Source organism: Bos grunniens, chromosome 21 (assembly GCF_055505025.1).
Source record: "Bos grunniens cultivar Pamir isolate PY7600 chromosome 21, Bosgru_T2T1.0, whole genome shotgun sequence".
Taxonomy (NCBI): domain Eukaryota; kingdom Metazoa; phylum Chordata; class Mammalia; order Artiodactyla; family Bovidae; genus Bos; species Bos grunniens.
In genome coordinates, this window is record NC_141185.1 from 48,655,462 (window position 1) to 48,873,896 (window position 218,435).

Sequence of the window (218,435 nt, forward strand, 5' to 3'; positions counted from 1 at the left end):
CGAGTTAGAGTGTGACTAAGTGAAAATTCAAACTGTGTCTCCATTAGAAGTGGTGAAAAGTGGAAATGAAGAACTTCTGCTTCAGGGTAGGATGTGGTAGGTCCTCACAGCCCCCACTCCCATTGCAACAGCGAAGAGGAAACATCAGACGAAGATAGCAGTTTTTAAAGATAATGGCAAGTAGTGTTAAGAAATTGAAGACTATATGAATAAAAATTTCAAGGAGGAGAAAGCCCCTCCAAGATGAACTGATGATGCACAGGTATTCTATTCCCTGAGACATTTGCTGATCTGGGACATCTCTGATGATCAGAATTAAGAAGTGCTGTTGGGGAGCAGGGGGAGAAAAGGTGCTTACAGGGACTGTGCTATGGATTGGCACCTAGAGGAACCAAAATACAAAGCCAGTTTCCCCCATGGAACATTCTGGAGCAGTGTGGGCAACCAGGCAGGGGCTGGGCTGGAAAGGCAGAGGTTTAGAGGGAGGGGCCCTGAAACAAACTGATTTCTCCCTCAAGATACTGGCCAGGTTTTGAAACTGCGGGAGGCTAAAGAGCTAACTTTAAAATCTCTTTAGAGCAGAATTTGAAAGATTTGGAGAGACAGAGACTGGCCAGGCTTTCCCAGATCTGAGGTTTATCAGAACTGTAACTCTGCCCCAACTCAGCTCAATGCTTGATCACATCAAGGTAACTAGCTCCTTTGGGAACCCTCGGGGAGAAGTTGGGGAAAGGAATAACATAATATTTTACCCTTCTTTTATACCCAAAATGCAACATATGATAAACATTATAAAACAGGCAAAAAGGAAGAAAAACGGGACCAATATACAAGAGAAAAACAATAGAAGCAGACCCACAAATGATCCAAATATTGGATTTGGCAGGTAAGGATTTCAAAATAACTGTGCTTAATATGTTAAACAGAGAAAAAAGTGGACAAAATAGATGCAAATACAGAGAATTTCAACAGGGTTGGAATCTATTTTAAAAAAATCAAAGGAGCAGGTAGAACTGAAAAATGTCATCTCTGAAATTACAAATTTTAAAAATTCATAGAACTAAAGGATAAAATCATATACAGACTAAACACACGGTCCCAGGATTTGTTCCCTAACCAAAAGACAGTTAGTGAACTTAAAGTCAGATTTATAGCATCTAAACTAAGGGCTTCCCTGGTGGCTCAGACAGTAATCTGCCTGTAATGCAGGAGACGTGGGTTTGATCCCTGGATCAGAAAGATTCCTGGAGAAGGGAATGGCAACCCACTCCAGTATTCTTGCCTGGAGAATTCCATGGACAGAGGAGCCTGGCAGGCTACAGTCCCAGGGGTTGCCGAGAGTCAGACACGACTTAGCAACTAAACCACCACCACCAGTATTCATATCTGGAAAATCCCATGGACAGAGGAGCCTGGAGCGCTGCAGTCCATGGGGTTGCAAAAAGTCCAACATGACTGAGCAATTAATAGTTTCACTTTTAATCTAATAAAGAGAGAAGAAGAAATAGAACAGAGCCTAAGAAACATGTGGGACTCCAAGGTAACTGAAGTTTCAGGAGAGAGAGAAGCTAGAACCAGAGTAAACTAGAGATCACCCAAATGTCTATATAGCAATAAAAAAGAACAAACTATAAGTATATGCACCAAACACTGATGAATCTCAAAGACAGGTAGAGTAAAGAAACTCTGCGTGAAGCAGTGCTTGTGATTCCATTTCAGGAAGTTCAAGCACAGGCAAAACTAAGCTATAGAGAAATGAAAACAGTGGTTGTCTGAGGGGTACCAGCAGAAGTGGTCAGCACTGCCTTGGTGTCGTTATAACCTTGCATGTCTCTACACTGACCACGTGGGCAAGGTTTGTGCATGGTGACTGGAGTCTTGACAGAACATACCACTATTATTCCTGGAGCAAGAGGACATAGCAACCTAGAGAGGAGCCTTCTTATATTGTGGGAGACCATTTCCCATCCATCTTTCTAGTTTCAGTTGAGTGCAGGTTTTTCTATCTGGCCCCCTCCCTTCACGGAGTAAGGCCCGAGGCCCTCCAACTGCTTGGCCATAGTTTAGAGTTGGCTCCACAGCTGCAGAGTGGCCTAACACCATGCCTCCTGCCATCTGTCCCTCCAGTTCAGTGTCAGCCTATAGCACTAGGGAGGTGAGAACTTGACACCATGCTGGTCATGGTTTTGCTGTCGGTGTGAGTAATGAGCTGTCTGGATCCTTGCGCCAGAGTTCTAGCCCACACTTGACCTGACAGCCCACGGAGCCCTGTCTTTGCTCCAAAAAGGGGATGTGATCTTTTCGGCCCCACGCTGAGTGCCAACGTGGCCAAGTAGTCACTTCCTTTTGGTCCGCTGTGACCTCAGTCTGGATTCATTATGGAGACATGCATACCCAGATGATGAAACGTGCGTTCTTAGTTGTTCAGTCGTGTCCAACTCTTTGCGACCCTTTGGACTGTAGCTCGCCAGGCTCCTGTCCGTGGTCCAGGGGGGACTGGACCATGGGGTTTTTCTGTCCATGGGGTTTTTCAGGCAAGAATATTGGAGTAGGTTGCCATGCCTTCCTCCAGGGGATCTTCCTGACTCCGGGACTGAACCTTAGTCTCCTGTGTCTCCGGCATTGCAGGCAGACTCTTTACCTGCTCGTTCATCTGGAAGGCCCTGATCTTTTAGTACTACACATATTTTTGAAAGCTGTCTCAAATCTTTCAGGGAGTGAAGTTGTATACTCCTAAATACGTTAACTGGTTGTTCCACAGAAACTCTTTTTGTATGGCAGATTTTCCTATCCATTAATTTTTAAAAAACTGCGGTAAAATGTAGATGATGAAATTGCCACCCCAAATTCAGATTGAACGTTTGCTCAACCCTGGCAGCCCAAGGCTGAAACCAAATCTTCTCTTGCTCTTGGGGATGTCTCTGGGAAACTCTTCAGCTACCGTGCAATCATTTTCCTAGAATGGAAACCTCGGCAAAGGTCAAGGTAACACGTTATAGGCCAGGGTAAGGAGAGAAAGCTGCTATAAGGCTGCGTGGGTTTGGTTATTATACAAGGGGTCCCAAAAGAGGAAAGTGATAGTTTTTCCATAAAGACAAACTCTCTTGTTTTTTTGTTTTGTTTTTGAATATTTAGTTGTTCATTTGGCTGCAGCATAAGGGGTCTTAGTTGCTCCAGAGCACATGGGAACCCTAACCCATGAGCCATGTATTGCAAGGCAGATTCTCAACCCCTGGACCACCAGGACCTCTGAAAACTCTCTCTCATTACTGGGCTCTGAGAGGACAGACCTTGCTAATGTCTTTTTAAACATTCCATTATACCCAAATAATGAAAATCAGCTTGTCTTTATTGGCTTGGGTTACAATACACCTTTTCAGTGCTGTCACAGGTCTACCTGAATTCCCCTGTGATTTGCCACCAGTGGATAGACCAAGACATGGAGTAGCCTGGAATCCCATTAGAAGCACCTTGGTATTATTCTATCGATGACTTCCTCATTAGAAAAACTAACTAGTTCAAACTGCCCTAGACAGGATAGCCCAATACCTACTCAAGGCAGGGAAATGTGGTGGCTTCTCTTGCTGCAGAGCACGGGCTCTCGGATGCGCAGGCTTCAGTAGCTGTGGTGCACAGGCTTAGTTGCCCTGCAGCGTGTGGAATCTTCCCAGACCAGGGATGCAGTGAGTACCCCCTGCACCAGCAGGCAGACCCTTAACCACTGGACCACCAGGGAAGTCCTAACTCTATCTCTTGATAGAGACATAAACAGGGAGGCTCTACGGTTGATCCCCAGTAGCATCTGGGATACAGTGGTTTGGCTACAGATAAGGAGACTGGCTGTGGTCTAACCTGCAAGTGGGTCTGATTATCCTACTGGGACGCATAGCTGTGGTCCCTCTCAACTTATGTTGCCTAAGATAAATAGACAGCAAGCTCCTATTGGTGCAAGCTCCCACCAGTGCAATGAATTGGACTACCTCTTGGGGTGACTGATGCTCCTGAAAAGAATTCTTTGCTGGATACATGAAAGGTCAGGGTGGTGGAAGGCAGACTGTTTAGAAACGGCTCTGATACACTGCCCTGACGACTTTGCCACAGGAGGTAAGGCTTGACCACTGTCTAATTTGAGTCTTGTCAGAACACACTATGATTCCTCCTGGAACAGGGGGAGATAAGCAGCCTGGTGAAGAGCCACCTTCTTCTGGGAGATTCCACAAAGCCATTTCTCATCCCTTTGCCTAGTTTTAGTGAAGTGTAGGCCTTTCCACCTTGCCCCACCTTTCTCCCCCAACTTAGAGTGTAGCGGCAGGTCATAAAGTTGTCTGATTGCAGCTGAGTTATTAATAGTTGGCTTCTCAGCTGCAGAGAGACCTACCATCAAGCTCCCTGTCATCTGGTCCCTCTGGTTCAGTGTCATCCTGTGGCCGGGGAAGCTGGCACCAGGCTGGCCTTGCTTTTGCTGTCTGTGTGAGTAATAGCAGTGTGGATCCATCGGGGCTTATCATCTCCTTACTAGCTGGATCTCATGGAAGTATGGTGGACACATCTTGCTAGGTGTATGCAGAGATTTGTGCACAATGATTTGTGGCCCTGTTAGCTACCATGCTGCACTTAGGGAATGTTTGACCTTTTAAAAAAATTATTTATTTTTGACTGCTCTGGGTTTTGGTTGCTGCACTTGGGATTTCTCTAGCTGCGGCAAGCAGGGCCTACTCTCTTGTTGCCAAACACAGGCTCTAGGTCCTTTGGGCTTCATTAGCTGCGGCTCACGGGTTCAGTAGTTGTGACACACAGGCTTAGTTGCTCTGCAGCATGTGCTCTGCGGAATCCTCCAGAACCAGGGACCGAGTCCATGTCACCTGCATTGGAAGGCAGCTTTTTAACCACTGGACCTCCAGGGAAGTCCTTGACCTCTTGATAGAGGGGAACCTTTGGGAGTGATGAGAAAGTTCTGTGTTTTGACCTGAGTGATGATTAAACCTGTATATTCATTTATACCTGAGTTTTAAACTCATCAAACAGTATACTCAAGACTTGTGCCACATACTTTGTTGTGTCTCACTTAAAAAAAAAAAAAAAGACTTACCAGAGAACCAATAAGAGCTCTTGAAAATAAGCTTATGATTGCCAAAATGAAAAATTCAATAGGCAGGTTGGAAGATAAATTTCCCAGACTACAAGGACAAAGCACAGAAACACAGAGGATGATGGACCCAGATTACCTCTAACACCTTAGCAACAGGCATGTCAGCAAATGAACCTAGAAAAATGTTTCTGATGGTAATAAATGAAATGGGAGTTAAAACAATGAAGTGGGTTTGAAAATCTGGCTAATCAACGAAAAAGTTGCTTAAGCAATTTTCAAGTTTGTAATTGATGGTGGAAGCTGGCACAACTCTTTTGGGGAGCAATAGAATGCCAAGTATCAGTCTTATCAGTCCTAATCTTTTGAGCAGGTAACCTCACAGCTGCAAATTTGTCCTAAGGTAATAATTTTAATTTTTTAAAATACTTATTTAGTTTTGGCTGCACCAGGTCTTATTGTGGTTCCTGGGCTCAGTAGTTGCCCTGTGGCACGTGGGATCTTATTTTCCCAACCAGGGATCGAACCTGAGTCCTCTGCACTGCAGGGAAGATTTTTAACCCCTGGACCACCAGGCACGTCCCGAGGTAATAATTTTAAAAGAAGACAAATGTGGAATTCATAGAGATGTTCACTAGTGTGGTTTAGTATGCTGCAAAATTATAAACCCAGATGTCCAGTAAAAGTACAAGCGAGGAACGCATGGGTCTTGTTCGTTAATTGCCAACTCAGAGAGGGAGTTGTGATTAACGCACGGTACCACCAGGAGGCAGCACTCCTTTGCCCAAGGAGCGTAACTGCATCAAGTGAAGGATACCTACACCAGAGCTGAGAGGGGGCCGGAAAACGCACTCCACCCTTCGGTTGGTGAAATGGAGGAGGACTGTTTCTGCTATTGGTAGTTCAGGTGCTGACATCTAGGAAGAGTCAGAAAACATCAAGTCACGCGTCCGTCCTCGCGGCTCCGCGGCGCGCGGTCGTCCGGGGTCCGGGCTGCGGCTGCGCACTGCGGACCCTCTGCCGGCGCCGGGGGTCACGGCGCAGACCGCACCGGAAGCGCCCGGACCGGCCGGCGGGAGCCGAGCGAGGGCCGCGCGTGGCCCGACTGGCCGGGCTCGGCGGGGCGCTCCACAGGCGGCGGCGGCGGCGGCGGGGCCGGTGCGCGCAGGCGGGGCCGGGGCGGCGCGGGGGCGCGGCGAGGCTGTCCCCGCCCCGCACGCCGCTCGGCCCGGCAGCCGTGAGAGGGGAAGCCCGGCGCTCCGGCAGTCGGGCCCCTCTGGGAACGACCGGAGGGCAGACGCCCGCCTTCGCCTGCGTCGCTACTTCCGCGCGGGTCGCCGGCCCCGGGGGTGTGAGGGCACGCAACGCGGCCGGCGGGGCCCAGGGCGGCGCGGAGGCCCGCCGCGGACGGTAACGCGCTGGGCGGGCGCGGACGGGGCTCCCGCGGCGGCCCTGGCCGAGGTCGGCCGTGGGCGTCAGGAGCGCATACGGTGGTGGTGCTTCGGGGTCGGAGGTGGCTCCGGCCCCCTCACCGGACAGTGGCCCTTGCGGTCCTGCGCCCGGCCGAGGCTCGGAGCGCCGCGGGCTGGGAGGGCCGGGAGAGGGCTGCGGGCAGCAGGCGGGCGGGCTGGCCAGTGGCCGAAGACCCGGCGGCAGGTACCGGCCCCCCTCGGTGATCCCACTTTCTCTTCCCAGCTCTCCACCTCCTGTGCCCTGGACCCAGCCTACCAGGGCTAAAAATATTGCCCGGAGGCTCCTGAGCGGAATCAGATCGTGCTAAGTAGGGCACAACGCTGCCGAGGCGACAGAGCGTCTCAGCCCCAGGGTTGGAAGAAGGCTCTGGAGCGGCCGCTCCCGCCCCCGCTTGCCCGGCGGCTAGGCGGCTAGAGGTCTCTCTCAGCCCCGCAGGCAAGTGCGGGCCACGGGCGGTGGTGGAGGGCGCTGATACTCTTAAGTTGCCCCCACAGCCCCGCAGCTGTGCCTGGCGTCTCCCCACCCAGGGGATCTTCGACATCCATCACCGCGGGCTTACAGACCCTAAATGGTCTGTAAGCAGAGGCTGAAAGTTGCCCACTGTGGGAATTAGAACAGAGAGAGGACTTTGTAAGAAACATAAGCCGTGGCTGCTGCTGTTTTTTTTGTTTTGTTTTGTTTTTTTTAATTCATTCTGTATTCCTGAATAAGAGGAACTGTGCCAGGAAGTGTTTTTGGTGAGTACCAGTCTGATCCAAGCAGGCAGGGAGAAAGGCTTTCTTGTTAGTCTCTTGGAGCTTTGGCTGTATCCTTTAAATCAAAATAGACACCAGTTTATTCCTCTGAAATTAGAGACTCATGGCCAGGGAGCCTGGACACCTGCCTCCTTTCACTGGCTGTGTCTTTCTTGTAGGCAAGCTCTGTGGGCGGCTGGTTATAACAAGAAGTCGTATGGGTAGCTCAGGAGTCACAGCTGGAAAGTTTTGTGATCCGGTTGTTTTTTAATGGCATCCACGTGGGAGAGAGTGTCACGTCCACCCTAGGGACAGAGCTGCTACCATGACCAGGCAGGACTGCCCTCAAATGTGCTTAGTCTTACTAGTGCTTTCTGTGTCTCAGCCAGGAGCATACAATCCAGGTTGGGTCCATAGCCAGTGTTAGGATTCCGTGCTTAAGAGTTTTCTTTTCTTTTTTTAAATGTATATCTCCCATATTTAAACAATTTTTTAATTGAAGGATAATTGTTTTATTAGAGTCTTGTTGATTTCTGTCATAACAGGAATTGCTCAGTCTCTAAGTTGTGTCTGACTCTTTGCGACCCTGTGGACTGCAGCAGGGCAGGCTTCCCTGTCCTTCACTGTTTCCAGGAGTTTGCTCAAACTCGTGTCCGTTCAGTCAGTGAATCAACAGGAGTTAGCCAAAGTATACATATGTCACCTCCCTCTTGAACCTCCCTTCCAGCTGCCTCCCCATGCCACCCTGCCAGGTTGTCACAGAGCACGAGAAGCTTTTGTTTCTTTGGAGTCAGGCAAATTGGTGTCCCGCAGGAGCAGGAACTCATTGGGACATTTGGTGGAAAGACCACCACGGGATTTTTGCTTGCCGGAGCTACATCTGCTGTCCCTCCAGCCAGGTGTGTGTGGAGGCCAGTATGAAGCTGAAAAAGCAGGTGACAGTGTGTGGGGCTGCTATCTTCTGCGTGGCTGTCTTCTCGCTCTACCTCATGTTGGACCGAGTACAACATGATCCTGCTCGACACCAGAACGGTGGGAACTTCCCCCGGGTGAGTCAGTCCTGGCTGCTAACTTCTGCCTGCATAAATTATCCAGGATCAGGTTATTGCTCCAGCTGGAGAGTCATGGCAGCCCAGGTCAACAGGCAGATTTTCTAGAAAGCTGTAGGCAATGATGGCAAAAAAGAAAGGAGAGAGGAAAAAATGGCCCTGGGTACTGCTGCTCTGTCCACCTGAATTGGCAGACATTGCTCGTGGATTGCAGCTTTCCCTCCCACTAAGCCCCGGTGCAGTCCTTGTCAGCAAATGGTGCTCCAGGTAGGCAACATGATTGTCAAGAATAGGCATGGGAGGTGAAATCCTTGCCATCCATAAGCTAGAGAGTGAGGATACTCCCAGCCCAAGTGGGCTGCAGCCCTCAGTAGTGATTCAAACCACACCCGTTACCTTCTGGCCCTTTAGGCTCCTGGTCCTGCCTTCGATTTGGGAAGGAAGGATCATAGTCAGGCTTCAGGTGGTGAGCCGCATGCAGTGATCCTCCTTGTGACATAGGGAGCTGGGGGTGACTGCTTTCTGCTTTTTTGGGGGCAGAGTCAGATATCTGTGCTACAGAACCGCATTGAACAGCTGGAACAGCTGTTGGAGGAGAACCATGAGATCATCAGCCACATCAAAGACTCTGTGCTGGAGCTGACGGCCAACGTGGAGGGCCCACCTGCCCTGCTGCCCTACTATGTGGCCAACGGCTCCTGGGTGGTGCCACCAGAGCCCCGGCCCAGCTTCTTCTCCATCTCCCCTCAAGACTGCCAGTTTGCTTTGGGGGGCCGCGGCCCGAAGCCAGAGCTGCAGGTAAGAAGAGTCAGAGCCGGCAGGGACCCCCGGTGGCCGTGGCCAGGGCACTGAGCTGCTCTCCTCCTGCCTGGCAGATGCTGACTATATCAGAGGAGTTGCCATTTGACAACGTGGATGGCGGCGTGTGGAAGCAAGGCTTCGACATTTCCTACAGCCCACACGACTGGGACTCCGAGGACCTGCAGGTGTTCGTGGTCCCCCACTCTCACAACGACCCAGGTGAGTGAGTGCCCAGTGCACCCCAGGAGCCAAGGAGAGAGCTTTCTGTCTTTTTTTAAATGTATTTGTGTGGCTGCGCTGGGTCTTGGTTGCCAGGTGAGCTTTTCTCTAGGTGTGGCAAGTGTGGGCTACCGTCCAGTTGTGGTGTGAGGGCTTCTCGTGGTGGTGGCTTCTCTTGTTGCAGGGCACAGGAGGCTCTAGGGCATTTGGGCTCAGTAGTTGCCCTCCTGGGCTCTAGAGCGCAGGCTCAGTAGCTGTGGTGCATGGGCTTAGTTGTCCCGAGGCATGTGGGATCATCCTGGACCAGAGAGCGAACCCATCTCTCCTGCATTGGCAGGCAGATTCTTTACCACTGAGACACCAGAGAAGCCCTGTTTATTTTCTTTTTTTAATTGGAATACAGTTGATTTACAATGTTCTGTTAGTTTCAGGGGTACCGCAAAGTGAATCATTTATACATATGTATACTCTTTCATAGATTCTTTTCTTTTATAGGTCATTTCAGAGTATTGCATTCCCTATGCTATACAGTAGGTCCTAGTTAGCTATCTATTTTATGTATATAGTAGTGTGTTTATGTCAATCCCAGTCTCCCAATTTATTCCTCTTCCCTCTTTCTTCTGGTAACCGTAAGTTTGTTTTATATGCCTGTGGGTCTGTTTTCTAAATAAATTCATTTGTACCATTTTTTTTAGATTCCATATATAAGCAGTATCATATACTTGTTTTTCTCAGTCTGACTTAACTTCACTCAGTATCATGATCTCTAGGTCCATCCAAGTTGCCGCAAATGGTATTTCTTCCATTCCTGTCTTATGGCTGAGTAATATTCCATTGTTTGTATACACCACATCCTCTTTATGCACTCCTCTGTTGATGGGCATTTAGGTTGCGTCCATGTCTTGGTTAATGTAAACAGTGCTGCAGTGAACACTGGGGTGTATGTATCTTTTCGAATTCTGGTTTTCTCCAAGTATATGCTCAGGAGTGGGATTGCTGAATCATACAACCTATATTTAGGTTTTTTTAAGGAACCTCCATACTGTTCTCCATAATGGTTGTATGAGTTTACATTTCCACCAGCAGTGTAGAAGGGCTCCCTTTTCTCCACACCCTGTCTAGCATTTGTAGACTTTTTGATGATGGGAATTCTGACTGGTGTGAGGTGATAACCTCATTGTAGTTTTTATTTGCATTTCTTTACTAGTTAATAGTGTTGAGTATTTTTTCACATGCTTTTTGGCTGTCTGTATATCTTTGGAGAAATGTCTATTTAGATTTTCTGCCCCTTTTTTTATTGGGTTGTTTATTTTTTTGATACTGAGCTGCATGAGTTGTTTATTTTGGAGATTAATCCCTTGTTGGTTGATTTATTTGCAAATATTTTCTTCTGTTGGTGTCTTTTTGTTTTGTGTATAGTTTCCTTTACTGTGCAGAAGCCTTTAAGTTTAATTAGGCCCCATTTGCTTATTTTTGTTTTGCTTTTATTTTCATTACTCTAAGAGGTGGATCAAAAAAGATGTGATTTATGTCAGGGAGTGTTCTGCCTACATTTTCCTCTAAAAGTTGTATATAGTATCTGGTCTTAGGTTTAGATCTTTAATCCGTTTTGAGTTTGTTTTGTGTATGGCGTTAGGTAATGTTCTGATTTCATTCTTTTACGTGTAGCTGTCCACTTTTCCCAGCACCACTTACTGAAGAGACTGTCTAGTCTCCATTGTATATTCTTACCCCCTTTGTCATAGGTTAGGTGACCGTAGGCGTGTGGGTTTATCTGTGGGCTTTCTATCCTACTCTGTTGATTTCTGGGTTTGTGCTCATACCATACTGTTTTGATTACGGTAGCTTTGTAGTGTAGTCTGAAGTCAGGGGACCTGATTGCTCCAGTCCCATTTTTCTTTCTCAAGGTTGCTTTGGCTTGGGTGGGCCTTCTGGTGGCAAAGGTAAGGGAGGGACAGTTGGAGAAGATGGTGGCATCCTCAGGGGACCCTTTGTTGGCTCCCGCAGGCTGGCTCAAGACCTTTGACAAGTACTACACAGAACAGACCCAGCACATCCTCAACAACATGGTGTCTAAGCTGCAGGAGGACCCCCGGCGGCGCTTCATCTGGGCAGAAGTCTCCTTCTTCGCCAAGTGGTGGGACAACATCAGTGCCCAAAAGAGAGCAGCAGTCCGAAGGCCAGTGCCCACTGGGGAGGCAGGAGGGCCCTCTGGGTCCTAGGATGGGTGTGAAGTCCTTTTCTGGAGCTGTGGGTGCCAGGGAGAGGCAAGAGGAGACGGCAGAGATGAGCTGTGGTGGTAGAGGGGCCAGGGACAAGGTGGCAGGAACGGATTTCAGGGTCACTAGTATTAGGAAGAAAGCTGAGCGCCGAAGAATTGATGCTTTTGAACTGTGGTGTTGGAGAAGACTCTTGAGAGTCCCTCGGACTGCAAGGAGATCCAACCAGTCCATTCTAAAGGAGATTGGTCCTGGGTGTTCTTTGGAAGGAATGATTTTAAAGCTGAAACTCCAGTAATTTGGCCACCTCATGCAAAGAATTGACTCATTGGAAAAGACTGATGCTGGGAGGGATTGGGGGCAGGAGGAGAAGGGGATGACAGAGGATGAGACGGCTGGATGGCATTACCGGCTCAATGGACGTGAGTTTGGGTGAACTCTGAGAGTTGGTGATGGACAGGGAGACCTGACGTGCTGCAATTCATGGGGTCGCAAAGAGTCAGACACGACTGAGCGACTGAACTGAACTGAACTGAGTATTAGGAAAAGTCACAGTAGTGTGAGCACAGGGGAGAGAAAATGGAGGGCCTGGCCCTGGAAATGCAGACCGAGTCCAGGGATGAACAGAGCCAGAATGGCTGGAGGTTGGCTGGAGGGAAAGGAGGGCACATGTCTATTCTCGTGGTTGGTCCTGGGTTCAGGTAAGCTGGCTCAGGGAGCCCAGTGCACACAGGTCCCCTCCTTGGTTGGCAGGACTGAGCAGAGGGTCTCTACCCTAGGCTGAGTGTGTGCTCTTAACTCCAGGCTGGTGGGAAATGGGCAGCTGGAGATTGCAACAGGAGGCTGGGTGATGCCGGATGAGGCCAACTCCCATTATTTTGCGTTGATTGACCAGCTCATCGAGGGCCACCAGTGGCTGGAGAAGAACCTGGGTGAGTCCAGGCTCAGGAGCCGGAGTCTGCCCCTGTCACTGGGCCAGAGGACAGCAGTGGGGCTCTAAGGCCTGGGGTGGGCAGAGGGTGCTTCCTTTCAAGGCTGATTGCACCAGCATGGTTGCAGGGCGATGGCAGGAGGGGCTGTGGGGCCGAGGACCCAGTGGCCAGGCCCTGGGGCGTTCAGGCTCTGACTTCTGTGCCCCTGCCCAGGTGCAACCCCGCGCTCAGGCTGGGCGGTGGACCCCTTTGGATACAGCCCCACCATGCCTTACCTGCTGCGCCGTGCCAACCTGACCAGCATGCTCATTCAGAGGGTACACTACGCCATCAAGAAGCACTTTGCCGCCAGCCACAGCCTGGAGTTCATGTGGAGGCAGACCTGGGGTAAGGCCAGGTAGGGTAGAGGGGGTCGCAGTGGTAGTTCTCCCAGGGGAAGGGCAGGGGTTTGAGAAATAAGACCCACCAGTCCTTCAGAGCACTGGTGTAGACCATCAGAAGTGCTCGCCTTCAGGTTAGGTAGGGGATTGCATTGATATCTCTGGCCGCTGTGGAGCCTATCTGTCCCCCGGAGGAGCCATGGGCTCCCCTGCCCTCCTTGGTCCTGACCCTGGCCAGCATATCCTCGCAGCCTTGAATGTACTTCCTGCCTTTAGCTGGAGTAGTTACCTCCCCCGCCGGCTTCCCTGAGCCCAGCTCCACGACCTGACTCTTTGGCGTGTCTTCTGTAGACTCGGACGCCAGCACAGACATCTTCTGCCACATGATGCCTTTCTACAGCTACGATGTCCCCCATACGTGTGGCCCGGATCCAAAGATCTGCTGCCAGTTCGATTTCAAGCGCTTGCCTGGTGGGCGGATCAGCTGCCCTTGGAAGGTGCCGCCCCGGGCTATCACGGAGGCCAATGTGGCCGAGAGGTACTTGCTCCCTGCCCTGGACTGGGTGTGGTGGTGCTGTTCTCCCTGTGCAGACATGTATGGGCTGTGCTGCAAGGCAGGCTTCAGGTTCCACATTCATAAAATGGGGGCAGGGTCTGTTGGTGAATTCAGGCCCACAGCCCTTGCAGTGACAATTCTTTTAGTACTTTTTCCTGAAAAACCAGAGTGGCTGTAAGGTACCACCTTTTCCAGAAGGGTTTTATTTTCCCAAATGAGCGTGTTTTCCAGTGTCCTCATAAACTAATGCTGGAGCCAGTGGACTGCCTCAGAAGCAAATGATTCTCAGATTAGTGCAGCGCCTTCCAACCTTCAGCCTGCTGTGCCTTCGTTAAGCTCAGGCCTCCTGCCTTGGCTTGAAGTCAGCCAGGTTCCTCAGGCTCTGTGCACCTGGAATCTCATTCAGATGCACATTCTGTCCTGCCCCACAGAAAACAGACCCCTTTGAGAAAATCCTTGGGGACCCCTAAAAATGTTGCTGAAATGGCTTCCCTAGGAAAAGGTGGGTTAAGAGAGAGCTAAACAATGATTCAGCCAGAACTGGACTGGCCTTAAGAATGTAACCAGTTGAACTGGTTTTTGTGTTGCAACACTCCAGTTTCCATGACGTCCAAGAGGTGAAACATGTGACCAAAAGCAAAAGAAAGTAGTCTTTTGTTTCTAGAATCCAAAAATCTAAATGCTGCTTCCAAGTAAAACCCTTGGGCTTTTAAGGCACACTTTTTCTTGGAGCAGCAGCTGTGATCTAAGGCTAGGCAAGGTTTACAGAGCAAGTCATGGGAGATAGCCTCATTTTCTCCTTTAACAGGCTTACAGGGCTGATAAATTAGGGGAAGGTGGTATTTGAGGAGTTCTTCCTTGAGAACAAGATGGCAAAGAACAAACTGGACCAAGTACATTAGTGGCTGGTTGAAGTGTGACACCCGTGACATGCCACTCACCAGACTTGTCTAAAAAGAGCGGTGTTAATGCAACAGGGCTGTTTTGCTATTGATTATATTAGTGATTGGGATGAGAAAGAAAATGACACGTTTATATATAGTTACTACTATGTGCCAGGCACTGTTCTAAGTGTTTAACAAATATCAATTCAGTTCATTTTAAATCTCACAGTACTGTGATAGTGGGCACTGATGATAGGCAGTTTCCTCATTTGATGGAAACTGAGGCCCAGGAGAGGTTCAGTGAGTTGCCCGAGGTTGCACAGCTGGCGTTGGTGTCATCCGGCCCCCGGGTCTGGGCTCTTCACTCTGGGGCTGTGCCGCATCACTGACTGGTGACAAAGTAAATCTGGAGTGTCAGATCCCAGAAGATCTCAAGAGGTTGAAATGTGGGCTGAATCCAACCAGATAAGACTTCTGTTAACATTAGATATAACTGTAAGGTTCTACCCTTAGCGTCCGTAAACAGGATAGGAAAGTTCAGGATGAGAAAAGGTCTTGCTGGGCCACATGCACAGAAAACATGATCCCTAACGTCAGCACGGTGGGGTGAGCGTGGGGGCTGCTGCTGGGCCACATGCACAGAAAACATGATCCCTAACGTCAGCATGGTGGGGTGAGCGTGGGGGCTGCCAAACACGCCTGTGTGAACATACGGCCACTCTGGCCATACCGGGAGTGTGGCCTGCCTTCCCCTGGACGTGCGTGGTCAGTGCTGGGCCCTGCACTCCGGGTTCCTGGATGATGGGCTACTCAGAGACCTGCTGGTGAGTGGATTCCCAGCTGCTCTGTAGGAAGTAGAGAGATGAAAGAGTGGGGATGGAAGAGCAGGGACTGCAGAGCCTGATGAGGAAGCCCAGGGGAACCCTCGCACATCTTGATTGTCTGAAGGACCGACATGGGCATGGAGAATTGACTTGTTCTGTGCAGCGTCCAGGGCAGAACTGGAGCCAGGGAACTGAAGCCCTGCCTCTGGAAGAACTCTCTAGTTGCCCAGAGAACCCCAGGCTCCCTGGGGCTGGGTTTCCCACCCACGAGCCGAGTGAGTCCGTGACGGGTGTATGAGGGGGCGCCTCTCGGGCGGGCGCCTCTCGGGCTGGCTTCCCTCAGGATCCGGGTGAGGCTCCGCATGAGCCGGTTCCCCTCCCCACCTGCAGGGCAGGCCTGCTCCTGGACCAGTACAGGAAGAAGTCCCGGCTCTTCCGGAGCAATGTGCTCCTGGTGCCGCTGGGCGATGACTTCCGCTACGACAAGCCCCAGGAGTGGGACGCCCAGTTCTTCAACTACCAGCGGCTCTTTGACTTCCTCAACAGCAAGCCTGACCTCCACGTGCAGGTGTGAAGGGACACTGAGCTGGGGAGGGGGCCTTGGCGGGGCTGCAGCCCAGCCCTTCCTGTGAGGTCTCCTGCTCCCCAATACCACTCCAGAGCAGGGGCACATTCGCAATTCTTGGGTGTGTTTTTCCTTTTTTGTCACAATTCTTTCCCAAGCTCCCCAGCTTCTGTGAGGTCCAGGCCAGGTCCAGGGACTGCCCTCTGCATAGACCAGATTGCTCCCCCTCACCCCCAGCTGTGGCACGGGGAGCCAGAATTCCCAATAGACTCTGGAGCTGATGGAAGGGGGTTTTGGGGTCCCCACAGGCCCAGTTTGGCACCCTCTCCGACTATTTTGACGCTCTATACAAGAGGACAGGGGTGGAGCCGGGGGCCCGGCCTCCAGGTTTCCCTGTGCTGAGCGGGGATTTCTTCTCCTACGCGGACCGGGAGGACCACTACTGGACAGGCTATTACACTTCACGGCCTTTCTACAAGAACCTGGACCGCGTTCTGGAAGCACACCTGCGGTGAGACGCCGCTTCCAGGCTGGAGGGAGAAGGGTTCAAGGAGGGGCTGGATTGGCTGAGCAGGGACGCGAAGGGCATGGAGACCAGGACACAGAGAAGGGGAGGAAGGAAGAGGCGTGGGGCTTGCAGAGCGAGGGTGGGCCCAGGCGAGCTGTGTGGCATGAGGCCAACTTGTCTGTCTGGGCAGGGGCGCAGAGATCCTGTACAGCCTGGCTGTGGCTCACGCCCGCCGCGCTGGACTGGCCAGCCAGTTCCCGCTCTCGAACTTCGCCCTTCTGACGGACGCTCGGCGCACACTGGGGCTCTTCCAGCACCACGACGCCATCACAGGCACGGCCAAGGAGGCCGTTGTGGTGGACTATGGGGTCAGGTGGGAGTCCCCTCCTCTTCCCCATCCACTCTGTGCCGCTGCCCACCATCCCCAATATGAGGATGCACCGGGTGGTCCGTGGGCTGGCCTGCTGGGGGCTCACCCTGCTGGCTGGGGGACAGTCTCTCGGTGGTCACCTCTCCCCTGGTCCCTCTCCTGCCCATCCTCCCAGGCTTCTGCGCTCCCTTGTCAGCCTGAAGCAGGTCATCATGAATGCAGCTCACTACCTGGTGCTGGGAGACAAGAAGACCTACCACTTTGACCCAGAGGTGCCCTTCCTGCAGATGGTGAGCCCCGCTCCTGCGTCTGCCCGAGGGGACCTCTGGTGTGCGGCCTGGGCCGAGAGCTGTGGTGCAAGGGCCTGGCTCTTCTTTTCCCTCCCTGTCCTGGGGTGAAGGATCCCTGCCCAGCACAGCCGCTGGTCCCCATCAGGACAGGTTGGGGCCTGGGGAGGCAAGTCTCTGAGTCAGGTTGAGCCATGCGATGGTTCTCCCCTCCCCCTGACTTAATTCCAGGATGACACCCGCTTAAATCACGACGCCCTTCCAGAGCGCACAGTGATCCAGCTGGAATCTTCACCCAGGTGAGCCTGGCTCTCCACCCCTCCCAGCTGCTGCCGCACTCTGAGGGATTCCTGGCCTGGCCGTGTTCCTGCTCCTGTTTCCCCAGAGCAGGGGCCTCCTGGGTGAGCCTGCCTTCTGCTCACAGGTATGTGGTGCTGTTCAACCCATTGGAGCAGGAGCGGCTCAGCGTGGTGTCCCTGCTGGTGAGCTCACCCCGGGTGCGTGTGCTTTCGGAGGAGGGTCAGCCCCTGGCCGTGCAGGTCAGCGCGCACTGGAGCTCTGCCACCGACATGGTCCCTGACGTCTATCAGGTGAGGGGGGCTCGGCATGTGGGGCCCCGCCACAGCCCTCTCTGCTGATCCTCGGCCTCTCCCCGGGGCCTCAGGCTGTCTCTTAACACTGGCTTCCCAACTTCCTGCTCGCAGCCTTCTTACTCCCCATGTTGGGGGCTGGCGTCTTGAGGAGAGGAGTTGCCTGGAGTTTGGTCACTCCTGGGGTTTGGGTCTGTCCTTGAAAGGAAGGTGACGTTTGCTGTAGTGTGACAGTAGGAAGGACACAGTTACGTTGTCCCATTATTCATTCATTCAGCAGATTTTTCTTGAAATCTTACGTGTGGTTACCATTTTGTGATTTTCTGAGTATCATTGGAGACTCATGAAAGTCTTGATGAGGTGCAAGTCGCCTCACCTGCCCTTTGAGAGGTGACAAAGGCCCCCGCAGTGGGTGCAGGATTTGCTTGGGCTCTTAGGCCAGAACCTCAGTCCCGTGTCCGAGGCCATCAGCCCTCCCGTGCCCACAGGTATCTGTGCCTGTCCGCCTGCCAGCGCTGGGTCTTGGCGTGCTGCAGCTGCAGCAGGGCCTGGACGGGCCCCGCACGCTGCCCTCCTCCGTGCGCGTCTACCTACACGGGCGGCCGCTGTCTGTCAGCAGGAATGAGGCATTCCCTCTCCGTGTCATTGACTCGGGCACCAGTGACTTCGCCCTCAGCAACCGCTACATGCAGGTCTGGTTCTCAGGCCTTACCGGGCTCCTCAAGGTAAAGGGCCAGGGGCTGGGCGCTGGAGCGGGTCACGTGAGCTGCCTCCGGCCCGTGAGCACTGCCACCTGGCTGGCGGTGGACCTGGGAGGGGGCAGTGCCAGCCCCGAGCCAACAGCACAGGGAAGCAGCGCTGGGCTCCTTGGGGAGGTTCGTCCGTGCCCTCCCAGGGGGCAGGCCTGATGTGCTGGTGTGGGGCCAGGGGTCAGGGCTGTGTTTCTTGGCAGAGTGTCCGAAGGGTGGATGAGGAGCAGGAACAGCGGGTGGACATGGAGTTCCTCGTCTATGGCACCCGCTCGTCCAAAGATAAGAGTGGAGCCTACCTCTTTCTGCCTGACGGCGAGGCCAAGGTACCCTGAGGACACCCCACAAACCCCAGGGGGCCCTGGGAGGCTTCACAAGCCAGGGCACCTCACCCACTGCCCCCATGGGGGGCGGGGGTCCGAGGAGCGCCACCCGGGGCTCGGGCCTGGCTCGGCCGGGGTCTCAGCCCAGAGCCTGCTGGCCACAAGTCCTGCTGCTTGACGCCGGCCGGCTCCTCCCTGTTTTGCTCTCGTGCCGGGGATTCAGCTGCCCCCTGCTCTTTCCTCAGCCCTACGTCCCCAGGGACCCACCCGTGCTGCGCGTCACAGAAGGCCCTTTCTTCTCAGAGGTGGTTGCCTGCTACGAGCACGTTCACCAGGTGGTCCGGCTGTATAACCTGCCGGGTGAGCCCCACAGACGGGGAGCATGGGGAGGAAGGTGTGGCTCCACGGGCTGTGACGCGCTCTTGCTCCTGCCCGCTCTCTGTGTCTGTTCGCACATTTGTCCCCAGAAAGCACGTTGTTTAGCTTTCTTGGAGTAGAGCTTGGCCGCAAGTGCTGGGACTCGCCTGGGGCACCCTCTCTGGCTGTGGCTCACTCCTCTCAGCCTCTCTCTCTGTCCTGCACCCAGGGGTGGAGGGGCTGTCCCTGGATGTGTCGTCCTTGGTGGACATCCGCGACTACGTCAACAAGGAGCTGGCCCTGCGCATTCGCACGGACATCAACAGCCAGGGCATCTTCTTCACGGACCTCAACGGCTTTCAGGTGACACCTCAGGCCTGGGGCCCAGAGACCCCGCGGAGCACAGAGCTTGACAGTGTTTAATGGCTGCATCACAGGCCCTGGCGGGCGATCTGCTCTGATAGAGAAGGAGGAATCCGAGCATGGTGGGGGCCCAAAGGGGGCCAGAACGCCCCTGATCGGCTGGCCTCGCCCGCAGGTGCAGCCCCGACGGTATCTGAAGAAGCTGCCCCTGCAGGCCAACTTCTACCCCATGCCTGTCATGGCCTACCTCCAGGACGCCCAGAACCGCCTCACGCTGCACACGGCCCAGGCCCTGGGCGTCTCCAGCCTCCACGATGGTGAGTGGAGCAGGCGCTGTGTGTGTGGTGGGAGAGGTGCAGAGGGCAAGCTTGAGAAGCCCGTCCCTGCCCCCGAGGCCTGTCCCCTCGTGGGCCTCTCCCTCTCCCGGTCAGCCACAGGCCCAGTGGGGGATGACAGGAAGGCAGTTGCCTGCTGTCGCCCCCTCTCCCCGCTGCCGGCAGCTGTTGGGGTGACGGGAGGGGGTGGCCTGTTGGATCCCCTCCAGAAGCAGCAGGCACTGAGGGGGATCGTCAGCTGAAGTGGGTGTGCGCCTTCTCCTGGGAGGGCCAGGGTAGGTACAGCCGGAACAGTGTCTTCAGGGTTAGGATGAATTATTCAGCAGAAGAGAAGAATGTGTCCTGTCTTTCTGCTAGCCGTCATTAAAAGACAATGACCAAAAAGAGAGAAGGGTGGTCTCGAGAATCAGAAGGAGGACTGAGAGGACCGACCTGGAGCCGGCAACCCGGGCAGCGCAGGCGGCTCCTGTGTCCTGGGGTGAAGCGAACAGTCGGCACTTGGGGCCTTCCAAGGCCGTCAGGCTGGCCACCTTTGGGCTGGAACGTTTGGCAGGGCTGAGCCAAGGGGGCTGAGCCAGGGATGCCCGATCCAGGCTCTGCGGGGCCTGCAGTGAGCACGGTGGGGACCTGGCGCCCTGCTGGAAGGCCTGTGCTGCTGCTGCCCCTTTGCCCACGGTCACCCGGGTTGTAAGACTCCTCACTCAGCCGAGTGTCCCGCCTCAGTGCCCCTGCCCTTTTGGAAAACGGTGCGCTCACAGTGGCGGTTTTACATGCAAGGGATCTGTTTTAGGATTGGGGGTGTCTTTCTGTGGTTGCTCAGGGTAAAAACCAAGGAGGCACAGAAGTTAGGAAGGGGATACCGGAGGACAAGTAGAGCTCTGTATGGGCTCCCCTCAAGAGAGTCTTGAAAAAAAAGGTGCTGGAAAAAAATCCTCGTTCCCACATACGTACGCTTTGAGCCCTTCCCCCAGGCATATTTTTAAAGGAAAGGAGAGGTGGTCGATCACCTGCTGTTTGACTGTCCTCTCGCTCCCTCCTTTGATGGATGTGGTGGACAGAGTTGGGTCTGTCCTGCGTAGAACCACGGTGGGAAGCATGTATTCTAGTCACAACAAAATCTGCCCAACCTGACAAAGCCTGGCCTGGGGCAGGGTCTCTGCAGCAGCTTCCCCTGGCGGTTGATAGGGTTTTGTGGTTGCTGCTTACTTTGTTGTATGTAGGCAGCCCAGAGACGGGTCCTTGCCTGGGCACCCAGACTGGCCCCACTCCTGAGCCACGGAACACACACGGGCAGCGAGCCGCCAGGGTCACAGCCCTTCCCTCGGCCCCTTCCAGCTCCCAGTTTCTTGGCTGCTTTGTTCCCTGAATGACTCGCCTTCCAGCCAGGCTTTCTCCTTGGGCCTTGGGTGGGCTGCTTCCAGAGGCTGGCATCTGCTTGGGGTCGAGGGAGGTAGGCTGGGGGCTCACAGTGAACTCCCCTAGGCCAGCTAGAGGTGATCTTGGACCGGAGACTGATGCAGGACGACAACCGGGGCCTCGGCCAAGGGCTCAAGGACAACAAGAGAACCTGCAACCACTTCCGCCTCCTGTTAGAACGGCGAACCCCAGGCAGGGAGGTGAGTTCTGGGCCTCCCCCTGGGACCCAGGTCAGGCTAGGCCCGTGGGTGGCTCTGGGTTCCAGCCCCAGCCTGGGAGCCTCCTCGAGGCACGCAGATGTAGCCAGAGTAGGGTCTGATCCCGGGTCGGCGGGAAGTGAGTCTGACGCTCTGCTGCTCCATCTCACGCAGCCTGGCACCTCCCTCTCCATAGCTCCCTGTCGTCTGTGCCTCCTCGTGCTCATCTCTCACCTTCCCACCCGCCCCTGTGTCCTCTTCCCCTCTTTGTTGCTGCCCCAATCATCTCACGGCTTTCTTTGCCCCCACCAGCCTGGCTTTTTCTCCAAACTGGCAGCCATGTTTAGGGGCTTGATCTTTCACAGCAGCAGGAACAGGAACCGAGAGGTAAGGGCCAGTGATGCGGTGTCACACTAGCCTTAGTGATGTGTAGCTGGAGTTGGAATCCCTGGTGGCAGAGCCTGCTGCCCAATCCCCCATCTGGGGCTTGGTCACTCACTCGTCAAATAGCTGCTGGGCTCTCGCTGTGCTGTGAGGGCTGAGAGGGCAGCAAATGCATACAATACTGACTCTGCACTCTAGGAATTGACTCGTGAGTAGGGGTGGGGGATGAGCTGTGTGTGTGCATATTAAAAGTAGAAAATGGGTATGTCCCCGGGTCCTGAGGAATGAGAGAACATAGTGGAATCCAGGACAGCTTCCTGGAGGAGGTGTCATCCATGAGCATCTCTGATGAGTGGGGGGTCCACCCTACACATTTGAACCAAGGCACAGGGTGGGAGGCAAGAAAGAATGTGAAGGGTAAGAGCTGTGAATTCACTCAGTTGGATCAGAGCCACCTGTCCGGTGTGACAGCCACTAGCCATGTGCGGCCATTTAAATGTATTCAAAACCAAATATAATAGCAGGTTCAGTTCTTCATTCAGACTAGTCATATTCCAAGGGGTACCTGCTGTGCTAGTGCAGATGTAGCATATTTCCATGACTGCAAAAAGTTCTAGTGGCCAGTGTGGGCTGCCATGGAGGGTGGTTTGGGGCAGACAAAACAGGCCTGGAGTGCCTGGTGAAGGCTTTGGACTTCCTCCTGGAGGCCAGTAGGCACCTGAGCTGAAGGAATGCTATTCGGACTCTGCTCGAGGCGTATCACTCCCGCAGTGGGGGCCCGGGTGGGTCTTCAGGGTGGCTGCTTCGAGGCTGTTGACGCAGGAAGCAGTGTCGTTGGCTTGAACTGAGCCCTGGGAGGGAGGAACCTGGAGGTGGCTGTGAGGGCCCTGCCGAGGGGTAGTGGAGGTCGTGTCTGAGGGAAGGGTGAGATTTGGACAACAGGAAAGAGACACTAAGAACATGAATTTAGAAAGCTGAGCTCAGGCCTGTGAGTGTGACGTCCCCGTCAGCTGACCAAGGAGTGGGGACCGCTGGGTTCAAGCATCAGGGTGGGTGGAGCTTGAAACTGGGGTCGCCCCAGAGGCCTTCTGCATCAGAGGCCCAGCCTCCATGGTGAAGTGTCCATCTGTCTGTCTTCCCTTCTCCTCTCTACTCTGAGAATCTCCATGGTAGGAGACATTGCTGATGGGAGCATGAGGAAGCAAAAAGCCCCCAGAGTTAGAGGTGCGGTGGCCTAGTGAGGTCACGCGTCCTAAGCTGCGTGAGGCAGGAAGCGACTGTGCTTGAAGGGTTCTGGAGTCAGGCACCCCATGTACCCAGACACGTCAGGGACGCTCTCTGCAAAGGAGCATCCTTCCCCTCCCCCGGTGCCGCGTCCTCAGCCAGACCTTGGCCCGTCCTGCAGGTCCGCGAGGCCGCCTCTGCAAGCTTCCCGTCCCTCCTCAGCCACCTGACCTCCATGTACCTGAACACCCCTGTGCTCGCCCTGCCCGTGGCCAGGAGGCAGGCCCCTGGCCCCGCTCTGCGCTCTTTTCACCCTCTGGCCTCCTCACTGCCCTGTGACTTCCACCTGCTCAACCTGCGGACGCTCCAGGCCGAGGTGAGTGTCCGGTTCAGCGCTGGATCTTTTGAGTGGACCTTGCCTCTCATCCAGACTCCTCTCCATCCAACCCTGCCTTCCTGGCAGAGGTGCTGCCCCACCTGTGAGCCCTGCAGAGACCCCTCCCCACCCCCACACCCATGCCCCCACACCCACACACATGCGCACACACATGCACTGCCCCGTGTGTCTGTCACCAGGAGGATGGCTTGCCCTCGGCAGAAACCGCGCTCCTCTTACACCGCAAGGGTTTTGACTGTGGCCTTGAGGCCAAGAACTTGGGTTTCAACTGCACCACCAGCCAAGGCAAGGTGAGCAGGGCCCTGGTGTGGGAAGGGAGCAGAGGGCAGGGAAACAGCACCAGGCACAACGGGCAGAGAGCTCGTTGAGGCAGGCAGCTAGTGGGGAAGTGGGCAGGGTTAACGCTGGGACTTCATGGAGAGAAGGGGGAGAAGCTGGTGACGTGTTTTCAAAGCCTCTGAGGCCTGGCAGGGGCAGTTCCAGACGTGGTGTCCAGGTAGACAGCTTTGGTTCCATGTGTATGAACCTGCGTTCAGCAAACAGAAACACCAGGAGTTAAAAACCAAAAGCCATCGTACTCTAGTCATTGTTTAAGCCAGCAAAGACTAGCACTGATCAATGCATCTGCATGCTGGTGCCAGTGACTGAGAGGTAAATCAAGACATGGTCCCTGCTGGGATTCCCCTGGCAGTCCAGTAGTTAGGTCTCAGCACTTTCCCTCCTGTGGGCCAGGTTCAACCCCTGGTTGGGAAACTAAGATCCTGCAAAGCCTCGCATGGTATGGGAAGAAAAAGAAAAGATAAAGTCCTTGTCGTCAGAGACCACACAGCTCAGTGCAGCAGTTCCCACCCTGAGGTCCACAGGGGTTCCAGGGTTCCGCAGACTGAGTGCACGTGTAGGCACTTGCTGTGTGTGGAGGGGCCCATGCTGAAGTGAGGGTCACACAGGTCACGCAGAGGGAGAGCAGCAGCACGTGGCGGGTCAGCTCCCAGCACTGCCCTGCGCCTTCTCCCTCCCCACAGGTGGCCCTGGGCAGCCTCTTCCACGGCCTGGACGTGGTTTTCCTGCAGCCAACCTCCTTGACCCTGCTGTACCCTCTGGCCTCGCCCTCCAATAGCACTGACGTCTACGTGGAGCCCATGGAGATCACCACCTTTCGCCTCCGCTTGGGCTAGGTCTCCTTGTGGCCTGAAGGGAAATTTCATCCATGGAGACTGACCTCCTCACATGAGATCGGGTTGGACAAGCCACACCCGGTATCCTGTCCCGATCTACCTCTCAGAACCACGACAGACTGGGCTCTGCCCTCATTTTCCCTTTATTGTTGCTTCTGTGCAGGGGGGCAGCCCGCAGGCCCAGTGTTGGGTGGATAGGTAGGGCAGCGCCGCTGAAATGCAGCGGTAAAGGCCCTTGCTCAGAGGGGCCAGTGCCGGCCTCTGCTTTGGGGGGGTGTGTGTCCACTTCACGGGGCACCGGCTCAGGCACCCACCTTCTCCCCCAAATGGGATGGAAGAGAAGCAGGGGAGGCTGAGTGGGCCAGAGTCTGGCATCAGGCTCACGGTGGCCAGCAGCTGACTCTAGGGGAGTCCCGTAGTTGTGTAAGGACACATGTCCTGATGTGACGAGCAGGAGCGGAGCGACACCAGGAGGAGGGGCTGGGGACCAAGGGGTAGCCGTCGGGTGGAGGAGTAGAAGGAATGGCTGTTTGTGTGACGGCTCCTTTCTGAAGTGCTCCCTGAGCCGCACACCCTGGCCAGGGGCTGCCGTGTGGCAGGAAGGACTCATGACTGTCATGGCTGCAGGGCATAAGACACTTCAGGTACCAAAACCCCCATCTCAGACTGGGCACTTGGTCTGCGTGTTGATTTGTGGGGTGAGGGAGGGGCCACTCCGCTTGACTCCTCTTTGGTTCCTGCATGCTGTCTACCACTCTCCCCAGGAGCCACTTCCTATCACAGGGGCGTTTGATCCAGCACATTTCCTTTCCCTGGAAAGAAAGTGAAGCTTCCAACTTGAGAAGGCTTTCAACATCATCCTTGCAGGCCTGAAGCTTCTCCATCACATCCTTCTACAGAAGTCTTTGCGGGGAACTAGGAAGACATAGACTAAATTAGGAAGCACCGTGGCTGCTTGTCAGCTTTCATTGCAGCTTCGATTATTAGAGAAAAATTTATCATAGTCTCTACAGATGCTGAAACAATATTTGGTAAAATTTAAAATCTATCCCTTATTAAACAATATTTGGTAAAATTTAAAATCCATCCCTTGTTAAACTCTTAGTAAGTTAAAGATTAGGAAGAAACATCCTAACCTAGATAAAGGGTGTCTCCATCTGAAACCCACAGTCAGTGGCATTCTAAAGACCCAATCACCACAGACATTCCCAGTGAAGTCAGAGATTCGCCAAGGCCATGCAGTTCCTTAGCCGTGTTCCGGCACTACTAACCCCTGCAGTGTGGCAGATAGGAGCGGGGAGCAAAAAGTTCCAAAGTAGCCATCCAATACAATCCGAGAGGATCAGCTCAAGGCCTTAATAGAGCGTTCTGTATGTCGACTCAAACGACGCACGTTACATTTCTGTAAAGATTCTGGTTTTCTGCAGATCATCCCATAAATTCGATGCATTCCAGTGAGATTAGATACTTTTTGGAATTTGACAGGTTCCAAAATTGTCAACATCTGTTGGATCATAGAAAAAGCAAGAGAATTCCAGAAAAACATCTGCTTCATTGACTACACTAAAACCTTTGACTGCGTGGATCACAACAAACTGTGGAAAATTCTTAAAGAGATGGGAATACCAGACCACCTTACCTGCCTCCTAAGAAACCTGTATGAAGGTCAAGAAACAACAGTTAGAACCAGACATGGAACAATGGACTGGTTTAAAAATGGGTATATATTGTCCCTGCTTATTTAACTTATATACAGAATACATCATGCAAAATGCCGGGCTGGATGGAGCACAAGCTGGAATCAAGATTTCTGGGAGAAATGTCAGTAACCTCAGATATGCAGATGACACCACCCTTATGGCAGAAAGGGAAGAGGAACTAAAGAGCCTCTTGACAAAGGTGAAAGAGGAGAGTGAAAAAGCTGGCTTAAAACTCAGCATTCAAAAAACTAAGATCATGGCATCCAGCCCCATTGCTTCATGGGAAATAGATGGGGAAACAATGCAAACAGTGACAGACTTTATTTTCTTGGGCTCCAAAATCACTGTGGATGGTGACTGCAGCCATGAAATTAAAAGATGCTTGCTTCTTGGAAAGAAAAGCTATGACAAACCTAGTCAGCGTATTAAAAAGCAGAGATATTACTTTGCTGACAAAGGTCTGTATAGTCAAAGCTATGGTTTTTCCAGCAGTCATTTATGAATTGTGAGAGTTGGACCATAAAGAAGGCTAAGCGCTGAAGAATTGATGCTTTTGAACTGTGATATTGGAGAAAACTCTTGAGAGTTCCTTGGACAGCAGGGAGATCAAACCAGTCAATCCTAAAGGAAATCAAACCTTGAATATTCTTTGGAAGGACTGATGCTGAAGCTCCAATACTTTGGCCACCTGATGCAAAGAGCTGATTCATTGGAAAAGACCCTAATGCTAGGAAAGATTGAAGGCAGGAGAAGGGGATGACAGAGGTTGAGATGGTTGACTGGTATCACTGACTCAATGGACATGAGTTTGAGCAAGCTCTGGGAGATGGTGAAGGACAGGGAAGCTGACATGCTGCAGTCCATGGGGTCGCAAAGAGTCGGATATGACTTAGCGACTGAACGACAACAGCATTCATTTGGAAGAGTAAATGTGTGAGACTACTAAAAATTCTGAATGATCAGAGGGTGGCTGGGGCAGTGGTGCTGGGTAAAAGGCACTAGATTTCCCCGGGGGGCTCTGGGGTAGGATCAGACCGCTGGAACCAAAGGGAGAGCCCAGCATCAGACCCAGGTGTAAGGGACTCAGTACAGGATAGAGGAGTATTTTAAGTGGGGAAAAAAAGATGGGTTATTTAATACAGACTACAATAACTGCCTATCTGTTAAAACAGGAGCTCTCTACCTCACAGTTTACACAAAAAGTAGCACCAGAGGGAAAAAACAAAAAATTGAACTCCAGAATTACTGAGGAAAATATAGGATATTTTTATATTCCAGTGTGGAAAGGTCTTTTCTGAACAGAAAACTTGAAAGCTATAATAAGGGAAAAGATAAACAGATTTTACCACCAAAAATACGTGTAAAGTTTGTTTATGATGGAAACCACCAAGTTAAAACACAAATGACTGGGAGAAAATATTTGCAGCACTTCAAAACTTGGTGTGTACGATCACTTCGGGAGAATAACTTGCTTTGAGCTCCTTAGAGCAAGTCATGGGGCCTACTAAGCAGTGACCAGCTGAGTTTTTCTGGGTCACCCAGGGTCATTGCTGCCCGGCCAGGCCACGTGGCATCCTGTGTCACAGTGAAAGAATGAAGATTATCAGAGAATGTGACACATTCTGTGTCACACAAAGAATGAAGTGCTGAGCAGAGTGCCTGGTACATTTAATACAGTGAAGTCGCTCAGTCGTGTCCAACTCTTTGCGACCCCATGGACTGTGGCCCACCAGGCTCCTCCATCCATGGGATTTTCCAGGCAAGAGTACTGGAGTGGGGTGCCATTTCCTTCTCCAGGAGATTTTCCCAACCAAGGGATTGAACCTGGGTCTCCTGCATTGTAGGCAGACACTTTACTGTCTGAGTCACCAGGGAAGTGCTCAGTAAATATGAGCTACAATCATGTTCATTAAGGATGCTAAGCAATTACATTATAGCTGGTGTCATTTACTAGTATAACTTGTAATCCGGTTTTAAGGGAGAACCTGTGAACCCCCTAGGAAATTAGTAAAATAAAGGCTATTCTCTTTGGAGGTATTAGATATGCAAAGAGGTTATTCATCTGCCAGGGACTGAAGTGTTCATTCCTACATGCTGGCCTCTTAGAACCCCATAAGGCAGCGTTGCTCAAGGTGTGGTCCACAATCCCCAGAATTACTTGTTGAAAATCCAGCTGCCCGGCCTGTGCTGGCGGGGCTGCTCCTTCAGCCGGCACACTGGAGGGGCATCTCTACAGCAGAGCCACGGGTCCCTGAGACTGACTTGTGACAAGAACAAGAAACAAAACCCTCCCTCAGCGCACAGGAGGAGAAACAGATTCCTTGGCACAGCCTGTTGAACCAATCTCTGGGAGGAGGGACCAAAGAATCCACACTTACAACAAGCTCCCAGGTGAGTCTGCTGCACTTATAACTTGAAAAAGGGCCTGCTCTTTTAAGGCTAGCAGTAACCCTTTCCCATGGAGCTCTGGCCCTGAGGCCTCACAATTCTGAGGGTTACATCAAAACCAGAACCAGATCCCTAATGTATACTTGAGGAAGTGTTTGCAGTTCAGGAAGGTGGATTACTTGTGCTTGATTGAAATTTTTTTAATATACTTTTCAGCTTCCATTTCTTAAAGGATACTAAATTTTACACATACTTTGATCCCATTTGTTTAAAGTATTACCGCTGTATGGACTCATAATTGTACCATCTTTGTTCTGACAGATTTCCCTTTATGGTATGTGGTAGAAAAAAATGATGCCTCTTTTGCCCTTTGTAGTAGAATGCACATTTCCAGTTCAGAAATAGTTAAAATATGTATGTAAGTAATCCAGTTTATAAAATGTGATGTTCAGAATACAACAGCCTTGTTAGAAACCATGGGATTAAGAGTTGGTCTCTTTCCTAGGTTAGATTAATACCTGGACTTTGCTGGTGGTCCAGTGGTTAAAACTTGTGCTTCCACTGCAAGGGGTCCAGGTTTGATCCCTGGTCAGGGAGCCAAGATCCTGTGTGCCATGTAGCACGACAGGAAAAAAGATCAGTGCCTGGAATTATGAATGTAAGGGCATTAACCCATAAATCATACTCTGGAATTGGAAAGAACTTGGAGATCATTGTGTCAATATAATTTGATAACCTAATGTTTAACTTCTAATTAATATTTCTCAGTGTTTTATTTTTTTAAAAATTAACCAGGGACCTTAGGAGTAAGGGAGAATTTGGGAGGAAACAGAGCCCCGGGGGCAGATACCATTTACCCATGAGCCTGCTTTCAATGCAGGATCCTCTGTTAAGGAATACGGGATTTCTCTTCAATTACAAACATGTATGATGTCCCAGAAAGGCATGTAGAGCTCATTTAGTCCAACCCTCTCATTTTACAAATAAGCTGAGCCCCACAGAAGTTACATGAACTCCCCCATGCCAGTGGCAGAGCCAATTCAGTGTTCTTTCCAGTATACAATATCAATGCCAGGCTGTTACACGAATCTATTTTCAGTTAAATAAAACACATTAAAAAAAAAAAAACAGAGCCAGGACATGAGAGAAACAACTTCAATCACCGGGAATGGATAGGATTCTATTCCTCTCTAACTCTCTACCCATGGAGAACCATTCTGTTTCCAGGAAGAAAGGAGGACTAATGTGGCCAGCTGGAACCATGACGAGAACAGCTGACTTACTGGGTCCCTCCTGCACAGGGTGGGCAGGCCACACTGCACTCTGATTCGGCTTGCCTAGGGGATGAGTTTAACCTGTGTGGAGAGAGTGACATCCTTACCCTGAAATTCACCTGCATACCACACTGTCTGTCACCGTGTTTAACTAATGATGCCCATGCACTCAGGAAGGAAATCATAGTGTGAGTGGTAGGAATGAGGCTTCCCATCCCAAAGAGATCTTTGAACTAAATTTTTGCTTTTCCCTAACAAAAAAATGTGTACAAAGAACAAACACTGCAAGGAGCAATTCTCACAGGAAAAAAACATGATAGAGGACAGACTAGATCCTTCTTCACACCAAGCCTCAATTTTACTTAGGGTCAGAGGGAAATTGATCGTAACAGTTGCCAGGACCAAGTGATTCTGCAAAGAGTGTCCATCCATTTTTGGCTCCTGATTTAGACCTTGCTAGTGGAGAACAAACTTGAACTGAAAGAACTCTGAAATTAGGTAGAGTAGGTACAGGAAACAGTGACAGACTTTATTTTCCTGGGCTCCAATATCACTGTGGATGGTGACTGCAGTCATGAAATTAAAAGGTGCTCTTTGGAAGAAAAGCTATGACAAACCTAGACAGCATATTAAAAAGCAGAGACATTACTTGGCCAACCAAGGTTCATATACTTAAAGCTATGGTTTTTTCAGTAGTCATGTACGAATGTGAGAGTTGGACCATAAAGAAGGCTGAGCGCCAAAGAATTGATGCTTTTCAACAGTGGTGTTGGAGAAGATTCTTGAGAGTCCCTTGGACTGCAAGGAGATAAAACCAGTCAATCCTAAAGGAAATCAATCCTGAATATTCATTGGATTGATGTTGAAGCTGAAGCTCCAATACTTTCGCCACCTCATGCAAAAAGCTTACTCATTGAAAAAGACCCTGATGCTGGGAAAGATTGAGAGGAGGAGGAGAAGGGGACGACAGAGGAGGAGATGGATGGCATCACCAGCTCAATGGACATGAGTTTGAGCAAGCTCCGGGAGATGGTGAAGGACAGGGAAGCCTGGCACGCTGCAGTCCGTGGGGTTGCAAAGGCATCTGAGACTAAGCGACTGAACAACAACGAGGCACAGGAAGCCTATGTGGGGGTAGGAATGAGGCTTCCTTGGCATTTGGAACACGACAGGGTTGAAGATGGAAGCAATAGCATTCAGCATGGAGGCCTGAGAGGCTCACTGATGGAGGAAAGACAGGTTTCCTTTGTCAGAATGCCTGGGGATGTGCATTCAAACTGAATGAGTAGACACTTGTCCTTGTCCTGCTGCCCCCTCAACTAGTGCCTCAGATTGCTAAATATTAAAAATGTAAAAGCATAGTCATACTCAAAAGGCAATCTTCTTTGACTAAGAATGGAGAGAACAGCTACAGCCATGAACAGAAGATGAGGCCATGCAGATCCAGAGAAATGGAGTCCAGTTAAGGACAGATCCTTGGAGGGGCCAGGAATCTCTGTTGACCTAATTCCAGGCTAGAAGTAAAATTGTTTTTTGTTTTGGCTATGCTGCAAGGCTTATGGGATTTTTAGTTCCCCAACCAGGCATTCAACCCAGGCGCTTGGCAATGAGAGCACAGAGTCTTAACCACTGGACTGCGTGGAAGGTCCCCAGACACATTCCTAGCCCAGCAAAAGCCAAAGTAAGCATACAAGTATGTCATGAAGCTCTCTATCATCAAAGATTTAAGGTAGTGATGTATTAACATTAATTTCCTGATGTCGATGGTTGTACTTTGGTTTCTATAGACTATTTTTGCTTGCCTTGGGTGTTTGTTGCTGCTCGAAGGCTTTCTCTAGTTGTGGCAAGCAGGGGCTACTGTTCGTTGTAGTGTGCAGGCTTCTCATTGTGGGGGCTTACGGAGCACAGGCTCTAGGCGTGCGCAGGCTTCAGTAGCTGCAACGTGTGAGCTCAGTGGTTGCAGTGTGCAGGCCCTAGGGCGTGGGGATAGTAGTTGCACCACACCTTGTGGAGTCTTCCTGGACCATGGATCGAACACTTGTACCCTGCCTTGACAGGCAGACTCTTCACCACTGAGCCACCAGGGAAGTCCTAGCATGGTTGGAGTTAACCTCAAATTGTGGTCAATCTTGTTTGGTTAAAAAAGGCCCACGGTGGCAAAAAGAGGGATTCTGGTCTTGATCTTGACACTACTCCTCTGTTTAATCATTAACAGGTCTTCTCACCTCTCTGAGCTTCGTATTTCATCTTTGTAAAATGAGAATAATCCCTACCCTGCCTATCTCATCCAGTTATTATAAAGAACAGATTAGGAAACACATGTGAAAAGAAAACATCGATCACCTTGTGACCACAAAGTGGCCTTTGACCAAGCAACCCTCCTCACTCCCACAAGTGTACCCGTTTAGAGTGGACTAATAACTCTCAGCTGCTCAGCAGCGATCAACACCACTTCACTTGATCCCTTCAGGTGGATGCCTCAAAAAGCTCTGCTCCTTCTCCCAGACCCTGACGGGCTCCAAGGGTTGGTCAGTTCCTGGGGCACCCAGAAGTTCCTGTCGCTTAGCAACGAAAGGAATCAGAGATGGGATGGTGGTGAGACAGGATGGGGTGCCAACCGCAGCAGGTTTCTGTGGCAACCTGGGGTATGAGGGACCCTCCCCCTCACAGGCCCTATCACGTTGCTGCTGGGGACTCTGCTGAGCCCAGCAAGACCTGCCAGTAAGCAGGGTGGCACTTCTTTCCAATACATATGTCAATACACACGTCAACTTCTTTCCCACCCGACTTCCTCAGCGAGGAAGCCTACCAATTTTGGAGCATCTACGTGTCAGGCATGTCACCTAGCTCAACCCTGATAATTATACAACCTATCCCACTGATAAGGAAACCAAGCTCCAAGGGGTTCAGGCCCTCAACCTGAGGGACCTGTCCCGGAGGGCACACAGTTGGAACCCTGCCCTACTGAAGGGCAGATATCTCCTCCCGACACACACACATCGGTTCCCCACTGGGGAGGCTGGAGGAGGAGCAGCAGCAACTCGAAGCTTTATCCAAATGTTTTATTTTGCATAATGACTTTCAGACCAGCGTTTATAGATAAGCCTAAGTCCCTGAGGGGCCAGAGATCCCACCGTGAAAAACAGACAGACCCAAGGCCTGAAGAGGGGCAGTGAATGCATTAGAAATACATGGGGCACATCATCCCACAATCTGGGGCTCAGTTAGTAGATCTTCAGACTCAGAAAAGACACGTGTATTTGGTCTCTAATATCTGTGCTGAGAGAACCAGGGAGGGAGCTTGGGAGGCATGGAAAGGCTGAAGTATGCATCTTCTCTGGCCTGGGAAACGATGGCTCCAAGTACCACTCAGAGTGTCAGCCCCCGCTCCTTAAACAGCTGCCTTAGAGCCTCTTCCAGCTGTCGGTTTGTTCCCTGGAGCCCCTTCACCACCTGTGCCGCCCACTCGAAGTATTCCTGGACTCGGTGTTCAGTCCATCCTGCATAAGAGTGGACAGAAAACCGCTCATGTTGATATCCAGGACTGCCCTGGATTTTGCCCACTTCCTGAGGGGCTTGGCGCAGGGCCTTGAGTTCTGATGGATTTGTGCTGAAAACTTCCCCTTGGCCCAGCTTCTGTATTTCTACTGTATGAAAGATCAGAGGGGTCTACTAAGATTAGTCTAGGGAATTAACAAGAACACTTGGGCTTTTATTCCAGGGGAACTGACCAACCTGTGCCTTCAGAAGATGGATACCCCTCCTTTTTCCCTCAGAGCAGGTGGGGGAGAGCGTACCCTCTGGGGTGCAGCGATTCAGGTCCCTCAGATTGTACAGCTTATCTGCCAGCTTCACCAGTTTAGCTCCGGGGCTGCTCTGGGGTGCGTGCTCCACCTGCAGCCGCTTTCTCTCCAGCTTGGGCAGAGTCTTGTCATCTGTCACCTCCTCCACCAGGCGCCGCACTTGGTCCCCAAAGTGCAGCTCCACCTCATCCAGGGTAGTGTCTGTGTCCTCCACTGTGTCATGGAGCAGGGCTGCCTGTGGACAGGCCCCCACTCAATCCTGGGACGCCTGCCACGGGTGCCCGAAGCTGATTGGGGCCCCTGATCCCCAGCCCAGCCTCCTAGCAGAGGAGGAAAGTTACCTGTAATACCACAATGTCAGTGATCCCCGCCTCGTGGGTCAGGATCCGAGCCACACCTGACGGGGCAAAGCAGGAAGTCAGGAGCGGGTTCAGGGCCGCGTGATGTGGGTTCTGCAGAGCCAGAGGTGGCCGCCCCTCACTAGCGGGGTGACCTTGGGCAAGTCCTTTACTCTTTTTTTTTTTTTGGATGTCCACTGTACATAGGGAACAGCCATGCCGACCGCCCCAGGTCGCTGTGAGTCTTAAACACGAACTGTGCCTGGCACAAAGCTAGGTACCCACTAGGTGCCCGAGGAGCTGCACGCCCTCCGCGTTCCCTTCCCGGTCCCCAACCCCTGGAGGCTACAGCCGTGGCTCCCCCGGCGGAGCGCCCACCGATAGGGTGGTTGATGTAGGGGGTCCCTTCGGGGTCTTTCCGCCGCTGCCGTTGGTGCTTGCGGGCCGCGAAGTCAGCAGCCTCCAGGAGCTGGGCCACCTCGGAGCCCATCGTGCAGGTGGGGCGGGTACCTTAGGTCCCAGGCGCCCGGGGAGCGTGGACCCAGCGTCCACAGCGCCCCCTGGCGCCGCGGAGGTCCGGGAGGTGGTGGAGTCTGGTCCGACGGGTTCTTCCGGGTCTGATGGGTGGGCCTTGGGTGTAGGAAGCTGCTGCCCACAGCTTCGCAGCTGCTAGTTAAGTGTGCTTTGCGGAGGGTGCATGAAGAATATGGCCTGGCTCTCTGGGAGCCCGCAGCCTAGGCGAAGGAGGAAAACAGACAAGAAGACAGTGGCCTCACTGTGTCCGGAGCAGGAAGGCGCAGAGGACTGTCCTAACTTGGTGGGAGAGCAAATCACTTAGCCTCTGGGCGAGAGACAACTTCTCTGGGGAGGACCCTCTCCCGCCATGAAAAGACAATTTTCAAGCTGCCAATGCTCTGAACATTCTCAAAGTGCTCTAAAAATCGTTCTCCCTGCAAGAATGGCCTGGTTGCTATGGGCAAAGCAGCCTCACACTAGGACCCAGAAGACCCCTGGGGTCTGCTGCTGCTGCTGCTAAGTCGCTTCAGTCGTGTCCGACTCTGTGCGACCCCATAGACAGCCCACCAGGCTCCCCCATCCCTGGGATTCTCCAGGCAAGAACACTGGAGTGGGTTGCTATTTCCTTCTCCAAGGCATGAAAGTGAAAAGTGAAAGTGAAGTCGCTCAGTTGTGTCCGACTCTTAGCCACCCCATGGACCGCAGCCTACCAGGCCCCTCTATCCATGGGATTTTCCAGGCAAGAGTGCTGGAGTGGGGTGCCATCACCTTTTCTGCTGCTGGGGTCTGACCTGGAAATTGGAGCTTACAGTGGAGCCTCGGTGATGGTTTCAGATAGACTCCCAGGCCGCAGTGCTGTTTCTGCAGGAACTGTTTTCTTTGCTCTCAGGTGCCAGGAACAAAATCTGCATGTCTTTCTTGTGCCGCGAGGGTTCCTACTTCAGTCCCCAGGCACTGCTGTGGGCCCTGGGCTTATGAGCGCTGTCACTGTTGCTCTGAGAGCATGACGTTGTCAGGCCTCAGTAGACACTACAACAACACCGCACTGTGGACTGGTGGCCTCTGGTCTTTTGGAGAAATCCCCTGTCTCAGCAGACAGTATCTATGAAGTATGAGGTTTGCTGAGACCGGAAGACCCTGGAAGAACTGTCCCTGTGAAGTGGAGTTGGCTGATTGCTAAGTTTACTCCAGTTGATTAGCAGCTTTTGTACTTTGGCTGGTAGCTGGGGCCCATGAGGACTCAGGGGACAAGTTAATGAGAGCGCTCGCGCTTGCTTTTCAGCTAGTCTTGGTGGTTGCCACGATGCAGAAGTTAGAGAGGGAAGCCCCAAACGCTGGCAACAAGGTCTCTGGGGCCTGAAATGGAACAAGCTGAATCCCCATAGCTTCCATGGCAGCCTGAAAGTTAAGAGTGGGTGGAGAGAAACATATCTGGCTCTAGGCTAGTGGCTTGACTTGGCTCATTCCTCATTTGGCCCTCCAGCCTTCTGAGCCTTTTCCCCTTCAGCTCAGAGAACCTTAGGCAGCATGGAGCCACAATCCCCATGTTTTTCAACAGAAGATAGAAACTCAAGTCACTTTCATCTCTCGCTAGAGGTCTGTGACAGAGAAGCTTCAGGTTTGTGTTAATGGTGCTTTAATTTTTATTTCCTTACTGTCTGCATCTGTGGCTTAAAAATAGAGCTGTTAGGGTTTCTAGGACCAGGGCCGAGGTGGAAGTGGAGGTGACCTCTCATGGGCTTCCAGAGGCGGTCAGGCTCTCTGCTGACAGGCTTGTCAGTGGGGCTACTGCTGTTCTTCAGCTGGATGATGCCTGCTCAGCCGGCCTCCCTCTCAGGTACAGCGCTCTCCTCTGCCCACCACCCCCTCCGGTACTTACTCTTTTAGCAGGTATAGGCTACTCTGGGGAGCTGGTGAGGAGAGAGAAAGCCTGCCTTTCTGATAAGTTGGCCCCTTTTACTCTCCAAAAGGGATGAGTGGGATGTGGGTAGATCACTCCTACCTGTCTCCAGCCCCCCTCGCCCCTCCCTTCAGCTTTGGCCCACCACCCCCACCTGTGCCAGACCACCTGGGATGCTGACGGCCATCGCTACCCGGGTTTCTTCTGCCCTCGGCTCTCTGACACTCCGGAGGAAGCCTACTGCTGCCACACGCAGGCTGCAGGGGGCTTCTGCTGCACTCTGGCTGAATTTGAGGCCTTGAACCAGGTCAATCTGTCTGCCCTTCGGCCTCCTCCCATCTTCAGGTGAGAACGCCAACCCCAGAGCCCTGGAATGCTGACAGGGTGTTCCAGTATCTTGGACTCTGTTCCTAATTTCTGGGGTGGGAGGCTTGTAGTTTACAGATCTCAAACATAAAATCACCTAAATACATGATTACAAAACAATCTGTGAAGGAAAAGTTCAGGGGGCTGTGAGAACCGGTAACAGGGAGTCACTGTAGGCGTTGTGTGGTAGGTGGGGTTGGACGGGTGTCAATACTGAAAGGAGTATCTGGAGCAATCATGTATTATCAGTTCAGTCGCTCATTCGTGTCCGACTCTTTGCGAGCTTGCTCAAACTCATGTCCATCGATGCCATCCAACCATTTCATCCTCTATTGTCCCCTTCTTCTCCTGCCTTCAATCTTTCCCAGCATGAGGGTCTTTTCCAATGAGTCAGTTCTTCGCATCAGGTGGCCAAAGTATTGGGAGTTTCAGCTTCAGCATCAGTCCGTCCAGTGATCAGTCCGTCCAGTGAATATTCAGGACTGATTTCCTTCACGATTGACTGGTTGGATCTCCCTGCAGACGGGGTTTGATCAAACATGTATTATCGTCGGGGATTTCAATCCTGAATCTGTCCGTGAATGACTTCAGGGTACCTGTGAGCTCCCTGAATTTGTATTTACACGTCCTGCACTTTTCTGGGTAGCTTTCTCCAGACTCTCGGGGGCTCTGTAACGCACATGAAGCGGCGAGAACGACTGGGGCCTGCATCCTGATACCCTCCTATCTCTCACAGGGGTCCGGGCCCGCTCCTAGCGCTGAGCCTTTACAGCCTGCTGCTCGTGGCCCTGATGACTGCAGACCTTGTGCATTTCTGCCGCGTTCGGGGCCGGGGCCGGGACCAATGCCGAGACCTGAGCCCCAGCAGCGACCGGCGTCCCTCCAGGTCCTCCACCGCGCGCCCCCTGCAGGTCTCGGCGGGAACAGACTAAGCGCGCCCGGGGCTTCTTTGAGTCTGCGGACCGGGGCCGAGCACCGCCCCGCGCCTGGCGCGCCCTCTCCTTGGCCCCGCCCGTTCCCCGCCCCCGGCCTCTGACGCAAGACTGGGGCGGGGCAGCCGGCGGCGGATTCCCGAGCCTCCACCCACCCTACTCCAGAGACTGCGCCTGCGCGCGCCCGGGACGTCTGTGGCGCGATGACTGTGAGTGGTCCAGGGAACCCCGAGCCCCAGTCGGTCGGCCCCGGGGTGCGTACCCATTTACCCATCCCCCTGGGCTATCTCCACTTCTCACCTGCTCGGGCGATTGCCGGGCCGCCTCCTCCCTCTCAGCTTGGCCCTCCATGGGACTCGCCCACGACCCTCAGCGTCCTCTCCCAGTAGCTCCGCGACTCACCCTGAGCCCACCTGCGACGTTTCCACGCGTTCCCTCCACAGGCTAGCTCAGTGGAACAGCTGCGGAAGGATGGCAACGAGCTGTTCAAATGCGGGGACTACGAAGGTGCCTTGACGGCCTACACGCAAGCCCTGGGTCTGGGCGCAACGCCCCAGGACCAGGCCATTCTGCATCGGAACCGGGCGGCCTGCCACCTCAAGCTGGTGAGGGAGCCGGCTGCTCTTCCCCTCGCCTGCCCGGGCCTCTTTTGCCCACCCCGCCGGTGCTCGGGCCCCCACACTTGTCACATGGCCTTTGGGCCTTTAGGTGACTCGAGAACAACCCTGTTGCCCAGTTTTGCCCGAAAAAGGAGATGACCAGCAACTTAAGCCCTGTTCTTTCTGTTTCAGGAAGATTACGAGAAAGCAGAAACAGAGGCAACCAAAGGTAGGGGAATGAGGGCACTTGGGTGGAGCCGTGGGGCTTCTGGGGTGGGCAACCCTCACTTTTTCCTTTTCCTTTCACTCCTAAAACACATCTGCCTCCTTTTTTCTCTTCCACTTCCCTGGGCATCTCCTTTTCTGCAGCTACTCTGACCTTTTCTGAGGCTGAAATACTGAGCCCCACATCCGTACCCCCACCTTCCTCTAGCCCTCGAAATCTTTCCCTACTGCTCTTGCTGGAGATGGTGGCCTCTCGGGTGCTGACAGAGCTCCTGTTTGTGCTCAGCCATCGAAAAGGACGGCGGGGACATCAAAGCACTTTACCGAAGGAGCCAAGCCCTAGAGAAACTGGGCCGCCTCGACCAGGCCGTCCTTGATCTGCAGAGATGTGTGAGCCTGGAGCCCAAGAACAAAGTTTTCCAGGAGGCCCTGCGGAACATCGCGGGCCAGATTCAGGAGAAGGTATGTGAGTAACTGGGAGAGCGAGGCATTGACCAGTGGTAGAGGGGCACTGGAAAGTGGATCTGGAGCAAAGGTATAATCACATATCTCTGAAGAGGGGATACTGATGGCAAATGACCTTATAGAAGGATGCACAACCTTGTCAGTGGTTGCGAAAAAGCACATTGAAAGAACAGCAAGGTGCTATTCTTTTCAGTGATCTGTTTGGCAAACATTTTTTAACGTTAAAAAAAAAAAGTATGTTTATTTTTGGCTGCTTTGGGTTTTAGTTGCCGCACGCAGGATCTTTGATGCATTGTATGGGCTTCTCTCTATTGGTGCGTGGACTCCAGAGTGGGCGGGCTCAGTAGTTGTTCGTGGGCTTAATTGCCACTCTGCATGTGAGATCATAGTCCCCTGACTAGGGATCAAATCCATGTCCCCTGCATTGGAAGGCAGATTCTTAACCACTCGCCACTGGGGAAGCCCTGTGTGGCAGACATTTTAAAGTTCGTACACATTGCTAGAACGAGGGAGACAGTTATAGGGTGAGGTTGGGGGGATCGTGGGCTTTTTCATGACTGCTTCCAGCTCCTTTGGGAGTCCTTTAGTACATCTGTCAAATTTGAGCATATACTGTGATTCAGTATGTTTTCTTTTTGCTGTCTTCCCTAGAGAAGCCTCGTCCATGTATGCAAGCAGGTGTGTGTATGTTTGTTTCAGCCTCGTTCGTCGTAATGAAAAATTGGAACTTGCCAAAATGCCCAGCAATAGGGGAACGGCTAAACAGATTGAGTCACATCCTTATTACAGATACCTACATGTAGTTATTGAGAATAGGCAGGTGGTCATGCAAGGACGTGGAAAGCGGACAGTGTGATATCATCTATGTTAAAACAATCCCCCGTATGTGCACCCAAAATAGTACCATGTTTTTTTCCATGGGTACACTTGGGTATGTCATTACAAAGGAAAATCTTTTAAAAGAGAGACATCACAGTGATAACAGTGTGACTGCTAGGGAGAGGAACGGGCTTGCAGGGGCTTTTCAAAAGAGATTTTGCTTCACCTGTTCATTTTTTAAAATAAAGAGACGATGTTTGTATGATTCACATATTTAAAAATTGAGAAGAGAATCTAAAGAGCATCATTAACTATTTTCAAGTTGGAATTAGCCTGACAATTAGGTGTTAATATGCTGACCCAGTGGAAGCAAGTAATATGACGGCAGACACCTTATCAAAAGATTGAGACCTGGGGAAGCAAATTATTTTCCTCTCAGCGTCAGCTCTGTTTGATCTGCAGGGGCTGCCTGGAGCTCTGTGTTGAGAAGGATTAGGAAGCAGGTTGCCTGGGCCTAGGAGGGGACGGATCGGTGGTGTCTGCCATGGATGCAGGAGGGGCAGTGGGACACACGGGTTAGGCATGTGCGCTATCCACGCCCAGAACCCCGGGGAAGGAAAAGGCCTAGGATGAGGTTGGTCATCAGGTTATTTTAAAAATCCATCAAAAAGAGAATCCTTGACCTAAACAGAGTATCAGCAACTTCATCATGACTTGCTGGCTCCTTTGCAGGAGGTATAAATGCCGATTCAGTGCCATGGGCTGTGCACCCAGACTGCCACACAATGCATGGCCCCCTGGGAGTGGGTTTTCTTGTGGCTAACAGGACGCCACCCTTCTGAATGGCACTGCCTTCAGCATCGGCACCACTCCCTGCTGCCTAAGGAGGAAACAGCTCAGAGAAGGAAATAGCCCAGGGAAGTTTGGGAGAGGCTGCCAGGCGAGTCTCTTCCTGCCCAAGGTAGCTGGGTGCGAGACCTGGGCCCAGACATCCATGCTGTGCCCTCTGGAGTCAGGAGCCAGGCCTGGGGAGGAGCTGGAGAGAACAAAGAGGAAATGAGTTGTCTGGGCCCAAGAGGCATTTGCTCCCATGCTTTGCTGGTTTGTCGTAGGTGAGATACATGTCCTCAACGGATGCCAAAGTGGAGCAGATGTTTCAGATACTATTGGATCCACAAGAAAAGGGCACCGAGAAAAAGCAAAAGGTAGAGATCTGGGCGAGTGGGGCGGAACTCCCCTAGTGCTGCCCAGCCCTCCCTGTGTGTGTGTGATGGCCAGGAGCCCCTGCTGGCCTGGTCTGCTGGCACGTCACTCCTTAGGTGGTGCCGCTGGGCTCCCAGAGCCTGAGTGGGTGCGCAGAGGGCCTGGGGCCTCAGTGTGGGCCACGGAGAGGGAGCCGGTGTCCCTGGAGCACCTACTGGTGCTCAGGTCTCATACCAAGAGCCAGGTGCACAGAGGCGTCTGAGTCACAGACTCTGCCTTTCAGGCTTTGCCAGGGACTTAAGACTCCATTTATGCTAACCATCAACTCCCAGAGCGAGCTCTTCCCTCTGCCTCCAGAGGGGGAAGCTGATGTTCAGAGTGGTGAAGTTCATGGCCAAGGCCCCCGAGCTCAGGGGCAGCAGTGAGGTTCAGGTGGTCTTTTCTCTCCATGCCGTGTTCCTGTCATGATGTGCTTCCTTTGACGCAGGCATCTCAGAACCTCGTGGTGCTGGCCCGGGAGGATGCTGGAGCCGAGAAGATCTTCCGGAGCAACGGGGTTCAGCTCTTGCAGCGCCTGCTGGACACGGGAGAGCCTGATCTGATGCTGGCAGCCCTGCGTACCCTAGTCGGCATTTGCTCTGAGCACCAGTCACGGGTAGGTGTGGCGGAGGGTCTAGCTACTGTCTCTGACAGTCTGTCTGTCCATCCACTCACGTGGGCTCTTAGTTCCCTGACCAGGGATTGAAGCTGTGCCCCCTGCATTGGAACCACAGAGTCTTAACCACTGGACCCCCAGGGAAGTCCCATAGCTCTCAACTTACAAGGCAAAGTATAAGGAGACACATAACAAGAGAGACAACATTAAAATGACAAAAAGACCAACATGATTTGGGACAAAGTGAGGCCAAGAAAGAGTGTAAGCAGCCCGGGGACACCCTGAGCACGTGTATCAGAAGGCTCACAAGTGTCGCCCTCGGCTCTTCTCAGAGGTGCCTGGTCACTGATGCCCTCCTTGTCCGTGTGGTAAAAGCACGCTGCTTGCAAAGAACAGGGCACCTGTCCTTCCCTCGCCACCAGGCTGGCATTTTGCTTGGACAGGGGTCCTCACAGTGTGTGACGTGGTGGGTCATGTGACCCACAGCGTCTTCACCATCGAGTCAGTGACCGGATATGCAGGGCAGGACCCTGAGATGGTTCTTCGTGGAGACTGTGGGTGTCCCACACACATGGTTCAGCCAGCACAGCCCTGTCCCAGGCTGGTGTCAGCAAGTCCCTGCTCTGGCTCTTGCCTGCACCAGCTGGACTCGGGGAACAAGGACTTGACCCTCAGTAGATTTTAGAGGAGCCCACAGTTCCTAGATCAGGGGTGGAAATGTGAAACATTCTGTGAAAACTAGTCAGGCCAAGATCGGGCTCTGTTTCTGGGTCTCCCAGAACTAAAACTGGTAAAAGCACGTGAATTCTGCCCACCTCCTGCAGCCTTCCTGGGATCCCTTTGGGATCTTAGTTTCCCGATCAGGGATTGAACCAATACCCCTTGCAGTGGATACTTGGAGTCTCAACCACTGGACCGCCAGGGAGGTCCCTGGAGTGTTTTCTTTAGGAAGCCCTCCCAACAAGAGAATCCGGGTGTCACCCAGGTCTCACCCTCAGGCAGACCCACTGTGCCTTCTCGGGGAGCTGCTCTTTCCACTCACGTTTTCTCCCCTCTGACCACCCTCTGCGACCCCCAGTTAGGAATCACTGAAGCTGCCCTTTGCCAACTGGAAGCTCTGTCCACCTCTCTCCCCCACCAGACAGTGGCCACCCTGAGCGTGCTGGGAACCCGGCGGGTGGTCTCCATGCTGGGCGTGGAAAACCAGGCCGTGTCCCTGGCTGCCTGCCACCTGCTGCAGGTTATGTTCGATGCCCTCAAGGAAGGTGTCAAGAAGGGCTTCCGCGGCAAAGAAGGCGCCATCATCGTGGGTGAGTTGGTGGAAGCCAGTCTGTGTCCTGTGGGTATTGATGTCTTTGGGGGGAGCAGCCAAGCTGGCTGCACCTGCAGTTTGTTCGGGAGAAAGGCTTGTTGACGGTATCTCACTCTAGGTTCTAAGGACCTGGGGCACCTCTGGGGTAGGCTAGAAACCAGCACCCAGCTGCAGGTCCCCTCACCCTACCAGGGAAGTTCAGAGTCAGACGGGGCTGGGCCACTGCAGAGCCAGTGAATGTCTTCCTGTTGCCAGATCCCGCCCGGGAGCTGAAGGTCCTCATCAGTAACCTCCTGGAGCTCCTGACGGAGGTGGGGGTCTCGGGCCAAGGCCGAGACAATGCCCTGACCCTCCTGATTAAAGTGGTGCCCCGGAAGTCTCCCAAGGACCCCAACAACAGCCTTACCCTCTGGGTTATCGACCAAGGTAGGTGACAGAGTTTGAAAAAGAGAAAGGTACTTCCCTGGCAGTCCCATGGTTAGGACTCTGCGCTTTTACTGCCGAGGGCCTGGGTTTAATCCGTGGTTGGGCAACAATGATCCCATGTGGATCCCACGTGGCACAGCATATACATAAGTAAATAAATAGAAATACAGATAGATAGGGCTTCCCTGGTGGCTCAGATGGTAAAGAATCCTCTTGCCGATGCAGGAGACATGGTTCAGTCTCTGGGTTGGGAAGATCCCCTGGAGAAGGGAATGGCAACCCACTCCAGTATTCTTGCCTGGAGAATCTCATGCACAGAGGAGCCTGGTGGGCTACAGTCCTTGGTCCTTAAGAGTTGGACACGACTGAGCAACTCACAGTTATTGGCCATATGCTTATAGGTAGGTAGGTAAATAGACCAAGCATATGTGTGGCATGCTGCTCGGATGGCTGGGCCTGCGCGACCCCAGGAGCGACTGCACCCACCACGTGTGTCTGCGCCGAAGCCACATGTGCCCCATGCTGGACGCTTCAGCCATGTGCGTGTGCACCCGCCCACACGTCGAGCAGGCCCGTGAGCAGGTTAACAGGGAGGCTGGGCCAGCTTTCTGTGTCAAGTTCTTTTCATTGCGTGTGTGTTACTTCTGTACACGGGGGGAAAATTCTTACAGTTTAATATAGAAGTTCACACTTCTCCTTTCCCTAAAGAAGTATAAGGAAAGGTTGGCAGAGTCCCAGTGTGAGCACGCCTGTTGGGTGCTCATCTTTTCTTGTTATCCCAATGATCCTATGAGGCATGAGGTTATTTTCCCTGCAGTTTTGCAGCTGTGAGGAACCTCCCAGCTCCAGAGCATCCAGCTCCACAGGCAGGGCCAGCCCACAGGCCTTAAGTTCTGAGGTCCTTTGCTGACCCCAGACCTGCCCTCCCGCAGGCAGCGGGTCCGCCAGCCCGATTCTGTGAGCCTGCCTGTACCCTGTGAGCTCGTGCGAGCCGAGACCTCTTCCCTTTGCCCATTGGGGTTGGAACTCGTGTTCTGCTGTCTGAATAGGGTGTCTTTTCAGGTCTGAAGAAGATCCTGGAGGTGGGGGGCTCTGTGCAGGACCCTCCTGGGGAGCTCACAGTGACGGCAAACAGCCGCATGAGTGCCTCCATTCTGCTCAGCAAGCTCTTCGATGACCTGAAGTGTGATGCCGAGAGGGAGAATTTCCACCGACTCTGTGAAAACTACATCAAGTAAGGGAGCCCTCCTGTAGCCAGGGCTCCCTCGAGAGCGCTGACTCTTTGGGGAGAAACAGCAGTGAAAGGTTTCCCATCAGAGAAACGGCCTTGGGGAGGACTTGTGAGAGTCAGAGCGGTCCCAAGGGTCACTTGTTGTTTCAGAGTCCCTCTGCAGGGACGTTCTTTCTTATTTATTTATACACTGCTTAGCGTATCAGATGGAGAAGGCAGTGGCACCCAAGTCCAGTACTCTTGCCTGGAAAATCCCATGGATGGAGGACCCTGGTAGGCTGCAGTCCATGGGGTCACTAAGAGTTGGACACGACTGAACAACTTCACTTTCACTTTTCACTTTCATGCATTGGAGAAGGAAATGGCAACCCACTCCAGTGTTCTTGCCTGGAGAATCCCAGGGACCGGGGAGCCTGGTGGGCTGCTGTCTATGGGGTCACACAGAGTTGGACACGACTGAAACAAGTTAGCAGCAGTAGCAGTAGCATATCAGATCTATTCACCGACCAGGGCTCAAACCCATTCCCCTTGCTTTGGAAGCACAGTCTTAATTACTGGACCGCCAGAGAAGTCCCCAAGGATATTCTTTCTTATGTCAGTTCTCCTCCAGTGCAGCTGGCTCATTGCTAAAGAATCTGCCGGCCAGTGCAAGAGATGAAAGAGACACAGGTTCAATCCCTGGGTCAGGCAGATCTCCTGGAATAGGGAATGGCAGCCCACTCCAGTATTCTTGTCTGGAGAATCCCATGCACAGAGGAGCCTGGCGGGCTAGGTCCATGGGGTCACAGAGAGTTGGACACGACTGAACACACACAAGCTCCCAAGCTGTCTAGGGCAGCTGGTGTCCTCTAGCACGTGGCGTGCACCGAGCACACGCTGTGTGTCCATCCTGACACACCGGTGCTGCTTCACAGTCCTCACCCTTAAGGGCTGACAGCTAGGAGCAGACTGATGGTGACAAGTTATGGAGTGAGTGGCCCAAGTTCGGACCTCAGTGACCACAGGGAAGGAGACAGGGTGGCGTGGGTGATAGCCACCTGCGTTAGATGGCAGGTCATTGGGGGTGGGGATGGGGCTCAAATGAAAGCCTGGATGAAGAACCCCGGTGGCTGCCGTCCAGAGGGGTGGTGTCCTGGTCTTCCCGCTGGCAGCTTTTCTTGCTGTTGTTGCCCACATCCTGCAGATGCCTGGCCAGTGGAGGAGGCGGAGGGAAGGGCAGTCTCTTTGTGCTGGCTGTGATGCAACAGCTGCCGCCCTGTGCCCCGCAGGAGCTGGTTTGAGGGCCACGGGCTGGCCGGGAAGCTGCGGGCCATCCAGACAGTGTCCTGCCTCCTGCAGGGCCCATGTGACGCCGGCAACCGGGCCCTGGAGCTGAATGGCGTCATGGAGAGTGTGATCGCCCTGTGCGCCTCGGAGCAGGAGGAGGAGCAGCTGGTGGCCGTGGAGACCCTGATCCACGCAGCCGGCAAGGCCAAGCGGGCCTCATTCATCACAGCCAACGGCGTCTCACTGCTGAAAGATCTGTACAAGCGCAGCGAGAAGGACAGCATCCGCATCCGGGCACTGGTGGTGAGACGGGCAGGCCTGGGCTGAGCCAGCAGGCAGCCAGGCAGGGAGCCCTGGCTGGCCCGTGTCTCACAGTACAGCCTCAGCACATGCTTGGTGAAAATGGGGGATGTGCAGGGCCTTGTCAAAGGGCCTCCCTGATCACTCACAACAGTAAAAAAATCTGCCTGCAATGTGGGAGATCTGGGTTCCACCCCTGGGTTGAGAAAGTCCCATGGAGAAGGGAATGGCAACCCACTCCAGTATTCTTGCTTGGAGAATCCCATGGACAGAGGAGCCTGGTGGGCTACAGTCCATGGAGTTGCAGAGTTGGACACAACTGAGCAATTTTCACTTTCAGGGCCTTGTCAAGGCCAGAGCAGGGCCCTGGCTTCTCCTGGGGAGGAGGAGGAGGTGAGGCTTGGACAGAGAGGACCTCTAAGAATGCAGGGCAGCCCGGGCTGCCCACTGTGGGCGGTGGGAGCGGCTCTAGGAGGAGTTTGGAGGACACTCTAGGCCAGGCAGGTCCAGGGTCTGTGTGAACAGGCTGGGCTGCCAGGCAGCCCCCAGAGCTGGTGGTCTAGGGAACACCTGACCCCTGTGTGCCTGTTGCAGCCCTGCCCCTGGAGGAAGCCGGTCCTCCTCTTTGGGGCACCTTGTCCTGGGTTTCTCCCTCCCATGGGGGTCCTGGCCTTGGCTGAGGCACCTGTCTTCTCCCCACACGTATCTTAGCTCTGCCCGTCAAGAGCTTCCTTGGTGTGAGGTGGGAAGGAATAGAGCAAGTCCCGTGCACATCGGCGGGGGTGGGGCCCGGGCCAGCATGTGGTCAGCATGTCAGTCTCTCCCAGATGCTCTCACGTGGCCACCCTAGCAGCTGGTTCTGTGGGCTTCCCAGGTGGCACTAGTGGTGAAGAATCCGCCTGCCAGTGCAAGAGACCTAAGATACGTGGGTTCAGTCCCTGGGCTGGGAGGATCCCCTGGAGGAGGGCGTGGCAACCAACTCCAATATTCTTGCTTGGAGAGTCCCATGGACAGAGGAGCCTGGCAGGTTGCAGTCCATAGGGTCGCAGAGGGTCAGACACGACTGAAGCGACAGCACAGCACAGTCCAGCTGGTAGCCTGGTGGGGGTGTGCCTGGCCTCCAGGGAGCCTGGCAGAGCGCTGAGGGGAGCCCTGCCCTGCCTCCGTCCCTTGGCCAACAGCTGGTTCTCAACCTCTCTTGCAGGGGCTCTGTAAGCTCGGCTCGGCCGGAGGGACTGACTTTAGCATGAAGCAGTTTGCCGAAGGCTCCACTCTCAAGCTGGCCAAGCAGTGTCGAAAGTGAGTGATTTAGCATGGCCGTGGCTCCGTGCCTCCTGGCCAGACCTCAAGAGAAGAGGGGAATCCTCACTGCCCTGTCCTCCCCAGGCAGACCCTCCATGTGAACTGCTTCCATATGTGGTGGGGATGCCCCAACCACTGGCTTTTCCTCCCTGGGTCCTGGGGTGCCCCTCCTACCACTCCCCCCGCCACCCCCCTGCCCGTTCTGGTAGTCATCAGTGCCCTGCACGCCCCCAGGTGGCTGTGCAATGACCAGATGGACGTGGGCACGCGGCGCTGGGCAGTGGAGGGCCTGGCCTACCTCACCTTCGATGCTGATGTGAAGGAAGAGTTTGTGGAGGATGCAGCTGCTCTGAAGGCTCTGTTCCAGCTCAGCAAGGTAGCCCCTGGGTTCCTGCAGTCGTCCAGGGATGCTGACTAGGATTAGAGCCCAAAGGGCTTTCTTGGCAGGTGTGGCCAGCGGCGTTTGTGACAGGGGGCTGGTAGCCCGAGTGACTGCCCTGTGTGGCCTGGGTCTTCTGACCTGCACCAGTGGTTCAGCAAGGGTGCTCTCTTAGGAGGAGTCGGGGAGGTCAAGTGCATGAGCTCCCAAAGTCAGGGCCACCCTGGGGCCGGGGAGGTGCCCGGATTCATCCTGGTGCCCAGGGGGCCCAGCCGAGGGTAGAACTGGGAGCCTGGGCAGCGCTGACCCCGGTCCTGCTCTGCCCCTGGGCTGGCCGCTGACGGCCCGTCTGCCCCCCGCCCCCCCGGCAGTCCGAGGAGAGGTCGGTGCTCTTCGCGGTGGCCTCGGCGCTGGTGAATTGCACCAACAGCTATGACTACGAGGAGCCGGACCCCAAGATGGTGGAGCTGGCCAAGTATGCCAAGCAGCACGTGCCCGAGCAGCACCCCAAGGTGAGGGGGCCCCAGCGTCATGGGGGCCCGTTGACCTGAGGCATCCACAGCAGATGCACTTCTGTTTAAGCGGGTTTCTTTCTCTTTTAATCTTTTTTTAACTTAATTTATGTATTTATGTTTGTCAGCACTGGGTCTTTGTCGCTGCCCGGGCTTTTCTCTAGCTGCGGTGAGCAGGGGCTACTCTCGAGTTGCCGTGTGTAGGCTTCTCGCTGCGGTGGCTTCTCTTATTGCAGAGCACCGGCTCCAGAGCTCAGGCTCGGTAGTTGCGGCGCACGGGCTTAGTTTCCTGCAGCATGTGGGATCTTCCCAGACCAGGGATTGAACCTGTGTCCCTTGCATCGGCAGGTGGCTTCTTAACCACCAGACCGCCAGGGAAGTCCTCTTTCCCTTTGTTGTCATGCCCATCAACATGTGTCGTGAGAAGGGTTCCCCTTTCCCCTGCCTGATCGGCTGAGGTCCCTCTGATCAGCTGCCTCCTTCCCCAGGACAAGCCGAGTTTCGTGCGGGCTCGGGTGAAGAAGCTGCTGGCGGCCGGCGTGGTGTCGGCCATGACGTGCATGGTGAAGACCGAGAGCCCTGTGCTGACCAGTTCCTGCAGGGAGCTGCTCTCCAGGTGAGCCTGCCCCCTGCCCGTCAGCCTCCCCGCTGCTGATGAAACTACAGAGGGAGCCTTCGCTGGTGCAGTGGGCTCCTGGAGCCAGAGGGGCCACCCACCTGGCAGTCCGCCTTTGCTGCTCCCGGGAGTGGAAGGTCTGCCCGCCAGAGCCGCGGCCCGCCCGCCCAGCCCGGCACTCTCCCCGCAGGGTCTTCCTGGCTTTGGTGGAAGAGGTCGAGGACCGTGGCACTGTGGTTGCTCAGGGAGGGGGCAAGGTAAGCTGGCTCAGACTCCTTCAGGATGGGCCGTAAAACATGACTCAGTGGCTGCCACAGCAGAGCTCGGTGTTGGATGGGGACAGAGAAGTGTCATTAGCAGCCAGCAGGAATGTCTTCCTGACGCGTGAGTGATGCTGAAGGGCCCTGGACTTTGTGCCTACAAGGCTCTGAGGGCTCCTGTGTCATTGACCTTCATGGCCCCGTGCCTGGCACAGTCCATGTCTAGCCCTTAATAAGCGTTTCCAGAAGCGTCTGGGTAGCTTGCTGGGAGGCCTAGGAAGTGAGAGGGTGTGTGTGGGCGTGTGGTCAAGCCCCAGGAGAGAGACGGGAGAGGCGAGGGCTGCACAGTCAGGGCCTCGGGCCTCACGGTCCTGGCTGCACCCTGGGTGCTGATGGGCCCGTCCCACAGGCTCTGCTCCCACTGGCTCTGGAAGGCACCGACGTGGGGCAGACGAAAGCAGCCCAGGCTCTCGCCAAGCTCACCATCACCTCCAACCCAGAGATGACCTTTCCGGGCGAGCGGGTGCGTGTCTTCCTGCCCCAGCCCCGGCCTGTCCTCCAGCCCCTCAGTGGGCCCTCCTGGCCTTTGAGTCGGGCTGTGGCTCCTCCGCGGGGCCTTGGGGGGGGTGTGGGCGACCTCTCGGGGACTGGACTCCCATTTGCAGGGCCGGTGGGGTCGGGAGAGCTGGGGCAGGTAGCCCTGATGCATGGGTGCATATGCAGATCTACGAGGTGGTCCGGCCCCTCGTCTCCCTGTTGCACCTCAACTGCTCCGGCCTGCAGAACTTCGAGGCGCTCATGGCTCTAACGAACCTGGCGGGGATCAGCGAGAGGCTCCGGTGAGGTCCACGGGGATGCGGGACCTGGGCAGGGCACCGTGGTTTAGACCATTTACAGTTTTTTTTTTGTTATTGTTATTCATTTACTTACTTTGTTTTTGGCTGTACTGGGCGTAGTTGCTGCACACTGGCTTTCTGTAGTTGCGGTCAGTGGGGCCACTCCTCATTGCGGTGCACAGGCCTCTCTTTGTGTTAGCTTCTCTTGTAGCAGAGCACAGGCCCTAGGGGCCCTGGCACAGGCTTCAGTAGTTGTGGCACGTGGGCTTATAGTTGCTTCTCGGCACATGGGATCTTCCCGGACCAGGGATCGAACCCATGTCCCCAGCATGGCAGGCAGATTCTTATCCACTGGACCACCAGGGAAGTCCAGCACTTTAGTTTGGAGAGTACTCCTCAGCTACTTATTTTCCAGACAGGCCGAGAGGCATGACTTGTACAGTGTTCTGCGAGAGGGCAAGGACCTAGGCCGTAAGAGTGCAGGCCCTGGCGTCAGACCAGCTGGGTTCAAATCTTGGCTTTACTGGTTGTTAGTGTGTAACCTCTCAAGTAACTTAACCCCCCTGTGCCTTAGTTTCCCCCTCTGTGAAATGGAATGGTTATATACCTATCTCATGGAGTAGCAGTGGGGAGGATTAAATGAGAAAATACAGGTAAAAGCATTGACTACCTAGATGCCTGATTCCCAGCAGTGTGTCCAAGCAATACGTATTAGCCACGTCACTAATGGTGAGACTATTCAGTCTCAGTCTCCTCTTCTGCAAAATAGTGGTGATAATCACACGAGCACCTTTACCATAGGACTGTGGTGAGGATTTTTTAAAAAATATTTATTATTTGGCTGCGCCAGGTCGTAGTTGCAACATGCAGGATCTTAAGTTGTGGCATAGGAGATCTAGTTCCCTGACCAGGGATGGAGCCTGGACCTCCTGCATTGGGAGCATGGAGTCTTAGCCACTGGACTGCCAGGGAAGTCCCTGCGGTGAGGATTAAGTAAGATCGTCCAAGTGCTGGGTCAGGGTGAGTGCTCAAACGTTAGATGTTAGCATCGCCATCATCACCCCCAGGTCTCCTAACTCCTAGTTGAGAGCATTTTTCCAAGGTCCCGCGTGCTGTCTCCTCGGCCAGGTTAGAAGACTGGAAACCACTGCCCGGTGGCTTCAAACCTGCGCAGGGCGGTCTCTGCATATTGCCCAGGGAGATCCTTGGCCCAAGTCTTGTTGTATGGGGAAGCGGGGCTGGGAGTGACGGATGCAAACGCTCTGGTGATGCTGACGCTTCCGCCCTTGGCCCCGCAGGCAGAAGATCCTGAAGGAGAAGGCCGTGCCCATGATCGAGGGCTACATGTTTGAGGAGCACGAGATGCTCCGCCGGGCGGCCACGGAGTGCATGTGTAACTTGGCCATGAGCAAGGAGGTGAGGGCTGGTCCAGGCGGTCACACCAGGCAGGCATGCAGGAGTACCTGGCCCGGCTGGGCTCTGCCCCATCTGACTTGGTCCCTCCCCGCTTCTGGCCACAGGTGCAGGACCTCTTTGAAGCCACGGGAAACGACCGGCTGAAGCTGCTGGTGCTGTACAGCGGTGAGGACGACGAGCTGCTGCGGCGGGCAGCCGCCGGGGGCCTGGCTATGCTCACCTCCATGCGGCCCTCGCTCTGCAGCCGCATCCCCCAAGTGGTCAGTGCCTCTTCTTGGTGGAGCCGGGGGAGGTGGGCCAGGAACCCCCAGCCTGCTGGTGGTCGGTTGGTGAAAGGCAGCCCCAGGGTGTGTGGGTAGTGTTCGCTGCCGGGGTTCCCTACTGCTCCGTGGTCACACTGCCCTGTTTCTGGCAGACCACACACTGGCTGGAGATCCTGCAGGCTCTGCTTCTGAGCCCCAGCCAGGAGTTGCAGCACCGGGGTGCTGTGGTGGTGCTGAACATGGTGGAGGCCTCGAGGGAGATCGCCAGCACCTTGATGGAGAGCGAGGTGCTGGAGATCCTGTCGGTGCTAGCCAAGGACGAGGAGACCCCGGTCACCAGGGCAGCCACAGCTTGTCTGGGGAAAGCTGTGGAATATGGGCTTATCAAACCCAGCCAGGACGGAAGATGAGGGCCTGCCTCAAGCACACGCTACCCACTGCAGCACAAGGAGCAAGGACAGACTGGCTGGTGGGGCTGGGACGCAAACGCCTGGCCTCTCCTCCCCGGCTGCCCTTTGATGTCCTCTGTTCTGAGTCAGGGAGCATGTTCACAGCCCTGCGCTCCCAGCACAGCCTCCGGGCGCACGCAGCAGGACACTTTTTCCTGCACTACTAAGACAGCTGGGAATGGGGACGGCTTGTCCTAATTCACCCTGTGGGTTCCTGGCATTGGGAAGGACACAGCAAGCAGCCTCACCAGCTACAAGCATCACCTGAACCTGCTAGCAGGACCACTTCTGATCCTCTAATAAAAGCTTGTGGAGGGATTTCATTGTTGTCCAGTGGTTAAGACTCTTGTGTTTTCAATGCAGGTTCGATCCCTGGTCAGAGAACTAAGGTCCCATGTGCCAGTGTGGCCCAAAAAATAAAAGTGCATGGAACTCAAGTATGTGCTCTGTCAGCGGGCAGGGATGGCTGGCAGTGGGCCAGAGTATGGAGCAGGAGCTGGGCATGATTGAGTAGTATGGGCAGCTTTACAGCAGCACAGCCACCTTTAGGGAAGGGATCAAATGGATTCCTACCCCAGGTCCACTGAGTTGCTTATCCCTGTTAGAGGGTCAAAGGGTAAACATTGGGGGAGCAAATCAGTATTTAGTTACATGGATATAAATGCATTCAGTTCAGTCGCTCAGTCTTGTCCAACTCTTTGTGATCCCATAGACTACAGCACACCAGGCCTCCCTGTCCATCACCAACTCCCAGAGTTTACTCAAATTCGTCCATTGAGTCAGTGATGCCATCCAACCATCTCATTCTCTGTCCCCTTCTCCTCCTCCCTTCAGTCTTTCCCAGCATCAGGGTCTTTTCCAGTGAGTCAAATTTTTGCATCAGGTGGCCAGAGTATCGGAGTTTCAGCTTTAGCATCAGTCCTTGCAATGAATATTCAGGACTGATTTCCTTCTGGATGGACTGGTTGGATCTCCTTGCAGTCCAGGTCTCTCCAAGAGTCTTCTCCAGCACCACAGTTCAAAAGCATCAATTCTTCGGTGGTCAGGTTTTTTTTATAGTTCAACACTCACATCCATACATGACTACTGGAAAAACCGTAGCTTGGACTAGACGGACCTTTGTTGGCAAAGTAATGTCTCTGCTTTTTAATACACTGTCTAGGTTGGTCACAGCTTTTCTTCTAAGGAGCAAGGCTTTCATGGCTGCAGTCACCGTCTGCAGTGATTTTGGAGCCCCCCAAAATAGTCTTGTCACTGTTTCCATTGCTTCCCCATCTGTTTGCCATGAAGTGATGGGACGGGATGCCATGATGTTAGTTTTCTGAATGTTGAGTTTTAAACCAACTTTTTCACTCCTCTTTCACTTTCATCAAGAGGCTCTTTAGTTATTTGCTTTCTGCCAGAGGGTGGTGTCATCCACATATCTGAGCTAATAGGCCTTTCAATACTTCTGCCTTTGTACTGAGAGTTCTCAACGGCCTCCAGTCAGGGAGAACTCGGGATCTAGGGTTGGGAAAACCCTGAAGAGAACCCCCGTAGCTGAGCCGGGTTGGAGCTGGCCACCGCAGGTACCCCTACCTGGCTGGGCGGATGGTCCCAGAGAGCCTGCTTCCGCTCTGCGGGCCAAGCCCAGCTTGACTCTCATTGGCTCATGGAGGTAAGTGACAGACTCCAGAGCCAATGGCTGGTAAAAGCTGCCCGCCGCCCGCCTAGTACGACCGAGGCACGTTGGACAGCGGACCCACGCGAGTTAGAAGCGAGCTACCGCCCGCCTCAGACTAAAAAAAAGGACTGGCAGCACTCGTCCCTCGGGTCGCTCGTAGCCGACCCCTTAGTTCTTTGTGAGTGTCCCCCAGATGCTTCTAATACTGGCTCCGCGGCCCCTGCGAGCTTGCGGGGGGCGGGACCATCTGGTCCAAGCTCCGTTTCGAGCCACGCCCGCCGGCGGTTTGGCCCACTCCCCGCCTGGGGCCGCCTCGGCGTAGCGGAGGCCTCGGGACCGGTTCGACCGAGTTAGGACTGAACAGGCCGCGGCCGGAATTGCCCGAACCCAGGTGAGCACGTCCATGGCCGCCCGCCCTGCGCGGGGAGGTCACGCCGCTCTCCGGCGATTGGCCCCGGGGAGGCTTCCGAAGCCAATGGGCGCTTGGCTCAGGGCGCGGCTCTTCAAACCTTTCCTCCGGCTGCCAGCCGAGTCCTGGTCCGGCTGTCGACCGGTTCCTGGTGGCTGCCCTGCCTCCCGGCCTTTCCTCCCTCTAGACGACCCATCGGATCGAGCTGCCTGAGGGGGTGGAGGACACAGGGTCAGGATTAAGGTCAGAGGCCTTCTTGGGGTGGGATTGGCCCAGAAGGAGTAGGAGCCCAGGCCTGGGTCAAGGAGAGACTGCAGGATCTGGCTTCAAAGAGTTAAAAATGCCAACGATATTCTGATTAAGCCGAACATGCTGTACGCAGAAAGGGCATCACCGTGTCACTTGACTCTGTCTCCCCATTTATGCGTGAGGGCCTTGAAAGCAGACAGCGGTGCTTCTCATTGACTTAGAATAAGGGATCAATGCAGTCCATGGGGTCCATAGGGTCGCAGAGTCTGACATGACTTAGTGACTGAACGACGACAAAAAGGATCAATAAATGCGTGTGAGATGAATAAATGAGTAGACAAGGTCCAGTTGAAATTGTGTTTACATAGGTCCCTAAAAACCCAGTGACCATTTTTAAAAAAACTTTTATCCACTCTCAGATACTGGATTTAATAAGCTGACACTGTGTGCTTACCACGCTATGTGCCAGCACTTTAAACCTTTATTTGTATCTGTTCATAGCAATTCCAAGGGTAGGTACAAACATCACCCTCCCCTGCTGCCCAGCTTTGTACAACTGAAGAAACTGAACTGGACTGAGAAGAGCTCAAGTCAGTTGGCTAAGGACACAGGCGCTGCTAGCTGCAGAGGCAAACTTGTGAGCCCTGGAACCGGTCCTGCCCCTTCCAGGGCATTGCCTTTGCCTTTCACTGGTGGGAAATGATGCATCTTGAGTTCAGCCTTCTGCCCCTCTCGGTGCTGTTACCTGCTTGTGTAAGGGTCAGTTTCTCTGAGTCTCCACTGTCAAACGGAGACAATTCTAGTTCCCAGGATTACATGGGATAATGTGTCTGACATTGGGAATTTGGAGTGGGAGGGACTCAGATTCCTAGTCCGATGCCTAAAGGAGAGCCTATTTAACTACCTAGTGCCCACTTTGTGGGACAGTGAATATGCTTGAGTCAAAAGGGAGGGACAGGGAAAGGGCCCCACTTACACAGCTCCGAATCGTTCTAAGTCTGGTAAGGACGCCCGCTCAGCGAACGTCGGTGGAATGCACGTCGTGTGCCTCTGTGGTTAGGAGGGTGGTTTTCCCCCCCTTTTCCCCCGTAAGGCAGCTGCAGCGTCTCGCAAGGGCTCGTCTGAAACAATCTCTCCGGATTCTTGCCCTAACCCTCCGTCTCGCCGGCCGCGCCAGCCAGGTCGCAGCCAGCCGAGGGCGCTGCGGGGCATGGACGAGGAGCGTCGCGGGACCTGGTTCGGCTTCGGTTTCTGCGGCTTCGGGCAGGCGCTGGGCTCGGGGCTGGGGCGGCAGGTACACAGCCCCGAGCCGCTGAGGACGCCGGGCGGCAGCCTCGGCGTCTGCCGCGTGAGCGCGAGCTGGAGCTACACAGCCTTCGTGACCCGTGAGCGCCCCCTCCGTCCCCGCCCCCGGCCACCGGCTCATGCCGCCCCCTCCGTCCCCAGCCCGCTCTCCGCCCTCCGCAGGTGGAGGCCGGGTGCAGCTGTCGGGCGCAGCGGGCGGCACGGCGGACGGATGCACGGATGCGTGGGCGTCGGAGGAGCTCCTGGTGCTGCTGCGCGCGGGGCCGGGAGCCGGGGCGGAACTGCAGGCCTGGGCGCCCGGTTCGGCAATGCGTGGGGACCCCCTCTGGTCCCAGGCCGTGCAGGAGGCGGAACACGGACCCAGCCGTGATGAGACCCAGGCGGGGCTGCTGCCGCTGCTGCCCTGCGCTCGTGCCTACGTGAGCCCGCGGCCGCCCTTCTACCGGCCTCTGGCCCCCACGCTGCGGGCGCGTCGGCTGGAGCTGGGCGCCGAGCACGCGTTGCTGCTGGACGCCGCGGGCCAGGTATTCTCCTGGGGCGCAGGCAGGTGAGTGGGGTTGGCCAGGTGGGCCTGCTGGACTTTTGCTGGGATGCCGGGGTTGAGGGTTCGGTAAATGTGACCTCGGAGTGGGAGGTCAGCATACAGGTGGCTGGAGGGAGTGATTGGGCAAGGACAGGGAGGAGACCTCTTGGTGTGACTGTAGCTGACTGGGACCTCCTTTGCTCAGGCATGGACAGCTGGGCCACGGGACCCTGGAGGCAGAGCCAGAGCCCAGGCTGTTGGAGGCGCTGCAAGGCCTACGCATGGCTGAAGTCGCCGCAGGTGGCTGGCATTCTGTGTGCCTGAGTGGTGAGTGACCTAGGGCTTTTCCAAAACCAGCTCAGGGTCTCGCAGGTGCCAAACCTTCCTCCTCCTCTCCCCATCTGATGGGTGGCCTAGCCAGGCCTCCTTCCAAGCTCATCCCGCATCCATCAGCCCAGTCATTCCTGACTCCCAAATGCCTCAGATTCAGCACCTGCCCCCCGCCCCCTCATCACCACCCTCATAATCTGGACTGTTGGCAGTTGTTTCCCGTCTTCTGGTCTCACTACCCCTCCCATCCATCTGCCTCCATCCAGGGCTGTCATTTTGGTCCCCAAGGGAGAATGGGGGCGTGAGGGGCAGCCGAGACAAGGAGGACGGAGAAGAAAGGTAGCAGCTGCCCAGGTGGCCGTAATGCGTGGCACAGGGTAGACACTGAGAGGCCCACCCGGAAGAGGATGGTGGTCAGTGTGAGCTCTGGTGGTGTCGTGGCTGGTCACCCAGGATGGGAATGAGCGTCCCTTGAGACTGTGTTCACCCCTCTGGCAGGAGATCCAAGTGCAGCTGATAGCTAGGCTGTGGGATAGGGCTGGTGGCAGATGATTTTTGCAAGGATCTGCATCAGGGGCTCTGGCCACTACTTAATATTGTTACTGACCAGGTCGGGCCGCACAGCCAGCCAAACACTGAGACACCAAGGTTGATAGCCAAGAGTTTATTCACAAGGCAGCCAAGCGAGGAGACAGGAGAATAAGCCCCCAGTCTGCCACCTTGAAGGGTTTGGGTTATTTATGGCATAAGCCAGGTGGTCTTAGGCATGGAGAAAGGTGATTGGAGGTAGGGAAGAAGGTGAGGTAATCAGTGTTATGAGCAGGCATACCTGAGTCAACATGGTTCTGCAGATTTCAAAGTGGAGGCACTTTGGGACTTCCCTGGCAGTCCAGTGGTTAGGACACGGAGCTTTCACTGCTGGGTTCAGTCCCTGGTCAGGGAACTAAGATCCCACAAGCCACGCAGGCAGCGGGAAAAAAAAGGAGGCAATTAGCATGATCTGAGGGTGGAGTTTTCCAGCCTTCTGATATCAGAATTCCACTCACTGGCCATGTGCACAGTCCCAGTTTTAGGGTCAGTGGTTCCATTTAGTCTCCAGCTGGCTTTTGCTGGGCAGGTGCTGACTCCAAGTTCCTGTGAAACAGCTGGGTTGCATGAAACTATATGCAATTAAAGGGAAAAATAGAAAAATAACCAAAGTGAACTTAATGAAGGCACTTTACAAGCAAAGGGGTTTTAATAGTGTGTTCCTCATCTGTTCTCCAAGGAAAGTTCAAGAATTTCTCCTTAGTTATCACCTTCTGTTAACTCCGTGGGGCATGGTTTCACTCGGGATCTTTAAAAATGACTTAGGCCTGCATTCTCCCCTGCCTATGCTAATGGGCCTGGGTTGGCAGCCAGGCTTGAGAACTGCTGGGCAGGAGGAAAGAGACGAGAGGATCGGAAAGTGAGTGCAATGGGAGTCTCACACTGAGATCCAAAAGGAGTCTGAGGCCTCGGTGTCGTGTGGTTGGAGCACTAACGCTTCAGACCAGACCTCCTAGGTTGACACCAGCATCACTCTGCCCCTCGTGATCTTGGGCAGAACACCTCACCGCTCAAGCTTCTCTGGAGTAAAGTGGGGACGTGCTGCTTCAAACACTGGCACGGATTAAACACTTGAAAAAATCAGCTACTGCAGTTAGTGAGTTTTTAGCGTTAGGGCTCCTGCTCCAGCCAGCAAACTGTACGGTGTTGTGGGAGGGGGCAGGCGATGTTGAGAGCTTCTAGAGGCCTTCAGGGTGGGGCAGGGTGAAATGGGTCAGCTGTGCGGCCACAGATGGAAACCGACCTTTTGGTGATAAGCGAACTGTAGTGCATACAGATGTCAAAATACACGCAGTGTTGTGTACATGAAACTTATACAGAAAGTTTCATGCTGTGTCAGTTAAATCAGTGCTGTGTCAATTTAAAAAACACATTTTTTTAAAAAGGTCTTCAGGACCAGTGATGGGTAGGATTGAAGAAAGGAGCCTGGGCTCACTGGATGTGAAAGATACTAAGGAACTTCCAGGGACTCATTTCCAAATTGCATGTTGGGGGTGGGGGCTGGGAATTAACAACAAAGGGGAAAAGTGACCCTGGAGAGGAAAGCCTAGTAAGAGGTGTCCTTTAAGAACAGGGTGACCGGATGCACTCAAGGGGGAAAGGCCCTGCTGAGACAAGGAAGCTGCTGGGCCCTGGGGAGGTACTTAATCTGGAACGCTGACCTGGGTGCGGCAGGCAAGTGTTGTCTCTCGGGAGCCGCACTCCTACAGGGAATGTGGATGGATGCAGGGGTGATCTGAGTCTGTTTAATGGGACCCTATTCTCTCTGTCTCAGAAACAGGAGATATTTATATCTGGGGCTGGAATGAATCAGGGCAGCTGGCCCTGCCTACTAAGAGCCTGGCAGAAGATGGAAAGACAACTGCGGGAGAAGGTGAGGGTCAGTTTTGTTAAAAATTTATTTTACTGAAGTACAGTTGATTTGCAGTGTTGTGTTACCTTGTGCTGTATGGCCACGTGATTCAGTTATACCTACGCATACATTTTTTTAATATTCAGTTTATCACAGGATATTGAGTATAGTTCCCTGTGCTATAGATTAGGATCTTATTGTATTTTCCATTCTATATATAATAGTTTGCATCTGCTAACTCCAAACTCCCAATCCATCCCTCCCCTACCCCCTCCTCCTTGGCAACCACAAATCTGTTGGTGAGAGTCAGTTGTTGATTTCCACACATTTCTGTCACTCCTGCCTCCTGGCCATAGGCCGGCTTGAGAGCTACAGGGCTCAGAAGGGGTATGTGGTATCCTTGGGACCCCAGGACACACTGAAGGACTCTGAGCCCCTTATGAGAGGGAGCACGGCAAGGCTGATGCCAGTGTCCTCACGGCTCACCCCACAAGCCTGTCAGCTCCAGCACTTCCCAGGGAATTCGGGGTTGGAAGGGACAGCTTTGGAGCTAGAGTAGGGGCTTCAGCTATTCTGTGTATGAATGAGGTTTATTATTTTGATTACTTTTTACGATCGAGGTGTAGATCAGGTCTCAGTGAGTGTTCACCATCATCATCATCATAACTCTTACTGCTTCTCTGAAGCCTCAGGACTGGAAGAAGATGGTTCCGAAGTGAAGAGAGGCTCTGCGGGTGAGGATGGAGCCCCCGCCCCCTTCATAGCGGTCCAGCCATTCCCAGCTTTACTGGACCTCAGCCCGGGCTCAGAAGCAGTCAAGGTCAGCTGCGGATCCCGGCACACGGCAGTGCTGACAAGTGAGTGGGGCCAGGTGGGCTGGTTCAGGATGGAGCAGGAAGCCCCCTCCGCCCACTGTCTAGCTGGCGGCTGCAGGAAAGGGTGTGGTCACTTAAAAGACTAGCAGCCTCACTCCCTGGGGCCTTTCACAGAGGCTACCCAGCCTGTCAGGCCCCGAAGGTTCTTCTGGAGGGAGGCTAGTGTTTGCCAGCCTTGCATCGGATGAGGGTCTGCCCAACCCTGCTCCTGAGACTCCAAATTTAGCTGTGAGTCATAGCCGTTGGGCATATAGGAAGGTGAACTTTTTCAGTCTGGATCCTTTACCACCCCAAACGCGACCAGCCTGTGTGCATGCTGCGTGCTAAGTCGCTTCAGCTGTGTCCGACTCTTTGCGACTCTCTTTGAGATTGTAGCCTGCCAGGCTACTCTGTCCATGGGATTCTCTGGACAGAGGAGTGGGTTGCCATGCCCTTCTCCAGGGGATCTTCCTGACATGTGACTATTGTTAAAAAAGGAGAGGGAATGTGTTGGTCTGCCAAGCAAATTGCACGACGACCACAGTGAGCTGGCTGTGGGTTGTGGCAGGCTGAGCTGGACTCATGCCCTGTCAGCGTGGCAACAGCCCCTTTACTGTCCTTTCGGTTGCAGGAACGGGGGAGCTCTACACCTGGGGCTGGGGTAAGTAAAGGGTCTGCTTTTGTGATGCTTAAACTAAGGGGAGGAAAAGACCTGCAGGTAGCGGGCAGGTGACAACAGCAGTGAAGCGAAGCGGAAGCAGGGGTCTCAGTCTCAGCACGCCCGCTGGACTGAAAAGCCATCTGTTCCCTTCTCTGGAACAGATCTAGGCACACTCAGGGCAGAGCTCAGAGAACCAGGAGGTATCAGCATTTCCCATCTACCTTTCTGAAAAAGTATGTATCCCCAGGGAATGTTTCGCCGGCATCTCTGAGACCTATTTTGCTCTGGCCCTGGGAAGAGAAAAAGGTAGAATGGAAATCTCTGGGCATCTGAGCTTAGGAGCAGGGAGCCTGGAGGATTTGCCTGGCTGTATGGTGCTGGTCTGAACTCACGGAGCAGACAGCAGCAGAGTCGTGGCCTAAGCCCAGCCCTTCGGTCGATGGGCTGATTTTCCTTCCTGGAGGGGAGAAGTCACAGGGCCCAGCAGAGGATGGCAAAGAGGCTCATTTCACTTTAGGTAAATATGGACAGCTTGGCCACAAGGACACAACCACTTTGGACCGGCCGTGCCGTGTGGAGTACTTTGTAGATAAGCAACTCCAAGTAAGAACTGTGAGCTGTGGGCCCTGGAATACCTACGTGTATGCTGTGGAGAAAGAGAAGAGCTGACCTATGGATAAGGGCATAAAAGAACAGTAGAGTGGAAAATTATTCAGCCAACACCTGTGAAACTCGCCACAGGGCAAGGAAACCACTGCCACACCCAGAGGCCTCTGCTTTGCCCCTCCCGCTCATAGCCCTCTTGCTCCACCTTAGAGCAGGCAGCATCTTCAACTTTGTCCCCCCATTAGAAACACCTGGAGGGAACTCCCTGGTGGTCCAGTGGTTAGGACTCTGCGTTTTTCACTGCTGAGGGAGTAGATTCAGTCCCTGGTCAGAGAACTAAGATTCCACAGGCTGCAGGGTTTGGTGTGCCCCACACTCCCAGAAAAAAAAACACCTGGAGATTTGTAACTGGATGCCTAGAGATGCATCATGAAGAGAAAGTGAAAGTCGCTCAGTCATGTCCAACTCTTTCAACCCCATGGACTATACAGTCCATGGAACTCTCTAGGCCTAAATACTGGAGTGGGTAGCCTTTCCCTTCTCCAGGGGATCGTCCCAACCCAGGGATCGAACCCAGGTCTCCCACATTGCAGGCAGATTCGTTACCAGCTGAGCCAGGGCCGGGATCATAGACATGATGAAATCGTGAACTTAAGGGTGTGGAACATAGACGTGGGTAGATTTTTAAAGGGCTTCCCTAGTGGCTAAGACAGTAAAGAGTCTGCCTGCAATGCAGGAGACCTGGGTTGAATCCCTCCCTGGTCAGGAAGATTCCCTTGAGAAGGGATGGCAACACGCTCCAGTATTCTTGCCAAGCTGCCCCATCCCAGATGATTTTTGAGGTAGTGCTAAGACTGGGAACCGCTAGAGGTCATCTTTTGTTATTCATTTGAACTGTTTTCCCTTTGAATCTTACCATTCCATGTATACCTCTTTATACAGTAAAATTTGTCTGCTTTTGAACTTTAGGTAAATAGTCATTCTGTGTATATTCTTTTATGTCTTTTTTCATCAGCACTGTAAGATTCATCTGTGGTACCCTACAGCTCATTCACTTTCACTCCGTTACATGAATTATACCTCAAGTTTATATATTCTCTTGTTGATACTAATTTCTTTTTTCTTACTGAGTTAAAACACAAATAACAAAAAATTTATTATCTTAATCATTTGCAGCCGTCAACACCATCCAGTCCCATCTCTCCTCATCTTTTAAGTCTGAAACTCTACAGCTATTAAATAACTCCTCGTTCTCCGCAACCCCTGACAACTATCGTTACACCTTTTGTCTCTCTTTGTGATCTTGACTACTCTACCTAATGTAAGTGGAATCATAACAGTATTTGTCTATTTGTGACTGGCTTATTATCAGTTAGCATAATGCCCTCAGGGATCATCCATGTTGTAGCATACTGCACAATTTCCTTCCTTTCTAGGCCTTATTAATGTTCCATTGTATGTATAGGCACTACTTTATCCAGTCATTGGTTGATGGACACTTGGGTGGCTTTCATATTTTAACTGTTGCGAATAATGCTACTCTAAACATGGATTTACAAATACCTCTTTAAGACTCTGCCTTTAATTCCTTTGGATATATACCCTAAAGTGGAATCACTGAGTCATATGGTAATTCCATTTTTAATTTTTTGAGGAGCCTGCATTACTGTTTTCCACAGTGGCTTTAACATTTTACAACCCCACCAATAAATAGTGCACAAGGGTTCCAATTTCTCCATATCCTTACCCAATACTTTTTTTGCTTTTTTAAAAAAATGTGTTATGTACTTTTGGCTGCGCTGGGTCTTCATTGCTGTATGTGGGTTTGCTCCAGTTGTGGTGAGCAGGGACCGCTCTCGTTACGGCGTGTGGGCTTGTTGCCGTGGTTTCTCTTGTACAGGTTGGGCTCAGCAGCTGTGGCGCACGGGCTCAGTTGCTCCTCAGCATGTGGAATCTTCCCAGACCAGGGATCCAACTGTGTCCCCCGTGTTGGTAGGTGAATCCTCATCTATTGGACCACCAAGGAAGTCCAATTTTTTGCTTTTTTGACAGTAGCCATGCTAATGAGTATAAAGTGGTTATCTCATTGTAATTTTGATTGGCTATTTCCCTAAAGATTAGTGATGTTAAGTATCTTTTCATGTGCTTATTGACTATTTACATATCTTTTTTGGAGAAATGTCTATTCAGGTCCTTTGCCCATTTTGAATCAGGTTTTGGGTGTGTGTTGTTTTAGGAGTTCTCTATATATTCTAGGTATTAATACCTATCAGACTGATTTGGAAATATTTTCTCCCATTCTGTTGGTTGCTTTTTCACTCTGTTGATAGTGTCTCTTTTGCGTAAATATTTGTTTTTCGGTTGCATCGGGTCTTAGTTGTGGCTGTTGGGCTCAGTAGTTCGGTGCATGGGCTCCAGTTGTCTTGACACATGGGCTTAGCTGCTCTGTGACATGTGGGATCTCAGTTCCCAGACCAGGGATCAAACCTGTGTCCTCTGCGTTGCTTTAGATTTCCATGAGTCCGATTTATGTTTTTTTTTTGTTGCTTATGCCTTTGGTGTCATGTCTAAGAAATTATTGCCAAATTCAGGGTCTTGAAGCTTTTGTTCTATGTTTTTCTAATACTTTAATTTTTTAGGTCTTATATTTAGGTCCTTGATCCATTTTGAGTTAAATTTTTATATACGGTGACAGGTAAGGGTCAAACTTCATCCTTTTGTATGTGGATATCCAGTTTTCCCAGCACCATTTATTGAAAAGACTGTCCATTCTCCAGTGAATGGCCTTGGCACCCTTGTCAAAAATCATCTGCTTATATATTCAAGGGTTTATTTCTGGGCTTTCTATTCTATTCCTTTGATCTATATGTCTGTCTCTTTTATGTCAACACTGGCTTGATTACTATAACTTTGCAGTAGGTTTTGAATCTAGAATGTGTGAGTCCTATAGTTTTGTTCTTTTTCAAAGTTGTTTTGCTTGTTTGGGGTTCCTTGAGATCGCATGAGTTATAGGGCTTTTCTATTTCTGCATAAAGGTTCTTGAGATTTTAGGGATTGCTAGAATCTATAGATTGTTTTGGGTGCTACTGATACTTTAACAATATTAAGTCTTACTGATGCTGAAGCTGAAACTCCAATACTTTGGCCATCTCATGCAAAGAGTTGACACATTGGAAAAGACCCTGATGCTGGGAGGGATTGGGGGCAGGAGGAGAAGGGCACGACAGAGGATGAGATGGCTGGATGGCATCACCGAATGGATGCACATGAGTTTGGGTGAACTCCAGGAGTTGGTGATGGACAGGGAGGCCTGGCGTGCTGTGATTCATGGCGTTGCAAAGAGTAGGACACGACTGAGCGACTGAACTGAATCCATGATCATGGGATGTGTTTCCATTTATTTATGTCTATAACTTCTTTCAGCAGTGTTTTGTACTGGGTTGGCCAAAAAGTTTTTTTTTTGGTAACATCTTATGGAAAAACTCAAATGTGCTTTTTGGCTAACCCAACAGTCTTCATCATACATGTCTTTCACCTCCTTGGTCAATTCAGTTCAGTCACTCAGTCGTGTCCAATTTTTTGTGACCCTATGGACTGCAGCACGCCAGTTCTCCCTGTCTATCACCAACTCCCGGAGCCAGCTCAAATTCATGTCCATCAAGTCGGTAATGCCATTCCACCATCTCATCCTCTGTCGTCCCCTTCTCCTCTCACCTTCAATCTTTCCCAGCATCAGGGTCTTCTCAAATGAGTCAGTTCTTCGCATCAGGTGGCCAAAGTATTGGAGTCTCAGCATCAGTCCTTCCAGTGAATATTCAGGACTGATTTCCTTTAGGATGAACTGGATGGATCTCCTTGCAGTCCAAGGAACTCTCAAGAGTCTTCTCCAACACCAGTTCAAAAGCATCAATTCTTCAGCGCTCATCTTTCTTTACAGTCCAACTCTCACATCCATACATGACTACTGGAAAGACCATAGCTTCGACTAGATGGACCTTTGTTGGCAAGGTAATGTCTCTGCTTTTTAATATGTTGTCTAGGTTGGCCATAGCTTTTTTTCCAAGGACCAAGTATCTTTTAATTTCATAGCTGTAGTCACCGTCTGTAGTGATTTTGGAACCCCCCCAAAATAAAGTCTGTCACTGTTTCCCCATCTATTTGCCATGAAGTGGTGGGACCAGATGCCATGATCTTAGTTTTCTGAATGTTGAGTTTTAAGCCAACTTTTTTACTTTCCTCTTTCACTTTGATCAAGAGGCTCTTTAGTTCTTCGCTTTCTGCCATAAGGGTGGTGTCATCTGTATATCTGAGGTTATTGATATTTCTCCCAGCAGTCTTGATTCCAACTTGTGCTTCATCCAGTCCAGCATTTCTCATAATGTACTCTGCATATAATTAAATAAGCAGGGTGACAATATACAGCTTTGATGCACTCCTTTCCTGATTTAGAACTAGTCTGTTGTTCCATGTCCATTTCTAACTGTTGCTTTCTTGACCTGCAAGAGGCAGGTAAGATGGTCTGGTATTCCCATCTCTTGAAGATTTTTCCACAGTTTGTTGTGATCCACACAGTCAAAGGCTTTGGCATAGTCAATAAAGCAGAAATAGATGTTTTTCTGGAACTCTTTTTTTCAGTGATCCAACAGATGTTGGCAATTTGATCTCTGGTTCCTCTGCCTTTTCTAAATCCAGCTTGACCATTAGGAAGTTCACGGTTAAAATACTGTTGAAGCCTGACTTGGAGAATGTTGAGCATTACTTTGTTAGCATGTGACACGAGTGCAATTGTGCGGTAGTTTGAGCATTCTCTGGCATTGGAATGAAAACTGACCTTTTCCAGTCCTGGCCACTGCTGAGTTTTTCAGATTTGCTGGCATATTGAGTGCAGCACTTGGACAACATCATCTTTTAGGATTTGAAATAGCTCAACTCAAATTCTAATCACCTCCACTAGATTTGTTCGTAGTGATGCTTCCCAAGGCCCACTTGACTTCGCATTCTAGGATGTCTGGCTCTAGGAGAGTGATCACACCATCGTGATTATCTGGGTCATGAAGATCTTTTTTGTATAGTTCTTCTGTGTATTCTTGCCACCTCTTAATATCTTCTGCTTCTGTTAGGTCCATACCATTTCTGTCTTTCCCTGAGCCCATCTTTGCATGAAATGTTCCCTTGGTATCTCTATAATTTTCTTGAAGAGATCTCTAGTCTTTCCCAGTCTATTGTTTTCCTCTGTTTCTTTGCACTGATCACTGAGGAAGGCTTTTTTATCTCTCCTTGCTATTCTTTGGAACTCTGCAATTAACCTCCTTGGTTAATTGCCAAGTATTTTAGTCTTTTTGACTAAATTTTCCTCATTTTTTCCCTCATTTTTCTTTAGTGAGTTTAGCAAGTTGTAGGATACAAGAGCAATATACAAAAACCAACTATATATGTAGCCAAGTAACAACCAGAAATTCTAATTAAAAGATACCATTTACAATAGCATCAAGATATGAAATACTTAGGGAAAAATCTGACAAAGATGTGAAATATTTGTACGCATGACCTATAAAATACTGCTGAGAGAAATTAAAGAAAACAGAAATAAATGGAGAGAGATGCCTTGTTTGTGGGTTATTAGTTCTCCCCAAGTTGGTCTACAGGTTCAATGCAATGCCAGTAAAAATTCTACCAGATTTTTCTGTAGAAATTGACAAGCTTTTCCCCCTAAAACTCATACAAAAATGCAAAGGACCTATAACAGAGAAAATGATGTTAAAAAACGCAAAGTTGGAAAAGTTAACTTTACCTTATTTTAAGAATTCATATAAATCCTCGTAGTCATTAGAACAGACAGATCAGTGGAACAGAAACTTACAGGAGAAAGTTTAGCTTTTCAGCTAATGGTGCTGGACAACTAGATACTGTATGAAAAAGAATGAACTCAATAGGTACTTCACCAGAGAAAGTAAGAATGATCACAGAGAAGCATGTGAAAAGATGTTAAACAGAATTTTTTTTAAAAAAATGTTAAACACCATCATTAGGAAAATGCACATTACAACCACATTGAGATACCATTTCACAGCTACTAAAATGGCTAAAATCATAAAGACCATACCAAGTGTCACAGAAGATGTGAAGAAACTGGAACCTTAATACATCATGAGAATGTGAAATAAGCCAACCACTTTGGAAATCAGACTGGCAGTTTCTTAAAAAGTTAAACATACACCTACCATATGTAAGATCCAGCCATTTCACTCCTAGGTATTTACCCAAAGGAAAATACAGCTGTACACAGAGACTAGCAATGAAAACTTGGGAGTTAGGCTTTTTATTTCTCTCAGGAAACTTTTTCTCAGGACAAGAGATGCTCTTAATTTAGAAACACTCAAAGTAAAAATCATGCTCCTGACTAAAAATTTCTTGTATGTTCTTTTAGTTGTTTTTCAGACAAAAACCAACCAAAAAGTGATTGGGAAACAATGAAAACACCACTACAATATATGTTTCTGAAATATAAGTATACATTTTAATTTAAGAATATATTTTAAAATCAGTACATGTATACGCATGACTAACAGACCAAATCCACACCTGTAAGCTTCCAAGAACCATTTACTGTGCTGACAGTAGTAGGGTACAGGCAGAGGGAGAATAAATAATAGTGCTTCGGGTAGCGCAGTAGTGATCAATAGGGTAGGTGAAGAAGGAGCCTCATCGTGGACGCTACGGCAGGAATAACTCCCCAGGACTGACGTGCAAAGTTCCAGGTCTCCACGACAGGAACAGGAACAGCCCAACCCACCAAACAGCCTCCCTACTTGGCTACGAAGTGCAGAGAGTGGAGGGACTCAGGCACAGGGGCGCAGGGATGGGGGAACTGGACCCAGAAGTTCAGACAAGCATGTGTGTTCACACACCACCCCCGACCCACAGCATCACCCCACATGACAAAACTACACGACTGAACAAAGGCGCTCCCAGCCTCCCTGTCACCTCTTTGGCAGTGAGTCAGGCCATCCCAACTTCTGACACACAGACATCTTCATCAGGAGGAAGGCTGTCCTGTGTGGTGGGGACAGGCCTTTAGGTGAGAGCAAAGCTATTGAAGCTGTAGCGTTAATTGAACATCCCTAAACAAAAAAGATGTTAATTGCTAATTGTAAGTGTACAGACAAAAAACTGCTTCATGTCCCATACCCCAAGGATGGACACAGTCATTTTCCTACTCAAAGGTGAAATATAACAAGCCCTTTATCATGCTTCAGCAAGTACAGTTATGGGGCAGGAAAAGAAATTAAGTTCCATATGCTAAAATTTACACTTACTGCTATGAACTAAGTTTTAATGTATTTCTTGAGTCAAAACCAAATGTCTGAAGATGCACTAAGCTTATGACTTTCACCTGTAACTCATTCACTTCTCTAAGTTAGACTCATGGTAATGGAACGTGTCCAGGCTTTCAAGCATCGAAACTGAAGAAATATTAAAGCCACCCTGTATAATTAGGCACAGAAAACTTCAGAGGGGTGACTGATCAGGGCTTCTCAGGACTGGATGTTGGTTGAATTGAGGATTCGGGAAGCAGCATCAGATTTGGAAGCCTTTGAAAGTTCGCGCTGTTGAAAAATAAATAACATCAATGGCAGTACTGCCCCCTCTCATGCATGCCCTGCCCTGGTGAGTAAGCACGAGTGAATGTCAGCACACAGCCCTCTGAGGGCGTTTCTCTAAGATGGTGGGCCCTAGCCCAGCACAGGCTGTGTTAGGAATCCAAGGGAAGGGAATGCTTAGTCACAGACTAAGCAGGTACGTATTTGCCCCTTGATCGCTTTCCTCAGCCAGTCCATTTTGTTAAAACCTCACAGGAGAGAAATCCCTTAGACTTCACCAAGTACCCTGAGTTGTCAAGCTAGATAGGCAACAAATTTTGTTCTTTTGAGCCCTTTATGAAACAACGGGCCAGAGTGTATATCTACCAATCCCTGGGGCTGAGGGCCTGTTAACCTGCTGGTGATTTCATCTCGTGCTGGAGCACATGGTACTAAAGCAGAAGACAAAGCATGGCTGGCCAGTGAGAAAGGACAGGTGTTAGTAGAGGTTAGTCTACTGGCTTCAGTGCTGCCTGGTGGAGCCCACAGCCACACCAGCCCAAACCAGGAGAGCCTGCCTGACTGAGCCAAAGACAGCTATGTGTAAGCACCAAGTGGATGAAGCGGGGCTGGCTGAGCAAACAGGAAGGAGAAAGCTGGACTTTGTGGCCTGCAGTCAGCTAGCCACAGTGACAAGTACCCACTTCTGTAGGTAGAACCACAACAGTCAAGTACTTGATAGGGACTTCTCTGGTAGATCAGTGGTGAAGACAGCTTGAGGTTCAATCCCTGGTTGGGGAACTAAGATCCTACATGCCACACAGCATAGCCAAAATAATAATAAAACAACTCTTAAAAAAAAAAATAACTTGACAAAAGTAAAAGAATATAAAGTGAGCTTCAGAGCTCAAAATGAGCTGTAGCCTTGGGCAGCTGTCACATTCTCTATTACTGCAGCAAGACAGTTGATGCCCTAGGCTTTCACTCAATATCCCCCACAATGGTGAAGGACAGCCTCGCCTCTCAATAGTTAGATACTCAGGGAAAAAAGAACACATCACTAAGGAGAGGGCACTGCAGTTAAGTGTTGGTAAAAGTGAAGTAGGTTACTAGGAGCTGAAGAGCACTGTGGGGGAAAAATAACTTTCTTCCAGTGCCTCCTATGTGCTTTAGCAGCTCAGTGTGGTAGAAATAGGCAAAGGCAAAGAAATGAGCATGGGCTAGCTCAGAGCAGACAGAAAGTTGGCAGTGCAGCTCTGAGGGGTTAGTAAGACATATACTCCAGGAAATAATCAGCACACAGGCCAAAAACCTTATAGGCAGCACACAGCTGGGGCTCCCCTCCCCACGTGATAGGGCCTTTCCTTTCTAGCACACTGGAGGCCCTTAATGTCACAACTGGGGAGGGTGGAAATTCTCTGTTGTGAAATAACAGGATAAAAAAACTTTGCCTAACTTTAGATGGGGCTGAGAATCCAAGTCTGAACAAGTTAATCAGCAGGTTAGTCTGTTTAGTCAGTCTGTTGGGAACTTAACCCAGATATTTACTATTTTTAGTATTAGGGATTTAGTATTAGTATTTAGTATTTGTATTAGGGATTCCTGCTTCCTTTGTTTAAAAAAAAAAAAAACTTATGATAATACAGCTGAGATTATTGGTTAGTGCAGCCCTGTGCCCACATGGGAATGAAGCCAGCAGATGACAGATCAGCTTGGAAAAGGGACATGGGACATGCAGGGGTTGCCATACAGACCTGAAGCCCAACAGTGGAGCTGTCAGAGAGGGACGGATCCTTCTAAGAACAAAGAATTAAGACAATTACCAAGACTCCACCAAGAGAGCACCAGGGCAGTGATTAGAAAGGTTACCTCCTGCAGCCAGGGAATGGTATTTCTTAAGCAGAAGGATCCAGGTTAAATGTCTGGTTGCTGCTGCCATCTTTCTTCCTGTATACCACCCTTAAACCACCCCCACTTCATGCCATGGTCATGTCAGGAAAGGGATTCTCAGCCTCCAAAGATCTGTCCGAACTAACAGCCTGGGTGCCCCTGGGGAGATACCCCCTCTGCCCCAACTGTGTGCTCCCCAGGGACTGGTAGATACTAGAAAAGGTGAATTACCGCAAACTCAGAATAGGTGCTGGCAACAGAATTAATGCTGAAGTTGCGCCGTGGGGGGGCCGAGTCAGGGTACCCACCGCTGAGGATGCTGCCATTGAGCTCCAGGTTCTCCTTGTTGGCTCCATGCTTGACGGCACGGGGTGTTTTTTTCCCCGAACAGGTGGAAGTGATGACTGGCTGTAGAGAAAAGAAAGATCCTTCAATCCCTTATAATGACTACACATACACAAATTATCAAAGGCTGACAGACACTGTCTTTATTCATGTGTCTGTAATCCTATTCTTCTGGTTTAACAAATACAGATTCCCAATGATCTGCAGAACCCTTATCTTGAGCATGGTCTGTAGAATACTTGAAAGACTGAACACGTTTTAGCACACACTCCTCACCCCTCTCCTGGGGTGAGAGTTCCTGTCTGCACCTAGTCATCCAATGTCACTGGGCTGGAACCCACATGCAGGGACCTCACACAGGATCACCGAAGACCAGGCTTTCAATGGAGATTTCAGTTTCTCAGCCATCCCAGTGCTTCCCACAACATTAGTCAGGGCTCAGGATGACCATTCTCTCCTCTTCTCTCATTTAGTCTTTGAGAGACTAGTTAGCTTCCATCTGTTAACTCTCAGCATCTCAATGATAATCGGATACAAGGACCTTAGAAACTGGAACAAGTAGGTGGGGCCTTGTGTGGCTGACCCACACTGACTCCTTTATGTCAGCTCCACCTTAGGCCTGCAGTCCCACCCTCTCCCGGTCCTGCATGACTGACCTTCAACCTACACACAAGGAATGTGCCCAAGCCAGACAAAGTCCCTATCAAGTCTGACCCTTGCCTTCACCTGATACGAAAACTGAAGAATGCCTTTTGTTGAGGCAGGTGATTGGTGGTCTCGTGACCCTGGGAGAAGGAAGACTGCACAGTGCCTATCAGTACAGACGCGCTGCTCCTAGATGTGTCCTACAGATGTGTCTACATCTTAAGCTTTGGCCTCTGTACCCCTTTCAGTGCTTGAGTGCAGATGCAAATGCCTCTGGGTCACTGTCCTCAGATCCTGCCTGTATGTAAATTACCCATAGTAAACTTCATAATTGCACTTTATGAAGCTACCTGCTTTGTTTTTCGGTCTCAAAGCTCCTTCTCAGTCCAGAGGAAAGTATTCAGTATCTCTGCCTCCCAACAGACCCTGGAGTGCATAGGTCGGGCCGGTGTTGCAGATGTGCTTGTACACAGAGCATACTGACCTTGCTGCCAGAAGGTGGAAGTCGAGACACAGGAGAGCGGTAGACTGTCCCCGAAAAGACAGGCCGAATGCTGCTGTTGGCCGTAGCATTGGACATGGTGGTAGTGTTCAGCTAGAACAAGACACAAGATTACTGACGTGAGACAACGTGCTGAGTAACCCATCCTTACACTACAGAGGAGTGAGGACGGGAAGCAGTCTAGAAAAGTGTTCAGTGTTGCATCCAGCAGGTGGAACTATAAAATGGGACAACCATTTTGTTTCGAAAAGTTAAACAGGCAACTATCCTAAGACCCAGCCATGTCACTCTTGGGTATTTACCCAAGAGAAATAAAAGCATATATCCATACAAAGACTTACACATAAATATTTACAGGAGCTTTATTTGTAGTAGCCAGAAAACTAGAAATAAGCTAAATATCCATCAACACAGGCAACTAGATAAGCAAATTGTGGTATATACATCCAGTGGAATACTGTTCAACAATAAAAAGAGTAACCTACTGACATAACACAGATGAAAAAAATCAGACACAGAAGTATACACACTGTGTGATTCTATTTCTACAAAATGTTAGAAAATGCAAATTAATCAATAGTACTGAGCGAACAAAGCTGTAGTTGCCAGGAGCTGTGGGGGATGGGTACAAAAAGCAGAGAATATAAAAGGGCAAAAGGAAACTTTGGGTGTGATGGGTAAAAATTTATAACATGTTCTAAAAATTTCATCACATTATTTTCCTAATAAAAAATTAAGTACCTAATATCAAACAATAGGGAACTAGTTTAATAAATGACAGAATGTCAAAAAAATAGAATATACCAGCTAATAATGAGCATATTTATAGAAAGTTTAATTCTCTGAAAAAGCAGAAATCAAAATTATATATTCTGTGATCTCTGTTTTATGAAAATACACTATTTTAAAAACCTTTTTATAAAAGCAGGAAAAACACCAAATATTCTCATTGGTGCTTCTGGAGTTACACACTATAGGTGATTTTTTAAAAAACATTTTATATGTTATAAAGTATGAGTTGAGGAGCAAAGAGGAAAATAGCACTCCATTTATTAAAGAAAAGGTTTAAAAAAAAGAAGGATGGAAGGAAGGAAAGGACGGACTCCCTGGTTTCCTGCTCTAGAGGTTAAGGAACATTAGCTATTCTATTTGCCAAGCATGAAAGTCTTACTTCACACAGTGCCATGGTCACTTGTTGGAATTACAGAATGAACCTCTGAAGGTTTTCATCATTACAGACTGTTGGCAGCTGCCGGCACCCTGAGTTTAATCCGGGACTCAACATCTGACACACATTAGAGCCCAGCAGCTCAGGCAGCTCCGCGTTACCTTGCGCACTTTGCCTGGAGTGCTGGGTGTCGGTCCTCGCCGCTTGGGTGTTCGCGGAGTACTGCCGTAGAGCATCTCTGTCTCTGTCTGCTTCTTGTTCTTTAGTTGCTATGTGAAAGTCAGGGGCAAGAGTGATAAATCCCAGAAGGAAAACAGCTCTGGGATGGGAGCAGAGGAAGGGCCAAAAGTACAATGCTAAAAGAGCTGCCATGAGCTGCGACTTCTTTAGCCAACCTAGAGCCCTGGCAGGGACTGTGGGCCGCTCCCTCATTGCTCTTCCCCAATTCCCAAGTTGGGTTCACTTACTCGTTCCTGCTTGGCTCTCTCTTTCTCCAATTGGTGCATCTCCCACTGTTCTGTTACATACTCCATGAATTTCTGCCCATTCACCACAAATGCCTTTGAATGCTCTCGTTCCCACATTTCAATCCTTGCTTTCAACTCCTCTTCCAACTGAGACCAGAAACAAGGACATGTTAATTACATCAAATCTTTGGTGTGAAACCTAAAAGAAATGATTCTCCCAAAGAACGCCTCTTACCCACTCAGAGTATCATTAGCCTGACTTCAGGTAGCTGGACCCATATGGGAACAGGCCAGAGTGGCCAGAAATCAGTCCGAGCATGGTTCATTCATAATACACTTGAAGGTGGGAAAAAGTGAGAACCCAGAGCCTGCCCACTAAAGTTCTGGTGCTGGAAGCTGGAGGCAGCACTGGGGGAACCTGCAACATTAAGCAGGCAGTGTTCACAGAGCAGCACTAGCTAGGCTGCAGCCTGGGATCCACCCTTTACTGGCTCGGAAGAGGTGGGCCAGGTACTTAAGTGCTTAGTCCCTCAGTTTGCTCATCTGTAAAAATGGAAATAATAATACCAACCTCTTAAGGATGTTGTGACAATTAAGTGAATTAATAAATGGAAAGCACTCTAAGACAGTATCTGGCACTTAATTCAATAAATGTTAACTATTATTATTAAAATAGAGAACAGTAATGAAGTCCAAAGCACTTTCTCAAAAGGTCACCTTGTGTTATGGGCTCAATTGTGCCCCCTGCCAAATTCATATGCTGATGTCCTAATCCCCAGTACCTCAGAACATGACTTTATTTTAACACAGATGTAATTAAGTTAAAATGAGGTCATAAGGGCGAGTCCTAATCCAACATGACTGCAGCTTTGTAAGAAAATTTAAACATACACACATACAGTAGGAGGACTGTGTGGAGATACAGGGAGAAGATAACTGTGTGGAGGCAGGAAAGAAGCCTCGGAAAACCAGCCCTGCTGACACCTTGATCTCAGACTTCTAGCCTCCAGGACTGAGAAGATGAATTTCTGTTGTTTAACCCACCTAGTCTCTGGTACTCTGTTGTGGCAGTCCTAAAAACATAATAAAACTTGATATTCAGTTATCAAGGAATACTTGAAACTAGCAGAGCCAGCACGTACTTACTATCCTTGCCTAACCTTTGGAAGAGAATACAGTTTGGGGGCAAAATGATTCAAAGCAAGGGATATACAAAAAGTGAGATATTTTGTAGCCATGCACCAAACATTCTCAGCAACAGTATTACCTTAGGGAGTGTTTTTTGGAGCTTGGCTCTCTGCTTTTCCTCTTTTAGAAGATTTCCTCCACGATTTGTAAATCGACTTGGATCTGAAGCTTTTCTCTGTGAAAAACACATTTTAATTAGGCTAAATGCCTGACAGTCAGTCACTTCTGCTAGAATCCATGCTCTCATAAATGGATGCATACTTGTAAGGAGACTTCTGAGTTTTCATCCCCACCCACTCTGAGCAGTGAGACATGGTGGCTTTCTAAGGCAGGGAGTGGGGTGTGACTACTCCCGGGGAGATGCAAGGTCAAACACTGGGGTGCAGGAAAACTACTGTTTCCTTTTCCATCTAAAAAGTAAGACAGGCTTTCATATTTACTGCACAATGTCACTGGCTCCTTTCCTTGGTTCAGAGGTCACCAAAGGGAAATGGGGGGTGCGGGGGGACAAGCAGGAGGTCTACACTCAGAGGGCTTGCTGGTGACTCCCCAACTTGCCCACTCCCACTGTATTAAGACAACACAGCTTAAATGTGCTCAGTGAAAGGGTTTACAGATCATGTGATTTTTATTAAATTAACCCTCACAAAATGGACAAAAAATATAAAATGTTAGGCTTCTTATTCTTTTTAACTTTTCTGTTTTTAGTTACGTTCTACAATATATCAGAATAGTAATGTAAGTTTATAATTTATAAATACAAATTAGGTGAATACACTAAAAAACAGGGCAGATAATCAAAAAAGTTTAGAAACAGTCTTGACAATTTGGGGACCAAACTGATAAATTCTATTTCCTTTCCAGGCTGTTTGATTAGTGACTTTCTATAAGCATATCTAAAAGGAATGGTAATTAGTTTCTTATTTTTCCTTAAACATTGCCATGTAAACAAGGGTTGCATATTTGGTTCTTTATTAGCTTTATATATATATATATTTAAATTATATAGTTGATTTACAATATTATATAAGTTTCAGGTGTACAACACAGTGATTCACAATTTGTAAAGGTCATACTCCATTTATAGTTATTATAAAATATTGGCTATGCTCTACAGTGTTCCATGCTGTACAATGTATCCCAGTGGCTTAGTTATTTTATACATAGTAGTTGTACTTCTTAATCCCCTACTCCTGAATAGTCCCGGTTTCCCCCTCCCCACTGGTAACCATTAGTTTGTTTCTATGTCTGTGAGTCTGTTTTTTTGTTATATTATATGTATTAGTTTATTTTCTAGATTCCACATATGAGTGGTATCTTACAATAGTCGTCTTTTTCTCTGAGTTATTTTACTAAGTGTAATACCCTATAGGTCCATCCAAGTTGTTGCCAGTGGCAAAATATTCTTTTTTATGGTTGAGCTCTTGACTTTCACTCCTCCTCCTCCTTGCTTTCTACCAGAAGTAAGGAGGAATGGAGGCCTAGAACACCTGCTTTTAAACAGCTGTGTGATCTCACGCAGTTTTCTCTACTTTTTTTGGGGGGGGGGGGTTGGTAAATGGTTTTAATGTTTAACAGCAGGCCAGCTGTGGAGGACAAGATCCCCCAAGGCCCCAGCCCTTCTCCCATGATGGCCTGGGACCTGTGTGTGCTGGCCAGCCCCGTGCCTGCCCTGACCCTGCGGCCCACCAGTCCTAGGGAGGGTGGGAGAGGAAAGTGGGGAGCCGGGAGTTCAGCCTGGAAAGTTCAGGGAAGCAAACACAGGGGCAAAAATATGGAACGCTTCATGAATTTGCGTGTCATCCTTGCGCAGGGGCCATGCTAATCTTCTCTGTGTCGTTCCAATTTTAGTATATGTGCTGCTGAGGCAAGCACAGTTTTCTCTACTTCTGAGTCCTACTTTCCTGCCTATAAACTTGGAGTTAAACTCTGGATTTGCTAAAGGGCTGTTCCAGCTCTATCAGGACTGGTTGGACCTGAGAATAAATCTCATGAATTTCATGCCTGAGGTGTCTCACTTGCCTCAACCCGATTCCAGCTCTGAACTCTAAATGCTCTAAGGGAACCTATTCATGCTGTCTATCAGAACAAAAGGAATACAGAGTACACAAATGTGCCCCAATAACCAGGCAATTTTCTAAGATAATAGCAAAAGTTTGAACAGTACAGAATGTTAGTTACCCGCCCCTACATCCACTCTTCTCTCCTTCCTTAGAAACAGACCCTGGATTTACCTACGGTAGCAGTTCTCCCAGCCTCGCCAGTAGCTGGTGTGGCATTTAAGTGGCGGTGCTATGAAGAGAGCCTGGGAAAGGCTCTCAGAGGGTGGGGGCAGTGCCTTTTGCGCTCCCGCCTTCACACGCTGTGTGAAACGCTGTGGTGGGAGCTCCAGAACCACCGTGGACCTGAGCTTAGACCCACCCCTCAGCAGTGGAGGAGCTATGAACTGGAGAAGCCTGGGACCCCACAGACTATGGAACGGCTATACCTGCCTTGCACTGCCTACCTCTAGACTTCCTTTATGCAAGAAACTTCAGCCTTATTGAAGGAATTAATTTGGGGTTTTTCTCTTACATGTTTCTAAGCTTGACAAATACAGATGGGTTAGCAGTAAATTACAGATGTAATGATAAAACCTGGTAAACGGCAAAGGAAACAGGCTCTGACTCCACGCAGAGGATGCTTTCTTAACACTACACTGTACTCTAAGGAAAACAGACAAAAAGTAGGGCAGTACCTCAAACTCTAAGAAAAGCCTCCAGCTCTCTTCCCACTTCTGGACACCTTCAAAGAGTTCTTTGTGAACCTCATAGTAGTTTCTTAACCGCACGATCTCGGCATCATGGAGCTGGAGCAGATTTTCTGTGTAGTCCTCTGTAAGATACAGGCCCAGTAGTTTTAAGAAATCCCTCCAGTGTTTAGTATCCCAATTCACTAATCCCTCATCCCCCTAAAATGGAAGCGGAGTTTTCCCCCTGACAGTAAAAGTGATACACGAGTAATTGTATGCTATAGATAATAAAAGCCAGGTTTGTCACCATCAGCCGAAGGACTGGAGACTGACTAAGGTGTAGAATAATATGACTAAGATTCTCAAAACTTCTGTCATCTTTTGCCTTGTCTTACGTTTCTTTCATATTCTTTCTTTTCATGCTGCCCAATAGAGGGCTGAGTCACAGAAAATGTCCAGAAATGTGGAATTCAGTAAAGACAGCAGCATCTTTATATTCAGTTCAGACCAGAATTCCATTGGGCTCTTGGGGGCATACTCCTGGGCTCAAAAGTGGGCTCTGCCGTTGACCTGCTGTGTGTCTCTGGGTTAAGCTGTGCAACATTTATGTGCCTCAGTGTCCTTCCTCATCCCTTAACATGAGTATTAAGTGAGATAATCCTGTTAAGAGTCTGACTTTGCACCTGGCAGCAGAGTAAGCATCTGATAAACCTGAGCTTCACACCTACAGGCAGTCCACAGAGTTATGCTGCTTCAGAGATCCCTCATTTCCCAATAGCATTTGCAAATGCTTATTTGAACAGGAATGGCAATTTATGCTGAATGGCTTGGAAATGTATGCCTCTGTTCCAGAGGAAATACTTCCCAGTGAATGTCTGCATGTAAAACACAAGTGAGCAGCCACATGAAGAGCGACACTTCTATACGAACCAGAGTAGTAAGCAGCGAAAGCTTGTCTCTGCTCCTGGCTATAAAAACACCTGTCCCAGTACTGAGCCACCTCCACTCGGATTGCCTCAATCACTTTCTTCATGTTTTGCATTTTCAGTTCTTCCAACCGATCCACTTCTAATTGCAGCTAAAACAAAAAGACCTGTTAAAAGTGCTTGTCATATTTGTATATTTATGTAAATTTGCAAAATATTTTCCCCCTTTTTAATAAAGTGAAGTGAAAGTTGCTCAGTTGCGTCCAACTCTTTGCGACCCCATGGACTACAGTCCATGGAATTCTCCAGGCCAGAATACTGGAGTGGGTAGCCTTTCCCTTTTCCAGGGGATCTTCCCAACCCAGGGATAGAACCCAGGTCTCCCACATTGTAGGCAGATTCTTTACCAGCTGAGCCACAAGGAAAGCCCTTTTTAATAAAATTACAACACAAAACCACAGTGGCAAGTCAACACTCTATAACAATGATATCCTAGGAGCCAGAAATCTAAGAAACATACACAAAAAATAACAGATGATCAGGCTACTGCCACCCTTTTCTGATGCTTGTCTTAAAAACAGGCTCACTCAGGATTTCCTTGATGGTCTAGTGGCTAAGACTCTGCGCTCCCAATGCAGGGGGCCCAGGTTCAATCCCTGGTCAGGGAACTAGATCCTGCATGAAACTAAGACCTGATGCAGCCAAATAAATAAATGTTAAAAAAAGAAAGAAAAAAAACAGGTTCACGCAAGGCAGAAGCTGGTCAAGACATCAGTAAGTGCTCATGCTCAGTCGCTCAGTTGTCTGTAACTCTTTGCGACTCCATGGACTACGTAGCCCGCCAGGCTCCTCTGTCCATGGGATTTCCCAGGCAAGAATACCAGACTGGGTTGCCACTTCCTATTCCAAGGGATCTTCCTGACCCAGGGATTGAACCCACATCTCCTGCACTGGCAGGTGGATTCTTTACCACTGAGCCACTAGGGAAGCCCCAGAGATATCACACTTGACACCAAAAAGCTGACCCAGTGCCCTTAGGGTTTCTTACCGCTTTCCGGACCTTGGCCTTCGACCCAGTCATAACCGTGGCCACAGCTTCTCTTTCTTCTGCAGGTATTTGCAACCTATCCCAGAGCTCTCGTATCTGAGCACGCAGCCCCTCACACACTGCTTCATTTTGTGATTTTCGCACTTCCAGCTGTAGCAAGGAAAGCCAGTGGTTACAGCAATGACAGCAGCAGAGAGAAAGCCCTCTGGCTTCCCACAAAGATACATCTTTACCCCCATGGAGAAGAAGTCCTTTCACAAGACTGTGAAGAGCTTTTTCATGACTTCTGAAAACAAACTATAAGGCTGTCATTATGGTAGTAGGGTCTCAGATCTCCAAAATTAGGATTTAAATTTTAACTAAAAAAAAAAATTTTTTTTTCTGTCAAACACTAACTCAAATATCTTAGTTTTTCACCCAAATCCTGAATTTCATATTCTTAGAACCACATATAAATTAAGGTTTTTGTTTAAAAAAAATATTAAAGGTTGTATTTCATATAATACTCTCTTTATCTTAAAGGAAAAAACCGCAAGTTTTTTTTTTCCCCAAATTGCTGGATACTGTGGAGATCCCAGGCCATAATCTGAGCAACATTACCTGCCGGAGCAACTTCTGTAGTGTTGCAATATTTTCCAGAGATAAACAGAAGGCTTCTTCATCTTCACACACCACGTCTCTTTCAAAGCTTGTGTCTGGCGTGTGCTCTAATTCCTCCATACACAGTATGATCTGTCTCTTTATGTTAACAAACTCCTCACGCCTAGATGCCTATGAAAGAAGATGATTATAAGATACCTGGAGGAAAGTCAAATGACTTCTAGGACATATGAATGTTGACATAAAGCTATGACAAACCTAGACAGAATATTAAAAAACAAAGATATCACTTTGTTGACAAAGGTCCATATAATCAAAGCTATGGTCTTTCCAGTAGTCATGTACGGGTATGAGAGTTGGACTATAAAGGATGAGAACCGAAGAATTGATGCTTTTACACTGTGGTGCTGGAGAAGACTCTTGGGACTGCAAGATCAAACTACTCAATCCTAAAGGATATCAGTCCTGAATATTCATTGGAAGGACTGATGCTGAAACTGAAGCTCCTAATATTTTGGCCACTTGATGCAAAGAGCCGATTCATTGGAAAAGACCCTGATGCTGGGAAAAATTGAAGGCAGGAGGAGAAGGGGGCGACAGAGGATGAGATGGTTACACAGCATCACTGACTCAATGAACATGAATTTGAACAAACTGCAGGAAATACTGCAGGACAGGGAAGCCTGGCGTGCTGCAGTCCATGGGGTCACAAAGAGTTACACGCTACTTGGCAAACTGAACAGAAACACCAATGTTAGCATACTTTTGTTTCCCTCAAAGTTGCCACGTGTTGTCTAAACTGGTTCAGCTCTTCTAAGCTGGGAACTGAGGTGCTGTCGATTTCATAATGGGGCATGCAAAGAATTTCACACAGTTCTTGATCTTGTTCTTGAAGAATTTTCAGTTCTTGTTTTCTTTCCTTTTTCTGTTTCCTCCTCAGTTCCACCTGAGTGCGCAAATCCTTTTCTAGTTGCAAGATGGTTGTCTCTCCTTCTTCCTGTAGGAGACAATGTACCACTGTTAAGGTGCCAAGTGTATTTCTTCAGAGGAGGAGAAAGACGACGAAAAAAAAAGACTAGGATGACAGACTTTTAGTTAAACTTACAAATAAGTTAACTTATTTGTTAACCTAACAGAATATGGCACAGAGAGGGCCCCCTAACAAGGTTCCCCAATAAGGAAAGGTGCCAGGGCAATTTTACCAGAGGTAAAAATGGTTGAAAACCTTGCTTTGAGTTAGCTATGGTTATTTAGCTCCTAACTAAATGTTTATCCCAATAGTCCTAAGAACATCATTTAACCATCCCAATAATCAAAGGTTATCACTTAACCAATAAAAATCCATTTTGTACTCCTTGCTCTACTCCTGATAAGCAGAAGAAAAAAGTGGCAGTTATATGTCCTATAAATTTTATTCAACATTAAACTAGGAATTGTCATATAATTTAAGGGAGATATACTACTGAATACCTAACTTCTCATCCAATTTCATATCAAAAGTTAAAAAAAAAAAAAAAAGACTAAAGAAGGAATCTCAAAAAACAACAAAATTCTGTACAGCAATTATCCTTCAATTAAAAAATAAAAAGGACTCTCTGTTCAAAATCAATGTATTTATGCCATTTGTGTTGATATCCAAGTCTGCCTGATTGCTCACGGCTACAAGATATTAATTATCCTTAACTCTTTAAACACAGTGTCCTCCTCCGAGGCTGCCTCCATCTAGATCCCCAGGCAGTTCTTTCTGTAACAGGGAGAGGGGCCTGAGACCTTACTGGCACCACATCAGCCCCCTGTGTGCTGTCCCTGCACCCACCTCTATTCCAGTTACCTTCCCAACCCTCACATTTGTCTTCACTTTCATGATCCCAACACTGATTTTACTGGTTCTAACCAGGGCAATGTTTCGGGGTCCCTCTGTCATTGACGTCATGCTTGCTGGTGTCTGCGTTCATGTCTGACTCGTGCTGGAGCACGGGACAGCAAACTCTCAGCAAGAAACACAGATGAGCATCCCTGGGTTTGACCTCACTCTCCTGATATTCCTACTATGGAAATACTTCTTCTCACGTGGCCACTCTAGCTGGTTCAGTGGTGTGCAGCTTTCAAGTATGAAAAAATCCACAAAGGCAGGTTTTGGGGGTAACTTTCCCTTATATGACTCATCACTTTTGTTTCTTAAGTAGCTCTTCACCTTCATGCATTGGAGAAGGAAATGGCAACCCACTCCAGTGTTCTTGCCTGGAGAATCCCAGGGACGGGGGAGCGTGGTGGGCTGCCGTCTATGGGGTCGCACAGAGTCAGACACGACTGAAGCGACTTAGCAGCAGCAGCAGCTCTTTTCATTTTCTTTCAAAGAAAGAATGGAATGATATCATCTATTCCTCTTTTAACTAAGCTCAGAGTTAAAAAAATTTTTATGTCCTACTAATTGATAGGAATAGGAAATTTGTTTTTGACTAAAACATTGCAACACTTAGGTGTTTCACCTCTCAACAGGGCAACTTATTTATATAAGTGAAAAAATGGCTTTGCTGGAACCAAGTAACTAGGCAACATGTTCCACCCATTTCTTATGTCCAGTATCAGCCCTACAAGGAAACTTTCCACCTGGAGCTCCAAATCAAAGTTTTTCCCTAAGTCTCAGACCCAAACAGGATCCCCTGACACCCTGCCACATACATGAAAAGGCTCGACATTTAACTCGCTGCACAGAGTATTCAGCTCTTTTTGACAGACGGCTATGCTTTTGATAAGTCTTTCCTTCAGGCTTTCCTCTTCAGCAATCATCATATCCAGGAGGTCCTATGAGAGAGAAAACAGTCCTATAAAACTTTTGGGTTTTCCCCCATTAACGTCAAACAACACTAAAAACCTCACAGTTTCAAAATTTTAAGAAAGGACTTAAAAAAAACCAGGACTTCCCTGGTGGTCCGGTGGTTAAGACTCCATACTCCCAGTGCAGAGGACCCAGGTTCAATCCTTGGTCCGGGAACTAGGATCCCCATGGCTTGGCCAAAACAAACATGCAAACAAAACCACGAGGAGCCTGTGACACCCTAGCGTTGCTTCTATATGCTATTTTAGATGAGACACCAACGTCCTTACCCCCGTCCCACTGCAGAGAGGCCAGTGCTACTAAACTCACCTTGATGTGCTTCTTTACAACCTCAGTTCTTTGTAACCGCTGGTCCTCTGGAATGCCAATCAATTCCCATATTTCCCGAAGGTGATTCAGGGCTTTCTGGAGACATACTATGGACTCCTCTGCCAGCACCTCACTAAAAAGCAAAAGAGAAGCCAGCTACCTGAGCCACTGCCTCCAGTCTAAAAACTGTATTTACAGAAACTAAAACTAGTTTCTCAGTGGGCTCAAGGCTAAAAAAATTGGAAATAAGCATTCAACTTAATTCATCTTTAACTAGTCCCCTATCCTTCCCCCCACAAACACCACAACCCTGGAAAAGCAAAATCCAGTATCATGTTACATTGTAGAAATCCAGTCTTACACTGTGTAAATTCAATCTTTTGAATAATATTCAGAATCTGGACTTCAATCGATGATTCTATCTACGGCAGTATAGTATGGAAAAACAGACAAAAATGTCAGCTCCTATAAAACAGCTCGAAGTTTATTGCAAATTTGTTATTCATCTTTTTCCCTTCCAGTTTTATTAAGCTATAATTAATATACAGCACTGTATAAGTTTAAGGTATACAGCACAATGACTTGATTTATATACATCATGAAGCGTTACCATAATAAGTTTAGTAAACATCTATCATTTCATATAGGTAAAATATTAAAGAAATTTAAAAATTATTTTTCTTACGACTAGAACTCAGTATTACTCTTTAACAACTTTAATAAATAACACACAGTGGTGCCAATTATATTGATCATGTACATTACATCCCTATTACTTATCTTAAAACTGATTTATCTGGACTTCTGTGGTGGTCCATTGGTTAAAAATCTGATTGCCAATACAGGGGAGATGGGTTTGGTCCCTGCTCTGGAAGGATTCCACATGCCATGGGGCAACTTAGTCTGTGCACCACAACTACTGAGCCCATGCACCCCAGAGCCCGCACTTTGCAACAGAGAAGCCACTGCAATGAGAAGTCTGTGCACTGCAATTAGAGAGTAGCCCCAGCTCACAGCAACTAGAGAAAGCCCACGTAGCAACAAAGACCCAATATAGCCAAAAATACATTAATGAAATACAAATTTTTTTAAATCCTGACTTATCTTATAACCTTCTGACTGCCCTCATCCAATTCTTCCTTCCCCCTACCCCCAGACTGGTAAGCTAAAACTAATCTCTTTTTCTCTGAACTTGCTTGTTTCTGAAATATAATTGACCTATCAGTTCAATTCAGTTGCTCAGTCCTGTCCAACTCTTTGCGACTCCATGAATTGCAGCACACCAGGCCTCCCTGTCCATAACCCCCGGAGTTCACTCAGACTCACGTCCATCGAGTCAGTGATGCCATCCAGCCGTCTCATCCTCTGTCGTCTCCTTCTCCTCCTGCCCCCAATCCCTCCCAGCATCAAGTCTTTTCCAATGAGTCAACTCTTCGCATGAGGTGGCCAAAGTACTGGAGTTTCAGCTTTAGCATCATTCCTTCCAAAGAAATCCCAGGACTGATCTCCTTCAGAATGGACTGGTTGGATCTCCTTGCAGTCCAAGGGACTCTCAAGAGTCTTCTCCAACACCACAGTTCAAAAGCATCCATTCTTCAGCGCTCAGCCTTCTTCACAGTCCAACTCTCACATCCATACATGACCACTGGAAAAACCATAGCCTTGACTAAACGGACCTTTGTTGGTAAAGTAATGTCTCTTCTTTTGAATATGCTATCTAGGTTGGTCATAACTTTCCTTCCAAGGAGTAAACGTCTTTTAATTTCATGGCTGCAGTCACCATCTGCAGTGATTTTGGAGCCCCCCAAAATAAAGTCTGACACTGTTTCCACTGTTTCCCCATCTATTTCCCATGAAGTGATGGGACCGGATGCCATGATCTTCGTTTTCTGAATGTTGAGCTTTAAGCCAACTTTTTCACTCTCTACTTTCACTTTCATCAAGAGGCTTTTTAGTTCCTCTTCACTTTCTGCCATAAGGGTGATATCATCTGCATATCTGAGGTTATTGATATTTCTCCCAGCAATCTTGATTCCAGCTTGTGTTTCTTCTAGTCCAGCGTTTCTCATGATGTACTCTGCATATAAGTTAAATAAGCAGGGTGACAATATACAGCCTTGACGTACTCCTTTTCCTATTTGGAACCAGTCTGTTGTTCCATGTCCGGTTCTAACTGTTGCTTCCTGACCTGCATACAGATTTCTCAAGAGGCAGGTCAGGTGGTCTGGTATTCCCATCTCTTTCAGAATTTTCCACAGTTTATTGTGATCCACACAGTCAAAGGCTTTGGCATAGTCAACAAAGCAGAAATAGATGTTTTTCTGGAACTCTCTGGCTTTTCCCATGATCCAGTGGATGTTGGCAATTTGATCTCTGGTTCCTCTGCCTTTTCTAAAACCAGCTTGAACATCGGGTAGTTCACGGTTCACGTATTGCTGAAACCTGGCTTGGAGAATTTTGAGCATTACTTTACTAGCATTACTTTACTAGTGAGATGAGAGCAATTGTGCGGTAGTTTGAGCATTCTTTGGCATTGCCTTTCTTTGGGATTGGAATGAAAACTGACCTTTTCCAGTCCTGTGGCCACTGCTGAGTTTTCCAAATTTGCTGGCATATTGAGTGCAGCACTTTCAAAGCATCATCTTTCAGGACTACTGGAATCTGGAATTCCATCACCATCTACTGGAATTCCATCACCTCCACTAGCTTTGTTCGTAGTGATGCTTTCTAAGGCTCACCTGACTTCACATTCCAGGATGTCTGGCTCTAGCACTATGTTAGTTGCTGCTAGAGCACAGAGTGAATATTAGTGAACACATTTCTATACATTTCAAACTTATCACCAGAATAAGTCTAGCTACAGTAGGTCACCATACAAGATATTACCTAATTCTTGACTACATTCTGCACACTATCCATCTCATACCTGTAACTCATTTATTTTGTAACTGGAAGTTTGTATTTTTCTTTTTTTTAATTTGGCTGCACTGGGTCTGTGTTGCTGTGGGATCTTCATTGCTGCCTGCAGGATCTTTTCATTGTGGCATATGGGATCTCAGTTCCCTGACCAGGAATCAAACCCACATCCCCTGAATTGCAAGGCAGATTCTTAACCACTGGACGGCCAGGGAAGTCCCTGATAGTTCTATATTTAATTTTTTGAGAGATCGCCAACTGTTTTTCCATAGTGGCTACTCCATTTACATCCCCACCAACAGTGCACAAGGGTTCCCTTTTCCCAGTATCCTTGCCAATTCATGTTATCTGTTATCTTTAATAAAAGTGATTCTGACAGTTGTGAGGTGAATATTTCATTGTGGTTCTGATCTGCATTTCCCTTTTGATTAGTGATGTTAAGCATCTTTTCATGTGCCCGTTGACCATCTGTATGTCTTCCTTGGAAAAATGTCTATTCAGATCCTCTACCCATTTTTAGTTAAGGGTGTTTGTTTTCTTAATGTTGAGTTGTGTACATTCTTTATATATTTTGGATACTAACCCCTGATCAGTGTTGATGAGTATATAGAAAAGCCAGAACTTTTACACACTACTGGTTGGAGTGAATTAGTACACCACCTTGAGACTGTTGGCAGTATCTGCTACAGTTAAACTCTGGATGTGCTTTGCTACCAGTCAGCCAGGAGGCCTGGAACAAGTCACTGAAGCTTTTCTGTGCAAGATATGAGGCTAGAGGCTCTCACTGGCCCCCTCTCTGTTACAGCATATTCAGGGTTTCTAAATCACCAGCCTAGATCTCCAGGAACATCAGTTTCTCCATAGTTTTAATATACTTATTTCCAAGACATTTTTCTAGCCAAGAAATCCCAATGTAAAGGTTTCCTGTTCTAGTTGCAGAAAAGCTTTTGCACAGATACTAGCTGCCTATACCAGATGGCAATATCAATAACACACATAATAAAGAGTGTTTAAAAGAATTTACTGGGACTTCCTTGGTGGTCCAGTGGTTAAGAATCTGCCTGCCAATGCAGGAGACATGGGTTCAGTTCCTGCTCTGGGAAGATTCCACATGCCTGGGGCAACTAAGCCTATGCGTCACCACCACTGAGCTCATACTCTAGAGCCTGTGCTCTGCAACAAGAGAAGACACTGCAATAAGAAGTCCAGGCACTGTGTACACAGCAACTAGAGAAACAGCCACAAAGACCCAGCACAGCCAAAAATTAATTAATAAAAAAAAAATGAAAACCTACAGAATGGGAGAAAATATTTGCAAATGATGTGACAGACAAGGGCTTAATCTCCAAAATACACAAACAGCTCATACAACAATAAAAAAAAGAGGAACAACCCAATCAAAAAATGCACAGAAGACCTTAATAGACATTTACCCAAAGAAGACATACAGATGGCCAGTAGGCACATGAAAAGATTCTCAGCATCACTAATTAGTAGAGAAATGCAAATCAAAACCATAATGAGGTACCACCTCATAACTGGTCAGAACAGCCATCATTAAAAGTCTACAAACAACAAACGCTGGAGAAGATGTGAAGAGAACCCTCCTACCCCACTGGAGGGAATGTAAGTTGGTGCTGCCTCTATGGAGAACAGTTTGGAGGTTCCTCAAAAAAAAAAAAATGGAGTTGCCATATGATCCAGCAATTCTACTCCTGGGCACATACCCAGACTAAACTATAATTTGAAAATACATGCATCCCTAGTGTTCACAGCACTGCTATTTACAATAGTGGGAAACAACCTAAATGTCCATCAACAGACGAATGGATAAAGAAGGTGTGGTGTGTATATATATTATATACATATATATATATGTGTGTGTGTATATATATATATATACACACATTGTCTATATATACAATGGAATATTACTCAGCCATAAGAAAGAAAATAATGCCATTTGCAGCAACACAAATGGACCTAGAGAGATTATCATAAGTGAAGTAAATCAGAAAGACAGACAAATACCACATGCTATCAAGAATCTCGGAGAAGGCAGTGGCACCCCACTCCAGCCTGGAAAATCCCATGGATGGAGGAGCCTGGTAGGCTGCAGGCCATGGGGTCGCTAAGAGTCAGAAACGACTGAGCGACTTCACTTTCACTTTTCACTTTCATGCACTGGAGAAGGAAATGGCAGCCCACTCCAGTGTTCTTGCCTGGAGAATCCCAGGGACAGGGGAGCCTGGTGGGCTGCCGTCTATGGGGCCGCACAGAGTCGGACATGACTGAAGCGACTTAGCAGCAGCATCAAGAATCTAAAATGTGACACAAGACAGACTCAAAGATATAGAGAACCTATTTGCGGTTGCCAAGGGAGAAGGAAGGATTGGGAGTTTGGGATTAGCAGATTCAAATTATATAGCACACAGAACTATATTCAATACCCTGGGAATAAACCATAATGGAAAAGAATATATTTATAACTGAATCACTTTGCTATACAGCAGAAATTAACACAACATTGTAAATCAATTGTATTTCAATAAAACTTTAAAAGTAAATTAAAAGCATAAAAAATGTAAAAAAAATTATCATGGTACAATTATGTACTGCCTTGCTAATTGGATTCAGGTAATTCCTGAAAAGGTGCAAATTTGAGATTTTTTTCTTATACTACATCATTTGAAAAACTGAGGGTGCTTACAAGAATATCATTCAAGAATACAGAGGTTGAAAGGGGCCAATTTTTCCAGTCTGGAGACTCTTAAGTCACTAGCCCAGAAGATATCCTAAATGGCCCTTTAAATGATTTCCTACCTTCTGGCAGCGTTCCACTGATCTACCGCCTATTTTTTTTTTCTAAATAGCCCTCTAGAAAAGCTTGTTAAGCTCCTCTGTACAATCTGCTTCAGAAATCAAGCCAATAGTTAATTCAGTGACCATTCTGATAACCATATTTTTCAGGCATATTTCTCATAGTCTTCTTTAAATATGAATACTTGAAACCAGATTACCTGAAATTCTGGTTTTGTTAGCATAGTAATTCCAGTTGTTAGATCTGTCAGGCTGGAACCAAAGTTAATTGATAACTTTTCCTTCCCCATCATTCACTTTCTTGAAAGCAGTAGATGCCTGAACAATCCAAAAACTGCTAATGGACTGGGGAGTAAGAGTCTTCTGTAAAATGTCATTTAAAATTTTACCAGTCTTCAGAATGTGTCATTAGCTGAAATACAGAGCAGCTTAACTGTGCTCTCTTTTAAATAAGAAGTTATTTGTCATCCACAACCTGACACCCAACATTTGTCTTCCAGTGGTACCAGTGATTTGTACTCCATTCCCATTCTCCCAAGGACAAGTATTTGAAAAAGAACCTTCAGAATCAGTAACCATGGAAGGAAGAGCCTTACAAAGCCATACATTAACCAGTTTGACCAATAACTACGAATTATTTAATAATGAATTATCACAATGGTTCATTCACTACTTTCAGAAAATAAGGTTAACATCTGTATCACTTTTAACACAAAAATCCTAGCCCTGGCATTGTTTTCATTTTAGTGATGAGCAAACTGACATTCAACATCATTGCCCAAAGTTACAAGGCCGGTAAGAGGCGGAGTGATGAGTCTGGTCGCAATTTCAATTCGGACACCCCTTCCCGCCCACCCCCCTTCTCCCTCAATGCCTGAAAAGTTGCTAAAACGACCGGACAAGTATTCCTTAATTGGGAGTTTTCTGAACTTGCAAGAAAACCAAGCTATGTTTCCAATTCGAGTAAAGTATTAACACTGCAACCCTGAGACACTGAAATGCAACGCTAAATTTAAAACCTGACAGCTTTATTGAAACCCTAACCACAAAAAACTCAGGACATACATAAAACAAGCCGTCGGTTCCAATAAGCAGCACCTGAGACGCTAGGCGGGCGGAGAGGGTGGGGCTCCCGGACTCCAGCTCCGACGCCGCGGGCCCGACCGCCCTCCCCACCTCGCCGCTGATCCCGGGCCCCTGCGCTCGGCCCACTCGGGGCGGCTGGACCTGCGGGGGCCGGAGGCCGCCGGGGAAAGGGTGCGTCAGGTCTGGCCTCCCCGCCGCCAGCGGCCCGCGGCCCTCGCCCTGGCTCACAGCTTCCCAGCGGAGCCCGGCCGCTCCCGGCCTCACTCGGGCGCGGCTGACAGGACGCCCCGACCCCGGGTGGAGGGTGGCCCCTCGGACCCCGCACCGCCCCGCACCCAGAAGGGGAGTCGCTCCCTCCCGCGCCCCCTCGACGCCCCCCACATGCACCTTCTCCTCATGACGGACGCTCCAAGCGGGCGGGCGTCTAGGCCCCCGACCTTCTCCACGCGGGCCGATCGCAGCAACCCCCGGCAAGCACCAGCGGCGTCTCCAGCTCGCAGCTGCGCGAGCCGTTAGCCCTCGGCAGAATTTCAAACCGAACCGGAGGCGGTATAAGCCCCGCGATTGGTGCCCCGTCCCGTCGCTCCTCGAGAAGCCCCGCCCTCACCCCGCCCACCGGCGCGCCGCGGTTTGGGGCGGGGGGCCCTGCGCACAGGGCGCGGTTTTCAAAGGGCGCGTCTCTGCCTAGAGACCGCCGAGTCTCCCGGTCTCCCTGGCTTGGTGCGTTTAAAACGCCTTGCCGCCCTCGGCCGGCCGGGTGACGAGAGCAGGAGTCACAGAAAAGCCTGGCGCCTTAATATCTTTCCCTCGCTCTTTCAGGCAGCAGTCCTGAAGACCGAGCTTTGGTGGCCGTTTCCCCAGATAGAGGAAAGCAGGACCTAAAGGGGAGAGGGAGGGACGTTGGACCTTGCTCTCCGGCCGGTGCTTTTCTAGTGATCTCATTTAATCTTCTCAACCATCCTGCTTTTGTTGTTCATTGGAGAAGGAAATGGCAACCCACTCCAGTGTTCTTGCCTGGAGAATCCCAGGGACGGGGGAGCCTGGTGGGCTGCCGTCTATGGGGTCGCCCAGAGTCGGACATGACTGAAGCGACTTAGCAGCAGCAGCAGTCGCTAAGTAGTGTACGACTCTGCGACCCCAATGGACTGTGGCCTGCCAGGCTTCTCTGTCCATGGGATCCAACCTGCCTCTCCAGCACTGGCAGGCGGATCCGTTACCACTGAACCACCTGGGAAGCCCAACCATCCTGCTAGGTAAACACCCCCGTTCTACAGAAGGAAGTATCTCTAAATTAAGGTTTGTGATTTCCCAGGTAACGATTGGTATATAAATGAGATTACCTGGATGGTGGTTTTCTTTAAAACTACATGGGTTTATATAATTCCCGTGAAAAATTAAAGACTCAAAACTCGACAAAGTTGCTTGCAGCTGTGTGCTGTGCTCACTTGAGTATGTCCGACTCTCTGCTACCACATGGAATGTAGCCTGCTAGGCTCCTCTGTCTGTAGGGATTCTCCAGGCAAGAATACTGTAGTGGGTTTCCATGCCCTCCTCCAGGGGATCTTCCCAGCTCAGGGATTGAACCCAGTTCTCCAGCATTGAAGGCAGATTCTTTACTATCTGAGCCACCAGGGAAGCACTTAATGCTTACATATCACTTTTTCATGGTTGTGTAATATATGGTCGTGTAGATTCATGAAATTCAACTCTTTTACAGTTGATGAATATTTAGGTGTCATTTGTATAAATAATTGTTTTCATACCTCAATCTCAGCATCTTGCATTCTTTCTTAGGGTTAGTTCCTAGAAGTGTAATTACTTTATGCTCCCTCTTCAGACAGGTTGTATTTATTAATTTGCCCTCACCACCAAGGCATCCTCGCTGGAAGAATACCTTCCTTAAACTCAGCAGCATGGAGTACTGCTGTCATTGTGACATTGCTTTGCTTGATAAGAATAGTTGCTTGCTTGATAATAACGGAAATTGCACATTTCCCCCATGTTTATTGGCCAACAGTGGTGTCTGTGAATTCTCTTCATTTGCCTTTTCCCTGAAAGAAAAGTAAAGGATGCTTGTTTGCTTAACCTTCATGACTGTTTTTTTTCACTTTCAGAAGAACTTCACTGCCGTTTTCAACGTCCTTTAACTTGTTAGCTGTGCGCCAAACATTCGAACCACTGGGTGGCCTACAGGCACCACTCTTGCTCTCTTTGTTGATCAAGTTGAGAGTTTTCCAGAAAGCATCAAAAACTTGTGATCTTCAGACAGGTGGCCAGGGTTGTAAGTTTCCAGAGATAAGACCATTTTGCTATCATGTGCTTTACACTAGTTCTGAAGCTAACAAAGTCATAGAACCGTTGGAAGATAATTCAGGGCATATACTCAGCATGTAAAATGCTTTGAAATGTATGTATACAGAAGGATCATATTATAGTCCTAGTGAACTGCACTGTCCTAGAATTTAAGTGCAATGCACTGCCACCGTTTATTCACTTGGCCATAGTTTGTTTTTCTGACTGTGTAATTCTTTTTACAAACTAACAGTCCTGTCAGCAGTGTCTTTGATCTTGCACACTAGTTTGGTGTAACACTGTCAAGCTTCTAGCTGGATACTTGAGGTATGCATTTTCCTTGGAATTTCAACATAGCATTGTCATTTTCCTGTGGAAAGAATACTTTTGATGACCTAACAACACAGGTTTGGGTCTTCTTTTTTTTTTTTTTAATATTTATTTATTTGGCTGCGTTGGGTTTCAGTTGACAGACACAGGATCTTTCATTCTGGCATAACTCTAGTTATGCGCATTTAGTTGCTCTGAGGTATGTAGGATCTTGGTTCCCTGACCAAGGATTGAACCTGTATCCCCTGCATTGCAGGGCGGACTCTTAACCACTGGACCACCAGGGAAGTCCCTGGATCTTTCTTTTAAGAAGTGGCAGCTCTGTGGATTGGGGAACAGACTGGAGGCGAAGTAAATGGAAGGGACAGTTTTGCAAAAAGCCCGGGTCAAAACAAGTACATCTGCCATGGGGATGGTGAAGAGAAATGATCTAGAAGCATTTAGAAATAATAGGTAGGGGGACCAGCTGAATGTGGTGGATAAAAAGAAAAAAAAAAATCTAAGGTCAAGGATATAATTTCTTGCATGAACAAAACTAGGGCAGATGATGAGAATGTCAATTAGGGAAACAGGAAGAGGGGCAGTTTAGGGGCCCCACGTGGAGACATGAAGCTCAGCTTGAGAGTTTATTTTACATGTGCTGAATTTCAACTGCCCATGGAATGGTCATGTTGGAAATAATAGCGTGAAGTTCAGCAGTGAGACAAAAGCTTGGGATGGGCAAGCGGATAACAACAAAAGACAGTGAAGGAGATAGCAACAAAGGAGGATCCACAGACAGAGGAAACAAAAGAGATGGAAATACAGCCTAGGAGACTCAGGAGGACAAAATTATCATGGAAGCCTTACAAGAAGGAAAAGCGGATTAACAGTGAGATCAAGTTAGAAGACAACCACTAATAGATGGTGGTTAGAGTTCACCATTTTCAAAGGGTGAAGGGAAAGAGAGGCCCTTAGAATTAGCACTTACAGGGGCACTAGTGGCCTTTAGAGGAGCACAGTGCCTAAAACTGCTCTAAAGGGGGACACAATCTTTCCTTCTGCAATAAGAAACCGAAGGCTTAAAATTCAAGTGCCTCCTTATGTTGAAACAACAGCAAACTCATTTTTCCTAAAATACAATGAGTCACAGAATTTTAGAATTGGAAGGGTGCTTACTGATCATCTAATCCCTGTTTTATGATTGAGGAAAGTGAATTACAGGGCAAGTTTCAAGGAAGAAACAGAACAGGCCCAGAGAAACTACCCAGTCCCAGCCGTGGAGCACGCGAAGCTGCTATATAAAGCCCCCTTACCTCCCCCCGATAAACTGTGGAAGTGCCTGTCCAGAACTAAACATAATACGTTGAGAGTAGAGGCTTTATTTACAGTGATACTCAAAGAGGATTTAGAAAAAGATCCTCCTTATCTTATTAGCAGGGGCTGTACTTCATGAACAAAAAAAAACATCCTGGGGGCAGGAGGTGAACTCTCTCCTCAGGTTCTCTAGATCCCAAGTGAGTTCCCTGCCCCCCAGCTCTTAGGAGGGTGGTTGGTAGACATCTTCTTAGCAGCTGCGAGTCAGACTCCTGCATCCCACTGAGGAACACGTCCAGGGAAGACATCAACACTGGCAGGGAAAATTTCAGGCTTTCACCTCGCTCATGGCCTCCATGAGGCGGGCACTGTTGGTGACTGCTGTCGTCAGAAAAATGAACCTGTACCCTAAGGAGTAAAAGCGCCACGAAACGTGACCGAGGGCAGATTTGAGCCCCCGACACCAGCCATGTGGGGCCCCTCCAGTTCCACAGCCGGGCTGGGTCAGAGCACCAGTCTGTAGTCACAGGTGCACCAGCACCACACTCTCGGGCCCAGCAACTTGCCATGCTGGGTGGAACAGGGCTCCCTGCTGTTCGGCCCCCAGCAAGATGGCAGCAGGTGGTACCCAGAGGCCTGTAAAGAAGCCTTTCTGAGGTCTCTGCCCTTGGCCCCCCAGATCCCATGGAGGCCTGTTCTCACCTTTCTCTCTGCCCAGGAACCGGAGGGCTGAGATCTCAGAGAACGTGCAGCCACCCAAGAACACCACCAAGATGAGGCGCAGGGACTCGCTGGAGGCCTTGTCGTCCTTGGTCATGTCTGCAAAGACCGGACCAGCCTCGGCTCTTCACTGGCCACGCAGGCTCGTACTGGGTGGTGCCTCGCGCCCTCCCCTTGTCTCACCCGCCCCCACTGGGCAAGGAAGGCCATGCACCTGTGAAGGCCAGCTCACTGCAGTTGAGCAGCCGCACCACTTCGTCCAGGCCCTGCCAGCCCCGCCGCTCCAGCACCTGGGAAGGCACAAGCGCTAGTTTCAAGTCCAGCGGCAGCCAGACTGTCACGTTTCTTGCTAGCTGCTCGGGTAGTTACAAGCTGGGCCAGGCCAGGGACGAAGAGAAAGCAGAGAGCATGAAGTGTGAATGAGAGGGGGCCACATTCTCACCTGCTCGATGATTCGGCAGCTGAGGGGCACGTACGCACCGCTGAACACGTACGCCATGTCACGCGGCACTTTCAGGTCATACTCGCCATCCACGCGTGGGATCTGGAGGGTAAAGGGGAACACAGGAGGCGAGTGGCAACTCGGCCTTCCAGTCCTTTACCGAGTCAGAGAAAAGTGGTGTACCCCTAAGAGCAGTTGTTACTTCAACTAAAGGGAGAAGCAGCAATAGCCTTGCGGGGGCGGGGAAAGACTCCATGATCAAAGATGGAAGCTGTTCAGTACCTGCCAGTTCTGCTGAATGAGGGCCCGTGTGCCCTGGCAAGAGTGCCCCTTTGTGACCCTCCAGCAGCGACATAGGACACGCCTGTCACTGAAGCGGCACTTGGCACATTCTCTGGTACTCATAGGTATGTGTTACATGTTTACTAAATGAATGAACCTTTGTGTCTTGTCTCATTATTAAATTAAACTCATGCTATAATGCTACCAAACAAAAGAATCTTTTTCCTTTAATTTTTAGTTTTTGGCTGCATTTTGGTAGCATGTGGGAACTTAGCTCTCTGACCAGGGACTGAACCCACACCTCTGCTTTAGAAGCATGGAGTCTGAACCACTGAACCACCAGGGAAGTTCCCAAACAAAAGGATCTTTATAAAAACAAAGTAACAGAAAGGGTTTTGTGGGCTCAAAGTACTCCACAAAGGACTGAACCCACTGCCTCCCCTAGCCACTCCTGATCCACATACCAAATTCAGCTTCTTACTGATGGCTCGGAAATTGCTTCTCTTGGCGAGGGAACTGAAGGCATCAGTAATCTTTCCTGGGAAAGAAATCTGTGCTGGGTTTTATCTAAGGTTTATGGATTAAATTTATGCTGCCGTGGGTGATACCATTCAGGAAGTGACAGGACCGCCTCTCCTCAAAGAGCAGGACCTATCACACCTGAAGACCCTCCTCAAAGCAGATCACCTACAGTTCCCTGAAACCCATCAAGACATGCACGACCTTTCTCTCCCCACCCACAGTCTTCCTCCTTCTATAGGGCACCAGCCCTCTACTGAATGCAATCTACAGGGTGAGCTACAGTTTACTGGTTAAGGGTGTGGCCTTTGGAGTCAAACCTGACTGACTGAGGGGCCCTGAACAAGTCACTTAACCTCCCTCTGCCTCGGTTTCCACATGTGTAAAATGGAGATAATACAACTTACCATGGAGAAGGTTTGGGAGGATTACATGAAAAAGTGTATCTAAAAGGCTTAGCACATCAGTGTTTACTAACTGGAAGCTGTTCTAACGGGAAAGCAGGAGGAGTGGTGGTAAGGGCAGTGACAGTAAGGAATTGCCTTCTCCTCCCTCAGCTCATTCTCTCCTTGGCCAGCATGCTCCGCCTGTTGAGAGAAGAGGCACCAAGGGCCAGGGGGGGCAGAAGGGGCTACCTGTGCTCCCTGCTCACCTGCGGCCTTGTCCGTCACCAGCTTGCTCACTTTACTCTCCACGGCCGTGAGGGTGTCTCCCGGGGCCTGCTCTGTTAGGAGCCCAGCTCGCCGCAGGTTGAAGAAGGTCAGCAGGTGCTCGGGGCCATAGCTCTGAACAAAATGCAATTCAGCTCTCTACCAGGCATCCACCAAGGGCCTAGCCCTGTGAGGTGATACGGAGGTGGGCGAGAGGAGGATTATGTGTTCTGTGTCCTGAGAAGCCCACACTTTTTTGTGGGGAAGAATTTTTTTTTTTTCAATTGGGGGATAACTGCTTTACAGTGCTGTGCTGGGGAAGTCACATCGGAAATAACCAAATACCAAACAGACAATAAAAGCAGCACGAAACAATTAAAGAACACAGAAAATTATGGATGGGAGGAGGTGGGGAAGGCTTCACAGAGGAGGCAGGACTTCAGAAGGACCTGGAAGGAAAGCTGTATAGATGCCTCATAAGGAGCTGAAGTGAGAGTCCAAGGCCAAGAACTCACCACTGGTTCCAACAGCTGAACTGTTCAAATTCCCTCCCGCACTAGCCACATAAAGCGGGGAGCAGAGTGAAATGAGGGCGGTGGGAAGGGTGTCTGTGCTGGGAGGGAGGCCGCATGGGAACAGAAGGGTAACCAGGACTGGAAAGGGGCTATTTCTTCTTCAACTCTTTCAAAAATGTCCACCAAATTCCCTCAAGAACACATTCTCCTGGCCTTACCTGCAGGTACTGGGTTTTCAGGGATCGGTAATCCTTGGGGATCAAACCTGAGGGTAAGAAAGGTAAAGGTTCAGGAGCCAGTTGAGGTGTCCTAACGTGTACAGCCAAACCCACCAATCAACAAACCCTCCTCCCCGCAGGAAAAAAACACAAACCCTAATGAGGAGGATGTTCAAGCTGGTTTTAGAAAAGGCAGAGGAATCAGAGATCAAATTGCCAACATCCTCTGGATCATGGGAAAAGCAAGAGAGTTCCAGAAAAACATCTATTTCTGCTTTATTGACTATGCCAAAGCCTTTGACTGTGTGGATCACAATAAACTGTGGAAAATTCTGAAAGAGATGGGAATAGCAGACCACCTGACCTGCCTCTTGAGAAATCTGTATACAGGTCAGGAAGCAACAGTTAGAACTGGACATGGAACAACAGACTGGTTCCAAGTAGGAAAAGGAGTACGTCAAGGCTGTATATTGTCACCCTGCTTGTTTAACTTATATGCAGAGTACATCATGAGAAACGCTGGGCTGGAAGAAGCACAAGCTGGAATCAAGATTGCCGGGAGAAATATTAATCACCTCAGATATGCAGATGACACCACCCTGATGGCAGAAAGTGAAGAGGAACTAAAAAGCCTCTTGATGAAAGTGAAACAGAAGAGTGAAAAAGTTGGCTTAAAGCTCAACAGTCAGAAAACTAAGATCATGGCATCTGGTCCCATCACTTCATGGGAAATAGATGGGGAAAACAGTGGAAACAGTGTCAGACTTTATTTTTTTAGGCTCCAAAATCACTGCAGGTGGTGATTGCATCCATGAAATTAAAAGATGCTTACTCCTTGGAAGGAAAGTTATGACCAGCCTAGATAGCATATTCAAAAGCAGAGACATTACTTTGCCAACAAAAGTCCATATAGTCAAGGCTATGGTTTTTCCAGTGGTCATGTATGGATGTGAGAGTTGGACTGTGAAGAAAGCTGAGCACTGAAGAATTGATGCTGTTGAACTGTGGTGTTGGAGAAGACTCTTGAGAGTCCCTTGGACTGCAAGGAGATCCAACCAGTCCATCCTAAAGGAGATCAGTCCTGGGTGTTCATTGGAAGGACTGATGCTGAAGCTGAAACTCCAATACTTTGGCCACCTCATGAGAAGAGCTGACTCACTGGAAAAGACCCTGATACTGGGAGGGACTGGGGGCAGGAGGAGAAGGGGATGACAGAGGATGAGATGGCTGGATGGCATCACCGACTCTATTGGCATGAGTTTGGGTGAACTCCAGGAGTTGGTGATGGACAGGGAGGCCTGCCGTGCTGCGATTCATGGGGTCACAAAGAGTCGGACATGACTGCACAACCGAACTGAACTGAGTGAGAAGGAAGGAGTTGGACTTGATATTAACTTTTCATCCTGTGTAGTCAATTCTAAATTGACTCCTCAACTGAAGCCTGCTTTTTGAAAGATAAAGCCTGGATCTGAGGGTTCCAAGAAAGAGCCCTGGAGAAGGGATACTGACAAATGCCAATTTCATCCATGGGGGTCGGGGAGGGGAATGCAAGCACAGGGAGAAGGGCCTTCCTGTGTGTGTTTCCCTGGCTAGGGGCCAGTCCTTCCAGGAATTGCTTAACAGCAAGTGAGGAATGGGAGAAGTGTCCACATGGGTTCCCAAAGTGCAACAGGGAACTCTTAGATGTAAGAGGAAATGGGCTTCCAACTACAATAAAGGGGATTTAGAATAAGCAAATGACTTCTTTGGGTAAAAGCAACCTTAAAGAATATTTGCTGAGACTTTGCTGGTGGTCCAGTGGTTAGGAACGCACCTGCCAATGCAGGGGGCACACGCTGTGAAGCAAGTAAGCCCGTGTGCCACAACAAGAGCACCCTGCGGCAACAAAGACCCAGTGCAGCCAAAAATAAACAAATTTTAAAAATATTTGTAAAGTGGAAGACTTCAAAACTCAGAACAATTTGCCATGAAAAGCTGCAGAATCCGAGCTTCTAAAATGCTTATGAAATTGGTTTTTCCTGAACTGTATCTTGATTATGAAATCGTGTTGAGGGTAGGAGGCCAGATGGAATAATGAGAGACATGCTGCTCAGCTCTGCCCTTGACAGTCCTACGATGGGACAGGCCTTATTGCAGAGAAGAGGACGAGATGCAGACCTCCTTAGGGCCGGAACAATAAATCACCTTAATGACCTGGGGATGTTTCACCCCAAACAAAAACCTGCTTTATTACAGGGGATAGAATCCATGAGATTACAGGGGAATGTTGTCTGCTAGGACATTTCTTTCTTTCAGAATGACTTTTTCTGTCCCTAAGGTACAGCTTTTCAACCTATGGTCCCTGGGACTCACCATTCTCCGTGATGGACAAAAGGCACATAAGACGGAGGCTTTCTATGGGTGACACCTGCACAGGAAGAAAGAGTCAGGGGGAATTCGAGTTTTGTAACACGCGTTCTCTCTTCTTCCTCTGCTTGGGCCCCACCGCTCCCCGCTCCCCGCTCCGCGCCGCCCCGCCTCACCTGCCGGTCTATGTGCTCTTCAATGTAGTTGGTGCTCTCCCGGATGTTGAACCCCTCCAGCAGCGCTGCAAGGAGTCAGAGGAGAGCCTGTTACTGGGGGAGTGGCTCAGCTTGTTGCCGTCTATGCTAACGGGCATCTGTCTCTCCATCTCTTTCTCCATCCTTTTTGGGGTGGGTTAAGGGGCCCCCAGAACTTCTAGCAGGAGCCAGCACTGGACAGTGCCAAAGAGCATCTTTTCAGGGTGGGCTGGGGCTGGGAGTCCAGGAAGCGGAAGCAGGAGAGGTAGCCAAGTCACCATGCTCAGTCTTGATGAGCTCCTGGAAGTCCTGCTTGGTTTTCTTCTTCATGATGGATTCACAGGCCCCGATATCTGCAGACGGGACAAAAGGGGAGCTGACACATTCCTGTTTCTGGAAGGAGGTCTCTTTACTGTTCAGGAGAATAAAAACTTCTTCAGGCAAAGTGCAGGAGCACTTCTTCCCATTTCGGGGCAAATAAGAGCACTATTCGGGACGTCCTTGGTGGACCAGTGGCTAACACTCCCAACACAGGGGAGCCCAGGTTCGACCCTTGGTCAGGGAACTAGATCCCACATGCCGCAATAAGGTCAGTACAGCCAAATAAATAAATAATTTTTTAAAAAAGCAACCAGAAACACTGATATTATTAAAATAATTTTTTTTTTTTTAAAAAAGCACTATTTGATACATGAATGGGATCTCCTCCCAGAGGCAGAGCTCCTCTGCAGCCCTCCCCTCACCCTGGCCTCAAGCTGAAACATACGGAGGCTCAGCAGGCGGTGCTCCTGTTTCAGCCCCTTGAGCTCCTGGGACACAAAGTTCTTCATCTGCTTGATGTCCATGCCTCTCCGGCGCTGTGGGGACATGCCGGAGAGGTCAGGCCTTCTGCCCTCACACAGGAGTGACCACTGCCCACCCGCAGGTCCCCCCGCAACCCCCGCCCCATAGTAGCATCAGGGGCGTCAGCAGCAGCAGCCTGGGGAGCCACCGAGGGAACAGACAGAGGCCCCAGGTGGGAGCCTCACATCATACTGGGCCTGCAGGTTCCGGGCCTTCTGGCTCAGGAAGCCGAAGACATTGGAGAAGTGCTCGTTCCGGATCTCATTAAACACCTGTGAGGGGAATGCAACAGGAACAGATGACTGCACAGACTCAGACCTCCCATCTTCCTGCCTCCTCCGCGCAGCGACAGCACAGGGCACGCGCTCAGCGGTTCTAGCAGAGAAAGCTGAGCCGGTTTCGATGAGGATGTGTCAGATCCCTGCTGTGTGCCCTGGGGTGCCCTCTCAGCTGGCGGGATGGCCCTCCCTCCAGGGACTCGGCCTCCCCTCCCAGCACGGGGGCCCGCAGCCTCGTGGTGGCAGCAGCCCGGGAAATCGTCTGCGAGCATCTGCATGCTCACCTTGTCCTCGGCATTGAGCAGCACCTTCAGGCTCTTGTCAGAGGACGTGACTTCCGGGCCAAAGTCAACACTCCCTTTAAGAACAGAGGGGACAGCTCTGAGGATCTCCAAGGAGCCTTCCTTCCCCACCCTTTCCTGAACTGCCATGAAAGGTGTCCCCAGGACTTCCCTGAGTCCAGTGGTTAGAGCTCTGGTTGGGTCCACTGCCAGGGCCTGGGTTCGATCTCTGGTCAGGCAACTAAGATCCCACAAGCAAGGCAAAAAAAAATGAGTTAAAGGTCCCCCAAACTATCTGGGGACTTCCCTGGTGGCCCATGGAGTAGGAAATGGCTACCCACTCCAGTATCCTTGCCTGGAAAATTGCATGGACAGAGGAGCCTGGCAGGCTACAGCCCATGGGGTTGCAAAGAGTCGGACATGACTGAGCACACAGTGGTGGCTCAGTGGTAAAGAATCCACCTGCTGGTGCAGGAGATGCGGGTTCGATCCCTGATCCAGGAGGATTCCCTAGAAGAGGAAATGGCAACCCACTCCAGAATTCTTGCTTGGGAAATCCCATAGGCAGAGAAGTCTGGTGGGCTACAGGCCACGCAGTCATAAAGGAGTCGGACTTTGCAACAAAACCACAACAAACCATTTGGAAGCCAGCACTTCACTCTGAGTCCTCCCCCGGGGAGGCCCAAGGAGTCGAGCACACCCCTGTCTCGCCGAGATGCCACTTACCACACTTGATGCGGAAGGTGTCATCCACCAGACCCTCGTAAACCACCTGGGAGCAAAGTGCTGTCACGAAGTCCACGTCTGAAATCGAGATCCCCGACCGTAAGGGTCTTCCTCGACTCAGCCTACCACCCAGTTAGCTCAGTGTCCGTGGGGCCCAAGTGCCCACGCCCTGCCTCCCCCAGGTCAATGCTGGCATTCACAGCCACCGCTGGAGGATTCCAACTGTGCCACCGTGTCTGCCATATTTCCGATATTCCCATGTCTTCTCGGGTCCATGAAGAGAGGAGCGCTGAGCACAGCTCACCTCTGTCCAGGAGAAAGATATGTCCAATTTCTGGCCTTCGGCCCTTGGTTTCACCATCCTCCTCCTCTTCCAGTCTCTTCCACAGTTCATACGACATCTGCTAGGGCCCAACACGTCCTCAGTCTTGAGTCCAGGTCCCTTCTGCAGCCCCACACTTATAGAACCCAACCTGTTCCATGCAATCCTTCTCCTTGACCCCAAGGAACATCTGTTCCCATCCCTCCCCATCCTTCCCCACAGCAGTGAAAGAATCTCACTGCCCCCAAATATTTAGGAATGCTACCCAGGGGTGTCCTGCTGTTCTGTTAGCCACATGAGTTCTCTGCTCTGGGGACCTCTTCTGGGGCAACAAAAGCCTATACATCACATCACAGATGCCCTCGAATAATCCTTAGTGGGCAGAAAATGGGTGAAATATGGGCATCTGGGCAACAGAACTGCTCACCTTGGCACACCTGCCAATTCCATAGCAGTTGGGGAAGGGTCCATACAGCGTGCTGAGGAGGTGCAGAGCTTGCGCCAGAGTGTTGATCCAACGCTGATCTCCTTCCTGCAGGGACCACGTGGGCCACAAAGCTATAGATCAACCTGACAGATTCATCTGGAAAGGGGCGAGGCCTAGAAGCCCCGGAGCAGAAGGGCAGGGTCTCGGCAATGCTTCGGAAGGTTCATTTTCATTGGCCCCAAAGGAAGCCTTGTGAATATCAGTCAGCAGCATTCCACCTCCAAATCAGTATCACTCATGATACATGAGATGAGCTGGAAGAAGGTTGAATCCATAGCCCACAGGACCCCATGTTTGTCCCCACTCATTGATGCCAAGACCCGAGTGCCCTGCACTCACCAGGAAGTAGTCCCTAAAAAACTCTGGTAGTTCCATGCTCAACAGATCCACATCAAGAGGCAAGAGAGAGAAGGCCCATTCATCACAGCTCACATCTGTGGGTACAGAGAGCATCAGCCTTCCTGCCAAAGGCACGAGGCTCCACATGAAGAGGGAAGGCCCACTGCAGTCGTGCGAGACTTCCCGAGGGCCTGCCCCACTGCCTCAGGTACTGCACTAAGCACGGGATGCTCAGAGATGAGTAAGATACAGTCTCTGCCCGGAAGGGGCTCACAGGCTGATAAGGAAAGGATGTGCGTGTGTAACAGCCTGTAATACAATGTGATAAGTGATGTGTTTCCATTAGAGTGCCAACCAAGAGTGCCGATGAAACACTTATTTATCTATGCATCATCTGACAGCACTGACTGAAAGCTGCGCACGTACAGGCACTAGGCTAGGGGACACTGGGGACACGCTCCTAACTTCTGCAGCTTATAGTCAAGTGGGAGGGCGCACAGCCGACAAACAGGATTCCAGTTGCAGGCTCCAAAGAGGAAACAGCAACCTAAGAGTGCAAACAGCTCAAGGATCTAACCCCAACTACGGATATAAGACTTCCCTAAAGAAGTGACATTTAAGCTTAGAATTCAAGTATGATTCAGGTAAGCAAAGAAGCTGTAGGGTGAGGAATATTCTAGGCAACGGAAACAGATGTGTGAAGTCCCCATGGCTGGAGGGCGGTGACTCAGGAGAGAGGAGCACACGTGATGAGTCTAAAGGGCAGGAAGGGGCCAGACCACGGAGGTGCAGGAGGCCACACTGAGGGCGCTGGGCTTTATTCCGAGCAGGATTTCCTGCAGGAAGGACTGGGGACCAGGTCTGTGTTGCACACAGAGGAGGGAAGGCACACGGTGTCCTTGTGGGGGTCTTGGGAGGGAAGGAAGAGAGCAGGGGTGATTTCCAACTACACCCCCCAGGATCCCTTCCATACTCTCCCACTCGTGGTCTAAGCTGGGGTCCTTCTTCCCACTCTAAGGACACCCTCCTCCTGCCAGGCCAATGGGAATGAGACAGCGAGCGTAAAGGAGGAGATACGGCAGGGGGCAACCCTCAGGGCCTTCTCCCACACATCCTCCCCCTTCCACTCACACCCATCTCCTCTCACCTCCATAGACGCCCTCTTCCTCAAGCACCATCTCGCACGCATAAAACTGAAAGACAAGGGGAGCTGATTAGTAACCCCCTTCTCTGTTCTTTGCATTTCTCTGGATTCCTCTGTGGTCACTGATGAGGACCACAGTTACTGAATCCAGTGAAAAAGACAGGAGAACCCAGACTTTTAGATCTAGAAAGGACCACTGGAATCATCCGGCCTAACACTGTTTCCTTTCCATCCATTTTATCTATTTATCAAGTCAATTGCTCTTTTCTCCTTGATTGACTGGAAAAGCTTTACAAAGGAGAGAGTATTCAGCTGTCATGGAAGGGTGAGTGCCGCAGGTAGAGCTCGGAAAAGGGTGTGACGGTACTATAGATACAGAGGAGGAGGAGCAGGTGGAGGTAAAGAGCAGTGGGGCGGAGAGGGGAAGGAAGGAGCTCTGCTTAGGACATGTCCATGGGACCTCTGCAGACACCAGGGGGAGGTCTGGACAGACAGCCTTGGGGTTCACGGCACATACATTACATTTAAACTAGGTAGTTTGTTCAAAAGAACACAAAGAAGAGAGCTAAGGACAAGACTCTAGGGCACGAAAATTCAGAGTACACAGTCCAGGACCTTCCAGAGAAGACCAAGACAGAATACACAGAGGCGGGAACAGAGAAACTAGCGCCTCTAAATAGCACCTCTAAAGGCAGAGGTTCAAGGAAGAATGGGCAGCCATCTCCAACACCAGAGATGTTAGGTAGAAGAGCCCGACACAGACATCACTGGGTTTGTGAAAAATTATCCGCTACCACTGCTTCTGCTTCCTCACACCCACCTTCATCTTTTTATCTAGATGCCCTAGATCTCTGTGGTCAAATCCAGTGATGTCTGTGTCAGGCTCCCAATGCAGGGGGCCCAGGTTCGATCCCTGGTCAAGGATCTGGATCCCACACGCATCAACTACAGATGCAGCATGCCACAACCAAGACCCTGCCCAGCCAGATAAATAAAAACTGAAATCGGGGGCGGTCCTAAGATGGCGGAGGAATAGGATGGGGAGACCACTTTCTCCCCCACAAATTCATCAAAAGAACATTTCAGTGCTGACTAAATTCCACAAAACTACTTCTGAATGCGGGCAGAGGACATCAAGCACCCGGAAAAGCAGCCCACTGTCTTTGAAAGGAGGTAGGAAAAAATATAAAAGATAAAAAGAGAGACAAAAGAGGTAGGGATGGAGATTCATCCCGGGAAGGGAGTCTTAAAATAGAAGTTTCCAAACACCAGAAAACACTCTCACTGGCGAGTCTGTGGAGAGCCTTGGAACCTCAGAAGGCAACATAACTGAGAGGAAAAATAAATAAATAATTAAAACCACAGATTACGTGCCCAACGGTAACTCCCAGTGGAGAAGCAGCGCAGACACCAGCATCCGCCACTAGCAAGCAGGGGCTGGGCAGGGAGGCACTGGCTGCATTGCTTAGAGTAAGGACGGGGCCTGAATGCCCCGAGGACAATCTGAAGGAACTAACTTGAGATAGCAAACCAGAATGTGGGACAGCTATCCTGCAAAAAGCCCTAACCTAAGACACCTGGCAGGCCCGCTCATAGAACAAAGGACTGAGCAGAGCAAGCTGGCTGTTGCCTGGGCCATCCCCCGCCGGAGACAGGCAGGCGAGGGCAGCCAGAGCCGGAAGGGGGCAATTGCGGCCCGAGAGAGGCATCCTCTACCAAACTGCAAGCACGCTTCATTGTTAAGCAAGACTTCTCTGGATTCTGGACATCCGCCTGGGAAGGTGCACCCAGAAAACCGAGCAGCAGGGACAGGGGAGGCAATAAGTCGCAGCGACCGCGCTCGCCAAGCACCTGGGCACAAAACGCAGTCCCAACAGACTGCGCCTCTGAGGACTACCCGAGTACCTGAACCTCAGCGGCTTAGATCTGGGAAGTGCATGAAACCCAGGGCCGGCCTCAGACAGTTCCCGGCAGAGCAACCTACAGCCTAAGCGGTGTAGACAGGGAAAGCACACACGCCGTGAGCGGGGGCAGGCCCTGTGTGGCCGAGACACTGCTAGACGCGCCAGTGTTATTTGTTTGCAGTGTCCCTCCCTCCCCACAGCACGACTGAACAAGTGAGCCTACAAAAGTGTCCACCACCGCCCCGCTGTGCCAGGGCGGAAATTAGACACGGAAGAGACCAGCAAACAGAAGAAGCTAAAACAGAGAGACCCTCCTTGGGAGTGACAGGTACAATAGATTAAAACCCTGTAGTTAGCACTGACTACATAGGAAGGGGCCTATAGACCTTGAGAAGTATAAGCCAGATCAAGGAACTATCTGAAAATGAACTGACCCCACACTGTCCACAACAACACCAGAGAAAGTCCTAGATATATTTTTACTATTATCATTCTTTAAATTAAAAAAAAAAAAATTTTTTTATTTTTAAGTCCTCCATTACTCCTTTAATTTTCACTTTTATAACCTATTACTTTGAAAAAAAAAAAGACCCTATTTTTTTAAAGCAAACTTCATATATATATATATTTTATAATTTTTTGACTTTGTTTTTTTCTTTAATATTATATTTTTGAGACTCCAACCTCTAATCTAGATTTTTAATGTTTGCTTTTTGGTATATGTTATCAATTTTGTACCTTTAAGAACCCAACCTTCAGTACCCATTTTTACTTGGGAGAAAGATTACTGGCTTGACTGCTCTCTCCTGCTTTGGACTCTCCTTTTTCTCCACCAGGTCGCCTCCATCTCCTCCCTCCCCTTTCTCTTCTCTACCCAACTCTGTGAATCTCTTTGTGTGTTCCAGGCTGTGGAGACCACTTAGGGAACTGATTACTGGCCAGCTTGCTCTCTCCCCTTTTGATTCTCCCTCTTCTCCTGGCCACCTCTATCTCCCTCCTCCCTCTTCTCTTCTCCATGTAACTCTGTGAACCTCTCTGGGTGTCCCTCACTGTGGAGAAACTTTTCATCTTTAACCTAGATGTTTTATCATCAGTGCTGTATAGATGGAGAAGTCTTGAGGCTACTGTAAGAATAATACTGAAAACCAGAGGCAGGAGGCTTAAGTCCAAATCCTGAGAACACCAGAGAACTCCTGACTCCAGGGAACATTAATCAATAGGAGCTCATCAAACGCCTCCATACCTACACTGAAACCAAGCACCTCCCAAGGGCCAACAAGTTCCAGAGCAAGACATACCATGCAAATTCTCCAGCAACACAGGAACATAGCCCTGAGCTTCAATATACAGGCTGCCCAAAGTCACACCAAACCCACTGACATCTCATAACTCATTACTGGACACTTCATTGCACTCCAGAGAGAAGAAATCCAGCTCCACCCACCAGAACACCGACACAAGCTTCCCTAACCAGAAAACCTTGACAAGCCACCCATCCAACCCCACCCACAGCGAGGAAAAGAGAACTCCACAAACTGCCAGAATACAGAAAGGCCACCCCAAACACAGCAATATAAACAAGATGAAAAGGCAGAGAAATACCCAGCAGGTAAAGGAACAGGATAAATGTCCAGCAAACCAAACAAAAGAGGAAGAGACAGGGAATCTACCTGATAAAGAATTCTGAATAATGATAGTGAGAATGATCCAAAATCTTGGAAACAAAATGGAGTTACAGATAAATAGCCTGGAGACAAGGATCAATGCAAAAGGTTTAACAAGGACCTAGAAGAAATAAAAAAGAGTCAATATATAATGAATAATGCAATAAATGACATAAAAAACACTCTGGAGGGAACCAACAGTAGAATAACAGAAGCAGAAGATGGGATAAGTGAGGTAGAAGATAGAATGGTAGAAATAAATGAAGCAGAGAGGAAAAAAGAAAAACGAATTAAAAGAAATGAGGACAATCTCAGAGACCTCTGGGACAATGTTAAATGCCCCAACATTTGAATCATAGGAGTCCCAGAAGAAGACAAAAAGAAAGACCATGAGAAAATACTTGAGGAGATAATAGTTGAAAACTTCCCTAAAATGGGGGAGGAAATAATCACCCAAGTCCAAGAAACCCAGAGAGTCCCAAATAGGATAAACCCTAGGCAAAACACCCCAAGACAATATTAATCAAATTAACAAAGATCAAACACAAAGAATAAATATTAAAAGCAGCAAGGGAAAAACAACAAATAACACACAAGGGGATTCCCATAAGGATAACAGCTGATCTTTCAGTAGAAACTCTTCAGGCCAGGAGGGAATGGCAGGACATACTTAAAGTGATGAAAGAAAATAACCTACAGCCCAGATTACTGTACCCAGCGAGGATCTCATTCAAATATGAAGGAGAAATCAAAAGCTTTACAGACAAGCAAAAGCTGAGAGAATTTAGCACCACCAAACCAGCTCTCCAACAAATGCTAAAGGATCTTCTCTACACAGGAAACACAGAAAGGGTGTATAAACTCGAACCCAAAACAATAAAGTAAATGGCAATGGGATCACACTTATCAATAATTACCTTACATATAAATGGGTTGAATGCCCCAACCAAAAGACAAAGACTGCCTAAATGGATACAAAAATAAGACCCCTATATATGCTGTCTACAAGAGACCCACCTCAAAACAGGGGACACATACAGATGGAAAGTAAAGGGCTGGAAAAAGATATTCCACGCAAATAGAGACCAAAAGAAAGCAGGCGTAGCAATACTCATATCAGATAAAATAGACTTTAAAACAAAGGCTGTGAAAAGAGACAAAGAAGGACACTACATAATAATCAAAGGATTTATCCAATAAGATATAACAATTATAAATAAATATGCACCCAACATAGGAGCACCACAATATATAAAGCAAATGCTAACAAGTATGAAAGGGGAAATTAACAATAACACAATAATAGTGGGAGACTTTAATACCCCATTCACACCTATGGATAGATCAACTAAACAGAAAATTAACAAGGAAACAAACTTTAAATGATACAATAGACCAGTTAGACCTAATTGATATCTATAGGACATTTCACCCCAAAACAATGAATTTCACCTTTTTCTCAAGTGCACATGGAGCCTTCTCCAGGATAGATCACATCCTGGGCCATAAATCTAGCCTTGGTAAATTCAAATTGAAATCCTTGCAAGCATCTTTTCTGACCACAATGCAGTAAGATTAGTTGTCAATTACAGGAGAAACACTACTAAAAAAGCCAACATATGGAGGCTGAACAACACGCTGCTGAATAACCAACAAATCACAGAAGAAATCAAAATATGCATAGAAATGAATGAAAATGAAAACACAACAACCCAAAACCTGTGGGACACTGTAAAAAGCAGTGCTAAGGGGAAGATTCATAGGAATACAGGCACACCTCAAGAAACAAGAAAAAAGTCAAATACATAACTTAACTCTACACCTAAAGCAACTAGAAACAGAAGAAATGAAGAATCCCAGGGTTAGTAGAAGGGAAGATCTTAAAAACTAGGGCAGAAATAAATGCAAAAGAAACAAAAGAGACCATAGCAAAAATCAACAAAGCCAAAAGCTGGTTCTTTGAGAAGATAAATAAAATTGACAAACCATTAGCCAGACTCATCAAGAAACAAAGGGAGAAAAATCAAATCAATAAAATTAGAAATGAAAATGGAGAGATCATAACAGACAACACAGAAATACAAAGGATCATAAGAGACTACTATCAGCAACTATATGCCAATAAAATGGACAACTTGGAAGAAATGGACAAATTCTTAGAAAAGTACAACTTTCCAAAACTGAACCAGGAAGAAATAGAAAATCTTAACAGACCCATCACAAGCACAGAAATTGAAACTGTAATCAGAAATCTTCCATCAAACAAAAGCCCAGGACCAGGCGGCTTCACAACTGAATTCTACCAAAAATTTAGAGAAGAGCTAACACCTATCCTACTCAAACTCCTGCAGAAAATTGCAGAGGAAGGTAAACTTCCAAACTCATTCTATGAGGCCACCATCACCCTAATACCAAAACCTGACAAAGATGCCACAAAAAAAGAAAACTACAGGCCAATACCACTGATGAGCATAGATGCAAAAATCCTTAACAAAATTCTAGCAAACAGAATCCAACAATACATTTAAAAGATCATACATCATGACCAGGTGGGCTTTATCCCAGGGATGCAAGGATTCTTCAATATCTGCAAATCAATCAATGTAATACACATTAACAAATTGAAAAATAAAAGCCATATGATTATCTCAATAGATGCAGAGAAAGCCTTTGACAAAATTCAACATCCATTTATGATAAAAACCCTCCAGAAAGCAGGAATAGAAGGAACATACCTCAACATAATAAAAGCTATATACGACAAACCCACAGCAAACATTATCCTCAATGGTGAAAAATTGAAAGCATTTCCTCTAAAGTCAGGAACAAGACAAGTGTGCCCACTCTCCCTACTACTATTTAACATAGTTTTGCAAATTTTGGCGACAGCAGTCAGAGCAGAAAAAGAAATAAAAGGAATCCAGATTGGAAAAGAAGAAGTAAAACTCTCACTGTTTGCAGATGACATGATCCTTTACATAGAAAACCCTAAAGACTCCACCAGAAAATTACTAGAGCTAATCAATGAATATAGTAAAGTTGCAGGATACAAAATCAACACACAGAAATCCCTTGCATTCCTATACACTAATAATGAGAAAATAGAAAGAGAAATTAAGGAAACAATTCCATTCACCATTGCAATGAAAAGAATAAAATACTTAGGAATATATCTACCTAAAGAAACTAAAGACCTATATATAGAAAACTATAAAACACTGGTGAAAGAAATCAAAGAGGACACTAATAGATGGAGAAATATACCATGTTCATGGATCGGAAGAATCAATATAGTGAAAATGAGTATACTACCCAGAGCAATCTATAGATTCAATGCAATCCCTATCAAGCTACCAACGGTATTTTTCACAGAGCTAGAACAAATAATTTCACAATTTGTATGGACATACAAAAAACCTCGAATAGCCAAGGCAATCTTGAGAAAGAAGAATGGAACTGGAGGAATCAACCTGCCTGACTTCAGGCTCTACTACAAAGCCACAGTCATCAAGACAGTATGGTACTGGCACAAAGACAGAAATATAGATCAATGGAACAAAATAGAAAGCCCAGAGATAAATCCACGCACCTATGGACACCTTATCTTTGACAAAGGAGGCAAGAGTATACAATGGAGAAAAGACAATCTCTTTAACAAGTGGTGCTGGGAAAACTGGTCAACCACTTGTAAAAGAATGAAACTAGAATATTTTCTAACACCATACACAAAAATAAACTCAAAATGGATTAAAGATCTAAATGTAAGACCAGAAACTATAAAACTCCAAGAGGAGAACACAGGCAATACACTCTCCAACATAAATCACAGCAGGATCCTCTATGACCCACCTCCCAGAATATTGGAAATGAAAGCAAAAATAAACAAATGGGACCTAATTAAAATTAAAAGCTTCTGCACAACAAAGGAAACTATAAGTAAGGTGAAAAGACAGCCTTCAGAATGGGAGAAAATAATAGCTAATGAAGCAACTGACGAAGAATTACTCTCAAAGATATACAAGCAACTCCTGCAGCTCAATTCCAGAAAAATAAATGACCCAATCAAAAAATGGGCCAAAGAACTAAACAGACATTTCTCCAAAGGCATACAGATGGCTAACAAACACAGGAAAAGATGCTAAACATCACTCATTATCAGAGAAATGCAAATCAAAACCACAATGAGGTACCATTTCACACCAGTCAAAATGGCTGCTATCCAAAAGTCTACAAGCAATAAATGCTGGAGAGGGTGTGGAGAAAAGGGAACCCTCTTACACTGTTGGTAGGAATGCAAACTAGTACAGCCACTATGGAGAACAGTGTGGAGATTCCTTAAAAAACTGGAAACAGAACTGCCATACGACCCAGCAATACCACTGCTGGGCATACACACTGAGGAAACCAGAAGGGAAAGAGACACGTGTACCCCAATGTTCATCACAGCACTGTTTATAATAGCCAGGACATGGAAGCAACCTAGATGTCCATCAGCAGATGAATGGATAAGAAAGCCATGGTACATATACACAATGGAGTATTACTCAGCCATTAAAAAGAATACATTTGAATCAGTTCTAATGAGGTGGATGAAACTGGAGTCTATTATACAGAGTGAAGTAAGCCAGAAAGAAAAACACCAATACAGTATACTAACGCATATATATGGAATTTAGAAAGATGGTAACAATAACCCTGTATACGAGACAGCAAAAAAGACACAGATGTATAAAAGTCTTTTGGACTCTGCGGGAGAGGGCGAGGGTGGGATGATTTGGGAGAATGGCATTGAAACATGTATATTATCATATGTGAAACGAATTGCCAGTCCAAGTTCGATGCATGATACAGGATGCTCTGGGCTGGTGCACTGGGATGACCCAGAGGGATGGCATGGGGAGGGAGGTGGGAGTGGGGGTTCAGGATGGGGAACACATGCACACCCGTGGTAGATCCATGTCAATGTATGGCAAAACCAATACAATATTGTAAAGTAATTAGCCTCCAATTAAAATAAACAAATTTGTATTAAAAAATAAAAATGTATATAATTGACATATTAAAAAAAAGGCAAAATGAGAGAAAAAAATCTTTATTAATAGGTCCAAAAAAAAGTTAAATCTATTAATCAGCATTGTTTTATTAATGAGGCTTTTTCCAAATGTTTCTAAGCCATTCCTTTTGTAATTAAAATAATGTTCTTGCTAATTCATTTATTAGAATCAAAGTTTTCTTATGGGTGTATGTGAGTTTTCTGTATAGCAATACTTATAAATATTTTCCCAATTTGGTTTAGCTTTCATAATTTTTATGTTGGTGGTTTATGTCAATTTTTAACCTTTGTGTAGGTTATTTTCCTTTACTAAGTGGCATATTATCCAGTACTTTGTTAGCATCTCCTATGACTGTTTATTGTATAAAATTATTCTGCCTACTTTTGTGTGCTATGTAAATTGACATCTTTTATATGTAACTCATGTATGGATGTGAGAGTTGGACTGTGAAGAAGGCCGAGCGCTGAAGGATTGATGCTTTTGAACTGTGGTGTTGGAGAAGACTCTTGAGAGTCCCTTGGACTGCAAGGAGACCCAACCAGTCCATTCTGAAGGAGATCAGCCCTGGGATTTCTTTGTAAGGAATGATGCTAAAGCTGAAACTCCAGTACTTTGGCCACCTCATGCAAAGAGTTGACTCATTGGAAAAGACTCTGATGCTGGGAGGGATTGGGGGCAGGAGGAGAAGGGGACGACAGAGGATGAGATGGCTGGATGGCATCACTGACTCGATGGACATGAGTCTGAGTGAACTCCGGGAGTTGGTGATGGATAGGGAGGCCTGGCGTGCTGTGATTTATGGGGCCGCAAAGAGTCGGACACGACTTAGCGACTGATCTGATCTGATCTGATTATTATTATTTCCCATATTTTTCCTTTTAAAGATCAAACTGATTGATTCACAAAACTCAAATGTTATACTTCATATATTTATATTCCTAAGCAGGATAGCTTCCTAGGTGGCACAGTGGTAAAAGGATCCATCTGAAATGCAAAAGACATAGGAGATTCAAGTTCGATCCCTGGGTCGGGAAGATCCTCTGGAGGAAGGCATGGCAACCCACTCCAGTATTCTTGCCTGGAGAATGCCATGGTCAGAGGAGCCTGGAGGGCTACAGTCAGTCCATGGGGTCAAAAAGAGTCAGACACAACCGAGCACACACACGCTCACATGTAGAGGCCACCTCTCACCACTGTACAGTCTGTATTTGGGGTAATTTGATAGGAGACTCTCTGCTACATTAATAAAAAGACAATGGCAGGTATTTTGTTCAGTCACATAGAATTTGCTTAGAGGGAGACACAGCTGCTAGCCCTTTACCCTGTCCCAGTCCCTCATGCTCTTCTACCTTATCTCACTCCCACATGGGTCCAAACTCACCTTCTGAGGACTGAAGATCACTTTGTATTTCCGAGTTCGGCCAGCCATTTTGTCAGCATTGACGAGACCTAAAGACAGAAGGGATGCAGCCCAGAAAGCCATGGGCCTTATGTTAGACTAGAAGCAAGAAAGCGACGAGCCTCGATGAGGGGCACCGCCAACCTGAACAATTCTTTTCTTCTGAAAGGGTCCTAGTGGCCGTGCCCTCAGACGTTCCCGTCCACCCCCAGGTCTTAGTGACGGTGAACGCTGTGACACTCACTGGCAATGTACCGCATATTCTTGATGCGAGGTCTGACCAGGAAGCACAGCCTATAGGAGAGAAGGGGGGGAAATCCTAGTGAAGAAAAATCATGAAGTTGGTGATAGTCATGGCAACTCTCCCACCATGTGCTACAGTTCTCACCCAGCCAAAGCCACGCCAGCGTTCTCGGCTGACTCACCATGGAAGACTCCCCTCAGTAAAGCAGGTATAGGTACAGAAGAACCCATTTGCAGGGCAGGAATAGAGATGCAGATGTGGAGAACAGACTTGTGGCCACAGCAGGGGACGTAGAGGGTGGGAAAAACTAAGAGGAGCATCGACACATATCCACTACCACATGTGAAAGAGATAGCTAGTGGGAAGCCGCTGTATAACACAGGGAGCTCAGTCCGGTGATCTGTGACAACCTAGAGGGCTGGGATGGGGTGGGGGACAGGAGGGAGGTTCAAGAGGGAGGGGACATATGTATACTTGTGGCTGATTCACACTGTTGTATGGCAGAAACCAAAACAACATTGTAAAGCAATTATCCTTCAATTAAAAGTAAATTAAAAAACATAAAGCAGGTATATTGTGATGAGCTGGGGGTACTTATTGGCCTCATGGTGGACTCAGAAGTTTCTGCTCTCAAATAATTTACAGTTTATTGGGCAAAATAAGATGCATGTATGCATGAAGTATATTAACCATCAAGTATTCAAAAATAATGCAAGGAAGTATATGACATGTTTTTCAAACTGGGGTTCGTGGGTGTATTCTCCATGTATCTAGGAGGGTTTGTTCCTCTAAGGGAGGGTGTACATGACTTAAGTTGAGAAATACTGAAAATAAAAACAAACACCAGACAACAGGCAGCATGTGACTGAGTGCCAGGTGAACAGGACAAACTGATCTCCATGCAAATCCAGGGGAGGAGACAATCACCCCGGGGTGGCCACCCTGGGATGGCTTCGTGGAGGAGTGGGGCTGGGCTCTGAAGGCTGGGTGTCTGTCACGAGAACAGTGAGGAAAGGAGAGAAGGTCAGGCAGAATGGGTGGAGCGGCCAGAAGCACGGAGGTTTGTGTGTAGAGTGGGGAAACACATGAAAGTGTACCAGGTAAGAGAGTATGTGCAAGAGGCCAGGCTGGAAAGAGGGCGCAAGGCCTTCTGGGAGGCAGCTTTGGAATCTATGATGAGCAATGCAGACCGTAGTGGGTAAGTAAGGGAAGGCCTGAAGGTTCTGGAGGAGATCACAAGGAAATTATTTGTGAAAGATTAATCAATGTGGTGGGGGAGTGCTTCCCTGATAGCTCAGTTGGTAAAGAATCCACCTGCAATGCAGGAGACCCTGGTTCAACTCCTGGGTTGGGAAGATCCCCTGGAGAAGGGAAAGGCTACCCACTCCAGTATTCTGGCCTGGAGAATTCCATAGACTGTATAGTCCATGGGGTCACAAAGAGTCAGGCACGACTGAGCGACTTTTTCACTTTCTTTCAATCAATGTGGTTAGAGCTGGTAGATTGGGTTAGAGAGAGAGGAGGACAAGGGAGGGAGAAACTGCAGACGAGGAGACCAATTAGGAGGATAAATCATAACCTAGGGATGAAACTGTAAAAGTGCAGGGAAGTGAATGCTTTGATATCACATATGTTATGGGGCTAGATCTCAGCCAAGGACTGATCACAGGCTAATGTGCAGGGACCGAGGCTCCCGGACACTCACTGTTCACTGGAGCTGAGGGCTGGTTTGTTCTCCACTTTGTACAGCTTGTCTACCTCGTGTTGCTACAGACAAGAATCAAACAAAACAACGGACGTTAAGTGTGATTGGGAACCTGAAGCCTGGTACAAAGACTGGGGTCTTCTGAAAGGGCTTCCTCCTACTTACACTAACTCTAGGAGTCAAAATGCCTCCCTAACAACCATTCCACTGAACCTTCCTCAAACTGTCAGTAGAAAAATCAACATTTAAATAATTCAAAAACAATACAAAGAGGATCAATCCCTCCCAGTCCACTCAATTCTGCTATCCTGTATTTACCCTAGAAGGGTAGTAATTACTCCTCAGTAACTTGTACCATTCATCAAAAGAAAAACTGCTTAATGAGGAAAGAGGGGCCTGATCCACCTGGGAATGGGGGCAAGGTACCTTTAGAATGGAGACATTGGCGATTCGATCCAAAGGGCTCATGAGATCCGCCTCAATGAACAAGTCTTTCTTTCCGGGAAGCTGAAGGAGACACAGCATGTTGGATCACTCTCAGGTCATACAAGCCCCTCAGTTGAGAGTTCACTCAGTCATCCATTTAATAGAAGTCTCTGAGCTGGGGACTTCCCTGGTGGCCCAGTGGACAGGAATCCACCTGCCAACACAGGGTACATGGGTTTGATCCCTGGTCCAGGAAGATCCCACATGCCATGGAACAACTAAGCCCGTGTGCCACAACTACTGAAGCTTGCGTGCCTTAAAGCCCATGATCTGCAACAAATATGTCACCACGATGAGAAGCCCATGCACTGCAATGAGGAGTAGTTCCCGCTCACCACAACTAGAGAAAGCCCAGGAGCAGCAACTAAGACCCCACACAGACATAAGTCAATAAAGAAAATTACTAAAAAAAAAAAAAGTCTCTGAGTTCCTTGAGTTCCTTGGAAAGGCACTAGACCTCATCTAACCCAGCATCTTATTTATTGTCTATATCCACAGTTGCCATTTCTTTACATATTCACCTATTTTTGTCTTCTATTCATTATTAGTTCCAGTGGAAAGATATTTCATCTTTTTTTATGGCCATGCAGCATGTGGGATCCTAGTTCCCTGCTCAGGGATCCAATCCATGCCCCCTGCACTGAAGCTTGGATCTTAACCACTGGACTGCCTGGGAAGTCCCTCACCTTCTTTCTAAGGTCACATCCTTGTCACACAACCCTCCTGCTCGCCTGTGACCCTGTTCTACATCACTGCTCCTCTGCTCCACTGCCTCCTCCTCCATACCTCCTGATAAACCAATTGATCTGCTGAACGCAGCCAAACAAAACAAAACTGCACCGTGTATCCTGCAACCCCACAACTAACTGCCAAATATCTCTTCAAATGGCATTTTACTTCTAATTACAAAAAGAACCAATGTTCAAGGCAGAAAACTTAACCCACGACAGTCCTCACCCTCCCACCCACTTCCTGCTTCACCATTCCCGACGCTGCTCTCTCATCTGTCCAGAGGAAGGACAGGTCACACTGAGCAGAAGAGAGGGTGAAGTCGTTGAAAGCTTCCTCTCAACATGATTTTGACAAATGGGTAGGCTGTGGGCAGTGACAGATCGAGATGGCAATTAAGCCAAGGCCAGGGAAAGCCAAAGGCTGAATGGTAAGGGCAGAACAGCAGTTCAGTTCGCCTGATGGCTAAGATGCATGTAGGCAGTGGTCCTCAACCAGAACTGATTTTGCCCTTCAGGGGATATCTGGCAAAGTCTGGAGACATTTAGGTTGTCTCATCTTGGGTCAGGGTGTGTTAACGACATCTGGTGTTACTGGTAGAGGTTAGGGATGCTGCTAAATATCCTACACTACACAGGACAGTCCCACGACAAAGAATTAACCAGCCCAAAATGTCAGTGTCACCAAGGTTGAGAAATCTTGGGTGTTGGGGAATGGTGGGAAACAAGGCTGAAACATTCACAGGAATCGGGGATAAACCTTCAGTAGCTACCTAATGCCTGCTGCTGCTGCTGCTGCTAAGTCGCTTCAGTTGTGTCGGACTCTGTGCGACCCCATAGACGGCAGCCCACCAGGCTCCTCTGTCCCCGGTATTCTCCAGGCAAGAACACTGGAGTCGGTTGCCATTTCCTTCTCCAATGCATGAAAGTGAAAAGTGAAAGTGAAGTCGCTCAGTCGTGTCCGACTCTTAGCGACCCCATGGACTGTAGCCCACCAGGCCCCTCCGTCCATGGGATTTTCCAGGCAAGAGTACTAATTTTTCATCCCTCTCTTCCATGTATTACATGCCTTGTCCTTTCCTGGTTCCTCAACTTTGCTCCCACCAGTACATCTGCCTGTAATACCCTCTCCCATCTCCAAGGAAAGTATGCTTATCTTCACACTCCAGTCCTCGAAACTCCTAGATTACTCCAGCTAGAAATGACTGTTTCATGAACTCTAGCTGTCACTCATTTACCCCAGGATACCCTATTTGTGCTAATTTGTGCTTCATAGGCTCCCAGTAATGCCTATGAATAGATCAGGAAGTAAGATCCCTAAGGACAAATTTGTTTTAGCCATATTTCCATCTCCAGTGATGCCTGACATTAGTGGTGTCTCCCTTGCCCGTATTATAAAAAAAAAAAAAAAAGGATTTCCAATAACTCTGGCCAGGTCGTCTCAAGAAGCTCTTAACTGCTCTCTGATTTTTCTCCCTGAGTGCTTCATTTTGGACCTGCCACAGAAGCTCCAAGGACCAAGGCAAGATCAAGGGAACTCAGTAAGAAAGAACTAGGCATCCAGAGAGTGCTAAACTGTTGATGCAGTAAAGGCCCCCGACGTGGAGGGCACTGACCTGCTCCAGCAGGTAGATGAGCTGGTCTCGGGCCAGCCTCTTGAGCATGGAGAAGTCAGGCAGCTCTGGGGCGTCCGGTCGATGAGGAAAAGCCATGGCGGCGGTCGCAGGGTGGAAAAGCCGCAGGGTGGAAGAAGGGGGACGCCTCCTCCTCCGCTCCGAGGAGGCCGGCAGCGGCCCGGGTAAGCGCAGGATGTTTCTCCTTCAGGTAAGGGCACGGAACCCGAAAAAGCCCCCCAAGGGGCCCTCGCTCGTCAGCCACACTGGAGGAATGAATGGCCGGCCACCTCTCGGCCAGACAGCTGCAGCCAGAGACCTTGCTTCAGGCCTGCAGCCACTGTATCCCGCCCCGCCCCTCCCGGTCCACTCCGCCCGTCCGCTGGATGCGGGTCTACACCTGCAGAGATACCAAAGAGAGGGGTGGCTTCCTAGACCTCCCGGAAGTCCCGTACTCTCAAGCACCGCTCAGGGTACGCGGAAAAGGACGGCGTCCTGGAAGGGACATTTGAAAACGCGCGGCAACGCATCAGCGTTCCAGTTTCTTCCCGGACCAGAGGCGAGTGTTCCTGTGATAAAAGGATTTTACTTTAAACTAACTTTGAAGGGAACACCCAATTCTCCTAGCTCACGCAAGGAAGCGTTGGGCACTTGCTCTATTTTCAGAACTTGGTGAAATGGGCGAAACCAACTCGGAATCCGTAGGGCACTGATCACCGGGGATCTTGGCTGTCGATCACATCTACTCCACAAAGTTAGCGGCGAGCTCTGAGCTCTCCCGCTTCTGACTTGCGCGAGGCTAGATGCCCGAGATGGAGGCGGGTGCGCAGTGAGAGAAGAACGCGTTAGGAGCCAATGGAAGCTGAGTCTCACCACCTATGACCTTTCAATATCAGAGTCCTGACTCATTAATGCTTTTCGTGGGAAAACGGATAAACTGTGACATATTCATACAATAAAAATAACTGAATAAATGAAAGATCAGATCAGTCGTTCAGTCGTGTCCAACTCTTTGCGACCCCATGAATCGCAGCACGCCAGGCCACCCTGTCCATCACCAACTCCCAGAGTTCACTGAGACTCACGTCCATCGAGTCAGTGATGCCATCCAGCCATCTCATCCTCTGTCGTCCCCTTCTCCTCTTGCCCCCAATCCCTCCCAGCATCAGAGTCTTTTCCAATGAGTCAACTCTTCGCGTGAGGTGGCCAAAGGACTGGAGTTTCAGCTTCAGCATCATTCCTTCCAAAGAAATCCCAGGGCTGATCTCCTTCAGAATGGACTGGTTGGATCTCCTTGCAGTCCAAGGGACTCTCAAGAGTCTTCTCCAACACTACAGTTCAAAAGCATCAATCCTTCGGCGCTCAGCCTTTTCACAGTCCAACTCTCACATCCATACATGACCACAGGAAAAACCATAGCCTTGACTAGACAGACCTTTGTTGGCAAAGTAATGTCTCTGCTTTTGAATATGCTATCTAGGTTGGTCATAACTTTCCTTCCAAGGAGTAAACGTCTTTTCATGGCTGCAGTCACCATCTGCAGTGATTTTGGAGCCCCCCAAAATAAAGTCTGACACTGTTTCCACTGTTTACCCATCTATTTCCCATGAAGTGATGGGACCAGATGCCATGATCTTCGTTTTTTGAATGTTGAGCTTTAAGCCAACTTTTTCACTCTCCTGTTTCACTTTCATCAAGAGGCTTTTTAGTTCCTCTTCACTTTCTGCCATAAGGGTAGTGTCATCTGCATATCTGAGGTTATTGATATTTCTCCTGGCAATCTTGATTCCAGCTTGTGTTTCTTCCAGTCCAGCGTTTCTCATGATGTACTCTGCATATAAGTTAAATAAGCAGGGTAACAATATACAGCCTTGACATACTTCTTTTCCTATTTGGAACCAGTTTGTTTTTCCATGTACAGTTCTAACTGTTGCTTTCTGACCTGCATACAAATTTCTCAAGAGGCAGATCAGGTGGTCTGGTATTCCCATCTCTTTCAGAATTTTCCACAGTTTATTGTGATCCACACAGTCAAAGGCTTTGGCATAGTCAATAAAGCAGAAATAGATGTTTTTCTGGAACTCTCTTGCTTTTTCCATGATCCAGCAGATGTTGGCAATTTGATCTCTGGTTCCTCTGCCTTTTCTAAAACCAGCTTGAGCATCAGGAAGTTCACGGTTCACATATTGCTGAAGCCTGGCTTGGAGAATTTTGAGCATTACTTTACTAGCGTGTGAGATGAGTGCAATTGTGCAGTAGTTTGAGCATTCTTTGGCATTGCCTTTCTTTGGGATTGGAATGAAAACTGACCTTTTCCAGTCCTGTGGCCACTGCTAGTTTTCCAAATTTGCTGGCATATTGAGTGAAGAAGCCAGACACAAAAGTGCCTTCTATACTATTTACAACAGGTTCTTGAACAGGAAAAACTATAGTGAAAATTTCAGAAAAGTGATTGAATTGGGGAAGCTTAGGGAATTTCAGGGGTGATGATAAAGATCTATATCTACCTTGTTTGGGTTTTTTGTTTGTTTGTTTTTAAAAAGCTCATGAGAGACATTATAAGGGACAGGTCTGGCTAACAATACCTGAACTCACTAATCAGTCGTGACATCACAAACTCATCTCCTGGTGAGATGCATAGGAAGTACAAATTGAACCTGATCAAGCCTCAAGATCTAACTGCCGGTTCATAGGAAATACAGAAGGTAGTGGAAACGTGATAAAAGACATCATAAGAATAAAATCAAGCATATCCAAAATGCACAAAATTTTATGGGTCAAATAACCTGTCAAATGACAAAGAGAAGAAAGTGGAAGGGGAAATCCCTTTAAAATTAAAAGACTTCTGGGACATGACACAATGCAATATTGCAATGTGTGGACTTTGTGTGGATCCTAATTCAAAGAAATCAACCAGAATATTAGCTGATAATAAGGAATTACTAAAACTTTCAAGGTATAGAAATGGTTCATATGTCTTGTGTTAAAAAGGAGTTCCTATCTCTGAGACACATACTGAATGAAGTACTTACAGATGAAATAATACAATGTCTCAGATTTGCTATTTTTTAATATTTATTTTTATTTATTTGATTGCACTGGCTCTCAGTTGCAGCATGTGGGGTCTCTGACCTTTGATGAGGCATGCAGGATCTTTAGCTGTGGCATGTGGCATCTTTTTTTTTTTGTCGCGGCTGAGAACTCTAGTTGAGGCATGCATGTTAACAAAGAAAGTTTGGCCATTTGTTAAATGCTAAAGCTGGGTGATGGGTACACAGGGGTTCATTGCATTACAATATTCTGCTTTCAAATATTTGAAAACTTAAAAAACAATACAACAATACAAAGCTTTTATGCTCATTGAGTGTTTTTTACTGAGCTTCCTCTCACCCCCTCCCCTTTAGTTAGATCAAATCTCAGCTGCACAGAAAGGAAGAAGCTGCCCTTCACAGATGACTGACACATACACTCTCCAGGTCACAGGGACTTTAGTCCCTTCTATCATAAGTTTGCTAGCCTCTTGAATCTGGCCCCAAAGTTGCTCTGAGTTGCCCATTCCGCCCAGTCTGTTTCACTCCAGCTTGCGGATCTTGTCTTCTGTTGCCTCCTCCACAGATGCCCCACCTGTGCCCCCTAATGCAGCTCCCCCTCATCCAGTGTGATGTGAAAGTCCTTTGTGTCCAGAACTAGGACTGACTGGGGATAGGGCATCATGGAGTCCTCTGACCCCTGCCCAAGAATCCCCATTCCCCTGTCCAGCCTCCCAGCTTGGGCTGGGGCAGTGGGGGACCAGGGAGGAGAGGACGACAGTATCCCCAAACACCTCAGTGCCAGTGGATGAAGATCCGAGGCTCTGACCGTATAGAGAAGGGACGGGTCGACCTGTAGGAAGTGTAGGCCTTCTTGACAGGCAAAGGTAAAAGGCTGGACTTTCTGTCATTGTGGATTGGCTGATGGATTGGGTTTCCCAGGTAGGGCTAGTGGTAAAGAACCCATCTGCCAATGCAGGAGACCTAAGAGGCTTGGGTTGGATTCCTGGGTCAGGAAGATCCCCTGGAGGAGGGCATGGCAACCCACTCCAGTATTCTTGCCTGGAGAATCCCCCCTGGACAGAGGAGCCTGGTGGGCTACAGTCTACAAGGTCGAAAAGAGTTGGACGCTGAAGCAACTGAGTACATGTGTAAGGTTTCCCAGCCATTTTTTCATTCACTCAACCAATATTGAAATCTATGTTAGGGGAAGTCCCTGGAGGTACAGTAGTTAGGATTCCGTGCTTCCCCTGAAGGGGACGAGTTCAGTCCCTAGTCATGGAACTAAAATAAAATACCACTTGCCGTTCTGCAAAAAAAAAAAAAAATCTACGTCCGGTTGGAACTACAGCAATGAACACAGACAGGTCTCCTGCCCTTATGGGATCTACTTGCTAATGGGGCAAGGAAGGTGATGACAAATAATACATTACTGCTGCTGCCAAGTCGAGTCAGTCATGTCCAACTCTGTGCAACCCCATAGACGGCAGCCCACCAGGCTCCTCTGTCCCTGGGATTCTCCAGACAAGAATACTGGAGTGGGTTGCCATTTCCTTCTCCAATGCATGAAAGTGAAAAGTGAAAGTGAAGTTGCTCAGTCGTGTCCAACTCTTCAAGACCCCATGGACTGTAGCCTACCAGGCTCGTCCATCCATGGGATTTTCCAGGCAAGAGTACTGGAGTGGGTTGCCATTGCCTTCTCCAATACATTACTAATACATTTCAAATACTGGGAAAAATTAAAGGGTGTGCTGATAGCTAGACCATGAAGGAAGTTGTTTTAGACTAGAGTGATTAGGGAAGGCCTACGAAAGTAACATTTGACCTGAGACCTGAATGGTAAGGACCCAACCAAATAAAAATCTGGCCACAATGAACTAGTAAGTGCAAAAGCCTAAGATTAGCATTTATAATGGAGAACAAAAGATTTGAGCTAGTGAGCATTAAGATGCTAGGGGATGAGGTAAATTTAAAACATATCTAAGCTAGTAGTAAAAGCTTCTATTTTATTTATAGTCCCCTGGGGAAAGAGCGTCGTCAAATGGTGTGCAGGGTTAGAAATGCCTGTTGAAGCAGTCAAAGAGCATCTTGCTGCTCGAATATTCTCATGGCAAATTATTTTTAAAATCATGAAAATACTTATGTTTGTAAATTACTTGAAAGTGGCAGAGCAGTGACAAGGGCCTTGTGTGTCCACTGCTCTATTACCAGAACCTGGATTCCCTAACTTTGACTGGCATGTGATAGGGTCTTGCCCATTTATACCGAGCGAATGCTCCAGTTAACAGCAATCAGTGATATTATAATTGCTATTAATGACATCTGAAATGGCAACAAGATACATGAACAGACTATCAATGACAGGGTTGGGATATCTACGTCTCCATTAGAAAAACATTCTGCATACAGGTAAATTCTGACTAGCCTACTTTTGCTGGTAAATTGTTAAAGTGAGACACTGTTGAGAACTATCACTGGACTCTTAGGTTGCCTGAATATCTGTCTTTTGATAATCACTTTCTGGTGATTATCTGATTCATCAGATATTTCTCAAAGAATCAGTGAATTAACAGGAATCGTGCCAGGCAGTGCTGGACTCCAGGAATTTAAGAAGACTTAAGAGTGAGACCTGGGTTCAAGTCCCAGTGCTGCGCTGTCACGCACAGCAACAAGGCTGTGGGTAGATCCAAACACCCTGGATACCGAATTTGTAAAAGTCATCTACTATCTGTTCTTTTCTAGATCACAAGAGCCTTGTAAAAATCTGATAAAAACTGTAAAATAAGATTCTATTTAAGCTTTTGGAAGTCGCTGGAGATATGTTGCGAGCCTGTAAAGCCTGTGCCTGCCCTGTATTTTTTGTTTGGACAGACCCCCACATCCCGATCTTCAGGGCCCCGGCAACTGTAAGAGCAACTTAAGACTTACAGTGTTTAGGGTGTTTAGGGGAGGCTTAATGTCCAGTTTTTAAGTGTCAAAGTTTGTAACTAAGCAGGGCTGGTCAGCACAGAGCCCTCTGCTGGCGATACCTCTGGCTACATTTCTCTCCCAACATTTAGAGGCTCTGTTTTTCTTCCCTTTCCTTCCCAGGTAAGCAAACCCTCCCATTCCCATAGAGCACCAATTGAAACAGACTGCTTCATTTTGCTTTATTTTGCACATAATGAGGACAACCAATTGACTAAGCAGTTCCAGAACCGTCAAGTGTTCATTAATCAAGAAGTAAATGAGGTGAGAAAACAAACTTAATCTCCTCCCAAATATACTGCAAGTATCACAGAAACTTGTAACAACACATGCAATACAGGTTTTTCAGCACACACACAGCCCAAGGGAGAAGGGTGAATCCTGACGATGCATGTGGGTCAGAGCAGGGGCTGTGCTCCAGGAAGCTGGACTCTACCTGGCGGGTCACTGCCCTGCTCCCAGACACATCTGCCCTGTGAAGTCCTCTGCCCTTTGTCAGATTCAAACCTTTCATCCCACATTCCAGGCTCATGGTTCCCCCCCACTTCCAAGGTGGAAATCCACACACAGAAACCCAGGCTTCAGAACCAAATATACTCGCCCAGCTGTGTGTCACATGGCACATCTCCGGCTCAGATTCTGTACAGGAAGTTCCCATTGCTGTCAAAGAACTCTCGTCCCCTCTGCACGACTCTCTTGCTGAAGATCTGGTCACCTGCCTCCCCTGCCTTCAGCTCTTCCAGCCTCTTGTCACTGGGTAATCCATCACTGTCAATTCCTCTGGCGCCCCTACAAGTGCTGGTAGGGTGACCTGCAGCAACAGGCACAAAGTCCTTCCCCTCCTCCAGGCCCTGGACTCCTTTATTCCTTTCCGTCTGCCTCGTTGTTATATTTGTACTCTGAGTATTCAATTCAATAGCTTTCAAAGCTGTGCTGTGACCATGGCCTCTGGATGAGGCTTCATCCCCAGGAATCAGCAAAGAACCTGATACAGACTGGCCTGCAGAAAGCGGTTTGGAGGAATCTCCAGGGCCTGGGAGCTCCGGGATCGAACGGGCAAGTCCGATTTTCTTAAGCACTTTTTGATCCTGTTTCAGTTTCTGTTCCAATGTGGGTATGAACTTGCTTTTTAAAACCCTTCGGATCACATCGGTGCTGACATCAAAGCCTTCAGCCAATCTGGGAACTGACCAAGACTCTGAAAATTCCCTGTGTAAATACCTGTGAAAAAAAGAAGCAAATTTTCCATCTGTGAAGATTCTCCTATTAGAACAGTTAACAGATTATGTAACACTAGTGATAAATACATGAAAAGGAGGCTTGGAAAAACTGCAAACACAGTCTCTGTCTTGCACCACTAAATGTCTACAGCCAATTCTTCTGTGCTTACAGCAACACCCAACTACTTCTAGTCATTTAATGTCAACTGGATTCCTCTCACTGCATGACAGGCCCCAGTAAGATCCAGGGGATGCAAGACAGTCTTTCCCTTCAAAGAACATACAATCCAGACATGCCTGACAGTGCAGTGATGAAGACTCCGTGCTTCCAATGCAGGGAGCTTGAAGACGCAATGCAGGCAGGTATGAACCCTGGTTAGGGAAGTAAGATCCTGCATGCCCCAATAATGCAGCTAAAAAACAAAACAAAAAAATACCGCTGTGTTGATTGAATAATAAATTGATTATTCAATTGGCTACTAATAAATTAATTGATTGTATAATAAATACCCAGCCCAGGGCCTACCCCTAAACAGACATTCATTTAAAAAAAAACAAACAAACATACTATCTGGTGGTGGAGACAAATGTATTAACACCCAGCAAAACCAGCAACACTATGAAAAGGATCTCAGCAGAGGATGCTGAGAGAACCAGGGAGGGTGAGGCAGGGACAGGCTAGCACCACACCTGTTGGGCAGGCAGCCTAAGAATTCTTCAGGAAGTCCACCCTAGAGCTGGTCTGAAAACATGAGCAGTTGTAACAAGCTGGGAGAGAGGAGGAGAACAGGGGGTCAAAGGAACTGATGGTAGAACAGGCAGCAGGTGAAATACAAAGAAGCATACCACCTTTGTTGGGAAGAGTTCTATCTGTGTGACAGTGGGAGAAGGACAAAGACCATGTCTTGCTTAGGGATTCTGGAGTTTATCTCAGAGCAACAGTGAACAAAGGAAGAATTTTAAGCAGCAGAATGCCATGAGCAAATTTTCATTTTGAAGCTCAATCCAGTGATAATGAAACAGGGTGCAGTCATCAATTAGTATCCTTGAACTATAATCTGTATATTAATGAACAATAACCTGTAACTTGCTTTCACTGACCAAGCATGCTCTAACTGTTCCTGCAAAGTGCATACCCTCCCAGCTTCACAGCCTAGACAGTATCTCACACGATTCCTTTAACTGACCCCTGTAGACAACACTTCTGAACAGGAGTCAGAGTAGTGACAGTTGCTTAAGTTGCTGTTCAGGCCATGGGGCTAGTTTTGCCCAGCTCAAGCTAGTGGAGACCCCTGACCATTCAACTGGGCCTGTATGAGTGTCCAGTGAATGCCCTTTCATTGTCAAGGGGCAAAATCTCCATCCTGAGATTATGCTAATGCTGCCCATCATTTTCTGAATGTGCATTCCATGAAGAACCACATAACTCAAATACCCCTGTGCAGAGCTCCAATTACTTCACCTTTTTCTAACCATCAGCAACTTTTCCTGAAGCTTCAAACCACCCTGCTTCTCTTTTTTTAATATCTATTTATTTGACTACCCTGGGTCTTAGTTGTGGCACGCAGAATCTAGTTCCCCAACCAGGAACTGGACCCGGGTCCTCTGCATTGGGAGCGTGGAGTCTTAGCCACCAGGAAGTCCCCCTTGTTGCTTCTTTACCCCATAAATATTCTAACCCTCTCCTTCAGGGATGCTGATTTGAGATTTGTTCTCGTGTCTCCTTGCTTGGCTGCCTGTGAATAAACCCTTTCTCTGCTGCAGACCTCAAGGTTTCAGCACTGGCTTGCTGTGCATCAGGTAAACGAACATGGTTCAGTTACGTGGTTCAGTAACAGTAAATTTTGGCGCAAGACCAGAGGTGGAAAGACCAGGCAAGAGGCTGTCAGGAATTCAGGCAGTCTGAACTCAGGCAGGGGCAATGAGAGCAGGAGAGAGAGACTTGAGAAATACTTTAAGAAGGCCAAATAGGTGTACTTGGTAAGGAACTAAATACTGGGTTAAGAAATAGGTTGAGAGTCAGTATTTTTTGAGTAGGTGGTTGGTGGGAACATTCAGGGATATAGCAAAAATAGAAGAATGAAATTATCAGGGAACAATGATGAATTCTATTTTGTACATGTTGAGTTTGAGGAACTTGTGTGACAGCTAAACAGCGATGTCTAGTGCACAACTGACTACAGAGTTCAGAAGAACATGGCCTGGACATGAGAGAACTGGTAGTCATAAGCCAACAGCAGGAGGGGCTGAAGCCACCTGGCATCAGGTGGGGAAATATGCAAAATGAGATAAAAGACCCAGGGCACAACTGTCAAACTCTACAATACTTAAGGTATCGCAGGAAGAAGGGAAGCCCAGAGAGGAAACAGAAAACCAGTCCTACAAATAGAGGTGAGTGGTCCCCTGGGTCAAGACCATGTCTCATGTAGGGATTCTGGAGTTTATCTCAGAACAACAGTGAACCAACGAAGAATTTTTTCTTTTTTTTTTTTCCAACGAAGAATTTTAAGCAGCAGAACGCCATGAGCACATTATCATTGCTCAAAATTTTGAGGCTCAACCATCAATTAGATTCCTTGAACTATAATCTGTATATTAATGAACAATAATAACCTGTAAGGGTCAAGGGAGAATTTCAAGAATGCAGACAAGGTCAAATGCTGAGAAGTATTAGACAAGCTAAAGTGTTGAGAGTCAGTTATGCCTAGCACTGAGGAAGTCACTGGTGTATCTGTGAGCAGTTTCATTGTCATGATGAAACAAACAAACAAAAACGAGAGCAGGGAGCCAGGAGGGGACTAGAGGAGGAGGGAGTGTAGAGTCAACTTGACAGCTGGGTTTCCTTTTTGCTTTTGTAATCCAAGTGACTGACTTAAGCTTTGCTTGCCAAGGCATGCACTTTGAAGATGGCTGTTTTCAATAAACACACTGCCAGCCACACAACTAGATAAAAAGCCAGGCTCTAGCCACCCCACTGAGGCACCTTTGTTTTAGAGACCATGGTTGACTTCAATAATTAACCACTTGGGCCACTTGTTTTTTCTCTTCCTGTGCTTTAAATTCCCATTGAATTTGCCAATAATGAGTGAGCCCTCAAAACCCTACCCCCACACCCCTCCTCAAAAAAAACTCAGGCCCCAGTGTTCAAACCCAGTAAAAGTAGAACTCCAGGCCCTTGCAACTCTCTCTAGCCATGGCCTTGCTGTGCAGCCTCAGGTGGGCTGTGTAATTTTCAGGCCCTGTAAGTAATAAACGTTCACCCACCCCCAAAGTTGAGGTCACTTAAGGACATGTTGCAATCTTAAGACACAACAGCTGGCCCAGCCACAGCACTGGTTATTGATAGACTGAGCCCAGCACACAACTCGGACAAGTGGACAGAAAAATGTATCTGAGGAATTAGGCAGGGATTTGACCTAGAGCACCCAGAGGACTGGTCCTAGACAAGTGAAGGACTGCCACTTCCCCCTGTGATATGACTAGAGGACAAGACTGAAAGTGGAAGGTAAGAAGCAGTCCAAGAAGCTTTAATAATTTTTACCTAATGGCCTGATTTTTCTCTCAAATAAAAAGATTATTTAATGATCCCCAAAGGGGAGGTGACAGGTAAGAAGATGGAAGGGTTAAAAATGCTGGCATTCAAGACGAGAGGAAGCTGACAGAAGAGAGTTGTTGTAGGCTCATAAAATCTTGATCATCTCTATAAATCCCCCTGATTCTAAGTCTCAACTCCAGAATTATTCTGGTGAGAATGAAAAACGGAACATGACCTTCGGAAGACTATTTAGCAATATTTATCAAAATGCAAATTCATTTAGCTTTGGCTTCAGTAACCCTACTTCTGAGAATGTGTATAATGCTTCTGGCAGATATGGACATTGATGGGTACACAAGGTCATGCACTAGGGCACTATTTGTTACAGTGAGTGGGTGGGAACAATTCAAACGCCCACCATAAAAGACCAGTAATATAAACTACAATTTATTAAGCATCTACAAATGAGAATGAGGCGCTCTCTCTTGGGAAGTTGAAAGATCTTCGGAATATATTAAATGAACAAGTAAAGTGTAGAAAAGTTATTTATAAATTGTTTGAGACTACGAAAGTGAAAATAAAATTCTACATTCACATGGGCTTGCTTCTATGTGCAGAAGGAAACCTAGATAGTGACACAAGAAAACTATTAATATTTTAATAGTATTTCTATCCACAGGAGACTAGGAGGGTTAACACTTCTCAACACATACGCAGTTATACTGCTTTAATTTTGAGCCATATGTAATGCACTATGTATTCAAAACAAAAATCTTAATAGTCTTACCGGATCTGCTCCATGGCTTCCCACGTCAGGGTCCTGGGTGGGGCACCTGACGCCTCCATTTGCCTTCGAATTTTCTGGAACCGGATGGCTTTTTTCTGTCGTTTCAGGGCGCTGGGGGAGAGAACCAATGGCAGAAACCATGCATAGACGCTAGATGGGTGGTTTAAGAGCCTTGGGGTCAGTCACAGAGCGTCCAGCGCACTTCACTTTGCAAACACTACGTGGCCATGTCGGCCAGCCAGAACACCGCCCCAGAAGTCTAACACCAAGAACAGCAGCCCATAAGCTGTTGCTGAATTCTTCAGTCGGGTGATGAAATACGTCCTTGGTGAAAGGACCTGTGGTCCCAAAGGATCTAACACCTGCCCCTGCGTCCCTAAAAACGGGTGAGAAGGGCTGCTGCAGGACGCCCAGCGCCAACCGGGCGCGGACAAGGGCGCCCAGACCGAGGCCCTGCTTCAGGCTGAGGGCCCGGGAAGGAGTCGGTACCTCTCCACCTCCTGCAGTTCTCGCTCCTCCGGTTCCCAGTCGAAATCGGGGTCCGGCTCTCGGCTGGTAGAGCCCGGGATGGTCACCCTCCGGGTAGCAAACCCACAGCGAGCAACCGCTGCGCAGACACGCCCGCCCAGCAAAACGTTCGGGGAAAACGCCATGTTTACAAAAACCCCCTTCACGACCCACGGACTGGCAGCACCGGAAGCCAGGGACTGAACCGGAAGTACGCAGGGGGGAAAGCTCGGGGACGTCGCGGTTCTTTCCGGCTTCAGGCTGAGGGCGTGGCTTTTGGGTTTAAACCGCTCGGTGGCCCAGCCCTCCCGATAATAACTACGGGGCGCGGGGAGGGCGAGTGTTTTCCCTGCAACTCCCGGAACCGGAATGAGGTAGAGGACGCTCCTGCCAAACGCGATAAATTTTAAACACGAGCTCATTGGCCAAGAGACGCCCCTTTACCCTAAGGGCTGCCCAGGCCGGCTTGCCTCCGCCACGGTCACAGGAAGGGCGTCCCCTCAGCGGTTCTCTGATGGCGACAGCCCCGAGCTATGGGAACTGGACTCCTCTGGGAAACGGATTTCTTGTCGCCTGGATGACCTCTAGCCCAGGGCTGCACCCAGAGTACAGATTTAGCGGTAAATCCAGGCTAAGGTTTGAAGGACGGAGAAGACAAGTTGTTAAGTCAGCCTAACGAATTGATCCTTTTGAACTGTGGTGTTGGAGAAGACTCTTGCGAGTTCCTTGGACTGCAAGGAGATCAAACCAGTTAACCCTAAAGTTAATCAGCCCTGAATATTCATTGGAAGGACTGATCCTGAAGCTGAAACTCCAATACTTGGGCCACCTGATTCAAAGGACTGACTCACTGGAAAAGGCCCTGATGCTGGGAAAGATTGAAGGCGGGAGAAGAAGGGGACAACAGAAGATGAGGTGGTTGGATGGCATCACTGACTCGATGAACATGAGTCTGAGTAAGCTCCAGAAGTTGGTGATAGACAGGGAAGCCTGGCATGCTGCAGTCCACTGAGTCACAAAGAGTCGGACTTGACTGAGTGACTGAACTGAACGAGATCCAGGGGCTGGGAGCAAATTGCGAGAACCATCGTCAGAGTGAAAACTGCAACCCTAAATATCCTCTGATGCCCAGTCATTTGAGAGATGAGCTGGTGCTTCACTCTCATACTTGAAGTTGGTCAGACTGATGGCCAGGGTTCTGGAATGGAGGAAGAGCAGAAATCAGGGAGAGAGAGAAAAGGAACTGCGGTACCAGACACCCAGATGAAGAGACAGCCCACAGATTCATTTTCTCTAGAAGCCACTTAAAGGAAAGACCGTGCATGCTAAGTGGCTTCAGTCGTGTCCAACTGTTTTTGCAACATTATGGACTGTAGCCCTCCAGGCTCCTCTTTCGCTGGGATTCTCCAGGCAAGAATACTGGCATGGGTTGCCATGTCCTCCACCAATGGATGTTCCCGACTCAGGATCAAACCCATGTTTCCTGCATTGGCAGGCTGGTTCATTACCAGTAGCACCACCTGGGAAAGACCAGAATGATATAAATGTGCTGAAATTCTAAATTAAGCCAGCCCAAATGGTTCCGGATTTTATTGTACCAAAAGGCTAACGATCTCTTGTATTTCCTGTCCTCTTTCCCAGGCTAAAGGGAAAACTTTGGATTCCCCGCCCAACTGCAGAAGGGCAGAGGGTTACTCTCGAGCTGGGCAAGTGAGGGGGTCCAGGGGACAGTTACCTGTGTTTCTGCCTTCTCTTTCTCCTCCCAACTTCTAAGACATCTGGCTCAGCTGGGGTTACAATTTTCTTTGGTATTTTCTTGCGTACAGTGTATAAAGGAACTCCATTCCTAAATGTATTGTAGTCAGTCTTAGAGAGTGCCTGCAGAAAAGTATTAGAAGGGATGGCAGCTTCCCCTTTTACACACTCCTCCTCAGATTCCTCTTCTTCACTGTAGCCTTCCTCTGATTCACTGGCCTTCCAGGTATTCAGCTCCATCCTCTTAGATTCGGAGGGGAGAAGGATGGGGTAAGGACCTTCGTGGTGTTCTAAGGGGATGTTCCTTAAGGACAGAACAGTCCACTACAGAATGGGATGTTTTCCACTAGGTTTGGGGTCTGTGGCGGGGGGGCCTGTGCAATGTTAGATTTGCTGACAAGCCCCACTCATCCAGCATCACTCCATACAGCACTCTGGGGTGCAGGAGCTGAGCTGAGCTGGCCATGACCTGAGCTTTCTTTGTGATGGGCAATTGCTGGGAGCACTAGGGGTACCTTCACTTTGAAAAATAGAGCTGAAGACCTATGAGCCCTATCGGTGCTAGACTCAGCTGGTGGCTCATGATGGCCCTTTGGCAGGCTCCTGCTCTTTCCCAGGTTTTGTTGGGCCTCTGGGACCTCCTCCTTGCTCCTGGAGCTGGCAGTGGAAGCGCAATCAAGTGCACTGCGCTCTAAAGTGGATTCTTGCCACAGCTGACCCAGTGCATGACAGGACTTATCCTTCTTTTTTCACACCAGTTCACACAAGTCCCACTCCCATCCTTTCCTGAACCCGCAGGCCAAGCCCCTGGAATTAGGCCACCTCAGTGTTCAGGACGAATATCTGCTTGCCTTCCTTCAGTGCTTCTAGTAACCACATCTTGGACGGTCTCGGCACTTGGGAGGGACAGCTGTGATTAGCACACATGCCCTTCATGTGCTCATCAGACTGCTCCTTCACCATCGCCATCTCTTCCTGAGGTGCGCCCACTCTGACTTCTGATTGCCACTTCCACCAAACTCAGCCCAAATTTGTCACTTTAAGATTTTACCATGTGCCTACATCTAAAGGTCACTTACAATTTTTCTGTCCTTTAAAAAGACATGGACATTTCCTGATTCCTAGATTTCTGGATCCTCCTTCAGTATATGATACTCTATTACCTCCTCCTTAAAATGTTTTGGAGTCCCTTGCCTAGCAGGACGCACTTTTCTCACTATTTAGACAAACATTTTGTTCTAGTACCTAAACTATCATCATTGCTTGCCTGAATTGCCAGCATTCAGCAGGATCTTAACTGGATTCCCTGTCTTCCCTCCTTGATCCATCCATCCATCCATCACAGCTAAAATGCAAATTTGTTACCCCTCAATTTAAAACTCTCCAAGGTTTCCCATTAGCTCAAGTCCAACACCCCTTAGGACAAGAGACCCTCCATCAAAAAACAAGAAACAAACATACAAACAAACAAAAAGCAAGCAAAGAGGTGGAGAGGCCCTGAGCTGGATCACCCCTTCTTACATTCCTACTGTGCTCAAAGCCCAGGGCCCTGGGTACAAAGCAGCTCCTAAGTGTTCCATATTTAAGCTTAGAAAAGGCTTCCATAAATCCCTTTCTTGACAATTGACAAAGTATACATGGCTAAGAAGTACCATCATAAAGAAAACCTATCTTTTAATTTTTATGTAAAGATTTGGGGCCAGAAGAAGGCTTTCCTCTGAATATCAGCCCTAAGGGAAAGCTGGGGAAATCCTGGTGTTTGGACTCACCACCTTAGGCACTCAAAGTCCACTTTGCTATAATGGTCACTGCATTCCCTTCAGAGAGTAAGAAAGCAAAATAAGTGGTGTTTCTAGAGCCTGTATTTGCAAAGGCTTGTAGAGAGAGGCACTGAGCTAAAATTACTGCAATTGCCAAAAACAGGCATGTTGAGGGTGACCAAAATGTTGAGGAATTTCGAGGTTAAACTTTCTTATGAAATGGGTTGTGATGCATATTCTGCCTCATCTCAAGACTTTATTAACATGATGGTCACAGGTGCACAGCCCCAGCTCAGCTTCATGGTGTCTTGACTGCCTGTGTCGCCGTCCTGACTCCACTACTTTTGAGCTACCTGATCTTGGGTTACTGAACTTCTGTCAGCCTCCATCTCATCTGCTAAATGTGGCTATTCAAAGGACCTGCAACGCTCAAGTTGTGAGGACACCTTGTTCTCACATGAAATAATGTATGTGAAGAACACTTAGCTCAGCATTCGGGCTGGAGGAAAATTCGAGGTGCCCAGGTAGGCAAAATATGTCCTACAAATACAGTATATGGATGGAGGGGATGAATACAGGAGCAGAATGAAGAAACAACTCAGTGGTGGGCAGAGGCAGAACCAGCAGAGGCAAGAATAGAATAAGGGATAAACTATCACTTTGCTAACACTTAAAGAAAAGTCAGCATAGAGTCAGGAGCCTGTAACTCCTGCACATACTCCCTTCTTAGTAACAGGTTTGACATCCCTGGGGCTTGTCCAAGAAGCAAGGTGAAAAGCAGCAGATACATCCAAGAGGGCTCATTCATGCCATTTATTCCAACAATCACCCTCTTTAAAGAGACACTTACCGGTTCTTTATCCCTCCCCTTATGCTGAAACCAGTTAGAAGGCATTCATGAATGTGCCCACAGCACCACGATGGACAGTTCTCCGGATCAGTTAGAATAAATACTGCTGGGAGGATTACTCTTCCTCCCGGGCTATCAAGGCCACCAGTGCCGCCCGCACGTCTTCTGCCTGGGCTGGGGGCAGCAGACATTCTCTGATGAGGGCCAGAGCTGCCGCCTCGGTCAGGCTGCTGAAGTCTTGGGCCGTTTTGACCGGGAGGTGCCCAGCCAGTTCACAGAGGGCAACGTTGAATGCCTCACCTTCCTTTATCCCAAAGCTGGGCTTCCGGGGCCACAGAATGACCCGGACTCCCGAGAGAGCTGAGGAAGATGTCGCCTTTCCAGGTGGGGCCCCCCGAGTGACAAACAAGTTATGCGCAATCTCACAGTCAGTCAGGTAGTCAGTGGCACGACACACCCTGCTTATCAAGGCTTCCAAGTCAGGTCCTGGCCTACTGGTGTAAAAGAGGAAGCCAGGAGCTGGGAGGGCCTGGAGCACATGCAGACGGCCCCGAGGGTCCAGGGGTTCACTGGGGGCCCCCTCCACGGGTAGCCGGTGGGCCAGGTAGTAGCCATGCAGGTGGAGGTGGTTCACTGAGGCCAGGCCACCCAGGCTGTTGAAGCCCACACGGAAGCCTGGGTGTGAGCTCAGCAGTACAGCCTCGACCCCGGCCCGCAGCGCCCCAGGCAGCAGGCGCTGGGGGAGCCCTCGGGCAGGTTCGGGCACCAGCAGCACGTGGCCCCACTCCAAGGGGCTGACGTTGATCACCACCAGGATGTCCTCTTGCTGGACAGTGCCGGAGCAATCCTGCTTCCGGTGCAGACGAAAAAGGACCTCTCCTGGCCGGATCTGGTTGAAGTTAAACTGTTCGGGGTCAAACTCCTGCCTCACGCTCTTGATGTTCTGGGGGCACCTCCTCTGCACACCTCGCTCCACGTTCAGCTGAGCCACAAAACCCACGGTCCCAGGGAGGGTTTGGGTCGGCAGCTCCCCCAGTGGGTAGCGGAACAGCCCCAGCTCCATCCGCTGCCTCCAGGCTGAGCAGAGGGCAGAGTCAAAGTGAGACAGTGGCGGCGTGTTCAGGAGGCTGAGCGCGCCCCTTGGCCACTGAACCCCTTCCATCATGAGTTCCTCCTGCTCATAGACAAAGTCAGGAATGCCCTGCCCTTCCCAGTCCTCCTTGTTTGGAGGCAGCAAATAGGAAGTTTCATTTGAAGCATGTGGAATAGCCATGGGGCTGACCTGAAACAATCATAAGGTGAAAAATACATGATGCCATCCCATTTCTAAAGATTTTTTAATAATAAATTCACTACTTTTTACTTATGTATTTTTATTTTTTTAAATCTTTTTTGGGGGTTTCCCTGGTGGCTCAGATGGTGAAGAATCTGCCTGCAATGCAGGAAACCTGGGTTCCGTCCCTGGGACAGGAAGATATCTTGGAGAAGGAAATGGCAACCCACTCCAGTATGCTTGCCTGAGAATTCCATGGACAGGAGAGCCTGGTGGGCTACAGTCCATGGGGTTGCAAAGAGTCGGACACACTGAGCAACTAACACACACACAAAGTACTTTTATTTACTTATTTGGCCGTGTGGGGTCCTAGCTGCAGCACAAGCGGTTTTCCATCTTAGTTGTGGCGTGCGGGATCTTTAGTTGCGGCATGTGAGATTTTTATTTGTGTTATTTATTAATGTATTTGGCTGTGCCACTCAGCTTGCAGGATCAGTTAGTTCCTCGAGCAGGGACTGAACCTGGGCCATGGCGGTGAAAGCCCAGAATCCTAACCACTAGCCCACCAGGGAACTCCCCTATTTTAATTTTTAAATAAACTTTACTCTTTGTTCTAATTACAAAAGTAATATATGCTTTTGGTAAAATATCTTGAAAACACAGAAATCACTCATAATTCTATCACCTGCAGGTTAGCATACATTTTTGCTGAATTAAAGATATAAATTACATTCTTTCTCTTTCTAAAAATTACACATAATGAATAAATTTTCCTAATGGAGAAAAGAAATACAGATAAATTACAACACTTATTCCAATGCCCAGGGAAAAATCACAATTTATATATGTAGCTTCATATTCATATGTAGATAGATCTTGATTTTTTTTTTTGGCCATGCCATGAGGCATGCAGGATCTTAGTTCCCCAACCAGGGATCAAACTCATGCCCCCTGCATTGGGAGCACAGTCTTAACCACTGGATTACCCGGGAAGTCCTGGAACTTGTTTTTTTTTTTAACTGATCTTTAACTCTTGTACATTTAGGTTTTTCTGGCTTCTTACTACCATATACAGTGTTGTGATGGATATCCTGTGTATCTATCTTTGCAGATGCTTTTATTTTCATTTAAAATAAAATCTTAGTTGACCATGGGTTCAGAAGAGGCTCGTGGCTCAGGCTTTCAATACACAGTCTGGCAAACTGCCCTCCAGAAAACGGCACCAGAGCCCAGTGCCTGAGAGTGGCCACGGCTTCAAAGCTTACTACTCCTTTCACGGGAAGAGCGTTTCCACTGTTGTGCAGTAATTCCAAATGGCCATGCATACACCCACCTGGGTGAGGATGGACAATCATAAGTGCCCAGGGCCAATCCTTTAAGGTGGAAACAGGTGTCAGTCTTCATCTCCACTGGGTCCCTGAAGCCCAGGGGACCAAAGGGGTCAGGGACATGACCTGCTGTTAGCCCACAGGGGACTTCAGAAGGAAGCTTACCTCAGTTGAGTCGCCTCAGCACAAGCTTGGGTACCCTCAGCTCTGCTGGTCCAGGAACTTTACATTAATAAAACAGAAAAACATGCAAAACAATGTTTTGTTAAAAGTCAAGCTGAGTTTAATGGGTATAGAATTTCAGTTTTGTAAGGTAAAAATATTCCAGAGATTGGCAACACAATAATGTGAATATACTTAATACTACTAAACTGTACACTCAGAGATGTTTAAGATGGTAACAGTACTGAACTGTACACTTAAGACATGGTTAAGATGGTAACACGACTGAACTGCACACTTAGAGATGGTTAAGATGGTAAAACTTTTGCATTTTTTACCACAGTAAACATTTTTTTTTAAACTTGAGCTTAAATTTTATACTTTAATTTACTAAGCATAAAAATTTATGCATAATTTACTAAGCATAAGTAAAATATAAAGTCTTAAATTATTTTATTAAAAGTGAGTCTAGGACACTTCTCCAAAGATATACAAATGGCCAACAAGCATATGAAAAGATGCTCAACATCACTAAGTAAGGAAATAAAATCAAAATCACAATAAGATACCACCTGACATTCTTTAGGATGGCTACTATCAAAAACAGAAAATAACAGGTGTTGGCAAGGATATGCAGAAATTGGACCCCTTAGACACTACTGGTGGGAATGTAAAGTGATACAGTTGCTATGGAAAACAGTAGAGCAGCTCCTCAAAAAAATAAAAATAAAATCACTATGTGATGCAGCAGTTCCACTTCTGGGGGTATATCCAAAACAACTGAAAGCAGGGTCTCAAAGAGGTATTTATACACCCGTGTTCAGGGCAACAGTAGCCAAGAGGTGGAAGCAACTTAAGTATCCATCAATAGATAAATGGATAAACAAGAGGTGGCCTATACAGGCAATGGAATGTTATTCAGCCTTAAAAAGAAGGCAATGCCAACACAGGCTACAACATGGATGAACCTTGAGGACTTTGTGCTAACTGAAATAAGCCAGGCACCAAAGGACAAGTTATTTATGATTCACTTATACAAGGGACCTAAAGTGCTCAAATTCTGGGATTTCCCTGGTGTCCAGGGGCTGCAACACTGCGCTCCCAATGCAGGATGCCCAGGCTGGGTCCCTGGTTGGGGAACTAGATCCCACATGCCACAGCTAAGACACAGTGCAACCAAATAAATAAATTAACTTAAAAAAAAAACGCTCAAATTCATAGAGACAGAAAGCAGAATGGTGGTTTCCAAGGGCTGGGGGGAGGGGGAAAGGAGAAACTGTTGTTTAACGTGCGCAGAGTTTCAGTTTTGCAAGAAAAAAGTTCTGGAGACTGGGCTACCAAATAATGTGAATATACTTAATACTCCTGAACTATACACTCAGAAATGGTTAAGGTTTTAAAGTTTATGCTAAACTTTTTTTTTAAACCGAATTTTTAAAATGTCAGGATGGTAAATTTCATGTTATGTGTATTTTGCCACAATTCAAAACAATTTAAGTGATTCTCAAAATAGATTTAAGAAATCCAACAATTTGCTGAATTAAACCTAAGTAGGATGTCATCACTGACTCAATGGACATGCATTTAAAAAAACTCCAGGAGATAGTGAAGGACAGGGAAGCCTGGCATGCTGCAGTCCACAGGGTGACAAAGAATTGGACACGACTGAGCGACTCAACAACATTCACTTAAGTGTCTCTCATTCATTCATTCAGAATCAACCCATTTCAATTCCACTGTTGACATTCTAGGGCATCTCTTCTGTGCACCCTGGTCCATGTTCTGCTGAGCCACAAAATCAAAGTATTTAGGAAGTAACTGCTGTGTATGAGGCAATGAAGACATGGTAGCAAATAAGGAGAACCAAGTCCATATCCTTAGGGAACTTACATCCTGGGATGAAGTTAGATGATAAGCAAAAGGAAAACATTAACTACCTGTGGTGAAAGCATTTTGTGGGAAACAAGTCATAAAACAGGGGGTGACTAAGCGGTGGGGTCAGGGCATCCCACTTCCATAAGAGGGATGTGACAGCTGAGCTAAGACAGGAAGGATAAGAAGAGGCCTACAATGAAGAGCTGAGTGTACTCCAGGCAAAAGAAACCCGAAGTCCAAGGCCACGAATCTTGCAGGCAGCTGGTTGGCCTGTTCTAGGAACAGAAAGGAGGCAATGTTACTGGGGTATGGCCGGCAAAGGGGAGAGGACCCCCCAACCAGTGAAGCTGGAGAGGAAAGCGGAGGCCAGATTAGCTGCAGGGCCTTATGCATCATGGACAGGAACTTGGATTCTATTCTAAATGGAGTAAGAAATCACTGGTAGGTTCTAAACAGAAGGATCATTTGGTATTTTACTTTTTGGCCACACCACACAGCATTCTGTGGAACTTCTCTGACCAAGGATTGAACCCAGGAAGTCCAGGACTGTCTGATATTTTATAAACTTTTTTCTGTTATGCGGAAAATGGATCGTAGGGGAGCAAAGGGGAAGCAGAGACCACTGTGGAGGCCACTCTGGTGGCCAAGTGAGCAGTGAGGTGACTGGACAACAAAGATGGCAACAGAGTTAGGAGGTGGGGATATGGGTCATGTTTTAAAGACAGAACCAACAGGGCCTGCTGACAGGCTGACTACAAGACTAAGGGAAAAGGAAGAACTGGGAGTGACTCAGCTTCAGGAACCAGGCCCTGCAGTGGCATTTACAGAGATGGAGAGGGTGGAGATGGGGTGTGGGCAGGAACAGGTGACTAAAGGAAGGGAGAGATCAAAAGATCAGTTTTCATTACTGAATTTGAGATGTCGCCTGCGCATTCAAGAGAAGTGGTGCAGGCAGCTGGACAGTCAAACCTGGAGGTCAAGGTTGAAGTCTGGGCTAGAAATTTAGAATAACATTAAGTAAGACCCAGGGGCTAGGACCAAGAATCCAGAGCCAAGATGGTACCAAAAGACTAAAAATATGAGTAAAGATATATCAGTCAACAGAATCAATAGGAAGTGGGTATGGCTGTACTGATATTTAAGTGAAAGAATAGAAAGAAAGAATTGAAGTCGCTCAGTCGTGTTTGACTCTTTGCGACCCCATGGACTGTAGCCGGCCAGGATCCTGAGTCCTTGGGATTCTCCAGGCTCCAAGAAAACTGGAGTGGGTTTCCATTTCCTTCTCCAGGGGATCTTCCCAACCCAGGGATGGAACCCAGGTCTCCCACACTGCAGGCAGACTCTACCATCTGAGCCACCAGGGAAGATATTCAAGTGAACTAAGAGGCAAAAAAACTAGAAATAAAGAGGAATATTTGAGAATAACAAATCATAGTGACCAGGTGACAGGACTGAATCTTCATAGGAAAACCAGGAGGAAGGGAACACAGGTCCCAGGTCTCTACTCTGCCAGGCATGGGCTGGGGATTTTCCAAGTTTAATTAGGTGACCCTCACAACAAGCCTGTGTGGTGGGTATCATCCTGGCAGGAAGGTGAGAGATCTGATTTTGGAGGCTAACAAGATATTTGAATTCTGACTCTTCCATTCACTAGGGATGATGTGACTTTGAGCCCCTAGAACAAAACCCATTTCCACAGCATGGGCTCTGGGCTCTCAAGGCTTAGCTGTGCCTCCCCTCACCTCCTCTCAGACCACTCTTCCCCACACCTACTCTGCTCCTCACTCTTCCTAAACCTGTTCCTGCTCAAGGCTTTGGTGCTTTCTGTTCTTTCAGTCTAAAATACCCTTCTCCCAGAGTGTCTTCACACTCCTGTCTCATTTAAGCCTCACAGCAAACAGTACCACCTCAGACATGGGCTTCCCCGGTGGCTTAGGGAAGCAAACAGGAAACTGAGGTTCTATCCCTGGGACAGGAAGATCCCCCGAAGGAAACAGCAACCCATTCCAGTATTCTTGCCTGGGATATCCCATGGACAGAGGAGCCTGGCAGGCTACAGTTCATGGGGTCACAAAGAGTCGGACCTGACTTAGCAATTAAACCACCACCACCTCAGACACACCTTGGTGGCCACACCATCTAATGTCTCAAGGGAAAGAGGAAGAGGGAAATAATACGACAAGCAGGGAAAGAAATGTCTTGGAAAACAAACACCAGGAGCTATTTTTAAATCAGCCACTCAGTTTTATCACTGTTATCAAGGGTTCATTGAACACAGAAGGACAATATGTTAAGCAAGCTCACCAGGGACTGCTAAATGACTCAGAATGCTGATTTAATAATTTATAATGAGAAACATGGCAAAGAGCACAAAATGTTCTTGGTGGCTGGTTGTTATAGGCCTTCCTCCATACAAAAATTTACCAGGAAGCAAAATTATAATCAAAAGATTGTTCAATGAAGAAGGGTTCAAAGTCAAGTGAGGTGGCTGAGCAATCTTCATGACAGCTGGCCACTATGGCGGGGCAGTGTCAAGTCCCACACCTTCACCATGAAAAGATGCAGTCTCACCCTGAAGTCCAAGGATGTGCACTCACTGGTTGGTGTTCTGTCTTCTTAGCCTAGCAGAGGAGACACTGTGACAGCTTCTTGTTCGTTGAAAGTGCGACTTGCGATCCCATGGACTATCCAGTCAATGGAATTCTCCAGGCCAGAATATTGGAGTGGGTAGCCGTTCCCTTCTCCAGGGGATCTTCCCAACCCAGGGCTCAAATCCACGTCTCCTGCATTGCAGGCGGATTCTTTACCAGCTGAGTCACCAGGGAAGCCCAAGAATACTGGATTGAGTAGCCTGTCCCTTCTCCGGGGGATCATCCGACAGAAATCAAACCGGGGTCTCCTGCATTGCAGGCAGATTCTTGTTTGTTGCCTTTTATTAAATGAAGACCAACTCCTTCTTGGACAGGAGTCTACTGTCAAGAGACTACACTCCAGTCGCTTTGACTGGCTTTGGTGTTCCCACTGCTCTGTAGCCTCTACTTTCTGGAAGGTAATATTTCCACAGTGGTGGGACTCACAGGTTGATACAATGAGTCTTACTAAGTCATTCTCCAATGATCACCTTATCATTATTGAGTGCTGGGAAAATTAAAGTTACTCAGCAAAAGCATTCACTCAACAACTGCCACACCTTGTGTCTGAAAATCATGATTCCCACAGCTCCTCATGGAGCTTGCAGTCTAGCGGGAGAAAAAGACATTAATCCAATCATCACACGTGTAAATATAGATGGCAAACATGACAGACGCTGTCAAGGAAAGCACTGGATCCTCTGTGAGTGTAATATAGATCCTTAATCTAGTCTAGGAAATCAGGGAAGGATTCCCTGAGGATAAGATGGAAGAAGAATGGAGAACCCATAATGGCTGAAACCCAGAAAGCCTGAGGAGACTGGCAGAGAGAGAAAGAGAGGTTGAACTCGAATTATAGGGGGTTGGTTTCGGTATTTAACTCCTTAATGGTTTTAAACTGACATGCTCATATTTAGACTTTACAAAGATCAGCTAGTGGAATGAATTAAAAGAATCAAGAACTATATTTTGTCTGTTATACCGTATTAAAGTAGAAAACAACAATAAAAAATAATGAATCTCACTATCTCCTCCACTCGGTAGCTTGTAACCCCTATCTTTCGGAATACTCATTCATGCATGCATCCAGTACAAACTGAGAGAGAACCGTGCATATGCCAAGCATTGTCTTAGGGGTTGAGAGGAGACAAGAGCAAATAGTTCGTTTCAATTCCTACTCCCCCAGTATGCAGTCTGGGAGCAGGTCACAGGGCAGCATGCAGGCTGGGGAGAGGAGTACAGCAGTGGGGATCCTTGAAAAGAGCCTTAGAATGGAGCCACCGCTTTTTAAAAGCTCGAGTCTAGACAAGTCTCTAGACTTGGTGGGTTCCATACCTAGGCTGGAAGATCCCCTGGAGGAGGGTATGGTAACCCACTCCAGTATTCTTGCCTAGAGAAGCCCCATGGACAGAGGAGCCTGGCAGGCTACAGTCCATGGGGCCGCAAAGAGTCGGACACGACTAAGCACGGAGGAGGGTATGGTAACACACACACACCCCACCCCCCCCACCCCCCACCCCCGTGAGCCTTTGTATTTCCCCCTTTGGAAAACGGTAACTCACCTTGCAGAGATTTAAGAATTGAAGCTAATTATGCACAGCGCTTGGGACCTGGTGGGCCCTCAATAAACAGCCTTAGCAGGCAGCAAGGTTATGGTTATTTCTGCAGACGTGACATGAGGGTTCCAAATAGTACGGCAGGTGACGAATGGCAACGTCCGGGTGGAAAAGCCCTCGATGGGCAGAGATGGCAGCCGACCGCCTCGGGCCACTCAGCGAGCCACGAGGTTTCTCAGTTATCCCGGCTCCAAACACTCTCCGGGCTCCGACCAAGGCCGCCACCCCCGACACCCCCGACACCTACTGCAGGTGAGGCGGACACACCGCGCGACTACCCCCAAACTCCTACCGGGGCCATCGCGGGGTCGTGGCGCCCTCAACGCATGCGCGGCCTGCACGCCAGCGCGCGAAGACTGCCCGGCCCGGCCCGCCCACCCTGGAGGCGGGGCCGTGGTGCCTGGGCCCCGCCCCGGAGCGTCCGGCCCCGCCCCGGGCCCCGCCTCCAGCTTGCCAGGGACCGCCCGGAGCCAGGAGCCAACCGGCCGAACCGGGCTGGGAACGCCTGGGAGCCTTAAGGAGGGGGCGGGCCCGGGGGCGGTGGCCCCAGGAGCGGTTGCCGCGGGCACCGGGTGGTGACGCGACCCGAGGGCGGAAGTGAGAAAGTTGCCAGCGTCCCGAGACAAGTTGGCGGAGCTGTGTGCGAGCGGCAGCGATGGGGGGTTCGGGCAGTCGCCTATCCAAGGAGCTGCTGGCCGAGTACCAGGTGCGCGAGACGCCGGTCCCCAGGGAGTTTGCGCGCGGCCTGCGCTCGGGAGAGGACGGTCCCCGAGCCGCGGCCGGGCGGGTGGGCGCGGCCTCTGGCCCCGGGCGGCCTGCTGACCCTCCTCTCTCGTTTTGCCTTCCAGGACTTGACGTTCCTGACCAAACAGGAGATCCTTCTGTAAGTGCTGTTTCGAACCTCACCTCCGGGATGCTCTCGGAACGGCTTCGGGAACGGGGAGGTTCCGTCTTACTGATGGGCAAACCGAGGTCCCGCCAGCGGGAGGGGCAGGGGCCTGCATGAAGCCAGCAGCTGAGCCGGAACTGGGGGCCGGAGCCCCGGGCCCTCGGCTGTGCCCTCTTGCCGGCACGCCCTCCCGTCTCGCGCCGGCGGCCCCAGCGGTGCACCGCGGAGCAGCCTCCAGCCAGAGTTGGGTGCTCTTTGACCCCGCTCCCCTGGCTTCTGCAAAACGGAACTTCCTGCCCCAGTCCGGCCGAGACTGCTGTAGTTCTGGGCTGCTTTGTCTGCTGGAAAAGCCAGAGAAACCTTGGGGAGCCCTTTGGCTCCTCCTTTATCTGAATACTACCGTAACCGTTAACGCTTACTGAGCATTTCCCATGCTCTGCTGAAGGGTTGTCTACGTTTCCTTTGTAACCCTCACGAGGGAGGTATGGGGACAGTGAAACAGTCGGATGACTTGCCTAAGACGACATTCTTGAGTAAGAGGATTTGAACTGGGGCTGGAACCGCTTTCCTAGCCAGTTTTATGTGGCCGCACACCTGAGCAAGAAGGTTCCTAGGCTTCTCCTGGCAAAAAAGAATGCCAGTGGGAATGAGGTGGGGCCTAAGGGGTAGAAAGTTCAGGGTAGCTGCTTTGAGGAGCAGCGGGAGATTCCTGAAATGAAATGAGATTTCAATTTAGCTCTTTTTCACTTGCTCTTAATTTAAGACCAATTTCTGGCCCCTTCTCGGACCTCTCCACACCTGGGAGAGTCTTGAATCAGGGCCAAGCACAGTGCCTGGGACATGGGGTCCCACAGTAAACCTGCAAGGATGGACTCCAAGACTCCCTTTACTGTCTTGTGATGTATCTCCTCTTGCCTTAGATGTCCTGAGGGCTTAGCTCCTCAGCTGGTTCCTGATGGGTATTCAAGGCCAGGAGGGGGGATGTGATACACTTAGGGAAGCACACTAACAGGTTCTCTTCCTTCTGCCAGAGCCCACAGACGGTTCTGTGAGCTGCTTCCCCAGGAGCACCGGAGTGTGGAGGAGTCACTGCAGGCTCGAGTGTCCTTGGAGCAGATCCTCAGCCTTCCAGAGCTCAAGGTGCCAGCCCCCCCAGCCTCCCTCTGCTACTCCTTCTGAGGTCACATGGTCACTGCTCCCCATTCCAGTCTTCTCTCTGTTTCACCCTAAGTTCCTGGGTGCTTTATCAAGGTCATCCGGGGGAGTTATATAGTAATAGAAGGATGTTTTGCACACTGGGATCCTCAGACATATTCTTGGAGGTTCAAAGTTGTGTCCTTTAAGAGGAGTTGAATTACCTTATTGAAGTTTGAGAAAGTCTATTCCAGAGGCTGATTGCCTTTCCATAGGGCTGCTGTGAAAATTTTTATGCAAAGGCCCTGGCCTATAACACAGTAATTGCTCAATTCAATATTTGTGTTTTAAAATAACCAGCTCATCTTGTTCTCTTTGCTTAGGATGCCTTCCTCTTCCTTACTTCTCTGCTCCTGGGCCTGCCTGTATTAGGTTAAGCTCTGATGCCCAGAAAGCCATTTCTGTCTCTTCCCCAGTGGGGTCATGGGTCCTCCTGACTTCTATACTGGCCCGAGTGGTGATGGTTCTCCCCTGAGAGGCTGAACTGCTCCCTCCAGTTTCCTGGTGGCGTTTGAATATGTGATTTGGGGTGCTTCGTGTGTGGCGTTCACAGAAGGCTTTCTTGCTTAGGCCAACCCCTTCAAGGAGCGAATCTGCAAGGTCTTCTCCACTTCCCCGAGCAGAGACAGCCTGAGCTTTGAGGACTTCTTGGACCTCCTCAGTGTGTTTAGTGACACAGCCACCCCAGACATCAAGTCCCACTATGCCTTCCGCATCTTCGGTAAGGAGCAGGGGGCCGGGTGGAACACCAGCCTCTCTGACGTGGTCTTTGTGGAGATGCCTGAGGGCTCAGGGAGTCACGAGCTGGGTGCTCATCCCGACCACCTCCTTTTGGGCTTCCTGTGTCTGCTTTCTAGACTTTGATGATGATGGAACCTTGAACAGAGAAGACCTGAGCCAGCTCGTGAACTGCCTCACGGGAGAGAGCGAAGACACACGGCTCAGTGCTTCAGAGATGAAGCAGCTCATCGACAACGTGAGCAGTAGTGGCGGGTGGGCTGGGCTGGGGAGCAGGTGGGGAAGGCTTGGGCTTTGGCCTTGAAGCTTCCCCTTTCCAGATCCTAGAGGAGTCTGACATAGATAGGGATGGGACCATCAACCTCTCCGAGTTCCAGCATGTCATCTCCCGCTCACCAGATTTTGCCAGGTATGACTGTGGTCTTCACCTGCTGCACCAGGTCTGGGATGTTATTTCTGGAGGTGGTCCCTGGGGTAGGAAAAGGCCTCCTGCTTCCTCTGAATATATTAGAAGGGGACTCACTTCTAGAAAGGACTCACTGCCCATTCCAAGGGGTCTTGGGGGAGGGGTAAACTTAAGGTTTAGTCCCTACCCTCCTCTTTCAGCAGAAAGCCCTAACACGCTCTTCTCTTGTTCAGTTCCTTTAAGATTGTCCTGTGACGGGAGCCACAGCATGTGCAGCAGCACCCTGTTGAAGAAAGTCCACTGCTGAGCTGTGGTCATGGTTACCCCTGTGTTGTCAGCGCCGGCCAAGCTGGCCCAGCCTGGAGCTGGCACTGAGCAGTCTTGCCCGGGGCTGTGGAGGGCCCTCCACGTCAGGGCCTTTCCCCTTCTCACTGTCATCGCTCTATTTGTGTTTCTACTAATCAATAATAAAGGTTTAGAAATTTTGAGCCTTTGTGCAACACTAGAATTACTGATGTGAAGGAGTGGACTTATATATATATATGAGCCCTCGGTCACCCTGGGGATAAGTAGGATTTGAAGGGGATGGCTGATGGCTCATATGGTGAAGAATCTGCCTGTAACGCAGGAGACCCAGGTTCAATCCTTGGATCAGGAAGATCCCCTGGAGTAGGAAATGGCAACCCACTCCAGTATTCTTGCCTGGAGAATCCCACGGCCAGAGGAGCCTGGTGGATTACGGCCCATGGGATTGCAAAGATTTGGACACAACTGAGCAACTAAGCATGCAGGCAAAGGAGACAGCAGGAAGTCAGACTATCTGCCCGTCTCACCCTCCCTTGTGAGGGGATATGAAGAGGAGCATGAGGGGTGGAACTCTTGTATCCTGATAGTGGTGGTGGGTACATGAACTTCTACATGTGTTAAAACTCATAGACCTGTGTACTAAAAGAAAAAAGGTCAGTTTCACTGTGTGATCATTTGAAAAATAAAAATGCTTTTCAAGTCAAAACAAGAAAAGCGAAGACCTTTTCCCCTGTACCCCATCCCTGAACCGAACCAGGGGTGCAGAGTAAAGGGACTGAAGTAAACAAATCCTCTCCCCTACCCACTTTACAAACCTGGCTTGGGCTTCCCTGGTGGCTCAGTGGTAAAGAATCTGCCTGCCAATGCAGGAGACATGTGTTTGATCCCTGATCCTGCAAGATCCCACATGATGCGGAGCAACTAAGCCCATGCACACAGCTCCTGAGCCCGTGCTCTAAAGCCCATGACCATGAGCCCTAGAGCCCACGCTCTGCAACAAGAGAAGTCACTGCACTGAGAAGCCCGCGTACCACATCTAGAGTAGCCCCTGCTTGCCACAGCTAGAGAAAAGCCTGTACAGCAAGGAAGACCCAGCATAGCCAAAAATAAGCAAAAAAAAAAAGAACCTGGCTCCGTGGGGAGATGTGGTCAGCCAGGCTGGGCTGGTGTTAGCCCACTAGCACCTGAAAGAGGCGGCCTAGAACCTCCCAGAACTCAGAGAACTGGACCAACCTCAAAAAGCAACAGTCCTTTAAGAGGAAGGGCCCAGGATTCAATTTCAATTCTTTAGATTTTATTAAAAAAAAAAAAAGTAAAGTGCATTTTTATTAAAAAAAAATATATATAAAACCCACATAAACTCAACGGTCCCTGTGCTGGGCAGTTATCAGTGGTGCACGGGCTTAGTTGTCCCTTAAGAGTAGAGGTTGTAAGGTGTAGGATGAACTAGGGGCTGGGTTTGAAGGCCAGGGCAGGTGTGGGAAAAAGGGACACAGGTTTGTAGGCTGGAGGAAGGCAGGCAACAGTCTCTTCCTAGAATTCTGAGGGATGATGTTCATCGTCATAGACTCTTCTGGACTGGCGCTGCCCTGTCGCTCTAACGTGGCTGCAGCCTGATACAGGCTGGAAAAGTCCAGGAGGAGGTGGGCCTGAGCCCAGGGCCTCAGAAGGGCTGCCGGGCCAGTGTGGCCCTCTGGTCCCTGAGGTGACAGGATGATGGCTGCAAGGACGTGGCCAGCGGGGGAGGCTGGACCCCTTGGAGCCCAAGCTGGGCCCGTCTCTGCAGTGAGCAGGGGCAGCCTGTGACAGCAGGGGAAGGCGGAAGAGGCCGGCTAGTGCGCCGTTTCCAGCTCTGTCTCACACAGCCACTTTGGATGCATCCTTCCAATCTGGAAGCTGGGAGCCGGGCACTGGGCTGGCCACATGTGTGGCGTCATCTTGCCTCTCTTTTCCTGTTTCACATTTTCGACTGTTTTTAAACAAAGGGCTCAGTTCACTTAAGGAGCATCTGCTCACTTGGGCAGGCCCCCATCTTCAGCTAGGACCCACAGGGACATGACCATCTGGGGTGGAGGATGGGGGGGCCTTGCTACTTGGCAGCGGGCTCTGTCGCTCCTGAGGGCTGCACACCGCGGCTTCTTCCACGAGGAGGGGCAGAGGTCCAGCCAACCGGCTCTGAGCACTCGGGGCCCCAGAGGGAGGCCGCCTCCAGAAGTCTGCTCTCACACTACCGAGTCCCGGATCTCAGAGCCCAGGCGGACCCGGGGCCGGGGACATGTCGGGGACACCTCCACAAAGCTGTCCTGGACGCTCAGTGGCCTCTTCTCTGACTCCGTGAAGACGCGGGACCTCTGGAAGCTGTCCAACAGGGCCTGGTAGCCTTGGTGGTCCAGCGGGGTGCTAGGGGGGCCCACGCCGTTGAGCGGCTGGGTCTCAGGCGGCAGCACCACTGGGCGGGTCTTGGGGTGCACACTGGCACACTCCCCCTGCTTCAGGAAGACCTTCATGCCGCCGCGATGCCGGTAGAGGAAGAATAAGATGAGGAGCACCACGGCGAACACGAAGAGCACACACATCACCAGGAACTCCGTCCAGTACGACTTGTCCATGCGCCAGCTGGCCTTGCCGCCCGCCGGTGCGCTCACCCGAGACGTGTTGATGATGATGCTCCGGTCCTCACTGCCAGCCGCCTCATCCTCCACCACCTTCGGGCAGTAGCTGGCCTCCAGCTGCTGGATGCCTCCCTCCAGCGACCAGCACTGGAACAGCCCCAGCTCCTGCTGGCTGCCCACCAGCAGCAGGTCCCCGGTGGCCAGCACGCGGAAGGAGGCCGAGGCATTGATGGGGGCCCCATTGTGCAGCCAGAACCGGGTCGCCAGGTTGGACAGGAGCGGGCAGGCCAAGGTGTTCACCGTGTGGGGCTGGAAATGAACCTGCTCACAGGGCTTCTCACCTGCAGGCAGAAGAGGCACAGTTCCCGGTCAAGGGGGCTGGTGTCTCCGCTCGCCCCAGGCTCACTCACCCACCTCCCTCCAGGCTGTGCACCTCGTGGCTATAAGGGCAGCTTGGGGACTTTGGGGACTGTGGGTCTCACTTGCCAGGACCCTGCTTCCAGGGCCAGAGGGATGAGCAAGTGAGGAAAGGCATTTACGCCCATCAGTGGCTGGAGGAGCCTGCCAGGCAGACTTGGCCCTTGCCTTTCCGCCACCTTTTGGTGGGGACCTTACCCTTTGGTACAAACGCCCGGATCTTGGAAGGGCTGCAGGCGTTCTTGGCACTGACCCCCTCGATGTCCTGGATCCATGGCCTGGGGACCAAAGAGAGTCTGGGATGGGCCAGGAAACCCCAACAGCCTGCATCTGCCCCCATCCTCCTCCGTGCAGTACGCACTGTCACACAGCCCTGCAGATGTAGGCCTGGGGAAGGGCTCAGGGACAACCAGGACCAAGGCAGGGGTGAAAGGCAGGCGGCCTCCCTTCGCAACTCCCCAGCCCACAGGCTCTGTAGACAGAGCTGGCATCTCCTCTGTCTACACAGTATTTACTTCATATTAAAGTTGCTGTGATAATTCCTTAATCACAAAAGCAGAGTGAGTCCCTAGAGAACGTCTGGAAGGGCAGCCAAATCTGTACGTATTAACATATATCTGTCTCTTTTAAAGCAAAGCACAGGCACTGACTTAATTTTGGAAAACACAGAACTCAATCAAGCACAAACTCAACCGAATATTACAAAAGTCACAATCAGAGGCTTCCCTGGTAGTCCAATGGCTAAGAGTCCGAGCTTCCAATGCAGGGAGCCCAGGTTCCATCCCCGGTCAAGGTATTAGATCCCACATGCTGCAACTAAGACTCAGAATAACCAAATAAATACATAAGTATTAAAAACAAAACAAAACTTTATGGAGCTAAAATATAATTAAAAAAAAACGCAATTACCTATTCAACAATAAAGGTGGTATTTTTTGGAGTGTCCCTTCAGGTATACATATGTGTACACACACACACGTGATGTTTTAAAATATAAAACTGGAAACAGGTATGCCCTTGAGTGAAGTATAGACACTACAAATAGGACAGATCCAATTTTTACTTAAAATGTATGTATTTGGGACTTCCCTCATACTCCAGTGGTTAAGACCCTGAGCTTCCAATGCAGGGGGCCTGGGCTTGATCCCTGGTCTGGAAACTAGATCCCACATGTCACAACAAAGATCAAAGACCAACTGCAGCCAAACTTTTTTTTTTTAGTTTTTAAAAAAAAAAAGTATTTTTGTTCATATTACACATATTTGGAAAAATCTGGGAGGATATATATTAAATCTAAGTCTCTCTAGGTTGTAAAATTTGGATAGTTTTTATTTTGTTTCTGCTTATCTCTATTGTCTAAGTTTTCTTAGACAAAATAAGTTATTCTGAAAACAATTTTTAATTGGTTTGTTTTTAGCCACGCCACTTTCGGGATCTTAGTTTCCTGGTCAGGGAATAAACCCTCGTCCCCTTCAGTGGAAGAGCAGAGTTCTAACCACTGGACCACCAGGAAGTCCCTTAATGGGTCTGTTAATGGATTGTTATGGAGCCCTTATTTTCTGTTATTTAACTACATTCATGTGCCAATTCACATTCTCCAGCAAATCTTTTCACAGCTATGACATTTTATACTAACTACCCAATCCTGTCCCTGCTTTACAGATGGGTAAGACAAACATAATTTACTGTCTGAGTTACAACTCTTTTGAGAGTCAGGAAGGGAGCTGATTAATAATTATCCCCAGGGCTTCCCTGGTGGCTGGCTCAGTGGTGAAGAATCCACCTGCCGATGCAGGAGATATCGGCTTCAATCCCTGATCCAGGAACGTCTCACCTACTGCGAAGCAACCTGTGCACCACAACTCCTGAGCCTGTGCTCTAGAGCCTGAGAGCTGTACTGAAGCCCACACTCTAGAGCCCATGCTCCCCAGCAAGAGAAGCCACTGCAAGGAGAAGCCTGTGCACTGCAATTAGAGTAGCCCCCACTCGCCACAACTAGGGCAAAGCCTGCATAGCAACAAAGACCCAGCATAGTCAAAAATAAATAAATACAATGATTAAAAAAAAAATGATGCCCAGACAGCGGACACAAATGAGGCTGTGTGGTGATTCCACAGAGGGTCTAAAGCAGAGACACTTGGAGGCAGGTGCGCCAGGAGGGACAAGGGGAAGGGGCCCAAACTAGCTCTTACCTGACGGCCACCTCTGGTTGGTAGAGGCTGACGGACGCACACCTCCAGCCGCTCCAAGCGCAGTAGGGGTCCCGGGCCAGGAGGCAGTCCCTGCAGCTCTGGTACAGGCTGCAGTTGGCCACAGGCACCTTGACTACGCTCGAGTGTGAGGCAGCGTACAGCAATCCCTGCAAGAGACACGCAGCATGGGAGGCAGGCCCCGGCTCCCACAGCTACACCCGGCTCCAGTGCCCCACAAAGCCACCTCCTGGGAGCCGCTTCTCAAGCACCTGCCCCTCCCCCCACATTCCGACAGCTCCTGTCGGAGCCTGGATCTTTCCACCCGACTGGGGCAGGAGGGCAGGGCACCCCAAGCCCACTGCCCAGACTCCCCTCTGTACTCCCTCTCTGCTCACCCTGTCGGCGTCCAGTTGCAGGTTCCGCACGGGCTGTCCTGCCGGGAAGACCTGGAGCTCTTCAATGATGTGCACCGCGGTGCCCACGCTCACCGCCTTGTGCACCCAGCCGTCACCTGCGATAAGGACATTGCTCAGGCCCTGTGAAGAGCCTGCTGCCCATGCCCCCTCGACCCCCAGCCCGCCTGCAGTGGGCACGCACCAGTGCCCAGGAAGAGGACGTCGTAGGTGCGGTTCAGGGCCAGCACACGGTGGACAGTCACATGCTGGTAGCGAGCCTGGGGCTGCAGCAGCAACATGCGGCCGCGGACCTGTCCGTCCATCAGGAAGTGGTCCTTGAGGAAGTTCAGCACGCGGTCAGGGAGCTGCAGTGACGAGTTGATCTTCCTCTCCCGGGCACTATTGGTGATGCACTGAAGGAGAAGGCGTTGGTTTGAGATGGGCGGCATTGGGGTGGCCAGCAGGATGGGTGTTCTACAGATCCCGCTGGGATTGCCACGCCCTGCCTCCCCAGTGGACAGCAGGGACTCCCCCACCCTCAGAAGCCAGGCCACAGCATGGCTCTCCAGTTCTGTGGAGCCGACACGCTTCTCTGCAGGTCTAAGGCTGTGGGGCCGTGGGCCCTGGCTGCCAGGGTTTCCCCATCTCTGCCCACCAACCACCTCTCCTTCCTGCCCATCCTTCCCCCACCCCCTCCCCTGGGCATGACCGCACTTTCTGCTCCTGTAGCATTCTTTCAGCAGGAAGTGACAGAGTTCCTTTCTCAAGAAGCCCTGGCTGAGCAAGGTGTCCCAGTGTAGGGGCCACAAGGGCGTCTGCAGTTAGTCTGCCATATCGCCAGAGGCTTCCTGGGCTTCCCTGATAGCTCAGGTGTTAAAGAATCCGCCTGCAATGCAGGAGACCCCAGTTCAAGTCGTTGGGTCAGGAAGATCCCCTGGAAGAGGGCATGGCAACCCACTCCAGTATTCTTGCCTGGAGAATCCCCATGGACAGAGGAGTCTGGCAGGCTACAGTCCATGGGGTCACAAAGAGTCGGACACGACTGAGTGACGGCACAAGGGTTCCTGATTCTCTCTGCCCTGGGGCATTCTCTGTAGCAGCTCCAAGAATTAACATCCCAGAGTGACCCTCAATCACTGAGGCCCAGCAGTTGGTAACAAACACCCCAGTGGGACGACGCTGAGATATACTCCACATAGCCTCCCAGGGCCCCGGGGCCTCAGCTCCAGGCACCCACAGCAGCAGCAGTGTGGCGACCCCCGCTTTCTTGGCTCCGCCCCTCCCTCCACAATCCTGTCCCCTCTTTGCTGCTTCCAGGGAGTAGCTCCCCTAGAAACTGCCAGCACCCATATCCTTGTCTCAAGGTCTGCTTTGTGAGAAGCCCATGAGGCTGGAGGGAAAGAAGAGAGGACCATTTGCCCACGGCCAGCCACTCAACAAGGAGCTCACGGTGGAGTGGGAGAGAGGCATGCTGCAGGCAGCGCTCTGATGGGACCGCCCTGCCCAGCCCACTGCCATCCTGATGTCCACGGTCACGTCGAACTTGCAAAGACAAGCAGCCCTGGGTTCTGCCCCCACTTTCAAGATGAGACAACAGGCTTAGAAAAAGCAAGCAAGCCCAGCACGGGGTGTGGACCCGTCCTCCCAGCACGCTGCCCTGCGGCAGGGAGCAGCACTCACCGCGCCCGGCCGGGGCGAGGGTACTGGGTGGGTCACTGTGTACCACTGCTGCGTCTCGCGGTTCACCTCCTTGTAGAAGCCGTTGAAGGTGGACTGCACGTCCTTCATGGTGAAGACACAGACGGCAGAGCCCTCCGTGGTCCCCCCGTTCCTACCGAGGAAGTTGGCTGAATGAGCCCCAGGAGCCTTGGGGTTCACAGTGAGGCCAGCCACGCACCCCTCACCCTGCCTGTTCCCAGCTAGGTCCCGGGGGGCGCACCACTGGGATGTGAAGACCCCGTAGAAGAGGGTGTCGGGCCAGTCCTCGGGGCGGGGCGTCAGCGTGAACATGTCCTGTAGCACGTTGAACGGGAAGCCGTCGTCGGGCCGCAGGCACAGCAGCTGTGCCTTCAGGAAGGACGTCCAGCGCTGCTGCAGGACGCGCCCGCCCCCTTCGTCGCCCTGCACCAGGGAGAGGGGCTGGGCTCAGGGGACAGCGCCTCGCTTCCCCTCCCCAGACACCAGGAAGGGCCCGACGGACACAACACCAGGCCTGAGCTCATCTCAAATCAAGAAGACAGGGCTTCGTCGCCCTGCACCAGGGGGAGAGGGGCTGGGCTCAGGGACGGCTCCTCGCTTCCCCTCCCGGGACACCAGGAAGGGCCCGACGGACACAACACCAGGCCTGAGCTCATCTCAAATCAAGAAGACAGGGGACTTCCCTGGTGGTCCAGTGGTTAAGACCCTATGCTTCCAGTGCAGGGGACGCTGGTTCAATCCCTGATGAGGGAACTAAGATCCCACATGTTGCATCCCATGGCCAATATATGTGTGTGTTTATGTGTATATATACATAGAGAGAGAGAGAGAGAGAGCACGCCTCCGGCTAGATCTAAATTTCACATAAACAATAAATTAAAAAAAAAAGACTTGAAGTGGCAGCCTTCAGTCCCCCCCTTGCCAGAAGGCTGGCTAGGTAAATGACAGTGCTTCCCTAACTGCAAGGAGCCAGAAAAAGGACGAAGGGAATCTGTCTACAAACATGAAAAGACGTCACGATTTACTGCTGAGCAGAAAGGGAGGCTAAAGAGTTGCATTACAGTGTCTCTTTGTTTGCACATGGTTTTACACAAGACAAATATGTAAGTCTTTACATATGGGCAAAAGTATAAAGATTAGCAAGGAACATTCTAAATTGTTAACAGTGGTCACTTCTTGTGGAAGGATGAGATTTTAACACCGACAGTCACCATCTAGTGGTTGCTCAGCACATTTCCAAGCACTGTACATGCTGAACAGAGGCGGGAACTGAAACAGATTTCTCAGCAAGGAAATTGCCCAAGATCACACGACCCGCAGGGTTTGAACCCAGGCAGCTGGGCTCCAGCGTCGACACTCTTAATCACCATACCAAGCTGCCTCTTTATCTTGTGATTTTTGTGTATACTTTGCTATGTTTTCACGTTTCTTTTAAATAAGAAAAAAACAGACATTTTAACTTAAAAGAAGAGAAGACTTCTCTGGTGGTCCAGTGGTTATGAATCTGCCAGCCAATGTAAGGGACACGGATTTGATCCCTGGTCCAGGAAGGTCCCACAGGTCGCAGGGCAACTAAGCCCGTGCACCACAACTACTGAGCTGCACGTTCAGCCTGGGCTCTGCAACAAGAGAAGCCACTGCAGTGAGAAGCCCGTGCACCTCAACTAGAGAAAAAGCTGCCGCTCAGCACAGCTAGAGAAGAGCCCGGGAAGCACTGAAGATGTAGCTCAGCCAAAAATTCAAGAAAAAAAGAGAAATGCCAGTAGCCAAGCCGTTCCTTCTGGAGGACAGGAGAAGGCCACAGACGTGGGGCCTCTAGGGTGGCCCAGCCCCCTTACCTTGCAGATACGGGCGATGCGGGACACCATGGTGTTCTCAAAGAATTCCAACTCCTGGCCAATCTCTCTGAAGAAGAAGTAGATCTTGTCATCGTCCCCTTCCGAGCTGCCCAGGCTCTCGGGAATGTAGGCTGAGGCCATAAACGCTGGGTCTGTGGGGGGGTCGGTGGGGAGCACCATCAGCCCAGCGATCCCAGACAGGCGAGACTGCTCTCTGGCCCTGCTGGGGGGACAGGGCCCCCTCCCTGGGGCCTGGGGACTGCCCACTGGGTGGGCGGCGGGAGGATTTCACCTTGCAGCCAGTTGAGGGAGGTCTCAGTCTTGATGGGGCGGAGGCTTTGGCTCCTGGAGATGGTCGGGTCACTCCCCTGGAAGCTGCTGACTGTTCCCGTGTACAGCTCGCCATCTGCCAAGAGAACATTTCCCATGGGAATGGGCCCTGGGCACAGCCCCTTCCCGCTCAGGGCCCACAGTGACCTGAGTGCGGCCCTTCTTGCTTGAGGAGAACAGAGGAGGGAATAAGAACTAAGAAGAGCCAAACTGAAAGCCGCCTGGGGTCGCCGCACCCCTGGGAACCAGCACGGCACCAACGACCCGGGCCCCCCTGCCTGCCCCGCCCCTCACTCACCAATCACTAGGGCCGTGGACTTGAAATTAGGGTCAAAAGGACAACGGCCCTTGCCATCTTCCAGGAGGATGTTGCCCTGCTTGTCCTGTGCGAGCGTGAAGTTCTCCACGTCCTGCAGGGGAGCAGAGCAGGGAGGTCAGGGCCACACCGGGGAGTGAGCGAGCTTGGCGGAAGAGCAGGGAGGTGTCCAGAGCGAGGGCAGTGGTCCAAGGGCCTCCTCCCGATCCTGGCCTCTGGGGCACAGTCCCTGCAGCGCCTTGCCATGACCCCTCACAGTGGCTGGCCCACGGGGCAGAGAAGAGGCTCAGACAGGCGACGTGAGCCAGGAAAGGACAGTGATGTGGTTCAAACCCAGGAACGTCTGACTCGGAACCTGGCTGCTCCGACTCACGCCCTGAAAATGCCACCCTCTACAAAGTTGTGCAAAGGGCAGAAACACAAGGGCGTGTGTGTGATGAGGAGGGTGGATGAGATGGGCTGGCCAGGACTAAGCGAGAGCTGGAGGAAGTGAGAGGGTGTGATCGTGGGTCAGCCAGGATCTTGTGCTCAGGGAATCCTATAGGTCTGTCTTCTACCCGCACCCTGCAGGGAAACCCACCCATCAGGGCTGGGCAGGGTCCCCAGGCTCTCAGGGCCCTTGACCTCCCAGAAGCCTCCCACCAGGGCCCTGCCCTTCACCAGGGGTCAGTGCTACAGACCAGTTCCCTGGGGGCAGAAAGAGGGTACTTCCTGGGCCAGCCGGGGGCCGGCCCGGGGTGCAGAAGGGCACTCACAATGTAGGTGCACGCAGGGCTGAAGGCCTCCGTGCCACAGGCGATCAAGTGGCTGCTGTTGAGTGGCAGGAGAATCTTGATGTAGTTTTGACAGTCCCGCTGGAGGAAGGAGGAGGATGTAAGGCACAGACAGGCCACCAGGGGGGGCCACTGAGCCCCCCCGAACCAGACCCAAGGGGCAGTGCCTTCTGGAGCAGAGGAGACGGAGGACCGTGCCCATGTGTGCATATGTGTGTGTAGGAGGGGACCTTGGGGCTCAGCTAGCTCTGTGACTAGGAAACTTCACTTCAGTCTGGGGTGAAGGCACAAAGCATCTCCCTTTTGAGCTGTCTTATCCCAACCTGGTGAGGAAGTTGAGCCCAGAACAGAAGGAAACACACAGCCCTGAACCCTGGACTCCAGACTCGCGGATTGCCTCTGAGAGGGTGTCCTAACAGGCATCTCCTGAGCTTCTGACTGTTCCCCCAAAACGCCCTCCTCTGGGGTCTCCCCGCTTTCATAGACGCCAACTCCATCTTCTCAGGCCCCAGACCTCACAGCATCCTCGACCCCCCTCTTATACCACCCCCACCCTGGTTCTCCCATCCGGAAATCCTGGTGGCTCCGTCTTCAAGATACATCCAGGATCTGACCGAGACGTCCCGCTCCCTTTCTTGGTCCAACGCTGGTCTGGGCCACCATCCCCTTTCGCTCCTCGCTGGTCTCCCTCTATTCTTGCCCCAGGAGCCCGCTCCCCACCATGGTAGTTAGAGCGACTTTCTGAAAACCCACACTGGACCACGCCACTGCTCTGCTCAGCCTGCCAGTGGTTCCCCAAATACCTCACTCAGAGTGACATCCACAGTCCTGTTCTTTCTCCACATCAAACCCCTCACCCCTCCTCTTAATCTTGGCTCAAATGTCACTTTTTCTAAAGGAAGTGTAACCTGACCACCCTTAAAACAAGACTGATTTCTTCTTTTTCACAATGATATAATAATCAGGAGATCAAACCAGTCAATCCTAAAGGAAATCAACCCTGAATATTCATTGAAAGGACTGATGCTGAAGCTCCAATACTTTGGTCACCTGATGTGACGAGTCAATTCACTGGAAAAGACCCTGATGCTAGGAAAGACTGAGGGCAAGAGGAGAAGGGGGCGACAGAGGATGAGATGGTTGGATGTTATCACTGTCTCAGTGGACATGAATTTGAGGAAACTCAGGGAGACAGTGATGGACAGAGAAGCCTGGTGTGCAGCAGTTCATAGGGCTGCAAAGAGTCGGACACAACTTTGTGATTTAACAACAACAACAACAACGATAATAACCAGTGTCTCAAAGCACCCAGGCACAGAGTAAGTACTTAACACATTTCTTCTGAATAAAAGAAATCAAAAGCAGTCAGGGCTTGAACCTGTGTCTTAAAAAAAAATTTGGTGTGTGTGTGTGTGTGTCGGGGGTGGGTCATGCCACTTGGCTTATGGGATTTTAGTTACCCGACCAGGGATTAGGAGTCCTAACCACTGGACCCCATGAAATTCCCTGAACTTATGTCTTGACCCCAAGACTGGTGTCTTTTGCCTTCACCGTAGCTGCCCCCCACTGCACTCAGGACGAGGAGGCCTCTGGGAATGGTGGGGAGTCTTCCCAAAGAACTCTGGGCTGACCGGTCCCCACTCATTGGTCTGGCCAAAACCAAGCTAGGGTATGTCAGGCCTGCCACATCAAGCACCATCCTCAAAGGGACAGACTCCCACCCCCACCCAATCACTGCTCCTGCTGGAAGCTGACCTCTGTTTGGCCCTTATCATATGTATTAGCTCACTGAATCCTCGTGGTAAGTCCAGTGAGACATCCATCCTTACCCCCATTTTACTAAGGCTTGGAGAGGCAAATCCATTTGTCCGAGGTCACAGAGATAATACGTACAGGGTCGAGACACAAACACAGGTCTGGCCATCTCAGAAATCCATGTCCTTTCCACCACAGCTGGCAGCATCTGCTCCCACCTCCGGCCTCCATCCTGGGCCCAGACCTACCACCTCCAGCCCTCCTTCAGCCCAGGTCACCTCCAGGTGCTGGCTCACCTCTGGGTTTTTGCCCTTGAAACTGCACTGCTTCTTTCTCTCTGCATCTGCGCGCCACAGCAGCTGGGGAACCAGAAAGGGGAAGGTCAGTGTGCACCTAGGAGCAGAGGCTCTGCCTCCCGTGTCTTCGCCCCTCCCCCTGGGAGCAGAGGCTCCGCCTCCCGTTTCTTCACCCCTCCCCCATTTGCATCATCCTGGGGCCCAGAAGTTCCACCCCCCACCCAGCCACCCACCGGCACCGTCCACCCAGCCTAGCCCTGAGCATCATCTGACCTCCTGGTACTCCCCGCCTGGCAGGAAGCTGACGCTGCTGTTGAGTGCCAAGAGGGCCTCTCGAGCGCCCACGTACACAGTCCTGCCATCCTTGCTCAGCAGGAAGGATGTGTAGTTGAAGACGTTTTCAGCTTCAAATCTGAGGAATGGTCGCTTTTCAGAGCCTGGAGAGAGGATGATGGACATTACCTGGGGGCCACTCCTCCCCTGAGAACGCTCTTGCATCAACCTCTAGAACAGACTGATGCGGTTGAAGGTAGATCAGCAAGGCAGTGGGTGCATAGGACCGGCAGTCAGATTTAGGGGAAGCAGCACTCCCGGATTCTCAAACATTATGTATGAAACAAACGCACAATGATGAATGTCAAAGAACATTAGTTACAGCACCATTCATGTTAATGAAAGACTGAAATCACCTCAAATCCAACCACAGGGGGCTGGGTGAAAATAAATCTCAACACTTTCTATGCCGGAATACTATGCAGCTGGTAAAATGCTGTTGTATTAGCAACTCCGGACAAATAAGCAAAGTTATCTAAGAAAGGCATGGTCAAAATATTAAGTGAACTGAAATAGAAAGTGATGGATTTTGAGCATCTAACAGAATGTAAGAAACGAAAGTCTCTTTAACATTCTCCTTTGAGTGCCATTAGACCCAAAGAGAAGGACTTGTAAGCACAGCCCACTCCCGTGGGCAGCAGCGATCACGAGTCACAGAGGAATGCAAACACGGGGAGCCAAACTTCAGGTCTCAGCACTGCTTCGTGTCACTCACCGGCGATTTATGGTTATTAAACCGAATGTAAATGCTAATAACCTTGACCTCAGAAACTTGAATGTACACCAGACAAGCACTGTGATGCTGGGGGTGAAAGGAAATCAAGGAAAATGCCATCTCCATATCTTCCTCTGAGAGGAAGGGCCTCTGAGAATAAGGGCCACAAGAGACTATGGTTTGTAGAACAAGAACTTGAGGCTTAAGCATATTACTTACATTTTAAATTGCAAAGGTAACCAAATATAGAGGCAGACAATGCTTGGAGGAAGTAGGGAAGGGTGATGGAAGTGATGGAAACCTTTACTTTTCTTAGGGGCAAGTCAGTAAATCCAATAAACCAAGAAATCGTGGAGTAAACATTTTATTTAAGTGGAGGGAACCACTCTGTAACAAGAAGTCTAAATGATTAAAATTGCCCCTTTTACCCAGGCCTGCGGCTGGGGAAGACTGAGGCAATTACTGCTTTTCACAATAAGTCTTTCTATGCTTAAAAAAAAAAATACTATGTGCATGTATATATCATATAAATTTCAAGTATCTTTCATTGTTGTAGAATATATAATAACAAGGAAAGATACTAGTTATCTACTATTAAATGAAAATGAAAAAACACTATACATAGTTAGATTCTATTTTTTTGTGGGAAAAACATAAACATGGGGAAAAACAGTCAAGAAGGATGAATCACAAAATACTGAAAAGTGGTATCCTGGTAGAATTCTAGGTTATTTTTTTCCCTTTGCATTTGTTATCATTTTTTGATTCTATAGGTTACACTTGTGCAATGTTAAAGAAATAAATTAGAAGGAAAGGAAGAAGAAGATAAACACACATATCTATCCACCAGGGTACTGCCTATGCCCTCAGTGACTGGTGGATTTGGAGGGAAATCATTTAAAAAATTCTAAGCAGCTGATAAGAAAAGAAAAACAAGCAAAAACAGCCACCGTGCCCAATCCCAAGCATCTTGTAACTGACCAGTCGACTGCAATCACTCTAACAGTTTCATGAAGCTGAGGAAGCAAAAAAAAAAAGCAGCATGCCAACGAAGCAGTTGTGAAGACAGCTTCATGTGTGTTTACAGGGTGAGCATTTTTACATACCCCTAGCCTGGTTCCACAAAGGGCAAGGATCATGAAGAAAAGAAGGTAGTGAAATATAAATGCTAAAAATCAGGAGCAGAGGGGGAAAAAAAATCTGAAGAAAGCATCTAAACCAGATAGGAAGGACGGGTTCACATCAACAGGTCATAAGGTCCTCAGGCAGCTACCAGACATGGGCTCTGCATTTAATGTTGAGCCTCCCAGTGGCCAAAAAGAAAAGGAAAATCAGGTTACTTTGTCCTCACTGTTCAAGAGGAAGAACACATACCAGCCTTTTTTGGGGGAGCCAGGCTTTTTACCTGGCTGTTCATGCTGAAGGAAGCCCTTCAGTAGGACTCCCCAGCACCTCTAATGGGAAATCCCTCTAGCAAATAGGAATGATGGAGTTCCCAAGGCTGTTGTTTCGTCACAAGGTCTCCTGATGCGAGAAGGCAGTATTACCAGGTACCAGTGTGGGAATCTATGAGGGAATCTGCAGCTAGGAGGCCTGTCAGTCTAGAACCAGAGCAGAAACACAGGCTGCAGTGGCAACTCACAGGGCAGAGTCCTGCCCACTGTCCAGAGCCTGAACTCTGCTGCAGGAGCCACAGAGGACAGCTGGCAACTCACAGGGCAGAGTCCTGCCCACTGTCCAGAGCCTGAACTCTGCTGCAGGAGCCACAGAGGGCAGCTGGCAACTCACAGGGCAGAGTCCTGCCCACTGTCCAGAGCCTGAACTCTGCTGCAGGGACCACAGAGGGCAGCTGTGGTCTGGAGAAGTTAAGGCCTCTCTCAACTCTTACATTCAGATTGGAATCACACTAGATTCCAAGTCTTTTGCCTCAAATTCCCAACTCCTCACCACTTCTCTTAGCACTCTACACATCGGAAGGGGGACTTCTCTGGTAGTCCAGTCGTTAAGACTTCGAGTTCCCAATGCAGGGGGTGTGGGTTCGATCCCTGGTCAGGGAACTAAGATTCCACATGCTGCCTGGCGCAGTGCGTGCGCGCATACACACACAGACACACACAGACACACAGACACACACACACACACACACACACACACACACAAGGATATGCTGGCAGGCCCAAGGAAAGTTTCCAGCACTAACCCCCTACTTGTCCCAACCATAAAACCCAACACATAATTGAGGCCCAATTATGTTGCTTGTACTTTGAGCTGATGAGCTGGTCAGCCTTTTGGAACAAACAGCCTGGTCATTTTGCATTCTGCTCTGGGAAGAACCATCCCCCTCCCCTTCCCCTCAACCAAGAGACCCCTCTGCTTGGCCACCACAGATGCCCCCAGGAAAGTGTTGGGTCAACATGTTGTACTTATTAAGTCCCTGGGTACCCATGACGGTCCTGTGAGATAGAAACTGCTGCTAGCCCCAGGTTACAAATGAGGAAATTGAAACTCAGGATCAGTAAGCAATTTACACAAAGCCCCGCAGCAAGAGTCTGTCATACGGAGTGAAGAAAAGAGAAAAATATAACGTACTAACACATACATGTGGAGTCTAGAAAAAATGGTACAGATGTACCTATTTGCAGGGCTGTAACAGAGAGGCAAACAAATGTGTTGACAGGGGTAGGGTGGTAGGATAGACGGGCAAACAATGGAAACAGTGACAGACTATTTTCTTGGGCTCCAAAATCACTGCAGATGGTGACTGCAGCCATGAAATTAAAAGACACTTGTTCCTTGGAAGAAAAGCTATGACCAACCTAGACAGCATATTAAAAAGCAGAGACATTACTGTGCCAACAAAGGTCCATCTAGTCAAGGCTATGGTTTTTCCAGTGGTCATGTATGGATGTGAGACTTGGACTATAAAGAAAGCTGAGCGCTGAAGAATTCATGCTTTTGAACTGTCATGTTGCAAACGACTCTTGAGAGTTCCTCGGACTGCAAGGAGATCAAACCAGTTAATCCTAAAGGAAATCAGTCTTGAATATTCATTGAAAGGGCTGAAGCTGAAGCTCCAATACTCTGGCCACCTGATGTGAAGGACTGACTCATTGGAAAAGACGCTGATGCTGGGAAAAATTGAAGGCAAGAAGGGGACGATAGAGGATGAGATGGTTGGATGGCATCACCGACTCGATGGACATGAGTTTGAGCAAGCTCCGGGAGTTGGTGATGGACAGAGAAGTCTGGCGTGCTGCAGTCCATGAGGTGGCAAAGAGTCAGACACGACTGAGCTGAAAAGACTAAACTGAGGGTGGTGGGATGACTCGGGAGATTGGGACTGACATATATACACTACCGTGTATAAAACAGATAGCCATGGGAAGCCGCTGTGTAGCACAAGGAGCCCAGCTCAGTGCTCAGCGATGACTTCCAGGGGTGGGACTGGAGGTGGGTGGGAGGTCCAAGAGGGAAGGGTCTGTGTACACATATAGCTGATTGACTTTGTTGTACAGCAGAAATTAACAACACTGTAAAGCAACTATACTCCAATTTAAAAGAAAAAAAAAAAAGGAAGTGTGATGGAAGGCCAACTCAGGAGGTCTCCTCCCTGGACTCCCGTCTACAAACTGCAGCAAAACTACCTGGAAGACCTACACTCTAGATCCACGAGCTGACCCTGAAGACTCTGACGATGCTGGCCCGTGATGGGGCCTGAGAACATGCAAGGTTTTGAATCTCCCAGGGGATTCTGAAGTAGGAGGCTCATGGAGCACACTTTGAGAAGCACCATGTTTGTAGGGCAGGGTAGATGCCATCTCACCAAACTGGAGTTTTCTCATAATGGGGATAATGAAAACAAAACTCACAGCGGGCTCACAAGGAGTCAGTGAGGCCAGAGCAAATGGCCACTGCAGTCCCTCGTCTTTTATTTTAGTATTTTTTATTTATTTTTAATTAATTAGTTTCCGGCTGCACTGGGTCTTCGCTGCCGTGTGGGCTTTCTCCAGGTGCAGTGAGTGGGGGTATTCTCTAGTTGCAATGCACAGGCTTCTCACAGACCAAGATTTCTTGCTGCAGAGCACAGGCTCTTAGAGCGCACGGGCTTCAGTAGTCCTGCGCACAGGCTCAGTTGCCCCGAGCCATGTGGAATTTTTACAGACCAGGGATCGAACCCATGTCCCCTGCATTGGCAGGCAGATTCTTAACCAGTAGACCACCAGGGAAGCCCCCTCCTCATCCTTTCACAGCGCTCCAGTTTCCTGACAGTGAGGGCTTATCTGCCTACAGAGGAGGCGCATTTCTACCGAGGCAGCAGGTCCCCGTAAGCCTGGGCAGAGGCTGCTCTTGCAATCTGTCCACACACAGGAATGCCAAAGGTCAGAGATAAGCTTTAGTCCAGGTGGCAGCTCAGCCTTGCTCAGGCCTGGGGGCATGGGGGGCGGGGAGACTTGCCAAGGGTCACAGCCAGGTGGGAGGGGCAGCCGAGGCGCCAGCTGCCCAGCCCTAGTCCAGCCCCGCCCTCCAAACTCACCAGCTGCCCAGGAGCCCCCACACCTCCTTCGTCATACTGGGAGCCAATGCAAGTGCCACGGGACAGAAAACACCCTGAAGAAGCAGGCGAGGGGTCCTCTCACACGCATTCCCATTCTGGGGATCCTGTCCCTCGCTCCCTCCGCCCCACGTCTCTCAAACTCAAAGCACCACGGTATCCTGAAGGCCTGCCCATCCACAATCCCTCTTGCCCTGTGGCCTTCACCAGGGTCAGTCAGTGGGGCTCGCTTGCCAGCTGGGAGTGTCAGCAAGCCAGAAGTTAAAAGCACAGACTCAGAAGGACTTCGCAGGTGGTCCGTGGCTAAGACTCCGTGCTTCCAATGCAGGGGGCCTGGGTTCGATCCCTGGTCAGAGGACTAGATTCCTACATGCTGCAACTGAAACCCAGCACTGCCAAATAAATAAACAGCACAGACTCAGAGACCTGGGCTCAACTCCTGCCTCTGTTACTTACTGTCTGTGTGCCACTAGGACCAGCCACTTCAAATCTGCTGCCGCTTTTGCTAAGTCGCTTCAGTCATGTCCGACTCTGTGTGACCCCAGAGACGGCAGCCCACCAGGCTCCCCCGCCCCTGGGATTCTCCGGGCAAGAATACTGGAGTGGGTTGCCATTTCCTTCCAATGCATGAAAGTGAAAAGTGAAAGGGAAGTCGCTCAGTCGTGTCCGACTCCTAGCGACCCCATGGACTGCAGCCTACCAGGCTCCTCCATCCATGGGATTTTCCAGGCAAGAGCACTGGAGTGGGGTGCCATTGCCTTCTCCACACTTCAAATCTAGGCACCCTGTTTTCTTTATCTGTGAAATGAGGATAATAGCACCTTGCCTCTCAGGGTAGTTACAAGAAATGAGATTAGACACGTAAATAGTAATACATGTAATAACCCACATTTACTGAAAGCTTCGCTCAAAACAACTTTGCACACGTTATCACGGTGTTGGCACGGTGTCTGGCGCATGATCAACACTCCAGCAGATCAAAAACAAAATCAGAAAGCCCTGCAGGAAAATCCAGCCTGGCGAGAGCTGCCAGAGAAGCAGGGCTGTTTGGAAGAGCTGGGCTTCCCTGGTCCTCACCCTGGGCGCCTCTAACCTCGGCCTGTGCCGAGCCAGCGAGGGTCTCACAGCCAAGCAGAGGGCGTGGGCTCAGACAGGGCCTGGGGTCACAGGCCCGTGTGGTGTGTGTGCGTGTGTGCGTGCGCGCGCTCTGGTTCCTACTCAGTGGTGTTCTGAGTGGAGTTCCTGCCTGAGCTTGCCTCTGTGTGTGTATGCGTATGTCTGTGTGTGTATACACCCTACTGCAGGGCTTGTCCGTGCTTGAGCGTTCGCTCCGGGGTGCCATCTGCAGAGGTGACTGAAGGGGGGAGGGTGTTTATGCACTCAGCTTCCCGAGTGCTGGGGCACAGGGTCAGTCTTAGCGTCTGCCCTACCCTGTGTGTGGCAGAGAGTGTCCTGTGCTGCTCAGACACCCTCCACGTCCTCTGCCCAGCGGGTTAGTCCGGTGCAGAGAAGGTCGGGCTGCCTAAAGATGTGGCTGGTTCTCCCAGGTGGGATGAAACCTTCCCATCCAGCCTAGGGCCGGCCTGAGCCAGTGGCTTCTCCAGGGCTCCAAGATGGTGAGATGGGGGCTGGCCTGGGCGGGGGAGTGCAGCTTGGGCTTGTCAGGGCTACCTGAAGGGCCCCCACTTCCACACCCTCGGGACTGGCGCTCTCAGCCGGAAGTGATGCGGTGACAGCTCAGCCCCCAGCCTCAACTGGAGTTCCTACCCTAGGCCGTGACTCAGCCGGAAGCCTGGAGCTGTCCGGGGTGAGCCGGGAACAGGGCTCAGCTCCGTCCCCACCCCGGGGCAGTCCCCACCCTGCCAGTCAGGCGCTGCGGCAGGCCCCCGTGACTCAGAGCCCCACCCCACCTTTCCCTGCACTGTGGCTGCAGGGTGGGGGGGCCACAGCGGACGCTGACCTGGCCTCAGCAGTCTGCCCTCCACAGGCCCCAGCAGGACTGAGCCAGAAGACATCAGCTTCCCTGTGGAGTCAGAGCCCGGAAGTTGCCCCCAGCGGGCAAGGGAGGGTGGGGGGGGGGAGGTGGGCGGCTGGCTACCCGTCAGCTTGAATCCCAAGGTCCCCAGAGAGGGGTCTGTCTGGGCCCCAGGCAAGAGAGCCCCTAAGAGAGGCTCTGCTGGAGCACCTCTTCCGCAGGGAGTCACACGAGAGGGACCCTTGGACCCACCTGCGCCAGCCGGAGCACCGCCCTCCTGGCCGGGAGCGCTGACTCAGCACCGACCTGCATGTCGTGTCCTCCTTTCACACCGCCCAGCGCCGCGCAGGCCCGACGGGCTGCGGGCGGCGTGCCAACTCTGCTGTCACCAGCCCCGGTGCCAGGGCAGAGTCCCCAGACCAGACAGGGAAGGGTCACTCGTGGTGGGGGAAGGGGGCTACGTGCCGGAAGTGCTTCCTACGGACTGAAGTCACCGAGAAAGACAGAAAGAAATCGAGGGAACCCAGCCTGGAAGGGGCAGGCACACTCAGGCAAAGCCTGGCTCCTGGCTCGCTGCTGCTCCAAGCCGGCCAACTGCTCCTGCCACCCCTAGGCGGCCCCCAGCCCCTTACAGACACCCCCTCCTTCTGTTCATCTGGCCAGCACAGTCTTAACCCAGGACCTGTCATGAGCAGCCATCGTCTTGAGAGCCTGACCCCCACCTACCCCACCCAGGACCAAGGTCAGCTCCTGCAGCCCTCTGCTTAAGGGGCTGGCTGTCCCCTCTCTGCTGAGGCCCATACCCCCACTCTCCTCCTCTCAGAGCCCCCCCTTTTCTGAGGAAGCTGGGGCTTTCAGGCATAAACAGCCTCAACTTCCCACCGTTCACCCCAGTGACCCTCATCTCCTCAGAAACCAAGTCCTGGGTCATCAACCTCCATCTCTCATCCCAGAAGCCTGTGTGCTTCCCTCCTCGCCTTCTCAGACCAACTCCTGAGAAGAGCCACCCAGAGCCGTCTCCACTCCTCACCTCCCACTTACTCCCTGACCGGAGTCAGGCCTTAACCAGCCCCACACTCACCGGGCCTGGGCATTGCCTCCCTGCCAAACCCCGGTGCCAAGGGGCAGGACCTGGAGGGGGTCCCTGAGCGTCTGCCACGCCGGCCTTGGCTGGGGAGGCTGGGGGCCGGGGGTCGGGGGGCAGTGGTCTCCTCATGTCTCCCTCATCCTCCTCCTGGGCTTCATCCCTCAAGCGCTGACTCAGCACTCTAAATAAAAGGGCTGCTGCCGGGCATCCTGGCCGGGTCGCTGTGAGGTAGGAATTACCATCTGCTTTTTGCAAGGGAGAGAACCAAAGCGCACGTGAACTGACATGCCCTTAGTAATGCAGTTAGGAAGAGTGGTGGAGCTGAGATTCGAACTTGGGCCACTGGCTCGAGTCAGTGTTACAGATCACCTCCAGCCTCTCCAGCCTTTCTGCTCTTGAACCTTCTTGTTCCCTGGGGTTGGGCCTTTGGACCTTGGGCCACACATTCATTCTGTTTCAATGTCCTGGACACTGGTGACTCCCCAGCTTCTTCATCCAGGGCAAGCCAGACCCCATGATGCGGAGACCCTCCATGGGCGCCTTCCCACCTCCACCCCTTCCCAGACCACTCCTCGACTTGGGATCTTGTGTGTCTGTGGGGCATCGCTCAGCAGGCTGAAAAGCCAGGAGGCGCACTTCCTGTCTCCCTTTCTCTCACCATGGACAAAACCACGGTCACATCCTGAGAAGTCCCCTCCTCAACGCCATCAAGGTCTGTTCCCCTCACCACCCCCACTACCTCAGGCCTACACCGGCCACCCCCCTCTCTCACCTGGGCCACTGGGGCAGCTGCCAGCTGGCCCCTGCCCCCTGCCCTGCTGCTGGGAACTGTCACTGTCCTGTGACCCAAAGCCTCGGCCCCTAACTCACCAGTTCATGCCACGTCCCCCTCCCATTTCAGGAGAGCTAACTGCAACTCAGGGTCCTATTTCTCCTCCCCAGCCTTCACCCAGGCAGTCCCCCTACCTGGAATGCTCTTCCTTTTGACTAACTCCCACTCATCCTCTGAGACTCAGCCCGGTTTCACCTCCTCCAGGAGGCCTTCCTGAATCCCCGGCTGGGCAAGGGCCCTTCTCTGTGCACCCATCACTTCCTGTTCACACTTCTGGCTCTGCACTGGCCACACTGTCTGACGACGATGGGCCTCTGATGCCTGTCTCCCTCACCAAGCTTGGATCCTTGAGGATCAAAACTGTCTTACTGGGACTTGCCTGGTGGTCCAGTGGCTGAGAATCCGCCTTGTGATGCAGGGGACTTGGGTTCGATCCCTGGTCCGGGAAGATTCCACAGGCCGCAGGGTAACCGAGCCCATGTGCTACAACAAGACAGCCCTCATGCCACAACAAGGACCTAGCACACCAAAATAAACAAATAAATAAAACCAAAGTGGCCCTAAAAAAAAAAAAAAGGGCTATCTTATTATTTGTATCCAGTATCTGTATCACCAGGTGAGTTCCAAGGAGTTGTTCAATAAACATTTGTTGATTGAATGAACGATTCACAGGGTCCCAAGTCCCAGTTTGGGGTGCTCTGGGCAAGGGATGGACATCAGATTCAAAAGGGGCAGTCCAGAGGTCCTGAAGCCTCACATTCTCGAGAGTATGTCTGAGGAGCACAGCCCCTCCCTGTCCCCTCCCCAAAAGCTCAGTCCTGGGATCCCAGGGTCCAGAGGGAAGCATGACAGCTGAAAGCACTGCAGAGAGGCAGGGAAGGCCATGGACTAGAAACGAGTCCGAAGACATGTGTGAGTCCTGACTTTTATCACTGACCAGCCAGACAAGATAACCTGCCTTTTCTGGGACGAAGCCCCTTTGCAGGGTTGCTGAGAAGACCAAAAAAAAAAAAATAGTCCATGGAAGTGACAAGCTCCCAGATTAGGAGCCACGAACAATTAGGATCAGCCTTACCCATGCCTCTCCCCCACGTCCTCACCTTTGCCCCTGGCCACCTTGAAGCCCACTAAGGGGACAAGGGGGACGGATGGGGGTGCAGCTTCCTACAGGCAGGCACCCCTCTGAAGGGGTAGCTGCTGCTTCACCCAGACCCTCACTGCTCAATGGAACAAGGACCAAGTCTCAACAGGTCTTCAGATGAGCTGGAAATCTGGACTTTTATAGAAAATTTCCTGAGTTTTAAATACCGCTGACTAAATAAAAATTTTCTAAAACACCTGGAGGCCAGACAAAGATCTATCTCCAAGCTGGCTCTAACCTGTTGCACAAACATCTGGCTGAGACATTTGCCCCAGTCTCCAGGGAACCACATTCCTGGCCAAATCTGCTCCTTGCTTGCTTGCTAAGTCACCTCAGTCATGTCTGACTCTTTGCAACCCTGTGGACTGTAGCCCGCCAGACTCCTCTGTACACAGGATTCTCCAGGCAAGAATACTGGAGTGGGTTGCCATGCCCTCCTCCAGGGGATCTTTCTGATCATGGATTTGATCATCATCAAATCCATGTCTCCTGCATTGGCAGGTAGGTTCTTTACCACTAGCACCACCTGGGAATCCCCTAGGAATCTGCTGAGTGTACCCTATTTCCTGATGGCTGGGCCAACAGGGCATCAGTTGGCTCCTTTGTCCAATCTAAGCAGTGACCTCAGTAGTTTTTTCACCGATGGAAACACACAACCTATTACTTATTCAAGGACCACATGAGAAGCTGCTCTTCCAATCCTAAGCACCCAGGGATGGGGGAGTGGGCTTACAAGTCCTAAGAAGCGGACAAAGGAAAGAGTGACAGACGTGCCCTGAGTCCAGCTTTCTCTCCAGGCCCCGAGCCATCCCCCCCTTCCATGTGGGAGATGAACATGCAGGTGTATCCAGCTGTGGCCCAAGTTACGCAACCTCAGAGTTGTTTTTTTTTTGCTGGGCTGGCACACGGGCATTTCAACACCCAGAAAAATATGGGTTATTCAGAGGGCAGAGTGGAAGCACCGAGGGGCAGGGAGGAGGGAGAGGTGTGGTCCAGCCCCAGGCAGACCAGGTTTTGGGGCAGAGGAGGACTTTGAAAGAGCTGAACCAGGAGCACTTGAAAAGTGGACTGAGTTAAGCAGGACCCCGTGGGATGGCCTCCGATCAGTCCTAGGGTGGTGGTGGGGGGAGGTGTGTGGAAAGGATGGACTTGCTTGTTCTCCTACCCCCGGGGAAAGCAGGGGGTCTGCACTATTTCATTCCCAGGCCAGATCATCTTAGCAGCAAGCAGAGGGCCTGTAGACAGCCAGCGCTCAGACTGTATCGACCAAACTGATGCAAATAACCTCACCCAGCAAGGCGGGCAGAGATTGTCACCACAGAGAACAGAAGCCGCTACCTCTTACTGAGGACGGAGCACGTGCCAGGCACCAGGCCAAACACTTTACATACATTATTTCACGTAATCCTCTCAGAACCAAGAGAGGTGGGTCCTGCTATTATTATTCCCATCTTGTCAATGTGAAATCAGGCCTGCGGAAGGCAGGCGCTGGCCCCAGCTTGTGCTGTCAGTTGGCTGTTAGCCCCACAGTTACAGCTGGGCGCAGAGGGGCCACGGAGACGCCAGCCCACCAGATAGAGCTGAAGACAAATGTTCACCTTCAAGTTGAGGCCACCTCAAGGAGGGAGGCCAGGAACCAGCCAGGAAAAAAACTTTGAAAGCAGCTTGGGGAATTTCCTGATGGTGCAGTGGTTAGGACTCTATGCTCTCATTGCTGAGGGCCTGGGTTCAATTCCTGGTCAGGGAACTAAGGGTCCCCGAAGCCAAGTGGCCTGGCCAAAAAGAAAGAAAGCAAGCGGCTTTCATGGGACTTCTCAGGGCAGCCATGACCTCGGGTGCCCGCTTGAGGTCAGAGGACAAACAGCTGATTCAGGCCACTGCCATGTCCTCTCTGCTCAATGGGGTTTTGTTGACTGAAGTTTGCAGACTTATGGGTTTCTGTGCAATCTAGATTGGAAACACTGTGTCCAGAGTTTTCCAGCCAGGCACTTCTGAGGCCGCTGGGGAGGGGGCGGTGGGGGGGATTCATAGCTCCTTTAATTGCCCAAATAAGGGGACCCAATGTGACTTTCACAAGCAGAGGAGCAGGTTGTTTTGTTTCTGCCCACATGGCCAGGCTGGATGGCACTGCACACCCGGGGCCCTGTTTCCAGTCTGCATCTCTCCTGTTCCTGATCACTGCAAAGCCTCTCTCCTGACCACACAGTCTCTGATGCAATAGAACCAAGTTTCCACACTTTTCTTTGAAGCATTCCTTTCACACGGACAAGAGACTTCCTCTTGAGGCCTCTGCGGCCCGAGCTGACCCTGGAGCCCCCAGCCCTCCTCCCCCACCTCCTGTTCACGGGGTGAGACAAGTGGGGCACCCCCTTCTGATGGCCCCAGGCATTTGCTGCTGATCAACAGCAATGAGGGCTCCATACAGAGAGCACAGACACAGACTTGTAAGGATTTTGCTTTAAACCAGACACAGGCCATTCGCCCTAGGCACCCCAGGCCTTTGGGGAGTTTCGGTAGGAATTCAGAATAGGAGGGCAGGTGGCAGGAAGAAGGGTGTGTTCTCCATGAGGGAGGGGCCTGGGGCTCCAAGTCCCATGGTCACCCCAGGCCTGCCCAGCATGGGCTCACTGCCAGGAATATCTAATGAGCCCCCAGGGATGAGACAGGAAACCGCTTCAGGCCACGCTCTGAGGGTGCACCCGCTCGGTCCCCAGGGCATTCCCCTCTGGGGCTCCCAGCGGCTGGGAGACGTGCATGTAGACTGCAGCGGGGCAGTGGGGATTCAGGACCTGGAGCGAAGCCAGGGAGATGAACACTCTGGGTGCAGTGCAGCTCAGCAAAGTGTAGATACTCACACTCACGTGCTCAGGTGCTGCCAAACGATGCCAGGGCTTTGGTGGGACTGCCCTGGTGGCCCGGGGGCTAAGACTGCATGCTCCCAATGCTGGGGATCTGGGTTCCCTACCTGGTCAGGGAACTAGATCCCACAAGCTGCGACTAAAGACCCTGCATGCCACAACAAAGACTGAAGACCCTGCATGCTGCAGCTGAGACCTGGTGCAGCCTATTAAATAAACTAATTAAAAGAAAAAGAGAAAAAGAGGACCCCTGTGCATAGACCCAGCTTCAAGCACACAGTGGAAAACCTCTTTCTCGAGGCTCCACAGCTTGGAAAGCAGAGTCTATGAACGGCATCTCAGGCCCTCGGCCCCTCAGCTGGCCGCCTCTGTGCCTCACCAAACGCGCGTGCCTGCACAGTCCTCACAGGTGAGCCTGAGTGTCTTCTTTTAGGGGGGTTAGGATTTTACCACACGACTTGTGGGAGTACACAGACATCCACACCACAGCACCAAACTGACCTGTGCAAGGGGTGCTGGCATGTGACACAAGCCTGCACTACAGCCTGGCCACGGTGCCGGACGTGCGGAAGTGGGCCAGGCCTTCGGTGTGGGTAGTTAACAACCAAGTGTTCCAGCCGCTCTCAGGAAGCAGGCCCTCTCAGTTCCTCCTCACAGCTCCCCTCTCTGCCTTGCCTTCCCTCTCTGTCTGTCATCCTATGAGTGGTCCCCGGCCAGCTTCAGAGGTGGACACAATACCTGCTACAGTTGACACACCCCCTGAGCCAGCCCAGCTTTCCCAGGGCCAGAAGTAGCCCATCAGAGCCTTTGCGCCCCTCCTCATCTCACCATCTCCCACAGCTGAGAGAGTTTGAGGGCAAAGGGAGTGGTAGCCTCAAGAGTGAGAGCAGCGAGGCAGCGGGCCTGGATCCGGATACACCTGCGAGCCTCAGTCACCCAGCTGGAGCGTTCAACGGACTGTGGTCAAACTAACGCCCCAGCACTGCCACCCCCCACCTCAGGGGCAGAATCACCCGGGCTCTGGGCAGGATGTGTCAAAGCCCATGCTAACGCGTGGCAATCAATATGATAGCTAACACTGATGGAGCAGGTTTTATGTACCAAGCCCTGTCCTAAGGACTTTTCAAACAGAAGCTGATTTAATCATCTCAATTCTGAGGTGGGTGTTATCATTATCCCTGTTTTACAGATGAGGAAATGAAGCCCCAAAGAGGTTAAGCAGCTTGCTCAAGGTCACACGGTTACTTAGTGGCAGAGGCAGGATTTGAACTCAGGGCATCATCTCAGTACTATCCTGCAATGTTTCAGACAGGGTTTCCCCAGTGGCCCGGACTTACTTTAAGGACCGATTCTGCTCCTCTTTCTTATTGTAAATGGAATGCTTTTTAAAAAAAAATTTTTTTTTTTTGGCCACACTGAAAGGCATGTGGGATCTTACTTCCCTGACCAGGGATCGAACCCGCCCCTGCCCCCACCCGCATTGGAAACTCTTGAGTCTTACCCACTGGACAACCAGGGAAGTCCCAGTAAATGAAATGCTTTTAGAAGTGGAGACGCTGTAAAAACAAGGAAGCCTGGTACAGTTTTGATTTGTAAACTCTATTTTATACATCCTTTATCTGAATTCACTCAGTATGACAACCAACAAGTTGAACAGCTTGGAGAAACAACATCTGTTGGGCACCTATATATGTTGCCTAGTCTCATGAAATCTCCAAGATAGCCACGCAAAAAATCCAGTAACAGTGCCCATTTTATGGATGAGCAAACAGGGGCATGGGAAGAAGTGACAGTAGCAGAAATGGGATTGGAATCCAGGTGCCTCTGACTTCAAAGAGTTGGAACAGCAACCAGACGAAAGGGGAAGTAAGGATCAGGGGAAGTAAGGATCGCGAAGAGTGGAGGGCGCCACAGAAGCAGATGTGAGCACCAGACAGGGGACCTGGCCAAGGAGGATGGTGCTCCCGGGTGACTCCGGGGAGGGGGTCCTACGGTGGCTTCCAGGCCCTGGGGGTATCCCACCACGTCTGGGCAAGGGGTGCAAGCTGAGCCAGCCCGCTAGAATGAACAGGCGGAGGGAGAATGGGGCACCCGCCGCGGTTCCCGAGTCCTGCTCTGACTTGCTGTAACACCAGAACCCCAGTGTTTACCGGACGGCATCAAGGGCCCCTCCACCCCAAGCCGCCCTCCGGGGGCGGCACCGCGGCTGGCTCTGGTCAGCATCAAAGACAAGCAGATGTACAGGCGGACCAGCGGGCAGCCAGCACCGGGGGTGGGCGACATGGGGGCAGCGTCACCGCCGAAAGGGCGCCGTACCAGGGGGCGAAGGAGGGGCCCAAAGACCCCCTCCCTGCCCATTAAAAGAATGGAAGAAAGAGACCTGCGGCTCCACAGCTCCCCTCTCCTCCCTCCCTCCCGGCAGCGTGCTGGAAGGAGGAGGGCTCCTCATGGACCCCAAGCCTCCGACAGACCCCCTCCCCTTCCCTCTCCTTTGTCACCACCACCTCCGCCAGAGCCACCTCTCCGGCCCCCTCCCCTCCTCCAGACCCCCGCCCGCGTCCTCCGCGGGGTCGGCCAGCACTCACCGAGAGGCAGGCTGATCCGAGGGGTGAGCGCCCGAGAGGGAGACGGCGGTAGCAGCAGCAGCGGCAGCAGCAGCAGCAGCGGCAGCGGCAGCGCGCCCAGCAGGGCGGACGCTCGGCTCCCCCGGCCCATCGCGGCGAGCCGGACTCGGACCGCGGGGAGCGACGGCGTCCTCCGGGCTCGGCTCAGGTGGCTCTCCGGCACTCGCGGGCGGCAGCCCCGCCCCGAAGTCCGGCCCCGGATTGGATCGGCCGCCCCCGCCTCCGGACCTGGGGGCTGGAGCAGGGTGGGAAGTGGGGTCACGTGGGCTGCGCGCACGCTCGCCCCGCCGCCCGCCCCCTCCCCGGCACCGCGGTCCTCCGCCAGCGCCGCTCGACCGAAGCTCGCCCGCGAGCACGGCAGGGAGGGGCCCAAGGAGGAAGTTGAGCGGTTGGTCCAGCCCCTCCCGGCTCAGCTCCCGGCCCGACCCGTCCCTTTTCCCTTCCTCCTTCCTGGGCGCTGGAGGCTCCAGGGGCGCCAGCGGGAGTGCACCTAGCTCGGTGCGCGCCAGGCAGGAGCCGAGCCAGGCCATTAGCAGCAGCAGAGGCCGCGGGAGCGCGGGGGCGCGGAGGAAAGCAGACCTCAGGTTCCCCGCCCCTACCTCTCAGACCCTCCCACCGCTGCCCCGGCCCCTTCCGGCTCCTCAGGGACCCTCAGCGCGTTTGTTTGGGAAAACGTGTGGTTCTCTCCACTGTGAGCGCGTGTCTTCTCCCTTTATCTCTGCCGGCCCCCTCCCCCGTGCGCCCTCCCCCTCCAGTGCTCCTGGCACCCACATGTCGGTAACCAAATGAACTCCGCCGAGCTGCTGCAGACTCCGGGGCTAGCTGCTTCTGCACCTAATTTTTGCATGGGTCAGTCCACTTTGGGTCTTGGCTGAGGGTTCACTCCAGGCTTGACACTTAATCTAGATGCCCGCGTGGTCATCCACGCTTGGAATTCTGTCCACACGAAGCCAGACTTCGGATGGGGGGAATCCGGGCAAAATTAGCTTAAGTGGGATAATAGGATTTAATGTACTGCCAAGGACGTGAGACTTTCTCCACAACTGCACGTGGCCTGGCAGCGGATAGTACTCCCTAAGGCTGGAATCCCAGAGCCACCACCCCACCCCCCCACCCCCCACCCCGGTCCTCCTGCGTCCCCAGGGGTGGAGTTCAGTAGGGCTGAGACCAGGGGTTTCAAACTGCGCACAGGATCCCTTAGGTGGATTCTGAAATCAAGTTAGTGAATCCCTATCAACATTAAAAACAAAGAAACTGAATGGAAGATACCAAAGTGCAATGATCATAGAAAAGATAAGGAAAATTTAGGAAGCCCAGTTCAGCTTTTCTCAAGTGAGCTCAGGATCACGTGCATGCATCGTGTGGTGCTATTGCTTGGGTCATTTCTGACTCTGCAACACCATGGACTGTAGCCCACCAGGCCCTTCTGTCCATGGGATTCTCCAGGCAAGAATACTGGAGTGGGTTGCCATGCCCTCCTCCAGGGGATCTTCCCAACTCAGGGATCAAACCCGTGTCTCTTATGTCTCCTGCACTGGCAGGAGGGTTCTTTACTAATAGCACCACCCGGGAAGCCCTTGCACAGCATCACAGTAAAATATAATTCTTCCTGTAGTCCAAGTCAAAAGGACTTGGAAAACTTCTGCCAGTCATTTCCATGGCAGTAAGGACAGTTTCTCCAGGAATTAGCCGCAGTGGCTGGAAAGTTCCTCTTCACCCCCAGCCCGCAATGAGCTTTCTCAGAGCCAGCACCATTGGCTCTTGCCCTACTCCCAGGGCCTCCCACAGGGTGACTGACAAGGGGTGGGCACAGTGCTAACATGGTCCCAGATCTCCTCACGCACAGCCAAGCTTCCATGATCTCTGTATCTCCACCTTCTAGACTGGTGGCACCCTTTTTAAAGGGTCGTCCAGCACTGGACACAGAATTCCACCTGGCACGTGGCCAGCAACACCTACCCACAGTTCTAGCATTGCCCAGGCCTGGGAATGCCGTATCAATGGTGTCAAAACATCTTTAGTCAGTGACGTCCATGCTTCTATCTGTAGCTAGGTGTGTGCTCAGTCAGTCATGTTGGACTCTTTGTGACCCCATAAACTGTAGCCCACCAGGCTCCTCTGTCCATGGGATTTTCCCCAGCAAGAATACTGGAGTGGGTTGCCATTTCCTCCTCCAGGGGATCTTCTCAACCCAGGGATCGAACCTGAGCCTCCTGCATTGGCAAGTGGATGCTTTACCACTGTGCCACCCGAGAAACCCTGTACCTAGGACCTTTGTCCTAAATTCCAAATGGCCTTGACATTTCTACAAGGCTGTCTTATCTGATAGGTATCTGAAATTCAATGTGGTTCCAGAACATACTCCATCAGTGTGAGCCTCTCCATCCCATTTAATGGCAAGTCTGTCTTTGAATTGCTCAGATTAAAAACCTTAATTCCTTTCTCTTCTCTTGCTCCTCATACTCAATCCACTAGCAAATCTATAATCTGACCACTTACCACCTCCTGGGGTCCCAGTTACTGCCCGCTTCTCGTTCCGACTCTTTGTGTGACCCCATTGACTGTAGCCCACCAGGTTTCTCTGTCCGTGGAGTTTTCCAGGCAAGACTACTGGACTGTGTTGCCATTTCTTACCCCAGGGGTCTTCCCAACCCAGGGATCGAACCCGCATCTCTGGCATCTCCTGCGTTCAGGCAGGTTCTTTACCACTAGCACCACCTCAGAAGTTTCTACCCTTGTTGTTCAATCGCTCAGTCGTGTCTGACTCTTTGCAACCCATGGAGTGCAGCATGCCAGGCTTCTCTGTCCACTATCAACTCCCTGAGTTTGCTCAAACTCACGTCCATCGAGTCCGTGATACCATCCAACCATCTCATCCTCTGTCGTCCCCTTCTCCTCCTGCCTTCAGTCTTTCCCAGCATCAGGGTCTTTTCTAATGTGTCAGCTCTTCGAATCAGGTGGCCAAAGTATTGGAGCTTCAACTTCAGCATCAGTCCTTTCAATGAATATTCAGGGTTGATTTCCTTTAGGATTGACTTGTTTGATCTCCTTGCTGTCCAAGGGACTCTCAAGAGTCTTTTCCAGCACCACAATTCGAAAGCATTGAATCTTCAGTGCTCAGCCTTTTTTATTGTCCAGCTCCCACATCCATATATGACTACTGGATTCTAAACCATAGCTTTGACTACCCTTGGGCTTTTCTGGTGCCTCAGCTGGTAAAGAATCTGCCTGCAAACCGGGAGACCTGGGTTCGATCCCTGGGTTGGGAAGATCCCCTGGAAAAGGGAACAGCTACCCACTCCAATATTCTGGCCTGGAGAATTCCATGGACTGTAGTCTATGTGGTCACAAATGGTCGGACACGACTGAGCGACTTTCACTTTGACTACCCTTGAGCCGTTCTCAAACTGTTCTCAACTCAGGAGCCAGAGTGAGCTTTTCAAAACCAAAGTCAGGTCATGGCACTCCTGTGCTCAAAACCCTCCAGTGGTTCCTTACAGTGGTGTGCAAGGCTCCAGGCTACCTCGCCCACGCCCACTGCATCATCCATTGCTCTCCCCACCCCTCACTCACTCTACCCCAGGCACTCATGAGGACGAACACCTTGTGCTAAGACCTTTGCCCTGGCTCCTCCCTCTGCCTGGAGTTCTCTACCCAGAAAGTGATTGAGTCCCTCGTTTCCTTCAAATCTTTCCTCAAAGATCACCTTCTTAGTCATAAAAAAAGAACAAAATAATGCCATTTGCATCAATATGGATGCACCTAGAGATTATCATACTGAGTGAAGTTAAGTCAGACAGAAAGACAAATATCACATGATATTGTTTATGTGTGGAATCTAAAAAAAGGCCACAACAGACTTGTGGACACAGCTGGGAAGGAGAGGGTGGAATGAACTGAAACCTATACATTACCATATGTAAAACAGATAGTTAAAAGGAAGTTGCCCTGTAACACTGGGAGCTCAACCCAGCGCTCTGTGACAGCTTAGAGGGGTGAGACGGAGGTTCCAGAGGGAAGGGATATAGGTATACTTGAGGCTGATTTACTTTGTTGTACAGCAGAAACCAATACAACATTTAAAGCAATTATCTTCCAACTAAAAATAAATTTAAAAAATAAATATAAAAAGGCTACAAATGAACTTATCTGCAAAACTGAAATAGAGTTACAGATGTAGAAAATTAACTTATGGTTGCAGGGTAGAGGGGAGGGGGGGATAAACTGGAAGATTGGGGCCGACACATACACACCACTATGCACAAAACAGATAACTAGTGAGGACTTCTGCAGGGCACTGGCAGTTCCACTCAATACTCTGTACTGACCTATATGGGAAAAATCTAAAAAAGAGTGGATGAATGATTTTGTATAAAAGGTTCACTTTTCTGTGCTCTTGAAACTAAAACAACATTGTAAATCAATTATACTCTAATTAAAAAAAAGAAAAAAGATCACCTTCTTGAAGAATCTGAAGTTTCCCCAATATTCCCTTCCCTGAGATGTTTTTCCGACATGCTCACCATCTTCTAATATACTAAATGATTTGTTTATTTGTTGTGGTTTTTCTTTATTGTCTGAACCTCCCACCTGCCTTCTCACCCCCAAGAAATGTTGACTGAGGAGGGCAAGTATTTTTGCTCCTTTGGCTTGTTAAATAAGCTATCCATAGCCTCTAGAACAGTGCCTGGCATATGGTTAACCCTCAGTCAGTACTGGCTGAGTGAATGAATAAATGAATGCCGCCTCAGAGTCAGGGAATACTGTGGGCCCATGTCAACTAACAACTAGAGCTCCTTGTTGATACCAACTTTGGTCTGGAATTCCCTGAAACCAGAAATGATGCAATTAACTTTTTTAAGCTACGCACAAGACTTTGTATTGATCTCCTTTAAATCTACTGGTTCTGGTCCAGATCTCATCCTATTGAGGTCATTGTGAATATTGATTCTATCATACAATTGGCTTCCCCTCCCAGTTTTGAGTCATCTATAAATCTGATAAGCATTCTTGACCATTATTCAAGTCACTGATAAAAATATTAGATGAGCAGACCTAACACCCACTTCTTGGTTTCTAAATATCACTCTTTAATAAAAGGCAACAGAACTCCTTGGAGAAATGAAAAGGAAAGTACAAGATGATCCTGGGACCTTGTGTTGGGCCAGAAAACAAGGAAGTGACTAAAGACTAATGGGGTCATGTCAAAAGGATATAGGGCCAGCTTGATGACCAAACTTGGGACAATTCGAGCATCAGAAAGCATAATGAAGTAATGGATTCTAATGCATAAAAGTAAAACAATCCATTAGTCTACAGTAAAACTCAGCAAAGCAGAGAGAGAAAGAAAAGGGCTGGAAAGAATAAATTTCTCTATAGAAAAGTGCTGCTGCCTGATAGACATAGAGGAGATGATAGACTTAGAAAATCCAGATTCAAGCAAGCAGAAGGTATCAAGAAGAGGCGCAAGAATACACAGAAGAACCGGACAAAAAGAGCTTCACGACCCAGATAATCACGACGGTGTGATCACTGACCTAGAGCCAGACATCCTGGAATGTGAAGTCAAGTGGGCCTTAGAACGCATCACTACGAACAAAGCTAGTGGAGGTGATGGAACTCCAGTTGAGCTATTTCAAATCCTGAAAGATGATGCTGTGAAAGTGCTGCACTCAATATGCCAGCAAATGTTTAAAACTCAGCAGTGGCCACAGGACTGGAAAAGGTCAGTTTTCATTGCAATCCCAAAGGAAGGCAATGCCAAAGAATGCTCAAACTACCGCACAATTGCACTCATCTCACACGCTAGTAAAGTAATGCTCAAAATTCTCCAAGCCAGGCTTCAGCAATACATGAACTGTGAACTTCCTGATGTTCAAGCTGGTTTTAGAAAAGGCAGAGGAACCAGAGATTAAATTGCCAACATCCGCTGGATCATGGAAAAAGCAAGAGAGTTCCAGAAAAACATCTATTTCTGTCTTATTGACTATGCCAAAGCCTTTGACTGTGTGGATCACAATAAACTGTGGAAAATTCTGAAAGAGATGAGCACACCAGACCACCTGACCTGCCTCTTGAGAAATCTGTATGCAGGTCAGGAAGCAACAGTTAGAACTGGACATGGAACAACAGACTGGTTCCAAATAAGAAAAGGAGTACATCAAGGCTGTATATTGTCACCCTGCTTATTTAACTTATATTCAGAGTACATCATGAGAAACGCTGGACTGGAAGAAGCACAAGCTGGAATCAAGATTGCCGGGAGAAATATCAAGAACCTCAGATATGCAGATGACACTACCCTTATGGCAGAAAGTGAAGAGGAACTAAAAAGCCTCTTGATGAAAGTGAAAGTAGAGAGTGAAAATGTTGGCTTAAAGCTTAACATTCAGAAAACGAAGATCATGGCATCCGGTCCCATCACTTCATGGGAAATAGATGGGGAAACAGTGGAAACAGTGTCAGACTTTATTTTGGGGGGCTCCAAAATCACTGCAGATGGTGACTGCAGCCATGAAATTAAAAGATGCTTACTCCTTGGAAGGAAAGTTATGACCAACCAGATAGCATATTCAAAAGCAGAGACATTACTTTGCCAACAAAGGTCTGTCTAGTCAAGGCTATGGTTTTTCCTGTGGTCATGTATGGATGTGAGAGTTGGACTGTGAAGAAGGCTGAGCACCGAAGAACTGATGCTTTTGAACTGTGGTGTTGGAGAAGACTCTTGAGAGTCCCTTGGACTGCAAGGAGATCCAACCAGTCCATTCTGAAGGAGATCAGCCCTGGGATTTCTTTGGAAGGAATGATGCTGAAGCTGAAACTCCAGTACTTTGGCCACCTCGTGCGAAGAGTTGACTCATTGGAAAAGACTCTGATGCTGGAGGGACTGGGGGCAGGAGGAGAAGGGGACGACAGAGGATGAGATGGCTGGATGGCATCACTGACTCGATGGACATGAGTCTGGGTGAATTCCGGGAGTTGGTGATGGACAGGGACGCCTGGTGTGCTGCGATTCATGGGGTCGCAAAGAGTCGGACACGACTGAGCAACTGAACTGAACTGAAGGATAACTAATGGATGCTAAACCTTTGGGTGGAAGATTGTTAGGAAACTACGTTAACAAGATCTCTGAGATTTCCCTGGTTGTCCAGTGGCTGAGATTCAAAGCTTCCACTGTAGGAAGCGTGGGTTCCATCCTTGGTTGGAGAACTAAAATCCTACATGCTTCGTGGTACAGCCAAAAAAACCCAAAAAGGAAACACAGTCTCAAAGTCTGACCCACAGATGACTTACTAATGACCAGTGGGAAAATGTTTCTCTAAGGGAGCACTGGTGGCCACTATCTTTTTTGCCCCCAGTGGCCACCATATTAATCAAGTGGCCAAAAGTAACATCATTGGTAGTGGGACTACCTGATATCATTCACCTCCTGATATGAGTCAATAAAAAATACACAACTCATCAACAATTGTATCAAAAGTATGTAACCCAGATCTAATAGTGAGGACACAATAGGAAACATTCAGCTTCTATAAGACAAAGAGCTTGGACTCTTCAAAAAGGTCAAACTGATGAAAAGACAAAAAGGACAAGAGAACTGTTTTAGGATAGAAAATTAAAAAGACATGCAATATGTGAACCTTGATTGAAATCCTGAAGGGGAAAAAAAAAAAAGCCACAGAGCAATTGAGAAATTGCTAATACACATGCACTGTGTATGAGATGATATTATGGCATTATTCGGAGAAGGCGATGGCACCCCATGCCAGTACTCTTGCCTGGAAAATCCCATGGACGGAGGAGCCTGGTAGGCTGTAGTCCATGGGGTCGCTAAGAGTCGGACACGACTGAGCAACTTCACTTTCACTTTTCACTTTCATGCACTGGAGAAGGAAATGGCAACCCATTCCAGTGTTCTTGCCTGGAGAATCCCAGGGACGGGGGAGCCTGGTGGGCTGCCGTCTATGGGGTCGCACAGAGTCGGACACGACTGAAGTGACTTAGCAGCAGCAGCAGCAGCAGCATGGCATTATTGTTCATTTTCTTAGGTACAATATGGTACTGTGTTCTTAGGAGAATGTCATTGTTCTTTGGAGACGCCTGCTGAGGTCTGTCAACATGAAGTATCATGATATCTACAACTTACTTTCATACGATTAAGCCAAAACAAGTGGGTTGTGAGTGTGCATTTGTGTATGAGAAAGAGTGTGAGTGCTACTATGGCAGAGTTTTGACAACTGGTTAATATAGAAAGTTATGGGTGTTTTTATATCATGTTTTATAAATTTTAGGGGAAAATTGAGGGAGGCATTTCCAAAAACAGAGCCTACTGGAGACCTCCATCCAGGTTGAAACTGATCGACATCCTTTGTAGGCTGAATCATGTGTTAGCTATGGTGTCTTCCTTACTGCACCATTCACCCACATTTCTTCATATTATCCATAAGAATCATATGAGGGCCTTCCCTGGCAGTCCAGTGGTTAGGACTCCGCAGTCTTGCTGGGTCCAATCCCTGGTCAGGGAACTAAGATCCAACAAGCCACATAGCGTGGCCAAAAAAATAATAATAACAACAATAACAATAATATGAAAAAATTATAAGAAATCTTATTGAAATCAAGGTCCTAGCTATAACTATAGCACTGACTCATTGGAAAAGACCCTGATACTGGCAAAGACTGAAGGCAAAAGAAGTGGGTGGCAGAGGATGAGATGGTTACATGGCATCACTGACTTAATGGACATGAATCTGAGCAAACTCTGAGAGATAGTGGAGGACAGAGGAACCCGGTGTGCTGCAGTCCATGGGGTCAAAGTCTGACACCACTTAGCTACTGAATGACGACAACTAACTATAGCGTTTCCTTCTATCTTCTGCTTACTGCTGTTACCTAGAACAGGGCCTGATGAGTGGCATCTGTTTGATTAGAATTTACTGAGTGCCAGAATCTCCACATCAGGTCTCCCCTCAAGCAGCAACCAGGCTGGTTTGCCCAAGTGTCTTGGCAACACATGGGTGCTCCTCTCTGAGAGGAGGCAGGGGCTGATGTACTCTCACTTGGCAGTTAATTATATCCCACTCAAACACTTCAAGTGTGTCTTCTGCCAACTCGGTGCAAGCCCCTTGAAGACAGTGACGGGTCTTGCCTCTCGAACCCCCCCTGCCTCACATGGCACCCCAGTAGGACCTCCACTGTTAAGTCGCTTCAGTCGTGTCCGACTGTGTGTGACCCCATAGACGGCAGCCCACCAGGCACCGCCGTCCCTGGGATTCTCCAGGCAGGAACACTGGAGTGGGTTGCCATTTCCCGGACAAAATGCGGGCCCCACCTGTTGGCCTGGAGAGGAGCCCTCTAACTCATGCCCCAGCATGGCAGCCTTGGGCCTTGTGGGCTCCCCTGTCTCCCCCTGGCATGCTAATTTGTTCTCCCCAGGGTAAAAAAAAAACAAAAAACAAAACAGGAGGATGACTGACAGAGAAAAACCTCATTTGAGCTGACTTCCTGTGGGCTGAAGAGCGGTTCCCAGGCCAACACCGTGTGTCCTGTTCCCCTTTGCCACCCTTGGATGTAGGCAAGTCTTTCTCAGCCAGAACGCCGGTGTTTATAAAGAGCTCAGGGCGCCACTTGGAAAGAGTATAGAAAGAGACAAAGCGAAAACCAGCGGTTCCTCTGTGCCCCCGGCCAGCAAGATGCAGTCAAGTCTGGCTTCCTTTCTCTGTCCACACTCACACAACTCATTCCCCATCCATCCTCTCTCTCTCTGAGGGTCTCTCTCTCCTGTACACACAAGCACACACATAAGAAGGATAAAAATGCAAGAAGGAGAGGTGAAATGTGCACGGGGACGGAACCCAGGCCTCCCGCATTGCAGGCAGATTCTTTTCCAGCTGAGCCACTGGGAAAGCCCAAAATATGCACAGGAATACATGCAAAGAGGCCAGACAAAATGGGGCCACATGTCTGAAGGCAGCCAAGGAAACTTCAGGGATGACAAGTGTATTTTGTATCTTAATTAGGATGTTGGTTTCCCAAGTGTAAACAGATTAAAATTTTTTGATCTGTACACTGAAGATCTATGCATTTTCCTGTATGAAATTTCTACCTTATACCTGTTATTGTGGGATGGGGGTGGGGGTAAGCAAGGAGACCAAAAGGTAAAAATATAATAATAATAATCATCATAATAATAAAACACCTCACCTGCAGGATCAGGTGAAAGAAGAAAATGAGACTAGCTATGGGCCGGAGTCGGGAGTGGGCGTGGGAGGGGAGCTTTTCCAGGTTTTCTAGGTGGTAAAGAACCCACCTGCCAAAGCAGGAAACATAAGAGGTGCAGGTTATATCCCTGTGTTGGGAAAATCCCTGGAATATGAAATGGCAACCCACTCCAGTATTCTTGCCTGGAGAATCCCAGGGACAGAGGAGCTTAGCGGGCTACAGTCCGTGGGGTCGCAAAAAGCTGGACAAGACTGAAGCGATTTAGCATGCACATATCAGGGGGAGAAGGTGAAGAGAAATAGGAAAGGCTACAAGAGAAAATGGGGCTTTCTAGGTGGTGCTAGTGGTAAAGAACCCACCTGCCAATGCAGGAAACACAAGAGACATGGATTTGATCCCTGGGTGAGAAAGATCCCCTGGAGGAGGGCATGGCAACCCACTCCAGTATTCTTGCCTGGAGAATCCCATGGACAGAGGAACCTGGCAGGCTACAGTCCATGGAGTTGCAAAAAGTCGGACACAACTGAAGCGACCTGGCATGCACACATACAAGAGAAAATAAAGCAAAGTGTGGCTAAAAATATAAGGCCTCTGTAACCTGCTCAGTTACAAAGGAATAAGGCAGTGTGGGCTCAGGGCAAGTGCTGGCCGTGCAATGGTCCATCCAGACCACAGTCAGCCTCTTGAGCCGTCAGTACTCATTAACCATCTATACGTACAGCCTCCGCCCAGGCATAGGCCAGCCCTGACCTGGGGCACGGATGGCTCCTGCCAGCCTGCCCCCAGCCCGGCCTGCCGGCTCTCATTTCCACCCAGGGGATCCTGGCTCTCACACAGTCCTACTCTGGGAGTCATGGCTTTGCTTTGTTTCCCGGCCGTGGAGGAGGGGCCTCTTGCCAAGCCCAGTGGAGCTTGAACCCAAGGTCTCACCCGCCCCGTCCTGGAGTAGCACTCAAGCTCCTCCCATCTCTGGGTTCTGGCTGGCAGGCTGCCCAGCAAGGCCTCGCAGACACGCACTGGCGATAGCCCAGCTCCCTGGGCCTTGGCCCCCTTCCACCATCCCCTCGTCGCCCTGAGCCCTCCTCTCATGCCAACCTGCAGCTGCAGCTCCCCTCCCTGCCCAGCTGGGCACAATGCTGCTGTTTCCTCCCCAGGGGCTGGGCTGCAGCATCAATACATTTTGATGAGAAAGCGACACCAGCTGGCACACCCTGTGTGTGCTTTTAAATCCGCCAATGACTTCCAGATGCCGGGGGCTGGGAGTGTCCCTGGGGCAGTACCCTCTGCAGTGGGGGGCACTCACGGGGCCAGCACGGCCCCCACCTTTGAGTCTCACCAGCGACTTTAACCAGGGTCTAGCAATGAATGTAAATGAGCCTCATCTCTCTTCTGCAAACTGTGCTCCTCTTCACTGGTCCCTTATGTCTCTTTCTTTTTCAAAAATGTTTATTTACTTATTTGGCTCTCCCAGGTCTTAGTTGCAGCATGTGGGATCTAGTTCCCCGACCAGGGATTGAACCCAGGCTGCCTGCATTGGGAGCACGGAGTCTTAGCCACTGGGCCACCAGGGAAGTCCCGGTCCCTAATGTTTCTTGCTCTGTGAAGTGGTTCGAATCCAGGGATGAGGCACACCAGTTCTTCCATAAGAAGTAGAATTTCAGCACTATCTGTTATTTTGGGGACTGTAGCAAGCCACGGGATCTCTCAGAACCTCAGCTTCCCCATCTGTGAGATGGGAATGCTAACAGTACTGCCTGCGCTGTCAGGAGAGCTGAGGAGACAGGGCTTACAAGGCGACGGGCAGCCCCGGTGCGAGGTGAAAGCCGAGCACGTTATATTATGGGTTCGCCTCATTTACCTAAACGTGGCCACAGCCATCCTAAGATGTCCAAGCTAGAGGACCCTCTTCTGGGCTCTCTGCTCAGGTTCGGCCACCTCCTACCAACCCAGTGCTGAGGCTGCAAGTCTCACGGGGAGAAGGAACCGGCCCGCCCAGCCCAGGCCCTGGGTGCGCCCGCTGCGGTGAAGAGCTCGCTGCCCGCCCCAGCCACCCCCACCGGGGCCTGTCGGGGCCTGAGCTGGCCACTCCCTGGGAGGGGACCCCCCTGCCCCACAGGGCTGTGGTGCAACCAGCCGGGATCAGCTTGTCCCTGACTCGACACGGTAGAACACGGTAGGTTGCCACCATCGTGCCCAGGCTCCCGATGCAAGTTCCGAGGGGCTGTCTGCCTGGGCCCCCAGGTCTGTCCTCCAGGGGGCCTGGAGAGCCTGGCTGATGCGTGGCACCTGTCACCCCAAAGGGGCACAATTACTGTCCGGTGACTCTCTTTCCCCTGAAACCCCATACCTGCAGCCACTCAGAGGTATGAGGCAGACATCCTAGGCCGGGTGAGGATGGGAAGCAAGGAGCATAAGCCTCTAGGACAGTCTGGTTTCAAGTCTGGCTTATGAGACCCTTGCAGTCCCAAGATCTTGAGAAACCAGCAATCTACCTCTCCATTTGTCCCCAGTTCTTCCTCTTTAAGTCCCTCTCTGAGCCCTAGGCCCCTGGCCATTGCTTCATGGAGGGAGAGCAGACCTAGCCAAGGCCTTTCATCACTCCCGAGAAGGAACCTTCCTATCAGAGGACCAAAGCTCTCTCATCCCAAAGAGGTGGGGCCCTCCAAGCCCCCATGGTTCCCTGTCACCTTAGGTCACCTGGTGGCTCCGGCTCTTACTCCAAGAGAGCCTTGCTGTTGGTTCCAGCACTGCCTTTGAAGAGTGGGCCTAGACAGCTGAGCCCATTGGGTGGGGGATGGATGGGTGGGTTCCATTGATTTCCTGTGGCTCCAAAGACTACTCTGATAGAATGGAAGGAAGAATATATTACTGCCACAGTGTGCCCACCTGCCGGCCTAGACCATGGCACCAGAACAAGATGCTCACAAAAAGCCGGTACGTGGGTAGCACCCCAGATCCATGCTCAGACAGGGATCTTACACAGCAGCTCTCCAGGCCTGAGACTCCTGGGATGCCTGGCAGCACCCCAGTACTGAGCACCAGGCTGGAGGACACCATAAGGCTCTGAGTGGGCGCAGCTCAGCTCTAGCAAAGGAGTCGGAGGAAGACTTGCCTGGTGGTTCAGTGGCTACTGATCTCCCAATGCAGGGGGCCCAGGTTTGATCCCAGGTCAGGGAACTAGATCCTACATGCCACAACTAAAGATCACATATGCCAACACTAAGATTGAAGATCCCACATGTCACAAGTAGGACCTGCCACAGCTAAATAAATAAACAGAAATATTTTTTAAAAAAAGGAGGGGCTCTAAGGGGCCTGGACCCAGGGCCTGATCCACCCAGTCCACTCTGCAAGGGAGCAGACCCACCTTGCTCCTCTCAGGCTCTTCCTCTATGAACACTGCCTTCACTCTTTCCTTACAGCCTGTGAGCAGTGGAGCAGAGCAGGGGGTCCTTTAACCAATAGAGTCGGCCTCAGTGAGATGTGAACCCCAAGAATGATGACAGTAATCAGAGCTTTTATTTGATTTCAAAGAGATTGTTGCCCTCCTCCCCTCCCCAACCCCAAAAAAGTAAAGATAATTTCTTTGGGGTGTTTTCGTCTGAAGACACAGGAACTTTCAGAATTAGTCTTTATTAGGTAAAAAGAAATACCAGAATTAAGAGTTATTATATACCTTAACATGAATTATTAGGCAAATTATGCCCACCTAAGGGCTTCCCCAATGGCTCAGCCAGTAAAGAATCTGCCTGTAATGCAGAAGACACAGGAAACTTGGGTTCGATCCCTGGGTTGGGAAGATCCCCTGGAGGAGGAAATGGCAACTCACTCCAGTGTTCTTGCCCGAAAAATCCCATGAACAGAGGAGCCTGGTGGGCTATAGTCCATGGGGTCTCAAAGAGTCAGACTTGACGAAGCATGCATGCCCACCTAAAGCAAAACTGATGTTTACAAGGCTAACATTTATTGAGTACTTTCTATAAGCAAGCCACTGAGCTGAGCTTTTTTACATCCAATCATTTACTTACATCTCACAAGGTGAAACAGGAATTATGATATTCCCACTTTATAGTTGAGAAATGGGGGCACAGAGAGGTTCAGGGACTTGCTAAGGTCACATACGTGGCAAGTCAGTACTAGGCCCAGAAACTGGATTGGACTCCAGAACCCTGTGGAGATGCTCTACATACGGGAGAATTTCAACCAGGGTTTTGTCTCAAGCTATAACCATCTCCCTCTTGATAACATAAGCTACTGTATTTTCCTCCTTCTCTCCCTACCCCTTTTTTCTCCTTCTTCTTTCACTCATTCAGTATTTCTTGTGCACTTGCTGCCTTCTAAGCATCGCTGAGGTTGAAGAAACTGACATGGTTCTGCCTTCACAGAGCTTCCAGTTCATCAAGATTCCTTAAATTCTTCTTCCCAGAGAATAACCATTCTTGTCCACATTTCTTTAGACACTTTCACTCACTTATTCCTTTGTCTCCAACAAAGGGCCAGCCTGGCAGAGCTCCAGACGTGCTGCCAGGCTTCGAAGGCTAGAATCGTGCCATTTTCAACTGCCATTTCTGGAATGGCTCCTCTGAGCTGCCTCTGCACTCTGCTCAGATTTCCATTAAGGCACTCGTGATTCTGTAGTGAAATATTCATTTACACATCTCATCCCTATCTTCTACTACAAGCTCCTTGAGTGCAGGAACTAGGCCTGCCTAACTCGGGTTTTTAATCTCTATCCCCAGTGAAGAGTTTGGAAATAGCAGGCATCCAGGTGGCTGAGACAGTAAAGAATCAGCCTGCAATGCAATGTTCGATCCTTGGGTAGGGAAGATGCCCTGGAAAAGGTAATGTCTACCTACTACTGGAATGACTACCCACTCCAGTATTCTTGCCTGGAGAATCCCATGGACAGAGCAGTCTGGTGGGCGACAGTTCATGGGGTTGCAGAGAGCTGGACATGACTGAGCAACTTTCATTTTCAGTAAATGTTTGCTAAAGTGAATAAGTGAGTTTTCTGTTCTAGCTGACTGTCTCAAATCACTTCCAAATGATTCATTTAAGTGTTCCTTCCTGGATCTTTTTTTCCACCTTCCTCTTAACCTTTTCAAAGGAAAGGCACCTCTCTGATGTGGGAAGTCCCACTTCCCTGCTTTAGGGCAGCCAAAGGATTTCTTGCTCACACAGTCTCAACAGATTTGTTGGCTTCACAAGAGACAGTATTTTGGAAAGCTGAATGCTTGTTTCCTGGGGTTTTTTTAGGGCAATTCCATCAGATAATACATTAAAGCGAGAGCTCCAAGGTATAGGACCAGGGAGAGAGACTCTCTGTCTTCCCCAAGGTGTCAGCCTCCATTCCCCACCTTCAGTTCACCAGCTGCCAACGTCCTCATCTTTAGACCGCCTGTCTCCAAAAGTCTGAGCCCCAATTGCAAAGAGACATACCCCAGATTTCCCTGTTGTTGTTCAGTTGCTAAGCTGTGTCTGACTCTTTGAGACCCCATGGACTGCAGCACACCAGGCTCCCCTGTCCTACACTATCTCCCAGAGTTTGCTCCAATTCATGTTCATTGAGTCAGTGATGCTATCTACCCATCTCATCCTCTGCCACCTCCTTCTTCTCAGATTTCCCTGAACTTTAGTAATAATAAGCACCAGTACACAGAATCGCACAGCCTGGAAGTCAGGAGACTGGGTTCAAATCCTGACCTTGCCAACTCATTATCATCTTGGGAAGTAATTTAATTTCTCTGGATTCTGTTTCTTCTATGAAAATAAGGAGTGGGACTGGGTAGATTTCTAAACCAAAGGCTAAACCATCTCTGGGCAAAAAAATTTCTTAATTGTGCATTTCCCAGTCCTTATGGCATTCGACCCTTATAAGAAACTTTCAATTCATAAGCCAAACAACATACATTACTAGTGAGGAAATGTGAGCAGAGGTCGATGACCTTACTCAGGTGACCCAGGCCCCTGACTCTTGCCAGACCAAGATGGTTCCAGAGAGCCCACTGGGGCAGCCTCAGTTTCCAAGACCCCAACTTCCTTTCCCTCTTAACCCCTACATCCACGTTGTCACTCAGAGAGTAGAAGCTGTGACAAAGAACCTGATTCAAGGGTCATAGCCAGGGCCATATGAGGAGGCGCCCAGGCCTTTCTCAAATTCCGAATGATCTGCCTCCAGGAGGACCACTGCCTCTCAGTTGCAGTTTTGGCTCAGAGGCCCAGGATGGCCACGGGAACGTGGGCCCAGCCTCCCGCGTTCCCATGACAACAGGTTCCCCCAGTGGCGGTGCGGGTGCCCATCAGAGCGTGCAGGTGGCGCCCTTTGGGAGAGGGGCCCGGCGGGAAGTAGGGGGCCGGGGCGGCGCCTGCCGCGGGGTGGCCTCCCCACTTCCGATCTCCTCCTCCCGGGGCCGCAGTTCCCGCCCGCCCTGTGCCCTTCGCCTACCTGAGAGTCACGGCCCGCGCGTGACCACCGCCCACTACAGGGTCACCTCTGCGCGGCGGGGCGGCCCTTCTTCTCGGTGTTCCCAGACTCGGCCCTGCTTCCAGGCCCCGCCCGACGCACTCACTTCCCGGGTACCCGGGATGTCCCTGCAAATACCCTCGGTCTGGCGCCGAGTCCCCGGAAATGCAGGGCAGCCGCCAAGCCCCGCCCCTGCCCATGTTGATGGAATTGTCCGGAGGCGCCCCCCGGGGCTTGCTCGCTGTCCAGCGGGCTCCCGCCTCTGCCCCCAGGCACTGATGGCGACATAAGTCTCGCTGCTAGTGCCAGTCGGACACGTCCCCGAGACTGCTTGGCTGCCCTTAGGCCGTGGGGCCTATAGCCCCCCAGTACCACCTCCATCTTCGGAGCCTCCGCCTGGCCTCACTTATGCCCTGCAGGCAGCAATCTCACTAGCTGGAATTCGGAGGCCGGGGGTTGTTATCCTAGATCTGTTATTGAAACAGAGTTGGGTTGCCTTATCTGCACAGGCTTGGTAAAGCCAAATCACTGACATCTACCACTACCCCGGGTTCCCTGGTGGCTCAGTGGTAAAGAACCCACCTGCCAATGCAGGAGATGCAGGTTTCATACCTCGCTGGGGAAGATCCCCTGGAGGAGGGCATGGCAACCCACTCCAGTATTCTTGCCTGGAAAATCCCACAGACAGAGGAGCCTGAAGGGCTGCAGCCCATGGGGTCACAAAGAGTCAGACACAGACTTAGACACTTAAGCAACACTACGACCGAACACCGAACTGGCTGTGTTACCTAGGGGGAATTCCTTAACCTCTCTGAGCCTTGAGTTCTTCATCTGGAAGGTAGGCCTGAGAGCAGCAAGGGACCTCACAGGGTTGAGGTGAGAAGCGCAATTATGTAGGCACACACCTGGCACATGGTCAGCTCTTTATAATGGTAGCATTGTTTACAGTCAGAAGCAAGGGCGAGCAGGCTACAGAGCCACCTGCGTGAAACCACTCACTTCTCCACCCAGAAATTCTGCTCACCGCGTCCCCTAACCTGCCATGGGCTGGGCTGTGGGAGTGAAACGAAAGGAGGAGATCTGCGGGAGGGGTGAGAGATAGTTATAAATAGTATCTAGCATTTATCAAGTGACCTTGGCTCGTCCCTCTCCAGCCCTTGCCTCCTAGCTTTGCTGTCTCAGGGTGGTTCCAGAAACAGCCAGTTCTGGGCGTGTAAGTAGCTGAGCTGGCCAGAGCTGGCCAGTCAAGGAGCTGGTGAAACCAGAGGCCAAGAGCCAGCTTTTTCCTAGGCCAGGCTAGGCTTAGGTGCTTTCTGTGGCCTCTCCTCTGGACAGAGGGGCTTGGGACTTCCCTGGGGGTCCAGGTCGTAAGGCTTCTGCGCTTCCAATGCTGGGGACGTGGGTTCCCCCTCTGGTGGCAAGGTCCCACATGTTCTGTTGTTCGGGCAAAAAAAAATAGAGAGGGGTAAGGGACTACCAGACTCCGCACAGAATGCTCTTCCACACATGGTTATTCTGTTGTTCATCAACAAACGTTTGTGTGTGTGCGTGTATTAGTTGTTCAGTCGTGTCTGACTCTTTTTGACTCCATGGACTGTAGCCCCGCTAGGCTCTTCTCCATGGAATTCTCCAGGCAAGAATACTAGAGTGGGTTGCCATTCCCTTCACCAGGGGATCTTCCCTACCCAGGGATGGAACCCGGGTCTTCTGCATTGCAGGCAGATTCTTTACTGTCTGAGCCACCAGGGAGGCCCACAACATGTTTACTACCATAAAATTTGAAACACAGAAAAACACAATGAAAAATATCACCCTACCCAGAGAACACCACTGTTAATATTTTCTACCACTTTTTTGGAGGTACAATCTACATACTGCAAAGTGCACAGATCTTAAGTGGACTGGTATTAATATGTTGGTGACGATCCTCCTGGCTCTTTTCTATACAGAATTATACATTTACATTGTTTAGAAAAGGTACTATTCAGTGCATAATCTTTTGTGACTTTCCCCTGGGTGTGTGTGCTGGTAGCTCAGTTGTGTCCGACTCTTGGAGACTCCTCAGGCTCTAGCCCACCAGGCTCCTCTGTCCATGGGGATTCTCCAGGCAAGAATACTGGAGTGGGTTGCCATGCCCTCCTCCAGGGGATCGTCCCAACCCAGGGATTGAACCTGGGTCTCTTGCATTGCAGGTTGGTTCTTTACCATCTGAGCCGATTTCCCCTAGGACAGACATATATCACAGAGGTTTTCCTGTAACATTAGAAATTCTCTCATACCTTCATTTTTAGTGCGTTCTATCATAGGGATGTGGCACACATTTTTAAGTAAATCTCTACTACTGGACATTGAAATTGTTCCTAACTGTTCATTATCATAAGTAAGAGTTCCACAATCATTTTCTTTTTAAAACTATTTATTTACTTTTTGGCTGTGTTGGGGCTTAGTTGCAGCACTCCGGCATGGGGGCTTAGTTGCTCTGAGGCATGTGGGATCCTAGTTCCCGACCAGGGATCGAACCCAAGTCCCTTGCATTGGAAGGCAGATTCTTATCTACTGGACTACCAGGGAAGTCCTCTCAATCTTTCTTTTTTTCCCTTGTATTTTTCTTTCCTGCTCATACTCTCCAATTAGTAGTAGCTGTGTTTATAGCTAAGGTGGTGGGCTTCATTTGTGCAAATGGCTTTAAAAATAGTCCAATCAGATTCCCTTGGTGGTACAGTGAATAAGAACCCAGGGCACACGAATTTGACCCCTGGTCCAGGAAGATTCCACTTGCTGAGGATCAGCTAAGCCCAGGCCCCACAAATACTGAGCCAGTGCTCTAAAGCCCCACAAGCTGCAACGACTGAGCCCACCCACCCTAGAGCCTGTGCTGTGCAACCAGAGAAGCAACCACAATGAAAAGCCCGTGCACCGCAACCAAGAGTAGCCCCCGTTCACCGCAACTAGAGGAGGCCCGCATGGAGCAACGAAGACACAGTGCAACCAAAAGTTAACTCATTAATTAAAACAATTAGTCCAATGGCTTTACTAAGTCTGCCTTCCAAACACTGCTGAGGGTGGGAGGGAACAGGAAGAGATGCAAAACATCAACCCTGCCAAGTTTCAGGCTCGAGGAGGAGCACGTTGTGTCCTGCTGAGCCCCGGCTCTTCAGAGGAGCTCCTGGAACCTAGGCCCCCTCCCCCGTGGGGCCTCAGAGCTCCAGAGGGCTTGAGGCAACCCTGAGCTTTCTGTGTCCAGCCCAGCCCAGAGCCTCCAGGAAAGAATGCTGTCCACCTCCACATCACTCGCATGGCCTTTGGCTCTCCCTTGTGTTTTCTTCCTTCTCCCTCCTCCCTTTTCTGCCCCTTCTGCCCACTCCCTTTTCCTGTCTGTCTTCCTCCTCCAACCTTGCTCCAGCTTTTTATGGAAAAAAGGGAAATATCTTTGATGCACTTTAGAAAGGCCTTATCTTTAACATTATTGATCCCCCTCCACCCACCCCTTCCCTGGCTTTGGGACCTCAGGTGCAGAGAGGCTTGAGTTAATCGCCTTCACAGTTCACAGCCTTATCACTATGGTCGGCACAGGGTCGCTTGATTAATGTGGCTGTTCATTTCCTTTTATCTTTCCACGCCTCCTCCCACCCCTCCCCCCACAGGCTACCATTTTAAGGTGTGTAATATATGCTTTTGTTTGTGGGCATTCTTGCAAGATATACTATAGAATTGTATATGTGTACTTAAAAAAATTTTTTTTTTTAATTTTGAAATAATTATAGACTCACAGAAAGTTACCAAAAAATAGTACATAGTGTCCCGTGAGCTTTTTATCCAGCTTCCCCCATCGGTGACATTCTACAACTGTGTGTATGTGCTCAATCCTCAGTCCTGTAGGACTCCTTTTATGACCGCATGGACTGTAGCCCTCCAGGCTCCTCTATCATTGACATTTCCCAGGCAAGAATATTGAAGTCAATTGCCGTTTCCTATTCCAAGGGATCTGCCTGACCCAGGGACACCCAGGGATGGAACCTGTGTCTTTTGTTCTCCTGCATTGTCAGGAGGATTCTTTACCACTCAACCACCTGGGAAGCCCTAGAATTGTAAAACTGTAGTACGATAGCAAAACCAAGAGATTGACATTGGGATCATACTGTTAAATAGAGACTGTATTATTCAGTTTTCTCTTGCAGTTATGTGTGTGTGTGTGTGTAGAATTCTATGCTATTTTGACCCCATGAATAAATTAGTGTAACCGTCACCACAGTCAAGATACAGAAGGTCCCGTCTCCACGGGGACCTCCTGGTGGTGTCCCTTTATAGTCACGCTCCTCCACTCAGGTCCCTGGACTTGGCAACCACTAATCTCTTCTCCATCCCTATATTTCTGTCATTTTGAGAATGTTATGTAAGTGGAAGCTTTTTTTTTTTTAATTTTTATTGGAGAATAGTTGATTTACAATGTTGTGTTAGTTTCTGCTGTAGAACAAAGTGAATCTGTTATATATATACACTTATATCCACTCTTTTTTATTTATTTTAAAAATATTTTATTTATTTACTTACTTGTGTGGCTGCATCAGGTCTTAGTCGCAGCACTTGGGGTCTTCATTGCTTCTTGCAGGATATTTCGTTTTGTGACAACGGACTCTATTTGCGGTGCTCAGTAGTCGTGGCACATGGGCTGAGTTGCCCCAGGCATGTGGGGTCTTACTTCTTGGACCAGGGATCAAACCCCGTCCCCTGCATTGGTAGGTGGATTCTTAACCACTGGACTACCAAAGAAGTCCCTATCCACCCTACGTAGATTCTTTTCACATATAGATTATAACAGATTATTGAGTAGAGTTCCCTGTGCTATACAGTAGGTGCAAATAGACTGGCTTTGAGACTGGCTTCTCCCTCATCATATTGCCCTTGAGATACATCTGTGTTTTTGTAACCTATGGGCAGTTCTTTCCTTTTTATTACTGTTTTGTATTCCATGGTATGGATGTACCAGAGTTTAACTATTCACCCACTGAAGGAGATTCGGGTTGTTTCCAGTTTGGGGCTATTACAGATAAAGCTGATTAATGTCCAGGTTTTTGTATGGATGTAAGTTTTCATTTCTTTGGGATATAGGTCAAATTTGGGATTACTGCCTTTTTTTTTTTTAAGGCATTTTATTTATTTATTTATGACTGCACTACGTCTTCCTTGCTGTGCTTGGGCTTTCTCTAGTTGTGGCAAGCGTGGGCTTCTCTTCTTTGCAGAACACGTGTTCTAGGCGTGTGGACTCCGTAGTTGTGGCACACGGGCTTAGTTGCTCCACGGCATGTGGAATCTTCCTGGACCAGGGATTGAACCCATGTCCCCTGCATCAGCAGGCAGATTCTTATCCACTGTACCACCAGGGAAGTCCTGGATTGCTGGGTCTTATGGTAAATACAGCTACAGTTTTATAAGAAACTTCCACACTATTTACCAGGATGGATATACATTTTATAAGAGATCCAGTTTCTCCCCCTCCTTGCCAGCAGTTGTTGTTATCACGGTTTTCTATTATGGCCTCCTAATAATTGCAAAGCAAGGCCTCATTGCGGTTTTAATTTGCATTTGCCTGGTGGCTAATGATGATGAACATCTTTTCAGGTGCTTATTTGCCATCCCTATCTCCTCCTTAGCAAAACGTCTGTGTCCCATTTTCTAATTGGACTGTTTTGTATTTTTAATTTATATAAACAGCATTTAGTCATATACCTCATTCCGTTTTTTTGTTCGTTTGTTTGTTTGTTTATTCCACAGACCCATCCATACTGCTCTGGACACATCTTTTAAAAGCATTTTCTGGGGCTGCACTAGGTGGGTCTTTGTTGCTGCTTGGGCTTTTCTCTAGTTACGGCGAGCAGGGGCTACTCTCCAGTTGTGGTGCACGGGCTTCTCACTGGTGGCTTCTCTCGTTGCGGAGCACAGCCTCCAGGGCACGTGGGCTCCGCGGCTGTGGTTCCCCGGTTCAGTAATCATACTGCCCTTAGTTGCTCCACTACCTGTGGGATCCTCCCAGATCAGGGATTGAACCCGTGGCTCCTGCATTGGCAGGCGGGTTCTTTACCACTGAGCCACCAGGGAAGCCCTGGACACATCTCATCTGCTGCTTCTAGCTGCTGCAGGGTATTCCAAAGTGTGGCTCTACCACACTTTATCTATCTACTCCCCGAACTGCCTACAACCTCCCACCCCCATAAAGAAGACTGCAGTGACTGTCTTCTTCCCTCTTTACCATATGGGCCATGTGAGATCTCTTGCATATTCTTCTAAGGGTATGACTTGTTGTGGGTCACAGGGCACCCTGCCCACATGCCCACATACCTACATGCCCACATGCCCACCAGCATGGACCCCTTCCCTCTGTCAACTCCTAGCATTATCCAGCTGCCTAACTTTTCCAGTCTAAATGATATGAAGTTTTAACATTGCATTTTTTAATCTCTTTATTATTTCTTTTATTTAAATAAAAATTATTTATTTATTTGTGGCTGCACTGGGTCTTCGCCTTGCTCGGGCTTTGTCTAGTTGTGGTGAACAGGGGTTTCTATTCGCTGTGGTACCCAGGCTTCTCATTTCGGTGGCTTCTCTTGTCTTGGAGCATAGGCTCTAGGCACACAGGCTTCAGTAGTTGTGGCTTAGTTGCTCCGAGCCACGTGGAATCCTCCTGGATCAGGGACTGAACTTGTGTCTCCTGCATTGGCAGGTGGATTCTTTACCACTGAGTCACCAGGAAAACCCCAACATTTTATTTTTAAAATTAAGTTTGCATGCGTGCATGGGTGCTAAATCCCTTCAGTGGTCTTTCTGACTCTGTGACCCTCTGGGCTGTAGCCCACCAGGCTCCTCTGTCCATGGGATTCTCCAGGCAAGAACACCAGAGTGGGTTGCCATGCCCCCCTCCAAGTTTCAGATCAGATCAGATCAGATCAGTCGCTCAGTCGTGTCCGACTCTTTGCGACCCCATGAATCGCAGCACGCCAGGCCTCCCTGTCCATCACCAACTCCCGGAGTTCACTCAGACTCACGTCCATCGAGTCAGTGATGCCATCCAGCCATCTCATCCTCTGTTGTCCCCTTCTCCTCTTGCCCCCAATCCCTCCCAGCATCAGAGTCTTTTCCAATGAGTCAACTCTTCGCATGAGGTGGCCAAAGTACTGGAGTTTCAGCTTTAGCATCATTCCTTCCAAAGAAATCCCAGGGCTGATCTCCTTCAGAATGGACTGGTTGGATCTCCTTGCAGTCCAAGGGACTCTCAAGAGTCTTCTCCAAGACCACAGTTCAAAAGCATCAATTCTTCGGTGTTCAGCCTTCTTCACAGTCCAACTCTCACATCCATACATGACCACAGGAAAAACTATAGCCTTGACTAGACGAACCTTTTTTGGCAAAGTAATGTCTCTGCTTTTGAATGTGCTATCTGGTTGGTCATAACTTTCCTTCCAAGGAGTAAGCGTCTTTTAATTTCATGGCTGCAGTCACCATCTGTAGTGATTTTGGAGCCCCCCAAAATAAAGTCTGACACTGTTTCCACTGTTTACCCTTCTATTTCCCATGAAGTGATGGGACCGGATGCCATGATCTTCGTTTTCTGAATGTTGAGCTTTAAGCCAGCTTTTTCACTCTCCTGTTTCACTTTCATCAAGAGGCTTTTTAGTTCCTCTTCACCTTCTGCCATAAGGGTGGTGTCATCTGCATATCTGAGGTTATTGATATTTCTCCTGGCAATCTTGATTCCAGCTTGTGTTTCTTCCAGTCCAGCATTTCTCATGATGTACTCTGCATATAAGTTAAATAAACAGGGTGACAATATACAGCCTTGACGAACTCCTTTTCCTATTTGGAACCAGTCTGTTGTTCCATGTCCAGTTCTAACTGTTGCTTCCTGACCTGCATACAAATTTCTCAAGAGGCAGATCAGGTGGTCTGGTATTCCCATCTCTTTCAGAATTTTCCACAGTTTATTGTGATCCGCACAGTCAAAGGCTTTGGCATAGTCAATAAAGCAAGTTTATCTCCAAGTTTACCACAGTATAATTTACACACAATGATAGTGACACATTTTACACTCATTTCCTTGAATTTTGACAAGGGGACATACCTGTAAACACAAATCAGTCCCATCAACCCTAAGCGCTCCCTATGCCCTTTGTCGTCAGTCTACCTTCTCCAGCTTCCACAACCAGTGATCTGATTTTTATCACTAAATTTTTCTGCCTTTTCTAGAACTCCATACAAATAGAAGCATACAGTATGTACTCTTGTGTCCGACTGCTTTCACTAACATAATGCTTTTGAGAGATGTATCAGTAGTCCATTCTTTTTTTCTTAATCATTGAGTGGTATTTATTGTATGAATATCAGTTTGGTTTACCTACTAATGGACTTTTGGGTTGTTTCCTCTTTGGCAAGTTTGGGGCTATTATAACTAAAATTGCTAACAGCTACTGCTTTAATTTATATTTCTCTGATTTCTAATACATCTTAACATCTCCTCCTGTATTTGTTAACTTTTAAATTTCTCCTGTAAATCACCTTTTTATCTTTGCCCATTTTCCCGCCATTTGACTTGCAAGAAGATTGTCTTATTGACTTGCAGAAATTCCTAGTATATTCTGAATCTAGATATTAGTTCTTTGTTGGCTTTAGATATCACAAATTCTCCCAATTTTGTCATTTGTTAACCTTGTCAATGAACTCATACTTAGGCAGTAATCAAATCAATCGATTTTTTTTCTTTTTGCTTTATGTTTTATGCTTCTGAAATTTTGCTTAATAAGTTAATTCGTACCCCAAGGTCACAAAGATATTCTTCAATATTTTATATTATTAACTTCACAGTCTTCTGGATACATTTAAGTCTTTAACCCAAAATTCACTTTTTCATGTGGTGGTAGATTTCATGAGATTCATTTTTGTTTTTGTTTTTTCCATAAAGTGAACCATTTTTCCCATTACCATATTCCTGTTGCTCTCAAACTTGAACATGTATAAAAATCACCAAAAAGCTTGTTAAAAGCACAGATTGTGTCTCACTCTTGGGCATATACCCAGTGTTCAGTCGCTCAGTTGTGTCCAACTCCTTATGACCTGATGGACTGCAGCCAGACAGGTTCTTCTGTTTGTGGAATTTTCCAGGCAAGAATACTGGAGTGGGTTGCCATTTCCTATGCCAGGGGGCATATACCCAGACAAAACTATAATTCAAAAAGATACATGAACCATTATGTTCATAGAAACACTACTTACATTAGCCAAGATATGGAAACAACCTAAATGCCCATGGACAGATGAGTGGATAAAAAAGATGTGATACACACATGCAACACACACACAAAGACACATACACAACGAGCTATAAAAAGCATGAACTAATGCCACTGGAAGCAACATGGACCTAGAGATTTTCATACTAAGCAAAGTAAGTCAAAAAGAGAAAGACAAATGCCATATGATATCATGTATATCAACATAAAATATGACACAAATGAACATATTCACAAAACAGAAACAGATTCACAGACATAGAGAACAGACTTGTCATTGCCAAAGGGGAAGGGGGTGGGGGAGGAAGAACTGGGAGTTTGGGATTAGCAGATTCGAACTACTGTATATAGGATGGCTAAACAACAAGGTCCTCCTGTACAGCACAGGATACTGTATATTCAATACCCTGTGATAGACCACAGTGGAGAAGAATACAAAAAAGAATGTATAGGTAAAACTGAGTCACTTTACTGTATAGCAGAAATTAACACAACATTGTAAATCCACTATACTTCGGTAGAATTGCTTTTTAAAAAGCACAGATTTCAGGTTTCTCTGGTGGTCCAGTGGTTAAGAATCCACCTGCCAGCAGGGGACACGGGTTTGACCCCTAGTCTGGGAAGATCCCACATGCCATAGGGAACTAAATCTGTGCACCACAATTACTGACCCCAAGCTCCAGAGCCCACGAGCCTCAACTACTGAAGTCCCTGCACACCACAGCCTGTGCTCCACAAGAGAAGTCACCACATTGAGGAGGTCACGCACCACAACTGGAGAGTATCCCCCACTCACTGCAACTAGAAAAAGCCTTCGGAACAAGGTCCGAGCCATAAATAAATAAAAAGTAGCACAGATTTCTGGGCCCCACCCAGCTGATACAGGTGGGACCCTAAAGTTTATATATCTAATAAGTTTCCAAGTGATGAGATGATACCACTGCTACAGGTGGAGAAAGCAAACTGCCAAAGAAAAAAGAAAAAAAAGTAAGAAAAATAAATTTAAAATAGAAAAAAGAAAGAAGAAAGAGAAAGAAACAAATTTAAAAAAAAAATGAGAACAACTGCTATGTACTTAAAACCTTTACCTCTCCGGGTTTTTTCCCTGCCTCACTGGCATCCTCCATAATACCGGGCACTTCTTGGCTCTCCTCCATCCTACACACCACCCCCATCTCCCCTGGGTCTCTTGGAACATGAATCCACATCCACACATTTTACGATCACATCCCCATGGCTCTCCTGAACCACACTCTTCCATCCTCTGGTAAATGCCCTGAGGTTGTCCACCCACCTCCCGGCCACTCCCCTGTCGTCACTGGAGACTTAGGCACGTGGCTCCCCATTTTTATCTCCAGCTAAAGCCCTGTCATTGTCCTTGATGACTTCAGCATCCACGTGGAAGACACATCCTAAATCTGGTTTCTCAGGTCTCCAATGACCTCTCTCACTCACCTCAGCCACCACTCCCATTTACTGGAAGTAATTGGCTCCAATACCAAGGTCCTCAGTTCAGGAATCACTTTCTCTGGCATAGTCTCTTTTCCTTCCAGCTTTCTTCTTTAGCATACTCCCTCTGAGCCTCCTTGGCTTCCCAGGTGGCTCAGGGTTAAAGAATCCGCCTGCCAATGCAGGAGACACAGGAGTCACAGGTTCAATCCCTGGGTCAGAAAGATCCCCTGGAGAAGGAAATGGCAACCCACAGCAGTATAGTTGCCTGGAGAATTCCATGGACAGAGAAGCTACACGGATTGGTGTGCTATAGTCCATGAGGTTGAAGAGTCAGACACAATTTAGGGATTAAATGACAATGACAATCCATGGTTCTATATCCCCATATTCAACCAACCACAGATTATGTAGTATTGTACATATTTATTGGGAAAAAAGTGCATATAAGCAGACCTTCACATTTCAAACTCTTGTTGTTGTTCCTGGGTCCACTGTACATACATACAATAATAGCCTTTGACTCCCATCCCTCCCATCCCACTGCCTGCTCCTTCCCACCCCAGAGCTCTTACCTGGAAGGTTCTCCTCCAGTTTCAAGCTATACCCAGACTGGGAACTCCTAGTTCAACCCTTAGCAACGCTTCTCAAACTTTCATATATAGCCGGGTCACCTGGGTACATGCATCAGTGTTAAGCTGCTTCAGTCATGTCCAGCATTTTGCAACCCCATGGACTGTAGCCCTCCAGGCTCGTCTGTCCACGGGATTCTCAAGAATATTGGAGTGAGCAGCCATCTCCAGGGGATCTTCCTGACCCAGGGATCACCTGGGAGATCTGATTAAAATGCAGATTTAGATTCTGAAGATCTGGAATGGGGACTGAGATCCTGCATTTTAACAAGCTTCTGTGTGCTGCCTGCGGGGGTTGTGCTCAATCATCAAGCTGTAACCCTTTGGACCCCTGCTCCCAGGTCTCCTCAGCAAAGCCTCCTCTGACCTTCCCAGATTATATCTCCACCATCAGACACTCAGCACCGTTTGTCTCCTTCCTAGCACTTTACCCTATTGTCATTTGACATTTGAGCTTATGATTATTTTTTAACTCTTTTTTTAAATAAAAAAATATATTTTTAAAAATTTTTTAATATTTTGACCACATGGCATGTGGGATCTTAGATCCCTAGCCAGGGACTGCACTGGAAGGTGGATTCTTAACCACTGGACTACCAGGGAGGTCTCTGTGCTTGTGATTATTTTATCACAGCCCACTCCCTCAGAGGGCTTCCCAGGTGGCACAATAGTAAAGAATCCGCTTGCCAACAGCAGATGCAAGAGAAGTGGGTTCGATCCCTGGATTGGGAAGATTCCCTGGAGAAGGAAATGGCAACCCACTCCAGGATTCTTGCCTGGGGAATCTCATGGACAGAGGAGCCTGGCAGGCTACAGTCCATGGGGTCGCAAAGAGTCGGACACGACTGAGTGACTGAGCACACACACACGCACACTCTCTCCCAGAAAATGAACCTTTCAGAAGGCATGGAACATTTCTCTCTGGGTTTGTTTGCCATTGTGCTGGCCTCGAATCACCTCAAACACTGCCTGATACCCAGCAGGTGCCCGGCTTGTACACAAATGTAAACCTTCGCAGGACATATGAAAGAATACGCTGTTCAGTCAGTCAGAGGAGCAGTTCCCACTCCCACCCTGAAGTCCCAGGTCTCCTGAGACCAGGAACTGAGCAAGTGATGCAGGAGACATCTGGGCTCAAAATCTCTTCTCTGCCCCTCAGACAATCCAAAGGAGAGAGACCCAACGAGCCTTCCATGTTCCTTGGAAACTGATCTCCTTTTTTATTGTGGTTGTTGGGATGTTGTCCGGAGAAGGCGATGGCACCCCACTCCAGTACTCTTGCCTGGAAAATCCCATGGACAGAGGGGCCTGGTAGGCTGCAGTCCATGGGGTCGCTAGGAGTCGGACATGACTGAGCGACTTCAATTTCACTTTTCACTTTCACGCATTGGAGAAGGAAATGGCAACCCACTTCAGTGTTCCTGCCTGGAGAATTCCAGGGATGGGGGAGCCTGGTGTGCTGCCGTCTACAGGGTCGCACAGAGTTGGACACGACTGAAGCGACTTAGCAGCAGCAGCAGCAGGATGTTGTCCAGGATTGTGTGGAAAGGGTTAAAGCACTTACAGAAAGGGAAGGACCGCCCTCCAGCCCTGCCTGAGATGCTCTGCGAAAGGTCAGATGTTTCCAGAATCTTAACAGACAGCCTGTGTCTGTTTAAAGGGAAAGACAACAAGTTCTTGGGCTCCCAGCCAGCCCTCGTGGGCAATTTTCGCCCGGTTCTGCAGGCACCCAGCCAGATGCCTGGCCAGAGAGCACAGCCACCCACCCCCTGCCCCCTCTAGATGGCCCTAGGCAGGCCAAGAGCTCTCTCCAACTCCCAGCCTGGAGTCCCTTCCCCTGGGGAAGGCTGGCATCTGACGAACAGGGCATGCATACCAACTCTGGGGCCTGTGATACACCAGGAATGATGGGGGAGGGGTGACTTCCTGCGGACATTGAATCTTTTCAGCTGAAAGGGACTGTATTCTGACCCTGTCATTTTAGAGATGAGACTCAGAGAGGGTGGCTGTGATGTAATATAAGAATATCCTGACCCAGAATCAGGAAAACCCCGGGTTCAAAATGCAGTTCAGGGGCCATGAGCTATGGGATCTCAGGTACAAGCCTTTCTATGTGTCTGTATCTATTTGTAAAAAGTTCGTACAAACGCTTCCCATCCCAGATAGCTTGCCCAAGGTCACACACAGCACACACACACCAAGGTTTTCTGACTCCCAGACAAGGGCCAAGTCCCCTCCAGAGGTGAGCAGCTTACATTAAATGTTGATTGATCATAAAATATAGCTGGAGACACAGTTAATTTAACTTGGCCTTTTACTACTTAATCATGTTCTTTGTGCGAAGAAAAAAATTCCTACTCCCTGGAGGAAATAATTGCTAATATTCTGGCTTTCCTGGTGGCTCAGATGGTAAAGAGTCTGCCTGCAATGCAGGAGACCTGACTTTGATCCCTGGGTCTGGAAGATCCCTTGCAGAAGGGAATGGCTACCCACTCCAGTATTCTTGCCTGGAGAATTCCATGGACAAAGGAACCTGGTGGGCTACCGTCCATGGGGTCACAAAGAGACATAACTGAAGGACTTTAACTTTCACTTTCTTACCCCCTGCAGGAAATAATTGCTAATATTCTGACATTTATCCTTTCGGAATGTCAAAGCATATATAAGGTATATATCCAAATACTTTTTTTTTTTTTTTCCCTAGCTAAGCAGTTTGTGAGATTGAATCTGAAATAGGAATTGAACCTGGGCCCTCAGCAGTGAAAGCATAGTCATCACCACCAGGAAATCACCAGGGAATTCCCTATATATTCTTTTCAACAATAAGATCAGAGGAGATCTATCTATCTGTGTATTCATCCATCCACAGTTTTACATATATATTGCTCTTTCTCATGTAATTTTTCAATGGACAATTGACATCCTTTCATGTCTGGATATAGTTGGATCAACAAAGCATTCTATAGTTTGTTTCATCCCCTATGTCAAGACATTTAGGTTTTCGATTTTCCATTATGAGTAATACAGATCCACCTTTACTCACTTGTTCTGTCATTTTCTTAGGATAAACTCCTCACTGAGGGCTGCTGGATCAAAGGGTCTGATACATGCTGCACAACTGTCCCCTACAAATGCTGTGATGATCATTATTTCCTCAAACAACAGATTTAATACGAAGGCTGGTCCTCCTTTAAATAGAAAGTGTTCTCCCTCACCAGCACACTCAGCTTCAGATGGGACGAAGCAGAACCCAGGTGGGCTGAATGGGGCCGGTTGATGCAGGGCAGATGCTTTGCACCCGACCCTTGGCTGCATCTACGCAGGCAGTAGCCTGGCTAATAAGATGCTCCCATCTGCAAGCCCACAGCATGTCTGGGGCCATGGGAGACACAAGCAACTGATCCAGATACTTTCCATCTGATAGATGGAAAGGGCTTTCTTTCCCCGTATTTCCTTGTCCACGTGACCTCCAGCCCACTAAACAACCACCCTCCAGCACTCTTTATTTCCTAGTTAGATAGCACCACTTGTGTAAGATACTGTTTATTACAGGTGTCATTTCCACTATTACGTTTCATCTCTACGTTGGCCCAGAAAGCAGGTGCATGCGTGTTTGGTCATGTCCGACTCTTTGCAACATCATGGACTGTAGCCTGCCAGGCTCCTCTGTCCATGAAATTCTCCAGGTGGAAATACTGGGGTGGGAAGCCATTTCCTTCTCCAAGGAAGCAGGTACAGGTGGGAAAGCTGAGTCTTGAGCAGATCAAGATCTTGTCTAAAGGAACACAGCAGATAACTAACCTATTTGGGATTCAAACCTAGGTCTGTCTTACTACCAAACCTGTGTTTTTCTTTAAAATTACTGTAGAACTCGTATGTATATCAGTGTAAACACAAAAGCCTCAAAACACGCAGCTGGTTTGTGGTGCGCAGTAGACATTACCCGGGCTCACCAGTATTTCTAGCCTCCTTTTTCTGGATACATAGGAGGACTGTACTCTCTGGAAGTCAGGTGCAGCCACATGAGTCGCTCTGGCCAGTGAAATGTGAGGGGAAAGTGACACATGTCCCTTTGGGGGGTTTGAGAACCCCTGTGCGGTTCTCATGCCTTCTTCCATGGCAGTGGTGAATCCTGAAGCCTCTTGTGGGGGTGGTGCCTTCATGAAAGTCTAATGCTGACGAAAGTGCTGACCACAAAGTCCTGAGCCTATGCAAGCCACATTGGATTCACGCATGGGCAAGAAATAAATCTTGGTTGTTTTAGCCAAAGATGTTTAGAGGTGTTTGTTACCACATCATAACCTAGTCTATCCTGACTGCTGCAAGTGGTGATGGGGAGTTTCATGTCTTGGTCTAAAGTCTTCTGTAGTCTTTATCCTTTAAGAAGATATCTATTTATAATTTTAAAAAATGAGTCATAAATGGATACCAGCAAGAACCTACTGTCTAGCACAGGGAACTCTGCGCAATGTTATGTGGCAGCCTGGATGGGAGGGGAGTTTGGGGAAGAATGGATACATGTATACATGGCTGAGTCTCTTCAACGTTCATCTGAAACTATCACAACATTGTTAATCATCTATACCCCAATACAAAATGAAAAGTTAAAAAAAAAGTCATAATACACATTCACACAATTGGGAGCATAATACACACCCTGCTACCCAACTTCTTTTATTCTTTTTCTATTTTTTGATTTATTTTTTGCAGCACTTGGTCTTCCTTGCTGTTCTCAGGCTTTCTCTAGTTGTGGCAAGTGGGAGTTACTCAAGTTACAGCAGGTGGGCTTCTCCTTGCAGGGGCTTCTCTTACTGTGGAACACTGGCTTAGTTGCCCCGAGGCCTGTGGGATCCTCCTGGACCAGGGATCAAACCTGTGTCCCCTGCACTGGTAGATGGACTCTTATCCACTGTGCCACTAGGGAAGTCCCTATTTCATTAATTTTAACAGCTTCATAGTATTCTATTCTCTGAATATACCATAATGTTTTACAGCTGACAACTATTGACAGATGTGTTGGTTGTTTCTGGTTATTCTCGAAATACATGCTCCAAGCTACAGCTAGACTGTTGCAACATTTATGGGAAAAGAAGGATTACTATTTACTTTCTCTTTTTTTGGTTCAGATCTTGCGGTTAGTTTCCAGCCTGAGCTCAGCCCTCTTAAGACGGCTGAGGGCACCTCCTGAAGAGAGATGAATAAGCCAAGCTGCCTGCACCCCTCCCAGGATGTACGGAGGAGGCTGAAGGGCACCTGTCCATGTGCATGCGTGAAGGCTGGGTGCTGGCCCGGAAGAACAGGGCAGGGAAGCACGTACCTGTACAACCTGGGCTGAACTGACCCTGACTCATATGTTCAGGAAGATAAGTTAACGGCCTGGAAACTCCAGAGCTCTGCGTGAGTTCTGACTCACTGACAATTATCCATAAACAAGTCATCTCACTTCTCAGTGTTTTTCTGAGTGCCACCACACGATCTTTGGGGAAGGGCTGTGCCATTCATCCTTAGGAGCTTGAGAAAGATGAGAGCTGTTCAAAGAGCACCAAGAGGACTAGAATTGTTGGTCTCATTCGTTGGAAGGTGTTGAATGACTCATCACGTTCGTAATTTTGAATGGCCCCCCCAGTGGAGGGTCTATGAGTGGCTGACGCAGGTTTTACCTGCATCACATTCCCAGAGTGATTTGACTCACGACAATGGTCACATGCCTATCAAGACCTCTTTCCATCCTTTCTCTTCAGTGCGTGCGTGCTAAGTTGCTTCAGCCATGTTCGACTCTTTGAGACCCTGTGGACTGTAGCTCACCAGGCTCCTCTGTCCATGGATTCTTCAGGCAAGAATACTGGAGTGGGTTGCCATGCCCTCCTCCAGGGGATCTTCCCAACCCAAGTCTTTCATGCCTTTTGCAGTAGCAGGCGGATTCTTTACCATTAGCACCACCTGGGAAGCCTGTACCATTTAGAGGCACTGCTGTGATTCCATGGTAGGGAAGAAACTGGGGTTTCTCAGCCAAGAAAGAGGGCGTACTTTAGAGTTTCCCTGGATGTGACTCAAGGGTTACATATAGATCACAGAGCTCAAGAAGAACTTAGAATCAGCTATACTTCAATTGGAGAAGGCGATGGCACCCCATTCCAGTACTCTTGCCTGGAAAACCCCATGGACGGAGGAGCCTGGTGGGCTGCAGTCCATGGGGTTGTGAAGAGTTGGACACGACTGAGCGATTTCACTTTCACTTTTCACTTTCATGCACTGGAGAAGGAAATGGCAACCCACACCAGGGTTCTTGTCTGGAGAATCCCAGGGATGGGGGAGCCTGGTGGGCTGCCGTCAATGGGGTCGCACAGAGTTGGACGTGACTGAAGCAACTTAGCAGCAGTAGCAGTAGCAGCATACTTCAATTAAAAAAGAATTTTTTAAAAAATAAAATGAGAAAAAGAATGTTGGAGATCAGAGTACTACCCCCTCATACAGTAATTCTGAGTATGTGCTTATCTGTAAGACAACCTAAGGGAAAAACAGGTTTGGAATGTGGATTTTTCTCTTTTAAGACATTCTCACATCTGGTCTGGAGTCCTGAAAAGAGTTTCTGACGTCTCTAGTCCTGGTTTGGCACCTATGACGCATATGACCTTAGGCATGTTCCTTAAGCCTCTGGGCACCTCAATTTTCTCATCTATAAAACGGGGCTTCTGATCTTGCCTGACCTGTCTTACAGGTCGGTGTGACATGCGGTTTAGATGAGGCACCGCGTATGAAAGTGTTTTGGAAATCCAAAGCAACCGCATACCTGCAGAGCTCCCTCACTACAGCTCCGGTCCACTGCTCAGACCGCAGAGGCATGAGGGACACCAGGACCTTCATTCAAAAGTGGGTCTTGGGACCTCCCTGGTGGCCCAGTGGCTAAGATGCTGTGCTCCCAGTGCAGGGGGCCTGGGTTCTCTCCCTGGTCCAGGAACTAGATCCCATATGCTACAATTAAAATATCCCTTGAGCAGCCAAATAAATAAATAATAATGATAAAAAACTTTAAGTGAGTCTTATATAGGACTTCCCTGGTGGTCCAGTGGCTAACAGTCCACCCTCCCAGTGCAGGGAGCCTGAGTTTAGTCCTTGGGCAGGGAACTAGATCCCACTTGCTGCAACTAAAGATCCTACATGCTGCAACTAAGACCCAGCCAAATAAATAAATATATTTTTTTAAGTGAGTTTTACAGAGCGGGTATCTAGAGAGAGTCCCTGAGCACCAGGGACTGTTCTAGAGCTGGGGAGGCAGCAAAAAGAAATAAAGACAAGGCCCTTCCCTCTTGGAGTTTATATTCCAGCGGAGTGGCAGACAACTGAAAGGGAGACAAATTAAAAACAAGGACAGAAGAGCCTGGCAGGCTACAGTCCATGGGGTCGCAAAGAAGTCAGGCACGACTGAGCGGCCAACACACACACACACACACACACACACACACAGCTTCAGAGAGAGGTGAGTGCTTCGAGTGAATGAAACAGGGTGAGGTTGTTAGGGAGGGATGAGACAGGGGCTAGGTTAGAGGGTGACCAAAGAGGGCTTCCCTGAGGAGGTGACACCTGAGAACTAGGATCCAAGTGACAAGGACAGCCCCGAGAAGACCCAGAGCACGAAGTGTCCCAGCGCAAAGGGACAGCCAGCGCAAAAGCCCCGAAGCAGGAAGAGACTCCTGTTCACAGAACCTGGAGAAGCTGATGGCTTGGAGCTGCAGTGGGATAGGGCGGCGGTGGGGGGGCCCACAAGCCAGGGCTTGCAGCGTGTTTTCTGGAGAGGGGAATGACACAGGATCTCCTTTTGTGTTGTACTAAGATCAGCCTCCAAAGGGTTGGAAGTTCTGTCTCTCACAGGCCATGTTGGGGGCCCCAAGAAATGTTTAGGGCCTTCAAGGGCTTTATCCAGGAACCACCCCAACCTCCTGAACAGTCCATGGGGTCCCTAGTTCCTACTAGGGAAACTGAGAGGTAGAGAGAAAGTCACTTGCCTAGGGGGACCCACAATTTCCTTCCCAGGCTGGCATTCAACCCCAGATCTCAGATCCTGCCCCCCAGGCCCAGCCTCTCTCCGCCCCACGGGGCCACCCCATAGATGGAGGATGGTAAGGGAGCCGGAAGATGGGCCCAGTGCCCCAAACCTTCCTGCTTCAGCCAGTGAGATCCCTGGGCTGGGCTCCAGAAAGGAAGGGCCTTGTCCAGCTGGGCCCTGTCCTGCATCACCCGGCCCAGCCCTCAGCCTTCAGCTGGCAGGGATGAGGGGGCGAGGTAGGGCGGTCAGCTCCAGGAGCTGGGCCAGCCGAGAGCAACCTGATCGAGCAGGAAACAGGCCTGCCGCCAGACAAAGCATCACCCGGCACCTGGAGCCTTTGTTTCCTGGCTGCCCGTTGCAAACTTTCCCAGGCACCTGCAGCCGGGCCTCAGGAGCACCTGGGCCAGGAAGGGCCTCCCACGGGATCTGGTTTTTCTGAAAAAGGGAGTGGCCTGACTTGTGACCCAGAGGGAGGTCTTGTGACATAATAATAACAACAATAACAATAGGTCCTCTACGTGTAAGAGGCAATTCATCAAACCCTCCCAACAAACCCAGGAGGTCTCTACTAATTATTCACGTACTACAGATTACGAAATGGAAGCACACGGAGATAAAGTGACCTGCGCCAGGTCACACAGTATAAGGAAGAGAAAACAATATGGGCTTTTGAATCAATGAATTCCAGCCCTACCTGTGCCTGTGCAAGGCATTTAAAATTTTCCAAGCTTGTCATCTTGTTCTGGTCTCAGAGGACTGCGGTGTAGATTAAATGATATGAGATATACAAGGCCTCTGGCACATGGCTCCCCATCCAGACAGGTTTTGCTCCCCACCTCCTAGAGCTCTGTGATCATGTTACCATCACTGGGCCTCAGTTTCCTCTTCAAAAAAAATAGGTACAATAACATTACCCAATAGGGCTATTGAAAGCCTCATGCTCTTCTGATAGGAGTGCCTCATCTTTTGAAAGGATGCGACAGAGGATGAGATGGCTGGATGGCATCACCAACTCAAAGGACATGAGTTTGGGAGATGGTGAAGGGCAGGAAAGCCTGGCATGCTGCAGTTCGTGGGGGTGGCAAAGAGTCGCGCACTAAGCAACTGAACAATATGTTTTCAAAAGGCCCCATTCCTGGGACCGTCCTAGCAAGACTCCATTTTACAAAATTGCCATCTCTGCTTTCTACCAAAACAAAGAAACACAAATAGAAAAACCAATCTTAGAGCCATTCTCCTTTTTGAGACAAAAAGCCAATATTATTCACACTGCTCGGCTTGGAAGATTTTCTCAGCAGGAAAACCAGAAGTGACAGCTCAAGGCATAACACGGGTTCCAGGATTCTCTCCAGCTTCACACTCCGAGACCGACGACCCACCCACAGCAGCCGTGACAGGACAGACAGCTCGTGCAAAGCGCAGGGGGGATCCACCGGGGATTTCAGCCCAAAGCAAAACAAGACACTAAACTCCTTTACCTGTAAATGAGCCAATACTGATCAAGCTTTTGTTATCAGCAAAGGCACTATGTGGACATATGTTTCCCCAGTATCAAGGAATATACTGATACATGAGAACACAGTACCACCGCTGTTGTGGATACTCATCAGGGCGGTGGCCTCAGCTCTTCCCAAAGGCCACGTCTGTTTTTCTCAATCAACTTTTGGGGGATCAACTGCCCTTTTTCTAGTCCAACTCAGCCAATCATGTAAGGGCTGCCAATCAACCCACATCACCACCCCTGGTTACACTGACTGGTCCAAGAGAAAGGTAGAGAATAAAAAAAAAAAAAAAGTCTAGCAGAGTTTTTACCAGAATTTCAAAATTGGAGCTGGAGAGGAAAATCCTATTCTTCTTGGATTTGGTGAGCTTGAAAGATGTAAGTTCGGACCACTGAGCCATCTTCTGGATGGAGAAAGTCTGTTTGCAAAAGCAAGGGATGAAGATACCAAAGAGAAAAGCCCTCATGAACAGCAGGGTATCCTGATACAGCCCCAGATTGCTGTTGTCCCCTAAGAAAGTGAAAGTGGAAGTCACTCAGTCATGTCTGACTCTTTATGACCCCTTGGACTATACAGTCCATGGAGTTCTCCAGGCCAGAATACTGGAGTGGGGTAGCCTTTCCCTTCTTGAGAGGATCTTCTCGACCCAGGAATCAAACCAGGGTCTCCTGCACTGCAGGCAGATTCTTTACCAACTGAGCTCTCAGGGAAACCAGGTCATCTCGTAAGGTAGGCTCAACCCTTCCTGCCCATCTCCTAGTATGTGTTTAAATGAGCCAATAAATTCTTTCCCATCCCTTGCTAGTTAAAGAGACCTTCCTAACCCAGCCACAAAGCACTGGGTGTAATAAACACAGCAGTTGAGTAGGAGAGATGTCACAGGCAGGACCTGATGACTTGCCAAGTGAAAGTTTTAGGCAATCTGGACTGTGAAATCTGAGACAGACAAGATCACCTGATTCATTAAAATCAACAAACACGTACTGAGCCCCTCCTTACACCAGGGATGGTATTAGGCATTCAGGATGTAACGGCGAGTGGGACAAACCAGGTGCTTTTCCTCCCTCTGGAGTAATCAGAAGGGACTTCCTGGAGCTGCTGAGGTTTGAGGAAGTCTTCAAGAGATGGTGAAACCTGGTCAGACTGAGGGCGATAGAGAAAAGTGTGAATAAAAATATGGAATATGGAGACATAGGACTTGCCTGGTGGTCCAGTGGCTAAAACTCTGAGCTCCCAATGCAGGGGGCCCAGCTTCAACCCTTCGTCAGGGAGCTAGATCCCCCATGCCATAACTAAAAGATCCCGCGTGATGCAACAAAGACTTGGTGCCACCAAATAAGTATTTTTTTAAAAGAATGAAAAAAAAAAAAAAGATATTGTGGCACAACATACGTGTCCGTGAGGGCCCACAGTCTTGTATTTCCATGGTGCCTGGCTATAGGTCACACTCAGTACAGGTTGATGGCCTGGTATGAGTAAGTGAATGAATACGTGAATGGAGCAAAGTGCAAGTCATTTGGAGGAAGACCAGCTATTCAGCTTGACTGCAGAAGAGCTACTTTTAGAGAAGGTAATGCCAGACCATAGAGGACCTCAATGAAAACCGTGGTCTCTGCCTGGACCACAGCACACAAGCCCAGTTCCGTCTGGGCTGGGCAGGGCTGGCAGGGCAGCACAGTGGATCCCACAGGCCCCTTGGGGCCCCCATCGCTGTTGTGGTTGCCACACCCACACGCTCTCAGCGTCACCAGCCAGGCTCTGCCCAACACTCTAACCAGCACCCCAGCCACCCAAGGTCATGCCCCAGACACCACCGCCCTCCTGGCTCCTGGGCGAAGCTGCCAACACAGCACTCCTGCCACAGTCTGTAATTTGAACAGGACCTCCTCCCAGCCCGACCGCTCCTGGCCTTCTGCACCCGAGACGTACCCACTGTGGGAGCTGCCCAGAGAGGAGTGGTCTGTTGTCCATCAAACCCCTGCACCTGGGCTGCCTGCAGGAGAGGACTGAAGTCCCCGCTAGTCTGAGCCTGGGCACCATGGGGGCATCAGAGGCCTCTACTTAGCCCAGAACTAGGGAGACTGCGCCGCCTTGTGGCCAGGAGCCACCCAGCACCTTGGTCTTCCCAGTTCAGTTCAGTTCAGTTGCCCAGTTGTGTTCGACTCTTTGCAACCCCATGGACTGCAGCACGCCAGGCCTCCCTGTCCATCACCATCTCCCGGGGCTTACTCAAACTCATGTCCATCGAGTCGGTGATGCCATCCAACCATCTCATCCTCTGTCGTCCCCTTCTCTTCTTGCCTTCAATCTTTTCCAGCATCAGGGGCTTTTCCAATGAGTCGGTTCTCCGCATCAGGTGGCCAAAATACTGGAGTTTCAGCTTCATCATCAGTCCTTCCAATGAATATTCAGGACTGATTTCCTTTAGGATGGACTGGTTTGATCTCCTTGCCGTCCAAGAGACTATCAAGAGTCTTCTCCAAACCCACAGTTCAAAAGCATCAATTCTTCAGCACTCAGCTTTCTTTATAGTCCAACTCTCACATCCATACATGACTACTGGAAAAACCATAGCTTTGACTAGATGGACCTTTGTTGGCAAACTGATGTCTCTGCTTTTTAATATGCAGGTTTCTTCTAGGTTTCTTCCAAGGAGCAAGCATCTTTTAATTTCATGGCTGCAGTCACCATCTGCAGTGATTTTGGATCTCAAGAAAATAGTCTGTCACTGTTTCCATTGTCTCTCCATCTATTTGCCATGAAGTGATGGGACCGGATGCCATGATCTTAGTTTTCTGAATGTTGAGTTTTAAGTCAGCTTTTTCACTCTCCCCTTTCACTTTCATCAAGAGCCTCTTTAGTTTCTCTTCGTTTTCTGCCATAAGGGTGGTGTTATCTGCATATCTGAAGTTTTGATATTTCTCCCAGCAATCTTGATTCTAGCTTGTGCTTCATCCAGCCTGACATTTCACATGATGTACTCTGCATATAAGTTAAATAAGCAAAGTGACAATATGTAGCCTTGAGGTATTCCTTTCCCAACTTGGAACCAGTCTGTTTTTCCATGTACAGTTCTAACTGTTGCTTCTTGACCTGCATACAGATTTCTCAGGAGGTGGGTCAGGTGGTCTGGTATTCCTGTCTCTTGAAGAATTTTTCAGTTTGTTGTGATCCACACAGTCATGTCTTCCCAGACTATGAAAATTTGCACCGTTAATTTGGGGGGGGGGTGTGTGTATGTGTGTGTGAGCCCAGTTGTGACCAACTTTTGCGACCCCATGGACTGTAGCCCGCCAGGTTTCTCTGTTTATAGAATTTTCCAGGCAAGGATACTGCAGTACGCTGCCATTTCCTTCTCCAGGAATCTTCCCAACCCAGGGATCAAACTCATGTCTCTTAAGTGGTCCTAACTAGCAGATGGGCTCTTTACCACTAGTGCCACCTGGGAACTTTTATTTTTACTTTTTGGCCCAGTCACATGGCATTCAGAGCTTCCCTGCCCAGGGATCAAACCCACATCCCCTGCATTGGAAGCTCAGAGTTCTAACCGCTAGACCACCAGGGAAGTCCAGGGAAGTTTTTAAAAAGGAAATAACAATTTTGAAAAGCTGAGAACACAAATCACTTAAGTGGGTATCTCAAGGAAACTTGTGGTAAAGACTTTGGGGAAAAAAATAAAGCAGACTCTTGGAAAAAACTATTTTAGAATTTCCAATGCCAAAGTAAATTTTTCTGACTGTAATTTCTTTTACATTTATCTGCTAAGGCAGGAAGATGTGATGTCTGAAAATTGTTGTTTTAGGTGCTTTCCAGTTCTATGCAGTCTTCTCATGTTCCGTGTTCTTATGGAACATGCCTCCCACTTCTGTGATTCTTAACAGCCCTGTCAGGCCAGATGGATAGTAAAGAGCTCCTCTTCCCCACATTCCTCAGCTTTGAAAACTCAGTTTTTCACCTACATAGTGTTTGTTTGCAACGGGGGCAAACCTCTGAGCATCTTTACAAGCATTT

At 49.5% G+C, this 218,435-nt stretch overlaps 12 protein-coding genes and 2 non-coding genes across 73 annotated transcripts; 6 read left to right on the forward strand and 8 right to left on the reverse strand.

The window, feature by feature from the left end:
- Positions 1-4,624: 4,624 nt before the first annotated feature.
- On the reverse strand, positions 4,625-7,100 carry LOC147349629 (uncharacterized). Its single transcript, XM_086364991.1, has 3 exons — positions 6,955-7,100; positions 5,908-6,842; positions 4,625-4,862 (listed from the first exon to the last, which is right to left on the reverse strand). The coding sequence occupies exons 1-2, from the start codon at positions 7,098-7,100 to the stop codon at positions 6,029-6,031; spliced, it is 960 nt and encodes a 319-aa protein (XP_086221117.1). The 3' UTR covers positions 4,625-4,862; positions 5,908-6,028.
- Positions 5,818-28,134, forward strand: MAN2A2 (mannosidase alpha class 2A member 2). 11 transcript variants are annotated; one of them, XM_086364477.1, is made up of 24 exons: positions 5,818-5,993; positions 6,782-6,994; positions 8,193-8,342; positions 8,883-9,140; positions 9,218-9,362; positions 11,370-11,541; positions 12,386-12,513; positions 12,727-12,900; positions 13,245-13,431; positions 15,548-15,725; positions 16,031-16,233; positions 16,421-16,603; positions 16,776-16,890; positions 17,119-17,186; positions 17,312-17,477; positions 17,966-18,202; positions 18,430-18,552; positions 18,795-18,909; positions 19,112-19,269; positions 19,445-19,586; positions 21,087-21,220; positions 23,007-23,201; positions 23,402-23,512; positions 24,245-28,134. In XM_086364477.1, exons 3-24 carry the CDS (start codon positions 8,211-8,213, stop codon positions 24,395-24,397), a joined length of 3,477 nt encoding a protein of 1,158 aa, XP_086220603.1. In that variant the 5' UTR covers positions 5,818-5,993; positions 6,782-6,994; positions 8,193-8,210; the 3' UTR covers positions 24,398-28,134. The 11 variants fall into 11 exon arrangements, 10 of the variants coding, with proteins under 10 accessions (XP_086220603.1, XP_086220607.1, XP_086220601.1 ...); XM_086364481.1 differs by having other exon boundaries at positions 17,966-18,169; positions 19,136-19,269; XR_015150046.1 differs by lacking the exon at positions 5,818-5,993 and adding an exon at positions 6,358-6,496 and having other exon boundaries at positions 18,405-18,552; positions 19,136-19,269; positions 24,245-25,479.
- HDDC3 (HD domain containing 3) lies at positions 23,391-34,428 on the reverse strand. Of its 6 annotated transcripts, none has more exons than XM_086364548.1 (4): positions 34,279-34,428; positions 33,904-33,959; positions 33,495-33,797; positions 23,391-23,748 (listed from the first exon to the last, which is right to left on the reverse strand). In XM_086364548.1, exons 1-4 carry the CDS (start codon positions 34,388-34,390, stop codon positions 23,671-23,673), a joined length of 549 nt encoding a protein of 182 aa, XP_086220674.1. In that variant the 5' UTR covers positions 34,391-34,428; the 3' UTR covers positions 23,391-23,670. The 6 variants fall into 6 exon arrangements, with proteins under 6 accessions (XP_086220674.1, XP_086220671.1, XP_086220675.1 ...); XM_086364545.1 differs by having other exon boundaries at positions 23,561-23,748; positions 34,186-34,428; XM_086364549.1 differs by lacking the exon at positions 23,391-23,748 and adding an exon at positions 32,808-33,259 and having other exon boundaries at positions 33,557-33,797.
- A 45-nt stretch (positions 34,429-34,473) lies between these two features.
- On the forward strand, positions 34,474-37,744 carry LOC147349632 (protein shisa-like-1). The gene is made up of 3 exons (XM_086364552.1): positions 34,474-36,253; positions 36,451-36,661; positions 37,419-37,744. Exons 1-3 carry the CDS (start codon positions 36,151-36,153, stop codon positions 37,612-37,614), a joined length of 510 nt encoding a protein of 169 aa, XP_086220678.1. The 5' UTR covers positions 34,474-36,150; the 3' UTR covers positions 37,615-37,744.
- A 33-nt stretch (positions 37,745-37,777) lies between these two features.
- On the forward strand, positions 37,778-52,466 carry UNC45A (unc-45 myosin chaperone A). Of its 15 annotated transcripts, none has more exons than XM_086364496.1 (20): positions 37,778-37,868; positions 38,058-38,219; positions 38,406-38,442; positions 38,647-38,900; positions 40,835-40,927; positions 41,413-41,580; positions 42,722-42,890; positions 43,148-43,318; positions 44,381-44,552; positions 45,818-46,118; positions 47,320-47,414; positions 47,652-47,793; positions 48,168-48,308; positions 48,797-48,924; positions 49,115-49,181; positions 49,594-49,707; positions 49,908-50,023; positions 51,319-51,436; positions 51,541-51,696; positions 51,852-52,466. In XM_086364496.1, the coding sequence occupies exons 5-20, from the start codon at positions 40,844-40,846 to the stop codon at positions 52,107-52,109; spliced, it is 2,400 nt and encodes a 799-aa protein (XP_086220622.1). In that variant the 5' UTR covers positions 37,778-37,868; positions 38,058-38,219; positions 38,406-38,442; positions 38,647-38,900; positions 40,835-40,843; the 3' UTR covers positions 52,110-52,466. The 15 variants fall into 15 exon arrangements, with proteins under 15 accessions (XP_086220622.1, XP_086220621.1, XP_086220614.1 ...); XM_086364495.1 differs by having other exon boundaries at positions 51,541-51,601; XM_086364488.1 differs by having other exon boundaries at positions 38,725-38,900.
- Positions 52,467-53,859: 1,393 nt separating this feature from the next.
- RCCD1 (RCC1 domain containing 1) lies at positions 53,860-66,792 on the forward strand. Of its 9 annotated transcripts, none has more exons than XM_086364535.1 (8): positions 53,860-54,202; positions 55,563-55,854; positions 55,937-56,321; positions 56,503-56,624; positions 58,990-59,088; positions 59,754-59,924; positions 60,553-60,582; positions 61,100-62,156. In XM_086364535.1, exons 2-8 carry the CDS (start codon positions 55,680-55,682, stop codon positions 61,249-61,251), a joined length of 1,134 nt encoding a protein of 377 aa, XP_086220661.1. In that variant the 5' UTR covers positions 53,860-54,202; positions 55,563-55,679; the 3' UTR covers positions 61,252-62,156. The 9 variants fall into 9 exon arrangements, with proteins under 9 accessions (XP_086220661.1, XP_086220664.1, XP_086220669.1 ...); XM_086364538.1 differs by lacking the exon at positions 61,100-62,156 and adding an exon at positions 65,024-66,792 and having other exon boundaries at positions 53,865-54,202; positions 55,567-55,854; positions 59,754-59,938; XM_086364543.1 differs by lacking the exon at positions 61,100-62,156 and adding an exon at positions 65,024-65,341 and having other exon boundaries at positions 53,865-54,202; positions 55,567-55,854.
- An 890-nt stretch (positions 66,793-67,682) lies between these two features.
- PRC1 (protein regulator of cytokinesis 1) lies at positions 67,683-90,752 on the reverse strand. 19 transcript variants are annotated; one of them, XM_086364527.1, is made up of 15 exons: positions 90,636-90,752; positions 83,427-83,559; positions 82,961-83,083; positions 81,042-81,275; positions 80,279-80,449; positions 79,679-79,828; positions 78,635-78,782; positions 77,711-77,847; positions 75,053-75,148; positions 73,786-73,932; positions 73,480-73,587; positions 72,133-72,243; positions 70,967-71,066; positions 70,523-70,564; positions 67,683-68,241 (listed from the first exon to the last, which is right to left on the reverse strand). In XM_086364527.1, exons 1-14 carry the CDS (start codon positions 90,644-90,646, stop codon positions 70,545-70,547), a joined length of 1,689 nt encoding a protein of 562 aa, XP_086220653.1. In that variant the 5' UTR covers positions 90,647-90,752; the 3' UTR covers positions 67,683-68,241; positions 70,523-70,544. The 19 variants fall into 19 exon arrangements, with proteins under 19 accessions (XP_086220653.1, XP_086220652.1, XP_086220651.1 ...); XM_086364526.1 differs by having other exon boundaries at positions 67,683-68,309; XM_086364525.1 differs by having other exon boundaries at positions 67,683-68,795.
- On the reverse strand, positions 76,742-76,848 carry LOC147349636 (U6 spliceosomal RNA). The gene has a single exon (XR_015150736.1). It is a non-coding gene; the product is annotated as a U6 spliceosomal RNA (small nuclear RNA).
- Positions 79,226-79,298, forward strand: TRNAG-CCC (transfer RNA glycine (anticodon CCC)). The gene has a single exon. It is a non-coding gene; the product is annotated as a tRNA-Gly (tRNA).
- A 3,463-nt stretch (positions 90,753-94,215) lies between the features above and the next one.
- On the reverse strand, positions 94,216-119,717 carry VPS33B (VPS33B late endosome and lysosome associated). Its single transcript, XM_086364531.1, has 23 exons — positions 119,273-119,717; positions 116,869-116,949; positions 116,443-116,504; positions 114,738-114,787; positions 114,476-114,543; positions 104,476-104,521; positions 103,329-103,423; positions 102,930-103,034; positions 102,485-102,581; positions 102,181-102,258; positions 101,458-101,531; positions 101,081-101,167; positions 100,819-100,909; positions 100,331-100,405; positions 100,035-100,099; positions 99,865-99,919; positions 97,513-97,559; positions 96,782-96,914; positions 96,075-96,148; positions 95,329-95,430; positions 95,101-95,176; positions 94,869-94,985; positions 94,216-94,574 (listed from the first exon to the last, which is right to left on the reverse strand). The coding sequence occupies exons 1-23, from the start codon at positions 119,366-119,368 to the stop codon at positions 94,495-94,497; spliced, it is 1,854 nt and encodes a 617-aa protein (XP_086220657.1). The 5' UTR covers positions 119,369-119,717; the 3' UTR covers positions 94,216-94,494.
- A 5,716-nt stretch (positions 119,718-125,433) lies between these two features.
- On the reverse strand, positions 125,434-131,509 carry NGRN (neugrin, neurite outgrowth associated). Of its 2 annotated transcripts, XR_015150056.1 has the most exons (4): positions 131,297-131,509; positions 130,808-130,918; positions 126,783-126,898; positions 125,434-126,486 (listed from the first exon to the last, which is right to left on the reverse strand). XR_015150056.1 is itself a non-coding variant. In XM_086364533.1 (3 exons), the coding sequence occupies exons 1-3, from the start codon at positions 131,458-131,460 to the stop codon at positions 125,898-125,900; spliced, it is 864 nt and encodes a 287-aa protein (XP_086220659.1). In that variant the 5' UTR covers positions 131,461-131,509; the 3' UTR covers positions 125,434-125,897. The 2 variants fall into 2 exon arrangements, 1 of the variants encoding a protein (XP_086220659.1); XM_086364533.1 differs by lacking the exon at positions 126,783-126,898.
- A 1,188-nt stretch (positions 131,510-132,697) lies between these two features.
- GDPGP1 (GDP-D-glucose phosphorylase 1) lies at positions 132,698-144,891 on the reverse strand. Of its 3 annotated transcripts, none has more exons than XR_015150054.1 (4): positions 144,510-144,891; positions 138,446-138,502; positions 135,680-136,961; positions 132,698-132,834 (listed from the first exon to the last, which is right to left on the reverse strand). XR_015150054.1 is itself a non-coding variant. In XM_086364532.1 (3 exons), exon 3 carries the CDS (start codon positions 136,950-136,952, stop codon positions 135,795-135,797), a length of 1,158 nt encoding a protein of 385 aa, XP_086220658.1. In that variant the 5' UTR covers positions 136,953-136,961; positions 138,446-138,502; positions 144,510-144,891; the 3' UTR covers positions 135,628-135,794. The 3 variants fall into 3 exon arrangements, 1 of the variants encoding a protein (XP_086220658.1); XR_015150055.1 differs by lacking the exon at positions 132,698-132,834 and adding an exon at positions 133,126-133,192; XM_086364532.1 differs by lacking the exon at positions 132,698-132,834 and having other exon boundaries at positions 135,628-136,961.
- A 254-nt stretch (positions 144,892-145,145) lies between these two features.
- On the forward strand, positions 145,146-148,278 carry CIB1 (calcium and integrin binding 1). Its single transcript, XM_086364551.1, has 7 exons — positions 145,146-145,269; positions 145,412-145,446; positions 146,484-146,592; positions 147,217-147,367; positions 147,504-147,622; positions 147,705-147,793; positions 148,024-148,278. Exons 1-7 carry the CDS (start codon positions 145,219-145,221, stop codon positions 148,043-148,045), a joined length of 576 nt encoding a protein of 191 aa, XP_086220677.1. The 5' UTR covers positions 145,146-145,218; the 3' UTR covers positions 148,046-148,278.
- A 1,090-nt stretch (positions 148,279-149,368) lies between these two features.
- On the reverse strand, positions 149,369-193,676 carry SEMA4B (semaphorin 4B). Of its 2 annotated transcripts, XM_086364506.1 has the most exons (15): positions 193,502-193,676; positions 176,797-177,070; positions 160,992-161,155; positions 160,719-160,781; positions 158,650-158,748; positions 157,877-157,988; positions 157,541-157,654; positions 157,249-157,400; positions 155,652-155,833; positions 155,393-155,543; positions 153,915-154,125; positions 153,713-153,828; positions 153,318-153,484; positions 151,324-151,403; positions 149,369-151,049 (listed from the first exon to the last, which is right to left on the reverse strand). In XM_086364506.1, the coding sequence occupies exons 2-15, from the start codon at positions 176,924-176,926 to the stop codon at positions 150,319-150,321; spliced, it is 2,472 nt and encodes an 823-aa protein (XP_086220632.1). In that variant the 5' UTR covers positions 176,927-177,070; positions 193,502-193,676; the 3' UTR covers positions 149,369-150,318. The 2 variants fall into 2 exon arrangements, with proteins under 2 accessions (XP_086220632.1, XP_086220633.1); XM_086364507.1 differs by lacking the exon at positions 193,502-193,676 and having other exon boundaries at positions 176,797-177,190.
- Between the last annotated feature and the right edge of the window lie 24,759 nt (positions 193,677-218,435).

Excerpts from the sequence above, each read along its gene's own strand:
- LOC147349629 (XM_086364991.1), bottom strand. The coding sequence starts at position 7,100 with ATGTCGAAGATCCCCTGGGTGGGGAGACGCCAGGCACAGCTGCGGGGC. Across the intron at positions 6,843-6,954 it reads TCTAGCCGCCTAGCCGCCGG|GAGCCTCCGGGCAATATTTT; the intron begins GCAAGCGGGGGC and ends GATTCCGCTCAG.
- MAN2A2 (XM_086364484.1), top strand. The coding sequence starts at position 8,031 with ATGCCACCCTGCCAGGTTGTCACAGAGCACGAGAAGCTTTTGTTTCTT. Across the intron at positions 12,901-13,244 it reads CATGTGGAGGCAGACCTGGG|ACTCGGACGCCAGCACAGAC; the intron begins GTAAGGCCAGGT and ends TGTCTTCTGTAG. Across the intron at positions 18,910-19,135 it reads CCGGCTGTATAACCTGCCGG|GGGTGGAGGGGCTGTCCCTG; the intron begins GTGAGCCCCACA and ends TCCTGCACCCAG.
- HDDC3 (XM_086364545.1), bottom strand. The coding sequence starts at position 34,390 with ATGGGCTCCGAGGTGGCCCAGCTCCTGGAGGCTGCTGACTTCGCGGCC. Across the intron at positions 33,960-34,185 it reads TGCAGCTCCTCGGGCACCTA|GTGTGGCTCGGATCCTGACC; the intron begins GTGGGTACCTAG and ends TTGCCCCGTCAG. Across the intron at positions 33,798-33,903 it reads CTGACATTGTGGTATTACAG|GCAGCCCTGCTCCATGACAC; the intron begins GTAACTTTCCTC and ends GCCTGTCCACAG.
- LOC147349632 (XM_086364552.1), top strand. The coding sequence starts at position 36,151 with ATGGGCTTCCAGAGGCGGTCAGGCTCTCTGCTGACAGGCTTGTCAGTG. Across the intron at positions 36,254-36,450 it reads TCAGCCGGCCTCCCTCTCAG|CTTTGGCCCACCACCCCCAC; the intron begins GTACAGCGCTCT and ends CCCTCCCTTCAG. Across the intron at positions 36,662-37,418 it reads CGGCCTCCTCCCATCTTCAG|GGGTCCGGGCCCGCTCCTAG; the intron begins GTGAGAACGCCA and ends TATCTCTCACAG.
- UNC45A (XM_086364485.1), top strand. The coding sequence starts at position 37,818 with ATGACTGTGAGTGGTCCAGGGAACCCCGAGCCCCAGTCGGTCGGCCCC. Across the intron at positions 47,415-47,651 it reads CTGGCCAAGCAGTGTCGAAA|GTGGCTGTGCAATGACCAGA; the intron begins GTGAGTGATTTA and ends GCACGCCCCCAG. Across the intron at positions 48,925-49,114 it reads TGCAGGGAGCTGCTCTCCAG|GGTCTTCCTGGCTTTGGTGG; the intron begins GTGAGCCTGCCC and ends CTCTCCCCGCAG.
- RCCD1 (XM_086364535.1), top strand. The coding sequence starts at position 55,680 with ATGGACGAGGAGCGTCGCGGGACCTGGTTCGGCTTCGGTTTCTGCGGC. Across the intron at positions 59,089-59,753 it reads AAAGACAACTGCGGGAGAAG|CCTCAGGACTGGAAGAAGAT; the intron begins GTGAGGGTCAGT and ends GCTTCTCTGAAG. Across the intron at positions 59,925-60,552 it reads GCACACGGCAGTGCTGACAA|GAACGGGGGAGCTCTACACC; the intron begins GTGAGTGGGGCC and ends TTTCGGTTGCAG.
- PRC1 (XM_086364512.1), bottom strand. Across the intron at positions 81,276-82,960 it reads TAAATGTCGAGCCTTTTCAT|GAAGAAGGAGAGACAACCAT; the intron begins GTATGTGGCAGG and ends TGTCTCCTACAG. Across the intron at positions 68,310-70,522 it reads GCTCCACTGTTGGGCTTCAG|GGATGTTCAATTAACGCTAC; the intron begins GTCTGTATGGCA and ends TTTTTTGTTTAG.
- VPS33B (XM_086364531.1), bottom strand. The coding sequence starts at position 119,368 with ATGGCTTTTCCTCATCGACCGGACGCCCCAGAGCTGCCTGACTTCTCC. Across the intron at positions 102,259-102,484 it reads TATCTTTCTCCTGGACAGAG|ACGTGGACTTCGTGACAGCA; the intron begins GTGAGCTGTGCT and ends TCTCGATTTCAG. Across the intron at positions 97,560-99,864 it reads TTTGTCCATCACGGAGAATG|GTTTGATCCCCAAGGATTAC; the intron begins GTGAGTCCCAGG and ends TCTTACCCTCAG.
- NGRN (XM_086364533.1), bottom strand. The coding sequence starts at position 131,460 with ATGGCGTTTTCCCCGAACGTTTTGCTGGGCGGGCGTGTCTGCGCAGCG. Across the intron at positions 130,919-131,296 it reads GAACTGCAGGAGGTGGAGAG|CGCCCTGAAACGACAGAAAA; the intron begins GTACCGACTCCT and ends TCTCTCCCCCAG. Across the intron at positions 126,487-130,807 it reads GAAGCCATGGAGCAGATCCG|GTATTTACACAGGGAATTTT; the intron begins GTAAGACTATTA and ends TTTTTTTCACAG.
- GDPGP1 (XM_086364532.1), bottom strand. The coding sequence starts at position 136,952 with ATGGCTATTCCACATGCTTCAAATGAAACTTCCTATTTGCTGCCTCCA.
- CIB1 (XM_086364551.1), top strand. The coding sequence starts at position 145,219 with ATGGGGGGTTCGGGCAGTCGCCTATCCAAGGAGCTGCTGGCCGAGTAC. Across the intron at positions 145,270-145,411 it reads AGCTGCTGGCCGAGTACCAG|GACTTGACGTTCCTGACCAA; the intron begins GTGCGCGAGACG and ends TTTGCCTTCCAG. Across the intron at positions 147,794-148,023 it reads CGCTCACCAGATTTTGCCAG|TTCCTTTAAGATTGTCCTGT; the intron begins GTATGACTGTGG and ends TCTCTTGTTCAG.
- SEMA4B (XM_086364506.1), bottom strand. The coding sequence starts at position 176,926 with ATGGGCCGGGGGAGCCGAGCGTCCGCCCTGCTGGGCGCGCTGCCGCTG. Across the intron at positions 161,156-176,796 it reads TCGGATCAGCCTGCCTCTCG|GCTCTGAAAAGCGACCATTC; the intron begins GTGAGTGCTGGC and ends TCCTCTCTCCAG. Across the intron at positions 155,834-157,248 it reads GCATCGCCCGTATCTGCAAG|GGCGACGAAGGGGGCGGGCG; the intron begins GTAAGGGGGCTG and ends TCCCTGGTGCAG.